Source organism: Ceratotherium simum, chromosome 16 (genome assembly GCF_057802395.1).
Source record: "Ceratotherium simum simum isolate JZ-2026a chromosome 16, ASM5780239v1, whole genome shotgun sequence".
NCBI classification, from domain to species: Eukaryota; Metazoa; Chordata; class Mammalia; order Perissodactyla; family Rhinocerotidae; genus Ceratotherium; species Ceratotherium simum.
The window spans coordinates 16675350-16886075 of record NC_141915.1 but is presented as its reverse complement, the minus strand read 5'-3'; the positions used below and the strand labels follow the sequence as shown (position 1 = coordinate 16886075).

Sequence of the window (210726 nt, the reverse complement as noted above, 5' to 3'; positions counted from 1 at the left end):
CCCTCCTCAACACCAGGGCCCTCAGTGGGGGGCGCCTCTGGCGAGGCGAAGAGGGCCCCCACCATCTTAAGGAGAGCTGAGGGCAGGCAAGGGCTGTCGGACTACAGGGCTGCCGGGGGAGACTCCCGGGACGTGACAGGAATGCCTCCTCCGGGCGACCAGAGGTCAGTCCTCCGCTATCCCAGAGTGCCCCGGATCCCGGAAGTGCCCGGCTTCCCGGAAGCGCCCGGCTGGCTGACAGAGCTGAGTCTTGTCTGAGCGCTGCAACGCGAGGGTTGCTGGTCTGGGACTTGGGTGACGGCTGGAGGTCCGAGTTGGGGTTGGGGTGGGCGTCGGAAGGAAGCTGGGCGGTGGGATGATGGAGGAGGAGGAACTGGAGTTCGTGGAGGAGCTGGAAGCCGTGCTGCAGCTCACGCCTGACGTGCAACTCGCAATCGAGCAGGTGAGCGTTCCGCCCCCAGAGAGGAGGAGGGTGCGGGGGATGGGGCAGCTCTGGGGGAGGGACCTGGGGTTGGACCGGGAGGAAGCGGTCTTTGGGTTGAGAGTGGGGAGCTAGGCACGGAAGGGAAAGGAAAGGCTTGAGAGGAGGTTCTGGTGGGAAGAGGCTTCTGAATCTGGGGAAGGGAGAGAGCCCTTTCTAGGCGTGGGTTGTCTTTGGAGGGTGGGGCGTCCTGATGGGTTTGGGCAAAGGACCTGTGCCCCCTGAAAGGATGGACCTAGAAGAAGGGACTTCATGGGTAGCAACCTCAGATTTGGGGGGTTGTAGGGCGGTTCATTTATTTACCAGGCTGGTGTGCCACTGCTCTCGATTCTCAAACTAGCTCCTTGTGAGTGACTCGGAATTTAGAGGAGGGGGTACCTTTAATTTCTGAAGCGGATCACAGAGCAGAGGGGAAAGAGTTGAGAAAGGACCCCTTTACTATACTTAAATGGTTGAAAATTCCTGCTGCTGATCAGTTTGGGGTAGGTTAAAGAATATTCCCAGGAGGCCTCCCTTCCCTGCAGAGACTCTTTAGATGACTAAATTCTCTTTTCAAGTTTATTGAGTTTTTAAGAGTAATGATATTAGAAATAGTGATTTAGACCCTTGTACAGAGTATTGTTCCTGTTAAAGGGAGAAAATCTCTCTTAAAGGAATTGGCGTAGGGGATATGATTTAAGAAAAGGAGGGTTGTGTCACATTTACTGACCACTGGGAAGTTTTTCAAAGTAAAACATTACTACTGCTATTGCCAATAGTTAATATTTATTGAGCATTAATACTGTGGGTCTGCCACTATATTAAGTAATTTGTATTGTTCCATTTGTAGATTTTTGGATGTGTGTTTTTCTAGGAGTGGTTGGATTATCCATACAGGGCACATTTGGCACATCCTGAGGATGCCAGACCATTGGGTAAAGGTTTTGGTGTTCAGGCCACACTGCTCCCCACCCACCTCCATCTGCCAGAAAAAGACATACATTTCTGGTTTTTTGCTGAGGAAGATTCGCCTGAGCTACCATCTGTTGCAATTTTCCTCTTTTTGTATGTGAGCTGCTGCCACAGCATGGCCACTGACAGATGAATGGTATAGGTCCACGCCTGGGAGCTGAACTCCGGGCCGTGGAAGTGGATCACGGGGAACTTAACCTCTAGGCCACAGGGGCTGGCCCAAGACATACATTTCATTTGCTCTTTGGACCTAGTGGGTTCTAACTGAAGAAACAAATAATGCAGTGAGTTATTGTTTGACAAGGATTTTAGAAGAATACATTTTTGCTATTTATTAAGAAAATTGAATTCTAGCATAGGTTTATCTAATAAACCGACACCAGAGAAGAATTTGCTTCCCAGAATAACTATCTTGAGCCGGTGAAATCCAGTACCCAGGGGATCACTTGACTGTTTTTATAATCCACCTTGTTACATGTTCTTCAAGTTGCAACTTTTTTTTTTTTTTTTTGGTGAGGAAGATTAGCCCTGAGCTAACATCTGATGCCAATCCTCCTCTTTTTGCTGAGGAAGACTGGCCCTGGGCTAACATCTGTGCTCATCTTCCTCCACTTTATATGGGACGCTGCCACAGCATGGCTTGACAAGTGGTGCGCACCCGGGATCCGAACCCGCGAACCCCTGGCCCCTGAAGCGGAGAGCGCGCGCACTTAACCGCTACGCAACCAACTGGCCCCCAAGTTGCAACTTTTAAAGGGAGTTAGCTGTATTTCTCAGAAGGCAGCATTCTTTTTTCTGTTAAAGAGATGGACAGTTCCTGAATGCCAGCTTTCCATTTCCTGACACTGTCTGAAGCACAAAAATGGCTTCAATGCATAGTGAATTCTCCTGCAGAGACATCGTTGAGACGTGGAGCATAAGTCTGTCATCAAGACTTCCTTAATACAACCATGTCATCAGCTGGTTTAATCTGATAGTGCACAATGCCTGCTTATATTTCCTTGTCCTTGGAATCTTGTTGATGTCTGTGGAACTTTTCACTGTTGCACATTCTGTTAGTTGCACCAAGATGTTAAAATTACAGATTTTGGTGAAAATTAAAGAGTTACTTTAACAGCTGTTTTATTGAGCATCTGTTGTGTGTTAAGCCTTGTAAAATGAAAAGAGATATGGTTTTTGTCTTCAAAGAATTTACTAGGGAGTAGTAAGTAGGGAGGAGAGAAATAATACATAAAACAAGATGGAAAGGTGACAGCTATTTTTAATCCCCTGTCTTTGTATAGGTATTTCCAAGCCAGGATCCCCTAGATCGAGCAGATTTCAATGCTGTGGAGTATATCAATACCCTGTTCCCGACGGAACAAGTGAGTATAGCGTTTCCTTTATTTCAGTGGCTTCTGGCTCATCCTGTGTTATGATTGGTGTGTTATACGACATAATCTAAGGGGCCTTGATAAACAAGTGTGAGTTAAATTCATATCAAACTCCATTGTAACCAATTGGGGGAGATTAGCTAATACCAAATACTGTTGTTGTGTTAGAGTGGAATTCTTTATATAGGGAGCATATTATTAGAAATTGTACCCTTAGGTCGTAAGAGTCCCTGCAAACTTCCTGTAGTAAATTGGGAAGTGGAGAGAATTTTTAAAATGTCATAGAGAAAAGTGGGAGTGAGGTGGGCAGGCTAAGCCTGGAGCCATAAAACTACTTTCACTCCTGTTTCAAGATGTAACTTTTCAGACTTTCTGTTTTATTTTGTTTTGTTGAGTGATTTGCCTATACAGGTGGGTTTTTCTTGTAAAATTAGTTTTTGGGCATTTAGGTGAGAAGTAGACCAGAATTAGAAGCAGCAGAGTTGGGAGAAGGTCAGCTAGAGTTGTGCTTGGTTTTTCATTTATTAATCCAGCAAACGTTCAGTGGGTCCCTGTCAGGTGTTGTCAGTCACTGTGCCAGGCACTGGGGATAGAAAGATGAATAAGACCCAGTCCATGCCCTTGAAGTGACCATGATCAAGTGGGGAGAGACACTGGTGAATGCTGTAAGAGAGGTATGTAACAGTTCAGTGAGGAACGGAAGAACAATTCTTCCTGGGAAAATCAAAACCTCAGAGAGGAGGCAGCCCTTCTGCGAAGTCTTAAAGGATTCATCCTTTCATTTAGTCCAACTCAGCAATCATTCATTAAGTGCCTACTAAGTACCAGGCACTGTTTTAGAAACAGGAGAAATGGTAAACGTGACAGGCAAGTTTCTGGTCTCGTGGAGTCTAGTGTGGGGAAGAACACAATAAACATATCAACACATAATTAAAGAAGAAATTATCAAGTATGGTGGATGCTGTGATAAGAAGCCAGTGCAGCAATAGAGCATGACAGCCTGGGGCGGGGGGAGGGAAGGGGTGTCCTTTAGATGGGTGGTCAGGGAGGGTCTCTTTGAGGTGCTTACCTTTATGCCGAGACCTGATATCTATAAAGGAGCCAGGCTTGTGGCAATCTGGCAGAACTCTATTCTAGGCAGAGTGAACCGCTAGGTAAATCTTCCAGGATGACAAGGGAAAGAAGGTCGTTGTAAACACAAGGCAAAGGCTCGGAGAAACGCAGAGTGTCCACAGGGAGCATACCCTCATTGGAAATGAGGCTGAAGGAGTAGGCAGAGAGCAAGGATCCTGAAGGAACTATATGTCCTCTAGGCTTGTGGTCTCTAATTTTTTGGATAACACATGCCTTTCAGTGAAATATTTTCCACAGAACTAATTTTCACTGGGCTAAATTTTAAGCCTGTACCTCCAAAATATTATGTACATATCCTAGTACCAATATTAAATAAATTAAGTTTTAGTAGTGTTTGCTATATAAATAAAAACAGAGCTTTTAATATTTTCTTCTCACACCCTCATGGGTATTATTGCAAACCCTTTGGGGATGCACCCACCTTCCTCTGGAGACTGCTACTCTAGGCACTGGGTGTTCGTTGAAGGACTTTTGACAGGGTAATGACTGGATCAGATTCACATTTTAAAAATTCCCTCTGGCGGCACTGTGGAGGATGAACTGGGGGGAGACAGAACTTGGCGGGAAGACCAGTTAGCAGACTACTGTGATAGATCACTTCAGAGGGGTGATGAGAGCCTGAGTGAAGACTGGGGTGGAGGGAACAAGATCTGAGTGCTATTTAGGAGACAGAAGTCGCAGAGTTTGGTGGGTGAAGGTATGTCAAATCTAAAATTCACTGATTTACTCAACAAAAAACACCTCCTCTGCCCAGCTCTGTAAGAAATTTGGAGCTAGAGGGGTGAACAAGATAGATATGGTCCTTACAACATAGAGCTTCCGGTCTACCTTAATAGTTATTAACTATACCATTAACAGATTCTGAGTAAATTATTATGACTTTCCAAAGACTTGTTTGTATAATTACAATACAGTAATTATTAATTTTTATTTGTTACTTGCTCTCAAAAGAGCCCTAACTTCTACTACAACTATAATAATAATTAACATTGATTGGCTGCTTACTATGTACCAGGCGCCATTCTAAACACTTAACAATGATAAATTCTCCACTTTGTTAACATGCTTGTTTTGTGATGAGAATAATGAGGCACAGAGAGATCAAGAATGCTCAGCTTAAATGTGACAGCTTTGCTGTGAAGGAAGCAGGCTACATACTGTGAAAGCAGAGCCCACAGGGCCTTACTTAGTCTGAGGGATCCAACAAGGCTTCCCTGAGGAAATGGCATGTAAGCTGCACATTGTAAGCCAAATGAAGGGTTTTGAACTTTGATTTCTAGCCTGGCAGACTGGGTGGGTGTTGACACCTTTACCCTATATTGGGGGTAAGGAGGAAGGGCAGGTTTCAGTGGTAAGTAGAGTAGGAGTCGGGTGTAAAGATGAGCTCAGTTTTAAATATGTTTGGGCCATCCAGATGGAAATATGTAGCTAGATATTTGAGTCTGTAGCTCATAATCCCCATCATTGTTAATATCTTGGCATATATCCTTCCAAACTTTTTCTAATGGACATGTTAATTTTTAAATACATTAAAAGTTGGAAAAAAATGGTACCCTACTGTGTGATTGTCTTTTTTGAGATTTCACGGCCTTTAGACCTCATCATTTTCTATGAAAGAGGAAGTCTAGCAATTAGCTGGAGATAGAAATTTGGGAACAACTGGTATAAAGACAGTAGTTTTAGCTGTGAAAATATTTCATCTACCCCACCCTATCAAGAATGCTGACTGACCAAAACAGAAATAAGTGTTAGGTTTGAAAATTATGTGGGAAACCACTAGGTTCTCACTTCTTCCTGATACGTGTATGTTTTTTGTGTGTGTGAGGAAGATCAGCTCTGAGCTAACATCCATGCCAATCCTCCTGTTTTTTTGCTGAGGAAGACCAGCCCTGAGCTAACATCTGTTGCCAATCCTCCTTTTTTTTTTCCCTTTTTCTCCCCAAAGCCCCAGTAGGTAGTTGTATGTTATAGTTGCACATCCTTCTAGTTGCTGTATGTGGGACGTGGCCTCAGCATGGCTGGACAAGCGGTGCGTTGGTGCATGCCTGGGATCGGAACCCGGGCCGCCAGTAGTGGAGCGCGCGCACTTAACTGCTAAGCCACGGGGCCGGCCCTATGTGTATTTGTTTTTAAAATACTGAAGGGAGCACAGACATTTGTTGTTCCACAGATTCAGTTATATGTTGTGTCTAATTACGCCCCCATGTACATGATAGTGTGTGGTGAAGTTTCTTAGGTAACTCAGAAAAGTTATGACACGGGGTTACCTTTATTTCCCCAACCTCAGATTTATACGTAGCAGTTCATCTTCCAACCCAGATTCTCATGGACCTTGATGAAAAGGTAATAGAAAGTAGTGGCATGATTTATAATTTCTTTCAACTATTGCTAGATCTTGGCAGAACCCATCTATATACCTCATGGACCTGCAGTAAATACTTGTGAATTATGAGTTTAAAGATTTTTATTTATTTTTTTCCCCCCAAAGCTCCAGTAGATAGTTGTATGTTATAGTTGCACATCCCTCCAGTTGCTGTATGTGGGACGTGGCCTCAGCATGGCCGGAGAAGCGGTGTGTAGGTGCGCACCCGGGATCCGAACCCGGGCCGCCAGCAGCGGAGCGCGCGCACTCAACCGATAAGCCACGGAGCCAGCCCATGAATTATGAGTTTAGAATATTTAAAGTAAGGTAGATGTCAGTATGTCAGGAACAAAGTGCCGCTCTAAGAAGGAGGGTGTGTACGTGTTTGTGTTGAGTGGCAACTACTTGCAGTGTCTGTGGTTGCCTGGAAGCAGGACTGGAACAGATCCCCGGATGTTTCTAACTCACCAGGTCCAGGTGGGAGGAGCTCAGGTTTCTGTAATTAATAGGGCTTCTTGGGTGGTTCTCAAGAGTATGGGGCCGGCCCCGTGGCTTAGCGGTTAAGTGTGTGCGCTCGCTGCTGGCGGCCCGGGTTTGGATCCCAGGCGCGCACTGACACACCGCTTCTCCAGCTATGCTGAGGCCGCATCCCACATACAGCAACTAGAAGGATGTGCAGCTATGACATACAACTATCTACTGGGGCTTTGGGGGAAAAAATAAATAAATAAAATTATAAAAAAAAAAAAAAGAAAAGAGTAGCCAGGTTTGGTAACAATGATCTGGAAAACCTTTCTAGCCTCCCAGTAGGCAACTGAAGATAATCGTTTGTTCTGTTTTCTTTAGAGGTTTGATTAGGGGAAACTAGATGAAATTTATGATAAACTAATATAATTAAGAACTTTGAAAAAAGAATCATATGGAGCTATTTATGAAGAATTTTTAATGACCCCCAAATGCTCTAGATCTATGTAGTTAAGTGAAAAAAATAAGATGCCAAGTTGCTTATCGTCTCAGTTTAATTTTTTTAAAAAGCTATATATTTGCGTAGAAGGAACAGTAGAAGGCAAGATACCAAAATGCTAATGGTGGTTATACTCTGCTGGAGGTGTGAGTGATTTTAAGGATTTTCTGTAATCAGCAAGAATTGCCATCAGAATCAGGAAATATTTTTCAATAAATAAAACATTTTTATTTTTATTATTTTTTTTGTGTGTGAGGAAGATCAGCTCTGAGCTAACGTCTGCCAATCCTCCTCTTTTGTTTTTTTGCTGAGGAAGACTGGCCCTGGGCTAACATCCATGCCCATCTTCCTCTACTTTATATGGGATGCCGCCACAGCATGGCTTGACAAGCGGTGCGTTGGTGCGCGCCCAGGATCTCAACCGGCGAACCCCAGGCCATCGCAGTGGAGCGCCTGCACTTAACCGCTTGCGCCACTGGGCTGGCGCAATTAAAACATTTTTAAATGATAAAGTTAAAACTGTGCAACCACATTACAACTAAACTAGATGAGTGATTCTGAAAGAGGAAATGTATCGTCTCCACCCAGGGCAGCCCGTCTGGATACCTGTGGGGTATTATCCCAACTCCAGGAGAGGCCCTCAACCCCAGTGAGAATGACTGCCATAGTGAGGCACTGAACTGATAGCAGGAAGTATGTCATATCCCTCAGGTGTGTTGGCTGGAGAAAAATGAGGTTGAGAACCATTGTATTAGAGGGATCATGGTAGAGTAAGAAAGAGCAGAGACCCAGGAGTCAGACAGACCCCAGCCAAAGCCAGATGTGCTAAATGTTATATCCACGGCCTTGAGCAAAGCGTGTATCCTTTCAGAGCCTATTTCCCATTCTTTACACTAAAGAGGAACATAGCATGCCTAGTATGGTTGAGAGGATCAAGGGATTTAATTTCTGTAAAATGTCTAGAAGAGTATTGCATATCAGATCCACATTAAATGCTAGCACCCTTTCCCTTTTGCTTCCTCAATAGAAAATCTGAAAGATAATGGAAAAGTGGTCACCCATGGGTCCACCTAACATGCAATCAAGCATTATAATTTTAGAATATTTCTTCCTGGTCTTTTAATAGCTATATTCTTGGGGTATTTATGGCATACTTGATATTTTTAAGTGTTTTCTCCTTGTTAACATGTTATCATAAGCAATCTTCTCTCTTGTTTCTGAGCCTCCCTGCCCCCCATGTCTCTAGTGGTAGCATAAAAGTCCATTGAATAAATTTTTTTTGTGGCCTGATTTATTGAACTTTTCTATTGATGGCCGTTTAGGTTGTTCCCAAGTTTTTGCTCTATTAAATGCAATTGAGGGCCGGCCCCGTGGCTTAGCGGTTAAGTGCGCGTGCTCCGCTGCTGGCGGCCCGGGTTCGGATCCTGGGAGCGCGCCTACGCATCGCTTCTCTGGCCATGCTGAGGCCGCGTCCCACATACAGCAACTAGAAGGATGTGCAACTATGACATACAACTATCTACTGGGGCTTTGGGGGGAAAAAATAAATAAATAAAATCTTTAAATGCAATTGAACACCTGAAGGCATAAATATTTTGAATTATTCTTTTTTTTTTTTTTTGTGAGGAAGATCAGCCCTGAGCTAACATCCATGCCAATCCTCCTCTTTTTTGCTGAGGAAGACCAGCCCTGAACTAACATCTATTGCCAATCCTCTTCCTTTTTTTACCTTTTTCTCCCCAAGGCCCCAGTAGATAGTTGTATGTCATAGTTGCATATCCTTCTAGTTGCTGTATGTGGGACGCTGCCTCAGCATGGCCGGACGAGCAGTGCGTCAGTGCGCGCCCGGGATCCCGGGCCACCAGTAGTGGAGCGCGTGCACTTAACTGCTAAGCCATGGGGCCGGCCCCTATTTTGAATTATTCTTAGAAAAATTGTTATGGCTTAAACAGGACCTTCATGTCTAAGGAGTATTAAATTTAGGAAATAGTTACTGTACCGCCAAAAATCAATGTTTACTGATGTGGGATGACCTCCAAGTTATATTGTTAAGTGAAAAAAGCATGGTGCAGGATGATGTGCATTATATAAAGAAGGGGCTGTAAGTTATGGATGAGCTTTAAATACATAGATCATCTCTGAGAAGCTACGAAAGAAACTGGCTCAGAGCCATTGCCTCTGGGGAGGAGAACTTGGGGGGATGGGTGGGACGAGGGGAGAGGAAGCCTTACTTTTCACTATTTACCCTCTTCTACTATTTGAATTTTTGATGATGTAATGTTTTACCAATTTTAAATAGATTGCAATTTTTAAATTTTGATATAATTTCCCATTTTCAGAAAAGATGCCAGAAAAGTACAAAGAATTCATGGCTTCCCTTCACCCAGATTCCCCAAATGTTAACATTTTTTAAATAGTTTTTTTAATACTAAAAAATTTTTTTTAAAAAAAGAAATGGGTTCCAGCAGAGGTAGGCAAAGCAGAAACTGTTATGCCCATTGTGCATCTGAGGAGACAGAAACTGAGGGAGGTTAGACAGCTTGCCCTGTAGACGTACAGCGAGTTTGTGGTGGCAGAGTTGTGCCAAACCCAGGTCCTCTGACAACTCAGCTCCTGTTCCCGCAGCATGATTCATACCCAGGCCAGTTTTGAAGGGACGGACTTGACAGTGGATTCCTCGCTTAAAATAACATCTCTTTTCTGAGATTCATCTTTACGTCAGTCTGTTCTTGGATTTCTGAAAATTCTGAGTAACCCTTGGCTTTGTCAGAACAGTAGACAGATGTGAATGGCCCCACCTGACGTCTCAAACGCTTGTGACCTGGTTCCCTTACCAGACCTGCTCCTGGCCGGCTCCTGGCCTCCTCCTGCCAGCGCAGGTTGCCAGTAGCAATTTATAAGCACAATTCCTGCATCACCCCCAATTCCTTCTGAGGTTAAATATCTGTTGAGGGAGAAGGAAAGAGGACTTATAAAATTCTCTTTTGAAAACTTGAGTTAAAATGGTTCTATAAAATTGTACCGTCTCTATTCCATTAGGGGGCACCATTTCCTCACGTTTTCTGCTTGATGAGGTTAGAAATAGTCTATTTGTTTTTATTGTCATTGTCTTAAAAATAGAAATAACTTTATTGTAATTACAATAGCAATGCATAGTCAATATAGAGCAATTAGAAAATACTCATAGGCCAAAAGAGAAACACTTAAAATCCCTCCTTTTCGTAGATTACAACTACGATGCTGATTTCATAGATTACAGCCACTAGTAGGTATAGATGACAACTACTAGTGTTTATCCTTCCAAACTTTTTTCTAGTGGACCTATACACTTAGGAAAAAAAAATAGATTTATTTCTTTATTGAAGTATAACATAAAGTGGAGGAGTACACAAATCTTAAGTATACAGCTTGATGAATTTTCACAAAATTAATACTGCCATGTAACCACCACCCAGATCAAGAAATAAAACATTAAAAAAAAGTCTTCAGATGGTGCCTTCTTACATCCTCGTGGTCACTACCTCCCTGAAAGATAATCACTATCCTGGCTTCTAACATGAGAGACTAGTTTTACCCATTTTTGAACTATATACATGGAATTGTACTGTGTATACTCTTCTGTCTGGCTTTTTTTGTGCAACATTTTATTAGTAAGATTTATCTATGTTGTCGTGTGTTGTAATCATTCATTCACTTTCATCGCTGTGAGTATTTTGTTGTATGAGTTTGTCCTATATACCAGGGGTCAGCAAACTTTCTGTAAAGGGCTGGATGGTAAATATTTTAGGCTTTGTCGACCATTCAGTATCTGTTGCAACTGCTCACCTCTGCCATTGTAGCTCAAAGGCAGCTGTAGAGAATATGTAAATGAATGGGCGTGGCTGTGTTCCAATAAAGTTTTATTTACAAAGAATAGATGCCAGGCTGGAGTTTGCAGTAGTTGCCAACTATGCTATACTTTTGTTAAAAAAGTAAAAATTGTATCATACTGTATGATTAAATTTTTGAGATGTCATAAATAGCCATTACCTATAGCTCATCATTTCCCTGTAAAAGAGGAATTCCAGGAAGGAAAATAATAGCTGGCACTTTTCCTTCTTTATTGTAGTCTTTGGCAAACATAGATGAAGTCGTGAACAAAATTAGACTGAAAATAAGGTAAGTAACACGGTATGATTATTAATAATTAATAAAAATTATGTTGTTAATTTAGTTAATCACATTCTGGATCACACTTGTCTGTGAGAACCCTGAAATCTTAAGTTTGATGTAGATGGTAATTAAAAAAATTTTTTTTTCTTTTCTTTTCTTTTTTTTTTTACTGGAGAAGATTCGCCCTGAGCTAACATCTGTTGCCAATATTCCTCTTTTTTTGCTTGAGGAAGATTACCCCTGAGCTATATCTGTGCCAGTCTTCCTCTGTTTTGTATGTGGGTTGCCACCACAGCGTGGCTGCTGAGTGGTGTGGGTCTGTGCCTGGGATCTGAACCTGTGAACCCGGGCTGCCAAAGCGGAGCGTGCCAAACTTAACCACTATGCCATGGGGCCAGCCCCTAAAAAATAATTCTTTTATGGGGTTTCCATACGAGCCTTGTGGCAAAGGACTTGATTCTTTGATCAGTTTTATAAAATTTCAATTCAATTCAATTGTTTATAAAAAAGGAAGGAAGCTGTAACAGGCTATTCGAAACAGTTGATTATAAAAAGAAGCAAAAACATTTCTATTGTTTTTTTAAATGTTTTTATTTCTCTAGCAGATTTACCTCTTGTTTGTATTCCCAAGGCTTAGATATGAAGATGGGCTTATATGTGTATGTCTTGGCCACATACCAGCTAATAATATGATCACATCTGCTGGTTGGCATGGGTAGTGGCCCAGGATTAAACATTGTAATTAATCTAGGATGTGATTGTCTAGGGTGGTCATCAAGTGTCCTTCCTGCCCAATAGCCTTGTTCTGTTTTATCCACGTTTGAATTTCCAGTTTTGACATATGATAGATACTCAGGCAATGTTTGTTCGTTATAATTATTATTATAATGGTTGATGTCATTACTTTAAATATAGGTATTTTTTTTAAACTTTTGATGAGGAGAAGGCTTCATTTTGAATCCAAGAGATGATTTTTTTCCCTTACAACCTTTGGGTTTTTTGGTGAAGACCTCTGCCATTAATATTTTATTCAGTTGGGTGCCTTAGGAAGTACAAAGAAGCCTGTTTATTATTTTGGTGGACTTGAGCGATAACAGTTCTAATAGAGACCACTAAGTTGTCCAGGGTTTGCACAGAAAATGGAAATTCCCTAATCATCTAAAAATCACTTGTGAGCCAGTTGTTTTCAGCTTTCTCCCACCATAGCTTTAGTGGATTCTTCAAATGAAAAATGAAATTGACTGATATAAATTTCTCTGGTTGAAGTGCCATTAAATGGCCCCTGTTGAGCCACAGGGGAAAGAGAAACTGGATGCCACAGATCTGTGTTCTACAATCAGGGCCCAGAGGGCGAAGCACTGATTTCGTCTATCACTCTGGCTCCTTATCCTTTTTAAGGTTCCTGAAGAAGTTACTGAGGAAGGATTTTGTGTGCGGTAATTTGAATTCCCTGGCTTGTTCCCATAAAGTTTCAGCAACTTTGTCATTCCTGGTTTACTCCATGAAAAATACTAAAAGTTATATTGGTCCTTTAGGGCAGCTCTGAATATTAAGTGAAAATAGCCTGTTTTTTAAAAAACAAAGACGACTCATCAGTCTGTGCTGGACTTGGCTTCTTACACTACTGTTGCTGCTCCCCCGGGGTCCAAGGCCTCAGTCTTCTTTATATCCTTCAAACTTGTTTGGTTTTCTGGACAAGGAGGTGCATTTTGCAGAAGTTGATGGATAAGTTACTAACTTTTTTTTCCTTTGGTCAACCTAGAATAGAGACTTTTTTAATGATTTATATCCTTTAACTTTTTTGCTAGGAGACTGGATGACAATATTCGAACTGTTGTAAGAGGTCAGACAAACGTGGGGCAGGATGGCAGGCAAGTAAGTCACTTATTCCTCCATATTAGTTATACTCCCCTGATTTCTTTAGTCCAACAACCAAGTGACCAAACTGTGGATCTCCCTGCTTGCAGAACACTTGCTTGTTGATTTTTCCCATACGCAGCAGGAAACGTACGTGACCTGTCCCACTAGCAGCAGGGTTAGGCTGCCCAGAGCAGCTATGAACTTGCACTTGGCATCCCTTGGACCAGGAGCATGTATTGTAGCGCAGCTCACTCAGGGCCAGGGGCATGCAAGCTGAAATGAGAAAACCAAAGTTTCCTTGTCTTTCTCCTTAGTGTCAGACGTCTCTTGTGCCCTCCTTTATTTTGTGTACTGTGGCTGCTTTTATCTATCAGCTAGGTTGTTGGGATTTTGATATTACTTTTGTTGCTGCCAAAGATAGGAGTAACCTGTGCATTGAAAGACACTATCAACAGAGTAAAAAGGCAGCCTGCAGAAGGAGAGGAAATATTTGCAAATCATATATCTGGTAAGGGATTAATATGCAGAATATTTAGAGAACTCCTAAAATTCAACAACTAAAAAGCAAACAACCCAATTCAAAAATCGGCAAAGGACTTAAATAGACATTTCTCCAAAGAAGATATGTGAATGACCAATAAGCACCTGAAAAGAGGCTCAATGTCACCAATTGTTAGGGAAATGCAAATCAAAACTACAGTGAGATACCACCTCACACCCATTAGGATGGCTACTAAAAAAACAGAGAACAGCAAGTTTTGGCAAGGATGTGAAAAAATTGAAACGCTATGCACTGTTGGTGGGCATGTAAAACGGTGTAGGCACTGTGTAAAATAGTATGGTGTTTCCTCAAAAAATTCAAAATAAAATTATCATATCATCCAGCAATTCCACTTCTGGGTATTTATCCAAAAGAATTGAAAGCAGGGTCTTGAGGAGCTATTTGTACATTCATGTTCATAACAGCATTATTCACAGTAGCTGAAATGTGGAAGCAACCCAAGTGTCCATCAACAGATGAACGGATAAGCAAAATGTGATATATACATACAATGGAATATTATTTAGCCTTAAAAAGGAAGGAAATTCTGACATATGCTACAACATGGGTAAACCTTGAGGACATTATGTTAAATGAAATAAGCCAGTCACAAAAAGACAAATAGTGTATGATTCCACTTACATGAGGTACTTAGAGTAGTGAAAGTCACAAAGCTGGAAAATATAATGGTAGTTGCCAGGGGCTGAGGGAGAATGGGGAGTTATTGTTTAATGGGGATAGAGTTTCAGTTTTACAAGATGAAAAGAATTATGGGGATGGATGGTGGTGATGGTTGCATGACAGTGTCATTGTATTTAATGCCACGGAACTGTACAATTAAAAATGATTAAGGTAGTAAATTTTATGTTATGGGTATTTTACCACAATAAAATTTTTTAAAAATCAAGATGGAAATAAAGTTCATATATTGCAAAAAAAAAAAAAAAAAGATGATAGTAACCTGATATAGCTGCAGTTCCTCGTACCTAGTTCTGTCTGCAAACAGATAAGTGTAGATTCATTTCAAAGTTTTACAGTTCTTTTTGGATCCAGCTCAGGAGGCTGTTGGAAAGGAATGAAGGGAAAAAGAAGTGTGTGGGGAGGAGGTATTCTTCAATGACTGAAGGGCCAGATGTTATCTGTTAACCATTTTCCTTTTCATTTGGATTCTGTTCTTCTGTTTAGGCATCATATTTCAGAAATTGCTATCATAACAAATTCTGAGCATGCCATTTCTAGTCTTCCTCTCATACAGTGTCTGGGCCTCTCTTTTCAATACTAGTTCAATTAGGCCAGGTGTGTACCTTTGTAATAGCTTCAATTCTGTTATTTGTCCTCTTTGATATTTTTTAGTACAGCTGATTTTTTAAAATGTTCATGATGCTACCCAGATTATTTCTGGGTGGGGGGTGTAACCCTATGTAGAAATCCCCTGATCTCTCATATTCCTGTTTCCTCTGCTAGTAGCTCACTGGTGTTATGAGTCTCTTTCTTTTTCTTTTACATTTTTGGTTTTATTCATTTCTCTATTTTTCTTCCATTTTATGACTTTCTTTTCCTCTTAATAATCATCTTCCATTGGCCTGTTTGTGAGTAGTCTACCTTCTTCCTTATTGTCATCATCAGTATTTGTGTATAGACGTATCAGGTTCCTAAAACTGATCCTATTTCGTAGTCCTTGCATGGTTCTTAGTCCTTATTGCTTTGTTTTTGTCTGTTTAGGTTTCTTCCACAAAGCATCGCTTCTCTGGCAGGTGAGGCCTGGGTAAATGGGGCCCTTAGAGGTAATAAAGAATAACAGGGTAGCCTGCAAACACTCCCGCCTCATTCTGATCTGTAACTTTCCTACTATATGTCTGCTCGTGTAATCTCCCTCTTCAGAAGCCTCAGTGGCCTCTGTCTACCAGATTAAATCCAAGTTGCTTTGCTTGGCATTCTAGGCCTCAGTCTCCCTTTCAAATTTTGTCTTCTGCTGTGATTCATCCATACTGAAGACTTAGTGCTCTACAAGCAATCCCTGTGCTTTCTGGACCTATGCTGATGTACGTCTTTTTGCCTGAAATGCTTTCTCTACTCTTTTTCTTCCAGTAGCTTCAATCTTACCCGTGTAAGGCCCAGCTCAAATACTACTTCTTTCATGAAATTTTCTGTTTAGCTCATCTGGATATACAAAAGGAATCAGAGTTTTAGAACTAGAAGGACTTGGCACCCCTCTGGTCCACTCCTCTCATTTTACGGATGAGAAAATTGATCCCAGCATCCCTCAATTAGATGTATATCCTTTCTGCCCACAAACTCCCACAGCCCTGTGCTTGTGCTTTTCATCTGGCTTTTGTGTGGCTTTCATCTGAGTTACTAGTAAACACGTCTTGTCCCCTTGACTAGTTTATAAGCTCCTTGAGGCAAGAACCATATCTTCCTCATCTTCACATTTCTTGGAACGCATAGTCCATGTGCAATAACATTTTATTCAACTGTATTGAATATCTGGTCTGTGTGAGATTATTTATTGATTGTAAATAAACAAAACCCTTTACCATAAAAACATCATTTTGATCAGTGTGTGTCTTTCTTTAAAGTTGTTTAAAGCTTGATTTGTGTATGATTAGTCCCCACTTACTACTATTTGAAATAATAACACTACTGTTTAGTGTGATTCAGCCTATATTTAGGATGGCTCACTAGAAACCTTAAAATATTTATGAAGAGAGTCTCAGGTATTTAAAATTCCAAGAATGTGAAAATAAAGTGAATGATTCATCAGGACTTTTTTGTTGGGTCGTGCTTTGTAGATATATATCTTTTAATTATTTATGTTTTAACCTGTGGTCACAAACTAGCAGTACTGGAGAGTTAGGCCCAGAGTTAGACAGCCTGCAGGAATGTCAGCCTTCCCCACCTTCACATATTAATAGGTTACAGGTTGCTGCAGCAGAGCAGGTCATATTTCAGAGAGCAAGACCACATTTTCAAGAATGTTTAGATAGCATTTCAATCTGTGATGGAATTTTGTATTCGTCTCCTTAGAATCCAGACAGAAAGGAAGCCCAGAAGAAATAATTGCTTTTCCTGTCATCCCCTCCATCTGTCTTTTCCAGCAGTTTGTAATGCAAGCTGAAGTAGAGACCTTTTTTTTCCAGGGAGCTCTTGAGTCCTATCCTTGTCAACTCCTAGGGGTGAAAGCCTTGCTGTCCAGCCCCAGCTGGCTGGTGGTTTGCTGAAGAGAAACTCTATTTGACTGGCACAGACTTGGGAAAATTATGGATGTTCCAAAATACTGAGTTTTATAGGTCAAGAGGCCCCAGGTTCCCCTCTTCCCTGGAACAGAGGAAAAGTTTGCTTTCAGAACTTGTTTCCTAAGCTGCTGAGGAACACTCAGGAGGAGAGCAGTAATATGGACAAAAGGAAGTTTTCCTTTTATAAATTTCATCTTGATTGTGTTCAGCCAGAACAGATGTGCTTTTTAATCTGTGTAAATCAGGGGAAAGTGTTTACTTCACATTCATGGTGTCTCAAAAGACATTTTTAGCTGAAAAGTTCTTTTTGAAAAGCAATGTTTCTGACTCAAAGATTATTTGTGGGGAGGGAGTGATTTAGAAATTGAAGACACGGTGAGACAGTTTCTTTAGTTTCTTGAAATTTCTGAAATACCAGCTGCCTGGTTAGCACTCTGCTGCGCATTTCGGAGGGCCTATGATTGTTGACCACCTCCTATGTGGGTGGACTTGAAGTGGTCTAGTCTGTGACCTCTTCTAACCAGACTGTGATGCCCATACAAAGTTAATACAGCATGGAATTCTCCCCATTTTTATCTGTTGAAATCATCAGGCGAAAGCTTTAATTAAATGCCCACATGTTTGAAATTTTGTGGATGAGTCAGTTCAATAAGTACATGATCTGATATGCTATGAAACTTATGCAGCTTCCCAAGAATTAAAATGGATAGCTTGAATGTAGGTAGAAATAGAGGTGAATAGAGGAGTGGGGTAGCAGAAGAAAAAGTTGGCATGTGAAATTTCAAGAGCGGCCAGACCTTGGCCACATCCCAGTAAGGTCACTGAGAATCACCAAGAGAAGATGGGGCAATGGGCTTCTGTCTCTTGAGTTGGTGCTTGGCTACCATGTAACTATTGCATCAGTGCAAGACTAAAGTTTGGGAGGGGAAGAAAATTATTATTGCCATCTCTAGTTCTGCTCACTAAAACTTTGATTTGGTAGAAGCTTTATATAATTGTAGTATAACCTTCCACCCAGTTCAGGAACCCTTTCAGTGACATCTCTGACATTTCATTATCCTGCTTTTGCTTGGATGATTGCAGTGATGGCGAACCCACTACTTTATTGTTCCACAGGACAATCTATTCCAGTTTTGTACAGCTTTAATTGTAAGTAACTTCTTTCTTAGACTGAACTGAAATAGTAAAATAGACCTCATTGTAACTTCTCATTGATCTTAGTTCTGCCAGCTGGACTAGTGTAAGCCTAATCCCTTTTCCTTATTACAGCTTCTAAAATTAAAATGGATATTATGTTCCTTTCCGAGTGTTCCTTTTTCTAGGCTAACCATTCTTAGTTTCCTCAACTTTAAGATATAATTTCCAGACCCTTTATCATGCTGGTTGCCTTGCAGTTTGTCAGCATCTCTCTTCAAATGTGGTTCCTGGCCAGGGGTGGACATACTGTGTGAACATGCAGTGGGACAGTTTACCTCCTTGTTCTAGATTGGGGGAGTTCAGGGGGTCTGTCAACCCCCTGAAATTAATTGTAAATTTTTGTATGGATAGACATATTTGTGGAGAGAAGACTCCTTGATTTTTCTAGATTCTCTAAGGAGTCTGTGACTCTTCAAAAGTTAAGGGCCACCGATTTAGACACTGTTCTTCCATTATCTTGGACTGGGTGAAATTTTTGGCAGCCGTATCACACTGTTGGCTTCTATCGAGTTGGCAGTTATCTGAAACTCCTAGGTTAAGAGTTAACAAACAGATGCCCACAAAGCTAAGAAAGTAACTAAATGGCTTCAGCAGGCCAGTATGCATCCATGTGCACCCATTGGGGGAGTGAGTGGCCTGTCTAAAGGGGACAGCCACAACTCACTTCTAACTAATTGTTGTCATGGCTGAATGCAGACCTAGGGTTGCCAGATCTATCAGTTTTTCAAGAGAAGCTGGAAATCCGGATTTTTTTGTGACTCTCCCAATTTTTAAATGCTGGCTTAATGTTTTTCACAAATACTGCAAAGGCCAAATAAAACACATCTGTGGGCCAACAGTTGGCAATATCTGCCCCAGGTCTTTTTTCATATGAACTGCTTTTAAACTTTTCCCTCCTCTATTTGTTTAAGGGATTCTTTGAAATTAAGTGCTGGACTTTATGGGTCTCACCCTGGGTTTCATCTTGCTAGTTTTGCTTGATTGTTCCAGCCTGTTGAGACCCTTTGGAATCTTGATGACCTTCCCATTTTATCATTAGCGCATTTGTCAGACAAGCTTTCTATGTCTTCATTCAAGTTGTAGGTGGAAAGGTTGAACAGGATGGGTTCAGAGCCGTATGACATGTTATTAGAGACTTCTCATTCTTCTCTTCCTTATCCTCGTTTTAATACAAAGTGCCAGGCCAGAAAACAAAGGATTTCTTCCTGTCCTTGGTATCTGTCCAGGGCCATGTTTCTTAATTTTTCCATGTCTTGATTTTCCTCAGAAAAGGAGGCTAATTGTACTTACTTTCTTCTCTTTTCATAGAGATATCATATAGATTTATTAACTAAATCAGCAGAGCATGTTGCCTTTCAAAGAGAAAGTGTTCTTTGCTTTTCATCCTCAAAATTAGCATATCATCTAATTCAGCTGTTAGAACAAAAATAATTGTGCTCTCCAAGACCCTGAACTAGGTAGATGGTGGAACTTCACAGCATAGCATTGATCTTCATTATGTGGGATTATGAATTTGTAATTGTCAGCTCACTAGCAGAGTGGTTTGAATTCTTCCCCTCCATCACTTCACATTTATCCTTTCTCTCATCCTCTCTTTGGGAAGAAAATGAAGCCAACTGATGGAGGAAAATAAATGGCATTAGTATTAAAGGGACCATACATAGTTTGGGGGAAAAAAAAGGCAGCTGTCACTTGCTTCCTCTTCGTGAAACATACTAAATCTAAAGCAATGGAACTTTTGAAGTGTAGGCTCAAGTTTTCCTATTAGTGGCCAAGAATGGTTAGGCATTTTTGGTTTCTTTTTAATTTTTTTGAATTATACTTTTCAGAATGTCTGGAGATAACACTAAACTTTAGAAATTGCTAAGGCCTGAGAATGACTTAGGAGTCGGTGCTGGAGTGGGGCAGTGCTCGAGTCAGGTTGTAGTTCAGTCTCTTGTAGGGGCACGGTGTCCCTGGTTTTGACTGGGGTTCTCTACCACTCTCCAACCAGGATTTCTTATATCTGGTGCAGAGGTCAAGGTCGGCTTGCCTTTGTTTGACAAGTTGAATTCAAGTGAATGTTCAATTTCGCCTGCTTCTAAAGCACTGTTGACTGTAGTTGAGGCAAAGACTTGTAGAATCTCCATCATTTAGTACTGTAGTGACTGGGTTCAGTCTTATCACCACACTTCATCCTGTTTATTGCACATGAGTCTGAATAGTGCTTTTTGGCAGAGTGACATGTCTGCTTCGTATTGGAACGCTTTGCCCCTTGTCCTCTAAAATCTCTCATTTTTAGACAACCTGTAAAGAATCCAAACAGCTTTCTTCTCTCTCCTCTGTGTACAGGACTGAACATTTTATTTGAATTCTCTAAGGATTGGGGTAATTGGACGTTGTCATTAATGTAACATTAGAAGGCAGCCTGGTCAAATGAAGAAAATTGAGCTTTGAATTTAAATTTTGACTCTGCTACTCTCTATCTGTGTGACCTTGGACAAGTTACTTAACTTCTCTGAGCCTCAGATTCTTCATCTGTGACATGGAGATAATAATACCGGAGTGGTGGGGATTAGAGTTGATTATTTAAAAACGCCGAGCACAATGTTGGGCTCAGTGGTGCTTAGTAAATGGCAGTAATACTGCTGCTGCTGATTATGACGTAACCCACAGGAATATCAGTGTTCCTAATTCTGTGCACCCAGGCATTTGTCAAGTTCCTTTGGCTTTTCCATCAGCTTCACTCCTCTCCGACCCTACTGCCCGGCTTTAAAGCAACTGTAGGTTTACCTGCTCTGAAAGCCTCCCTACTGTCCCTCAGCGGGCTGTTCTCTGGGAATGAAAATAGCAGTACAGCTTACCCGTGGTCCAGAACGCCTACTGTTGCATCAGAAATGGTGAAAGGCTCTTGTCCTGTCCTTAAGACCTACATCAGACATTTGCCAGGGCCGCCCCTCACTCAGGAATTTAAGGCTTTTGAGCGATGGGCTTGAGCATGGGTGAAGGTATTCAGTGCTTCATGCCTTTCCTACAGTGCCCATTAATCCCGTCCTCCACGTCTGTGCCATGAAAGGAGGCTCTTTCTGGTCTCCCACTCTGCCTGCAGTATTTTCCATGAGCACCCAGTAGAAGTGTTGGGAAAGAGCCTGAGAGTGGGTGCAAACTAACCTGTGTGTGCAGTGTACAGCTCCCAGAGGTTCTGTACTGTTGCACTAGCCCTGCACTTGGCCATTAGTAATGTTAAAAATCCCAGTTGATTCCTTCCTATCTGCTTGTATAGCATCCCTTTCTTCCCCTTATGCTCTGCCATGTATAAGACAGTCTTTGGGTGTCCCCATCTCTTCTTGGAGAGCCTTTCCCTCCTTGGATTTCAGGATACTTGGTTGCCTTCAGCTCAAGAAAAGTTGTGATTTTGCAGTTTATTTATTTTTTCTCATTGTTAATGTAAGAGCACTCTTTCCAACTTTCTGCATCCTTGGCAAAAGCAAAACTGACTAATGGATTTTTTTTTTTTTTAAAGATTTTATTTATTTTATTTTTTCCCCCCAAAGCCCCAGTGGATAGTTGTGTGTCGTAGCTGCACATCCTTCTAGTTGCTGTATGTGGGACTCGGCCTCAGGATGAACGGAGAAGTGGTGCCTCGATGCGCACCTGGGATCCGAACCCGGGCCGCCAGCATCGCAGCGCGCGCACTTAACCACCAAGCCACAGGGCCGGCCCAGACTAATGGATTTTAATCTAGCATAGTTATGATAAGTTCATTAATAAGATTTCAGATTTCACATTGCAACTAATCTTTAAGAATCTACCACTTTTCAAGATTTGATGTAGTTTCAAAAAGGATTATCAACAAGTACCTGAAAAGGATATTAAAATATTTCTTCCTTTTCTAACTACATATCTATGTGAAGCCAGACTTTCATCATATTTGTCAACTAAAACAACATATCACAACAGATTCAATATGGAAGCATATATGAGAGTCCAGCTGGTATCTATTAAAGCAGACACTAAAGATATTTGCAAAGACACAGAAATAGTGCGGCTCTTCTCAAGAAATTTGTTTTGCTGGGGGAAATATAGTTATTTTTCATAAAAACATGTTATTTATGTTAACATGTAATGTGTTCATTATTGTTATTTTTAAATGGATTAATAGATAACTATTTTTTAAACTTCTCAGTTTTAATTTCCAGTATGGTATATGTCAATCGATATAACCGACATAAACACAGTCCCTTTGGGGCCCTCAATAATTTCTAATAAAGGGATCCTGATATAGAAGTTTTAGAAATGCTCTTTCTGAATAATATTTCAGTGTTAAATAAGTAGGAATGGCAGGCAATTTTTTCTGGTTTTAATGACAGTGACTATAGTTAGTATATTTGTTCATTCATTCACTCAGTAAATATTTAGTGAGTGCCTTCTGTATGCTGGGCACTATTCTAGGCATTGAGGCTAATTCAGTGAACAAAGCAAAGACCCTTCTCTTCTAGAGCTGACACTAAGTGTGACCTTTTTTGTTTCCAGATTCCTTGACTGTTAAAGAGTTATCCCCATGACCTTGGTTCACTAAGCATGTTTGCCAGAAAAGAGATGTTGAATTTTATCATATGCCTTTTCAGCTTCTATTGATATGGTCATATGACTTCTCCATTTCATTGATTAGCTTAGTTTTTTTTTGTTTGTTTGTTTTTTAATATTTAACCGTTCTTAAATACCTACTGGGTCATTGTGTATTGTCCTTTTAATGTTTTGTTGAATTCTGGTATTTTTATCTGGAATTTTCATTCATGTTCAAAAACTTCATTCCTTTTTTTATGACTGAGTAATATTCCATTGTGCATATATACCACATTTTGTTTATCCATTCACCTGTTCGTGGATACTTTGGTTGTTTCCACCTTTTGGCTGTTGTGAACAATGCTGTAATGAACATTGACATACAAATATCTGTTTGAGTCCCTGCTTTTAATTCCTTTCAGTATATACCTAGCCATGGAATTGCTGGATCGTATGGTAATTTTTAATCATTTCAATATTTAATCTCTTTGGAAACATTTTTTTCCACGTTTTTCTGAGCTTTAATAGATTTATTTTTCCACTAGGCAAACATGCATTCCTATTTTGTCTTTATTTAATCCATGCAGACTATGTGTTTCAGATTAGCTATAGAGTCTTAAGTTTTTGTGTTCAGTAACTTATAATAGTGATCTGCCTTCTCCAAAAGAGAAAACTACCATGATTATTTCTTTTAGTTAGTAAGTCCAGCAGTTGGACTATTTTCTTCCTGACCTTAGAAACACATCAAATCCCACTTGTGTGCAACACGATTATTGAAAATAGTTTTAGGAAAACGGTGTGCCAAGAAGGAACACTGAAGTTTATTCTTCTTCTGAGCCATCTCCATATAAATTGGCACCCTTCAGGAGCCAAGAAAGAAGGTCAAGCATAACTTTTGCCGTCTGCTTGTTTCCATGTTAAAGGCAGTCACAAGCTTAAACTGGAGTCTCTACATCTAAAGAGGAAAATGCCATTCATCACTACTGTAACTGCTCTGGCTGTTACCCAGGTTCCTCTTGCTTTTGACTGCTAGTAGTTAGTGATTTTGGAAGGAAAATTCCATCCTTAGTTTGAGGTTGCACATTAGAAAAATTGCAACATTACGGCTGACGGTGCAAAGCTTTCTGAGTTTCAGGTCCCTGACAGAAGTCATTCAGATATGTTTAAACAATGGATGGGAATTTGAAACTCTGTCTTCATGTAAGAACTTGACCTCCTTTTTCCTCTTTGCTCTTTCATCCATGGAAATACAGAATTTAGAACAGTATGAATTCAGTGCTGTGGTTGTTCTGTCAACATTTCCATTTATAAATCCCTATTTTCAGAAGTCTGTAATATAGCTATAAAATTTCTTTTGCTCTAATTTGGACTCTGAGGTCTCCTCTGGAAGGAGATTAATTTTGCAGAACCAGAGATAATACTTTTTTAGTCGGTTTTGGTGTTCTACAGTCATTTAGATGAAAGCTCTGAAAGATACAAGATACTTATCATCCTTCTTATAGTATTGGATCACATGTCAGGATTTCTGATTTTTGTTTCCATGTCATATTGTGGATTCTCTGAACGGATTCTGTATTCATCTCTAGGTACTGTATGTGATATCTGGAATATGAATGTTAGGCAGAATTTATTAGTGCTGCTCTCATAATGGCCTCCAACTAAAAGGAGGACATTTCTTCTGGAGGTATACTTACTGACAGGTAAATTTGATGATCTAAATGCTCTCTTTTATATAAAGCAGAAGAAGAGGTGAATTGAGGGCTCTTTATCCCATCTCAGACCTAATTACTCACTCCTGTCTCCTTGTCATACCTCTGAACTTTTCTTGTTCTCAGTCACATGGCAGCAATAGGGACAGATAATCAACTGTTATTCCTATGATAATATCATTTATGCTGGGCCAAGTGCCACACCTTTTTTTTTTTTTTCCTTATTTCTTTCTTTGAGTACTTGGAGATCAGAAGATCTTTGGAGATTTCTGGTGACTGGATTAGCATCTCGTGGTCAGGTTCCGGTAGCAGTTATCAGCCCTGGAGTTACCCGGATCTCCAGAATTAAGAATGTACTGTTGTAAGGCTAATATGTCTTGATTGATTCACTAAAAGCAAAGACACATTTTGAGTTGCTTTGGCAGGAGGTACCTTTTTAGTCATTTGTCTTGATTATAATGCTAATGTTTTATTACAATATAATTATGTTTACCTTACCTTCTACAAAACATTGTTGCATATATTACTTTACTTGATCCTCACAGAGATGTGAATTAGCCATATGGATGTTATTCTCCCCATTTTACAAATGAAGAAACAGGCTCAGATAGGTTCTATGACTTGCCCAAAATCATACTTGATGAGTTAATCCAGATTTTCTGATTCCCAGTATGCTGTGTACTTGTCCATACCAAATTCTCTTTTTAAACAGAGACAAACTTTAAAAGCAGGTTTGGCAGCCACTTTTTTTCGCTGTAGAACCCAAAAACTTAACTGATTCACAAGGGAATCCAAGCATTGACAGTGACCATGGCCTCGTTAACCAGCTGGGTCCTGCCCAGCGCGATGAAGAAGTTGGACTGAGAGAAGAGCTCAAGGATGAAAGGAGGGAACTGTGTGTTCACTGCACACCTGTGGTACTGAAGAGAATTAAGTGAAATAGGAAGAGAAAATCATTCAGATGAAAGCCCAAGGAGGTCCATAGCCTAAAGGTACAGAAAGGGTCTCTAAAAATCAGCTGAAGGAACATCCACATGTCACCACAAAAGAATGTTCTCTTCTGAATGAAGACCCCCATGTTATAGATGAGAGTTATTAAGTGACTAAAATTAGAAGTGATAGTAAGATATGGGGGATTAGAATGAAGTAAGTAACCTTTAACTTGGCAACTGGGAAGTCCTAGAGATTTGTAGGAAGTAGTTCTTTGTTAAACTTGGACAACTTGTTCCTTTAAATGTGCCCCATTTCCTAAAGTATTGAATTTCTGTACCTTTTATTCAACAAAAGCAGCCGAGACTTTTGCGTAAACATTTTCTCCTCTTCTGCCATTTGGAGTTGTTGCTTTAAATGCACTCTTTCTGCAGGGTTACAGTTCATCAGAGGAAGCTGTGCATGAATGCGTTCACCATGCCTAGCTATTTCAGAACCAACATAGTTTAAGTTATGGATGATAACAGATATAAGCAGAACTTTAAAATGTGAATGTTTAGTCTTGTTTGGGCACTGCTGAATTTGTGTCCCAGCCTCGTCTTGTGACTTCAACTTCTGGCTTGTCTCCTAAAAACAATAAAAATGAACTCTTTGGTTCATGTTTTCAGTGGATGTGGTTTGCAGAAATCATAAATAAAAGTAACTTAGGTGGAAGAGGACATGTTAACAAATCAGGTGAGAATTACTCCTTTTGCCTTTTACATTCTTTTAGTTCACAAACATGGAAAGAAATCCGTGCTTTAGTACTGAAGGCTCCTGAATGGACTGTAGAGAAATTAGTGTTGACACCAATGATTCTCATCTAACGGGTGCCCATCTGGCGTTGACCAGGGCTGCCAGACTAGAAGGTACCTGGCATGTTCTAGGACACAGGGAAGCACAATGCTGAACACATGCCGCCATCCACGGCCGTGAGATTCCTGTAGCCACTGCTACAGCTTGGCACCATTGTGAGGAATGGGCTGTGTTGTTATTATTGCTGAGGCTTCTTAAAGCGTCTCTGCTCCAGCTGGGGGTGCCCTGTTTCCATAGCAACAGCTCTCAGTGGTGCCAGGGTGGCCAGCAGTATCAAAGGAAGGAATATTCCATAAATAGAGGCTACTTACCCATAGAAGTCCACCTTCAGTGGATGTGTTGAGGGCTCATCAGATGTGGAGGCCCTCAGCAATGTTTTTGCTCTCTTGAGGAGTCCCTTGCTTTCCAAATGATTATGGCATTTTTAATCGTACCTCTTTGTACATTCTGATCTTATAGTTATTTCTTTCTTGTATGTATTCCTTACAATCTCTTTAAAGATGTGTCCCCATCTAGTGATCTTTTTCTCTCAGTATCGAGCACAGTACATAGTAGGCACTCACTTTTTTTTTTTTTTTAATTTTTAATTTATTTTTCCCCCCAAAGCCCCAGTAGATAGTTGTATGTCATAGCTGCACATCCTTCTGGTAGCTGTATGTGGGACACGGCCTCAGCATGGCTGGAGAAGTGGTGTGTCGGTGCGCGCCCGGGATCCAAACCTGGGCCGCCAGCAGCGGAGCGCACGCACTTAACCGCTAAGCCACGAGGGCTGGCCCAGGCACTCACTTTTTTTTGAAGGAAAGAATAAAAGATTGAAACTTTTTTTCCTGGAGAATGTCCCATTTTCAGCGTGGTTCAAAGAGACCATCCCCCTGATCCATGAGCCATTCTTCTGCGTATGCCTGTAGATATTGAACTCAACCAGCTTACTTATAAAGCTCTAAAAGATGGGTCGACAACCTTTGGCTTCCTTCATCTGAAATATCACACTCCATCTAGGAGATCTGGAAATATTAATAGTTGCCATTTAGTGAGCCCCTTCTATGAGCTGAGTCCTCAGTCAGGACTCGCTTGGTTGCAGAAGACAAAATCCCAATTCAAACTAGTTTAGGCAAAAAGGGGATTGTTTAGAAGGCTCTTGTTGTGTCTTGTTTTGAAAGAGAAGTTGAGCAGTCAGACTGTGGAAGAATGTGTCACAGCTAGACTTGTAAAACAACTGAAGCCCAGGACTGCAATAATCCTCAGGATCTTTCTGTGTCTGTCTCGCACTGTGTGTTGGCTTCATCATCTCTACCTGGAGACCAGCCTCCTTCCCTTACTGGGGAACTTTGCTGCAGTCTAGCTCAATTTCACATCTTAGGGCTCCTACCACCAGAGAGAGATGAAATCTCTTTCCCAATTCGTTCTGGAAAGTCACAGAAAACTCCATTTGGCCTGCTCTGCCTCTGGGATAGCAGACTATAAGAACAGGTGAGAGGAAGATTCCTAGGAGGAAGGAAGAGTACTGGGTTCACTACTAAGCCCTGTATTCCTTCCTGTCATAAAGTCTTTGAGGTAAATGCCATTACTCCTGTTCTAGAAATGATGAGCCTATGCCTCCTAGAGGTTAAGTGGCTTGACAGAGATCACATAGTAAATGGCAAGGCCAGCATTCAAATCTCGGCCTGCCAGTTCAAAAACCCTTGCTTTTTACTAATACAATACATTGCTTTTCGAAACAATAGGAAGGGAACTGGCAGACAGATGTAAAGGTGGAGAACAGAAATGATAGCAGAACAGAAAAAAATACATTTTCTTCCCAGTAACCTTGACTATTAGCACCTCATTTTTTCAAAGAACATAAAGCCATTGCAGTTCTTCTGAAAATGAGCAACCTTTTCCTCCTTCCGGCAGTGGCAACAAATGGGATCTCAGTTTAAACTCTCTTAACGGCTGCCTGTGGACTCACAGGGTGAAGGCAATATAATTCTCTAATAGAGCAAACTGCAAAATTAGACGCATCTAAGAGCCAGAGGGGATGTTAATTTCTCAAGGCATTTCCATTGGCTCAGATCCCCTCTGTCTACACAGGTGGAAGACAACAGTTCTGCAAAAAAACAAAAAAAGTTAACAGATGAAAGAAGAAAGCAGTAAAGCCTATGCCAGGTTCCATACTGCTTATCTTCTGCACACATGACCTAGTGTGGCTTTGGTAGCCAGTTCAGAGTCTACTTCAGGAGGCAAGGAACATTAAGAATAATGGTTACAGTCAATGATGCACAAAAATACAGAGACAGCATGATTGGTTCTGCTGAGTCTTCTAGCTAGCTCAGTGGGTTGCTCTGCATCTCCCAATTGCAGAATTTGAGTTGCTAAAGAGGACCACTATAGCAACTGCTTCCTAATAACACCCTCGAATGCAGACTGTAGCCACGCTCCAGTGCTCAATTCAGAAACTCCAGTAACGGTAGATTGAAAGCAGACATTTTTGGGTGATTAGTTTTGTTTTTAATCCACATACAGCTTGGAATGGAAAAGTAGCCCCATTTTATTTTAAAGAGTGCCTAGAGACAGTGCCAGAATCTTCCTTTCAGGACATTTTCTGACTAGCCAGGTAGTAAAAGTATTTTAGTTTTTTTAAAAAATAAAATCTTAACCTTTTGTAAGTCTTGTGAGTCTTCCAATTGCAAAACACTCTTCTTCCTGTGTAATTGATTGTTAGAGATTAGATATCAAATATTAGGATGTGTGTTGAGAATGGACTTGCTTGATGAAGTGAACGCTTCAGAAGAACCTTTTTGACCTTGGAGAATGAATTATATTAAATTTCCTCGACTTGAGTACATTGTTATAACAAGCAAAAGTGTTCCAGCCCCCCCAAAATCTGGCAGACAGTTTGTCTTTCTTTAGGACTGTGAAATGTAAGATTGTGTGAATCTTATTTGTTTGATGGGAGAAAAAAGTGGTTCCTTCAGCAGAGACAGTTCTGGTAGGATGCCAGATTGAGAATAAGAGAGAAATAGGGATAGAAACCCTTTCTCTGAGAAGGAATCATGCAGACTTCTTCAGATCTTAGATCTAAGTATAGAGCTTGGCCCTTTTTGCCTTTCTTAGCTGAATGTCCTATGTCTTAGGGTGTTTGGCTGGAAGATGGTGGTTATAATCCCATCTGCTCATCACTGTAGCGTGACATGACCGACAATAGCACAGAATTCTGTACAGATTGTGCCCAAAAAGTCAGTCCTTTCTGGTGGGCACTTGCCTGCAGAGGCCTCTGTAGTGCTTTTTTACATCACGACCCAGCATTTTTTAGAAGGCTCCAGTGGGTTTAGAATTTACAGACCCCTTACAGCATCTTGGGCATTAGACTCCAGGTTAGCCAAATAGATAACAGTTACAGAAAGTGTGATGCTGTTTTTGAACACTGCTTATAACTGTGCCTGAAGTTAGAGAAAACCATGGGTGTCAGCACACCTCATTCAGAGCAGTAGTCTCAGCACTGAAAGGTACTCTTCTGAAAAGTGCCCTACGATATTTTTCATCAGTTGGCAAATATTTGTTGCGTTCCACCTGTGCTCTAGCTTTGGTTAGATGCCATAGGTGAGGTGACCATATGATTTGAGAGTGAGAAAGGAGCTATTAATAGTTATATTGAGATAGTAGTCATAAATTAGGCCTGTCATTCTGGCAACCCCCTGGCAATTATAGGGGATATAAGAATGCCATTCATATTCTTGGTCCACACTCTAACTTACAGCCGTGTTAGAGAGCTAGTACTACACAATCAAGAACATTATAAAAAAGTCCTTCTCTGCTGTAGTTATCCCATTACCTCCCCTCTCCTAAATCAATTTCTCCTCTTCTGCTGAATCATTCCCACAATAGACATGCACAAGCATCTCTCATCTTTAAAAATTTCTCCCTTCACCCCATCCGTTGCCTCATTTTTCTTGTCTTCTTATAGCAAAAACTTCTTGAAAAATAGTCTAAACCAGGGGTCAGCGAACTTTTTCTAAGGGCCAGATAATAAATATTTTAGACTTTAAGTGCCATATGGTCCCTCTTGCAACCTCTGGATTGTATGGTGAAAGTAGCCATAGACAATACTAAACAAATGGGATTGGCTGTGTTCCAGGAAAACATTTACAAAAACAGGTGGCAGACTGGATTTGGCCTGCAGGCCACCATTTACTGACCCCTGCTCTCTACTCACTGTCTCCACTTCATCATGTCATCACCATCCACTTCCATTCCCTCGACTCCACTGAAACTGCTCTTGTCAAGGTCATCAGTGACTTCCCTGTTGTCAAATTCATTGCCAATTCTCTGTCCTAATCATACATGCATTTTCTTTTTTTTTTTTTGTGAGGAAGATCAGCCCTGAGCTAACATCCATGCTAATCCTCCTCTTTTTGCTGAGGAAGACTGGCTCTGAGCTAACATCTATTGCCAATCCTCCTCCTTTTTTTTCCCCAAAGCCCCAGTAGATAGTTGTATGTCATAGTTGCACATCCTTCTAGTTGCTGTATGTGGGATGCGGCCTCAGCATGGCCGGAGAAGGGGTGCGTTGGTGCGCGCCTGGGATCTGAACCCGGGCCGCCAGTAGCAGAGTGCGGGCACTTAACTGGTATGCCACGGGGCTGGCCCCCTACATGCATTTTCAACAACATAAGATATAATCACTCTTTTCCTCTTCCTTCGAACACTGTTGTTTGGCTTCTGTGACACCACAGTCCCTGGTTTTCTTTCATGTCACTGGTGGTTTTTCTCTGGCGTCTTTACTCTCTCCTTTTTTTCTTCTAGACTTCTGACCGTTGGAGTGCCCAAGGGCTCAGCCCTGGGCCATCTTCCCTTCCCTTCTTGTCTCGTCTCATCTATACTCTCTTCCTAGGTGACTTCTTCCCGTCCTACAGACTTGGTATCAGCTACAAACTGATGACTTCTAAATTTAAATCTTTAGCCCACACCTCTTTTCCAAACTCCAGATTCATGTCCAACTTGATGTCTCCACTTGGTGTCAAATACGCTGTGCACCCTTAACATACTGAGATGAGAATTCTTGATTTCCAATCCCACCACCACCGCACACACCTGCCTGTCCAACCTATTCCTTCTTCTGTCTTCCCTAGCTTAATAAATGGAGTGATTCACTGGCTTTTCAAACCAAAACCTAAGAATAATTCTCGATTCTTCCCTTTCCTCATCCACATTTAGTCCATCGGCAAGTCCTGCCGGTTATGTCTTCATGTAAATTCCAAATTGCTCCCCTTCTTTCCGTCACCACTGGCCGCCTAGGCTAGAGCTCCACCATCTCTCACCTACACAGCTGCAGCAGCTTCCTAAGAGCTTTTTCTCTCCTGCTTTGACTCCTGCCTGTGTGTGGCCCCCTTGCCACATAGCAGCCAGGGCAGTGTTTTACACCTGTAAACCATCTGCCAGTCCCTTGTTTAATACCCTCAGTGTCTTCTCAATGCGCTTAGTACAAAATCCCCATGCTTTTTACCAGGGCTTTGAGGCCCTCCATGCTCTGCTCCTGCTTGCTTCTCCAATTATTTTCTAACACTTGCCACTCTCATACCACCCTGCCATCCACTGCCTTACTTTTTGGTCCCCCCAGATACCAAGATCTTTTATTTGCTGTTCTCTCTACTTGGAGTTCTCTTACTCCGGATCTACAGATCCTGACTCTTCCTCATCCTGCAGGTTCCAGTTCATATGCTGTTTCTCACGAGACCTTCTATGACTACCCTTGCCTTTACTTTCATCACACTGCTTAATTCCTTCATCGTACCTTTCACACTCTGAAATTTTCTTCTCTATTCATTTATTTGGTTGTTATTCCAATATCTCCTCCTACCTGCCACTTCTCAAACTAAGTTCCTTGAGGACAGGGACCTGGAGGACAGTTCCTTGAGGAGAGAGACCATGTCTGTCTTGTCTATTATCGGATTCCCAGTGCTTAGAATAATGCCTGGCATGTGGAAGATCTTCAATAAATATCTGTTGAATGATATAAGGAGTGAATTAATGAAATGCTAACTAATATAGTTGGGACTATAACTGCCCCAGGAATTCAGAGTAACAGTTCGGATATAGATAGTCTACAGTCATGGGACAGTGGAGCCCTGGAAATTGAGAATTTGTTTATGATAGAGTATGGACTTGAAAAATAGCATTTTATTTAGTAAATGCTGCTCTCATTGCTGTTATTTTAAAACGCTCTGGCCCAAATAATAAGTTGTGAAGTTGTGACCTTCTGGAAGGCTTCTTGGACCTCCCTTCCTTTTCTCTCTTCCTACCAAACAAACAAAACGACAGTATTCGTGATGGTTTCTCTGGGCTCCCATGACATTCTGTACACATCTTTATCATGTCTCAGTTTTCTTATTGTTTATTAGCTTGTCTCTTTGTCTTACTGGACTATAAATTCATTGAGAGCAGAAATTATATTTTTTATTCCTGCATCTTCAGTTGAGTGTTTGTTGATTGAATAAAGCGATTATTAAAATTGGTTCTAGTTCATGAGGAACATGGCCAAAATAAAAAATGATTTTGCAGTTATCTCAGAAGGAAAAGTTGTAACCTAATGTTTAAAAATATCTGAAATAATCTAAAAATATAGTTTATTAAGAGACAATCATTGAAAAGTACCTTTCTTAAATGAGGATGGGAGGGAATATATGGAGAGCTTCTGAGATGGATGGAGTTCTTCTGAAAAAATACATGCATATAAAAAACAATTTACTACTGTTTACTATTTACTGTAATTTACTACTGTAGCCACAACTTTACAGAATGTAATGGTATGGCAAGTTAAAAACTTTTTCCTGTCTAATTTCCTAGGTTCGTTAACCCAGTATTTTTTTTCGGTGTGTGAGGATTACAAAACTGATTTATGTTGCTTAAAAAAAGGTCCGCAGTTGAAATGCTGGTACAGCCATAATTGTGGTAAATGTGTTACCTGACTATTCCAGAGAACAAAGATGGAGTGAGTGTGTGTATGTGTGTGTGTGTGTGTTTGTGTACGCCATGATTGATTGGTTTTAAAGTTCAACTTAATAAACACTTCTTGAGCACCTACTCTATTATTCTGGGCACTGCCCTGGGTATCAGGCAATCGCAATGAATGAGGGTCCCTGCCCTCTAGGATCTCATAGTCCACCCAAAAGATAGACCCACAAAAAATTATTGCGAATATTAAGTATACATAAAGAACCACAGGCACCCAGATGATGAACGAATTGATTCTCCTGTGTGCTGCATGTGTGTTTGTGGGAGAGAGGGTATTGGGAGGGAAGGGAAATAGGGCGAAGGGATGGAGAAGAAATGGCATTTGAACTTGGCCATGGGAGACAAAAAAGATTTGTACACGATCAGTAGCTGTGTTGGACATTTTGTTTTGAAGGTTTACTCCTTTGGTTGTAAATAGACATCTGATAATTTATTCCTTTTTATCATTGCTATTTTCTTGGAACTTGATTTTAGTTTGTCATTATCTTATGAAATCTAAGATTGGGCAGAATGGCAGTAAGCAATGTTCAAAAGAATCTTGTATCCTGGTTTTGAAGAGGTGACTATTAGCAATGAGGAAGAGAATTCTCGGGAGGGGGGAGGTGGATTGAGTCAGCGTGGACTCACTCAGGGAGTGCCTTAGGATAGAAAGTGTGGGATAGCGGCAGGCCTAGAGGTTGTGCGTGAGGGAAAGGTGTGGGCAGAGGAGAACACTATCTATGTATATATTTATCTATGCGTATATGCATACATGCATTTGCTCAGGTTGGTTGTAAGTCCTAGAAATAAACCTAATATTTGTGCAGCTTTTTACACCTGTTATGTCAGTGAGTCTTCCCAACAACCCCGGAAGTTGGTGCCATCATCACCACTTTGCAGGCGAGGAAACTGATGCCCAGAGAGGTTGTACAGCTGGTATGTGACAGTGGAGGTGCCTCAAACTCCTGCCCCCTGGCTGGAAAGTGGAGGGTTTCTCACTACACCACAGCTGTTTCAGGGGTGCTAAATCCTGGAATGAGAAAGGCAGGCTGGTGGGAAACTGAGTGGAAACGGTTGCTGAGTAAGGCATCGTTTTGTGGAATGGGCTTCAGAGGAGCTGCTCCATGTAACCTAATTCCATTCCATTGGCCCTTTTGATTGTTTCCTACTCTTTAGGTAAAATTTCGCAAGTTATGAATTTTTGGCTCTGATAGCAATGCCAACTGTTGTTCCAAGACTAAAGTTTCTGATGATTAAAATACCTGTGTCCAGGTGACAGAAATTACAAGTATAAAAGCTCCTTTGCTCACAAACCTTTGTGGGTATCGGTCAAGCGATCCAGCAGAGCAAACGCACGCTGACCCCGCCTGCCCCAGGAGGTGGCGTGAGCAGCGGCTTGGATAGCGTCACCTCAGACTTGGCAACAGATGGGCTCAGGAATGACTTCTCAGAGGAGCTTCTGGACATTCACTTCAGAAGCGGTAACATAGAAACGTGTATCACTTGAGAGTCCTTGTCCCCACGTGTGAAACTTGTAAATCCCAGAGGTGGAGGAAGATCCAAAGAAAGCTGTGTTTGAGATTGAGCCACACGCAGGGCAAGAAGCTCCAGAATAAGAAAGGAATCCCGATATCAGAAGGAGTGGACAGCCTGAGATACCTTGGAAGGAAAGGGAGATTCAGTCTCTACCTCTAACAAGGAATTTCCTGCAGAGGAAGCCATCTGAGTTTTGCTTTTTGAGGATGTTTTTTAAGCAAAAAAGAAAACGTGTTAGTTCGCAGTCTAGAGGTAGCTCTTCCACTGAGCACAGCTGAATGCAGAGGTTCAGAGAATTCCGTCAGGGCTTTCGTCGTACTCCCTTTCTCTCAGCTTCGCTTTCCTCTTTCCCCTGTGAAGCTGTCCTTCTCAGGGAGGCTGGCTGTTCCCTGTGGAGGCAGAGATGGCCACACACAGCTCTAGGGTTACACTGGCTTTATCACTACATTTATAAAGGGCTTGTGAGGCCCCGTTAGGACAGGCCACTCTTAAATCCAAAATAAATAAAGTGCTTTTGAAGAAATGAAGCATGAGTTCTTCTTTTGGCTGCAGCATCTTTTATAAGTATGTCTGTTCTACACGTGTGTGGCTTTAGCACCCTCACAACTCCTGAATATTGCTTCCCCTACTCGCAGAAGCTACTGTGGGTTGTAATACTTTTAATGTGTGGCATCCGTCTTTGTAGGTTTTTATTTCAGCGGAAACATTTGGCTCACCATTGGCTTTAAATGTCCTTTTCTAACTTCATTTCATAGGTTTCCCGTGGGGTACTATAAATGTCTTTAAGGTTTACCACAGTTCTGGAGTCCCTATGTACTGTCCTGATTTTTTTGAAGGCATAATCTTCTGGAACTTCCAAAATTCAGAGCTTCCCCTAATGCAGAGCCACTTTTGTTTCTCTACAGGCTTTGAAGGTTACTACACACATGTACGCACACACACGCACAGATGTGCATGTCCTGTTGATCTGTTGTCATCGATAAAATGTAGTAATCACTGAGATAGAGGGAGATAGTCTAGTTTTTAAATTAAACCTTTCTGATGCACATTGGCAAGAATCCTGAGTATTTGTCTGTTTCTAAATACGGACTCTGTCTCTGCTACTTGGGTCTAGTAAAATTGTCAGCAGAAGGGCAATGAATCGAGAGCTTTATGGTAATTTTCTTCTGAGGCTAGACTTGATTACAGTATAGTGACAAGTGCTGTCTTGTGTTGCTTCTTGTTTTTTCTTTATTTCTTTTATTCTAGGCACTTGAAGAGGCCCAGAAAGCTATTCAGCAACTCTTTGGCAAAATCAAAGATATCAAAGACAAAGCAGAAAAATCGGAGCAAATGGTGAGTTCAGGTTTCTTCCTAACTTTTTTGCACGAGAAGAGGAAGTTAGCTTCTTGTCCACGCATACGAATTAACGGGCTTTTTCTCCCACTTGCTGCCAACCGCACAGCCACGTCTCTAAAGCAAGCCCTGTGAGTATGTTCCAGATCAGTTCAGGAGGAGCTGCTAGACGTGCGGTGACTCACCGTCCCTGCTGCCCTACATTTGCAACCCTGTTTTTAAATAGGAAAAGTTTTCTTCTTCTTTCCCCAAAATAGTTTCTTAGTCATTTTGGATTCCTTTCTGTCTCATTTGTTTATATCACATATTTCTCAGTTAAGATATTTGACATGTAACTTGGTATCACCAGAAAACTGGTACCAGATCTAGGAGGTGGGATGTATCCTGCCATGATACGTGCTTATGGTTTTGATTAAGTTCTCCCTCTACAAAAGTGTGTCGTCTGGTGATATACTCAGAAGGCCCCTCTGCCGACCAAGAATCCCACCTCACCCACTCCTACTCCATGGGAGGCACTGTGAAATGTCGCTCCTGGGCTCAAATTCTGACTATGTAATGTAAGGTCATGTCTCTGAATTGTCTCTGAATCCAGTTTCTTCAACTGTAAAATAAGAATAATAACATCTACCTCAAAGGGTTGTAAGAATTAAATGAGCACCAAGCATAGTACTAGGCTTGTGTTAGTTGCTTGGTGAATGGAAGCCATTGTTAATATCATTTTTTTCTCTACTTTTTTTGGTTATAAAACTCCCAAACCCTTACAGACTTTTCTCCCTACATCTCCTTATAATCCACTCCAGGAGCAGATCCGAGGTCACATTTCCATATATCCTTCAGTTCTCTTCATTGGCCATTTGGCAAGATGGGGAAGAATATGGAGTGTGGGATGGGAGGGCCACGCCTTCAGCTGAGGCCATTGGGGTGGGGGTGGGGGACAGACAGTTTGATATAGTAGTGAAAAACATGACCTGGGTTCAGATCCAGCCCCTCTATGGACTAACTCTGTGACCTTAAGCAAGTTATTTAACCCTTCTATAACTCAGTTTCCTCCTGTGTGCCTCGTGGAATTATGGGGATTAAATGAGACAGCGCAGAGTACACAGGCACTGAGGAAGTGTTAGTTGTGCTGTTCTTACCTTTAGCTCTTCCTGCTCCTACTCTCAGGCAGGTGGTGTTAGGAACCTTAACTACCAAACTAGGGGTCAAGGAAGAGAACTCTTTCATCAAAGGAAAAATAATTAATATTTGTCCTTCATCACAGAATTAAATAGCCTTTGAGAGGAGGCCGTACGTCATCAGAGAGGGATTTGGATTTGTGGTTCTTTCTCCAAGAATGCGCTACACTCAGTGAGATTTTCAGGTGACACGATCACATGTACCTTTTGCTAGAGTTTGCTGTGCTCAGGTGTCTTACTCATCGATATCCTTATGATTCCAATCTGCTGTTCTGGACTACGCTCTCTCTTCCAGCCAAGGGGGGATGCAATAACAGTTTGAGTAGGCTGCTTCTAAAGATAGTAGATGTTTATTTTAAAGCAGTTTGCTTTCCTGGACAGTGCTTTGCTCGTAGGGGGAAGAGGTAGGACTGAGGAGAGAACTGACATTCGTTGAGCTCTTTCAGTGCACCAAGCACTCTGCCAGTTCTTTCATACAAGTGACCTAATTTAGCCCTCACTACGACCTTATGAACTAGGTTGTATTATCATTATTATTTTTATGATTACCCATTTTATAGATGAGGAAACTGAGCCTCAGTGAGGCTAAACAACTTGGTCTAGGACACAGAGTTGGTAAGTGGAAAAGCTGGGATTCAACCCTGGAGCTGTCTGACTCCAAGACCTGCCATGTCGTGTTCTGTCCTTTGTTTGCTGCCCATGGGTAATAATTATGGTAAAGTAACTGCTGGTGTTCTGTTTGCAGAGTGGTCTCCTGTGAGTTTGACCTGAGCACCCTTGCATGAGCTGCCATTAAGAATTTTGTCTAGGGAATAACAAATAGTTCAGTTTGTCTAGAGAAGCACAGGGTATGTGATGGGGAGAGACGGGAGACACGGGGAATGAAGAGACCAGTCAGCTCCGGTGCAGAGCAGGAAGGGCCTAAATGAGGAGTAGAAAGGGACAAATTATTGAGATGAGGCAGAAGAAGAATATTCAGGATTTAATGACTGACTAACGATGCAGGAGTGAGAAGAGTCATAGATAACTGACTTTTAATACAGTAGTTAAAGACCCCTGATATTAGCAGTGGAGCTGAGGAACCCAGAAAGAGGCATGGAGGTTTTTTGTGGGAAAGAGCATGACGATTTCAGTGCTAGAAGTGGGTGATCAGATTATAATGCCACACTCCTAATCTAGTTTATTATTCCACTGCTGATCTTCTTTTTCCCCAAACTCAGCTATTCAGTAAAGAGGTGGTAGGTCCTTAACCGTTTTTTTCTCCCCACAATAGAAATAGAGATATTTTGATGGCCTGAGGGTTATAGGAAGAGCAGGCTTGATGAGGAAGTCCCCATGAAAGAGGCTTTTTACTGCTAAGATCCAGGTCAACGTTGCGAGTCTGTGGGTGTGGAGCTGAGCTGTGCAGCTTATATGAGTTCACTCAGGGTGATCAAACTCCAAAAAATCCGGTTACATGAACTGAAGTCACTACTGGCTTTTTCACTTTTAACAGGCGATATATCTTTCTAGGGACTAGAATGTTTGTGCCTGGTATCCAGGTCACTCCCTTCCCTCCAGATATCAAAGAACCTGGGAAACCAAATTGCCCTTCAGAAAGTTGCTTGGTCAGCATGGACTCACGCAGTTAGTGGAAGCTTCCACCTAGGTGTTAGTAAAGTTGGAAGATTGTTCCCACTTCACTGCTGAACGCACTTATGTAGTGACTGAAATATGCTTGTATTCCCTGATATAGAGTTTCTTCCTCTTGGACCTGCTGGATCAACATTGTTGGAGTTGTACTCCCCCAATTGCCTTCTTACTCCCTGAAGACTGCGCCTCTCCTCTATGACATTACATGTTAGGCTTATGTTACCAGGGTCGATTTTAGTCTTCTTGATGTTTGAGGGAAAATCTTTGCTTTGCTGGAGACTGGGCAAATAAACCCTGGTTCCATGAATAAAGACCATCTCAGTAGAATTAGCCAACTAAAAGTATCCATTTTATACTGAACGTAGTAGTCCTGGTGTGAGAAGGCATACTTTTCTGACCTTGTTCAAGAGGACATATGCTGTGCTTGGCTCCTGGACCCTGTATGCTCCATACTAAATTGCTATTTGGATCACCCCATTTGGGGTGAAAAATTAAGTTCATTTCATTCTCACAATTGAGGATTTAGTAACGCTGGGTAAAGTCTGCTGAAGAAATGCCAAATTAAATTTAAATGAGCTGATTGGAAATTATTTTCATTATGTATTATGAGAATGTTTGTGTTTTCTCCAAGGGCTAATCTGAGGTTTTTTTCCTTGCTTCATTTGCATTATTTTCTTGTGGAGCTACTTGCAGATGGATTTACATCTTTCTTAACCTTCCTTCTTTTTCTCCTATGGTTTTTCAATATGTAGGTTAAAGAAATCACCCGCGATATTAAGCAGCTAGATCATGCCAAACGCCACCTGACCACCTCAATCACAACGCTGAACCACCTGCACATGTTGGCAGGTGGCGTCGATTCCCTCGAGTAAGCAGTGTTGACTTTCTCTTCTGGGTCCACAGGAAATGAATGTGTCACATAAAGAAAATGGTGTCATAGGTTTATTTACTTCTCAGCCAGAGAAGTCTCACTCTTCTGCCCTACTTTCTGCAAATCGGTCTCACATGTCTAGTCACCATTTTTGCTTTGTGCCCTCTGTATTCAAAATGTAACAAACACCTGAAACTTTGAAGTGAGGTGCAAGGGAGTCTGAAAGGGACCCAGAAAGCATGTGGAGAATGACTCCAAGAGTACGGATCATTTACATGTGGTAGATCTCTACCACTGAGGCCAACAAGGTGATTCAAGCCCATAATCGCGTCCTACAGCCTCTGCCTTGGCAAGTTTTCCTGCCCCTTTTTGGGTTGAGTTGCACTGTCATTGAATGTACCATATGGAAACAAATCTTTGATTTATCATTTAACCCACTTTTTTGTTCAACCCACTTTTTCAAAGACAGTAGCTTTCTGCCTGGTTTATAGAGGATCTGTAAGGAATGATACACAAGGACATTAGAAATAGTATTAAAAGGAAGAGCTGATTATTTACCACAAAGAAGTAATCTAAAGGCCTCTTTTACTAGCAAAATTCTGACATGCCGGGAAGGTTGGCCCAGTGGCATAGTGGTTAAGTTCGTGTGCTCTGCTTCGGCAGCCCAGGGTTCACAGGTTTGGATCCTGGATGTGGACCTATGCACCACTTATCAAGTCATGCTGTGGCAGGCGTCCCACATATAAAGTAGAGGAAGATGGGCACGGATGTTAGCCCCGGGCCAATCTTCCTCAGCAAAAAGAGGAGGATTGGCAATGGATGTTAGCTCAGGGCTAATCTTCCTCACCAAAAAAAAAAAAAAAAAAAAAATTCTGACATGCCGGTTCATTTCTGTGGTCTGTCTGAGGCTAATTACTCTTGCCTTAGTGTAATCTCATGTGTGGATAGAGAAAGAGCATCTTCACAGAAATTTAGAGATAGTATCCAAAATTGGGTGAGGAGGGGGTCAGACTCCTTCCTCATCTCTCTCAGGTGTTGCATGAGCTTCAGTGAACCCTGGTCCATTCTCCTGCGAGTAGTGATCAGAGAGATCAACAGGCCAGTGGGATACGGGAAGAGCAGTTTCCTTGTCTCTTTCCCCAGATGCTCAGTGTTTCCTACCAAACTGTCAGACCAGGCAGTGGTAGCAACATAACACCTTGGCTTGAACTTGATCCTATCTTTTTAAATGCCTCTTAGGGGAAGTCATAAATTATACATTTAATCTAAAAGCCCAACTCTAATGAAAAATATAGATCTAATAGTTGTCCTTCCTTGCTGTGATTTTATCAGCATCCTTTTATTTAAGCTTCATTAACCTTAGCAGTAAGGAAAGTATACGTATCTGACACAGAGTTACTTAACGTTAGCTTAAAATCTACAGATTTGAGTAACATGTAAATGCATATAAATGCTCTTTGTCGTATCCGGGGAAGATGTATTTGGTTTGCCCAAATGTTATAATCCTCAGATAGTAATATCCCTACCCCTTCTCTGTCAAAAGCCTGCTAAACCCATAATACCCAATCCAAATCCCAAATTTATAGTCTTCTCAGATTCCCTTCCCACCACCCAATGAGAATCCATCACTCACACATTCTTTTGTATCTCCCACAGCACATAACTTGTACTTCTATGTAGAACTCAGTTCATCTTGCTTGGTGTTAGTTAGATGTTTACTTGGCTTTCTCCCTTGCTAAATGATGTCACCTTGAGGATTTGGACCAAGACTTCCCCAGTGCACTACACCGTATATATTCAGTGCTCAGTGAATACTTATTGAGTTGATGTCTGTTTTAGAGCTCAGAGTAGATTGTTCCATATCTGTATCTTGTGTCCTTGATGTTTTTCTAGAGTTTTCCGCTTCTTATTTCCTTTGCAGAGCCATGACCAGGCGAAGACAGTATGGAGAAGTTGCTAATCTTCTTCAGGGTGTAATGAATGTTCTGGAACACTTCCACAAGTATATGGGAATTCCACAGATCCGGCAGCTTTCTGAAAGGTAAAATGTCACTGGAGAAAATGATCTTCCCTTGTAAGAAAAGATGGTGGTAGGAGGTGCTTCAGCACTTAGCTTGGTGTGTTCATTGTAGAGTCTTATTGTAGGAAGAACCTCACATGTCATCTGATCTGACTCTCTCTCATGCAGACGTCCCCTCTACCATACCCCTTAGCAACTCCTTACCATTGCTTCTACAGCAACCTATGTTATGTAGTTGCTGGCCTGGCGTCATTGGAGTGGCAGCTGGTGAGTTGTAAATATAGACAGTTCTCAGTTGTCCACATTTGTGAGGGAAACTGTTCCAGTTGTCTATTTCCTTGTAACAAACCATCACAAAACTTAGTGGCTTTAAACAGTTATTTTGCTTGTGTGATTTGGCCTGGCTCAGTAGAAACAGCTCATCTCTGCTCCATGCAACTTCAGCTGGGGCAGCTCAAGAGGGGGCACTATTGGTACTCTCTCATGGGTCGCAAGTTGGTGCTCGCTGTCAGCTGGTAGCTCAGCTGGGTTGTCCTCCATGGGCTGCTTGGGCTTCCTCATGGCGAGGTGGCTGGGCCCCAGGAAGAAGCATCCCAAGAGAATCAGGCCTTAGAAGTCACATAGGGTCACCTCTGTAGTCACAAGGCTGTCAATATTCAAGAGGAAGGAACATAGTCTCTTCTACCCTCAATGGGAGGAATGTCAAAGTCACATTGGTAAAAAGAGCACATGGGATGGAATATATTGCTGTGGCAATCTTTGTAAAATACGGTCTGCCACTAGAATTTCGTATGTGACAAAATGATGCCTTAGCCTCTTTAACTTTATTCTTTTCTTCCTACTTCTGTTGAGTTTTAATCCCGGATTCAGAGCCAATAGAAAGAAAGGTTGATGCTTAGAGAGAAGGAAGATGAGGATTCTAAAAGAGGATGAAGGGTGGTGAATTTAATGCCTTTTCTATTAGAAATAGCAGCAGGGAGAATACTGAGAAGACAGAGACAGTCACAATTGGCAAATCCTAACCTTTTTTTGCAGCAAAGAAGAAACGAAGGGGCTGGTACTTAGCAGGAGCCATCATTTTCAATTCTGCCTTCTTATAAGGCCTAATTGCTACAGGCCTCTTTTTTCCTAGATTTCTTTCTTTTTAATTATATAAGTAATACATATATACATTTTCTTTATTTAAAAAGTCAATATTGGGGGCCTGGCTGGTGGCGCAGCAGATAAGTGCACATGCTCTGCTGCGCGGCCCGGGGTTTGCAGGTTCGGATCCCAGGCGCGCACCCACGCACCGCTTGTCAAGCCATGCTGCGGCCGCATCCCATATAAAGTAGAGGAAGATGGGCGTGGATATTAGCCCAGGGCCAATCCTCCTCAGCGAAAAAGAGGAGGATTGGCATTGGATGTTAGCTCCGGGCTGATCTTCCTCATGAAGAAGAAAAAATAGGGCCGGCCCCGTGGCTTAGTGGTTAAGTGCGCGCGCTCCACTACTGGCTGCCGAGGTTCGGATCCCAGGCATGCACCGAGGCACCACTTCTCCGGCCATGCTGAGGCCGTGTCCCACATACAGCAACTGGAAGGATGTGCAACTGCGACATACAACTATCTACGGGGGCTTTGGGGGAGAAAAAAGGAGGAGGATTGGCACAGATGTTAGCTCAGAGCTGGTCTTCCTCAGCAAAAAGAGGAGAATTAGCATGGATGTTAGCTCAGGGCTGATCTTCCTCACACACACACAAAAAATAGTCAATATGCCAATGAAACTTAAGTCCCCTTTAGCTTCTCCTCAAATCTCAGGGCTCCCCATAGAGGTGGTTACTACTATCAACTTAATGCGTGTCCTCCAGATTTTTATCTGTGCATTTATATAAATCTGTAGTTTCAGTTTGTGGGTTTGTTTTGCTTTGTTTTGTTTTAAATACATGATTTCATACCATGTGCTTCATTCTGAAACTTTCTTTTTGTGCCTAGCAATGTATTTTAGAGATTTTTCCACATTGGTATGTACAGACCTCTTGTTCTTTTTAATTGATGCATAGAATTCCCTAGTATAATACACCACAGATTATTTAACCGTTCTCATATCACTAGATTGTTTGCTTCTAATTTTTAAAATGTAGCCCCTTTTGCACATCTGCAAGTATTTCTCTAGGATAGATTCTGAGTCATAGGTTATGTGCATTTAAAATTTTAATAACTGCTGCCCATTTGCCCTCCAAAGAGGCTGTATTTATTTAGAGTGCCATCTGCACAGTGTGTGAGCACCTCTTTCCCCATACCCTCAACAATGCTTGATATTGTCAGTTTTCCTTTTTATTTATCTAATGGATAAAAAATGATATCTAGTTCCTTTAATTTCATTTCCCTGGTAACTGGTGAGATTAGTTTTCTTTTTATTTGATTATCCGCCATTTGCATTTCTGCTGTGAAATGCCTGTTTATATCCTTTGCCTGTTTGTCTGTTGAGTTATTTATCCCTTTCTTATTGATTTGTGGGAGTTCTCTATATATTCGAGGTGTTAATCCTTTGTCAGATCTGGTAAATGTTGCCTGCAAAACCATATGGGTGTGTTGCTTATTCTTGAGGCAGATCTTTGAGTGTCCTTTCAATTTCTTCTATGGTAATTGATTTATGTAGGTTTCCTACTTCTGTTTTTAAATTGTGTTAAAATATACATAAGAAAATTTACCATTTTAATCATTTTAAATGTACAATTTAGTAGCATTAAGTACATTCACAGTATTATACAACTATTACCACTCTATTTCTGAAACTTTTTCATTACCCCAAACAGAAACTCTGTACCCATTAAATAACTCTCATTACCTCCTCTCCCCCGCCTCTGGTAACCTCTGTTCTATTTTCTGTCTCTATGAATGTCTCTAGAAACCTCATATAAGTGGAATAATACAATATTTGTCCTTCTGTGTCTGGCTTATTTCATTTAACTTAACATTTTCAAGACATACACGTACGCACATTTATCAAGTTAATTATCTTAGCAAACCCCCATCCATATTGTATCATGTATCAGAATTTCATTCCTTTTTAAGGCTATTTCATTGTATGTATGTATTGCATTTTGTTTATTCATTCATCTGTTGGTGGACACTTGGGTTTTTCCATCTTTTGGCTGTTGTATGATAGACTAGGCAAATGTGTTGTCTGGCATTTATTGTTGCCTATTAAAAATTTGAAGTCAATCTGATTCCCATTTCTTTACAAGATAATCTATTTTTGTTTGATTTTTATTTTGTTCTGGAAGCATTTGAGATTTGGGGGGAGGAATCAAAATTTTACTAGGACATAGGTCTCTTTTTATTCATGTTGCTCTGTACTTATTGTACCTTTAGTCGGAAGACTCATGAGTTTCTTAAATTCTGAGAAATTGTTCTCTTATTTGTTTGCGTAGTTATTATGATTTGTTCTCTATGTTCTCTCTTTGTGAAATTCCTATTACATGAATATTGGAACTTCTAGATCTGCTGCCATGTTTCTTAATTTTTCTTTCATACTTTGCATCTCTTTGTCCTTTTAGGCTGAATTCCTAAACTCAACCTTCCTGTTTTAATTTATTCTTCAATTGTACCCATTCTGCTATTTGGCCCAGCTGTTGATTTTTTATTTCAAGGATCCAACTTTAATCTTCAGGATCTCTAGTTGATTCTTTTTTCACAGTCATAATATCCTCTTAAATCTCTCAGGAAATATAAATTATATGTATTTTAAAGCTCCAAGTTGCGTGTTCTGTTTCTCTGTCCTCTGATGTGAGATCTTCAGTTTGTTGAATGTGGTGACTTTCTTTCTTGGTGTTAGCGTTCCTCCAATGTTTGGTGATTTCTAGCTGAAAGCTCATTTTTGGCTTTGAGATTGTCTGTCAGTCTGATCAGGAACGCTCTTTTACAGCCACCTGCTAGGGAGGGAGAGGTGGGATGTACTGCCCTGCTAAGTGTGCTACCAACAGCTCTTCTCAAGTGAGATTGGGCTGGAGCTGGAGGAGCTGCCAGTTGGATATGCCAGTGGCTGTCTTCTGGACTTGGAGACTCCCTGATCTGCCTGGATGTTGTCAGCCCTCTGGCCACTGCTGGGGTTCTTCAACCCATACCCACTCCTGACCTGAGGATTTAAGGCAGAGATGCAGATGTGAACACTGGCTTCATTGCTTCTGGTATCTGCTACCCTCATGTCTTTCTTTTTTTTCTTTTTCTTTTTTTGGTGAGGAAGATTAGTCCTGAGCTAACATCTGTTGCCAATCCTCCTCTTTTTGCTGAGGAAGATTGGCCCTGGGCTAACATCTGTGCCCATCTTCCTCTACTTTATATGTGGGACGCTGCCACAGCATGGCTTGATAAGCGGTGCGTAGATCCGTGCCTGGGATCCGAACCTGCGAACCCCGCGCTGCCGAAGCAGAGTGTGTGAACATAACCACTACACCACCAGGCCGGCCCCTCATGTCTTTCATTTGAGAAGCAGTTTTAAGCAGTGGTTTCCTTCTTCAATCGTGTCATACCAGGGAGACCTTAGAATTTCTAGTCTACCACTTCTTTTCTTGCCTGGTTCTAGATTTTTATTAAAATTTTTTCATTATTTCTAAGGATCTGGGGCTGGAAGGGAAGGTTGCAACATGTGCTCAGTGTGCCATCTTATAGGAAATACCAAAGAACTATTAAGGAATGTCGGAACAGTGCTTGGCAGAATACTAGGAAAATCACCACCCTTTCCCTCATCCTTTCTAACCCCTTCATACTTAGAGCTGGCTGATCGCCATATCACACTGGGGATGTGAAGCAGCCAAGAGAGCAGACAAACAGGGTTTTATGAGCTGCAAGAAAGAAGGAAGCTTGGATGGGGAAGGCAGACTTTCTCTCAGTGGATGAGGGAGGAGGGGGGAGGGCAATATCACCTCCTGCTACCCTCCTGATAATCCGGAGTTGATCTGTTTTTCCCATTCATTTATTCTTTCCTTCATTTACCTAATAGATATTTACTATGCACCTTCTAGATCCTGGGCCTTGTGTTGGGGTACTGAGGGCACAAAGGTAATAAATATGCACACTCTGGTTCAAGGAGTTCACCATTTTTGTGTGGAGAAGAGAGACACTAATAGAAAATTTAAGTATAGCATGGATATAGAAAAACGGGCATATGCTGTGCAAAGAATAATAGGATCTCAGAAGAGGAATTGATAGACTCAACCTTCAGGGGCTGAGGGTAGGGGTCATAGAACAATTCAGTTTGAATCTGATCTTAAAAGAATGAGTAGGATCAGGGGCTGGCCTGGTGGCATAGCGGTTAAGTTCCTGTTCTCCACTTCGGTGGCCCGGGGTTTGCAGGTTTGAATCCTGGGTGTGGACCTACATGCTGCTCATCAAGTCGTGCTGTGGTGGTGTGCCATATAAAGTAGAGAAAGATGGGCACAGATGTTAGCCCAGGGCCAGTCTTCCTCAGCAGAAAGAGGAGGATTGGCGACAGATGTTAGCTCAGGGCTAATCTTCCTCATGAAAAAAAAAAGAAAGAATGAATAGGATCTTACCTCTAAGAGAAAAAGAGAGAGGAGGGAGAAAACAGAAGAGAGAAAGAGAGAACATCGTGGTAACTTGGGAGACAATGGAAAGTAAAAGGCTGCGTGGGTAGATGGGGTCAGATGAGGTCTCCTTGCTAAAGAATTTATTTATTTTGTGGACAGTGAAAGATTTTAAGCAAGGAGAGGCATTATCTTATTTGTATTTTGTAAAAGTCTGTTGGATTATAGGTATAAGAGACTGGAGATTGAGAATATGTTCTAGACCAGAAGAGATAAGGATCTTACCAAGATAGTGACCATGAGGTCAAGGAGATGTGCTGAGGAGTGGGGTTACCAGTTGGTTGTGTGAAATAGATATTGTTGACGGCAGGAATATGGCAGACCTGAATTTTATTTATAAAAAAGCATTGTAGGGACAAACAAGAGAATGAACTCATTTTAGGATTCTTTTTAACATTTTTTCAAAGAGGTGGTTTTATAAATTTGAAGGAACTTTCTTGTAATGACATTCCCCTTAAAAAGAGAAAATGTAATATTCCCTCTATATTTCAGTGCTCCAAATGTTCATTATCAGGTAGGATTCCTGCAACCACAGGAGGGTTTACTTTTTTTTTAGGTCATTTCGCAACTTCTGTTTGCAAAAATTTTGTGTAGGTTAATACGGAATATGTATTATTAAGTAACACTAAAAATAACACAAGAGAAGAAATCTCCTGTTTCCAGTGCTTGACTACAATTGTTTTTCAAGAGGTACTAAAAGTTTGAGGAAAGTCCAGACTTCTTATTTTTAGCATCATTTCTGGTGAATTTTCCTCCCTTATGTTTACATAGCGATGGTAGAACCATCTGGAAATGATAGAAATAGCTGTTTGTTTGTGGGGAGGGAAGAAGACAGGAGAGTTACACCCTATGCATTGCTTCAGTTTCTCTCATTTAATAGCTTGCTGTCTATAAATTATAAAAGTCATATGAAAGATTGTGCTCTGAAAACTGTGCCTGTACATTTGAAATATAAAGTTCATGGATCTTGATTTGAATATAGCTAGTTCTTCCAACTACCCTTCTGGAAAATACTTAAATGTTAATGTAGCGTTAAGGGAATGATTTTTTTCTTTAACATCATCTTTACATTTCAAATCCTCCTGGCTTAAGAATATCCATGAAAGCAAATATTTCTAGTAATCAGTCAATATTTCTTGAGAAAGAATGGAAGATTCTTGCATTCTCTTGAAACCCATGAAACCCTTGAACTAAAAAATATTTTTCAGGGCTATTTCTGACCTCTTATATGTGAGCGATACTTGGTAGGTTGGGGGTTGGGGGGTGTCGCCTGGTGTAGTGATAAAACAAACGAAAGTAGAGAAGGAAAAGGCCTGACTAGCTATGTGACTTTGACAAGTTCTTTCTGAAGTTAGATTTTGAAAGTATAAGGGTTTCAAAAGTGTAAGCGTTGCACTTGATGATCTCAAAACATCCCACTGAGTCACACTAAGATTCTGGGTTGAGATTCTTTATAGAGCCTGTCTGTTTGGAAATGGAGCATCTGACTAATCTGACTAGTTGACCATCCTGTCCAGTACAGACTCTGTGGATTTCGGAGGTCTGTTTATTGTGAAGTGTTGGGACTGTTGTTCATAAGGTAATGGAAGCGTCAGGGTTACTTTATCCACAAATGTCTAAATAATTTTCATAATTTGTTGTCCCTCTGCTACCACCCATTATGCAAACTGATAACACATTTAGGAAAGGGCACTTTTGAGCAACTCTTGATCACGTGGCATGGAGGATGCTAGAAGCCAGTTGGTTGACCTTTCTTCTGGGCAGCGCTGTGAATGTTTTGTTTCCTAAGAGTGATCAATACTGAGTTGTCACCACCCAACCAGGCCAACCTTATTTGAATGCCAAGAGGAATTTTTATTTATCCTATTCTCTATTAGTTGTACATAGATTTCCTAATCATTCCTATGAAAATCATGGTAGCTCAACTCATATATATGCTCTGCTAACAGAGTCTCAGTTGATCCGTCTCTTTCCAGTAGGAACTTAACTTTTCATTGTTAGAAGCGGAAGGAATATAAAGGAGTAAGGCTGAAGACATATTCTTTAAGTGTGTTGACTTCTTTCTAGGATCCTGTTTAGGCAACTAATCGTAAAGACTACTATTCACATCTCATCCTGAAAATGCGTGGAATTGTGGTTTGGGTTTATAGAGACCATCATTAATATCAATAAGGGAAATGGTTGCTCTTTTATCTGAGTCACTGATAGACACTTCAGAAACTACAGTTGGAAACACTTATGTACAGAAGCTTATTCTTCTGCTCCAACATTAATTACACATCCAACTTGCAGCCACCTGTAAAGATGGATGCTGTTGCCAGCTGGCACTGTAAGATGGGTATGTAGAATAATCAGTACTGGAGAGGATGCTGAAAGGCATCTAGTACAGGCCTCCATCCCCACCCTCTTATTTTACAACTATTCTTACTTATGGCCCACATAGGGGAAATAACTTACTTACAATTACACATAGCTCACCAGTGGCACAGCTCTAAGGCTAGACTGTCTCAAGAGGTGACTTCGAAAATGGATTGAAGAAGATGGCAATGGGGTCTGCAAATCACAGTCTGGTACTTCACCATTTCTTTTGCACTCTGGGAGTACCAAGCCTTATCATAGGCTCTGGTTGTCTTTTTCAGGCACTCCAATTTCATATTGAGCAAGAATATGGAATTAGGGAATTAGGGGGGTGGTAAAAGAGGCAGAGCTGGTACCATCAGTTATCACTGAGATGCTCAGGAGTCCTGAGAATGTGACTGTGAATGTCCTTGGCTGGGGGTGGGACTTCCCCTCCAGGAATTATCCCTGTAGCTTAGAAGGGAACTGGTACTCTCTGTGTGCTGCCAAGGAGAGAGTAGGAACAGAGGGGCCTGAGGTCCTGGAAGCTCTGTCTTATGACCTGGCACAGAGAGTCTAGTCTGTCTGCCTGGCCCATTTTGTGGAGTCACAAGATGCTCCAAGGTACAATTTTACAAAGGCGTGTTCTCTTCCCTCCTGTCAGAGCTCACACTCAAGGAATGCTTCCCATTGTCCGTTGAGCAACTCTAGATGGATGGCTCTGATTTGGGGGCTACTTCAGTAATTCTAGCCTTTATCATTTCTGGCCCCCTTGAAAACTGACTCACGAGGCTACAAACCCACCTATAAGAGTGGTTTTAAAAGTTTTGAAGATAGTGGAAAAACCCTGGAAAGTATTTGGAATATGGCATAATTATAACTATGCCACAGAGAAAACAGACTGTTTTGGGTCCTGCCTATCCCCTCATTTAAAAAAAAAAATCTCAGTATGTTGCCAGGCACTGCCTGGTAGCCAAGAAATTGTGGTTTTGAGCTGTTCACTATTTCTAGAAACTTCATAAAGTTAATTCTGAAGTAACAGGGTGGAGACCAAGAAAGGAAGAACACTATTTTATGGTGCTTTTAGCAAAGATGAAATATTTGCCGCAGGCTCAGGGCAATCCAGAGGTGGTCCCAGAGCCTCGCTCCACTCCGGCTCTGTGAGCCTGGCTGGCTTGAGGCCCCAAGCTCCCGGCAGCTGGTGGAGGATGTGATCATTGCAGGGGGCTCTGAGATGCAGCTCCTCTCTCATCCCAGCTGCTTCTCCTTCTCTTTCATTTAAGCCGACAAATATTTCTTGAGCTCCTAGTATACATGCACACCAGAGCGTTAAGTACTAACCTCCCCTTTCTAACGCATTTTTATTGTAGCTCAGTCTTCATGTTCACAATCTCCTGAGTGAACTTACATCTTCATTCAGTGGCCTTCACTCTCAATTAGCAGTTCATTTTATCATTTAGATCTTTTTCTTTTTACTTTAGGAAACATTCTTTTTGTTTGTTTGTTAAAATTTATGATCCTGATGTTAGTTTCTGGGTTGAAAAAAAAACAGCTCTGAAACAGTATAGAGCCCTTCTCCTATTCTTTACTCCAAGGAGCAGGAGAGCTGTTATACCAGTAATCCAGAATGGATTTATACTTGATTTGAGCCTTATTGTCTAGCATTTTCCCGCAACGTAAATACCCCCAATGACATTTTGTGAAGATTAACATACGCTACCTTATGACAGGTGAGGGGTGGCCTAGAAGAACTTTGGTATATAGAAAATCCATTGTGAGGATAAATTGGATGCCTGGGTCCTGGTCATAAACCTGCTACTAACTAGTGTGTGACTTCTCCTATCTAGCCACACCTCCCCGCTTCCTGGATGATCTCTAAAGACCTCAACAGTTCTGACCCCTACGGATCTTTGCATAATTACTTAATGGATATTTGAAAATTACGCCAGGCAATGATATGTTCTCTTTTCCCTGCAGAGTGAAGGCTGCCCAGACTGAGTTAGGACAGCAAATCCTGGCCGATTTTGAAGAAACATTTCCTTCCCAGGGTACCAAGGTATTGTTTTGCATTTTCCTTCCAGTCTTTCTATATTATCACCATTCTTGCCTAATCCATGCTCATTACAGTTACTATTCGTTTACCATTCCAAAAATGTTTGCTGGCAGCCGTAAGTCTGTTTGCCAAAGGTTCAGGTTGATGAGACCATCCTTGATTTTAAATATCTCAAAGGAATGTTGATTCCTCATCTTTGTTCTTCCAGCATCTAAAAGTGAGGATTTGTTATGGTTTAATTTAATGTGTGTCAAACCTAATATCTTGTTTGCCCAGTAAATTCCTTTTATCTCGTGGCTGTGTTAAAAAAAAAATCTTCAAGCCACAATGTTTTTAAGGATTATTACATAACTTATTGGTTTCAGTTTGGTGAAAAGACAACCAGGAGGAGTGTCCACAGGCTTATGTAACCCTCGGAATGACACAGCTAGGAGACTCACTTTTAATGATCAGAGTCTTGTTCTTTAGAATTAATCCCTTTAGCTCTCACTGGTGGCGTATCTGTTCGTGTTGTGTCTGGGAAGCCCACAGTATTCCACTTGCGAGCTATTGGTTACACTTCTCATGTAACAAGCTCAGCCTCTCTTGGCTGTCATTGTGCTTGGATAACTGCTTTCAGCGCTATCCTTCAAATTGTAGCAGACATAATCTTAATGCTTTGCATATGTCGGGAGGGAAGGACCTTCAGAAGCTTTTTTTCTCTCTTATTTGGGTTATTTCAAGAGAGAATTGTTCAGTGCAGAAATGAAGCACACACAGACAAGCAGCATTCCTCACTGCACTTGGTGGGAGGAGATGGGGGATATATGTTCATTTACTGAGCCAAGGAACATTTCCTGAATCTGCTCTATAATTCAATAACTGGAAATATCTTAATCATTCTTCTTTGTGCTCCATAAAAGAAATTTAGGAAATAGGTGGGGGTAGCTGCCCCAGTATTGTAGATTACTTTCTATAGGAAACCTGCTCTTGATTTTAATGTCTGCATATTGTGGCTGTCTTCTGGTAATCAGATGTTTTATTTGTAAATTATGTTTCTCTGAGGACTTCGTATTCCTTATTCATTTGATGTAACTGTGGGGAGTGGATGTTGGAAAGCCATTCTATGAAAAGAGATTATAAGATATTCACAAATTATAAGCACTAGACTCTTCTCATCCAAGGTCTGCTTTACTATACTTTGCTGTCCATCCTAGTTTCAAGAAGTTTCAGAAAGATGTGAATGAAGCCCAGCTTTATTGTTTAGAAGGAACTAACCGTGACCTACTTTATATCTTTTTCCCAGATCCCATCAGGCAGATGAAGTTAAAATGGTTTTCTTTAACAACTACCTTCTCTTTTCTCTGGCTGGATAACTTAATGTTTCTTTAGGAGTTTACTTTTTTCCTTTTTAATGACAATTGACTTTTCTTAAAGGCCTTGTGTTACTACTATTCCTAGTTCATAAATGGAAATCAAGATATTAAAAAAAATTATCCAAGGTAACCTATTAAGTCCTTTTTAAATGAAAACATTTGAACCAATGAGCCCATGGGTTTTGGCTTCTGTGACTTCTCTGTCGGATCAAACACTTTCCTCTAGAAGCAGGAGGTGGGCAGTCAGAGTGCTCAGCAGATGACATAAGAGCCACCCAGCATGGAGCGAGTCATCATTTTAACAATTTAGCTTTAGACAGCTTAGATAATGCTTATGAAACTCTTGAACTTTAGTTGAGATGGATAAATTGGACAGAATTGGCAAAAAAATGTCATAAATATTTGGAAGAACTTTAATCATCACCTAAAGTCCTTTTTTTTTTTCGTTTATTTTTCAGATGAGTTTCAATAATTACGCCAAAGCTACATGGCTATTTAGCCAAACCAAGAGTAGATTCCAAGTGTTCTTTTTAACTATAGTCTACTCAGCCAACCTGGTCATTCAGTGAGTTACTATAAAGAAAGTTTCAATGAGATTGAATTGCCTTCAGTAATAACAAAGGCCTTCCCTTCATGATGTATCAATACAGCCCCTTGATATCCTTCTACTGTTCTTTTCAGCTCAAGGGGCCAATATCATAATATGTTACCTTTGGCTGCCTGTTTGAGTGGTTGACTATCAGTGAAACAAGTCTGGTGATTTGGAATCTGGTTTTAGGTTTTAAATGCCACCACACTGTTTGGCACAAATATAGCACGTTGAGAACAGGAATACAAAGTTGGAATCAGGGGAAAGTGGTATGTGTAGAGTGAGACTGGTGTCATTCTGACTTTTAGGGCTCTTCAACAAGGTGATTTCAGTTTTGGTGTTCAGAAAGCAAAATTTCCTACGTTCATTGCTGGCCCTGTTTCCAAAATGTCTCATTGCTTATTCACAGAGTAGCTTTTATATTGGCTACTGCAGACTAGCTTAATGATTCTTTCATCAAGTAATAAGTAACTAAAATATCCATCCACAGCAGAAGAATGAGTGTCAGGGGAGTAGGAGTAATAATAACTTCAAGACAGGAACAAGAAGTAGCAGCTGTCAGAGGCCATGAGATTTAAAGGTTGTTTCTGGCTTTTGAACTGGTGTATGTTTGTTTCACCAGAGGCCAGGAGGACCCAGCAATGTCCTACGAGATGCGTGTCTGGTTGCTAATATTTTGGACCCCAGAATCAAACAGGAAATCATCAAAAAGTTTATAAAACAGCATCTTTCAGAGTATCTAGTACTTTTTCAAGAAAACCAAGATGTAAGTATTTACCAAATGAGATCAGATGTTACATTTGCATTTTATTGAAAATTGAATGCTCTCAAATCTACTGATTTATACTTTATTAGTATTACTGTCTTAATCTGTTGATTGTTGAACCATGAATCCTAGGGGCTGACTGTACAGTTTAGTGGTTCTTTACCATTTGGGGATCACTGACCCTTTGGAGAAATTAATGAGAGCTACAGATCTTCTCCCCAGAAAAATGCACCTACGCATAAAACTTTGCAAACAGTTTCAGGAAATTTACAGACCCCTGAAGCCCAATCATAGATCACAGATTAAGAACCTCAGGATCAGTAAAAAAGTAGCCTAGAGTCCTTAAAACTGTGAGAAATAGAGAAATGCGTTGTTTTTTTCTTGGTTCTGTGTTTTTGTTTGCTTCCTTAAACTGTCAACACTACTTCTAAGCACTGGGGTGGGTTTTGTTCCCTGCCTTCCTAAGGTTGCCTGGCTGGACAAAATCGACAGACGCTATGCCTGGATAAAACGCCAGCTTGTGGACTATGAGGAGAAATATGGCCGGATGTTTCCACGTGAGTGGTACATGACCGAGAGGATTGCGGTAGAATTTTGCCATGTCACAAGGTAAATTCCAAGTCTCTACTGGTTTAGGTGTTAATTGAAATCAGTTGATTGAAATCAATCCCCCAGTCTCTAAAGGTTCCATGTTGTCTTGTAGATTGGGTACTACTTACACTTTTTTTATTGTTGTTTAAAAGTCATCATTTTAATGAGAACTTCACCTGTGCTGGACTCCCTCCCCACAGAAGACTCCTTTCCTGTTGAAAGTCAGATTTTATGTACCCAAAACCAACTCCCAAACTCCGATTGTAGCTATCTTCCACCTTCTTCAACTTCAGAGTTTCAGCCTTACAGGAGAGAGCATTATGTAGAGGAAGGGTAAAAACTTGATGGGAAAAAAGTGAAAAAGGGGTACATGAGAGCCTTGGGCCAGTAGCTGCAGCCAGGGCACTTTTTTTTTTTTGTGCCTTAAAAGTAATATGTATACAACATAGCAGCTACATCTGCTTCTGTCTTTGCTCTAGGACTTTCCTTTCCTAGCCCTTCTGAACAGCCTGCCTTCTCGACTTAACCAACTCAAGGCTCATCAACCAGATTTTCCTATAGTGATTCCTTGCCCCACATTTCCCCTATGTCTGTATCGCATATCTTGGTGTGCAGTGTATATATCCATCATCATTTTGATTTCCTGACTTGCTAGATAGATAGTTCCATAGGGACGGGGGTAGTATCTACTTCAGTGACATAGTAGACACTCAGGAAATATTTGTTGAACAAATTTTCCTGCCCTGGGCCGGCCCTGTGGCTTGGTGGTTAAGTGCGTGTGCTGCGATGCTGGTGGCCCGGGTTCGGATCCCGGGTGTGCATCGAGGCACCGCTTCTCCGTTCATCCTGAGGCCGAGTCCCACATACAGCAACTAGAAGGATGTGCAGCTACGACATACAACTATCCACTGGGGCTTTGGGGGGAAAAAATAAAATAAATAAAATCTTTAAAAAAAAAAAAAAAAAATTTTCCTGCCCTGATACAGTGTTTATAGTCTTTGGATAGTTGGTAATATTGGCATCTGAGTGTTCTAAGCATTTTAAGTGTAGCCCAGGGCCAAATAGTCCCTTTATATTGGAAGAATTAAAGCCCAAGAAGGTTAGATCAGTGTATCCATGACAGAGCTAAAGGTAGAAAATTTTTTGTTCTTTACTTGCAGCTATACCATAACAGTGGTAGTAAGTGGGTTTTATTAGTTTATTTATTTTATTAGTTGATTAGTTACTTCTAATAGTGCACCATTACATTAACTCAAGGTTAGTTAAAAAAAAGTCCCATATCCAAGCATAACTCAGCCACCTTAGAGTAATTTATGGTAGTCTTCTTTCTTAAAATCATAGCGAGTATAGTCAAGTTAGTTGCATGCTTTAATCACGTTGTAGGGGGAAAATGTCTTAAGGGTGTTGGTTATTGGTTATTTTTTTTAATAGACTTTCTTTTTTAGAACAGTTTTAGGTTCATAGCAAAATAGAGAGGAAGATACAGAGATTTCCTATATTCCCCTGCCTCTACACATGCCCCCAGAATGGTACATTTGTTGCAATTGATGGACCTACACTGACAGATCATCACCACCCAGAGTCCGTAGTTTACATTAGGGTTCATTCTTGGTGTTGTACATTCTATGTGGCTGTTGTTTTAAGAAACACATTTGCTACCATAGATTTAGATAACTTTTAGTATTGATTCAAGGTCAGTTGTGGTTGTCACTTCCTAAGTACTGATTAGCAGAGAAAGAGCAAATTCCTTGAGAAATTGATAACTAATTCCCTTTAGCCCTACAGTTCAGCAGCTTGCAAACTAACTCTGTGAAAAGTGAAGTCCACAGGAGACTAGAAGTATACTAAAGCCAACAAACCTGCTATTGTTGTGTCAGCTAACGTCAGTGTTGCTGCCAAGCTTTCATTGTTCGAATTTTGGCTAAAATCCTACAGATACATAATTCTCAAATAAACTCAGAGGCTCTTTGTTTGATTTTGTCATTTATTTATGTGGGAAGATGATCATAGCTCAGAACTTAATAAGAACTCTCATGTCACTGCTGCTGAACAACTTACATTCTGAAACAGAACAACATGAGTGACTGGCACTTAAGCTTCACAGGCAGGAACCACCTAAGCATGTACACGTCACTTATCACATGGGGATTCTAGTCTCTGACGTGTATTTCCAGAATTGCTGCTCTCTGGCTGGAGAGGGGGTTTTGAGCTCTCTGGAAGATGGAGGACTTTGTAATTCAGTAATTAATAACTTGTGAAATTATATAGAATATATGCATTTTTGTAAAATACTGAGTAAATGCTTCATATATGTTATTAACAAATTATTGAAAGATTTAAAGATATATAAATAGTGGAAACCATGTAAACAAATTGGTGTCCATAATCTTTGATTTCTTTTGACTGGTGGATAATTTCACCTTAAAATTCTTATTTAGAATATGTATATCTAAGTTGATAACAGACCTCAGGATTTGAAATGATCACATACCTTATTATTTTTTTGTGTGTGTGAGGAAGATCAGCCCTGAGCTAACATCCATGCTAATCCTCCTCTTTTTGCTGAGGAAGACCGGCTCTGAGCTAACATCTATTGCCAATCCTCCTCCTTTTTTTTTTTTTTTTTCTCAAAGTCCCAGTAGATAGTTGTCCGTCGTAGTTGCACATCCTTCTAGTTGCTGTATGTGGGATGCCGCCTCAGCATGGCCCGAGAAGTGGTGCGTCTGTGCGCGCCCGGGATCCGAACCCCGGGCCGCCAGTAGCGGAGCACGAGCACTTAACCGCTAAGCCACGGGCCCGGCCCCACCTTATTTTTTAATATAAGCTAAAACGATTTACTTTGTCTTATCTTGAATGATCAGTTTGTTTGAAAACATTCTTTTTTTTCTTTTCTCTATGCTGTACGTTACATCCTTGTGACTTATTTATTTTATGACTGGAAGTTTGTGCCTCTTATCCCCTTCACCTATTTCTTATCTCTTTATTTTGAAGGACAGAACTTGCCAAGATTATGCGTACCAGAGCTAAGGAAATTGAAGTGAAATTGCTTCTTTTTGCTATTCAGAGGACAACTAACTTTGAGGGGTTTCTTGCAAAACGCTTCTCCGGCTGCACCCTGACAGATGGAACCCTGGTAAGACCTTTCTGAGGGAGGCTGGAACCCAGTCAGTGGGTTGAGTGGTTGGGCTTCACTTCAGTCTTTTACAGTATGGTGATTCCATCCATTGTCTCAAGTGTGTAATCTCCCATTCCAGGGATTTCGCTGAATTCATGTGAATAGTGATGATACAGAGTACTTTGTATGGATTTATTATTTGTCTCTTATGCAATACTTCATGTTTTTAGAATGTCCTATCATCATTTTATCTAAGTATTCGTCCCATTTTACAGGCCAGTAATTTTGTGAGTCTCAGAGGCCTCATTTATTTAGTCACAGATACCTTATTACTTTATCAACTATTGAGTTTTATTATAATTAGGATATGTTTTTACTTTAGGGTTTATTTTCTTAATGTCTCTGGTAAGCAAGCCAGGTCACTGTGTCTCTGTAAACCTCAAAGCCAGGTATACAGATCTCCATGTCAGTGAGATACTAAAAGATTAAAACACGAAGATATGCAGATCTGAGGACTGTGCACCTTCATTGAAAAGGTGGAATGTGGTGTTGTTGGTTAAAATCATTTAATCTCTATGTAATCAAAGGCCAGATTCAAAGTGTCTCTCTGAAAACCTCTTCTTTTTGGAAACCCAGGCTCCCTTCTAACACATCAGTATGTTTTCTTCAGGTTTCCTATCCATAGAGAAACAAAATTTTTATGTTTTATAGTAATTTCTGAGTGTGATTTCAGATTTTGAGCTCCTGGAATGCAGGAATCACGGCTGACTCATCTCTGTTCCCTAATCATGCAAAGAGTACACAGACCTCATACAGGCAGACAGGAGTGACGAGGGAAGGAAGAAATCAAAACTGAGAAAGTTATACCTCTTGAATTCCTTTAAAACTGGATTAAAAAACTGCTGATAACAACAGAGAAGCAATGTGATTTGGTAGGAAAATTCTCCGACCAGCAGTCAAGAGAGACTTGTGGTCCAGTCCTGACTCTCTTGTGAGTCAGTGAACTGCCTTCTCTGTTAAATGAGAAGAATAGGCTATCCTTTAATAACTAGGGGGGAATAAATAAGACAGAAAACCCAGAAGCCATAAAGAAAAGTACTGAGAGATTTGACAACATAAAAAGAACAAAATTCTATTTGGAAAAAGAGACCATAGACAAAATTAAGGGATAAACAACAAACTAGGGGAAAGAAGTAGTTTGAGCTATGTAAGACAAATGATTAATATCCAGCATATATAAAGAATTCTTTAAAATCGATAAGAAAAAGACAAGTAACCCATTAGAAAAATGAGTGCAGGGTCTAGCAGGAAATTCACTGAAGAAATACGGTTGGCTAATAAACATATAAAAAAATAGAATAGGATACTAATTTCCATACATCAGTTTGGCCAAAAAATTATAAGACTAACAATACAAGATTTTAGTACTAATATACAAATTGGTACAGCCTTTTTGAAGAGCAAGTTGTCATTATGTGTCAAAAATTTAAATGTGCATGCCCTGTGAGGCAACAATTTGACGTCAAGATACGAAGTCTACAAAAAAATCCGTACATGTAGAGGAAGATATACAAAGAAAGAGGTGAACTGCAGCCTTAAAAGCAAAAAAATCGGAGATTTCCATGATGTCCATCATTGAAGAATGGTTAAATAAAATGTGCCCTATCCATACGGTAGAATTGTGTACAGTGGTTTAAAAGTGGTAGAATGGGGGATAGATCTAGATGTACTATCACAGAAAAAAACCTCTCAGATATATTGTTAACTGCAAAATGTAAGCTGCAGCCCAGTACATAAGGTATAATTCCACTTATGTAAAAAAGCAGGAAGCATGTTTATGTATGTGAGTGTGTAAGAAGAATCTGGAAATGGTAACAGTGGGTGTCTGGGGAAGGAAGGTGGAGTGAGAGTAGGTAGAGAAGCAAAGACTTCTTTTTTTCATTTTACTCTGGTATTTTGTTTGAATTTTTCTTATACAAAGGCATTTACATACTTTTTTATTTTTATTTTTTATTTATTTTTTTAATTTTTTGTTTATTACAGTAACATTGGTTTATTTCAGGTGTACATCATTATACTTCTATTTGTACATATTTTAAATTTCAGGTGTACATCATTATACTTCTATTTCTGCATAGATTACATCACGTTCACCACCCAAATACTAATTACAACTCATCACCACACACTTGTGCCGAATTATCCCTTTTACCCTCCTCCCTCCCCCCTTCCCCTCTGGTAACCACCAATCCAATCTCTGTCTCTATGTGTTTGTTTGTTGTTGTTATTATCTGCTACTTAATGAAGGAAATCATATGGTGTTTGACCTTCTCCCTCTGACTTATTTCACTTTGCATTATACCCTCAATGTCCATCCATGTTGTCACAAATGCCTGGATTTCATCGTTTCTTCTGGCTGAGTAGTATTCCATTGTGTATATATACCACATCTTCTTTATCCATTCGGCCCTTGATGGGCACTTAGGTTGCTTCCAAGTCTTGGCTATTGTGAATAACGCTGCAGTGAACACAGGGGTGCATGTATCTTTACGCATTGGTGTTTTCAAGTTCTTTGGATAAATATCCAGCAGTGGAATAGCTGGATCATATGGTATTTTCTATCCTTGATTTTTTGAGGAATCTCCATACTGTTTTCCATAGTGGCTGCACCAGTTTGCACTCCCACCAGCAGTGTATGAGAGTTCCCTTCTCTCCACATCCTCTCCAACACAGATTGTTTCCTGTCTTGTTAATTATAGCCATTCTGACGGGTGGGAGGTGATATCTCATTGTAGTTTTGATTTGCATTTCCCTGATAGTTAATGATTTTGAACATCTTTTCATGTGTCGGCCATCTGTATATCTTCTTTGGAGAAATGTCTGTTCAGGTCTTTTGCCCATTTTTTAGTTGGGTTGTTAGTTTTTTTGTTGTTGAGATGCATGAGTTCTTTATATATTTTGGAGATTAAGCCCTTATCAGATGTATGGTTTGCAAATATCTTCTCCCAGTTGTTAGGTTGTCTTTTCGTTTTGTTGATGGTTTCCTTTGCTGTGCAGAAGCTTTTTAGTTTGATGTAGTCCCATTTGTTTATTTTTTCTGTTGTTTCTCTTGCCCGGTCAGACATGGTGCTTGAAAATATGTTGCTAAGACCAATGTCGAAGAGCGTACTGCCTATGTTTTCTTCTAGAAGTTTCATAGTTTCAGGTCTTACATTCAAGTCTTTAATCCATTTGGAGTTAATTTTTGTGTATGGTGTAAGGTAAGGGTCTACTTTCATTTTTTTGCATGTGGCTATCCAGTTTTCCCAGCACGATTTGTTGAAGAGACTTTTCTTTTCCGCATTGTATGTTCTTGGCTCCTTTGTCAAAGATTAGCTGTCCATAGATGTGTGGGTTTCTGGGCTTTCGATTCTATTCCATTGATCTGTGTGTCTGTTTTTGTGCCAGTACCATGCTGTTTTGGTTACTATAGCTTTGTAGTATATTTTGAAATCAGGGAGTATGATACCTCCAGCTTTGTTCTTTTCTCTCAGAATTCCTTTAGCTATTCAGGGTCTTTTGTTGTTTCATATAAATTTTAGGATTCTTTGCTCTATTTCTGTGAAAAATGTTGTTGGAACTTTGATAGGGATTGCATTGAATCTATAGATTGCTTTAGGAAGTATGGACATCTTAACTATGTTAATTCTTCCAATCCAAGAGCACGGAATATCTTTCCATTTCTTTGTGTCTTCTTCAATTTCTTTCAGCAGTGTTTTATAGTTTTTGGTGTACAGATCTTTCACCTCTTTGGTTAAGTTTATTCCTAGGTATTTTATTCTTTTTGTTGCAATTGTAAATGGGATGGTATTCTTAATTTCTCTTTCTGCTACTTCGTTGTTAGTGTATAGAAATGCAACTGATTTTTGTATGTTGATTTTGTATCTTGCAACTTCACCATATTCGTTTATTACTTCTAAAAGTTTTTTGGTGGATTCTTTAGGGTTTTCTATATATAATATCATGTCATCTGCAAATAGTGACAGTTTCACTTTTTCCTTTCCAATTTGGATCCCTTTTATTTCTTTCTCTTGCCTGATTGCTCTGGCTAGGACTTCCAGTACTATGTTAAATAGGAGTGGTGACAGTGGGCATCCTTGTCTGGTTCCTGTTCTTAGAGGGATAGCTTTCAGTTTTTTACCATTGAGGATGATATTAGCTGTGGGTTTGTCATATATGGCCTTTATTATGTTGAGGTACTTTCCTTCTATACCCATTTTATTCAGAGTTTTTATCATAAATGGATGCTGTATCTTGTCAAATGCTTTCTCTGCATCTATTGAGATGATCATGTGATTTTTATTCTTCATTTTATTAATGTGGTGTATCACGTTGATTGATTTGCGAATGTTAAGCCATCCCTGCATACCTGGAATAAATCCCACTTGATCATGGTGTATAATCTTTTTAACGTATTGTTGATGCGATTTGCTAGTTTTTTGTTGAGGATTTTTGCATCGATGTTCATCAGTGATATTGGCCTATAATTTTCTTTTTTTGTGTTGTCCTTGTCTGGTTTTGGTATCAGGGTAATGTCGGCTTCATAGAATGAGTTAGGGAGCTTCCCCTCCTCCTCAATTTTTTGGAAGAGTTTGAGAAGGATAGGTATTAAGTCTTCTTTGAATGTTCGGTAGAATTCACCAGAGAAGCCGTCTGGTCCTGGACTTTTATTTTTGGGGAGGTTTGTGATTACTGTTTCGATCTCCTTACTAGTGATTGGTCTATTCAAATTCTCTACTTCTTCTTGATCCAGTTTTGGAAGGTTGTATGATTCTAAGAATTTATCCATTTCTTCCAGATTGTCGAATTGGTTGGCATATAGCTTTTCATAGTATTCTCTTATAATTTTTTGTATTTCTGAGGTGTCTGTTGTAATTTCTCCTCTTTCATTTCTGATTTTACTTATTTGTGCCTTTTCTCTTTTTTTCTTGGTGAGTCTAGCTAAAGGTTTGTCAATTTTGTTGATCTTTTCAAAGAACCAGCTCTTGGTTTTATTAGTTTTTTCTATTGTTTTTTTGGTCTCTATTTCATCTATTTCTGCTCTGATTTTTATTATTTCCCTTCTTCTGCTGATTTTGGGCTTTGTTTGTTCTTCTTTTTCCAGTTCCTTTAGGTGTATTGTTAGATTGCTTATTTGAGATTTTTCTTGTTTGTTGAGATAGGCCTGTATTGCTATAAACTTCCCTCTTAGAACCGCTTTTGCTGTATCCCATAAATTCTGGCATGTTGTATTTTCATTTTCATTTGTCTCCAGGTATTTTTTGATTTCTTCTTTGATTTCTTTGTTGACCCAGTCATTGTTCAGTAGCATTTTGTTTAATCTCCACGTATTTGTGGCTTTTCTGATTTTCTTCCTATAGTTGATTTCTAGTTTCATAGCATTGTGGTCAGAAAAGATGCTTGGTATTATTTCAGTCTTCTTAAATTTATGGAGACTTGTTTTGTGGCCTAATATGTGATCAATCCTGGAGAATGTTCCAGGTGCATTTGAAAAGAACTTGTATTCTTCGGTTTTTGGATGGAATGCTCTGTATATATCTACTAGGTCCATCTGTTCTATGTGTCGTTTAAGGCCAATGTTTCCTTATTGATCTTCTGTTTGGATGATCTATCTGTTGGTGTAAGTGGAGTGTTAAAGTCCCCTACTATTATTGTGTTACTGTCTATTTCTGTTTTTATGTCTGTTAATAATTGCTTTATATATTTAGGTGCACCTACATTAGGTGTGTAGATATTTACAAGTGTTATATCCTCTTGTTGGATTGTTCCCTTGATCATTATGTAATGCCCTTGTCTCTTTTTACAGTTTTTGTTTTAAAGTCTATTTTGTCTGATATGAGTACTGCTACCCCAGCTTTCTTTTCATTGCCATTTGCGTGGAGTATCTTTTTCCATCCCTTCACTTTCAGTTTGTGAGTGTCTTTAGGTCTGAAGTGTGTCTCTTGTATGCAGCATATATATGGGTCTTGTTTTTTTATCCAATCAGCCACCCTATGCCTTTTAATTGGAGCATTTAGTCCATTGACGTTTAAAGTAGCTATTGATAAGTATGTACTTACTGCCATTTTTTAACATTTTTTTTTTTCTTCAGTGTTTTAGTAGTCCTTCTCTGTTCCTTTCTTCTTCTATACAGAATTGATGGTCTCTTTAGTTTGACCTCTGTCTGAAAGCTCTACTCTTTAACTCCCCTCTTCCCTCCTTTTATGTTTTTGATATCATATCTAACCTCTTTTTTGTGCATTTGTATCCATTACGTTCTTATCATGGAAATAGATAATTTTTCCTATTTGTGGTCTTCTCTTTTCCCCTTAAATCAGTCCCTTAACATTTCTTGTAGCAATGGTTTCTTGGTGACAAACTCCTTTAATTTTTGCTTGTCTGGGAAATTTTTGATCTCTCCTTCCATTTTGAATGATAACCTTGCTGGGTAGAATATTCTTGGCTGTAAGTTTTTTCCTTTTAGCACTTTAAATATATCGTGCCACTCTCTTCTAGCCTGTAAGGTTTCTGCTGAGAAGTCAGCTGATAGCCTTAGGGGGTTTCCTTTGTATGTAACTTGACTTTCTCTTGCGGCTTTTAGAATTCTCTCTTTATCTTTAATTCTGGACATTTTGATTATGATGTGTCTTGGTGTGGGCCTCTTTGGATTTATCTTGTTTGGGGCTCTCTGTGCTTCCTGTACTTGGATGTCTGTTTCCTCCCTTAGGTTAGGGAAGTTTTCATCTATTATTTCTTGAAATAGATTCTCTGCCCCTTTGTCTCGCTCTTCTCCTTCTGGGACACCTATAACACAGATGTTAGTGCGCTTGATGTTGTCCCAGAGGTCCCTTAGACTGTCCTCACTATTTTTAATTCTTTTCTCTTTTACCTGTTCAGCTTGGGTAATTTCTTCTAGTCTTTCGTCCAGCTCACAGATCCGTTCTTCTGTATCCTCTACTCTGCTTTTGAGTCCCTCTAGTGAATTTTTCATTTCCAGTATTGTATTCTTCATTTCTGATTGGTTCTTTTTTATATCTTCCATTTCTCTGTTGACATTCTCACTGAGTTCATCTATTCTTCTCCCCAGATCAGTGAGCATCCTTAACACTCTTAGTTTGAACTCTCTTTCGGGTAGGTTGCTCATTTCTGTTTCACTTAGTTCCTTTTCTGGGGTTTTGTCCTGTTCCCTTACTTGGAATGTATTCCTTTGTCTCCTCATTTTGCCTCTTTCCCTGTGCTTGTGTCTACGTATTAGGTAGGTCAGCTACATCTCCTGCTCTTGGATAGGTGACCTTATGTAAGTGATGGCTTAGGAGGCCTGCAGTGTGCTTCCCTCAGTTCTCAATGTTTCAGGGGTGACCCCTATGTGGGCTATATGTGTCCTTCTGTTGTGGCCTGTTTGCTCTCCCTGTAGGCACCCAGGGAGGCCGAATTATGCTCCTGGCCAGCTGTTGTAATGCTCAGCTGCTTGTAGTTGTTGTGGGCCCTTCAGTCTCTTTATCGGGTGTGGGGAGCCCCAGCACAGTTGGCTGCAAGTTCTAATACCACATTTGTGTTGCAGTATTTCTTTTAAGTGAGTAGGCCCCCAGCCTGGCAGGTTGTTAGGCTCAAGGCCTTAGAATTGCTATAAGCCTCCAGCCTATTAGGTCTCTTGTCAGCTCACTGAGGATTGCAGCTGGGTGGGGCTGGCCTCAGGCACGGGAGCACCCAATTGTTTCAGGCTTTGGAAGGTGGGGCAAACCCGCTATGTGGGTCTTTGAGAAGCACAAGTCTTCTGCAACTGACAAGCCCTGCCACCCACAGGTCCACACACACAGTCAACACAGTCCTGCCCCGTGTGTGCGCCCTGACCTCCTAATGCAGACCCAGTCTCTCCACAGCGGGAGCCCCACACGCTCCGCTCCACCACCGCCCCACACTCTCCACCCGCTCCTTGTGCACACCCTGCCCCACTGAAGTGGGCTCAGTTGCCAGGCTGCAGAGAATCCAGTCACCAATCTGTGCAGGCCCACGAGTTGCCCGAGGGCTTGTTGTTGGGTGAGGCCAGTCTCTAGGGTGGGCTGCCTGCTCTGGCTGAGCTGGATTAAATCAGTGCTCTTGCTGGTGGGGCAGACCTGGGCTAGCAGGCCCCAGGGAGAACTCCAATGGCATCTGTGTTAGTACGCCCACACCCGGCCACAACAATGGCCGCCGCCAATGTCCCAGTCCCTGGAGAGGTCTCACCTCCCACCGAGATGCACCCAGGGCCCACTAGGTGAGTCTCTTTTCACCACAGCACTGTGCACCTTTCTTTCTGGTGATTTTAGGATGCTTTCTGAAACGGGTGAGTTTGTGCGTGGGCCCTTTAAGAGCCGGTTTTAGTTTCTTTGTGAGCCAGGTTTTCTGGGGGTACTCCCCAATGTTTTAGTAGCAGGCAAAGTCAGATATTATGCCACTCGTCTCGATTGTGCTGGGTCCACAAAATGCCCACAGCGGGGGGCGCTCCCCAGCTCAGGACCCCGCTCCTTCAGGGAGGCTGCGTACCTGTGAGCTGCTCCCGGCGGCCGTGACGCTGGCGGCTTGTGAAGGCGGCGTTTTTCCTCTCCAGAAGGGAGTTTCTGCCTCTTCTACCTCAGTTAGGATTGTCCATTGTTGCCGGAGTTCCTCTTAGCCAGTTTTCGGTTCTGTCTCAGGGGTAATCTTTCCACGGATAGTTGTAAATTGGCTGTGTCCACCGGAGGAGGTGAGTTCAGAGTCTGCCTACGCCGCCATCTTGACTTCCTCCTCTCTACATACTTTTTTAAACATTTTGCATTTATATAGTTTAACAAAGTTATTTCTCAGTTTTTTTAAAATGAGAGAGATAGGCCAAAACAGTGACTTTCAGATGCTTTCTTCTAACAAGCTAATGTGGAATCCACACAGAATAAGAGGTGGTACCTAGGAGGTAGGTGCTCCTACCTCATTTGAAACTTACCTGAGGTCACACAGCTGGAATCCCATTCCCTTGTTTACCCCTCACCTCTACTACCTTCTCTAGCCCCCACCCTTCTGGTCCTGAAATCCTGGGACTTCAGTGGAATCATCTCTTTGCCCCCCAAGACCTGCCTCAGAGTAGGTACACCAGGAGCTGGTCCCTCAGAGCACTGGGCAAAGAGAGGTGGCAGAAGCACTCAGTTTTAAGGCAAGACCACAAGGCTCTACCTACTCAGGGCCACTCATGTCTTTATTCAAGTAAAATGTAACTGGAACCACAAAGCATTCTCTCCATACTTAATAAATATATATACACATATACTCCTTTGCTTGTTAACTCATGTTCAAAATTGATTTCTTTTTATTTTAGTTTATTTTTTTTGCTGAGGAAGGTTCGCCCTGAGCTAACATCTGTTGCCAATCTTTTTTTTTTTTTTTTGCTTTTGCTTGAGGAAGATTTGCCCTGAGCTAACATCTGTGCCAATCTTCCAGTCTTCCTCTATTTTGTATGTGGGTCACTGCCACAGCATGGCTGATGAGTGGTGTAGGTGCATGCCCAGGATCCAAACCCATGAACCCAGGCCACCAAAGTGGAGCGCACCAAACCGAACCACTAGGCCACGGGGCCGGCCCCAATTTCTTGTTAGTAATAAGGAAAAAATAGACCACAAAACAAATGACAATGCTTTTAAAGAAAATGCAAGTCACAGAGGAAAGGTAACAGAAATGCCTTTGAAGGAAGCATACATCTCTCCTGAGAAGTATTTGGTTGACTTGAGCACCTGCCTGATTTCCTCATGCTAGCCCTCCTCTCCGCCCTACCCAAGCCATGCTTCTGGCCTGGTTTCAAGCAGAAACTTACATGGCTCTGGGTTCAGCCTGCAGAGATCTGCTTGGAGACAAGAAAGTGTAAGCATTGAGCACAGGCCCCACCCTGGAAGTGCCCCACTGAGTTCCCATGGCTTCCCATGGGTCAGTAGACCATAAGGGCAGGCTCTGTGAGCCAGTAATCCAGCTAACTGCATGGGAAATAGGTCCCAATGAAGGAAGCTTGAATATCATTAGTGCCAAACACCTGTTTTGAGCCATTTTGGTTTTATGTTTAGGGAGCTGTAGGATTACAGGGGACCAAATGGCTCTATTATATCTGATGACCAGGGTAGCCTGTAAACTTGGGGCTGTCCCAGGACACGTCAGGTCTCCTTGTGCTCAGAAGCCCCCTCTAGACAGGGTGAGGCTGCTGAACAGGGTAACCACGTAGAGACCATGAAAAACTGACAGGAGCTGTACGTAAGTTTGCGAAGATAATGCTTTTTATAGAAAACAGTGTAAGAATGTCATAGTGGCATAGTGGCAGTTGGCCAACTGATAGCCACCTTCTGTCTGAGGGAGGAGACGGCTGGAAGTGCTGGTTTCTTGGGGTAGCGTGGTCTCTCCACGTTCACTCACTCAGCCAGGGCCAAGCTCCTGGCCTGCAGCCTTCTGTCTCCTGGCAGATGCTGCGCTCTGTGGTGGTGGTCATGGTCATCTAGGAACACTTAAACCTTTTTCACCAATCCCTTCCTTTTTGGTCTTCTGTTCTTGAATTTTTTTTTTTTTTTTTTTTTGGTGAGGAAGATCAGCCCTGAGCTAACATCTGTTGCCAATCTTCCTCTTTTTGCTAAGGAAGATTAGCCCTGAGCTAACATCTGTGCCTATCCTCCTCTGTTTTGTATATGGGTTGCTGCCACAGCATGGTTTAATGAGTGGTGCGTAGATCAGCACCCGGGATCCAAACACGCGAACCTCAGGGCCGGTGAAGCAGAACATGCGAACTTAACCACTACGCCACCGGGCTGGCCCCTCTGTTCTTGAAATTTTCTAGCATGATCCATTTACAGATACTTCCTTCGATTCTCACTTGTTGCTTTCCTCTACTGTTATGTTTGCTGAGAGTTACCGATTACAAATCCTTGGCCAGAAAATCCCGCTGAACCATGAGCTCTTTATTAACCCCTCCAGTTGGTCAGCTCTGTTCTCCACAGACTTCTCCAAATCATTCAACTTCTTTAAGTCAAACTCTTCTTCTGGACCATTCTTTGTCCCAGTTATACCATTCTGCATTCCATTTCCTAACAATGGCTGCTCCATAGCCTTCAAGATTTTCCCTTAAAGATTAGTTTCTAGAAAAGCAACAGAACCCCTGTTACCTCTTCAACAAGGCAGGCCAGGCCTTGGAGAATCGGTTCACCGCAGCCCTGCTGTGGGGTGATGTGAAGGTCGTGCTTCTCACTGTAGGATGTTCACTCTCAGCCTGGTCCTGCCGTCACCTTGCTGTGGGCCAAGTGGGGCCACACCTTCTTCACCTTTAGCCTGTAAGCCTCAGGGGCAGGGACCCTGGGGGATTAGTCATGGTCATTGACCGTGCTCAAAACAGGCAGCGCTGGGAAGAGGCTGGCCTGGGCTGGGCCAGGGCCTCCAATCAGCCTGACTTCCAGTCTAGCTGCCGGGCACCCACCTGAAGATCTGCCACTACTTGGCTCCTTACCTCCTCCCCGTGCTGCCTTGTTCCCAGGATATGCTTTTTTTTGTGTGTGAGGAAGATCAGCCCTGAGCTGACATCTGCCAATCCTCCTCTTTTTGCTGAGGAAGACTGGCCCTGGGGTAACATCCGTGCCCATCTTCCTCTGCTTTATATGGGATGCCACCACAGCATGGCTTGCCAAGCGGTGCATCGGTATGCGCCCGGGATCTGAACCAGCGAACCCTGGGCCGCCGCAGCAGAGCGCGCGCACTTAACTGCTTGCACCGCCGGGCCAGCCCCAGGATATGCTTTTTGGAAAATATTTCGTGGCCACCACTTTATTTCAGGATATCAGAATAAACTACAAAGTGAACCAAGGTATGTCTTGATACCCTTTAACATATTCATAGAAAATTTCATAGGAAGTTAGTGAATTCCTTGGAAAGTTATAGAGCAGGTAAGAAGTCAGCCAAGGAACCAAGTTGACCAGAGACCCTCCCTTGCTGCTGCCTCCCCAGTCCACCCCCCTCCCCTTCACTGTATCATTCAGAACTTACGCCCGATGGTGACTGATTGACAGAGAATCAGTAACGGTGAGCTTGAGAGGTGACACGCTCACCTGGAATGACCTACCACGGCTTAGCTCCTCCTAACTGATCAGTATGCTGCATCATCTTTTGCTCTTTTTTGACAGAAGTGACTTTGACATCTGATAGAAATGTAGACTGAAAGAACCTTAAGGACAGAGCTGCTTTTGTTGTTATTGGGCCAGCCATAAGAGGTTTATAATGTCCCGGGCGGTAACTCTCACTGGAGGAGGTGAGCTGCCACTGCTTTCTGCCAACTGCCTGAACTTCTGACCCTTTAAGAGAGAGTCAGAATAATTTTTAAATTAAAATGCCTTGAAATTAAAAGCAAACGTCTGGATGTGGTTTAACTATACCCATGTGCATTATTAGTGACTCAATGATTAGATTCGAGGTGAAGAAATTATATTCAGCCTCTACTGAAAACAGAGTAGATCGGGTTAAGTTTTGATAACTGGCTCACTGGATTTGACGGATTTGTTTTTTAAATAAGATTTGAAATTTTCCCATTTCATGCAGCTGGATTGCCCCTCTTGGCCATTGCATAAGTTGCCTTTCTAAGTAGAATTGCCCTTTGGCTTATACAGGTCATTTTAATATACATTTATACTTGCCCAGTTTAAAAAATTACATTATAAATATAGAAGCTATAGGTCTGATTTTCAACCATGCAGTTTGACCACGAGAGTGTTTGCAAAAGGCTTACTACTTACGAAAGCCCACAAAGAGGGGCTCACCCTACGCCCTGCAGTCTTCTAGCAACTTAACACCTGCATTAGGCAGAGAATGTAAAAGGAGGAGGGGGCAGGGTCTCCACAGTTCTACCACAGTGCAAGGACTTTGGTCCTGAGCAAGGAAATAGCTTTCCTGTACCCAGTGAGCCTCCTTTAGTCTTCCAAAATATTTTTTTTATTGAAGTAACATTGGTTTATAACATTATTTAAATTTCAGGTGCACATTCTTATATTTTGACTTCCATATAGACTACATCATATTCACCACCAAAAGTCTAGTTGCCATTTGTCACCATACAAATGTCTGCCTTGACCCTTTTGCCCTCCTTTCACCCCCGTCCACTCTGGTAACTACCAGTCTGTTCTCTGTATCTATGTGTTTGTTGTTGTTTTTTTATCTTCCACATGTGAGTGAAATCATGGTTTTTGGCCTTCTCCATCTGACTTATTTCGCTTAGCCTAATACCCTCAAGGTCCATCCATGTTGTCAAGATTGCCAAATTTCATCATTTTTATGGCTTAATAGTATTCCATTGTATATATATACTACATCTTGATCCATTCAACTATCACTGGATGCTTAGGTTGTTTCCACGACTTGGCTATTCTAAATAATGCTGCAATGAACATAGGAGTGCATATATCTTTTCGAATTAGTGTTTTCGTGTTCTTTGGATAAATACCTAGAAGTGTAATAGCTAGGTCATATAGTATTTCTATTTTTAATTTTTTGAAGACTCTCCATACTGTTTTCCATAGTGGCTGCACCAATTTACATTCCCACCGGCAGTGTACGAGGGTTCCCTTTTCTCCACATCCTCTCCAACACTTGTTATTTTTTGTCTTTTTAATAACAGCCCTTCTGATGGGCATGAGGTGATATCTCGTTGTAGTTTTGATTTGCATTTTCCTAATAATTAGTGATGTTCAACGCCTTTTCCTGTTGGCTATCTGTATATCTTCTTTGGAAAAATGTCTTTTTGGATCTTCTGCCCATTTTTTAATTGGGTTGTTTGTTTTTTTACTGTTGAGTTGTATGAGTTCTTTGTATATTTTGAATATTAACCCCTTATTGGATATATGATTTGCACGTATCTTCTCCCAGTTGGTAGATTGTATTTTCATTTTGTTGGTGGTTTGTTTTGCTGTGCAGAAGCTTTTTAGTTTGGTGTAGTCCCATTTGTTTATTTGTTCTTTTGTTTCCCTTGCCTGAGGAGACATTCAAAAAGATACTGCTAAGACCAATGTCAAAGAGTGTACTGCCTAAGTTTTCTTCTAGGAGTTTTATGGTTTTCAGGTCTTACATTCAAGTCTTTAATCCATTGTGGATTAATTTTTTTGTATGGTGTAAGATAGTGGTCTACTTTCATTCTTTCACATGTGGCTGTCCAGTTTTCCCAGCGCCATTTTTTTTTTTTTTTGTGAGGAAGATCAGCCCTGAGCTAACATCCATGCTAATCCTCCTCTTTTTGCTGAGGAAGACTGGCTCTGAGCTAACATCTATTGCCAATCCTCCTCCTTTTTTTTCCCCCAAGGCCCCAGTAGATAGTTGTACATCCTTCTAGTTGCTGTATGTGGGACACAGCCTCAGCACGGCCGGAGAAGCGGTGCGTCGGTGCATGCCCGGGATCCGAACCCAGGCCGCCAGTAGCGGAGCACGCGCACTTAACCGCTAAGCCACTGGGCCGGCCCAGCCCAGCGCCATTTTTTGAAGAGACCTCCTTCTCCATTGTATTTTCTTGCTCCTTTGTCCAAAATTAGTTGTCCATTGATGTGTGGGTGTGTTTCTGGGCTTTCAATTCTGTTCCATTGATCTGTGTGTCTGTTTTTCTGCCAGCACCATGCTGTTTTGATTACTGTAGCTTTGTAGTATACTTTGAAATCAGGGAGTATGATGCCTCCAGCTTTGTTCTTTTTACTTTGGCTATTCGGGGTCTTTTGTTGTTCCATATAAATTTTAGGGTTCTTTGTTCTATTTCCATGAAAAATGTCATTGGGACTTTGATAGGGATTGCATTGAATCTGTAGGTTGCTTTAGGTGGTATGGACATTTTAACTATGTTCATTCTTCCGGTCCATGAGCACAGAATATCTTGCTATTTCTTTGTGTCTTCTTCCATTTATTTCAACATCTTACAGTTTTCAGTATATGGGTCTTTTACCTCCTTGGTTAAATTTATTCCTAGGTATTTTATTATTTTGTTGTGATTATAAATAGGATTGTATTCGTTTTTTTTTTTTTTTTTGGCGAGGAAGATTAGCCCTGAGCTAACATGCGTGCCAATCTTCCTCTATTTTGTACATGGGTCGCCGCCACAGCATGGCTGATGAGTGGAGTAGGTCTACACCCAGGATCCGAACCCGGGCCACCAAAGCAGAGCTTGCAGCCATAGGGTCAGCCCCAATAGGATTGTATTCTTGATTTCTCTTTCTGCTAGTTCATTGTTAGTGTATAAGAAACACAACTGGGCCGGCCCCGTGGCTTAGCGGTTAGGTGCGCGCTCTCCGATGCTGGCGGCCCGGGTTCAGATCCTGGGCGCGCACCGACGCACCGCTTCTCTGGCCATGCTGAGGCTGCGTCCCACATACAGCAACTAGAAGGATGTGCAGCTATGACATACAACTATCTACTGGGGCTTTGGGGGAACAATAAATAATTTAAAAAAAAAAAAAAAAAAAAAGAAACACAACTGATTTTTGTATGTTGATTTTGTACCCTACAACTGTACTGTATTCATTTATTATTTTGAATACGTTTTTGGTGGATTCTTTTGGGTTTTCTTTTTTTTTTTTTTTAATTTTTATTTATTTATTTTTCCCCCAAAGCCCCAGTAGATAGTTGTATGTCATAGCTGCACATCCTTCTAGTTGCTGTATGTGGGTCACGGCCTCAGATGGCGGGACAAGCGGTGCGTCAGTGCGTGCCCGGGATCTGAACCCAGGCTGCCACTAGTGGAGCGCGGGCACTTAACCACTAAGCCACAGGGCCAGCCCAGGGTTTTCTATATATAAAATCATGTCATCTGTGAATAGTGACAGTTTTACTTCTTCCTTTCCAATTTGGATCCCTTTTATTTCTTTTTCTTGCCTAATTGCTCTGGCTAGGACTTCCAATAATATAGTGAATAAGAGTGGCGAAAGTGGGCATCCTTGTCTTGTTCCTCTTCTTAGAGGGATAACTTTCAGTTTTTCACCATTGAGTCCGATGTTAGCTGTGTTGTATATGGCCTTTATTATGTTGAGGTACTTTCCCTCTATACCCGTTTTATTCAGAGTTATCATAAATGGATATCGAATCTTGTCGAATGCTTTCTTTGCATTTATTGAGATGATCATGTGATTGTTTTTGTGTGTGTGTGAGGAAGATCAGCCCTGAGCTAACATCCATGCTGATCCTCCTCTTTTTGCTGAGGAAGACCGGCTCTGAGCTAACATCTATTGCCAATCCTCCTCCTTTATTCTTCCCCAAAGCCCCAGTAGATAGTTCTATGTCATAGTTGCACATCCTTCTAGTTGTTGTATATGGGACGCGGCCTCAGCACGGCCGGAGAAGCGGTGCGTCGGTGCGCGCCTGGGATCCGAACCCCGGGCCGCCAGTAGCGGAGTGCGCGCACTTAACCGCTAAGCCATGGGGCCGGCCTGATCATGTGATTTTTATTCTTCATTTTGTTAATGTGGTGTATCACGTTGATTGATTTGTGGGTGTTGAACCATCCTTGTATCCCTAGAACAAATCCAACTTGATTGTGGTGTGTGATCCTTTTAATGTATTGTTGTATTCAATTTGCTAATATTTTATTGAGGATTTTTGCATCTATGCTCATCAGCAATATTGGCCTGTAATTTTCTTTTTTTGTCTTGTCCTCTGGTTTTGGCATCAGGGTAATGTTGGCCTCCGAAAATGAGTTAGGAAGTGTCTCCTCTCTTCAATTTTTTGGAAGAGTTTGAGAAGTATAGGTATTAAATCTTCTTTGAATGTTTGGTAGAATTCACTGGGGAAGCCATCTGGTCCTGGACTTTGTTTTTGGGGAGGTTTTTGATTACTGTTTCAATCTCCTTACTAGTGATTGATCTATTCAGATTCTCTATTTCTTCTTGATTCAGTTTTGGAAGGTTGTATGATTCTAAGAATTTATCCATTTCTTCTAAGTTATCCAATTTGTTGGCATATAGCTTTTCATAGTATTCTCTTATAATCCTTTGTATTTCTGTGGTACAGAAATTTTTGTAATTTCTCCTCCTTTGTTTCTGATTTTATTTATTTGTGCCTTCTCTTGTTCTTTTCTTAGTGACTCTAGCTAAAGGTTTGTCAATTTTGTTTGTCTTTTCAAAAAACCAGGCCTTAGTTTCATTCATCTTTTCTATTGTCCTTTAGTCTCTGTTTCATTTATTTTCACTCTGATTTTTATTATTTTCTTCCTTCTTCTGATTTTGGGCTTTGTTTGTTCTTCTTTTTCTAGTTCCTTTAGATGTAATGTTAGATTGTTTATTTGAGATTTTTCTTGTTTGTTGAGGTAGGCCTGTATTGCTATAAACTTCCCTCTTGGTACCACTTTTGCTATATCCCATAAATTTTGGTATGTCATATTTTCATTTTCATTTGTCTCCAGGTATTTTGTATTTCTCCTTTGATTTCTTTGTTGACTCAAGAGTTGTTCAGTAGGGCCGGCCCTGTGGCTTGGTGGTTAAGTGCGCGCGCTGCGATGCTAGTGGCCCGGGTTCGAATCCCGGGTGCGCATCGAGGCACCACTTCTCCGTTCATCCTGAGGCCGAGTCCCACATACAGCAACTAGAAGGATGTGCAGCTACGACACACAACTATCCACTGGGGCTTTGGGGGGAAAAATAAAATAAACAAAATCTTTAAAAAATAAAAAAAATAAAAAAAAATAAAAAAAAAAGAGTTGTTCAGTAGCATTTGTTTAATCTACACATATTTGTGACTTTTCCAGTTTTCTTCTTGTAGTTGATTTCTAGTTTCATACCATTGTGGTTGGAAAAGATGCTTAATATTATTTCAGTCTTCTTAGATTTATTGAGACTTGTTTTGTGGCCTAACATGTGATCTGTCCTGGAGAACATTCCATGTGCGTTTGAAAAGAATATGTATTCTGCTGTTTCTGGATGGAATGTTCTGTATATATCTATTAAGTCCATCTGGTCTAATGTGTCATGTGAGGCCAGTGTTTCCTTATTGATCTTCTGTCTGGATGATCTATCCACTGATGTAAGTGGGGTGTTAAAGTCCCCTACTATTATTGTGTTACTGTCCATTTCTCTTTTTATGTCTGTTAATATTTGCTTTATGTATTTAGGTGCTGCTATGTTGGGCACAGAGATATTTACAAGTGTTATATCCTCTTATTGGATTGTTCCCTTTAACATTATGTAATATCCTTCTTTCTCTCTTGCTACAGTTTTTGTTTTAAAGTCTATTTTGTCTAATATAAGTATTGCTATCCCATCTTTCTTTTCATTTCCATTTGCATGGAATATCTTTTTTCATCCCTTCACTTTTAGTCTGAGTGTCTTTAGATCTGAAGTGTGTCTCTTGTATACAGCATGTATATGGGTCTTGTTTTTTTAATCCATTCAGCCACCCTTTGTCTTTTGATTGGAGCACTTAGTCCATTTACATTTAAAGTAATTATTGATAGAAATGTACTTACTGCCATTTTGTTACTTTTTTTCTGGATGTTTTTATAGTTTTTCTCTGTTTCTTCTCTTGCTCTCTTCCCTTGTGATTTGATGACTTCTTTTAGTGTTACATTTGGCTTCCTTTTGCTTTATTTGTTGTGTATTTAATATAGGTTTTTGGTTTGTGATTAACATGAGGTTCATATACAACAACCTATGTATATAGCAATCTTTATTATGTTGATGGTCTTGTAAGTTCGACCTCATACTAAAAGCCCTACCTTTTTACTCCCCACCCCCTGTTTTATATTTTTGACATCATGTTCTACCTCTTTTAATTTTCTGTATCCCTGGGCCGGCCCCGTGGCTTAGCGGTTAAGTGCGTGCGCTGCGATGCAGGCTGCCCGGGTTCGGATCCCGGGCGCACACAGACGCACTGCTTCTCTGGCCATGCTGAGGCCGCGTCCCACATACAACAACTAGAAGAATGTGCAACTATGACTTACAACTATCGCTTGGGGCTTTAGGGGAAAAATAAATTAATTAAAAAAAAAAAATTTAATTTTCTGTATCCCTTACCCTCTTATTGTAGATATGGATGATTTTAGTACTTCTGTGACCTTCATACAAGCTTTATAAGTGATTGGTCCTGGTCTGCTACCTTTACTATATATTTGCCTTTACCAGTGACATTTTTTCTTCAATAATTTTCTTATTTCTATTTGTGGCCTTTCCTTTTCTACTTAAAGAAGTCCCTTTAATATTTCTTGTAAGGCCGGTTTAGTGGTGAGGAACTCCTTTACTTTTTGCTTGTCTGGCAAACTCTTTATCTCTCCTTTCATTCTACGTGATAACCTGCCACAGTATAAGGACCTCTGTCTTGAACAAGGAAGTAGCTTTCCTTTATCCAGTGAGCTCCCTTTAGTGTTTCAAAATATTTTGTAAATGCTTTATTTGATGTTAAAGGAATATATTCCTGCATTTGAATAACATCCTAAGAGGAGATTAACTTCTGTTTATTTGTTTCTGAGAAGAAAGTAATACATGGTCAAAATAGAAAAATTAGAAATTATAGACAAGAATGGAAAAGCAGGAAAAAAGTCATCCCTTTTCCCATCAATTAGAGATCAGGATTTTGGTACGTTTGTTATACACATTTTATACAGTTGAAACTGCACTTTTGTTGTTGTTTGGTTTTTTTGCTTGAGGAAGATTAGCCCTGAGCTAACATCTGTGCCAGTCTGCCTCTATTTTATATGTGTCTCGCTGCCACAACATGGCTGACGAGTGGTGTAGGTCTGTGCCCAGGATACGAACCCGCGAACCCAGCCTGCCGAAGTGAAGCATGCCAAACTAAACTACTATGCCATGGGGCCAGCCCCTAAATTGCACTTCTTAAATACATTTTTTTCTGCTTATTTTTTAAATTGAAATGTAATTCATATAACAATATTCTATATAAAACCCACCATTTAAAGTGTGCAATTCAGTTGTTTTTAGTGTATTCACAAGGTTGTGCCACCATTCCAACTATCCAATTCCAGGACACTTCCATCACCCCAAAAAGATCCCCCCCCTTTAGCAGTCCCTTCCAATTTCCTCCTTCCCTCCAGCCCCTGGCAACTACTAATCTACTTTCTATCTTTATGGATTTGCCTATTCTGGACATTTCATGTAAATGAAATCATATAATAAATGTGGCCCTCTATGCATGGCTTTCTTCACTTAGTATAGTGTTTTCAAGGTTCATCCATTGTGTAGCATGTATCAGTACTTCTGTCCTTTTTATGGCTGAAAATATCTCATTATGTGGATATACATTTTGTTTATCCATTCATCAGTTGATGGACATTTGAGTTGTTTCCACTTTTTGGCTCTTACAATGCTATGAACGTTCGTGTACAAGTTTTTGTGTGAACATATGTTTTCAGTTTTCTCGGGAATATACCTAGGAGTGGAATTGCTGGCTTATGTGGTAATGCTATATTTAACTTTTTGAGGAACTGCCAAACTGTATTCCACGGCAGCCGCACCCTATTACATTCCCACCAGCAACGTAGAAGAGTCCAATTTCCCCACATCCTTTCCAGTATTTGTTATTTTCTGTTTTTGAAATAGCCATCTTCATAGAGTTGAAGTAGTATCTAATTGTGATTTTGATTTGCATTTTCCTAGTGACTAATGACATTGAGCATCTTTTTCATCTGCTTATTGGCCATTTGTATATCTTCTTTAGAGAAATATCTATTCAAGTCTTTTTCCCATTTGTTTATTAGGTTGTTTCTCTTTTTATTGTGGAGATTTTAGGAGTTTTTTATATATTCTAGATATTCTTTATATATTCTATCGTATATCAGATAAATGATTTGCAAATATTTTCTCCCATTCTGTGAGTTGCCTTTTCACTTTCTTGATAGTGTCCTTTGATATACAAAAGTGTTCAATTTTGATGAACTCCAGGTTATCAATTTTTTTCTTTTGTTGTTTAAGTTTTGGTGTCATATCCAAGGTAACAAAGATTTACCTACGTTTCTTTCTAAGTTTTATAGTTTTAGCTTTTATGTTAGATTTTTGGTCCCTTTTGAGTTAATTTTTGTATATGATGTGTAAATATAATTTTATATCCTACTTTTCTTCCCATGTGTAATATCTTAAGTGCTTTCTCAATCACTGTATAATATTTAATTATATAGATGTTACATAATTTCCCTAACCATTCTTTTCTTATTGGGCCCTTAGGTACTTGTCAGTTTTTCACTTTCATAGAGAAGGCCACAGTGAACATTTTTGTGAACAAATCTTTTTCACATTTGAGATTATTTTCTTATGATACAAGTGGAATTATGGGGTCAAAAGGTGTGAGTATTTTCAAGTTTAAGATAGCTTCTATTTTAAACTGCCTTCTGTATTCTTGTTGTCTCTTATGAATATACCTATTTAGTCTCTCCTAGCACTGAGTGTTGATATTAATGATAGTTTATTAAGATTCAGAAGAAGTAGTCACTCTTTGTTTTAGTGCATTTCATGGTGCAAATGTACTGATGCCTAACATAAAGGTGTAACTCTGCCACATAAAAATGTCAAAGCAATCTGAAAGTGGTGGTTTTTTGTTTTTTTGTTTTGCTGAGGAAGAGTCTCCTTGAGCTAATGTCTGCTGCCAATCTTCCTCTTTTTTTTTTTTTTTGTATGTGAGCTGCCAGCACAGCATGGCCACTGACAGACCAGTGGTGTAGGTTGGTGCCCAGGAACCGAACCTGGGCTTCTGAGGCAGAGCGCACCAAACTTAACCCCTAGGCCACCGGAGCTGGCCCCTGAAAATGTTTTTGGTTTTTTTTTGTGAGGAAGATCAGCCCTGAGCTAACATCTGTTGCCAATCCTCCTCTTTTTGCTGCGGAAGATTGGCCCTGGGCTAACACCCATGCCCATCTTCCTCTATTTTATATGGGACACCGCCACAGCATGGCTTGACAAGTGGTGTATTGGTCTGCACCTGGGATCTGAACCTACAAACCTTGGGCTGCTGAAGCGGAGCACGTGAACTTAACTGCTATACCACTGGGCTGGCCCCTGAAAATGTTTTTTTGATTTCAAGAGTAATACATGCTTCCACTCCTAGGTATATACTCAAGAGAATTGAAAACATATATTCATACAAACACTTGTATACAAATGTTCATAGCAGCACTATTCACAATAGCCAAAAGGTAGAAAGAACTCAAATATCTGTTAACAGACAAATGGTTAAACAAAAGGTGGTATATCCATACAATGGAATATTATTCAGCCATAAAAAGGACTGGAGTACTGACACATATCACAACGTGAATGAACCTTGAAAACACTATACTAAGTGAAAGATGCCATTGTAAAAAGCCACATGTTATATGATTCCATTTATATGAAATGTCCAGAATAGGCAAATCCATAAAGATAAGTAGTTTCCAGGGATTAGAGGGAGAGGAAGACTGGGGATTGACAGCTAGTGAACATAGGGTTTCTTTTTGGGGTGAAAAATGTTCTAGGATTAGACAGTGGTGATGGTTGCACAACCTTGTGAATATGCTAAAAAACACTGAATTGTAAATCACCTTAAAATGGTGAATTTTATGTTAATTATATCATAACTTAAAAATATGAAGGGCTTCAGAAAATACTGAGTTTAGTTATAAATCATCTTCACTCTTCAGATAAATACCTTGTCTACCAAAAAAAGGAAAGAGAATAATAATACATGCTTATTAAAACTCGAACAGAATAGGGCTGGCCTGGTGGCATAGCAGTTAAGTTCGTGCACTTTGCTGTGGTGGCCCGGGGTTCTCAGGTGCAGATCCTGGGCACGGACCGACGCACTGCTTGTCAAGCCATGCTGTGGCAGTGTCCTGTATAAAGTAGAGGAAAATGGGCATGGATGTTAGCCCAGGGCCAATCTTCCTCAGCAAAAAGAGGAGGATTGGCAACAGATGTGAGCTCAGGGCTAATCTTCCTCACACACACACACACAAAAAACCTCAAACAGAATAAAATACTTTAAAAGAACAATCTCTTCCTCCTTAACTACTCGAAATCCCTCTCCCCAGAGATGTCCACTGTTTAATAGTTTGGAGTGTATTTTTGAGACTCCATTACAAGCATGCATGTGGGTGCGCTCACGCACACACACACACAGACACACAGGTTTTTTTGTTTTGTTTACAGAAAACAGAAAACGTTGCCCATGTGTCCAAGGAGTATTTTATTGAGTGCTTCTTATGTGATCAACATTTATTCACAAATGTTTTTCAAGCTCCCTCTTTGTGCAGGGCCTTGAGAAAAGATGAAAAATTGGATGAGACAGATGCTTATGGTCTAGTAGGAGAAAGAAACCTATACGTAAATGTCACACTATAAGATACGAACATGTTGATACCAAGAGAGGGGTCCCAGTAATATTAAACCAGGTGTGCATAGCCCTGTTCTTACAGGCCTATCAGCTGAAGCCTCCAGACCATCTCTTTCAGGACAAATCAGGAATTAGGCTGGAGTAAAGTATTTATGGAATGAGAAATGCAGAAACTGTGGAACTTTCATCTCATAACTAAAAGCTTTCTCCTCCAGGGAAAGGAAAAAGATTGGTCTTAAATTTCAGAGTTTCTTCTTTGATAATTTGAAGTATCCAGCTAGGGCCTCAGAAAGGGATTTGTGCAGGCAGACCCACATATGGATATACTACCCACTAAAGCCAGGCTTTCTCTTCCTACCGATAAATTAGACAGCCTGGCTGTCCTGTGGCCCTTATTGTTTGGGAGGTGTTGGGAATCCCATGTGGTTTAATTAGTAGGAATTAACTTGCCATATGCAGAATTTTTTCCTTCCTATACGGACTTGAGATCAACTGTCATCGTAGCAAAAAGAATGAATTCTTCTAAAATTGGAAAGTCGTTTATTTCTTGGCAAATTTTTGGCTTCGTTTAGCAGCCCTGGAGCTCATGGAATATGTCATTTGAGTTATTTAAAATCTAAACCCAAACTTGTAATTCTTTATGGTCTACAACAGCTGCAAAGCAGGAATGAGAAGTGTGGTCTGGTTGGCTCTGACAACAGGGCTCTTGCACAGAAGGCTGAGATGTGCCAGTGATCGCTCTCTGCAAAAACTTGTTCTTTCGTTACAGCAAATTAATCTCAGCCAGTAACATAGCCCTCTAAATAGCAGGAGTCTATATCTACCCTCAGGGTTTTGTACTATGACATTTGCCAGTAGGATGGTGCTTGGAGGGCTTCACTGGAGAATACAGAGGAAGAGAGAAGCTCAGGATACCTTTGCTTTGTAATTTGATGGGCCCAGTGCTTTCATTTCCTGGAGAGATCCCCAAAGAGACCAAATAGTAGGGACAGGCTCTCACTTGTGATTAAAAGGAATTCTTTTTACAAGACTTCTTAGCCTTGTGCTCTCACTTCTTCCCCTTTTGAGAGTTGCTTCATTGAGAGAGGCACAACCACAGTTCTGCCTTGTTTAGTTGCCAGCCCCTATCAAATACTAATGAAAGTTCCCACTTAGTGAGCTTTCCCTATCCGCCAGATGTTGTGTTAAGCTGTTTTATATACATATCTTGTACTTTATATACATTATCTCATTTAATCCTCATGCCAGCTCTGTGCAGTGGGTATTAATACCCCTTCACATTGCAGATAGAAGAACTGAGGGTTGGCGAAGTTAAACAACATACCCTGTGATAGAGCCTGGACTCGAACCCCGGTTTGTCAGATCCAGAGCCAGTGCTCTCACCACTGCACGAGGGTGCCCCATCTCGTTAATAGTAACATCAGCCACCCAGTTGCTCAGGCCAAAAAGTGAATGATCCTTGACTCCTTTCTTTCCGTCGTCCTCACATCCATTGTCTCAACAAGTTCTCTTGACTTTTTCTCCTAAATATGTCCCAAATCTGTCCACTTTTCTCTGTCTCCATGACACCAGCTTAGTCCAGTCCTATATCAGCCCTTGCCTGGAACACTATAGCAGCCTCATAAACTGATCTTCTTGCTTCCCTTAGAGTCATTCTCCCCACGGCAGTGGAATGATATTTTAAAAATATAAATTAGCTCATATCACTTCACTGTTTAAATCCCCCAGTGACTGCCCAATTGCATTGAGAACAAAATCTAACCTTTACCACGGCCCACGAAAGGCTATGTGACTGGGCTCCTGCTGCCTCTCTTACCTCATGTCCCCTGTCCTCCTTTCTGTCCCTCATACTCATCAGGCTCATTCCAGCCTTTGAACAGCTGGAATGCACCAAGTGCTGAGAATGCACTTCCCCAGATTTTTCCCTGACTAGCTCCTTTTCCTCATTCAGGTCTCTGCTCAAATATCACCTCCTCAAAAAGGCCTTCTCTGATCACCCTACATAAAGAAGCACTTCTTCAGCCTCACCCCCAGCCATCCCAGTTCCTCAGCTTTATTTTCATCACAGTGCCTCCCCTCTTTGTCTGTCTTATTCAATGTTGTATCCCTGGTGCCTAGAAGAGTCCCTGAAGCAGAGTGGATGCTCAGAGCAGATAATTGCTGAATGAATGGCAAACATACGCTCTTCCCTTTGCCTAGAAAGCTCTGGCCACCCCGTACACTCCTCCCACCCACTTCTCATATTTAACTCTGGAGTATCCTCCAGTTCTGGCTCAAACATCATTTCCTTAGGGAATTTTTTCACGACCCTCTGTTGCATCCTTTCATAACAACCTCTACTTTTCCTGCATGGCCCTCATCACATGTTTGTGTGATTATTTGATGAAAGTCTGTCTCCCCACCTGACTATAGTCTCCATGAGGGCAGAGGGTGGTCTGTCTTGCTCACTGCTTTACTCAGAGTGCCAGCACATCCATTTGTTGAGTGGATGAATGGAGGAGTGAATCACTTGTCTTATATCAACTTGGTCCACACTTGGAATGTGTGTGGCCCAAAGTAATGAGCAAGGAGTTCTTTAGTGCCCATGACTCCGTCAGTAATCGCATCAGTATGTGAAGAGAGACAGACTGTGGGAACAGGAAAAAAACCTTGGGAATATTCCGACCCGGTAACACTGAGCAAGTAGTCCACACTGTACTGCCTCAAATGTCTTTTCAATGCTGCCTTTTGTGTTTTACTTCTTACTACTTACATCCATCCATTGGATATCCACCAGTGAGCATGGAGCCCAGGAACACCCTCAGTCCACTGCACTGATGTCCACTTTTTATCATGATTTCAATAACATTGTTTTTAAAATGAAGCCCACTTGTCTGTCATTGTGAGACATTATCAACAACCCCGGTAGACCTAGGAGGAACATCTAGTTCAAAAATTCAAATCCTGTTTCTGTCACTCAGTGATTTTGAACAAAGCTTTTAACTTCACTTACTGACTTGCTCTCCATATCTCCAAAGGACCAAAAGACTCAGAATCATAGGGATTCAGCTCAACAGTATGATCCCAAAACCCACTGTTGAGCCAGTGGGATCAGGAATCCAACCTATTAACTAATTTAACTTGTTGTTGAAGCTTCGGCTTCGTAGATTCCCTTTCTCACCATTCCCCACTCCCTAAAATACCAGCAACCCTTACAAAGACAACTAAAGCTTAGAAATATTGGTTTCAAAGAAACATAGGTTTCTAAAAATAGCCTAATTCTAAAAATAAACTTAACTCAATTTAAGTTTATAGGGATTTTTTTTTTCCTTATCAGGCAAAGAAGCCAAAGTTCAGAGTGTATAAATTTGAAATGTTTGCTTAGTTGTTAGACCATATTGTTTCTCAGCACGACACCACAAAAATCGTTGTCCTACTAATGATTACCTTGAGCTAATGCATTAATCGTAAGGCTTTCTTCATACACTGAGGCTTTGTCTAGCTACATAATAGCATCCAAGTGTTTTGGCCAAGAAGTAAATAGTTTACATGAATGTAAGCAAAATTTTCTTAAAGCCTAAACCAGACACCAGTGTGGTTTTTGTTTTTTGTGTTTAAGTTTTATTTTTTATTTTTCTAGGTTGTTATTGTTTGTTTGTTTGTTTGTTTTGTTTGGCAATATCCTCATTGATGTCCCAGCACTTGACATTCATATTGTAGTCCATCCGATGTCCCTCTTGGCTTAGAGGTTGGTTCAGGTTGCTCCACTGATGTATGTTAAAATGTCACAAGTACATTTAGAAACTCCCTCTCCACCTGGCTTCTTGTCTTCTTGAGCTATTCCTTGGCCCTTCCCCTCATCCCCAGCACCAGCCAATCCCTTTTATCCTGCTGATCCACTTAGTTTCCTTTCTGCTAGAACTCCCAGCTCCCTGGCATAAACAACATCTTGAGGTCAAATTTGTAAAAAAGTCCAAAAAGCTGCCTTGATTCTATTATTGCACTGGAAATATCATCACCACTGTCTCTTGTATGTATCCTGTGCTGCTTCTAGGGTTTTGCACACTTTATCACATTTGATCCTTCAAGTAGTCCTGTAACTGTATCCTCGTTCAGCAGATGAGGCTGCTGTGGCTTAGAGAAGCGAGCTGATTTGGCCAGCACAGCAGAGTTGGAGCTAAAACCCACATCTCCTGCTTCCAGCTTTCCCACTAGCCTTTGGTCCCACTCAATGATATATTTAGAAAGAGTGTTCATATCAGGAGCTGGAAAGTAATTTTCCTCGAGATTTTGTTGTGGTTGTTATAATGGGACTTATTTGGGAAGGGACTTCTGTCTATCATCTAGAACACATAAGATTAGCTTTATAGTTTTTTCTTGAATTCAAACCCATCTGGCATTTTGATTCATTCATATTTATGGAGCACCTATTACATGCCATGCACTAGAGGCAGGATGGGGAAGAAGACAGCCGTGATCCCTGCCATCATGGAATCTAGTGGGGAGAAGACAAATAAATGGGCAATTGTAGTATTTTAATAACTGCCTGGGTAGGGGACATTCTGGGTGAGGTAGGAACATGTGGCAGGGACATCTAACCCAAACTTGGCAGACAGGGAAGGCTTCCCAGAAGAAGGAACTTCTCACTCATTTGAAGACTGAAGGATGAGTGAGAGTTTTAGCCAGATTGTGATTGGAGTGGGATGGGCAATAAGTTTTCAGGAAGAGAGAAAAGCAATGTGAAGGCCTGGAGGTGAAATTGTGGTCCGTGTTGTCTCCATTCTTGTTTATTAGATCAAATTTCATGATTTAGCTGTTGGAGAGACTTGGAAAAAGCAGAAGATCAATGGAGAAAGCTATTGAATATACTCAGAAAATACCTATCTCTTTCTTGTGTCTTCTTCACAGAAAAAACTCGAGTCTCCTCCCCCGTCCACCAATCCCTTCCTGGAAGATGAGACAGCACCAGAGTTGGAGGAACTGGCGACGGAGAAAGGAGATTTAGATCAAGTAAGTCTGGTTTGCATTTCCACGTGCAGCCCACCTAATGTTTGTTTCTGAAAATGGGTCTGCTCGCTCTAAATATGATCCTCTGGCTGTTGACCACATTCAGAGATGACAACTTTGGTGGTCTTTATAGAAAGCCTTTATCTGAAAGTGCATTTAGAAAACTGAGTGAAAGAGCAGCCCTTCCTGCCCCACGTCTTGCTCCTGAAGATCCTCACCACCAGAATTAGCAATACGCACAAGCTTACTTAGCCCAGTGGTGGGGCAGCAGAATTCTTCCCTGCCTCATTCATCATCTCCTGCACTTGTCAGCTTAGCTTTCAGTTGTGCTCTCATCTGGTCCTGTGATGACGTGAGAGGCTGAAAGATCTCTACTGAAGTTAGCAGCACCATTGGCTAGGAGAGGCCTCCATCACTGTAAGCCGATCACTTTAGGTCTGGAAGCCATTGGAGAGGCCTGGAAACATCAAGGTGACCAGTGGCATATTTGGAGAGTTACTTTTCAGAGCACACTAGCACTTTCATTTCCTTTGGATTTTTCTGTCCAACTCTAAATTTCCTCTCCCTTCATCTTACAGAATGATGTTTTTGTTTCACTGCCATTATATGACAAGAGAGGTTAGAGCAGTAAATCAGAACTTTTCCTGTCTGGATTAGTGATCTTTCTTTTTAATTTTCCACACTTGGCTGCTAGAGGATTATTTTATAGTATTATTTTGCTCCAGACACCCGCAAAAGGGAGGTTGGCTGGGAAGACCAGCTCTGGGAAACCCTTAGCCATGCACTTCACAGCTAACCCTGCATTCCTAGCATCTTGAGGATAGGTGTACAATCCTGGCAGGAGCCACGAGAGCAGAATTTCCAGGAGCAGTTCTGAAGCGATGCAATAAAATGTGTCTGGTCCATTGATTGAAGAACTCTAATAACATGGGTACTTCACACTTTTATGGTGCTTTATAATTTAAAAGTCTTTTACATGCTTTATTTCATTTCATCTTCACAATGCCTGCCTCTCATTTTATAGGCTTTTATGTAAGCTGCAATGCCTGCAGCTCAGAGAGGTTAAGTGATTTACCCAGGGTTACCTAGTTTGGAAGTGGAGGAGCTGGGACTGGAAGCCAGGTCTAGAAGTCAGAGACTTGAATTCCTCTCCTGGTGCTCTTTTTATTACACCGTGATGTCTCAGTGCAAAGGGGAGAACATAGAAATGACTCCCATGAATAAAAGTGAATGAATAAAACTGAAGGGATACCTTGAGGCTGTATCCCAGAGATCTATGGGATTAGATATGATGGATATAAAACTGTCATAGCAGCTAGCATGGGAGAAAACAGAAGATTTCTTCTAACTAAAGAAATGCATCTCTCACGTTTTGGGAGGAGGGACTGCGAGTCCCTCCCTTTGGGAGTCTGGATGTAGGGCTCATTCTTCAGGTGTATCCTCCCCCCACACTTGGTCACCTGCACCCTTTGAGCTTGCTTTGTGTAGTAGTGCCATTTGCAGGACCCTCATGTCTCCCCAAGGTTAGTGACTGCCATCATCATGTCCAGAATTGTGTACTTGAAAACTCAGGTGCTTTGTAGTGCTGCCATGAAAAGTTATCCCTTTAGCTAGTCATCTCTGGATGTTGTTAAACTGGATTATGATAGAGTCCCCCATTATCTCCAAAACAGTTTTGCTAGGTAAAGTATGATTTTTCTTTCTCATGGAACTTTTTGCTCATCCTGGAAGCTTGAGGCTATTGTAAGGACCCAGATCTGCTCATTCTAAGGAGACAGAACAGAGATACACGGGGTAAAGCAGAGTCATGTGGTGGGGACAGTGCCAGCCTCTGGTCTGCCATTAACTGACCATGTGACCTTAGGTAGGTTTTTATTCTCTCTAGACTTCCCTAGTTTCTTCATCTTTAGAGAGAGCTAATGGTTTTCAAATTGTATTCCTTGATGTTCCATCAGATGTCACTGTGGGGAGTTGGGAGGAGACCAGGGCCCTAGTCCCTCTAAACAGAGCAGTTTTATTTTGAGTCACTTTTATCATGAACTTTCAGGTAAAATTTCTTTTGATCCAGGGGTTTTAGGTCTGTTTAAAAAGAAAGTACTGAAAACCCCTGGACTAGATGACCCCCTGCAATTTCATGGGCTGTTACTTGCTAATAATAAAACTTATACACCAGTGACTAATGCCTCCTCACACACCATCCCTGACCTCCCACTGCCTCACCAACAGTTGTCTTGCTTGCGTTGGGAGCTTGCTTGTGCTTAGGCCGGGGCTCCAGGATCTCTTTTTTCCCAGCCACTTAATGGCTTCTGGAGTTGGGTGCACAGGAAGAGCGGGAGCCCTGGGGCGTTGGGGAGGAAGTCCACAGGATGTTGTTGATGAACTCAGCCAGAGATGGTGGGGAAAGGCCTCTAGCGGTTGTCCTGGGTTACCCAACCCATTGTGTCACTACAATCAGTAGACAGTTGGCCCTCAAGGTAAGGTCACTCCCTGCTCACTACTGCGATAGTAGTATTAGGATATTGAGAAGGGAGAGTGCACTTGAAAAGAGGCATTTAGTTTGAACAAACAGTTGCCAAGATACTCCCAATGATAAAAAATGGCGCCTGAAAGGAGACTGAGGATACTCAAAGTATAAAAGAAAGAGGGAGAAGAAATAAAGAATTTCTGGTTTAAAAATGTACCCTTCTGGTGATTCGAGCAGTTAGATTTAATCTGTTTACATTGGATAGTAATAAAAGGAAATGGGACCAGCTGCAGACCTCCTTACTGTGACAACAGTAACCTTTTATTATTCCATCAAACTCCAGGAGGAAATAGCTTAAACATCTGCAGCTTTTGGACAGAATTCACACACTCAGAAATCTAGCCTAAATGCTACTGCTAAATGACTTAGTATATTCTTTAAGCCGAGAATCGACCCTTCGGGGAGCTAGACAGTGCAAAGGGAGACAGCAGTGTGAGCTGCAATTCCAGGACCTATTATCTAAATATGAGCACATTTATAAAGCAGGAAAAAAAGGAAACTTCAGGCAATCCCTCCCATTGTTCCCCTCTTGCTTCTAACTCACACTAAAAACGCTGCAAGAGGACCGAGAGCTGTGGTGACAGTCTCTCCCCACTGCCAGGAGTGGCATTAGTGGGCAGAGGCTTAGTAGAGCAGAGTCACCTGCGGGGAGGGTTGGGACGCCGCACTGTCTGATTGTGCAGCCCTCTGAGTGCCTAATTCAGAGTGTTCTCTGGGGCCTCATCAAGCACAGGGCCTGTGGGAGGCTGGTCGAGATGAGTTTGTTGGAATATCATGTAGCCATTTTCTTTTATCCCTTTCTTTTATCCCTTTATACTGAGTGAGCTCTTCAGGCTTATCCAGACATGGATTTTTATCATATATCACTTTTGTGCCTACATAAAAAAGGAAAATATAAGCAAAATAAATAAATTAAGATATTCTTAAAATTTCTTCACATTCAGAGTCTAACTCTCCTGAACCACTTTTTAAAAAACTTTTTATTTTGAAATAATTATAGACTCATAAGAAATTATAGAGTATAGAGAGGTCCTGTGTACCCATCTCCCAGCTTCCCCCAGGGGTGACAGCTAACATAACTATAGTGCATTATCAAAACCAGGAAATTGATTCTAACCCCCTTTTTACTCAGGCGTGGATGTCTCTGTTTTCCCACTCGGTATCGTCCTCTGGGCCCTCCAAAGTGTTGGCGATGTGCCATTTCCTAAGAGTGCTCTACCACTGGATCAGGGATTATCTCCAGGCCATTGGCACCCATCTCCCACATTTCCTTTTTTTTTCTTCTTTTTTTTTTAAATAATGTCAAACCTAGAGAAAAGTTTTAAGAATATTACAAGGAACTCTGAAATATCCTTCACCTGGGTTCACCAATTGTTAACATTTTGCTGCCTTTACTTTACCATTTCCTCCCCTCTCCTCCTCCCTCTCTCACTCCCTCTCCCCATTCATCCTTCCCTCTCTCTCTCTCCCCTTCCCTCTCTCTCCTTCCATCCCTCTCTGTCTCTCTCAGAACAACTTGTAAGTTTGCAGATATCATACCTTTTACCTCTAAATATTTCAGTATGTGTGTCCTAAGAAGAAGGACATTCACTTAAATTACCACAGATCAAAATCAGAAAATGTAGCATCAGGGGGCCGGCCCCGTGGCTTAGCTTGGTTAAGTGCGCGCGCTCTGCTACTGGCGGCCCAGGTTTGGATCCAGGGCGCGCACCGTCGCACCGCTTGTCTGGCCATGCTGAGGCCACGTCCCACATACAGCAACTAAGAATGTGCAACTATGACATACAACTATCTACTGGGGCTTTGGGGAGAAAAAGGGAAAAAAAGGAGGAGGATTGGCAACGGATACTAGCTCAGGGCCAGTCTCTCTCAGCAAAAAGAGGAGGATTGGCATGGATGTTAGCTCAGGGCTGATCTTGCTCACAAAAAAAAAGAAGAAAAGAAAATTTAACATCAGTACAGTACTATTATCTAATCTATAGGCTTTATTTAAATTTTGTAACGTAACCATTCTAAAGTGAAATTAAAACATTGTCAATAATTGGAAAAGTGCACATAAATTAGAAAGTAAATAAAGCCAAATATAAAATATACATATTGATTTAAAACATTCTATATTATATAAACTCCCATTTATAATTGCCAAAAGCTATCCTGCAGACGTGAATATTTTCGTCAAGGAAATATAAATAAAGGGAATTATTGTCATACTTATGATGATTATATTTTAATTAATAAAAAGATATTTGGGTATAGTGGCCGTATTTTCCAATTCTAAAATCAGGATATCTAGTCTTACAAAAGTTAGACAAATTAAATCACGTTTGGCTATTCATTTAACAAATCACCTTATTGAAAAGAATAAAATAACAAAAAATAGATAACTGACTTGGAAAACATAAAACAAATAGGTAAAGACCACCCCCCCACAACCATTATACTCCGTCATGCATCCTCCATTTTAAACTAAGGGAAGTGTGGAAAAACTCCTGGGGCAACTATGAAATGAAATGGAGCTTTGAATCCAGCCAATTCAAGCTCAGCGAAGCCGGTCCTGGGTATTGGTTGTAGTCTCAGCCTAAGGCCTGACTTTGACAGTGGCTTCTGGATCATAAGTGAAAATAGCCCAGGGCCGGCTCTGTGGCTTGGCGGTTAAGTGCGCGCGCTCTGATGCTGGCGGCCCGGGTTCGGATCCCGGGAGCGCCCGGAGGCACCACTTCTCCGTCCAACGCGAGGCCGAGTCCCACGTACAGCAACTAGAAGGATGTGAACCTATGACATACAACTGTCTACTGGGGCTTTGGGGGGAAAAAGCTGAATAAATAAAATCTTTAAAAAAAAAAAAAGAAAATAGCCCAGATTGTAGTTATTCTTAGGGAAGGACCAGAGTTTCTAGAAATCTTGCAAAAAAATTAAAGACGTGGAACTCTTAGAAGGTGAAAAGGGAAGAGAACTAAATATGAGATTGAATAGGATATGTCTACGGTAGACATGTAATTTTTGATGATTATTATCAGTTTTTACAGATGCTTTTAACAATTATAATGTTTTATTTTTAAAAATTCCTGGAAGAAGGTAATCATTATTTCTGTCTGTCATTATGGGCTTACTTTTCCTGTAAATATTAAAAGATATGAGCAGTTCAGTTCAACAAGTATGCTGTGGGTGCCAATTTATACCCAAATTGTACTCTAGTATCAACCCGAGCAAGGGCTCCGTGTCCTTTTCTTGGCATTTGACAATAGATAGAATTGACTTTTTTTAGGAATAGGAAGTAATATGTAGGAAGATCCTTGTTTATTTTTTAGATGTTTTGAAAAGGAATTAAGTAGCAAATACAGTTTTAAATGCTTGCCTACTTAGATTGACCTCTATATTAGTGGTTTCCAAGTATCAGTTTGGGACTAGTGCTGGTCCAGTTTTCCATTGGTCCACAGCAAAAAATAAAGACAAAGCAGTCTGTCTGCCTGACTATCTGTCTGGTATAAGATCACCAACTGTCTTTTCTTAGGAAGGACTGTGTTTATGCTGCTGTTTTCTCCTTATAAAATGTTTGGGTATAAAATATTCTTTCTTTTAGGAGCTTCTGGTGAGAATAGAAAGTAGCAATATAAAAATTTAGCAACCCTACGTTGGCCCCCACCCTTCTTTTCCTTACATTTGCTTGTTGATGAAGTTCAGCAGTCTAGGAACCTTTGCAGGAAAGCAGTGATATAATAGAAAGGGTTCTAGTTTAGGGGATAGGAAAGCTCACCATGTGCCTTTAGGCAGGCTGCTAGAACCTTCTGAGTCTCCCTTTCTTCAGGTATATAATAGTAGTAATTCCTACATTGAGGGTTGTGAGGAATAGATGATATGTTAATTCGTATCAAAGTATTTGGCACATAATAGCAATCAGTAAATGGAGGCTTTCAAAATTAGATCACGTGAAAGCACTTTATTATAAATTCTAAAGTACTGTACAAATGTAAGGTGCTGTTATTAGCTAGGATTTACATTTTTTAAACATCAGTCAGATGATGAATAGCTTCCAGATTGAAAACGCATGTGTTATCAAAGTAGTAATAAATCTTTCACCATACAAAGCAAGTAAATGATGCTAACAAAGCTGGCTTATTGTTCACAAACTGGCATGAATCATAGTGCAGGACACAGTCCCAGTTTGGTTACATTGAATGCTTCTTATCTATAGGTGAGGAGTGAACTTTGAAGGGATGTTTTCTTTGAAACTGCTTGAAAATTTGCAAAGATGGTTCAAATAAAGGATTTCTTTTTTCTTTTTTTTTCTTTACAGCCAAAGAAGCCTAAAGCCCCAGACAATCCATTTCATGGCATTGTTTCAAAGTGTTTTGAGCCTCATCTCTACGTATATATTGAGTCCCAGGACAAGTGAGTGATGAACATTTGCTGTTTTCTGCATTTCTCCCTCCCCTGGTCATGGTTGGGCCTCATAAGGGCACAACTCCTACCAGAGGCTCAACGAGGGACTTGGCTTCCAGTCTGTGACTCTCCCTGGAAACCTATTGAGGATATATTTATATCTTTTGAATGTTATCATTTATTGTGTCTATAAATCTCAGAAACCTGACTTTGACTCTAATAAGGTCCCAAACAGATCGCAACACCCCCTTCCCATGTGGGCACTGACCCCTTATATAGCTATGTATGTCAGCCCACAAGGCTTTACAGCGTCAGGCACTGGAAAATGGAGAAAGAAAGCCTAATCTGTGATGTATATGTTTTTTTTTTTTTTTTTTTTTTTGATTTTATTTATTCAGTTTTTCCCCCCAAAGCCCCAGTAGATAGTTGTACGTCATAGGTTCACATCCTTCCAGTTGCTGTACGTGGGACTCGGCCTCGCGTTGGACGGAGAAGTGGTGCCTCGGGGCGCTCCCGGGATCCGAACCCGGGCCGCCAGCATCAGAGCGCGCGCACTTAACCGCCAAGCCACGGGGCCGGCCTGTGATGTATATGTTTTCAAGTATAATTTGTTTAACTTTTCATTTTGAAATTTAGACTTACAAAAAAGTTATAAAAAATTCTCATATACCCTTTCCCCAGAGAATGTTAACATTTTATATAATGGCAGTTATCAAAATCAGAAGGTAACATTGTCTATGAATGTCCTTTCTCTGGTCCAAGAGCCAGTCATACATTTAGTTGTCAGATCTGTTTAGTCTCCTTTAATCTTGAATAGTTCCTCAGTCTTTTCTTTGTCTTTCACGACCTTGACACTTTTAAAGAGTATTGACGAGTTACGTTGTACAATGCCCTCAATTTCAGTTTGTCTGATGTTTCCTCTTGATTAAGTCCAGATTATGCATTTGGGGCCAGAATACCATAGAGGTGATGTTGTGTCCTCAGTACATCATATCAGGAGGCACATCATGTGGATTTGTCCCATTACTGGTGAGGTTGACTTTGATCACTTGCTTAAGGTAGTGTCTGCCCGCTTTCTCCACGGGGAAGCTACTGTTTTTCTCTTTGAAATTAATAAGTATCTTGTGAGGGGGTACTTTGGGACTATGTAAATATCTGTTTCTCATCACACTTTGCCCACTCGTTTTGACATCCCTTGATGATTCCTGCCTAAAGTAATTATTACTGTAGTGTTTGCGAAATGTTGATTGTCTGTTTCCATCACTTCTTCTACATTTACTAATTGGAGTTCTACTATAAGGAAGAGCTTCCGCTTCGCCCCCATTTGTTTGTTGGTTTATTTATGTCGGTATGGACCTATGGGTTATTTTCTTCTATGGATTATTATCCATTTAATATATGCTTTTAACAAACTCAGAGGCTCCAGAAAATTTTTACAAAGCAGCCCCCTGCAGACAAGTTTCCTCACAGCCGGAAGGGTATGTTCATGTTCCAGTGTCCATTGTTTATGCAAAGGAAGAAGACACCTCCCCATCCCTGAATCTCTGTCCACAGCCGGGGTAACTGTGGAAGGCCCTTCCATGCTGGAAGACAGATTTCAGAAAGGTTGGGTTTCTGGAACAGGCTGAGCTGACTGGAGACAGGCTGGCCTGGGCGCCTAGAGGAGGCCTCATAGCCTCAAGAACGCACTTATGAGAACGAGACTCACAGGGGGAGAACAGCAGCGGCTACGAGAAAGTTCTCAAAGGGAGTTCCCTGGGAAAGCAATTAGGTGCTGAAATCTAGTTATTTATTTTTTTTAATGCTCCTGTCATGGGTTAGCAAATTCTTGTTTCCAAACATGTTTCAGGGGTAAACCGTAAGATTAAGAAAATATTTCCAGTGGAATCACTACATGGAACATTATTATCCACCTATTTGATTTTATAGATGGCTTCTTTTTTCTTCCCCAATTACAAAATGCTTCATATTAAAATCCCAGAAAATGAACTTTGTAAAAGAGCTTCTACGTTAACAAAAACAACCTCTTCGCTGCTCCACTCACCCCCAGAAAAAGTTGCCTTGACGTTTTTTGCCTTGTAAAGCCACAGTTTTCCTCCTGCTCTCTATCTTTTGGGCTGTGTCCGCAGGCACACAGAGGGGCAGTAGTTACTATTGCCACTTAGTCTTTTGAAAGCACCCTGTCTTCTGCATTCAAAAAGTTTTCTCTCAAGAAGTTAATAAGACACCCCTGAGGGGCAGGAAAAAGGATCAGTTATTTGCCTGTTAGATTCACACGGGTCTTAGAACAGCCACCTGGATGACTACTTTTGGACATAGCCCCTTCTTCTCTTATCAACCCAAATTCTTATTTTTGAAAAGGCCTAAAAGCTATTGGGTCCAAAGTTTAAAGTGCATGTCTGAGATAACCATGTACTTTCCCAAACCCTATCTAGTCTGAAGAGTCATTTTTCTGAATTATTGTAATTCTGGTATCTACTCTTTTCACATGGACTTGATTCATATGAAGTATTCTCATTGTTCATGATACTTTGGGCAAAGAGCCAGACCTCCCTTCCTTAGGGACTCTCCATTTCTCTATGAAAAATGAAGTGCTGGCCACTCATCCTGCCGTTTGGCCTCACTAGGCTGTTTCCACAGCACTATGGAAGGAGCGGAAACTACTCGGAGGAGAGCTGCGTAGGTTGTGCCGTTGTCACTCCAGAATAAGCAGCAAAACCTTGAAGTAGAAAATAGAGTTCAAGGAATCCATTTCCTCATCTGTAGGAGAGAATCAGACAAAATAACGCCTGAAGCAGTGGTTATTAACCTTATTTGAGTCATAGATCCCTTTGAGAACCTAATGAAAGCCTTAGACCCTCTTGCCAAAAAAAATCCATATAAACCCACACACTATTTAAGTATAACTTCAGGGGGTTCTACAAAGCCCTTCCTCCCTTAAGTCCTAAGGCTGAGGAAGAAACTCAGGTGGGGACTGATTTTGTACAAATTATTACACTTGTTGTAGCTCTGACTCAAAAAATCTGCAAGGGAGGAAAATCTTAGACCATTCACAAACTCCCAGATGACAGAGACCCAACATAGTGTAGTGGAAAGAGCGTGGGCCTGGATGCCAGACAGACCTGGATTTGAGTCACAGCTCTGCAGTCACCAGCCTGGGACCTCGAGCAGGGTACTTAACTTCTCTGAGTTTGCTTTATCCTCTCTACAGTGAAGTTCATAATGCGCCCCTCACAGGATTAGTGGTGAGGATGAAAAGAGATGATGTGTTGGCACTTGGCACAAGTAAACAGTGCTCAGGAACTCTGCCTGCCCTGCCCTCCCTATGATCTTGTTCCCGACTCAGGCGTTTGGGTGGCCTGATCAGTGTGACCAGCTTTCTGTTGGTCCTGGTATGGGGTTGACCCTCTCATCTCCCCAGCCTCCCACCCTCTCATCTCCCCAGGGAAAGTTCTGGTAGCACCTGACCCAGCCAAAAGCCAAATAGCGGTAGGAGGACTGCAGTACCCAGGGAGGAGGCAGGAAGTGAAGATGTCCCTGAAGCCACCTCTTTAGTAGGTCGGGCTAAGCTGTCCTTGCGTGCTTTAAGCGGCTTTCTCAATTTTTATGTTCTAGGAGGAAGTTAGCATATCTTCTCCTCTTGGGAATGTAGTGATTTTCTGTGGCTGACTCTTACAGAAGAGATGTCTCTACATCGGCGCTTTCTTTACTCCATTGGGTGACATTCTCAGTCAGAGAAATTATTAGTGACTCCATTTCTGCCCATTCTCCTTGAGTTCCCTATAATAACTTTTGTTGAAGTAGAACCCCCCTCCCAGCTCCGTCAAGTCTAGAGTCTCTCTGTAAACTAATTTCGTTTGTTGTTTATTTTGAATTACTTTCAAACTTTTGGAAGAGTTACAAGAATTGTACATAGAGCTCCTGTATATCCTTCACTCAGACTCCTCAGTTAACAGTTATCTCTCTCTCCTCTCTCACATATACACTCACATATATATGCACATAAACATTTTTTCTGAGCGATTTGAATTTTTAAATCACAGGCAAGATGCCCCATTACTCCTTAATACTACTTCAATGTGTTTCTTATAAATAAGGACACAATCTACTTAACCACAATTTGTTGTGGGTGCCATCGAGTCGATTGCGACTCTTAGTGACTCTGTGTACAGCAGAGGGGAACCCTGCCTGATCTTTTTGTGCCATCCTCTCACCTTCTGGTGATATATCAGACAATGCTCCGCTGCTATTAATAGGGTTTTCATGGCCAGTTTTTTCAGAAGTGAGTGGCCAGGTCCTTCTTCCTAGTCTGTCTTAGTCTGGAAGCTCTGCCGAAATCTGTCCACCATGGGTAAGCCTGCTGGTATTTGAAATACGGATGGCATAGCTTTCAGCATCATAGCAATATACAGCCGCCACAGTATGACAACTGACAGACGGGTGGTGTGGTTCCCTGACTTGGAAACAAACCTGGGCCCCGGCGGTATGAGTGCCGAATCTTAACCACTAGACCACCAGGGCTGGCTCATAACCACAGTGCAACCATCAAAACCAGGAAATTAACATTGATACAATATTACCATTTAATCCATAGACCCTATTCTATCTTACCAGTTTATCCCAATCATCCTTTTTATAGATCCAGAATCCATTCCAGGTTGCATTTATTTGTCATACTCTTTGATCTCCTTCAATCCAGACGAATGACTCATTCTTGCTGTATCTTTCATGACCTTGAAATTTTGCAGAGTACAGGCCAGTCACTTTGTGGAATGTCCCTCAGTCCAGATTTGACTGCTGTTTCCTCATGATTTATGCAGAAGTGGTGCTGTGTTCTTGTCAGTAATTCATACCAGGAGGCACACAGTGTCAGTTTGTCCCACAGCTTGTGGAGTTCATTTTTATTACTCAATTTAGACAGTGTCTGCTAGGTTTCTCTATTTATTAATAAGTAACTAATAAGTGTTGGGAGAAACCTTGAAACCATATAAATAGCCAATAGCCTTTTTCTCATCTTTTGCCTACTTATTTTACCACCCAATGATGATACTTGCCTGGATCATTTATTACTAAGATAGTTGCCAAATGACGATTTTTCTGATTCCATCATTTCTTCTGCATTTATTAGTTGGCATTATATTTTATGAAAAAGCTTTCTCTTGTTCCTATTTGTTTATATCACCATGGACTTGTGGATTCCTGTTTTATTCAATGGATTAAAGCCATTACTATCTTTTTTTTTTAGCTTTATGTTGGAATAAATTTAGGCCTATAGAAAAATTCCAAAAATAGTATAGATTTCCCATATTCTCTTCTCCCACATTCCCCTAATGTTAACTTCTTACGTAACCATAGTGCAATTATCAAACCAGCAAGTTAACCTTGGTGCAATACTCTTTGGTAAACTCTAGACCTTGTTTGGATTTCACCAGTTTCTCCACCAATGTCTTTTCTCTTCCAGGATCCATCATTATTTATTTTAATGCTCAAATTGTCCCTAATTTGGCCATTGGAACCCCTTTAAGCTGGTTTTTTCATCCTTTTTGCATGCCCCTATCATTTTTTGAGCACTTCCTTTCTGGCACAACAAAATATGCCAGACTCATCTTGTACTTTCCTACCTCAGCCCTGGAGTCATCCATTTTTCCAGGATCCCTTGATACTAAGTTCTCAGCATCCAGTATGTTTGTTACTGCTTGAGTGTCATACTTGTAGGTCCTCTCAGCTGAGAGAGCTAAGAAATATTTACTATATCTACTTTTATACCTGTTTATATATTAAAACCTGTGAGTTTATGCTGATACTTCCAATTCTAATTTAATACCATGGGGTTTGTATTAGCCTCCCCCTTTCCATGTCTGTAACTACTTTCTACAGCAGTGAGAAACTTGGCTCCCAGTATCCTCCATGTATTTAGTTATTTGCTCCGTTTACCTGTGTGTAACCCATCTCCCAGTTGTGCTCAAGCCAAACCTGGGCTCCCCAACCCCACTGGCCACACCAGAGCCAAATCCTTGGCCCCAACCAAAGGGAGGGGAAGGGATGCAAATTAGTTTGAGTACCCTTGAATTAACAAGTTTCTGTAACTTCCTGGGGATCTTAAGCGGCTTTGCCCACGTTCACCTCCTTGCCAACTTTTTCTGACTACCGTCTTCCTCTCCCAGCGCCATCACTACTTTACTTGCCAATTAGAATACTGTTTCTATGAATGCAGACTGCAGAGCCACCAGAAGAAACTGCCTTGGTCATTCATAGATAAGCTTCGTTTGCAGTGTGGTTTTTCTTCTCTTCATGTTTTTATCTTTCCATCTACTGATACCACTCTGCAATAGTCTTTATTCTTATGTTATTTTATCAGTGGGACTCCCAGCAGTATTTCACAGGGCCCTGTGAAATGCTTATACAGTTCTTGGGCAAAAACCTCAGGCTACAGGGAAGAGGGTAAAAGACACCATCCACATCCATGACATGTTTCTTTAAGCTGGAGAGAAAGTAAATAAAAGCAATAATCGTAATATCATATATCTGTATAGTGCTTTACAGTTTTGAAATCAAAGCATGGTATAGTGGATAGAGCTGGGCTTCAGAGTCAGTCAGACCCAAGTTCAAATTCCACCTCCAATAAATTCTATGACCTAGGGCAAATTGTATTCTTCTTCTTAGCCTCAGTTTCTTCATTTATAAAATGGGGCTAATAATGCCTTCTACTCAGGGCTATTGTGAGGATTAAACGAGATTGTAGTTATAATGCACCCAGCACAGTGTCTAGTTTATAAGCTTATATCCTAGTGGGAAAGATAGACCAAAAAAAATTGTCGTACACAGCGTGAGGGGATAAAGTTATGAATATTTACTGTGGGAATACAGAGGAATGTATGAATCAAACTGCAGCTCAAACTTTTCTCAGTTTGTATCTTCCACTTCAGCCAAACCACTCCCCTCCTTCGCATCCTCTCTTCTTCACACTGTGTCCTGTGCTCACTTCTGACTCCCTGCCTTTATTCTTTCACCTGTATCTGCTGTGAAATTTTCTTTCTAGTTTCCTCTATTATTTCCTTTGTCTAAAACAAATTGTTAATATTGTCTGTACTGAAAAATTAGCATTTTATTGCTGTCTTGAAATCTAAATATCAAAACTTGTAATGCTTCTAATGCTGTGTCTTAGCCCCTACAGCACCTTGATCAGGATTTGGCCGTTTATGAACTCATTCTTGATTGTAATTGCTTTAGGGTATAAAAGGCGCCTCCTTGTGATTCCAGTCAACAGGTCAATATGCCACACATCCCTTTCTCCTTTAGTTCTATAAGAAGATCTTGCCAAATCTCAGGGTGGTGTTTGGTGCCTGGAAGAAATGATAACCTTTGCTTTTTTTTAGTTGAATTGATTTATATCTTATACTTGCGGCCCACAGAGCAGTGCACATACTCAGTGCTCAGTCAGTAGTTGGTTGGATTGATCATCCGTACAAACTAAGAACCTTACCCATTCCTGTCGGAGTAACTTTTACTCTTCTATTCTGTGAAATGTTGATTACTCGTTTTCTAATGTCTTGTATGGCGTAGAAGCATGCTGATGCAAAGAGTGGAAGGTGAAAGGGAGGGGAAGGTTACTCTGACTGGTTTATTTCTCATACGCACCAGGGAACAACGTCAAAAGTAACCTGGTAGACATTCTGCAAAATATGGAAGATCTTTGGAGTTTGTTTTTTAAGTGGAAATTTTCTTTATGTTCTATGATCATAATTAATTTATAACCTTACTCATCGGGTTGGCTCTGAAACAGGAGGTAGGTGAGTAAGCATCCTGACTTCAGCTTCTAGTGGATTTAGGTGAGTGGTTAAAGTAAAAACACTGCAGAGCTCTCGCCCCTGTTTTGGTTGGCACTATAGATTTGGAGATTAGAATCTCTTACAAGAATACTCAAGTGGAAGCTTTTGCCTTCTGTTACATGCTGTCCTCCACTGCACCAGCCCCTGTCCCCCGTCCACCTCCCACCCGTCCATTCCCATCCCTTAGGAACAAAGTGTGGAGGTAGATCAGCTGGGTGTGTACATATTTGGCACCGACGTATTTGGGAGATTAGCTTCACCATGAGCGTGAGGGGTGGGCCTAGGCGGAGCAGAAGTAACATAAACATTATCCCAACTCGCAAGGATCTTAGGATAACATACCTGAAACAGAGAAGATTCTACTGCTATATAGCAAGCAGCTTTCACCTTTTTGTACCAACTTCACCTTATTAGAAGTGACTGGCTAGAGTGCTGTCTCAAGAAGGCTTCTGAAATTACACCAAAGATCAGTGAAAAAGAGAGCCATTATTGATGAGCATTGCCTGCTGTGAGCCCAAGGGTGAGAGAAGGGCAGACGTTTCTTGAATATTTGACATCCTGACATTGTATAGAAAAGTGTTAAAAACGTAAAGTGTCAGTGTGTTACAGATGACAGAAGTTGCAATTGAGCCAGAGGATTGATGTGAGTAGGAGTTGTCTGGGTGCTCCCTGAGCTGAGCTTGAAGGATGAGTAGAGAGGGGCAGGAGAGCATCTCGGCCAGGGGTGGCATCTGGGCAAAGGCACAGAGTCGGGGGTAGAGGTGGAGCAGGGGGCTGTTGAGGTGAGTCTGGTGGGAGAGTAGGGTCACTGTGGAGGAGAGGTGGGAGGTTAAATGGAAAGGCAAGCCAGGAGAGGCCATAAGGAATGGGGGTGGTGACCCTGGAGCTTTCCAAGGTCAACTGATGAGTTCTTTCTTTGCTGACCATCACCACAGACTCTAGCCTAGGCCTGAAGTTCTTTGAAGTTCTTTGAAGGCAGAGTGGCTACATCTGGATATAATAAACTTCCAATAACAAAAGCTCTTGAGTAAAATGTCAATTTTCTCCTATTCCTGCTAATTGATGCTATGTGTGGTTCTTGTCTTTTTCTTCTTGACTGTTGTATAAATACATTTTAAAAGCACAGCTGGATTCCTGTAGCCTCAGACAGCAACCTAAAAAGATGCAAAATGTCTGGAGAGGTGGAGATCCCTTCCATTTCTCATACAGCACAACGGTGTGGGGAACAATTAATACAGTCCCACCGGGTCCTAACTAGTGATGACTCAGTGTGACTGAGGCAAATTCAGTGATGTTTGAATGGGGAATGGGAAACAAATTGCAACCATCATCACCACTGTGACCTGGGGCAAGCCTGGAGCTGTTCATGCCCTCTCTTCTCCCAAGATTTTTTACGCCTTTGATTCTGGAAGTTTTAAGAGAAAACTACATTAAAAGAGAAAGAAAGCATTAGAATATTTCTTTACAGTTTCTCTTTGTTTAGGCATCTATCTTATGGGCACACTTAGATTAATGATATCTAAATATTTGCTGACATCATAACCTTCCTGTGTTTTTAGGAGGCAGTAGGGTAGAGTGGTTAAAAGCATGAGGTTTGGAGCCAGGCTGCTTGGTTTTGAATCCTGGCTCCCACATTTTCTTGCTATATGACCTTGGACAAGGTCCTTAACTTTTCTGCACCTTGCTTTTTGAAAATGAGGGTAGTACCTACTTCATAAGGTTATTTTGAAGATTAAGTGAAGTTCAATGAAATGACGCTTATAAAGCGCCAACGTAGTACCTGGTACATCATAAGTGTTCAGAAAATGATCACTATCATTATTTAGGATTTTCATTTGTGGAAAGGGGAGATGGTACTAATATGGTAGTAGGACTAGTGCACAGACTTAAAAGGTGGATTCTAGGCTCTGCTCTGCCACTAAATTGTGTGACAAACTTTCTGGGCCTTAATATTTTTTATCTCTTAGAGGGTCCAGTAATGCCTTATCGCCCTCACAGGGGCTTGGGGTCAAATGTGATCATGAAATGCCTTGAAAAGTATAAAGCAGCACACAAATGCCAGATTTTATTGCTGCTGTTATTATAGGAGTGGTGGTGGTGGTTAATGATGGTATTGATAAAAATGGGTCCAATTTTAAATGTAAAAAGCATTAGGAATGAGTTACTCATGGCAGTGAAGCACATTTGCTTTATCTTTCTTGAAATAAAATAACATTTCAGGTTTTCTTCCTCCTAGAAATCTTGGAGAGCTGATAGATCGGTTTGTGGCCGACTTCAAAGCGCAGGGGCCACCTAAGCCCAACACTGATGAGGGGGGTGCTGTGCTTCCCAGCTGTGCTGACCTCTTTGTCTACTATAAGAAGTGCATGGTGCAGTGCTCTCAGCTCAGTACGGGGGAGCCAATGATCGCTCTGACCACCATTTTCCAGAAGTACCTCCGAGAATACGCCTGGAAAATCCTCTCTGGCAACCTGCCCAAGTGAGTCCTGTTCTTCCTGGTCTGAGTGGTGAAGTGAGTGGTGAAGTGAATATACCTAAATAAGAGACTCTTTAAGGAAATCCAGTCTGAAGTTGTTTACTGAACTGCTAAGAGTATCAAGGAAGAAAACACCCTTATTGAGTTCCCACGGGTCTGAGACTGTTTCCTCTCTAATGAGATTCCACAGCTGATCAAGACCGTAAGAGGAAATGCCCACAATGGCCACCAGCATAGGTCAGATCTTACCACAGTGGACTCAAGGGAGTCAGTTCCATTATATCTGTATTTAATTTACATGACTTCAGCGATAGGTACTTGGCAAAAAGAGTGGGGTGGTGGTGGAAATAACTTTTAAACACAGTGGGCAGTTTCATTCAGGTCCCATTCAATGAGAGTATGTCCTGGGATGAAAAGTAGAAAGGAGGCATGAATCTGCTTTTCCCTCAGTCTGATTATGTTCCAAAGTCTCTCTTATGGTGTGTGTACCTTTCTGTGTTGGTTAGAGTCTAACATTAAAAGATGTGATGGGATTCGAGGCGGGGGGGTTGTATAGCACAGCTCCTAATTATAGTGACTTAACTGTATTATTCTGGGGCATTAAAATATTGTTATATTGCTTATTACTTGAAAGAAATGGATCATTCAACTAGAGTGTTAGAGATGTTTTAGTTATATAGCAGTTTCGATTGTAATAGAATAATAATAGATCTAAAGTAATGCTTTGGAATTTAGTATTTATAAATCATCCTCATGGCTAAATTCAACAATTATGGAATTACTTTCTGTCATTGTCCCTAAAATGTGTCGTATATGGGAGTTTTACATTGTTTGGAGGAAAGAAAATAAAATCCATGTGCTCTACAAGAGATTTGAAGTAACAGATATGTTTCACCCATGAGAATTTCTTTGACTATGATAAAAATTATTTTAAAAATTCTAATAACTTTTATCCTGATGATCAAAATAATACAAGACAGTTTAGAAAACACAGAAAAGCACAAAGATGAAAATAAAAGTTCACCTATAATCTCACCACCCAGAGAAAACAAATTTAACTTTTTGGTATATATTTTTCTCTTCTTTATTTATATATATAATGTGATTATGTGCTTTTGTTTGTTTGTTTAACAGAATTGGGACTATACTGCTAATAGTTTTATACCTTGCTGCTCTCCCTTAATATCATCCTATCAGCATTGTTGCCTGTGTATTAGTCAGTGTCACAGCAGGAAACAAATGGTGCACTCAGCTGGGATATTGTTACTAAAGCGACTATTCACAGAAATGGGGGCAAAGTGAAAGGAACCAACAGAAGATTCTGAAGCATCCCAACACTAGTGGATAATTGTTACCACCTTAAAACTCACTTGAGAGCTATGCTGTAGATGAAGGGCTGCCCCACAGTCATAGAGGGCCACAGTCACTGCCAGGACCACACTGAAGCAGGGAGAGCAGGAGGACTAGTTATTACTCAGACTTCTCTCTCCTCTACCTCTCCAACTTCCTGCTGCATCTCCTGTTGGCTGAACCCAACAGGAAGCCAGAGGGCCAGGGAGCCTGGGTGATAAGTCTCTAGAGGTCAGTCTCCCAAGCCATCGAGAGGGGAAGAGAAGAGCAGAGAATGGATCTGGGAGGCCAATAGAGATCAGTCAGCACTAATGACAGTAAATATTCATCAGAACACTTTTAATGATGCCATGATAATCCAACACACGGAAGAACCTCAGTTCACTTCTGAGGTTCTTATTGATCATTCTCTTAATTGCTCATTTAGGTTGGGGTCACTATTTTGGTATTTTAAATAGCAGAAAAAGCATCCTTGAACAGAAGTAGAACTACTGAGTCAAATAGTCTGAATATTTTTTTAAGCCCCTGAAATATACTCCAGAAAAGTTGCACAATTTAACGCTCCTAACTCATAGTGGAAGAGAGTGCCAGTGTTCTCACACCCTTATAAGTGCCAAAAATTAAGATGTTTTCAAATCTTTATTACCAGTAAGACTGGGCAGTGTTAGGGTTATTTTTTTCAAGGAGAAATTTCTCTTTTTTTTTTAAGGTAAATGTCATTGAATTCTATCTTCTTTTGAAAAAAATTAGAATCTCACAGTTGAGGAAGCAGGAAGTTTTATAACTGCATTTTCACATTTTGTGAACATATGATTAGATCAGTAGGAAGGGATGAGATGCTTTTTGGTTTCTTGAGGCAACCAGGGCTTTCTTTGGGCAGGAACCATGTTTTAACATTCACTTTTGAACCCTTCCACAAGCACAACATACAAATTTCCATGCAGAATTTTCTTAACTGAGAGAAACAATTAGGGAACCAGCTTTTTCTACCGATGATCCTGAATGAGCTCTACAGATCAGGAAATTCCAAGCTAAGCAGAGAGGCCACTCAGCAGCCTTCTCTGTGAGTATCAGAGTCATCATAGTTAATAGGACTGATTACTGGCTCACTGTTGGAATCGTCTCTTCCTGTTTCTGGTGGTCAGAGAATTTAAACAGATGATAGTCAAGGTAAGGTCAATAGGAAAAGGACTCATTGTATGCGGGTTTGTTTGGGTCATGTCCAGGCTTTCCTTCCCCCTTTTCTTTGTCTTAAGATGTGCAGTTTCCAGTTCAGGAAGCAAATGAGAAGTCCCAGCCTGACTAGTTCCTGTTCCTCTTCCTCAGAACCACAAGCAGCAGTGGAGGGCTGACCATCAGCAGCCTCCTCAAGGAAAAGGAGGGCTCAGAAGTAGCCAAGTTCACTCTAGAGGAGCTCTGCCTCATCTGCAGCATCCTGAGCACAGCAGAGTACTGTCTGGCCACCACCCAGCAGGTGAGCCGCCCTGGCTGCCCACTCACCACCTCCTTTTCCTGAACCATCTGGGCCACCTAGCTCAGTAGCTAAGAGTATGGGTCCTAACAAGGCCACATACAACCTTGGGCAGACCGGTTGGCCTCCCATAGAGGAAAACTGGCTGGCCAGCCAGAAGACGGCCCAGGCAGCCATCTTATAAAAGGGCCTTGTTAAAAGGAGCCTGGGCAAGAAATATGACTGATCTCCTCCCCAGAATTCTGTAAGCCACTCAAAGGGCATGCCCTCCTGAAAATAGGTCAGTAGCATCGTCTCCTGTATGAGGAAAGCAGTGACAAACTTAATGGTACTAGGACCCAGCCTTTGGTAGTGATGAGTCACAACCAGTTATTCCATTCTCAGAAGTGTTACTAGGCTAAGCAAAATCCTTTGGGCTTTTAGGTATCTCCTGAAATTTACGTAGCATTCTCAATCTGCCTTGTTTGGATCCTAACCAATCCTAACCATTGTTTGGATGCTGACGTCCAGGAACTGGGAAGCAGGAAAGAGGGATGCCTCTACTGGATCTCCCCATTAGCAGAAGGAAGACCCAGAATAATTTTCCATTCAGCCTTAGATGTGGGATTAGAAGTTCCTTTTCACATTTGGTCTGGAATTCACCTAAGGCCAAGAGAAAGAAAATAATTGGTGAAGGTTCTGTTCTTCCCCCTTTTTTTGGTTTATATTTACACATGTCTAGATCATAGGAAAGCAGTCATAAATTATGGTTCAGACAGTACAGCTTGGAGCACCTGTGAGCCAGAGCAACAATACAGGAAGCCAAATAAAAAGTATTCCCCCAAAAACTTCACAGTTGCGGTTAAGCTAGCCAGAGGCGGAGGCAACAGCATGCTCTGCTTGGGGTCGTGGTCACATGAGTCATACAGGGAATGAGCTATAAAGGTTTGGCCTTGAAGCCAGAGACAGCAAGCCATTTAGCCCCAAGAACTCCCAGAGCAGGACAACAATATCTCTGAGGACCTCCAAGCCACGAGTCCCAGAGTTCTTTGATGAGGAAACACTGTTTAACTATTTTGTGTGTGTGCAGAAAGAGAAAGACACAGAAACATATAAATATAGTATTTTAAAAGGAAAATAACAGTGGTACCAAAAAAAAAAAGACTAAAAATAATGACTGAATCCTATCACCCTCAAATAATCATATTAGCAATTTTGAGTTTTTTCTTTCCATCGTTTTTCATCAACATACTTTTATATGCTGTAATCTTAACTTAATTCACTTTCATATCCTTTTGCTGTTGATAACATCATAGCATCAGCATTTGTCCTGTTGCTACAATGTCTTTGTAGCAACGTCATCATTATGGCTATATAATATTCCATTAAGGGACTGTATCATAAATTATTTATCAGTATCCTTGATAATTCTTTATCCTGCTTCAAGTTTTTGCTTTTATAAGTAATCCTACAAAGAACATTTAATATGTTTTGCATTATTTTTCTAGAACAGATTCTTAGGAGTTCTAGAAGTATTAGTAGATCAGAGACCATTTTGATGACTCATGGTAGATGTAGCCAATTTTTTGTTATTTAGTGAAAATTATTTTTACTGATTATGAAAGTAAATATTCTTAGCACCTATATTGTGATCTCTAAATATCATTTTCCACTAAAAGGAACCAGAGATTCCTAGAAAAATGACTAATTCCAAGTCTGGGGGAGGAAATGTACAGGTGGAGCCTGGAACATCATGTCATACAAAAAGCAAGAAAGATATCAAAGACTGTGAGATCATTTCAGAAGGATTCAGGAGCTGTAGAAGGTTTATTATACAAAAAGATTTTATGTCCAAGTCCTAACCCCCAGTACCTGTAAATGTGATCTTATTTGGAAATACAGTTATGTGCCTCATAAGGACATTTCAGTCAATGGCAGATCATATATACGACAGTGGTCCCATAAGATTAGTACCATATAGCCTAGGTAGATAGTAGGCTATAACATCTAGGTTTGTATAAGTACACTCTGTGATGTTCGCACAATGACGAAATCACCTAATGACACATTTCGCAGCATGTGTCCCCATTGTTAAGCAACACATGACGGTAGGGTCTTTGAAGATGTAATTAAGTAAGGATCTCAAGAGGAGATCATCTTGTACTTAGGGTGAGCCCTAAATCCAATAACTAGTGTCCTTAGAAAGGAGAGGGAGATTTCGACCCAGGGAATAAGGCCGTGTGAGGATGGAGGCAGAGATTGGAGTGATGCGTCTACAAGCTAAGGAACACCAAGGATTGCCAGCAACATCCAGAAGATAGAAGAAAGACATGGAACAGTTTCTCCCTCAGAACCTGCAGAGGGAACCAACCCTGCTAACACCTTGATTTCAGACTTCTGGCCTCCAGAACTGTGAGAGAATGCATTTCTGTTTTAAGCAACCAAGTTTGTAGTAGTCATGCACTGCATGAGGGCGTTTCAGTCAACGACAGACTGCATATATGACGGTGGTCCCATAAGATTAGTACGATATAGCCTAGGTGTGTAGTAGGCTACACCATCTAGATTTGTGTAGGTACACTCTGTGATGTTTGCACCACAAAATTGCCTAATGACGTGTTTGTTAGAAAGTATTCCTGTCATTAAGTGATGCATGCCTATGATCTGTTACGCAGCTGTAGGAAACTAGTACAGGAGCCAACCTGAATAAGCTCTACTGGTCAAAGATGGGACATACAAACATCAGTAAGAATATTAACTATAGTGGATTGAAAACATCAAATATGTTTAAATCCATTTGGTTATAATGATTTTTTTAAATTCAGTTATCACCTTTGAAGATACTAAGGAACCACTGGTATGAATCGAATACTGGTAAATAAAGGGAAAGGTCTTATACTGCCTTTCCTATCTGACTCGTACCTCAGGATAACCAAACCATTGACAATGAGAAGTATCTCTTTATAGCAGAATTTTAGCTAATAAATGAAGAAGAAAAGATAGAATATCATTCTTTTATACCTCCTAATGGAATAATGGATCAGAGCAGTGACCCTCAATGGCTGCTAACGTTACAAAAAGAGAGACAAGCAAACATGCATCTCCTGATAGAAGCAGTGTGCTCCATCGTGAAGTAGTGTTCTAACAAAAAAAGGAACCTGAACCTAATCAAGCTTCTACATCAAACTACGATTTACAGGAAATACAAGGAACAGAGGAACATGTTGTACCTTGTGGATACAATCAACAAAATCAAAACTGTGGGAAAATCTCCAGTGCAAACAACCCAGTTTCGTTAAGAAAAAATTGCAGGGGTGATGGGGCGTGAGAAGAAATGGAGGGAGAAACCAAAGAGACTTAAGAATCCAAGCAATGAAGAATTAGAAAATAGAATTTAAAAAACAATGCCACTAATGTATCAATATTGGTTCACTAATTGTAACACTTTTACACTTAACACTTGCATAGGGTGTTCCATTTACTTGTTCTTTATGAAGCGCTTATTATGTACCAGGCACTGTATTTGGTGTTAACTAACCGTGGTGAACAAAGTTTCTGTCTGTCATGGAACTTAGACTAATGGGGGAGCCAGATAAATAAGTAAGCCAAGATGTAACTTCAGTTCTGTAGTAAGTGCTAGGAAGGAAACAAATATTGCAGTGCTAGTTGGGGAGTTGCCTACTGAAGTAGTGGCAAGTGGTCAAGGAGGGCCTCTCTGAGGAGGTGCTATTGAAGCAGAGGCCTGAGGGGTGGGAAGGAGACTGCCACGTGAGGAGCTTGGAGGGGTTGGGAGCTGGGGGACAGCAGAGCAAGGATGCTGGTTAGGAGGAGTGAGCAGGGAGTGTCTGAGGGAGAGGAAGTAGGAAGTGTGAAGTGTGAGAGGGAAAAGACCTTGGTGTCTCCAGGACTTGAACCTGTCAGTATAACAAGCCAAGCAGGCAAGGGGCAAAGCAGGATGTGGGCCTGAGAGCTAGACAGGACCCAAGTCATGGTTAGAAGTTTGGATTTTATTTTCAGTGTAATAGGAAGAGGCTGTGGAAGAGTTTAAGCATTGTAAGCCTGTGCTGTAATTTGTTTCATCAATCCCTTTTAAATATACATGTAGGGTTGGCCCCGTGGCTTAGCGGTTAGGCGCACGCGCTATGCTACTGGCAACCCGGGTTCAGATCCCGGGCGTGCACCGACGCACCGCTTCTCTGGCCACGCTGAGGCCGCGTCCCACATACAGCAACTAGAAGGATGTGCAGCTATGACATACAACTATCTACTGTGGCTTTGGGGGGAAAATAAATAAATAAATAAAATTATAAAAATATATATATATACACATGTAGATTGTTTCCAGTTTTTCAATAATATAAACAGCACTAGAATGTGAGCTTTATGAGAACAGAATCTTATCTGTTTTGTTCACTGAGTAACTGCCTTACTCTGTTACAGAGCCTGGTACAAAATAGGCTTCAGTAAATACTGGTTGAATTAATGAATGCTGCAAAGAATACTTGCATATCTTTGTACATTGTTCTCATTATTTCATTGAAATGCTTTTCTAGATTTGAAATTGCTGACTTAAAGAGTATGTATATTTAAATTTTTGCTTTTTAAATAAATCGTCTTCCAAAAAGTTTATGCTAATTTATACACCCCTAAGAGCATTTTTAAATTTAAGACAAATGAGTGTGTGTGATAAATGGGTTTGGGAGTGCTAGATTAATCAATTCCCCGGTGTTTGGAGATATTTACAATTCCTGGTCAGTAGTATTTTTCTTTGAGGCAGCTGGGAGCATGGCCAGTGTTTCTCTCCTAGGCTATAGGCCGATGACCACGGCAGAGACTGTTTCTTTTGTTTACCTCAGTATCCCCAACACCTTAACACAGTGGGTGGCCCATAGTAGCACTCAGTGAATACTTGAGCTGATTTTACTGCCATCCACCATCAGAGGCTTCCAATGTTGGTGAGCAAGCCTGAAGTTCACTGTGTAGGCAGTATCCTAAAAATCAGGGTCTTTTTAAAATTAGTGAAATGAATTGTCACTGTGTCATAAGAAACAAGTATAGCCCAGTGCTAAAGGGCCCAGGTTCTGGAGGAAGTTTGATTCTCGGCCCTACCACTTACTATCTTGGATAGGTCCCTCCTCCATTGTCTCATATGTAAAATGGGGATAATAATAGAATCTTCCTCAAAGGGTTGTGAGAATTAAATGAGTCAATACATGAAAAGTGCCTAGAATTGTACCTGAATCATCAAACGCAGTAAATGTTAAGTGTTATTATTATGGCACACCTTTGGATAATGATTAAATATGTTTTTTTCTCTCTTATTTTCTAATAGCTAGAAGAAAAACTCAAAGAAAAAGTCGATGTAAGCCTGATTGAACGAATCAATCTGACTGGAGAAATGGACACGTTCAGCACGTACGTACCTTGCACGTGTTTGCTCAAAGCCTACCCTTTAACCTTCACAAAGCAGCATGTCTCAGGCTGTTGGCTTTAGGTCACTACAGAACCTAAGAGGTTTCCAGGACCTTCTCTTAGATCAGGATTATTCTCCACTAGCCACTAAGAAGCATTAGAAGTTGGTGCAGCTGCCTGCCGTTCTGCCTCCTCAGATGCAGTTGTTTTTAGTGTATGGGGTCTTGATTGTTGCGCTGTCTAGAATAAGAGAAGAAATCCTCCCTTGGCCATCCCTGTAGGAAGGGCAGGTCCAAGGCCTGCCTTCTGTCTGCCCCCTTAAATCCACAGAGGGCCAGCCCCACTTGCAGTGTTTTAGAATATAAAGTGTAAGCAGCCTGCTTTTAGCGATGTCGGGGGCGGGAGGGGGGTGTGTGTTTGGAGTGGGAGGGGGTCTGTCCAAGAAGTTCAAACTGTAAAGCCTTCTTGCTGTCACCTTGCGGTGTTTGTGTATTTTTGTTGTGGTCGTGAAATGAGATTGGGGCCAGCTGAGCTTCAGCGTGCACGTCAAGCACTTACTGAGGGAAAATCAAAATCCTCAGGTCATTTCCTCTCCTTTTCTCAACTTTTTTTTCACAAGTCCTGATTTAAACATTCTGGGCAAGCAGGTACTTTTGGAGGAGGAAGCAAAGAGGGATTCTGGGCGTGGTGCTTAGGGAGACTAGCCATGGAATTTTGTCTTGAGTGGAGACACACCCAAATAAGACCAGGACACGCAGCAGGAATGAAGAAAAGCCAAAACGCTCCTCGATGTCATTAATTCCTTTTGAAATAAAATGAGCTTTTCTGATGAAATGATGAATCTAATTTTTACGCAGGTGCCTAAAACCTTTGGAAGGGGCTGTATCGGTCATTCAAAAAGTCAATTTTTTAAGTGGTGACCACAGTATTTGTCTGATTTGCAGTGTCATCTCTAGCAGCATTCAGTTGCTGGTGCAGGATCTGGATGCCGCCTGCGATCCTGCCCTGACTGCCATGAGCAAGGTAAGGTTTTAGGAAGTGGCTTCTTCCTGGACTTCCAAGAGTGACCCCAGATGGTTTCTATCAGCCCTTGCCTGTAGCTTCTTCAGGGCTTGAAGTATCAGCTGGGAGGAGAATGGAAGACCTCCAGGAGTTTCCTGAAGCGCTCAGTGTATCTTGCACCTTAGGTCAATTGCTTGTCCTTTGAGAATGAGACAGGGAGCAGGTGTGTTGGGTAAGTCTAAAGGAGGTGTTGTCTTTGATTAGCATCTGACACCTGCTGAAAACCTTAATGTGGTCTTGCCAGAGTGGGTGTTTTTGTCAGTGCTTACAGTAGTAACTTCTGACTCATCTTCATTCTTGCCCACTGAGAGGGTTTTTTGACTCTTTCTGACTTGTGGTGCCAATGCAGGATTATATGATCAGATTGTGGACCCCGGTTTTCTAATATCATGATAGCCCATCAGTCCCCTCCTTTGGCACTTGCCACATGCTGCCTTCCGTTGCTATTTGGCTTTTATGTGCCTGTGTGTTTTCTTCTCAAAAGAATGTAAATTCCTTAAGTGCATAGACCATGTAGAATATAGAAGACTCTTATGTTAGTTGGAAATAGGCAGTTCTTTATTGATTTATAAACCAAATAACATGAAGCTGCCCACTCTAGAACCTTCTAGAGCAGAGGTCAGCAAACTACAGCCTGTGGGCCAAATCTGGCCCACTGCCTGTTTTTGTAAATAAAGTTTTATTGGAACACAGCCGTGTTCATTCATTTATATATTATCTATCTATGAGTGCTTTTGTGCTACAATGGTAGAATTAAGTAATTGTAACTGAGACCGTATGGCTCGCAAAGCCTAAAATATTTACTATCTGGCCCTTTACAGAAAAAGTTTACCAATGCCTGTTCTAGGGTCATAGACTCTTGTGGCATCCTTACAAATTCTGGAGAAAAACTTCCCTGGGGCATAGTGGCCAGTAGCAGAGTATAGTGGAAAGAACCACTGGCCTTGGAGTCAGATACACCTAACTTTTCTCCTTTTTCCTTTGGAGGTGTTGAGCAAATGACTTAACTTCTCTGGGCCCAAGTTACCTCGTTGGTATGTGAACTGGGGATACCTGCCTCCCAGGGTGTTGTGAGGGTGGAGCATGTGGAGAGTGCCTGGCCTGGCGCCGATAAATGCAGGTCCTCTTTCCCTCTTGTCAGGAGAAGGGGCCATGCCACAAGGTTGTGTAAGCAGACATTTGGTCTGAATTTGGTTTTGTAGTAGATTGTAAATATTTAACAAAAATAGGATTAAAACCAAAACTTAAGCATCAGGATTTTATGAAGCTAAGTGGGGAGTCCTGAGTAGCTGATGTCACAAAGTTTCTATTCAAAAGGCCGATCGTTTTGCCAAGCAGATGCGGATGTGTATTTCCAGTATTCTCAATGTTCACAAGCAGAACACTCTGAGCAGGCAAACTGAGTCTAACCCATTTTCTTAAAGGAACATGGCTCTGAAGATTCGTTCTTGGGCTCTGATTATCCCCTAGCTGCTGGTGAATGTTCACTGCATCCTGAATATGATCTGTTCCAGCTGCCATCTCTCCTGAACTGCCACACATTTCAGATTGGAATGCAGCTGGTGAAAGAATTTTTACATTTACCAAAGGAAGAGTGGATTTTTTTTTCAGTAAAATAACAGTTGTATGGGGGTTTAGCACTCCAGGTGTTGCTTATATGAACTGTCAATTCATTAGGTGGATTTCCCTCAAACTCCCCCCACTCCCCCACCCATTTCTCCCCCAGACCCACACCAGCAAATATTAACAGAGACGGTACCTCCAGAGTCTTTTGTTTATATCACAGGAAAACCACAGACTTGGGAACGCAGCAGCTGGGAGGCCATTACTCTTTGTCTGAGTCTTCTGGAGTTCTAGAAAATAAAATCCATGTGATGAAAATGACCAGATATAAACAAGCCAAGCGGTCACAAATTGATTCAACGTACACTCTCTGTTATTTGTGTCTGCGTCCTGTTTTGTATAGTTTCTTTTAGGATTTGTAAAAACTTTTGTTTTGTGATCATGCTTATTTCCGTCTGATTGCATCATTTTTGCTGCTAGTTGAATAGTTCAGTTCAAACTCTACCCAGCACAGTGCTGGGAGTTGCAAGACTGGGAAAGACACGGACTTTATCCCCAGGTGCCTAGATTCCAGAAAGTAAGGGGTAAGAGAGGTGTGAGATGAGAGGAATGCCCAAATAACTGCAGTATGAGGTATGAGGAAATCAGTACCATAAGAAAAGTGCGAAATACTCCCTCTTTAAAAGAGGAGAGAGTTCATATCAGGTGGGGAAGCAAAGACAGCCGTTGTAAGGAAGTAGCATTTGAAATAGACCACGAAGTATGGCAAAGTTTTGAACAAGTTTGTGATTAGGAGGGCATTCCGAACAGGGTGACAATATGAGCAAAGGTTTATAAAATTAGGAAAGCTCAGAGCTTTGTCAAAATTGCCAGTCTCATCACACATCTTTGGAATTCCACAGGGTACTCTGTACTTGCACTTACATAGTCAAGATTGGAAACAGGGCTGCTTGCCAGGGGCTTATATTCTGGTGCAGAGAAAACTTAGAATAATTGATGCTGCAAATAAATGTATTTTATAAATGGTGAGAAAATGAGTGTTGGGCTTGCCGAAGTGGAGTGGAGTTGTTAGATGATTCTGAGTTGATGGAAGGAGGTTTCTTTGACAAGATAGATTGAGCTAAGACCTCATTCTCATTAAGGCACCCCATGTCCTCCTTGGTTCACACACTGGGCTTTCATTATTTGTCCCTTCACTACCTTGTTTGTTCTGCCGCTCCTGTTTATATACCTGTACTCCAGCCTCAGCCACTTGCACTTTCCTGAATGCATTCCTTTTTCGTGGCTTCCGTGCCTTTTCTCATTCTATTCTATCTGCCTAGAATTCTCTTCCCACTATTGTCTCTCCAAGGAGCACATCCTTTAAGATCCAGTTCAAATGTCTGCCCTCTTTTTTTTTTTTTGTGAGGAAGATCAGCCCTGAGCTAACATCTATGCCAATCCTCCTCTTTTTGCTGAGGAAGACTGGCCCTGAGCTAACATCTGTGCTGATCTTCCTCCACTTTATGTGGGACGCTGCCACAGCATGGCCTGACAAGCGGTGCGTCGGTGCGCACCCAGGATCCGAACCCGGGTCACCAGCAGCGGAGCGCGCTCACTTAACCACTATGCCATGGGGCCGGCCCCTGTCTGCCCTCTTTTTAAAAAGTGAGATATAATTCACATACTGCAAAATTCACCCCTTTTGTGTGTGTGTGAGGAAGATCAGCCCTGAGCTAACATCTGATGCCAATCCTCCTCTTTTTTTTGCTGAGGAAGATTGGCCCTGAGCTAACATCCATGCCCATCTTCCTCCACTTTATATGGGATACCGCCACAGCATGGCTTGACAAGCGGTGCGTCGGTGCGCGCCCGGGATCCAAACCTGCAAATCCGGGGCCGCCAAAGGGGAGCACACACTTAACCACTTGTGCCACTGGGCTGGCCCGAGTAAAATTCACCCTTTTAAAGTGTATAATTCAGTGGGTTTTGGTATGTTCACAAGGCCCACAACCACCACCATTAGAAGATGTTCTAATTCCAGAACATCTTCATCACACCAAAAAGAAACCTCATACTCATTAGCAGTCACTCTCCGTTTCCCTGACAATCACTAATCTACTTTCTGTCTCTATGGATTTGCCTGTTCTGGACATTTTGCGTAAATGGAATCGTATAATATGTGGCCTTTTCTGACTGGCTTTCTTCACTTAGCCTAATGTTTTCAGTGTTCATGCACGAGATAGTATGTATCAGTACTTCTTTCCTTTTGATAGCTGAATAATATTCCATTGTGTGGTTATGCCACATTTGGTTTATCCATTCATCAGTTGATGGACATTTGTGTTGTGTCCACTTTTTAACTATTATGAATAATGCTATGAATATTCATGTACAAGTTTTTTGTGAATATGTTTTCAATTCTTTTGTGTATATAGCTAGGAGTGGAACTTCTGGGTCATGTGGTAGCTCTATGTTTAACATTTTGAGGAACTGCCAAACTGTTTTCCACAGTAGCTGCACCATTTTACATTCCCACAGCAATGTATGAGGGTCCCAATTTTCCATATCCTCACCAACACTTTTTTTTTAAATCATAGCCATTCTAGTGGCTGTAAAGTGGTATCTCATTGTAATTTCAATTTGTATTTACATTTCCCTGATGACTAAGATATTGAACATCTTTTCATGTTCTTATTGGCTATTTGTGTATCTTCTTCGAAGAAACGTCAGTTCTCATCCTGTGCCCATTATTAAATTGGGTTGTCTTTCTATTGTTGAGTTGTAAAAGTTCTTATTATAATCTGGCTACTAGACCCCTTGTCAAATATATGATTTGCAAATATTTTCTCCCTTTCTGTGGGTTTTCTTTTCTCTTTCTTAATCATGTCCTTTGAAGCACTAAAGTTTTTAATTTTGATGAAGTCTAATTTTTATATTTTTTCTTTTAATGCTTATGCTTTTGGTGTCATATCTAATTTACACCTGTATTTTCTTCTAAGCATTTTATAGTGTTAGCTCTTACATTTAGGCTTTGAATCCATTTTGAGTTAATTTTTGTATATGGTGTGAGGTAAGGATTCAACTTCATTCTTTTTTTCTTTCTTTCTTTCTTTTTTTTTTTTTTTGCTGAGGAAGATTCACCCTGAGCTAACATCTCTTGCCAATCTTCCTCTTTTTGCTTGAGGAAGATTCACCCTGAACTAACATCTGTGCCAATCTTCCTCTGTTTTGTATGTGAGTCGCCACCACAGCTTGGCTGCCAATGAGTGGTATTGGTCTGCTCTCGGGAACTGAACTCGGGCCACCGAAGCAGAATGCGCCAAACTTAACCACTAGGCCATGGGGCCAGCCCCTCAACTTCATTCTTTTGCATGTAGATATCCACCTGTCCCAGTACCATTTGTTATAAAGACTATTCTTTACCCATTGGATGGTCTTGACACTCTTGTCAAAAATCAATTGACCATACAATAGATGTTAGCTCAGAGCCGGTCTTCCTCAGCAAAAAGAGGAGGATTAGCATGCATGTTAGCTCAGGGCTGCTCTTCCTCACAAAAAAAATAATAAATAAATAAAATTGTTTAAAAACAAAAAATCAGTTGGCATAGATATATGGGTTTATTTCTGGACTCTCAATTCTATTCTATTGATCTATATGTCTGTCCTTCTGCTGATACCACACTGTTTTGATTATTGTAGCTTTGTAGTAAGTTTTAAAATCAGGAAGTATAAGTCCTCCAACTTTGTTCTTTTTCAACATTTTTGTGGCTCTCTTGAGTCTCTTGCAATGTCACCATTTTTTTTTTCTCACCCAGAGTGTCTTTCTCCCTCAAGACACCACAGTACCTAGACTACCACTCCACTTTGTTATACAATTATTTTTATCTCTATCTCCCCTGTTAAGCTTTGAACAACTTGAGGGCTACATCTTATTCATTTTGGATCTCCATGGCATGGCACAGTACTTGCTTCACAGTAAGTACTTCCTGAATGACTTTGGAGGTAAAGAAGGCAGGAAGAAGAAAGAACTCAAGTGTGTAGACATCCATTTGACCAAAGAATGGTGACAAAGTGAGGCATAGATAACTCTACTGAACAGATTTGACAGACTGAGCTGGTAGACATGGGGTAGGAGACTTTGGTGTCTTTCTAGGAAATGGCAGGATCACGACTTCTTGAGATCTTGAGGTGCATACAAGTGCTCTTGAGGATGATGTGATGCTCCTCGATGGTGCTTAATCGCAGGGCTTCTTACTTCAACAAGTAGCATCCTGGAGCTGATTGAAGAAAGGGCAGAGATAGGAAATGCCCTATATCTAGCTCTTGGCTCCCTGAGTACAGGCAAGAAGCCCTGCTGCTGGAAAAGGAGAGGAAAACACAGAGTGGCCAAGTTTGGTAGAAAATACACTGGAAGAGCCTTAAACAGGCCAGGCCCATGTGAAGGAACTGAAATATGATGAGAGTTTAGTGGTTTCTCTGAAACTGTAACTTTGAGATTACAGTAGTGTTGCTGATAAGTTATGTCAAAGTCACCTTTCCAACCACTTTCCCCTCCCATGTGGCATTCTTTTCTTAGACGAGCTCTGTGAGACGATAGTAAGTTACTTATGGAGCACTTATCAGGAATCAGCACCCAAATGGATTATGTCATTTAATTCTGACAATGAATTTATACGGTACCTATGTTATTTCCTTTTCCCTTTCACAGATTAGAGAACTGAAACTCAGAGAAGTTAAGTCACTTGTCTCAGATCTCTTAGCTAGCATGTGGCAGAGCCAAGATTCAAACTCAGGTCTCTCTCTATGTGGGATTTTACCACACCATATGTAAAGAGTGAGAGTAAGTCCTTTTGGCAAATGTAGAAACTGAAGCAAAATCAGCTTAAGTAACTTGCCTACAAGCGGAAGAGGAATAAGTCAGTATGTGTCCGGTACTGTGGGTGTCACACGAGCGTTCATGCTTACTTGATTATGAGCTCTTCAAGCATTCACAGGCGTTCTGTTAGACGCTGGTCTTCAGCTGTTCTTGATCTGACACCATGACTTTCCTGCAGGGAAGAAATTGGGTTGAGCAGCCAACCCAAGTATTCCCGTCTGCTTGGCATATTTCTCCCTGAAAACTAGTAAATTGTCATTCTGGTGTGTTTGTTTGTTTTTCTTTTTCGTAATATGCCCAAAGCCATATAGCTTTATAACAGTGAAGTCAAAAATCAAACCAAGTCTCCTGATTATTGAAAAGGTAGTTATTTGGAATGCTTTGGTGGAAATATGAAGAGTTCTGTTTTTTAAATGTAAATTCTGTAAATCCTTAAGAATTAGTATATCTGATTATGGCCTTAGATGTAGGATAAGAAAAAAATTCTGTGGCTTCCTTAAAAGGGACAATTGGTCCCATGGTTCCCTCCTCACTATGTCCTTTTTCCAAGAATCTAAGTCTCTGTCCAAAATCAGACACACTTAGATTTTTGCCCATTAATGGTAGTTTTAGAAAAAAAAAGAAAGAAGAAACTGAACAAATTAAATTTCCTTACAGTCTGGCATGTAATTTCTTTTAGCTTTCAAGATTGTGAACACACACCAATTTAGGAGGCTGCATGACTATCCCCCAAAGACATTTTGAAATAGCTAGAACAGTCCTCAAATCTGATCTCATTTTCCTCAGTCATTAAAATGTAGATCTATGTCAGGAGGCCCACAGAACTCCATGGTTAAGAAATCCTCAAGTTCGCTTTCTACCTATAATTAAAGCACATCTTTCTTTTTTTGTAAAAGAGATTTTTTTTCTCATTATGAGCAAAGCAAATCACCTTCATTAAAGAAAATTCAGATTTTTTAAAAAGAAGAAAATTTAAATCACCCATAATTCCAGTTAATAGATATATTTTAGTCTTTATTTTTATGCATACATTTTTAAAATAAGTTTATACTTTACATACCGTTTTATAATTTGCTTTTCTCATTTAGCAGGTTTTAATAGTTTTCTGTGTCATTTAATCGAGAGCTACGATATTTTTAGTGATTGCATAGTACTCCATAGTACAGAGTATTTATTGTTAAAATTATAATAATAGTTAACATTTACCATGGAATTAATATATACCAGGCACTATATGAGGAGCATTCCATGCATTATCTTTCAATAACTTTATCGATTATAGATATTAACATCATCTCAATTTTATAGCTGAGAAAACTGAGGCTCAGAGAGTTTAGGTAACCTGCCCAAGTCACACACTTAGCAGGTTGCACAGACACTGTTAGAACTCGTGACTGGCAGACTTCACATTTCCTCATTTTAGGTACTGTAATCTACTCCTTGCCTTAAAATGAATATAGTCAGTTCACTTTCGATGGATTTTTAGGTTATTGCCAATTTTTCACATTTATACACAGTCTGGCAATGGACAGCCCGGTCCCCACCATCTCTCCTTGTGGCTAAGTGTAGGTTCTGGAGGCTCTCCCATTGTTGTCCTGATAGTTTCCTTGCTTGCTGTTTCTATCAAGCCTACACCTTAGTTACTACTTCTTTTGCAAACTGTTTTTCTTGTTGTTTATATAGTACCGGTAGTATTCAACCCCACCCCAACATCTAAATGAAAGGCACAAATGGAGAAACTTTTAAGTGTAGGGGGTAAATTTTAAATGTCAAATGCGAAGTTTAACTAGTAAAGTTGGAATCTTATTTCTACTGATGGCTTTTCATGATGTTTTTTCTTCCAGTACAAGCTACTGTTTGTTTCCTCTTTTGAAAGAGAACTTTGCTTGATCACTGTATATTTCATTAGCTTCTCCTGAGAACCTAGGCTTACCTTAAACTAAGGCCCAGTCGAGTGCTTTTCTTCTTTTTTTAAATTATTTTTGAACACGTGTCTAGGCAGCAGGCTGATGGAGTGCTTGGGTTTAGACAGACCTGGGTTGTCCCCACTCTGCCATTTACCAGCTGTGTAATTTTGGTTGTTACTAACCTTTTTGGGTTTTTTGAATTTCCTCATCTACAAGATTGCTCTGAGAACTAAATAAGGTCGTATATAAATAGTAAATGTGATGACGTTTGCAAAATGCCAGGCCAAGTGACCTGCACATGGTAGGTCCTAATGTAGGTGTGTTGGGCCATTCAAGTTACAACCCAAACCCTAAGTCATACAAGATGGATAGCAACAGGCATCAGCCATCTAAGGCAATGACTGGATAGAATCACTGCTGACTATATTTTGCACATTTTTTAAAAAACAGTAAAAGCAATGTCAACTTTCATTGTTCTCCTGTACTTGAAATTATTTTCTTACTTCATTAAGCTGACTTAAATTTAAAATCACGAATCCACTTGAGTTTTGTTAATACTTTTTACTTTTTTTGTGTGTGTGTGAGGAAGATCAGCCCTGAGCTAACATCCATGCCAATCCTTCTCTTTTTGCTGAGGAAGACTGGCCCTAGACTAACATCCATGCCCATCTTCCTCTACTTTATGTGGGATGCAGCCACAGCATGGCTTGACAAGCCGTGCGTCGGTGCGCGCCTGGATCCGAAGCCAGGCTGCCAGCAGCGGAGTGCGCGCACTTAACCACTACGCCACAGGGCCGGCCCCTTGCCAATACCTTTTTTAAATTAACCGGTTAATTAAATTAATTTAATTTAATTTAACTGCTTTAACTGGCTAAAGTCTTAAAGATTTTATTTATTCATTTTTTTCCCCCCAAAGCCCCAGCAGATAGTTGTATGTCATAGGTTCACATCCTTCTAGTTGCTGTACGTGGGACTCGGCCTCGCGCTGGACGGAGAAGTGGTGCCTTGGGGCGCGCCCGGGATCCGAACCCGGGCCGCCAGCATCAGAGCGCGCGCACTTAACCGCTAAGCCACGGAGCCGGCCCATAACTGGCTAAAGTCTTAAAGCAAACTAGATCTTTTCACGTGTATTCCAAATGTGGACACGCACTGACATGGCCAGAGGTGATCAAGAGGTTAGCTCATCAGCAGAACTTGAAGTCCTCCTATGTCCCACACTCTATCTTGCTTCAGAGTTGCTTTGTAACCAGTGACAGGGCGTGTCACCACCTCCCTTTATGGTCATCTTCTGCTTATGGAGAACTGTAATGGTCAGATAATTGTTTATTAACTTTTCGAGATGTTGAAATATAAATGCTACCAACTTGGAAGACAATAGTCATTACTATGGAAGAGCTTCATGTCGAATGGAGGATAGGGGGGCATTAAGCTCCCTACCCAGTTCACTGTGCTTACCCAGGACTTTCTACTCCAAGTGTTGCTGCCGAGCTGGGGAAAAGAAGATGAAGTATAGACATTGACAGCACCTTTTAATTTTGACCTCACCCTATGAGCTCATTTAAATCACCTAGGATGCTCATTGTTTAGATGGATCAAATCTCTAACATCAGATGGAAAAAGAAGTCTCTTGAATAAGATAAAGGAGGAGGAGGAAAACATTGCATACAACCAAAGCATTAGAATATAAAGTCAGTTCATATTAGACCTTTCTACTGTTTCTCCGTTGTTTGTTTTTATTTTTTCCCCAGTAAAAATCAGGAGACCTTTTTCTATCTGGAGCCTCGTTGTGAAACCTTGCATAAGACTTAATGCCTGTGGACCTTGGTTTTCTTATCTGTTCCTTCCTGCATTTCTATGGTTCTGTGCTTCCACGTGCCTAAAGCTTTTAGAATATAAATATCTGCTGATTTGAAGAAACATTAGGACAAAACATAGAGTCATTTGAGCTTCCCAGGAGCCAGGGAATCATCCATGTACAATATGATTCTTTTAAACAAGTTCTCTCAGTATTGAATTTTTCCTTTCCCCAAGAGCTCTATAAAAATAACGTTTTCTTGCCAGAGACATGAAGGCCTCAGAACTACTGCCTTCTTTCTATGAACATATTATATGGTTTGTGTTTGGCTTAGGATCTTTTAACAGACAGCCCAGCTCGTTTCTGAGAGGCTGACTCAGCAGAACTCCTTCCCCACATTCCCGCTCTTTTCAGGATTAGAACGCCCATTCTCTGCCAGCTTCGGGCAGGCTGGGCTGATACTGCCTCTCTTCTCCTGGATATATCCAAAGGGGAAGAGACGCTACAGCATTGCTTCTTTCTCCGTTTTACTATAGATGTTTTCCAGAGCATTTCCCCTCATTCTCCGCAGGTTGTTAGAGCTTGAGCCAAGCAGGTCTGCTTTTGGTCCATGGCCTGGTCAAGGACCACTCAGGTCTCTCAGTGGTGCTCGTCCCCTCTGCGCCTGCCATCCACGTGTCCCTGCGCCTCTTTCCTGCCCTGTTTCCCATGTCGCTCTCTTACCCCCTAATCTGCCCCTCATGTTTGCAGAGATCCTCTTTCCTTTCCCTTGATTGAAATCTGGACGTAATCCCAAAGGTTTTAGGAGTAAAAGTCTAATGTTTTATTATGGAAAATTTCAATTAAACACAAAAGTGAGAAAATAGTGTAATGAACCTCATGCACCCATCACACAACTTCGCTAATCTTGTTTCATCGACTCCTCCCAACCCTAGATTATTTTCAAGCAAGTCTCACATGTCGTATCATTTCTAGTTTTCTTTTTTGAAAATCCCCAACTTCTCCCAATTTACTAGAGAAAAAAGCATAGGTTAACTCTCGTCCAGGTTTCATTTTATTTAGCCCAGCTTCCCCTCTGATCTCCCAAGCTGCCAATCTGCTCAGAAGTAGATGTCCCTCCCCTGTTCTCCCACAGCCCCTCTCTGGTAGAACAGCTGACAGAAGAATATGATCCAGTTCATCTGCCTGGTGAGGTTCCTTTAGAAGCTTGCCACTTGTATGGGAAGGGAAGGCTAGTTCAAGCACGAGGGGGACAGGGTAGGAAAAGGTGCCTGAGTCACACCTCACTGTCAGAGATAAAGTGGGTTTACTTGTTTTTATTCACAAACAGCCACTACAGGCTGAGTAAGACAGATTCCTCAAAGCAAAATGGCAGCTGTGATAGCAAGCTGTGGCCTAATTTCTACTCCCCCTGCCCCTTGCTTGGTAGCAGGTAAGGCTGTCCTTCTGTGAAGGATCTAAAGGCTTGTCCTGCCCTGTCTCCATTTTCAGATGCAGTGGCAGAATGTGGAGCACGTTGGTGACCAGAGCCCCTACGTCACGTCCGTCATTCTTCACATTAAGCAGAACGTCCCCATCATCCGTGACAACCTGGCTTCCACGCGGAAATACTTCACTCAGTTCTGCATTAAATTTGCAAAGTGAGTCCTGGAACACTCTCGTCACTGGGTTATTTTGAATGCTATACTTGACCGCCAGCATGCCCACAATCCAGGTGTCCCCACCATCCAGCTGGGGCTTATTCTGGCGCCTACAGGCAAACTAATTTTTTTGTATCTCCAAAGGAGCATAGTAATAAAACTAAATCTGCCACTTAAAGTCATAGATAACAGTAACAGCAATACAACCGTGAACCACATCAAGGCAAACAAAGATGAATTGGGGGGAGTCCTGTTATTTTTAAGTGGACATAACAGCGCCCCTGCCTCCCCCCAGGTTTGGATAATTAAATTATTTTTCAGTGATTTCATGTATGTATTTTGTCTCTCCAACTAGATTATAAGCTTTTTTAGAGTAGGCACCATCAGTTCTATTTCTTTTGAGCCTTCTCTTCCTCCTTCTCTATAGTCCTTATTACTGTGGCTGCCAGAATTGATCCACTTGTGGATGTGCTTGAGTCCAGGGAAGGTACTGAACATCGGGAAGAGCAAGTCAGGGAGCTCTGTTGCCAAAGTAGATGAAGTGAACACTGTGCTGTATGTCTTCCTGCCACGTCCTTGTGTGTGGCCATTTCTGGCTTGATGTTCTGAAGCGAGGAAATAGTTTGGTCCTTTGCCAGTCAGCATCTGGCTGTAGCATTGTTCTTCCTGAGATCAGGCAATGTAGAGGGTCAGTGCCTCCTCTGACCAATTATCAAAACAAGCCTTTTGGCAAACTTCTCAGGGAAGGGCTTCAGGAAGGTCAGCCCAGTCCAAGCTACTGTATTTAGGTTGTTCTCATCCAAGTCCCAAAGGTGATTTCGCACTCCAAGTTTCTGTCTTCCCCAGCTCTCTCCCAGTTTGTATTCAATTAAGGCTTTCCCTCTCCCTCACAAATAAATCCCTGAGGAACAGCAGTTATGGAGTGGCTTGTGGCGTTAGCTTCAGTTTCCAGTTTGTCAAGAAAGGCTAAAGTGGACTCTCCAGGGAGGCCTTCATGTTTGCAGTATGGCAGATGAACCAGGAGTTGACAGTCCCCTCACTCTCTGGGTGCTCATTAGCGTGAGTTAAAAGCAGTGCTGATAAATCACATTGTGACACTCCCCATAACTCCTGGTAGAAACAGTGTCTCTGTAAAAATTTACTGTGACCAAAAATCTCCAGTGTGGTTGCACAGCGGTCTGATTGAGCTAACGTTAAAGTGAGTAAGGGGTCCATTTACTTAGCTAGTCCCAGCATCCGCCCCACAGTCTCTCCAAGCCCTTTAATTTTATTACTAAGCCCGTATTGGGTGAGCTGGGAATATGATGCCCATCTCTTACATCTGGAAAAGTTTAACCTGTGATCTAGAAAGCAGTTTTCTGACTTAATCCATGGTACTCTCTCCTCCTTGTAAAATCCCAGCCAAAGACTAGAAACCTCAGAGAGGGGACTGTGAGAAACCCCTTCCCCAGCCAAGGGCAGTAACCACTGCCACCTGGATGGCCTGGAGAAGCCCTTGGCAGTTACCCATCGAAGACATGTCCCTGGTCCCTGTATTTTCCCCACTCCACCCCGTATAGCCTAGCACACAGAGCCCGTTCAAGGGCACAATCGAAGCCTGCTCGAGTGTGAAGTAACTTAGGTTATAAACTGTGTGTACCGTTGTGAATAGGCATGAATTCAGTCTCACGTTACTTGCTTGGCCTGGCTCTGGTTTAGAGCACTGAAGAATCCCTCCTAAATAGTCCCTTGTTCTCACTGCCTCCTGATCAGCAGACCTTCCCCTGATCTGATCTCTGAAGTTTACATTCCTTTCCCCTTAACTTCCTTTCCTACCCTAACAATGCAAAGCCATAGATGTTTCCTTCTGCCTCCATTTGGTCTCTGAAACAACAGCAGTCTTTGCTGTTTAGACATCAAGATCACCCCTCTGATTGAAACTGCTATTTGAACCACAAATGACTTCCCTCATCCACTAAGCTGATTGAATGGAGGAGTCCATTCAATAATGGAGATAATAAGACAAATCTTTTAATAGTGGTTGGGAGGATAAAATGAGAAGTCATGTAAACTTCCTGGTAAAGTGCTGGTACCAAGCTGACATTCAAAAAGTGGTAGCTGCTACCATTATTATTTGTTTTATTATTTATTCAACATGTAGTCACCTGAGCACCTGCTATATCCCAGACACAGAATTAAGTGCTTTGGCTTAGTAGACATGGCTCCTATCTTCATTTGCCTTATAGTCAAGTAGATGGAAATAGACATGTAAACAAATAAGTATGAAAGTAGGTTATATGTTAGGCTAGAGATCTGTGGCCTCTATGTAGAGTATGGTGGAGGTGACTGAGGAAAGGCGTTACAGAAGAGATGTCCTTTAGCAGAGTCCAAGAGATGTGTGTGTACCGACCCACATGGCCGTAGGAAAGGGCATTCCAGGCAGAGGGAGCAGTGTAAGCAAAGGCACAGAGGCATTAAATAGCCTGTAGAATCATGAGATTTGCAAGTAGCTCGACCCGGTTGAGGCCAGGGCTTGTGTGATGAGGCTGGGGACAGAGAATCAAGATGATCAAGCAAGGCCTTGTTTGCAGCCATTACAAGAGTTTTAATCAGGGGAGGGTCTTGATCATATTTACATTTGAAATAAATCCCTTTGGCAGCTGATGGGTTAGTAAGGATGAGGCTGAAGCAGGGAGACCAGTTAGGAAACAATTGAAAGAGCTCAAGTGAGTAAGATAAGGGCGGTAGCAGTGGGGATGGTCAGGAGGGGTGGATATGGGAGTTCAGGGAAAGAGCTGGGAACTGACTGGATATTGGGGTTGAAAGCGAGGGAGCAGTCTTGGGTAACTCCCGGTTTCTGACTTGGGTGACTGGGGAGATGAGATCCAGTCTGCTGAGCCTGGATTCGGACTGGAGCTGAGTCTTGGATATGCTGGGGTTGAGGTGCCAGTACCACTCCAGGGCCAGGGTCCATGACCAAGGCAGGAACAGCGGCAATAAAGCAGGATTTGGAGGTCGAGATAAAGGCTGGCTAGCACCCTCCTCTCCTCACTCTGCCAATGCTGCTCTCAGGCTTGTGACCTCCATCCTCTTCAATCTCTCTATGTCTTTTCCTGTACGCTTGTGCCCGCTCTAATATCCGATGATGTACTGGACATCACTGGACCCTGTATTCTCCTGGTCAGTTCACTCTGGATCTAGCCTTGATTACATGCTTTTCTAGTTCCCACCCCTTCCTTTCTGCACCAGTACAATTCAGCTTTCCTTACTCAGGCCTCTGCAATTTTTTCTAAAAAGCCCTCCTAACATATTAGAAGTACGTTCTCCCTTTCCCCAAACCAGCATCATCAGTCTGCCTGGTCCAGGTCGCTCTTCTGTCCCCAGTAAATTTTTCGGAGGTCATATATTTTGTTCCTTGATCAGACCGTTGCTCCTTTAGCAATTATTTCCTATTTTTGCATTTAAGATCCCATAACTACCTCTATCCCACTATCATATCTGTTAGGATGTTTTCAGCTACTAGTGGTAGAAGCCCTGATTCAAACTGACTTAAACAGAAGGTGAATTTTTTATTTCCTATACCCAGAAGTCCAGAGGTAGAATAGATCTAAAGATGTTTGATTCAGAGGTTCAGTGATGTCATTAAGGACCCAGCTTCTTTACCCTGCTCTCCTTGGGGCTGGCTTCATCATGAGAAGGGTGGTAAAATGGCAGCTCTAGATGTTACATCCAAACACAATACGCTGAAGAAGAAGAGAGTCTCACCCCAGCCATGCAATGAAGTCCTTCCCTCCAATCTGATTGGGCCGGCTTAGATCATGTCCCCACCTCAGGACCAACAACAGTCACCAAGGGAATGCCATGCTCTGACTGGCTGGGCTAATTGGAATTCACCTCTGTAGTTTAGGAAGGATCAGCTTTTCCCTGGCATCCCAAGGCCACAGATACTTAAATAAAACCAGGGCTTTGGTTGGAAAGAAAAAGAAGGCAATGGATGGTGGTAGGCCACATTGTGTCTACTTCCATTCTCAGTTTTCTTATAGAAGGAAGTAGGGCTTTAATAAAAAGGTTTTGCTGTTTTTTACCAAAGAGAGAATAAGCCTAATTTGTCACTTCTTTTTTATCCACAGCTCCTTCATTCCCAAGTTCATCACCCACATCTTCAAGTGCAAGCCAATTAGCATGGTGGGAGCAGAACAGGTGAGATGATGGGGCCGGCCAGGTGGCGTAGCAGTTAAGTGCGCATGCTCTGCTGCAGCAGCCTGGGGTTCGGATCCCGGGCACTCACCGATGCACCACTTGTCAAGCCATGCAGTGGCGGTGTCCCATATAAAGTGGAGGGAGATGGGCACGAATGTTAGCCCAGGGCCAGTCTTCCTCAGCAAAAAAAAGGAGGATTGGGGCTGGCCCCGTGGCTTAGAGGTTGGGTGCGTGCGCTCGGCTGCCGGCGGCCCGGGTTCAGATCCCGGGTGTGAACCGACGCGCCGCTCCTCCGGCCGTGCTGGGGCTGCGTCCCACATGCAGCAGCTGGAGGGATGTGCAGCTATGACAGACAGCTATCTACTGGGGCTTTGGGGGAAAAATAAATGAATAAAATCTTTAAAAAAAAAAAAAAAAATGGAGGATTGGCGACAGATGTTAGCTCGGGGCTAATCTTCCTCACAAAAAGAAAAAAAAAAAAAGAACAGGTGAGATGAAATTGGTATTGGGCCTTTTCCTTACAGCTTTTGTCATAGATCAAACACATATCTTTCTAGTACAGATCTACTCCGGAGAAATAAAATGACTGATTTCTCCTGTTTGGGGACAGAATGATGACCTAGCAGCTTAATTCATTCATCTATTTAATCAAAATATTTTTGTTGAGGGGCCAGCTTGGTGGCGCAAGCAGTTAAGTATGCACGTTCCGCTGCGGCGGCCCACGGTTCGCCGGTTCGGATCCCGGGTGCGCACCGACGCACCGCTTGTTAAGCCATGCTGTGGCGGCGTCCCATATAAAGTAGAGGAAGATGGGCATGGATGTTAGCCCAGGGCCAGTCTTCCTCAGCAAAAAAGAGGAGGATTGGCATTGGATGTTAGCTCAGGGCTGGTCCTCCTCACAAAAAAAAAAAAATATTTTTGTTGAGCACCTGCTAACTACCCAGGCATTGCTCTTGGTGCAGGGTATACCACAGTGAACAAGACAGAAAAGATCTCTCCTTTATGATGCTTACGTTCTAGTAAGAAGAGACAGATAATATACAAGTTAACCAATAAATTAGAAGATGATTTTAAGTATGCTAACGGGTATAAAACTAGGTTATGTGAAGGAATATCTTAGGGGTCTTGAGGGGAGTAATGGTTTTAGATTGGATGGTCAGAGAAGACTCCTCTGAGACCTGGGGCTTGAGAAGGACTAGAAGAAAAGTGTCCAGGCAGAGGGAGCAGCAAAGGCTCTGATTATCTTGGATCCCCTAGTGGCTGGGGTAGAGACCACTTAAGAGTAGCAAGCAAAGAAAGGCTTATCTTTTTGGTACTGAGAAACTCAGTTCACCTCACCCAAGAAGCCTTCCTTGATTAACCCACTCAGTTCCCTTGAATTCTGCGCTTCAAGGCATCTCTTCATAGATTGTATCACCTCCACACTGATGCGTTGAGTCGTATGCCACAGCAAAGTCGCCTGTTTTCACCTACCACCTATTCAGACTATCTGAAATTTGAGCAGCTTGAGTTCGGAGAACAATTTAAGCTACTTTTAAAAAAAAACAAACAGTAATATTCAGCTCCCAATTCTTTAAAAACACTGACGTAGATGCAAACTATTCATATACTGATCATAAATGCTTCTTATATATTCATTAAAATAAATCCTCTCTCGACTTCTAGCAACACTTAACCTATTTGAGTTACTTTTATTTTTAAAGAACTCAAACTACATTTTTAAGTAAGAAGATTATATAATTCAAGACATTTCCATAAATCCTGCTCTTTCACCAAATTAATCAATTTGGTACAGGCTCAGCCCTCTCCCAGCTCAGTAATTTGCCCTCACACTGAGCCCTCGGCTGTGCTGGCCCGAGTCATGCCTCGGGAAGACGGCAAGTTCGCGTGTGCAGTGCATCGTGGGTCTCTCATGATGCGTCAAAGCTAGAGACGTAAGACCTGTGAATATCAGGAATCTCTTGAATCTGATAAGTGTGGTGTGTTTTTATACTCTTTGTAAGTGAGTGGCCTTCCTAGGTTATGAAAAGGCAGTGTGGTGTGAGCATTAAGGTTGTGCGCTCTGAAATCACCGAGTTCTGAAGCTGAATCCTGTTTCTGCAATATAGCAACTGTTTGTCTTTAGGCAAGTTGCTTAACCTCCCAGCACTTTAGTTTCCTCATCTGTAAAATGGGGATAATCATCGTACTGCCTCACAGGGTAGCTGTGAAGATTAGCAAGATAACGCACATGAAGTGCTTGACACAGTGTCTGGCACGCAGTAAGCCCTCAACAAATGCTGGCTCTTTCTAATTTAAGCTTCCTCAGGTCAGGGACACGACTTTGTTTCTGCTTTCAGTGCCCATCTCCCCACATGGTAACATCTAGCCAGTGCTCGCCGAGGCTGTCTGGCTGACCAGCTTTAGCCAGAGTCACAAGTATTGTGTCAGAAAACTTCCTGGGTGGTTGTGTGGATTCAGACACGGACCAACTATGTCTGACTGTAGCGTTTCAGTGTTTTGAAATTCCTGACTCTTGCATGTCATAAGCATAGAACTAATTCTCTCCCTTGGAAACAGCAGCCTGATGCCCCAGCTTGTTTCCAGTTTCATTAGCACATGCTGACTGGGATTTCATTCTGTTTGCCTCACTGTTGTGTGTAATCAGAGAGGATGTGGAGTGATTACAGTCTGTGTATCTGAGAGAAGCTTTAGAGTTCTCGGTTACTAGGTTTCTGTCTTTAGACTTGATGAAGCCGCTGGAACAGACAGTGGACTCATTGGGAACATGTTTTCGTGAGTGCAGCTTTGCCCATCCTTGCTCTCTGATTTAGTGTCTAGTAACCATGATATTGTCATACCGTCACATAAATCCAATATCATATCTATTTTCCTCAGATTTTCTCTTCTTTAAAAGAATGTTAAAATAATTGGCTCACACTCAAAGCCCATATCTTCAGAAAAATATCGGTTTGGCCAGTATTTACTTCTTCTTTGAGATGTGGATGAGAAAACCATCTGTGAAACTGGAGTTTTGCTTTATCAGACCTCAGGCAAATATGAGTGGGTGATAGGGGAGTGGGGATCGCAACAGGCCCAGCCTGGGGGAGGGCGTGGGTGGGAACTACAGGGCAGTGTGGCCCTGGAAGGATTCCCATGTAAAGGTCGGGTTTAGCTGGGTCCGTGCTTGCCCCTGTCCATGCTTTCTGGGCTTAGAAACCCTAGCAGTCATGTAGCCGGAGGCGTGATGACTCAGGCAGCAGAACCAGAGGAATCAAGAAGTTAACAAAGAGATGTTCATAGACTGAAACAGATTCTGCCTCAAGTTGTGTAACAGCTGTAATCCAAGCTTTAACAAAAGCTGTAAAACTCAAAGCTAAGATTCAGCCTAATCTCAGCTGCCTCTGCTTTGCCACAAAAGTACTAGATCCTAAATTTAGATTATACTTTAATACTTGTGCTGAAAACAGGAAAGGAGACATTTTCCTGCTCTTTATTCTCTTCCTGATTACTATATAAAGTGAGTTATTTATCTGTGGGCCCCAGAGTCCTTTTGAGCAATTGCAAGGGCACGTGGAACTGAACCATACCCATATTTGTAATGCTTCTTGCTAGTTTGTGATTTTCAGAGAATCTTGTGGGATTTCCAGGGTCATTAATTAGTCTTATGGCCATGGCATCTGTGACTGAGCACACAGTAGAAATGGAATTCATTTGCACAAACTTACCGTAGAGGAAGCAGCACGATATGGTATAGGGAACAGGACCCTGAGATTTGGGGTCCAGTCCTCACTCTGCTGTTAATGGTCCCCGTGATCATGAGCAGTTGCTTCCCTGCTCCAGGCTCAGTTTCCTCATGTTTAAATAAGGGCACTGAATCAGACGTTCACATGCCCCTTCGAAATCTATCATATTATGGAGTCTAAAATATTTTGAGCAATATATTTCATGTCTATGAAGTTATTTTCTTTCTTTTTTTTTTGTATTATTTTTATATACCGTATTGACTTTTTTTTATTGTGGTTAAACATACATAACATAAAATTTACCATTTTTAAGAGTACAGTTCAGTAGTGTTAAGTACATTTGCATTGTTGTGCAACCATCCACCTCCAGACCTTTTTCATCTTCCCAAACTGAAAATCCATTCCCATTAAACACTAACTCCCCATTCTGTCTTCCTCCCAGCTCCTGGCAACCACCGTTCTACTTTATGTCTCTGTGAGTGTGACTACTCTAGATACCTCATATAAGTGGAATCATGCAATATCTATCCTTTTGTATCTGGCTTATTTCATTTAGCGTGTTTTCAGGGTTTATCCAAGTTGTGGCATGTTTCAGAATTTCCTTCCTTTTTAAGGCTGAATAATATTCCATCATATGTGTATACCACATTTTGACCATATTGACTTTTAAATTCACATAATTCAAAACCATCTGGAAAAAATATTTAAAGTGAATTTTAGATTTTTTTTTTTTAATGCCCAACACCAAGTAAAAGGAAAAAGAGAATCAGGTAATGTGTACCTCATGGTAGTTGGCAAAATGAGAAAGTAGGATGGTTATTCTCCAGCACAGTTCTTCTCGGTAAATCTCCTGAATGTGGCAGGGTGTTTTTAAAAGCACTCCTTTACCAAAAAAAAGTGAATTAATAAAAGTTAATACCCATAAAGGATAGATTAAAAAAAAAAACCTTTGCAAACTAGGAGTAGAAGGGAAATTGTTGAATCTGAAAAAGGGTATATACAAAAATTTATGAGAGGGTATGGATTACATGGGTAAATCCATTTGTCAAAGTTGTACAATTAATAATTGTACATTTCAATGTATGTAACTTTTACGTCAGAAAAATTAAGTAAGGGATAGAGAGTGGTTACAGCAGGGTTTCTCAGCCTCTGTACTACTGACATTTTGGGACTGAGAATCTTTTTGTTGTGGGCTGTCCTGTGCACTATAGGATATTTAGCAGCATCCCTTACCACGACTCACTAGTTGCCAGTAACACCTTCCCAATTTTGACAACCAAAAATGTCTCAAGACATTGACACATATCCAACCGGGGGGGCTTGGGGATGGACCGAATCACCCCCAGTTGAGAGCCACTGGATTAGAGGCATAGATGAGGTGAGATGAGAATGACAGAATGTCTTTGATTGTTGCAGCTGGGCGATGGGTGCATAGGGATTCGTTATACTATTTTGTTTACTTCATATATGTTTGAAATTCTCCATAATAACAAGATTTTTAAAAAAATAATAGTGGTCCACCCCCACTCATGTGTAATCCAAAATAAAATTTTACTTTGGGAATTGACACAAAACTCCCATGCTTCCTGAAATTAAACCAGCTTCCTTCTAGAATTTCTGGTTGTAGAACTTATGTTCAGGAAAGCTAAACGTGTTCCTTTTTGTGTGCATGTGCTTCTGCCCAGATAGTAGAGCTTTCTCCCTTTTGCTCAGCACTTTTCTCTTTCTCAAGAGCTTTTGAATCTCTTACCTACCCAACCACTCACTTTTCTCTGTCTCATTAAGCTCAGGCCCATCCTGATTTCTATGAGACTATCCCTCCCTCTGAGAGCTCGAAGCCTCTTCTATCACGCAGTCAAACAGGTCTGCGTTGTGCCACACAGAGCGAGGAGACAGGCACAGCCACACTCCAGAGGACTTTACAACCATCAGCAGGGTCGTCAGAGACCTGGAGATGGGAGGACCGAGCAAGCTTGTGAAAGAAATGAAGCAGTTAATGAAGAAAAAATTACAATAAACATCATGCTTAATGATCAAATATAAAAAGATTTTCTCTTGACATTAGGAGTAAGACAAGGATGTCTGCTATCACCATTTCTGTCCCACATTGCCCTCAAAGTCCTGGCCAGAACAATAAGGCAAAAAGTAAAATTAAAAAATTTTTAAAGAAATAAAATGTATACAGATTAGAAAGGAAGAAATAAAACTGTCATTTTTCACAGAGAACATGATTCTGAATAACAACATCCAAAAGAATCTACAGATGAACTATTAGAATATATATTTAGCAGAGTTTCTAGATATAAGGTCAGTATTAAAATTATTTTTAATATTTTTATATACCAGCAACAAACAATTTAAAATGAAAAATTTTAAATAAAACCGTATACAGTAGCATCAGGAAACATTAACTACCTAGGAATAAATGGATCGAAAAATGTGCAAGTCTTCTACACAGAAAATGATACAATATTAAGAGACGTTAAGAAGACCTTTAAAATGGCAGAATAGCTCATGTTCATAGATTAAAAGACTCAATATTAAAAAGATGTCAGTTCTTCCAAAATTAATCTATAGAAACAGTAAAATCCCAGCAGGGGTGGGATGGGTGTGGGTGTAAATTGATAAGCTGATTCTAAAAGTCAGATGGAAATGCACAAGACCAAGAATAGCTAAAATAATCTTAGAGAAAATGAACAAAGTTGGAGGACTTAAACCTCAGGATGTCAAGACTTATTTTAATGCTGTAGTAATTAAGGCTGTGTGGTACTGGCACCAGGGACACATAGGCCAACAGAACAGAATCAAGTTTAGAAATAGACCCCCACATATATAGACACTTGTTTTATGACAAAAGTGGCCCTGTAATTCAGTTGGGAAAGGATGCTCTTCTCAATAAATAGTTCTTGGTAATTGGATATCCATATGGGAAAAAATTAATCTTGACCTTTACCATATACCATAGACAAAAATCACTTCCAGCGAGGATGTGGAGAAGTTGGAACCCTCATACGCTGCTGGTGGGAATGTAAAATGGTGCAGCCATTTGGGAAACAATTTGGCAGTTTCTCAAAAAGTTAAACATAGAGTTACCATATGACCTAGCAATTCCAGTCCTAGATATATACCTAAAAGAACTGAAAAAATATGTTCACACAAAAACTTGTGTACAAATGTTCATAGCAGCGTTATTCTTAATAGCCAGAAAGTAGAAGCAGTGCAAATACCCATCAACTGATAAATGGATAAACAAAATGTGGAGTAGTCTCACAAGGGAATATTATTCAGCCGTAAATAGGAATGCAGTACTTACTCATGCTACAACATGGATGAACCTTGAAAACATTATGCTAAGTAAACGAAGCAAGATACAAAAGACAACATATTGTATGATTCCTTTTATATGAAATGTCCAGAACAGACAAATCCGTAAGACAGAAGGTAGGTTAATAGTTGGCAAGGGCTAGGGGAGAGAAGGGAATGGGATGTGACTGCTTATGGTTATGAGATTTCTTTGTGGGGTGATGAGATGCTCTGGAACTAGATAGTGATGATGGTCATACAACCTTGTGAATATACTAAAAAGACCACTGAATTGTACCCTTTAAAAGGGTGAATTTTATGGTATATGAATTACATCTCAATTTTTAAAAATTAATTCCAGATGGATTATAGCTTTATAGGTGAAAGATATGATAATAAAGCTTCTGGAAGATAACATGAGAGAATATCTTTATGACCTTGGGTTAGGCAAAAATTCCTTAACAAAACATTAAAAGTATTCGTTGTAAAAGAAAAGATTGATTATTTGGGGTACTTAAAATTAAGTACTTCTTTTCATAGAGACAGGCCACAGAACAGGAGACAATATTTGCAATACATATAACTAACAAAGTACTCATATTCTAAATATATATTTAAAAAGCTTCTAACATGTCACCTATATATGGAATCTAAAAAAAATAATGATAATTTCATAGAAACAGAAAGTAAAATGGTAGTTGCCAGGGGAAGGGGGAAATGGGGAGATGTAGGTCAAAGGGCACACACTTTCAGTTATAAGATGAAAAAATTCTGAAGACCTAATGTACAGCATGGTTACTATAATTAATAAAATGATATTATATACTTGAAATTTGCTGAGAGTAGATCTTAAGCATTCTCACTACACACACACACACACACACACACACACACACACAAAGAGTTAATTATCTTGATCTTGGTAATCATTCCACAGTATATTGTATATCATATCATCATGTTGTTCACTTTAAATATATACAGTTATATTTGACAATTATTCCTCAATAAAGTTGAAAAAATATACTTAAAAAAAAAAAAACTCCAACACATCAATTAGAAAAAGATTATCAACCAATAGAAAAATGGCAAAAGACTTGAATAGGCACTTCAAAAAGAGGATATCCAAAAAGCCAATAAGCATATTAGTCGTCCAGGGAAATGTAAATTAAAATCTCAGTGATAGGGCCGGCCCCGTGGCTTAGCGGTTAAGTGCGCGTGCTCAGATGCTGGCGGCCCCGGGTTCAGATCCCAGGCGTGCACTGATGCACCGCTTCTCCGGCCATGCTGAGGCCGCATCCCACATACAGCAACTAGAAGGATGTGCACCTATGACATACAACTATCTACTGGGGCTTTGGGGGGAAAAAATAAATAAATAAATATTTTAAAAAAATAAAAATAAAATAAAATCTCAATGATATCAGAATGGCTAAAATTAAAAAGACTGACAATACCAAGTGTTGGTAAGGATGTGAAACAAGTGGAACTTTCACACATTGCTAGTAGGAATGGAAATTGGCACAACCAAATTGGAAAACTGTTTGACAGTCTCTACTAAAGCTTAACATATGCCATGATCCAGCCACTCTACCCGCGAGCAGATTCCACCCCTGAGAAATGAGGGCGTATGACCCCCGAAAGACATGTACAAGAATGTTTATAGCAGGTTAATGAGCAGTAAACTAATCCTCAGTGATGGAGGGCAGAAGAGTGGTTGCCTTTGTTGGGAAGGATGAGAGAGCAGCGACTGGAAGGGAACATGAGGGGCTTTCTGGGATGCTAGCAATGCCATACATCTTTAATTAGGCAGTAGGGGGTATACATATGTAAAAGTTTATCAAGCTACATACTTGGTCTTTGTATACTTTACTGTATGAAAGTTATACCTAATTTTTTTTAAAAGAAACAGAGCATGTCCCCACCTTGGTCCATCCATTCCTCATATCTTGAACTCTCTTCTGTGCCACTTCATTGTAGAACTTAGCAGCACAGAGATGGTTCTTTACCTTCTAAGAGTGTACCTTTGTCTTATCTACTCAAGGTTTTCATCACTAGTGATAGTCACGGTGTCCCACCAAGAGTCGTAGGAGGCTCTTCAAGAAGTAAAGCACTCAAAGGTTCCCGTTGCTGGGTGACGACCTTTCACAGGCATAGCATGCTGGCCAGCCTTGCACCCCAGTAGCCTATCAACAACATGAGCCACACCACCCCAAAAATTACCTCTGAGGCTCAAGCAAATTTGGCTGATGGCCACCTCTTACCCAATGCCTCATGCCTAAGGAGATGAACTATTAACTATTTTCAAAGATGAAAACCAGCAGATTTTCGTGATAAATGGGGCCTTTCACCTTCACTTCCCACGGACAGCTGCTAAGTCTGTCAGACTAGCTCCCGCCTTTTCTGACTGCATTGCTTTTTGTAAAACCCGAGACCAAGGTTTCCATCTGTTCAACTGTCTGGTGAGGGCAGACTTTTATTGTGACTGGCCAGGGATTGAAAATATCGTATCTCAAAATATGGGAGACACTAGAGAATTATGTCTGGTCCATTCAAAACTCTTTCTGTCACTTAAGACTATACAATTATTTATGCATATAATATATCTCTGGGAAGTAGAAAGTATAGAAAAAGTAGGAAGTATCCCCATATTTTTAAAAATATAATCATTGATTTTCTTTCCTACCAACAGATAATGCTAAGGCATGGCTTTGGTTTTGACTAGGCTCTGAAAATTTGCTACATGGAAGATAAAGTTGAATCCTCACCAGGCCTCAAATAGCATACTAGAAAAAAAAGAAGAAATATTTCCAGTTAATAAAAGTGTAGAAAATAATATCAAGAATACCAGCTTACCTCTCAGCTCAGTCAAATCTTAACTTGTTCCCACATTTGCTTTAGATCTTTTTTATGTGAAGTAAATCAGTATAGTTATTGCTGAAGCCCCTGTGAACCCTACCCTGCCATCGCCCTTCCTCCATGCCTGAGGAAACCGCTATTCTGATTTTGATTTTTGTCATTCCAGTGTGTGCTTTGATATGTTACATGTGTATGTATTCACAAATAATGTGTAATTTTGTTTTGCATATTTTTAAACTTTACAGTTATGTATCCTGTAGTGACGAGGGTACGTTCTGAGAAATGTGTCATTAGGCTATTTTGTCGTTGTGTGAACACCATAGAGTGTACTTATACAAACCTAGATGGGAATAGCCTGCTACATGCCTAGACTGTATGGTACTAATCGTATGGGACCACTGTCATATACGCGGTCCATCGTTGACCAAAACATCATGTGGCACATGACTGTATATAAATAATACTATACATATCATTTCCCCACTTGCGTTTTTTGCCCAACATAATGGTTTTTGATATTAATCCATGTTGATACTGTTGTTTGAGTTAATTTATTTTAACTTCAGTATCATATTCCGTCGCATGAATATGCCATCATTTGTTGATCCATTCTACTGTTGATGGACATTTAGGTTGTTTCCAATCTTTTGCTTTTATAAACAGTGGATGCAAGGTACATTTTTTTACATGGGCAAGAATTTCTCTAAAGGGTATAAGTATGAGTGCTGTGTTATGCACATCTTCAAGTAAGAAAAGTGCTTTAACTAATTCGTACTGTCACCATAAACATGAATTTCATTGTACCATATCCATGCCAACACTTGGTGTTATCAACCTTTTTACTTTTGCCTCTCTGATGAGTGTGAAGTAGTATACAATTGTGGTTTTAATTTGCATTTACTGGATTACTAATAAGGTTGAGTATCATTTCACATGCCTTGTGGGCACTTGAGTTTCCGCTTTTGTGAATTGCCTGTTCAGATCTTTGCCCCACTGTTGTTGTTCTTGTTGCTATTGGGGTTGCTGGCCTTTTTCTTATTGATTTGTGGAAATCTTTATGTGTTCTGAATATTTTGCCAATATTGCAGATATCCTCTCCCGGTTTGTTTTATGTTTATGTGTCTTTTGATACAGACTTTTATTTTAAGGTAGTAGATTTTTCAGTCTTTCCTGTGTTTCACATTCTCCTCTACCCATAAGTAATAAAAATAATCTCTATTTGCTTCCTAAAGTTTTTCTTTTTATATTTAGATTTTTAATCTCCCTGGAGTTTAGCATACTTATTCTTTAGAGGCAGGTACTGGGTTCCCTCTGAGGAAGAGCAGTCATCCTTTCCAGTGGGGAAGTGTTCTGACGCTGGGCTCTTTGTAGGGACCTTGGGCAGTCTGTGCTCATCTGTTCTCTGCAGGCTTTGGTACCTTTCTCTTTGAGTCCATGGCCTTTTCAAAAAACAGGTACTAGGAGAGTAAGAATTTTCATGTCTGGAAACCTAGAAAAGTCCAAAATGCCCTAGCAGTTTCCTAGTCTGCAGTTGAGTGACCTACAGTTTAAGTCTTTGACTAGCCACATTACTGCATGAAATTGCTCTTTCCTTACTGTAGCTTCCTCACCATTTTTTTTTTTTTAATTAATGTAAAGCTTTATTTTTTTAGAGCAGTTTAAGGTTCACAAAAAAATTGAGGGCCAGGTACAAAGAGCTCCCATTTACCCCCTGCCCCCACAGATGCATAGCCTCCCGCATTATCAATATGCCCTACCAGAGTGGTACATTTGTTACAATTGATGAACTACATTGACACATCATCATCACTCAAACCCTGTAGTTTACATTACTGTTCATTCTTGCTGTTCTATAGTCTATGGCTTTGGACAAATGTATAATGACATGTATCCACCGTTATGGTATCATACAGAGTAGTTTCACTGCCCTAAAAATCCTCTGTGCTCCACCTATTCATCTCACCTACCAGCCCCAACTCCTGGCAACTGCTGATCTTTTTACTTTCTCCATAGTTTTGCCTTTTCCAGAATGTTATATAGTTGGAATCATACAGCATGTAGCCTTTTCAGATTGGCTTCTTTCGCTTAGTCATATGCATTTAAGGTTCCTCCACATCTTTTTATGGTTTTATAGCTCATTTCTTTTTATCAGTGAATAATATTCTATTGTCTGGATATACCACACTTTATCCATTCAGCTACTGAAAGACATTTTTGTTGCTTCCAAGTTTTGGCAATTATAAACAAAGCTGTTAAAAACACCTGTGTGCAGGGGCCAGCCCGGTGGCGCAAGCGGTTAAGTGTGCACACTCGGCTGTGGCGGCCCGGGGTTTGCCAGTTCGGAACCCAAGGCGCGCACAGACACACTGCTTGTCGAGCCATGCTGTGGCGGCGTCCCATATAAAGTGGAGGAAGATGGGCACGGATATTAGCCCAGGGCCAGTCTTCCTCAGCAAAAAGAGGAGGATTGGCATCAGATGTTAGCTCGGGGCTGATCTTCCTCACAAAAAATAAAAAAATAAAAAAACATCCGTGTGCAATTTTTGTCTGGACATAAGTTTTCAACTCCTTTGGGTCAATACCTAGGAGTGTGATTACTGGATTTTATGGTAGGAGTATGTTTAGTTTTAGAAGAAACCACCAAACCATCTTCCAAAGTGGCTGTACCGTTTTGCATTCCCACCAGCAGTGAGTTCCTATTGCTCTACGTCCTCGTCAGCATTTGGTGTTGTCAGTGTTCCAGATTTGGGCCATGCTAATAGATGTATAGTTATAGCTCATTGCTTTAATTTCCATTTCCCTGATGACATATGATGTGGAGCATCTTTTCATATGTTTATTTGTCATCTGTATATCTTCTTTGGTGAGGTGTCTATTAAGGTCTTCGGCCCATTTTTTAATAGGGTTGTTCTCTTGTTGAGTTTTAAGAGTTCTTTGCATATTTTGGATAATAGTCCTTTATCAGATGTATCTTTTGCGAATATTTTCTCCTAGTCTGTGGCTTGTCCTCTCATTCCCTTGACATTGTCTTCTGCAGAGCATAAGTTTTTCATTTTAATGAAGTCCAGCTTATCAGTTATTTCTTTCATGGATTATGTCTTTGGTATTGTATCCAAAAAATCATCATTATACCCAAGGTCATCTAGGTTTTCTCCTATGTTATCTTATAGGAGTTTTATAGTTTTATGTTTTACATTTAGGTCTGTGAACCATTTTGAATTAATTTTTTATGAGGAGTGTAAGGTCTGTGTCTAGATTCATTTACTTTGCATATGGTTGTCAAGTTGTTCCAGCACCATTTGTTGAAAAGACTTTGCTCCATTGTATTGCCTTTGCTCTTTTGTGAAAGATCAGCTGACTGTATTTGTGTGGGTCTATTTCTGGGCTCTCTCTCCTGCTCCATTGATCTGTTTGTTCTTTAACCAGTACTACACTGTCTTGATTCCTGTAGCTTTATAATAAGTCTTAAAGTTGCATAGTGTCAGTCCTCCAACTTTGTTCTTTTCCTTCAGTATTGTGTTGGCTACTCTGGGACTTTTGCATCTCCATATAAACTTTAGAATCAGTTTGTTGATACCTCACCATTTTTTGAGAGTAATATTTCCATCTAAGTTATCCCAAGTAAAACTTTGATGTGTTCTCCAAACTTTTATACCATTGTCAAAATTATAATCACCGTGACCATTAAGTTATTAGTATCTCTCATTGAGTTTATCTTATCTGTAGTCATTAATTCTCCTGTCCATAGCAAAGTACAAGGAGAATTGGAGAATGCATAGTGTTATAGAGCTTGAAGGGATCCCATTCTGTCCCTGCTTGATATAATTATGAAAGGCTTTCCAAGAGGAACAGGCAGTGACAAATACAGCAAGCTTTGTCTTGAACATAAGAGTGACCATCACAACAACATAAAAACAGCCCAATTTAAAAACGGGCAAAGATTTCTATACCCTAATAACGAACTGACAGAACGAGAACTCAAGAATACAATCTCATTTAAATTCGCAACAAAAAGAATAAAATATCTAGGAATAAATTTAACCAAGGAGGTGAAAGACCTATACAATGAAAACTATAAGACGTTATTGAAAGAAATTGATGATGACATAAAGAAATGGAGGGCTGGCCCCGTGTCTTAGTGGTTAAGTGCGCGCACTCCGCTACTGGCGGCCTGGGTACGGATCCTGGGCGCACACTGACGTACTGCTTCTCTGGCCATGCTGAGGCCACGTCCCACATACAGCAACTAGAAGGATGTGCAACTATGACATACAACTATCTACTGGGGCTTTGGGGGGGAAAAAAAAAGGGAGGATTGGTGATAGATGTTAGCTCAGAGCCGGTCTTCCTCAGCAAAAAGAGGAGGATTGGCATGGATGTTAGCTCAGGGCTGATCTTTCTCACAAAAAAAAAAAAGAAAGAAAGAAGTGGAAAGATATTCCATGCACATGGATTGGAAGAATAAACATAGTTAAAATGTCCATACTACCTAAAGCAATCTACAGAATCATTGCAATCCCAATCAGAATCCCAAGGACATTCTTCACAGAAAAAGAACAAAGAATCCTAAAATTCATATGGGGCAACAGAAGACCCTGAATAGCTAAAGCAATCTTGAGAAGAAAAAACAAAGCTGGAGGCATCAAAATCCCTGACTTCAAAATATACTGCAAAGCTATAGTAATCAAAACAGCATGGGGGCCGGCCCCGTGGCTTAGCGGTTAAGTGCGCGCACTCCGCTGCTGGCGGCCCGGGTTCGGATCCCGGGCGTGCACCGACGCACCGCTTCTCCGGCCATGCTGAGGCCGCATCCCACATACAGCAACTAGAAGGATGTGCAACTATGACATACAACTATCTACTGGGGCTTTGGGGGAAAAAAATTAATTAATTAATTTAAAAAAAAAAAAAACAGCATGGTAGTGGCACAAAAACAGTCACACAGATCGATGGAACAGAAGTGAAAGCCCAGAAATAAAACCACACATCTACGGACAGCTAATCTTTGACAAAGGAGCTGAGAACATACAATGGAGAAAGGAAAGTCTCTTCAATAAATGGTGTTGGGAAAACTAGACAGCCACATGCAAAAAGTATGAAAGTAGACCGTTATCTTTCGCCGTACACAAAAATTAACTCAAAACGGATTAAAGGGGCCGGCCCCGTGGCTTATCGGTTAAGAGGGCGCGCTCCACTACCGGCGGCCGGGGTTCGGATCCCGGGCGTGCACCGATGCACTGCTTCTCCGGCCACACTGAGGCCGCGTCCCACATACGGCAACTAGAAGGATGTGCAGCTATGACCTACAACTATCTGCTGGGGCTTTGGGGGAAAAATAAATAAATAAAATTATAAAAAAAAAAAAAACAGATTAAAGACTTGAAGGTAAAACATGAAACTATAAAAGTCCTAGAAGAAAGTATAGGCAGTTTCTTCTTTGGCATCAGTCTTAGAAGGATCCTTTCAAATACCGTGTCTACTCGGGCAAGGGAAACAAAATAAAAAATAAACAAATGGGACTTCATCAGACTAAAGAGCTTCTGCAAGGCAAAGGAAACCAGGAACAAAACAAAAAAACAACCCACTAACTAGGAGAAAATATTTGCAAATCATATTTCTGACAAAGGGTTAATCTCCAAAATATATAAAGAACTCACACAACTCAACAACAACAAAAACAAACAACTCGGTCAAAAAATGGGCAGAGGATCTGAACATTTTTCCAAAGACGATACACAGATAGCCAACAGGGCATGTGAAAAGATGTTCAACAGCACTAATTATTAGGGAAATGCCAATCAAAACTACAATGAGATATCACTTCACACCCATCAGAATGGCTATTATTAAAAAGACAAGAAATAACAAGTGTTGGAGAGGACGTGGAGAAAGGGAACCCTTGTATACTGCTGGTGGGAATGTAAACTGGTGCAGACACTATGGAAAACGGTATGGAGATACCTCAAAAAATTAAGACTAGAACTACCATATGATCCAGCTATTCTACTTCTGGCTATTTATCCAAAGAACATGAAAACACTAATTTGAAAGATATATGCACCCCTATGTTCGTTGTAGCATTATTCACAATAGCCAAGACTTGGAAACAACCTAAGGGCCCATCAACAGATGAATGCATAAAGATGTGGTATGTATATACAATGGAATACTACTCAGCCATAAAAAAAGATAAGATCTTGCCATTTGTGACAACATGGATGGATCTTGAAGGCATTGTGCTAAGTGAAATAAGTCAGACAGAGAAAGCCAAATACTGTATGATTTCACTCATATGTGGAGGATAGAAAACAACAACAAAAACATAGACACAGAGAACAGATTGGTGGTTACCAGAGGAGAGAGGGGAAGAGGGGAAGGTGAAAGGACTAAAAGGGCACATGTGTATGGTGTCAGATGGTAATTAGACTTTGGGTGGTGAATGATGTAGTCTACACAGAAATCAAAATGGGATGTACATCTGAAATTTGTTATAAACCAATGTTACCTCAATAAAAAATAAACAGTAAATAAATATATAAAGGGCCAGCCCCAGTGGCCTAGTGCTTAAGTTTGGCGTGCTCCACTTCAGCAGCCCGGGTTTGGTTCCTGAGCGCAGACCTACACCACCCATCTGTCAGTGGCCGTGTTGTAGTGGCGGCTCACTTACAAAAAGGGGAAGATTGGCAGCAGATGTTAGCTCAGGGCGCGTCTTCCTCAGCAAAAAAAAAAGAAAGTATATATATATATAAAGATACAAAGGATTATAAAGGAAATCAGTCATACTAAAATTATAAAAATTATGAAGGAACCAATCATAATGAAATATAAAATATTTTTAAATAGATGTATGATACATTAAAGAAAAAGATCGACCATCAGAGTGGTGTTGGTGGTGGGACTGTCACCCCACTGCTACATTTGTCTGGTTAGTGGGCATGTGATTCCACTCTCCTAAACTGTCTGAACAGGCCAGAGTACATGTGCCCTTCAGCCATTTCTGTGCTGCCTGGTGGCAGAGAGCAGCAGCGGATTAGCAGGACGCGTGGAGTCAGCAGGAAACACTGAGCTCTAAGCCAGCACTGCCCCGTGGACTTACCTGGGCAGCAGGAACCCGCGTCCAGAGTGTGAGATACTGTCAGCAAGTTATTTAACCTATGGAACTTTGATTTTCTCATCTGTAAAATGGGAAAAACAGATACCTACAGGGCAGGGTCTTGTCAAGACTAAATGAGGTGAAACATTCCTAGCATCAGTCCTGGCAATTGGTGGGCAGTCAGGAAAGCTGATATCCTTCCTAATAATTGGTGTCCAAGAGAACAAAAAAAGGAAAAAAAGAAAAGAGCAGATTGTTGCCAAGATACAGAAGTTTAAATTTAGTTTAATCTCGTACATCCTCACTATCATCCAGAGAAATTCAAAATACAGCAATATTGAGTTATCATTTTCTGCCTGTTAAATAAACAAGATTTTTATGACAGCTTTCAGTGCCGATGAGGGCTCAGTCTGCACTACTGGCAGATATGTAAACAGGTGCATTCCATTTGGACAGCAGTTCAAGATATGTATCAAGAACCTTAAAAATGTCCTTATCCTTTGATCTGTCCCAGAGACTCTCTCCTAAGGAAATGCTGTTCTTTGGCCTAGGATTATATGTACAAAGCTGTTCATCACAGCATTCATTATAATAATAAAAATCTAGAAACAAACTATAGGGGAATAGTTAAATATGTTTGTTACACACACACACACACACACACACCACGGAGTACTGTATAGCCATTAAAAATCACGACTTTTTAAAAGACTGCCACGATGGGAAAATAGAACTCAAAAAACTTCATATATTAAGTGGAAAAACCAGGTCATAAAGCTATATAAATAGTATTATTCTAGTTTTTTATATAAACACACAGACTGGCAGGAATTATACTACATTTAACTGTGGCTTCTTATTTTGTCCTAAGTAATAAGAACTGTAACTAATGTTTTTCATTTTATATTTGTTTATTTTCTGAATTTTCTCCAATGAGACTATTTTACATTTAAAATTAGGAAAATGTTATTAATCAGCAGGGGTATACTAGGTGTTGTGTCTGTGTGAAGTGGCTAGGAATATTCTGCTTGTTCTCACAGCTGCTGCTGGACACCCATTCCCTGAAGATGGTCCTGCTCGATCTCCCCTCCATCGGCTCACAGGTGGTGAGGAAAGCACCTGCCAGTTATACCAAGATTGTTGTGAAAGGCATGACCCGGGCCGAGATGATCCTCAAGGTGGGGCTTGTGTCTTCTTCAGGGTTTCTGGTAAAAGGGGCTGGTTATCGGATCGCTTAACCCAGAGAGTACTGCTTTCGAAAGCACAGGTTAAGGCCTATCTCCACTAGTCCCAAAGGACTGTCCACATTCTTTGGCTGGACTAGATTTTGGCGTCATAACATATTATTGAAAGTCAGTGAACAGTTACTTGTGGGTCAGTAATTCTTTCTGACAAATGAATTCTTCATTGTAATGAGATTCTCTTGTAATAAGATTTGGCCAAGATTGGAAGTTAGGTGGGGTTGTCGCTGTGAGTCAGTGTCTAAGTCAGGGATCTCTGCTTCTCAGCAGGAATTTCCGGCCCTGCTATCAGTTTATTCCCCTCCACATAAGCCTTTGTGGTTTTCTAAACTCTGCAACTTTACAAGAACTCTGAACAGATGTTGCAGTAACTGACTCTAATCAGCGAATGGGTTTTCTAAAGCCCCATTTAACAAAATATTATACATGGGTGGTGATGTTGAGAATGTCTGAAGCCTTGAGCACCTGCATCTAATTTCCACCTGTACTTGTTGAGAAGACAGGGGGCCCTCTTTGGGGGAGGGGAGAAAGCTAAAGAACAAATGGAAGTATCATGGAATGCTCTTGAAAGTCCAGGGCCTGCAGGCTCTTCAGGTCTGTCTTCCAAACAGAATGACTCAAATAATGACAGGAGTAAAAACTAGCAGCGGGACCATCGGTGGGACCAGGTAAGGGTCCTGTGCTAACCTTGAGCGTGTGGCCTAAGGAAACTGGAAGGAGCCTAATCAGTTTCTTCCCCAGCTGGTTCACTCACCAGGGAGGAGAGCACCGTGTGGGAATTATCTGCAGAGAATTTCTGAGTGAACTACTCCTTGCCACTGTGAGTTACGTTCTCGGGAATTCAAAACAAAACTAGTCTGCTGGAGGAAGAAAATCAGACACTGCATTGCAAAACCAAATGGAAATGACTGTGAGGATTGCCATGCCGTTCCTTTCCTTCTGTTTGTATATTAATTGAATGTAATTAAATGAAGTTCCAGATTTTCAGTCTTGAAGAGTGAGGCAGCTTTGGAATTTTTGGTTGTTGAGAAAATCCACTTAAATTGGTGCCTTTTGCCACCCATTCCTCGGGAACAATGATGTGACGAGACAGAACGAGCAGGTACCACGAACCCACAAAATGTCTCAAACGGGAGACCCTCTAACAAGTGTGTCCCAAATGGTCCTGATGTTTAAAAAATCATGTGGGAGCCCACCCAGGCCCTCTGAATTAGAATCTTCAGAGGAGGGACATAGGAGTCTGTGCTTAAAAAGCAATCCAAGTGGTATTTATGATGTAGCAAATTCAGGAAGCAGTGCTCTACTGAAAGTTGAGATGAAACAGGCCATCAGGACGCTTCTGAGTTTGGGGCTGCTGCTTACGGAAATCTTGCAGGGTCCGTTTTGTGGCCAGCTTGCAAGTGAGGAGAGGTGATCCCCTGCCCTCCAATCTTGAGTTTTCCTGGAGCGCCCACTCTTGCCTCTCTCCTTTGGTAGGTGGTGATGGCCCCTCATGAACCGTTGGTGGTGTTTGTTGATAACTACATCAAACTCCTTACAGACTGCAACACAGAAACCTTCCAGAAGATCCTGGACATGAAGGTTAGCTCAGTGTCTTGTTTTGTCCACATGCTCATCCTTCTCACACTCAGGGGTTCTTAACTGGGGGGTGGGATAGGGCCCTGGGGAGCTTTCTCAAAGTGCATGTGCCTGGCCCACGCTGCAAGCCCGATTCTGAGAAGCCTTTTGAGGAGAAGGATCCTGGGCTCATGGCCTTCCTGATTCTGATGGTGCCTCCTGCCCAGTCAAGAACCTTGCTCAGTGGAGGGCGTGGAATGAAGAGGAGAATGACCCTTCCCCAGCCTGTTGACTTGCCCTTTCTTCTTTCTCAACCCCTTCTTTCTCTCCTCTGACCTTTTTTCTTCCTCTGCTTCTCTCCCAGGCTACTACCCAGGGCTGGTAACTCCCCTGAAGAAAGTGTTAATCCATGGCCCAGAATAATTATGCTGTTTGCGGAGCCTCGGCTAACAGCATACCAGACACTGCACTTTCCCCTCGGGCCTTTCTGGGGCCAGACCTCATTATTATCCTCCTTTCTCTCAACCTCAGGGGCTGAAGAGAAGCGAGCAGAGCAACATGCTGGAACTCTTCCGCCAGAGGCTCCCCACTCCGCCCTCAGGGCCAGAAGGCTCCAGCTCGCTGTCCCTGCTGGCTCCCACACCAGAACAGGAATCATCTCGCATCCGCAAGCTAGAGAAACTGATTAAAAAGAGACTGTAGGAGCACACCTGGCCAGTGACCCTCAGCACCCAGCTCCCTGGAAGCCCCCTACCCCTCCTGCACTCCCCTTGACTCTCAGGTTGTCGATCTTGAAACTTCCTGGGACGTTTGGGTTGTTACTGTGTCTCTCTCTGCCCTGTCTTAGTTCCTGTCCTGATCAGAGAAGCCGAGTAAGGGTGGGTTATAAAAAGGCAGTTTAGATGGTCTCTGATTCCTGCAGCAGAGGCAGCAGTGGGTGAAAGGTCCCTGCTCTGCGCTTGCTGTTCCTGGGCTGCTTTCGACTGGTCCAGTGGTCACTGACTGTAGCCTCACCTCTGGCACGTGGCCCTCTTCCTTACCATGCACCTGTCCAGGCATTTTGGGTGAGAAAGCCTGGATCTCTCCCCTTTCTCCATCTGCTGCTGGTTGAGGTTACCTCTGCAGCCAGAACCTAAGAGATGTCCTCCCCGCTCTCTGGGTTTGGCTCTCTGGCCCGAGTTAGTGAAGTGGCAGATTACAAATGTAGGAAACTAGCCTTTCTTTATGAAGGCAGTGGAAGCAGGAGCATTCTTCCATGTCAATCCCAGTTTCCTGGTACATATTGTGCTTCTGGTACTTTTCCTAACTTGGCCAAGTTATCCCTGTGTCCTCATTTCTCAGTAACCTCCACTTTCGTCTCTCTATACGTCTAAGGAGAGATTCCTTCTGTGTCTCTCATCCAGGAGGCTTGTACGTGCCAGGCAGGTGTCTTCTCTGCTGCTGGCCTGGGTATGGGGGCAGACCCATATCTGACTTGGAGAGAGGGTTCTGCTTGGCACACCTAGTGCGTGACGTAAGCAGATTGTTTTCTCCATTTCTTTACTTGCGCTCTGCTCCTGACTTCCAGGGGAGGGATTGACTTCTCTGAAGGGAATCCAGGGCGTTTTCCTAGAAAAAATTTCCTCCTCAGATGAAGCTGTGGGACAGCCCAGGAGGTCTGTACCCTCTAATGCCCTTCCTACCCATTCATGTTCAAATCCAGTGTACTTTCCAGAATCATCTGAAAGAACAAAGGTAATGTGCAATACCAGAGTGACATATTACTTGATTACTAACGAGAAAGAACCTAGGGCCATGGATAGCTAAGGAACAGAATACTGACTTTAAATGCCACCTCAGCACCTGGTGCATCCCAGAACGCCCACTGGCCTGCCCGTCTGTCCGCCGCGGGCTCTTGGCCAGCGCAGCTTTGCAAAAGAGAGTTGCCTCAGAACAGCTTCAGCCCTCGCACATCTTCCTGCATCACGAGAACAGGCAACCCATCGGGTAGTTGCCCTGATGCACCTGGTTCACTGGAAACTGAGCCTCAGTTAACCGTGACCATGGCCTCAGGGTAACCTCTGTTAGTGTCAGCATTTGTTCAGGAATCATGAACAGTTTGTTGGCCAGGTGGGGAGAGAGCTAAGGAGAAAGGTGGAGCTCTTTACAGAAAACGCACATAACAGGCCTCAGGATAAAATTAGGATATCAAATAGCACTCAGAAATGAGTGTTCAGGAGAGAGGAAGTTTCCTGAAAATCCATAAGGCTTGTGACAGCCCTAGAATAGGAAACTTTAACATTTGAAAATCTGACCGGAAACATTGATTATTTGTTATTGATTATTTCTCCTCTGCTTGTTTTCTTATAACCACTCTGCACTGTTCCCCTTCCCTCTCCATCAGCCTTTCTCTCAGACTCAGTCCATCGGCCCTGACTTTGATCCTGGACCTCAGTTCCTCATCAGCCTCTAGCCTATTCTTGCTAGTCGGCATGACTCTTATGTACTAAGCATCTCAAACTCCAGAATACTGAGAAGAAAGTATATGTGGAAGACAGAGTGTGGCCTTTAGCTGAGCTCTATTAGGAAAAGACTGCTAAATAGAAAAGTGCAGGAAAGGTTGGGAAGGGACTCGGAGAGACCCCGGCAGCTCGGGAGATAGATCTCATTGCCTGGACAGCCATTGTGTTGCTCTGGTGGAGTTACACAGCTCGCACTAATTGAGCTTAACATTCTCTTCCCGCTTTTGAAAGAAGGGGCTGTGGGCCCATCTCCAGACAGCACAGTGGCTTCAGCTGTCTGTCATGGACCTGGGGAGCCGGGAAAACCAGTGGACTCCTGCACCTGGTTTTTGTCACTCTCAGTGTTTACAGATCCACATTTCTCTTTTGGTTCATTGGTGAGGAGTCATTTTCTGGATGTCTCCATAATGGCATTGAGATGTCAAGCCGCTGTTTTCCCCCGGTTGGTGGTCACAGCCAGGGAAGTTGTGTTCTTGATTTATTACGTTGTCAGTAATCTCCAGGGAGCCAACAGATGTCAGTAGGAGTTATGTTAAATGTCTCATTGATGAGGTCTGAATGCTGTGTGTGCATCCTGTAGTGTCAGACAGAGCATGTTTCTCAACTAGGGGTATGCATCAGAATTGCCCAGGGCCCTTTTTACAAATGCAGATGCCTGGAGATTCTGAATAAGTGAGTCTGGATTAGGGCCCAGCGTACAGGTTTAAAAGTTCCATAGGTGATTATAATGTTTACTCCTTGTTAAGAACCATTGCAATAGAGAGAAATTTGCTTTATTGAAGGGTTCTATAGCACATTTTCATGGACATATATTTTTTCCTGGCTCTCTAAGCAAGTGTAATTACTGTACAATTGGCTGATACCAACACGGTTAAGATTTTTTGCTGATAGCCAGCAGCTTTAATTTTAAACTTGTGTCGATGGTAGGGACCATGCCAGAAGTCATGCTGTCACCATACTGATGAGGATTCTTCCTGTTTTGATGACCAAGCCCCAAACAGAAAGTTTATTTATTACTGTCACTTCAAAATAACATGTATAAAGGAGCACTCATTGATAAAAACAGTAGCTAACAACTCTGTTGTTCAGCTAAGTTAGATGTTGTACCCGTTGCTTCCCCCCACTGTCTCTAGCCCCTTAAAAAAAAAAAACTTTGAAGTCACTTTATGTTGGTTAAAATAAATATTGGTAATTTATAATTGAAGAAGAGTTTGCTGCTTCTCTTATTATGAACAGACTTCCTCATAGCTGGCTTAGGGGTGGCCAGGCTGGAGAAAGTTCTGTTTGGATCATAACAGTGAAACAAGAACCACAATGGACAGGGTGTTGTGACCTCCAAATTCCGTTTTGGAATTAACACTGACTACCGCCACTCCTCCGTCTCTTGGAGAACAAAGAACCAATAACTAGGACTTTGCCCGCCACCCAGATAGGGGTGCCTGCTTTCTCATGCCAAGGGTGGCTCCTCAAGACAAATCAACGAGGCCCGAGAGCAAACTGCCAGAGACCAGTGGACAGTTACAGGGCAGACACAGTGAGCAGGCAGGTCTGTGGGGGCCACCTGATGCGGGGGATGTTACACCGGCCCATCCTGAATTGCCCTTGGACAAGGAAACGTAGTTCCCTGTTTACGGAATGCTAGGGAGAATGCCCAGAGTTCACAGCTGGAAATGTAATTCCTCTCCCTAGGAAGAGAAATCTCCAAAATAACTAGCTTGCTTGAGGGTGTAAGCAAGTGTTTCACACTTCTTGTGTACTCCGAGTCAGATTGCTAAAAATAAAGTCATTAGAACTGCACTGCACCATTTAAACAATGGCCTTGGAAACATGGACGCCTGAAAAGCTGGCATGTGGAAAGAGTACTGTTGGATTTTATATAGTAAATAAAAATTTCCAGTCTCATTCTAGTATTTATCAAAATCAATAGCCTCCCGGACCCTCCAAGTTCTATACCTTTGGGAGATATCAATTTCCTTAAAATAAAGGATTGCTTTTTTGTGTAAATATCTCTCATTTTCCCCATCTGGAAGTGATTTCTTGGTGCATATTGGAGCATAAAATACTACAGTTAATTAAAGCATTACTGGACGTCATTTGCTAGGATGATTTCCTTACTGTTGACAGAAAACAGAACAGACTATAGGAAAGAATTAGCAAGCCCATAAACCTTGGGCTCCCCTCTCTGCGTCTGCCCTTCTCCTGGTGAAGCTGTGCCCCTCCCTTGGCTGCCTACAGAAGCAGCGCCCCAAACCAGAATGTGGTGTTCAGCAGCAAGGTCCTGGCATGTCCAGCCGTGGTGGAAACCCTCTCTGTAAATATGTATAAAGTGTTCTGCTTCTGATTTGGAACCCTTCTTGCCCTCTGAATTTCTATCCTGTTGACTTTCCTTTCTCCACTTGACCGTTCCAGTCCCAGCCTGCTTTTCCATGTGACTGCCAAATAATTCCTCTCCTGTGCACATTAAGTTAATCCTGTTTCCTTAATAACTGGGTGGGCATTTTGCAGTGAACTTTTTGGGAAGTCTGATGTTTCTTTCAGCAGTGGAAAATCTGTTGCAGCACTTCCATTAGGTTGGCTTCGAGAGCATTACCTAGTTTCCATTCTTTCTTTTCACCAGCTCCCCACTTTAACAGGGCAGCCAGAGATCAAGCTGATGAGCAAAAAATACATTTCCGTATAACCCACCTAGGAGAGCGGTGCACGATGACTCACCTGCCAGCTTCTCTTCCTGCTCACCTACATAACCAGGCGTGGGAGGTGCCAGTAAGCAGTGGGATATGAAGAACGTGTCCACTTGAAACAAAAGCAGCCTGGAACTGGAAACTTCTGCAGAAGACCTGGTCTCCAGGTCTGCTTCTGGCACGTGGACATTGGAACAGTCATTGCTCCTCGGAGCCTCAGTTTTCAGTATCTGTGAAAGGCGATTATAGGGCTGTGATGGCCACCCAGGACCAGGTTCTGGGCACATGCTCTGTAAGCCATAAGACAGTGTGAAATGAGAAGGGTTTGTTATCACTCTCCAGGCCTGCACCACAGGTGGCTGGCCTGACTGGATGGCGGGTGGCCAGAGGGCTTGTTCTGTCCCTGGGCTTCCGTGAACAAAATGGTGACATCCCCTGCGTCTGTGTGCAGGCTGCATCTGCAGCAAGCATCAGAATAGCTAGTCTTTGCCCTTTTAGGGCATGCTTCTGATATGCAACTCATTCAAGAGTTTTAAAATACTCTCCATCCTCCATTCCCCTTGCCCTGGCAGCTGCTATTTCCGTAGCATTTAGGGATAAACCTGCAGACACTGAAAAGAGAGCTTCCTTCCTCCTGGTGGTGTTGGCTGAGCTGCCTCTTGTGGAAAATGTGGCATGTTTCCTCTGAATGCAAATTAGAAAGCTTGCCCAAGGCTTCCTTCCAAAAAAATTCTTTAGATATGGTGTCAGGTGTCCACAGACCAGACTTAAACTGGCCTTTCCTGGCAGGGACAAAATTCTTGACTGCACTCCCTTTTTTTTTTTTTGACCTGCAATACCCAAAAAACTCTGAGCAAGATTATCGTGGGATAGGCAGTCCTAACAGGGAAACCAGAGGTTCACCAGCCATTTGGATGACTGCACAGTTGCCTTTCAAAGCAGTTGAGACCTTTCCCAAGGCCAGCTGAATCCCTGTAATCAGCTGAAAAGTGCCTCTCGGGCTCTTTCAATCCCCTTCGAGGATATTGGTATGGAGACTGCTGGGTCATAGAATGATGTTAAACTAAAAACAGTGTTAAATGCTTTGTCCCCTAGGAATGTTTATCACTTAATCTGAGGGCTCTGGTAGCTTCTGCTCAGTAATCAAACGAAATTTGCAAAATTGTCGTGCCTCCTTCTGTTTGGGGTAATTTTTCATCAAGTGAGAAATGAAGAACAGCTTCTCAACGAACTCCCCTTTACTTCTGGGGCCAAGAAAAGCATTTGCGAAGCAGGCCGCGACTTTCAGGGGCACCAGGTGAACTGGCGGTGAGAAACCCTAGCTTCTTCCGCTTGTTTGCTTTGTGCTGGTGGAAAAGGAAGGCACTTCTCGGGGAGAGGGGAAGCGTAGCAGCTGCTAGGAGATGCATTCCACAGAATTCTGCCCAAATTAAAGGACTGTGATTGGGCTGACTGGAGCAGCCACTGAAGAGCTTTAGCAGGCAAACAGAAAAATGTCAGATGTTGTATAAAGAAAATGCAAGTTCACACACAGAGACAGCCCCACAACCTCGTACCCATGCCCATCACATCCCTGGCACTGCTCTTAACAGATCCCAGGTGTTGGCCCCACGGCTGGCTGGCTCGGTTGTCAGAGGAGGGTGCTGATGGTAGTGAAGGTCCCAGTTGGTTTAGCCCTGGCCCTTAGCTGCAGCCCAGCTACTGTGATGCATGCAGATGATATCTCTGATCGTGAGAGGGACTGAGAGATCTGGGCTTTTCGATGCTACCTGGGGGGAGGGAACTGGTTACTGAGTATTTACTGCGTCCTGGATACTTGATGATATCTCATTGGATCAAAATCCCTGTTAAGCAGGTATGAGTAGCTCCGTTTTGTGGATGTGACCTGGAGGCCTGGAGGGCAAGTGACAGGCCCAAGGCTATGTGGCTACTAAGTGGCAGAGCCAGGACTGGACTCCAGTCTCATTCCATCCTCCCTACTCTTTGCACTAGACCAGTGGTTTTCAAATTTATGAGACACAACTTTACATGGGACTCGCACTCTACAAAACAGATAAAGGTATTTATTAAAATATGTGTTCAGGGGCCAGCCGGTGGCGTAGCAGTTAAGTTCAAGTGCTCCGCTTTGGCAGCCTGGGGTTCGCAGGTTCCGATCCCTGGCATGGACTGGTGCACCACTTGTCAAGCCATGTAGTGGCGGCATCCCATATAAGGTGGAGGAAGATGGGCACGGATGTTAGCCCAGAGCCAATCTTCCTCACCAAAAAGAGGAGGATTGGCAACAGATGTTACCTCAGGGCTAATCTTCCTAAAAAAAAAAAAAATGTGTTCAAATATCTTTCAAAGCAAATCAGTGAGAATGTTGGAACTATTTCAGTAAATAGAAGGCATTTTAAATCTAAGGTGATGAATGACAACTCATATCTATCAACCCCCACATCCAATTGTTTCTGTGTTTTGTTTTGGTTGCACAGAATAAAGAAATCTTGATTTAATCCAGCTAAGAATTTGCAAATAGTATCAGTTTTGTTTTGCCTTGTTTTATTTTGTTTTGTTTTAAACAGCCCTCCTTCCAATCCCAGGTGCTCTTCAGTTGCACAGACACGACAAGGACTCTTTGTCCTGAGGTCCACGTGGACGTGAACCATCCAGGAGGCGCAGGTTAATGCTCAGAGGATCTGCATCATCTTACATTTGCGTCTGTAACATTTGAGGATGCATGTTGTGTTATTACGGTTCTAAATGGTCAGTTTTTAGGATGGGTTTAAAATATGCATTCCTACAGGGAAGTTAGAATCAAACCTTCGTGGAGCTCCTTCGCCCACCAAAACATCTCTGAATTCCAGGTTTCCCCAGAATTCACTTTGGAAGCTGCTGTGCATGGTTTCCCGACCTTGGAGGGGAGGGAAGGTTCGACAGTGTCACCATTGTACAGGAAAGAGCACCATTTCATTTGAAGTTCACGACCCACTCAACAACACACCTGAACTGCCACCCAAAGCCAGTGTGGATAACCCTGGAGGCCACCTCCTGGGTTAAGCCCTGCCGCCTTTAGAAAGGACATCAAAAAGCAAGAGCTCCTGCTGCAAGGCAGCTGTGTTCTAAGAACAAAACAGTGCAACTGGCGGGCGGGGGCCTTGGGCAACATTTGAACGGAAGCCCATCCTTCTTTCAAAACCCCCACAAGCCCCAAATCTTATACCTGCGGCCTCGCATGCCTGTGTGTGCAGTGCTTCCCAAACTTTCCAGGACTTGAACCAGAAATGATGACATCTGTGCTCCCCTTGCCTCACACTTGGGCAAATCAATTGCAGAGGCTGCTGGGGTGATGGGCTTGGGGACTGTGACTGCTTCAGGTCCCCCACCCAGCCGCAGGGCCAAGGGGGTCAGTGTGGGCATTTGCTGTGCCCCATAGCCGTGGCCCAGCTCTCTTGTTGGGAAGCTCTGAATTGGAGCCTCACCTTAGGTGGTATGTTGATTTGTTTTTGGAACTATGGTCAAATTCCCTCATTTTACAGATGGGAAACTGAGGCCCAGAGAGTTTCAATCCCTTGCTTATGCCCTGCTATGAAAGAGGACTCGCAGACTCTAAGCCAACCTTGTACATCCCACTTTCACCTCACCTACCACTTTTCCTAGCTACCCTTCCCTGGAGTCCACCCACCTCCCCGCCGAGTTCCTCAGAGCCTGTCTCCTTTCCTGCTCTACATTTGGACGTGAACCGTGAACCGGGGTTTCCACACTTTTCTTGGTCCCGCTGCCCTCCCAGCCCCCGGCTACTTCTCTTATTGCCTTTGTTACCATTTCAAACAAGAGGTCTACAGCCACCGCCTCCATTCCCTGCATGCATTCTGATGATCTTCTTGTGAACATTCATTCTCTTTGCACTCTCCATTTATTTGATGAGTCCTCCCCTCCCCTTGGGAATTCTCCCTTAACTCCGATGCCTTGCTTTCCTGGCTCCATACTTCTTCACTGACTCTTCTGTCCTTCCGAGCCCAGACCTTGGTCAAGCCCCAAGGTCTTAGGTCCCCTGTGGTTTTCACTCCAGACTCCTTCGGAGAACGTAGCTGCCTATCACAGGTTTACATGAACACCAGCTATGCCTTCTGAGGTTCCTCAGATTTTACTTCTTGTCCTTCTCCCTCAGCTGACTCCAGGCCAAGTGCATGTCCCTCATACGCTCATGTGTAACGTCTCCAGCTAAACTGGGCTCCTTTCCTGCAATTCCCCGTCTCTAAATGGCACCCCCTTCCTTTCCTAGTTCCTCGGTCTCAAAGCTAGAGTCAGTCACCCTTGACAGCTCTCCTTGTCAACCAATATGGTTAGTTTATCATAAAACATTTTCTTAATTATTAATCAGGGAAAATCTAACTTGCTCCACAAATCAAGACTCTCTGTCTCAGTCAGGCCTGGGAGGTGGGATTTCAGCATGTGGAAGCCCCTCTCCGTGGTCTCCTGGCTGCGCCCACCGAGTTCCTCTTTGCTCTGAGGGTTTCTCAGAAGGAGCCTCGCTCCACTGGGCCTCCTCTCACTCATAACTGGTAACATCATGGTTCTGAGAGTTTCCTGCGCTGCTATTTCAATTTTCTTTACCTTATAAAATATTGGTAAAATAGTAATACTCGTTTTTAAAGTACAATATAAGTATTCACGTTAATAAGTTAAAACAATATGGAAATATATCAAAGGTCCTACTCTCCTTCTAGACTTCCTCTGTGTCTATAGAGTGGAGGGAGGGGCACTTTGCAAAAAAAATTAATATTAAGCATATTTTTCTGCAGCTAAACACTATATCTTGGACATCTTTTTCCTCAGCATATATAGATCTGCTCATTCTTTGTAATGGCTGCATGGTGTGTTATAGTTCAGATATACCATCGTTTCCTTAGCCAGTCTCCTATCAATATGCAAATAATGGTTTATATTTTTTGACTACTAGGCACACATCATCAGTGAAAACCTTCCTGTCAATATATTTGCTTACTTGTGCTCACCTTTTTGTAGGATACTTTCCTAAAATTGTTCTATTCCCATTTAAAAAGATTCAAGGCCATGCACATTTGAAATGTTGCTAGCTCTTGACAAAACGCCCTCTACAAAGATCATTTTGCTGTACACTCCCCTCGACGTTGTGTGTGTACCCACTTCTCCACATCCTCACTCAGCCTAGATGTTTTTTCCTGCTTCTTGATCTAGAGGATGTAGTTGCAGCTCTGTGTGTACAAACCCAGTGAGCAGAAGTTCCCCTTCGGTTTTCATTGCACAAAACCAAATGTGACCCAACCGGAGCTGTGTCTTGCTGCAAGAAAGCTTTCTTATTGAGCAAAAGACCCATGGCTGCCCTCACCATCAGGGCTGCTGGAGGACGTGCTTTGTTGGTTTGCTCATGAAAGCAGTGGTCATCCTTTGTATATGTAGAGGTAATAGTTCAATATTAAATTGGGTATCTTTCCAATTCTTCCTTACACTTTCCCCACCACTCCGGCAGCAGGCAGGGCATCCTGTATTCACTGTCCTCTGGTGGTGATAGTATAGAGATAATAGCTTAAATTCTTAGCTTCTGAACTCCTATATAGACCTTTGTGATTCTATAGTAGAGAAGAAAGTCTTGAAAGCCAAGGCTGTCGATGCAAGAGTGTTGGAATGGTGTTTTGTTTTTGTTCCTTATTCTAAAAATGTACCTTTACATTTTAAGAGCCAAAATTCTGGAGGACTTTGCATACAATCCACACTCTCATCATAGGGACACTGCCTCTTGACATAAACATTTTTTTCCGTTTAAAAAAAGAGTAAATTTTTACCAGCGGGTAAGAAAGGAAAAACCAGAGGGGGTATGACTTGGTTTAGAGGCTGGTAAGCCCCTGAGAAGAAATCCAGAACACCACCACCCTGGGCTGAGCCCCAGCGTGAGAGAAACCCCCATAATGGCTGATCTACAAGCCATTGCCTGGCTTTCAGCGATTAACCTGGGAGACTGCAGGCTGCATAGAGAAGTCCCGTGTTCCACAAGGCACCTGAAGGAGGAGAAAGAGTGTCTGAGGGCATTGTCCAGCCAGGTAGGCCTAAGTGAGGGTGCACCTCACAGAGTCCCTCACACCGCATCATGGGGGGGTGATGGCTTTGAAGCTCCCTGAGCTCCCAAAACTAGTGAACAGTCCAGCTCATTGGAAGAGACCTTAGGTTGGGACAACTAGGATGCAGAATAGGTGGCATATGGACATCAAAAGCAAAGGACGGCATTCCACGGCCGTGCAGAACAAGCTACACCTCACTAGAGGCCAGAGAGGTAGGAAGCTGACCATAGACCAGGCACTCACTGCCAACCACCCTGTCCTTGCTGCCATGATGTTATATAAGCCTCCCCAGATGCCACTCAGGCAAAAGGGAAGGGCAAGAGTAGTAATTACCCAAACGCCACCAGTCCTTTCCAGAAGAGAAGAAACTGTACTGAGTTACCAAGACAGTTTCCATTGAGAGAAACTGGGAGCCTATGAGCTAAATTGAGTTCAGTTAAAAAAACAAAAAGAGCATTAACCTTTTGTATGCCAGAGTACATAGTCACAAAACAATACCCATTACATGTACAAAAGGAGAACTAACAGCTCATTGCTGTGTACTTGACATGGCATTTCCAGCCAGGAGCACAGCTGAACCAGACCAGCCACCCTAACTTGCTTCCCTTTGTCACCAGTGCAATACCTTTGCAGGATGGATGTCCAGGAATGGAGCTAACTGACTCCAGAAGGGATTGAACTTGGGGCCCTGTCCGGGTCTGCAATGCTCTCCACCCAACGAAGCTAAGCCAGAAGAGGAAGATGACCACCAAAGGTCTGCCGTGAGGTCTCTCAAGATCTGGTCCAAGAGTGTTAGAAAACTCAAGGAAATCTGACTGGATCCCGACAGCCCTTTATTCCCTCAGTCCAGGCAGTCTGGGGCATTCCTGGGGGCAGCCACCAAAGAGCTCCCGAGGCTGACCGTGAAGCAGGTGGCGTTTGGTAAGGAGGACGCTTCTGGTCTACTACTCAGTGATGAGCAAAGAGACCAGCAGAGCTCCTGGCCTTTGCCAGGTTGTTCCTTCTGCCTGGACCGAGCTCCCCTCCGCTCTTTGCCTGCCTGTTCCTTATTTGGTGTTCTAAGATCAGCACAGGTGTCACCTCCTGCAGGACTCTTTCCCCCAGCTTCACCTCTCTCACTCCACCAGGCTGGTGGAGCTCTCCTTATCCTCCCACACTCTGCTGGGCACGCAGTAGGCACTTGGTAGGTGTTGGGTGAATGAAGGAGTCTAGTGGAAGAGCAGACATGACCCTAAGAACTCAAACCCAGAGCAGATTTTGGTAAGAGTTGTCAGCCTTGGGAGTGGAGATGAAATGGGCTCTGGTGGGATGAGGCCAGGATACCTGCTGAAAACAGCATTTCAACCAGGAGCACAATGTCCCTGTGTGATGGAAGGCCCAAGCTTGCGTTAACGGCTCTTTTCATTGCAAGTGTGTAGAAGAACAGGCAGGCATTGTGTCCTGTTTAGAAGGCCCGTCTTGGGGTTTGGAAGATGTTGATGTCTGACATTCTGGAAACCCCTGCTTCCAACACAGCCTGCTAAGCGGAAGGCTCTTTCTCAGATGCTTTACCAGCAGATCTGGCCCCAAAACCCCACCAGGCAGACAGCCTCGATGCTAAGGAAGTTACCTGATGTCCCTGGAAGTAGCAGAGTCCACCTTTCAGTCTTCGAAAAGCAAGGTGTTGTGATAGGATTGTGGTGATGTTTGATGGGTGTCTGGTGGAGCAGGCCTCCCAACTGGGGCTGAAGTTGAGTATCCCCATCATTCCCAGGTCCAGATAGCCTCTTTGCATGCAGGACCAGGAAGCCTCTTAGAGAAATACTAGGAGAAGGGGCCAGAAGGACAGGCCTGGCTCAGGGGAGGGGGATTTGGAATTCAAGGGGGTTTTTTGGTTTTATTTGTTTTACTATTTATCTCCTGGCCTAGCCCTGCAGGGTTCAAGTCTGAATCCTAGGATGGGAGGCACGCATAAAGGAAGCCACTTCCTTTGCTTCAGGACCACCCTATAAACATAACCAGAAGGGACAAGAGGCACTTAGCTGCAGATCACAGCGCTGCTCTGACACCTCTGAGCTACAGGCCCTGCCCCCACCACCAGCATTGGCAGCAGTGCCTGGCAAGGGGCAGAGGGGCAGTACCCCCAGCGGCCTCTCCCAGGTGTCTGGTGGAGCTGACCGTGGTCTCAGCAAGGGCAGCCTGTTGGAGGACCATGGTGGGACATTGTCATTCAACTTAGAACCAGAGGCAGGGGAGGTGGGAGCAGGAAAAGGAAAAGAAAATTAATAGCAGGCATCCGATGTGTATCACCAGATTTATTTATGAGCATAGGAGAGACACCTTCAGAGATTTCCAGAAATAGTTGTCAGTGGTTGGGGTCATCCTGCAAAAGTGTGGAGCAAGAAGCAATAAAATTCCAGTTAACCGCCTCCGCCTCCCGCCCTCCCGCAGCCAATATGGCCTGGAAAAACATGGGACACACAGAGTTTTTCTTTGGTACCTCTCCTGTTACCCCAAGTTCTTTCCCCACCCCTGGCTAATTTTCAGTAAAGACTTAAAACTGAAAAACATTTCTTCAAAGGCATGTGAATGTCTTCAGCGACTATCAGGAGTTCCCCACAGTACACAGCTGCAAACCACAGCCGCCTCCCGCCTGTGTGTATTCTGCTTTGCATTTGGAGTAAGAGAGGGATGCACTGGGGCCTCCGGCTCCGGGGAAGGACACAGCAGGTCAGACAGTCATCATCGAGCCAACTGGCTGCCACCACGGGCTCCCACTCTCTATCCCTTCCCGCGCAGCCGTTACAGACCCAAATCCCCGGGTGGTCCTGAAACACTGTAGAGAACCTCAACACTGCCTTTGGAGTGTGGCTGCGAAGACCAGCTATTTGTTGCCCAGGGATAGTGACCCTTCTATCATGCCTTTCAGCCAGGGAACCAGGGGTCTTAACTTCAATTGCTCAACCAAGGGCTATTTTTCTGGGCTGCAAGTCCTTGTCCAGTGTGAATACACAGAACACAGCCAGGAGAGCAAGTGTACTGACGCAGTTCCAAGGAGGTCATGTGCCCCAGCTCTTTGCAAAATCCCATCTGGGTTCGATTTTGAAGAGGCCACGGCCCTTCTCTGTGTAACTAGGGAGCATTTGGGAGAATAGCTCTTGGCTTACAAACAGGAGGCCTCGAGGGTGGAGCCTGTACTCCACTGGGGTCTCGAGGTTCCCCACACAGGGACACTTGCCTGACTCCACCCTAAGCTGCATTTGGTATCTGGGTTAGTGTTGGCACCTGGGCTGAGCCAGGTCCCATCTCTCTGCCTGAACTAGTGGTCTCCCATTGAGAGGTCAGAAAAGGAGCCGGCCTGCTCCCTCAGTCCCACTTCGCTCTGAAATCGCCCAGCTAGAACTCCGGCACCCCCTGGGTCTGTCTGGTTCACGCCACCTTGTGAGTCCCAGGGGCTCAGGGTTCTCACCCGACCTCACTAGCGCGTGCGCGCACATTCCCGTGGGCTGTGTTGTGTCTGAGTACCTCTTCTTAATTTATTCCCTCTCTCTACTGAATATGGCAGGTCCCTTTCAATGTTCTTTGAAAACTACAACCTTAATCTTAAAATACTTAAGGAAACAAAATAAAGTTCTATTTTTTTAAAGCATTTGGGCTGACACATGCATGTGAAGGAAAAGGGGGACCTGATTTAACACTAAGGCAAATCCACAGCACACGAGTCCAGAAGACGGGGACCCAGGGTTACAACTGCAGGGTGCCCTGGGCACGGGGCACGAGCCAGCATGCTGGAGCCGACAGTGCTGTTAATCCGCTGCCTGGCTGGGTTTACTGAAGACAAGCTGTTCCAAAATGAGAAACAGCAGCCGTTGTGGGGGTCCTGCCCTGTTCTTGTCTGACTCAGCTCCCGTTAGGGCATCAGCTAACGTAGTGCAGAAAAGAGACAATGCAGGATTGGCACTCATTGTGAAGCAGCTTTTGTTCCTCAGACCCTGCTGGGAAAGGCCTCAGGCCAGAAGCCAAGTCCTATGAGGACAGCAGTCTCTGGGATCCAGGCAGGGGGATGATGGCCTGCTCTGAAAGGGCAGCTTTGAGAAGAAGCCACTCTCTCTGCAGGCTCCATAGTCTTGTTTTGTTTTCTGTTAACTCACCCCTGATTTCTAGCCGCTTCTCAAAAGAAGGCCTGTCTTCAAAGCCAGACCAGGAGGAGGTAAAGGGGGACTCCGTTATCTTTCACAAGCTTTGGTTAGAGTTTTTTTAAGAAACGTCCTTTGGAAAACAATCTGGAGTAAGACGTAGGACAATGATGAGCCCAGGTAGTGGGGCTCTCCCAAAGGACTACAGTAGATTTGCAGTGTGAACTCATGGTCAGGGCTGAGGAAACACAGCCAACTGCCAGGGTCCGAGCTCCATGGCTCCCATGAGGTTACACAGGAAGTGGCCCTGCTCTCCCACCCAGGACTCACAGGCAGGTTCAAGTTGGATGGTTTCTGTAGTAAAAACACCTCTGCTCATCTCCACCAGGAATGCCGTGAGTTGACGGAGATGCCGGTACAGCAGGATACCTGGGCCAGACCGAAGGTGCTCCCTACCTTCTCCTTGGTCCCTATATGGCTTCCAGTTGGCTCAGGCTTATCTTTGAGCTCTTCAAAGAGAGAAAGAGAGTCTGGACAGAGCGGACAAACCTGGGGTCCCTCCTCACTGCCTTTTGATTGGCTCAACAGAATTCTGGGAGCCACAGAGGGTCAGACTTTGGTGCAGCTTATTGGAAGAGGGGGCACCTGAGTGGTTCAGGGGAATCTGCATGGGACCATGGTCTCCACCTCTGCTTCTCCATCAGTGTCAGGTCCCGAGCCGGGACTCCTCATCAAGCCCCTCCAGTTTCTTGCATATGTATCAGTGCTGGGATCCTCTGTCAGGAAGGAGGCCATAGTGGGCGATCGACTTACACTCCAGGAGCTCCTTGGCATTGTCCTGAGGCCTGAGGATGTCCTCTGGGTTCAGGAAGCCCTGCCTGATCTCTATTTAAAGGATCTGCCAAGGTACCCCTCTGGAGTTGGGGAGAGGTTGTTCTTGGGGATCAGACAGAAGTTTCATAGGATGGAGGTCAGCGTGTGGCTGCTTCCTGGGTCCCCAGTTTGATGGCCGAGATGCCCATGTGAAATCCTGGGCCAGCTGCTTGATGACCGTGGCGCCAAGGAGGAAGGGGTGCCTCAGTGTTGTCCCTTTGATCTGCCTGGACCGTCCAAAGCTGGCAGCTTCACACCCCCTTGCTCACTTTGGTGCCTTTGATGTCTCTGTGGACCTTCTGTCAGAATGTGGATAATCTAAGCCCTTCAGAATTCCCCTCAGAAGGTGGCAATGCCGGGCTCCCTGCGGGCTCTGGGTTTTAGCAGGTGCAGGCAGAGAGCCCTCCCAAGCTCTCCACAATCCACACTTGGATGGAGAGAGCAACTGCACTGGCCTGGCATGCTGACCTTCCTCAGTCTCGTCCTCCACCTATTCCAGGCTGATGACCTTGAAGGCCACCACCTCCCTGGAGCAATTGGCATCTTCCTAGACACCTTCCCAACCCGGCCAGGCTTAGAGAGGAGTTCTCAGGATCTACCTGGGAACGCTGGTGGGCAAATTTCCTCCAGGGCACCGGGTCCTCCCACTGCCAACAGACCACCCTTTCCACAACCCAGGAAGCACTTCGATTCCTCCTGAGATGCTCCACGTTGAGGGCAGCCTGGGATGAGCAGGTGGCGGGATCAACAGGGGTAGGGAGGTGTAGCCGTGTAGGTGGCCTGGCCTCTAAGACCCACTGCTTGTAGTACATCCTGGCACTAACCACAGATCCAGGACTGCGCACCACTGATTTCGTAATCTCTTCCTACAGGCCCTAAATGAATGAACAACCTCCCAGCACACAGGCATGTACCAGGTTTTATTCTCTGTGGAGGGGATGATCCAAGGCAAGCAGCCTTGTACCGGCTGTGTGACTTGGGGCAAGTCAAGTTCGTTCTCTGTTTCCTTACCTAAGTGATGGGTGAGGAGGGTAGGGGGGCTGAACTTTGCCAGCAGATCTCTAACATCTACCTGCTCTAAATTCTGACTTTAATGAGTCCCAAGCAGGACAAGGATCCTTGTTTTTGCCAGACACAGACTGGGCTGCCATTGTGGGGCACACACCGAGCCCACTCTCATCTAGCCAGGGAAGTCCCTAGCCCAGGGCACCACTCCTCTTCAGAGCTGGCATCTGCCAGCTAGGTCTGGGCACAGCTCCAGCTTGAGGCCCTCGGCAGAACACCCATCAGAAAGCCCCAGGGTAGTGTGGCTGGTGGGGGTGGGGACTTCCTATACTTACTGATGATCATGGAGGTCTCCTGAGAAAAAGTAGATCAGAGAACAGCCCAGGTCTACAGCTGGCAGCGACTGAAACGGGTTCCCACTCAGATAGGGCTTTTCTGTCAAACCAAAGAGGTGGGGAGAAATCCCCAGTCTGGTTTTCAGAAAGGAACTCCTATGCGTGAAAAGCTGTGACCCCCGCCAGGGAGCCCCCAGCCCTTCAGATGGCCCGTGGGCGGCTTGCTGGGCTTGTCCCCCTTGTTCCATGTCCCAGTCTGCGCCCACTGCAGGCTTTCCCTGCCTAGCGTGGCCACAGCCTGTTCAGCTGAGCACCCATGTCAGGGAGTGACGTGTGCCCCGGGAGTCCCCTGAGGATAAACGGAGTAGGCTCTCTATTCCTCCGGGGCAGAAATGAGAGCCAGAGACAGACTGCGAGCCCGCCCGCCCGCCCGGCTGAGCCAAGAGGCGGCTGCAGCCATACGAAGCGCATTAACTATTAATAATTTCCAGTTGTTTGCTCGCTGGGTTCGGCCGGCTCCCCAGGCCTCTGCAGGCCGGGGCTCTACTCTGGCTCCCCCCCGGCCGCCCGGCTGGAGATATTAGCGCCTGCCGGCCTGCTGGCACAGGGCGAGGGGACAGGGGCCATCAGGGACCCGGTGCGAGCGGGGTCCCGTGTCCACCCGTAGCGGGGCCGGGGGCCGGACGGGGCGAGGGGCGCCTTGCCCGCCCGCGGCGGGGCCCGTCCAGCCTCCAGCGCGCTCGCATCGGCCGCTCGGAGCGGGCGGCGCACGGCGGGAGCGCAGCGGCCCCTGGCGCCCAGCCCCGCGGCTCGGCAGCTGCGGTCTGCCCGGCGGGCCGGGCCGGGCCGGGCGGGGCGGAGGCGGGGCCGGAGCGCGGCGGCCGGCGAGACCCGGACGGCGCGCGGGCGGCGGGCAGGAGGGCGGCCGGGCGGGCAGCGGCCCCGGCCCGCGTCTGCGCCCCTCGCGCCCCTCGCTCGCCCGCGGCCCCGGCCCGCCCCGCGCACAGCCATGGTGGGCCGCCTGAGCCTGCAGGATGTGCCCGAGCTCGTGGACACGAAGAAGAAGGGCGACGGCGTCCTGGACAGTCCGGACTCGGGGCTGCCCCCCAGCCCCAGCCCCAGCCACTGGGGGCTCGCGGCGGCCGCGGGCGGCGCAGGCGGCGGGGAGCGCGCGCCGGCCCCCGGGGCGCTGGAGCCCGACGCGGCGGCGACCCCCGCGGCTCCGGTGAGTGGCCCCGCTGGGACCCCTGCCCTCCCCACCCCCCCGCAGCCAGGCCCCGAGAGACCACCCGCCGGTCGTCCCGGCCCCCTCGGGGCTCGCTGTCGGCGCCGCCACCCGCCCGTCGGGACGGCGTGGCCATCGCCGGGAGCCCGGGGCGGGAGCGCTGCGAGAGCCCGGCCAGCTGGAGCCGGTGGCTGGAAAATTGTCATCGCCTGGGAGGCGCGGGAGCCCCGGGAGACGCGAGCCGCCGCCTCCTCCCTTCGGGGTGGCGGCCCCCGGGCTGCCAGGCTGCTGTTCGGCCACATTCCTGCCCGGGCTGGGCTGGAGGGGGTCCCGGGACACTGAGAGGGAACCCCAGCCTCCCCCGGACTGCGGGCCTGGCACCCCGGGCTTTCCCCCCTGCCTGGTCCCGAGCAGGAATGTGGCCGAGCTCCCCGACTCACAAAGCAAACGGGGCCCGCCTTTGGCGACCGCGTTAGTGGCCTTGGAGACCTTTTGAGAAGGGTCACCCCATGAGCCTCTGGCCCCCCTGCCCTCCTTGTCCTGTCACCTAAACTGTGTCTGGCACATGATAGGTGGGAGGCCTTTAGGTGGGTGGAACATTTCAAAAATGAATCCTTTTATTTTAAAATTTTTATTTAAAGAAGAAATGCTACCAAGTCTCTCTTGCCTCGGAGTCGCTTGGGTGGTGGTGTTTATCGCCTCTACCTAGAGCCCCGGGGGACGCCACATCCTGCTGACAGTCAAAGCTCAAAGTGGGGCTCTCAGCTGCCCTCTCCCCCCCTCCCCCGCGGATGGGTGTTTCCAGCCCTCTCCCCGGGGGTGTGGGGGGTGGGGTGATGGAGTCAGTGGCAGCTGCTGCTCCTGAAGGACCCACAGTGAAGCTTTGATGGCTCAGGGAGTTCTTGACCTCAACCCTGTCTCTCAGTGGCCTTCGGGGCACTTTCTCATTTCCATTGGAAGGCGGCACTTGCTTCAACGTGGCCTTCAGAGCCCTTGCCATCTGGCCCATTCTAGCCTCATCTTCCACGTCCTCTGACCACAGGCAGATACACACGTGGTGCCTCTGATGCCACTCCCTCCACCTGATGTGCCTTCCCCCACCCCCAAGCCCATCTGCTCCTACCTCTCCCAACACCAAGTTGGCTTTTCCACCTGTCAAAGCCCTGCTAGTCCTTCAATGCCCAACTTGTCACCTCCTCTGGGAAGCCTTCCTGGATGCTTCCCAGAGTCATGCCTGAGTCTGTGGCTTTGTCTGCTTTCCCTGGTGGCACCTTGTTCATGTGTCTGTTATAACCCCTGCTGCCCCCACCCCACCCCCAGCCTGCACCTGGAGCAAGGTTGGTGCTCAGGGATTGTCCGTTGGGTGGGCAAGGATGGGGGAGCAGAGAAGGCAGGGGCAAGAGAACTGAGGGCTTGTGCGGATACCTGGAAGAAGGCTGTAGTGTGAGTGTTGGGGAGTGGCCTTGGTGGCCATGTCGTCCTGCAGCCACCAGGACTGCCTGGAAGGTGCCCCCTAGTTGGGGCGTGTCTGGCAGCCAGAGAGCTGGGGGAGAGCAGGGCCACTGTCACTTCTCGGGGGTTGTTTCCAGAAGCTCTGCAGCTCCCATTGCCCACACCATGCCCCTCCCCCCACCCATTGACCTTGGTTCTCACAGCCCCTCCCCCAGATGGGGCTTCTTAACTCTCCACCCAAGTTCAGGCACTGGACCCTCAGGACCCTCAGCCTCTGCCTGACCTACCCTGGTCCCCTTTGGCTTTTGTACTTCCACTCTCCACCTCCGCTTGACACCGTGTCCTGGGAACATAAGAAACTTAGAGCCGACCTGCTAGAAATGTCTGCTTCCTTCTCTGTCCTGGAGGATGCGGGAGTGGGGCTGCCACCTCCACACCCTGGCCCAGGTGTGGATCCTTCTCTCAAATTAGGCAAAGAAAATGACAGGTTCCCCAGTAAACCCGGCAACCCAAAGGGCCGCTCTCTGTTCGTCTTTTCACACTTAACACAGAAGCCCTGATTCCAGTCAAATGGGGGCGGGGGGTGGGGGGGGCGTGCGCCTGTGTGGAGGACGGAGCTGTCTCTTCCTCAGGCCGCTTGATGAACCTAAGCCCGGAGCTGTGACAGGCAGGAAGCCCGTTACCCTCAAGGACTGCTGTGCTCTGGCTCTGAGTTCTCTGGATAGCGGGAGGTGATCGTGTTTGGTGTTCCTCTCACCATGAGTTTGCGGACCCCTCCATCTTGGTTGGGCGTTGATCCGGGGGCCCCAGAGGCAGAGGAGGTGGGGGGAGTTGAACTGAATCTTCAGTGTAAAAAAATCCCTGCTGGAATTTCTTTGTTTTGGCCTTTTCTAAAGCGTCGCTGAGACAATGACAGGGTTGGGGGCACATAATTGAGGGTCTGGTTAATGAAGCCCCAGTTCACCGAGGGTGTCTCACCGCCCTGCTGCGGCATGGTGCGGCGGCCCCGGAGCTTGGGCACGGTCATGACGCTGAGCTCGCATTTGTTTCCTCTTTTCATCCTCCCACAAAACCTCTGCGATGGAAGGAGACACCCCCTTGGTGTGCAGATAAGGTCAGAGGGTGTGCGATGTGAGGGCACACAGCACATTCGTGATAGACCTGGGCTTTGAACCCAGACCGCTTGGCTCCCTGTCCCGTGCTCTCCCCGTGCTGTGGGTCAGCCCTTCTCTGGCATCATTCCCTGGAGGAGGCACAGATGGCAGTTGGCCCATCAGCTGGAGGGTCAGAGCCAGGCCCTTCTGTGGGAGATGCATCCGGCTAGCCGGTGGTCTAACTGCATTCTCCATCCTCGCAGAATCCAGCGTCTCTCCCCAACCCCCCGGCCTCCGCCTGCTCGCCGAGGTTATGCCCCCTGTCCTTTGGCGAAGGAGTGGAGTTTGACCCCTTACCGCCGACGGAAGTGAGGTAAATATAACGGGCCCTGATTTTATTTTTTAAATTTTCATTTTTTTTCCAGAAATTAACGCTTGTTATTAAAAAAAAATTAGTTAATCGCGAAAGTGTGCCAAAGACTACTCACAGTTTGGTTGGTACTCTTTCGGATTTTTTTCTGCATTCTAACCAATTAAACATGTAGACAGTTTTTATTTTTGGTGAGGAAGATCAGCCCTGAGCTAACATCCAATGCCAATCCTCCTCTTTTTGCTGAGGAAGATTGGCCCTGGGCTAACATCCATGCCCATCTTCCTCTACTTTATGTGGGACGCCGCCACAGCATGGCTCCACAAGCGGTGCGTCGGTGCGCGCCCCGGATTGGAACCTGTGAACCCCGGGCCGCCACAGAAGCGGAGCGGGCGCACTTAACCGCTGCGCCACCTGGCCGACCCCTAGACAGTTTTTAAAATAAACATGAGATCATATTGGGGCCGGCGTGGTGGCGTAGCGGTTAAGTGCGCGCGCTCCGCTCTGGCGGCCTGGGGTTCGCAGGTTCGGATCCACGTGCGGATCTATGATCCGCTTGTCAAGCCATGCTGTGGTGGCGTTCCGTATAAAGTAGAAGAAGATAGGCACCGATGTTAGCCCAGGCCCAGTCTTCCTCAGCAAAAAGGGGAGGATTGGCATTGGATGTTAGCTCAGGGCTGATCTTCCTCACCAAAAAAAAAAAAAAAAAAAGACGATTGGCAATGGAGGTTAGCTCAGAGCCAGTCTTCCTCACAAAAAACAGAAAACACACGAGATCGTGTTATACATAATGTCCTGTAACTTGTTTTTTGCACTTCATGTATCATGGCTATCAGATGTTTAAGATTTTGTTATAAAGTAATTTCTCTTTCCAGAAGCTTCTCCCCCGACTTCCCCACCCCAACTCCACACCCCATCCCTGTTTCAAGGTGCTGTAACCTTGTCTCATGTTATAATTCCACTGGGCAAGTCCCATTCTTCCTTTGGGAATTTCTCTCATGCAGGATTATCTGGGGGCAGAGATTCACTGAGAGGCTCCCCTAAAGATGTGTCTTTTTAGAGGAAGGAATTTTACTTTTGGTAGCTGGTGGTTTTATAGCTGGAGTTTCAGTTGCCTTAACACAAAGGGCCCTTTGATGTGGAACAAAGGAGGCTCCCCAGTTTGGAGGTGAGCAGTTCAGCCCCTTTATTCCTGCGGAACTTGTATTTTGAACAAAATGAGGACATCACTTCATGACATTAGCTTCCACCGGCCTCTTAACTGCTTGCCCAAGGATAAATAGACGATTCCATCCGACTCATTGAAAGGAATGCTGATTCTTCCTCCCTGACCAGTGGGTAGGGGCAGGTGGGGGCAGTGCTGTTAGATGTGTTTATTTGTGATGCCCATACGCATTTTAGTACTTGTGAAGCTGCAATAATTATGCAGTAAAATGAACTAATGCTTTGCTTACATAAAAAAAAAATTAACTCCCAAATTACCAAAGAAGGACTTAAAAAGAATAAAATAGCTGCTGAGAAACATGGATATTAATTTATTTTATGGAAATCAAGATTTTAATTGGCTTTAATTGATAAGGTCAGATCTCAAAGTCCCTGGCTCTGAGAGGTCTCCAAACTGAAGGTCAGAGTGGACCAAGTACTGGTACTTGGTATCAGCAAACTTTCAGAACTAGCACTCAGGATTTCTGGGTTCCTTCATCCTCTCATTAAAGAGCTGATTGATCACTTCAGGGGACAGAGAAACTGTTCACACCTAGTGGAGCAATAGAATCCACCTTGGTACATAATAATTTCCACCCACTGCACTTGCTGTTACGTTAACACGCTGCCCAGTTATTATTGGGCACCTTTTACAGAAAGAGGAAACTGAGGCTTGGAGAAGGCAAGTCACCTGACCGAGCTCTCATAGCTTCAGTAAATGGGGGCTGCTGCCTGCAGTGCGGAACAGTGAGTGCAGGGTGAACTTTGCAAAACTGCACAGGTGCATTTAAATCCCAGCCCCTCTGCTCACTCCCACTGCGACCTTACCCTCCGCGCCTTGATTCCTCTCCCGGTGATGTTAAGACAATTAAATTAGATCCTGGAAGTAAAGTGCCTAGAAGAGAACCACACAGGAAGCGCTTCTACAGCTCTGTGCGTCTTCTGACTTGAGTACCGCATCTCAAGGTTTGCAGCCTACGAGACGTTCAAGGTCGCAGTGGGGAACCCCGTGCCCCTAGCTCAGAAGAGTGGGTTCATGCCGCCTTATGTCTCCCACCCAGGTACACTTCCTCGGTCAAGTATGACTCGGAGCGGCACTTCATTGACGACGTCCACCTGCCCCTGGGCCTGGCAGTGGCTTCCTGCAGCCAGACGGTCACCTGCATCCCCAATTGCACATGGCGCAACTATAAGGCTGAGGTGCGCTTCGAGCCCCGCCACAAGCCCGCCCGCTTCCTCAGCACCACCATCGTCTACCCCAAGTACCCCAAGACCGTCTACACCACCACCCTGGATTACAACTGCCGCAAGATGCTGAGGAGGTTTCTGTCCAGCGTGGAGCTCGAAGCCACGGAGTTCGTGGGCGGCGATTACCTCTCGGATGAGTGCTGACTCGAGCGGGCGGGTGGGGTTGGACCAGCTCCGCCGCAGCCCTGGTCCGGTGGGGCCACTGCTGCCCTCGCATGTGATGCTGGCCCCCGAGGAGTCTAACCTAGAGATACCTCTCAGCCCAGCCTGGGGAAGAAAATAATATCCTGGCATCTTATAATTATTGAGAGAATTTGATTTTTAAAAAATTTTTCAAATTGTTTTTAAAAGGAGTAGATTTCTAGTTGGCTGCTACGTAGTTTCCCCAAAGTCTCAATTTGATGAGAAAATAAAAAGTCGACTAGAGAGAAAGGAAAATGGCCACCATTTGAAATGGGGGGGAGGGAAGGCTCTTCTTCCATTGGTCAGTTTCTCCGAGGAAGAGCGCGGGAAAATCTCTGGGATGGAAAAAGTGACTTTTAAGAAATTTCAGTCCTGGGTGTCTTCACAGCACCAAAGTGGTGCTGATTCCGTAAGCTGTGACACCCATGTGGGTTCAATCTGTGCAGAGTTGACTTCCATTCCATTTTTTTTATTTCCGTTCCCATTTGTATTTCCTGTTAACCAAAACTCTTGGAATTCTCTAAATCTTTTTCATGATATCGAGAAACCCCAAACTGCAATATAAGATGCCTTAAAAAAACAAAAGAAAAGAAAAAGTTCACCCTGTTCTCACTTCTTCAGGAGGGTCAGGTCTACTGATGGCTGGGTCTGGGAGCAATAGCTCCCGTTCTGGTTCCTTCTACCGGTTGGTTCCCAACGTGGGCTCTGGCAAAGCGCCTCGCACCCTTGGCATCTAGTAACGTCTCCACAGGCTTGTGTAACTCTCCTGATATGTATTTTGGGGTTTCCAAATACTTTCCTGTTTTTTCATAAGGCAAAACATGGCAGAAGGCCCCTTTGAGAGAAATGGTATTTTAAAAAGTGCTTAGGAAAAACATTTTTTGGGACTCGGTGAGGGGGGTTTCACTCACAATGGGAACCTATGGCCATACCTAGGACTTGACACCATCTGGGAAGAGGGGGATGTCGATGTTTCTGGTGATCTGGTTCATCAGGTTGGTCTTCTCGGGGTGCCCTGGGTCAGCTGCTCTGAGGACCTCGATTGTGTCAACACTGCACAGGAATTCTGCCAGTGCCTTAGGTCTAAGCCAGAGAGCGAGGAAATCTGCCCCCTCAGGTGAAGCAAAGGTGAATTCAGAACAGGGAATGATGTCACAGGCCAAACTCCCAAACCCGGCTGCTGTCGTGATGGTACCTATTTCTTTTAAGCGTTCCTTTTAGGGTAAGTGACAATCATGGTGTTGAGTGTGAGCTGAAGAAACTTGGTGAATTCAGCCGAATGGGCCACAGAAATAGGGATGAGGCTGGGCCAGGAGGGCACGGTGGCCGGGCCGCCCCTGGACTTCAGCCCCCTGCCTGCCCTGCCTCACCCCAGCCCTCACTTCTTCCTGTCAATCCCTGTGGGTTTTGAGTGAAGAAAGTGGCAGATGGCTTTTTCTCTTCCGGTATTGAACAGGCTGTGGGTATTTCCTTTGAATACATCCAGATTATCTCAAGTGCTCGAGGGTTACAGCGTATTGTAAGCTCGACTCCCGCTGCATCTCCGGGTTTCTGTTGATGGCTTCCGCCTGTCCTGAAAGCCGAAGCGATGGCTCTGTGGGCACCCTGGAGCCACAGCAGGGACTTTTGTTCGGAGGAGAGCAGGTGTGATGATAATCACTCTCATTTAAAGTCATTGGAGGCCTGGAGAGCCAAACTGTCTGGTATCCTCTTCAGGTTTAATAGTGTTTAGTCTGTCGAGCGCCTAACTGATGGGACGCATCCCCTCAGTGGAGCGGGCAGTCGGCTCCGTGGGCCCAAGGTGACCAGAGTGAAGCTCAGCGGGGACCCCTCGAGGGGGCACTCTGGGACCCCATAGTCTCCTCACTCATGGTGCAGAGCAACAAATGCTTCCTGCTTTTGGAAGAGCAAATTACACGGCATTTACTGATAAAAATGGATTTTTCTCTCTGATTTCATAATCTTGTCATTTAGGACAAGTGGTAAATGTAATTTTTAAATTAGGTTGAGGGAATTCCCGAGGTTCTGCTCTGGCCTGTGGGGACACTAGAATGAGCTCAGAACAATATTTTGGGCAGCATGGCAGGAGAGAGAGGTGGGAGGGCTCGGCCTGGGAATACAGCAATGTTTTGAGACGTCCACGTGAGATTTTTTGTTTTAGGAGAATTGGGTTAAGTTCAGGCAAATCATTCTAGATGTGGAGAGAATCTGAAATATCTCAATAAAGCAAGTAGAAGTGAGCAATTGTGAATGTGTAATGGGAATCCAAAAGCAGGTTTTGTTTCGTTAAGTTATTCACTAGGGAACCAACAGTGGTTCTTTCAAATCCTTTCTTTTTCTCCAAACCTGCTTTGCTGAAAGATGCAGAAAAGGAAGCACATGAAGACATATGGGACACTTCAGAGTGGATCAAATGACCTCAGTCAATGGTGGGTTCACGTTAGTTTACAAGGGGGAGCAATGATTTTTAAAACTCACTGATTAAAAACAAACATTCCAAAGTCTATCTGGGAGATACAGTTTACTTGTTAATTAAAAAGTCTTGTTTTCTCAGACTCTTAAATTATGTCTTTTATGTAATAAGGATGATTTGTATTTTCAGAGAAAAGTTGTCTTCTTTTTAAATCACAGACCTTTTAAAAAGAATGAATACCTTTTCGTTTGATACTTTTCCTGTTTCTAACCTTAGGAAATCCAGAATAGTATTTGACAAAAAACATTTTTTAAATTTATCTTTGACACCTGTCCCACTCCATTTTGCTTTGTGACTTCTTCATTTAGCAATAAATTATCTAAAAAACCCCCGAAAACTTAGAGATGGTTCTCTTTTTTTTAAAATAAAATTATAATGGTTGGTTAAGAAAAATGCACAAAATGGCTCCTCATCTTGAGAAATTTTAAGATGTGATTGTATTTTAATAGTATAATACTTCTGACTGGGATATGTGTTCACCCGGGGGTACAAGAAGATTTTCCAAGGGGTCCCTGGGCACAGATAGTTTGTTCCCAGATTTGACGTGTACTCTTTCCTAAAACCGATCTGCCCTGAAAATTTGTGAGCGGCGATGTCAGGCCAGCCCCTTCCCACCTGCTCTTTGACATTGCCTTTCTCCCACTTAGACTAAGGCAGAGGAAAGACATGCCTTAGTCTAACTCATCCTTAATTTTATTGTGGTATGTTGCTCTGGGCTGGAAAAACCTGTAGGTACTAGACAAAAGGACATTTAGAAACATCGGTGTCTGGCACCAGGGCCCCACTGCAGGCTCCGTGTCTAAGGGCGTCCCACACATAATCCTGTCACGGTGGTGGTAGCAAGGTGGGCCTGGGGTGGGAAGTTCTCACGTCCAGTATCTCGTAAGGTGAGGCAGTTGGAGTGATGACACTTCATTTAACACCCACATCTCTTCAATCTCAGACTGTTGTCTTCTCTGAGGAAATGTCCCTTTGGGCAAAGCAAAGAGAGGGTTGATAAGAAATATCGAAAGTGAAGGCGTCTTATTTCATTCAAGCATCAAATTCATGGCAAGGCTCTGTGCCTTACCTGGTAGTCTCTGGGCTACGACTCAGAAATAAATATGTCCTGGGAATGCATATTATCATTCTTATAAATAATAATTTTAAAAAGTCTCTTTTTAATAGAAATTAAATCTAATTTGGCTGATTGGGATGACAATGAGGGCTGATCTTGCCAATTAGATTATGTGGTGTACATTTGCCATAAAATGAATGAGCTCATCAGCAGTTCTAAGGTTTTGATGGAAAAATATTTAAAGCGTGTAAGAGTAAAGCTATAATTCGTGTGTGTGTGTAGAGAGAGAGAGAAGGAGGGAGAGAGAGGGGCAAAAGTGTATTGAAGCTAATAATGTTTCAGTTTCCCCAACCCTTCTAAGTATATCAGATTACCTTGGTGCCCTCAGTAGAAGGTATAATTAATAATGTTAATGTGATCAATCTTAGGATGCCTTTTTGGTATACTTCCCAGAAATTTAAGAAGTGAATGACTCTATTGATGAGGTAATGAATTCTATTGCAAGGAGTGCCTCTTTTCAAAATTAAATTCTAATAATTTTATTTTGGAGTATAATCACTATCAAGTGGTTTGTTTATAACGCTAGTCCCAAAGTGCTTTCTATGGAATAAAATAAGGTTCTATGATCAAATAAGTTTGGGGAAATGAGAAGCTAAACAACGGTAAAGGTGTTTGTTGCAGGTTCTTGGAACCTTTGTATTAATCAGCTTTTGCTGCATAACAACCACCACAAAGTCACAGTGGTGAGCATTCATTTCTTGTTTACAAGTCTGTAGGTCTGATAGGGCAGTTCTGCCCAAGGCTAGGCGTGAGTTCAGGTCTGCTCCACTTGTCTCTGAAGCAGGTTGGCTAGCAAGGTTACCTGGGGCACATTCTTCTCATGGAGGTCAAAAGCTCCCAGAGGAGCAACTAGAAATATACAATACCTCTTAAGGTCTACACTAGGAATTGGCACCCTGTTACTTCCACCCACATTCTATCGGTCAAAGCAAGTTGCATGACCAAACCTAACATCAATGGGTCAGGGAACCTTCCGGGAATCACAGGGAAACTTCTCCCCTGGATGTGGGGACAAAGAGAGAATAATTGCTGTACGATAATCTTCTATAGCCTTTAATATGGTCATATGCATTGAGAATCTTCAAAAGGGAAGATCTAAGTATGTAGCGTTTTCCAGACTCATCAGACCAGAGAACCCGTGAGCATTTCACAGGACTAATATTTTTTGGAATGCATTGTGTGAAATGCTAGTTTATATGTATAACAATCGGAGTCCAGTCAGGAAAAGCAAAACCATACCAGATACTTCCGGCAGAGGAGATTTCATACAGAGAGTTGATCACACAGATGTTGGAAAGCTAAAAGAACAAAAAGGGTATCCTGAAGTAACCCCAACTATTAGTAACTGCAGGAAGCAGCTCTTATCCCTATTGCCCCCTTCTGGCGATTTCCACCTGAAGAAGCTAGAAAAAGATGACCAAATTACACCCAAAGTTGGAGGAAAGAAGGAAATAATAAAGATTCCTGTTGATGAAATAGAAACAGACAAATAATTGTGAAATTTTTAAAAACAAAAATTGGATTCTTTGAAAAAGTTGATAAACCTCAGATTGATCAAGAAATAGACAGAAAGCACAAATTACCAATATCATGATTGAACAGAGTGAGATCCTATAGGCATCAAAAGCATAATAAGGTTATCTTAGGAACAACTTTATGTCAATAAATTTAACAACTTAGACAAAATGGATGAATTCCTTTTAAAAACTTATCTTACCAAAATGACACAAAATGAAATAGAAAATCTGAACAAAAAATCAAACTATATACATAAACTTCTGTTCTTCAGAGGCTCCATTAAGAAATATAAGTCAAAGAAAAAAATTTCACATCTGACAAAGGACTTATATTCAGAATATGTAAAGAGCTCCTACAAGTCATTGTTAAAATGACAAACAACACTATTAAAAATGGGCAAGAGATTTGAACAGACACTTCACAAAGGAAGATATATGGGTGGGAAATAAGCACATGAAAAAGTGTTCAACATGTTATATATCGGGGAAATGCAAATTAAAACCACAATGAAATACCACTAAATACTTATCCAAGAGAAATGAAAACATAGGTCCACAATGGGCTTGTGTACAAGAATGTCCATTATGGCTTTATTCACAATTGCCACGTTGAAGTAACTGAAATGTCCATCCATCAACAGCAGAACTGATCAACTGTGGTGTATATTCATACAATGGAATACCGCTTAGAAATAAAAAGGAATAAATCACTGATACATGTAACATTGAGGATGAATCTCCTAGACATAATGCTGACAGGCACCAAAAAGTACATACTGTATGATTTCATATATATGACATTCTAGAACAGGCCAAACTAATCTAAGTTGAAAAAATCAAGAATAGTGATTGCCTAGGTGTGTGTGTGTGGTGTGGACGACTGGGAGGGACGAGGGAACTTTCCATGGAGATGGAAATGTTTTATATCATAATGGAGGTGGTTACATGAGTATGTACTTTGTCAAAATTGTACAAAGCTTGGATTTGTGCATTCGAATGTAATCTCTGCCTCAAAGTAAAGAAAACCACAAGAAATGATAATAATTGAGAGGTGGGAAGTGGGTGGAGACATAGATGAAACAAGAATGGTAGAATGTTGAAAATTCTAGTAACTGGGTGATGGGTACATGGGGTTTCATTATGTTATGTTTACTTTGTATATATTTGAAATTTTCCATAATAAAAAGTTGAAAAAAGTATACCTTTAATAATGTTTCTAGGACACAACTAAGTGCTCATTTTAAAAAATCAGAAAATAGATATTAGCAAGAATAAAAATCACTCATATTTCTCCAAGAGATAGCCCATTGCTAATTTTTTGGAGAACTACAGCCTTTGATGCTGGTGAGAATGGACTGATCTAAGAGAAGCCATTCCTTTTAGACGGCAGCACTGTAAATACCATTTTCCACCTCCCAAAAGAGTAGGCGTTGAATCAAGTCATCAGAGCGTGAAGGGGCTTTTTTTTTTTTTTTTTTTTTAAGTGGGAGGTTTCTGTTCTCTGTTTGCTGGTTTCTTTTTCAGAATGACAATGCAGGGGTCTTGGGTGTGTCAAACCAATTGCTGGTAATTACAAATTACTCCTTTTCTCCAAGAGCTCTGGGGCTTTGTTTGGGTAATTAAGCTGGCAGGCACAATTAACAGGATGTCCTGAATGCCAGCCACCGCTTTCTCAACCCAGAGAAGTTCTTACAAGACAACGGGGGTCTGAAGAGTTAGTTTAAATGAGTTCTTTCATTTTTTCATATATTTATTTGCACCCACTTGTTTTCAAAAGGGGTAGGGATGCCTACAATAAAAGATAACCTCTACATGACACAGGCACTAAAACCAGGGTAAAAGGGTAGAGGCCACATAGTGAAGGAGTGGGGGTAGAGGGGGACTTCAGCAGAACTCAGACTAGGAGCTGCTATAACAGAGAACAAGGCTTAGTCCCGAGCTTCCTTACAAGCAAGGCCAAAAAGAAAAGCAGCCTGTGTGACAGTATCTAGTATAAGGACGTGAGCCCTTATGTAAAGTCAGGGCTTTTTCCTTGTGCTAAGCTCTAAGATGACTTTACCACCACCAGAATCCACATAAGGGATGTGAAATCAAAGATCCATATATTCTTCCAATACCATTTCCTGTTTGAATCTTGGGAAAAGCAAGGAGGGCATTTAAAATAGGCACTTATGCATAATGGTATGAGTGCACACAGACTCTGGAGCCAGTGTAGGGGAGGAAAAAACATTTCGTCTACCCTCTTAGGTTCTGTAGACAACACCTGTGAATTAAACTGACAAAAGACAGATTAACAGGAAAAGGCGTACAAATTTTATTGATGTTAATATTTTTATGAGCATGAGGGCTTCACAGAAAAGAAGTGAAAACACAAAGAAGTGGTTGACTTGGAAGCTCATAGTATACCATTTTAACAAAGGGTGATAAATTGAGGAGACGTGACTAGACAAAGGAAAGTGGGTTTGGGTGTCTAGGGCCAATAAATTGCAGGAAAGTGACTAGGAAATACACTGGGGAAACTAATGGAAGATAAGGATGATTTTAGTAAGATCTGTTTATAGAAACTCATCTTGGTGCTGGCTCTCCGTCTCTGGTGATGAGTCGCTCTCTTCATTCTGGTACAGGAGAGGGGGGGCATCTATGCCGCTTTCAGAAAGGGAAACTTATGCCCTGCTTTTAAGCAGATAAGGCAAGAGCAAAGAACTTTTCCTACATCTGTTGATGCTCAGTTGCCTCCAGCTCAAAATAATCCTTATGTCCAAGTGGCATATTTTGGAGTGGTATATTCTGGACCCCCTCACCAGACCACCTGGGTTCAAATCCTAGCTCCATCATTCATTAGCTGTGTGACCTCGAGAATTCCCTTACACTCTCTGTAAAGGGAGGATAACAAGAGCTATTTTCTCATAGAGATGTATGAGGATTAAATGAGTTAATACACGCAAAGTGCTTAGAACAGTACCTGGCATGAGCTAAAAGCTATGCAAGTGTTTATTGTTTTAATTATCTTTTGGCTTGCAATTTCACTTCCAGGAATGTACCCAAGGCACTGGAAAATTGCACTAAAATGTGCAGAGAAGGAAGTTCCTTGCAAAGTTGTTTAGAACAGCCAAAAAATAGGAAACCAAGTGAATGTCCACAAATAGGGATTGAATAAATAGTCTAAACAATGAAATACTAAGCAAGCATTCCAAAGTACGATGTGGATGTCAATATAGTGACTTGGAGAGATGTTCATGCTATATTTTTAAGAGAACCATTAAAAAACAACATATGTATTATTACCTCATTAGTTTTGTTTTCCTGTATGTAGATACATGAATAGAAAAAGACTGGAAGGTGAGGCTAGCTCTCTCTGAATGGTGGAACTATTCAGTGTTTTAAAACACTTGTTTGCTTATCTGTATTTCCTAATTTGTCTGTAATACATATGCATTTCCTGTACAATTTGGAAAGTAAAAGCTGAGTGTAGAACGTTACACAGCTTTCTGGTGATTCAGTGTAGAGAAACCAGAGAATTAAGTGGTTAGTCTGTCTGTCCCTTAGACAGGGTCAAGAACTGTGACGTCAGATTTTATGCTATTTTCAAGCTAACCAGTCAGCCTGCCACATTTTCAGGGATGTTAGCTCAAACAGAAGACTCGCGCGTCAGAGACAAAGGACGGTTTCTTAGTCACAGCAATAGCCAGAGCACCAGCATTTGTGCTGGTTTCCAGAGCCTCCATCCCCACAGCGGGATGTGAAGAGGGCCAAGCAACACCAGAACATAAGGGGTTGTGTTACAGGAGAGGAACTCTGAGCTCAGGAACTAGACTCTTCTATGATAAGTAGTAAGCAAATCTGCCCCATGCTCTGGAGGGAGATACTCACTGTCTTCCAAGGCCCTTTGTCATACCAACATCCTCCAAAAGTCTGGAACAAAGGTGACTCTCCTCACAAGATGTGTAGACACATGACAGACCTGGGAGGGATCGTCTCCCGACAACCGAGCTTCTCATGTGTTAACATGTATAGGAGCCCCCTGAGGGTCTTGTCAGACTACAGCTTCTGGTTCAGGAAGTCTGGGGCGGGGCCTGAGAGTCAGCTAACAAGAGAGTTTCTGGGGCTGCTGGTCCCAGGCCCACACTTTGGGCAGCAAGGTCTTAGGCACCATCTTCAACGCCAAGGCACGGGCAGCAGCTGCAGGCTGGAGTGCTGGCCTGGGGTGTTGTGATTAAGTGGGGAGGGCCGAGTGAGGGGGGACCCTCCCCAACCCTTCCCAGTGATGATCAGAGGTGGGCGTGTCAGTAGTCTCAAAGGCTGGATTTGACCATGAACAAGCACACAGTGTGGCCAGGAGGCCGGAGAGAGTGTGTTCCCATCATCCCAGGGGCCCTCAGGAGCCCAGCGGGTGGAGATTCCTACCTCCCAATGCCTCTTCTCCCCAGGAAGCTCCTCTTCCAGCCACAGTTCCTAGGAACAACTCTCTCCTTCCAACAACACTCGCGCCCTGCTCCCACCACCGGCCCGACTGACAAGCCCCTCGTGCTGTCTTCATCTGTCTCTCTCCACTGTGGTTCAGCTGCAGGAGTGTGTGTTGCTTGGCTCCCTGCTACTTTGGGAGCCTGTCTGAGGCACCGCAGTCTAGTGATTAAGACCTGGATCTCTGGAACCAGCCAGACCCGGGTATGACATCCCAGCTCCTTCCCTTGGGCCCTGTGTGACCCCGGGCAAGTCACTTTCCCAATCTGTGTCTGTTTCCTCGTGTGTAAATGGGATCATACCACCCTCCCACCTCAAAGACTGTTGTGGGGATGAAATGAAGTTGTGTATGTTAAAGTGCCTAACACCACGCCTGGACAGGCCTGGGGCCTCATCAACAGAGACTGTCAGCATCAGCATTCCGGCAGCAATCGGCAGAGAACTGCATACTTAGCAGTTGCTTGATAAACATTTCCTAGAAAGACAATTGGAGACCTTAGAGCAAATCTCTTACGAGTCATCTCCTCTTTCTAAGCCAACATTGTAAAATGGAGATAATAATTCCCACCACTCAGGGAACATAGCGACTGAGGGAAAGAGCCCTGCAAGAGGGAGAGAGAGAGTGTGCGCCAGACGGAAGCCCAGCCTCTCTCTCTTTTAATTAATAGACTTTATTTTTGAGGGCAGTTTTAGGTTCTACAGAAAAATTGAGGTGAAAGTACAGAGATTTCCCACGTCTCCCCTCAACATTCCTCTTAGTTTCCCCTACTATTGATAGCTTGCATTAGTGTAGTACATTTGTTACAATTGATGAGCTAATATTGATTCATTATTATTAGTGAAAGTCCACAGTTTACATTGGGAGTCACTCGTGGTGTGGGACATTCTATGGGTTTGGACAAATGTATAATGACACGTCTCCACCGTTACAGTACCACACAGAATAGTTTCACGGCCCTATTCATCCTTCCTCCACCTGTGCTGCACCTGCCATCCTTCCCTCCCTCCCCTGAACACAGTCTCTTTTCATAACCCCCCTTGGAAGTGACACTCCATCACTTTTGCCCCATTCTATTCATTAGAAAGAGTCAATAGGTTCGGCCCATTCTCAGGGGGAGGGCGTGAACACCAGGAGGCGGACATCACTGGGGGACATCTACCACACTAATCCACACGAAAGTTGTTACATCCCTGGAATCTGTCTTCCTGAGTGTCCATGGTGGATGTTCACGAGGCTCACATGGGAGCACTCCGTCCCCACGTCTCCAGCCACCGCTGGTGTGGAAGCCCAAAGTCTACTCATGGTGGGAGCGTCATATAGTGGGCTGGTCATGTAGACACATTCTAGCTATGTGACCAACCTTAAAAGCGGAAACCCACCCCCATAGGCTCCACCAAAATCAGGCGCAAATCATAAACCCAGTTATTATTACTGAACAGTGCTGACCGGCTGATACATTCTGCTCCAAAACCACACATGGACCCATGGTTACAGAACATTGTTCATCTTTAGTTAATAGATTCCATAGTAGATTCTCAGCCAAAGGTCTATAGTTCTGGAGATAAGCGTGCAGTCAATTCAGACCAGTTGAGATTAACTCCTGCTGTGCAATCCACCCCCATGACCCTTGGTTAGTGCCTTTTAAAAATAAATCATTCTTCATCTGGAGGGTAATGGACAACTCTGTCTACTTGGCATCTCTCTATGGAATCACTGTATTCTATATAAGTTTATATAGATTCTATAATAATCTGTTCAGTATATGTGTCCAGTGGGGTTGCCCCTGCCAGCCCCCAACTTCCCCACCATACCCTAGGTCTGTGCAGCAGTCAAACTCCATGTCCTTGGCCACTGTGATTAGTCCAGTGATGGGCTTATGACCCATGCCAGGCCAGAGACCTTCTCTGGGATTGATAGAGACACCAGATAGGGACATAGGAGTGACTCTTTTTTCTTCAAAGAACTATAAGGATGTCAGTGGCCATATTTGCCATCCTGTTAAGAGAACCTGCTTTAACATGAAGCTACTACAGTGGAGGCAGAGGCAAGATATGGAGAGACAAATTTTGATGACACAGTGTGACCTCCTGGATCCAGCCATGCCTGAAGCCACAGCCAACCCTGGACTTTTGGCTTTATAACCACCCCCTTTTTTTAGTAAGCCAGTTTTCATTGGATTTTCTATTCTCTGCCATTGGAAGGGTCCTCACTGATACAGCCTGGGTGTGAGAAAGACATTTAAAACTTCTAACCCAACGTGGTTTGAGTTGGAGCCACTTCAGTGCTTGTGGAAGCATTAATGCCCACGTGCGTCCTCTATTTATGTCTTAAGCACAGACTCTCATTTGGTTCCAGGCTACAAGTAGGCACTTTCTTGTTTGGCCCAAAGACCCCTCCCCTTGAGACCCTTGCTTCATTCCTCCTACATTCTTTCCTGCTCCAGACCCCTGGAATTTGTTTTGTGGTTTGTTTGAATTATATCACTCTGCCAGCCACTGAAGCCACGTGTCTTTGTGCAGCTCACCTTTGATGAGATGAGCTCTACACCACCACCCAGGACAGTCTCTCCAGTGACTGTGGAGCTACCCTAACCTACAATAACATTGCTGAAAACTCTTACAATAGATTGAGTGCTTCCTAGGAGCCAGGCGCTAGGCTAAATGCTGGGGTAATTACTGCATTTGACTCTCACAACACTGAGGTAGGTGTTTGCATCTCTGTTTTCAGATGTGGTAACTAAGGCTAAGAGAGGTTAAGCAATTTGCCTGAGGTCATACAGCTAGCATGTGATGGGAAAGAGGTAACTTCACCTCTGACCTCAAAGCTCATAATTTTAACCACTATCCCAGAATATCTCATGGCAGAAAGGCGACTACAGGCCACCCTCATCCCCACCCCCATGGAAGACAATGCAAAGCCGCCAATGCATCCCGAGGCCGGTGAGCCCTCAGACTCCTCCATGCACCACACCTCCAGCCATTATGGTCAATCCAGAGGGCACAGGGGACGCCAGCCCGGCTGCTCCACCCTGGGCTGACTTCACCTTGAGCTCTGGGGCATCAGGCAAGGTCCTGGAGCTGAGCAGTAGCTCCTTTCCCACCTCCCCTCCCCACTGAGCCACACCAAAGCCCTGGTCCCCTTTGCTTGATTCCATGGGTGCTCCTCAACCTGGGCAGCGGAGGACAGGCCTGGCCCAGGCACAGGGGTGCCACTCCCGTCTTCTTCAGGCCCTGCTGGCCCGACTGCCGACCTCCTCTCCAGGGGAGGACAGGGCTCTGCCACCAGTCCCTTCTGTATATCTCGCCAGGGTACGATGGCAGAAAGGTGAAAACTCTGTCACTGGTCTTTTAAGGAAGGGTAAGGCGAGGGCCACTCTGTCAGCCGGGGGCTAGTGGGACCAAGATGCCCACTTTCGCTTAACCTTCAAATAAGCGTTGTGTGATGTTTTGTCTCGGCTTTTAACCTCTCCTGTGTACACAGCATGTCTTGCCTACTCCAAAACAGTTTAACTCCTTGGAAGGCAGGGACCTCATCTTACACCTCCACTCTGTCCCTCTAGGGCCCTCCATTGTGTTGCACACAAGTGGCCCATGCTACCCCAGTGACCCCCCCCCCATCCCTGGGACCTTTCGGGCTACATCTTTGTGCCCGAGGGTAATCTCCCCCCACAATTGAGGCAGGCCTCTAGGCCCCCATGAGTGGCAGCCTGGAAATGCCAGAAAATTAACACGCTCCCAGGGGTGGACAGCCCTCAGCCAATGCCCCTGGGGAGTATAAATACCTCGGCTCCCTCACCCTCAGGTGGGATGGTTCTGACAGGGTTTCCCTGTGGGATTAAGCCCCAGTTGCCCAGTATGGAAGCTGGCTTAATAGTGTCCCCTGGATTGGCTGTCTTCCTTTCCCTGTATCCTCTCTACTGATCTTTCCTTCACCTCCCAAATAATCTACTTGCATTTGAATCCTTGTTTCAGGATCTGCTTCTGGGAGAACCCAAATTAAGACAGCACACAGCTCTCACTCAATAAATATTTGCGGAAGGGAGGAATACTAATTTAGGACAAATAGTATAGTAGGGCATTTTCAATGCTCTAGAATTTTGCTTAAAATGCCATCTTGGGGCATTAGGGGAGGACTATATTTATAAGAAGAAATAATATTCCTTTTGAGACTTTTCATAATAACTTCCTAGGGATGAAGTTCTGGTACTCACCTATTTTAAAGGCCACATAAGGGCAGGGAGTGTACTTAATTAAAAAAAAAAAGTCTCCAGGATATTTGGGGCATTTTCCTTGGGCCTACAGAAGCATGCTTGTGTGAGGAGTTACCCATGAAATTAGTTTAAGATTTAGAAGTGATATAATCTATACACTCTCTTTTTTTGGTGCGGGGTGGGGGGGCAGACTATAGACATCTAACTGTGATAAGAAATTAAGTAAGAAAGAGAGATGCCAGCTTATTTGAGAAAAAGGAAACTCAAAAGAATTTCGTTCATTAAATTGCTTATGTTCTTAAGGAACTGTGGTTTTCCTGGGCAATTAAGGGCACCTTGTTGAAAGGAGAGGTTGACCACCAACACACCAAACATCTGCTTCCTTCAGATGTAGGTCTGATTTCCGTTTATTCTTCTTCTTTTTAACACATAAACTTGTGGTAAGGATAAGTGATAAGCTTGCCAGTGTCAGGGGTGGATTTTCACCCGGGCAGAGTCATAGCTAATCAGAGTGCAGGGGCTTTGGAGCAAGGCTTCCTTCAAAGCAGGGATTGGGGCTGTTGGCTTTTAACGAGGGCGGCCTGCTGTTGGTGCTGCTGTCTTTCTCTGAGAGGTAGGGTAGGTTCTCAGGAGTCTCCTCAGCACAGGGGTCAGAGCAGAAGCCCTTGAGGGCCAAAATCTGGTACCGCTTCCTGCGGTTAAGCTTGTATATGCGAATCCTTTCTTTCTCTGCCTCTGGGTCAGCCAGAATTCCATCCCAACGCAGACTCTCGTTGATCTGGTTGGAGAGGTTCTCTTCTATTTTGGCAAAGTGGGGGAGACTCACATTGGAGGAGTAAGAAGGGATGAGCTTGTTGTCATCTTTGTCCTGTCTGTGCTCTTGCCTCAGGCCGTGATCTTTGCTGGGACTTATGATGCCGTGAAAGGATGACGACAGCTGCTGATTCTTCAGGCCTCGACTCTGATGTTTATCTGCTGAGCAGACGAGCAGTGTTAGCGTTTGTGGTGATGCCTGCCCTCAGCCTGCTTGGGGATGATGCCAAAATCACCAAAAATGTAACGGGGGTGGAGGCCCCTCCTTACCGAGGGCTCAGGGGCCAAGCCCACCTACCTTGTACACACCCACCAGCTATATGCTTTTGGTCAAGTCATCTTGGGGAGAGAGGAACTATTTACTGAGTACGTACTAAGAGCCAGGTTCCCTGGATAAAGGCTATCAGCCTTATTTTCCAGGTGAGGAAACAGACTCCAAAAGTCTCAGTAACTTGCTGATGTCACGCAGCAGGTGGCAGAGCCAGGATCTGAACGCAGGCCTGACTCCCAGTGCTCTGTTCTTTCCACTATGCCACGCTGCCCTCCACCTCACCTCTCCGCATGCTCACCAAGGTCCTCTCCTCCAGTTATAGGAGTCTACGACTCTACCCCTAGTCTAGACACTTTATGACGGAAGAAATGGAGAACAACAGAAAAGCCTCCTAAATCTGACAGTGGAAAGCAACATAAAGCCAAGTCAGGAAATACCTCTGCTGTGTGGCTTGTACTGATTTTTTTTTTACATTAATAGAATCTCTGAGTTACATAACACGCATATAAAATACTGCAAGTTGTGGTTCTTTCATCGGCTCATCCTTCTACCTTTTGGGAGAGACAAATACCCCCTTCCCCCCCTAAAAAGAAGAGAAGAAAAAAAATCCCCTCTTGATATTTCTGTAGCTTCCTACTCCCCAAAAACTATTTGGTGTCCCCTGCTGACAGAATGAGGTACATGCCATGTAATTTCTAGAGTCAGAAGCTAAGCCTATAAATTTCTATAGTCTATAAAGACTAGAAATTTCCTAATTTGGTTTTGCAGATACACACAGGGTTTTTTTGTTTGTTTGTTTTTTTGTGAGGAACATCGGCCCTGAGCTAACATCCGCCAATCCTCCTCTTTTTGCTGAGGAAGACTGGCCCTGGGCTAACATCCATGCCCATCCTCCTCCACTTTATATGGGGCGCCGCCACAGCATGGCTTGACAAGTGGTACGTCGGTGCGCGCCCAGGATCCAAACCAGCGAACCCCGGGCCGCCGCAGCAGAGCATGTGCACTTAACCGCCTGCGCCACCGGGCTGGCCCCTCACACAGGGTTTTTTTGACCTTAACTCCAGAATTGTTATCTTGCCTTTTTATTACGATTCCACCTGAAGAAGTCATTATAATCTTCCCATTGCTCCCTTCCGCAAACTACAAGGTTGACATGCAGAAGGCTGCCACTCCTTCTGTCTCCAGCTTGCCAGTGGTGCCAGCTCTGCACAAAAAGGGCCAAGGCCCAGAAACTCAAACTCAAGACTAGCCATGCTGGAGGTCAGGGCCACTGTGCCAGGGGCAATGAGAGCCACCTCCTCGACAGCCAAGGCCCCAGAAGGGGACCACACAGGTGACAGTGGAGACCCAGCACTCACGGGCAGGCACATTCTATGTCACTGTCGCATTCTCTCTCCAGCGAGTGGGTTCTCAGTGCCTTTGTGGACAAACGAGAGGAGCCTGGTGAGATGTAGGTACTCGGTGCGTTTGTGGGTGGTTGGTGTGTGTATGTCTGTAAAGTGTCCATGAGAGAGACTGCAGTGAGAACCTGCGTGCACATGGCTGTATGTGTACAAGAGCTGTGTGGAGGGGTCTATGCATGTGAGTGTGTAACAGAGTATCTGTACGTGTGTCTAGACTGTGAATGTGTGTGCCTGATGGGGTATCCGTGCTACAGTTTTATTTGGTGGTTATATGGATACAGTGGGTGTTGTTGAGGGTGTTCGAGATTAAACAGTATGCAGCAGTGACTGGTGTGATGGTGTGTGTGCAGTCGAAGTCTGGTGTTGGCGGATGGGGGTGGAGGAGAGTCTGTGCAGGGAGCAGACTTTATATGCATTTACTGGGTATCTACATAGCATCTGCAGGCAGGTGCATGGAAGGTAGGAAGGTGCAAAGAGGGTCTCTAGGCAGAAGGCAGAAGTCTGTACTTCAGTGTGTTAGTGTCTGTCATGCAGTGTCTTAGCATCTTTGGGTTGGGGAAAGTCTCTGTGTGAGGATGAGGGGATCTCTGCAGGAGGGCTTGAGATTTCTGCGGGGAAAGTATGGATGTTTAGAATTGCGAGTTTAGGGCCGAGGGATTAGGAAGTTGAGTGGGTGTCTGTGTAAAGCTAAGAGTGGCAGTGTGGTGCTGGGAGTCTCTGCGGGAACAATACTGGGTATCTTTGGGGGTCTCTGTGTGGGTGAGGGTTTCCATGAATGTTGAATTCTCCATGCAGGATGTGAGGTCTCTGCGGACGTGTATGGTCTTTACGGGTAGGGCTGGGGCAACACTCTACAGCGATAAGAAGTATGCGTGGGCAGCGGGAGGCCCTCTGTTGGGGACTGGTGAGTTTCTGTTTCTGGTCTGAAGTGGTGTCCAAGTAGATGGGGCCTCTGTGAGCGGTGGGTGGGTGTTCTTGGAGAAGAACTCAGAAACGGGAGCGGAGTCTGTCGCGCTAGCTGCTCCTCTTACCGTGCCCCTTGCCCGACCCCTTGGTCTTTTTCTTCTTCTTTTTCTTCTTCACCTTCCGTTTGGTCGGTTCTGAGGTGCTGCCCGCAATTGGGGGCAGTCTGGACCCCTTCGAGCCCGCAGTGCCGCCCTCTCGCCCCTCCTCATCCTCGTCCTCCTCGCCGTATCCCGACGCCCCCGGCTCACCGTGGCGGTCCATCCGCCCGCGGTGCCGCCACCCGCGCCCGGAACAGCCCAAGACCGGCTGCCGCCCAGCGGGTGGCTCCGGGGGCCGAGCGCCTGGAGGACCACGCGTCTCCATGGCGACCGCGCACACCGCGCCTGCGCAATCGGGAGGCTTTTGCCCAGGTGCCCACTGTGGACGTAGGTGTGCGCATGCGTGTTTCAGTCTGCTTGAAACCTAGGTATGGTCTGCAGTGCGAAAAGGGAGAGTGAGAGATCCTAAATGCTTGGGCTGGCACGCATGTCGTCCACTCCCGTGCCTTTTAAAGATTTTATTTATTCATGTTTTTCCCCCCAAAGCCCCAGTAGATAGTTGTATGTCGTAGGTTCACATCCTTCTAGTTGCTGTACGTGGGACTCGGCCTCGCGTTGGAGGGAGAAGTGGTGCCTTGGGGCGTGCCCGGGATCCGAACCCGGGCCGCCAGCATCAGAGCGCACGCACTTAACCACTAAGCCACGGGGCCGGCCCTCCTGTGCCTTTTAAAATGCTGTTTGTTCTCTCCTAAATTTTTATCTCCCAAGTTCCAGTCTCGTACGTCTACTCGAGCCTTTCAAGCCCAACACATTCAACCTGGACGGGCCAGAAACAGCCTGCTTTTAGTGCCCCTCCTCTCTCCCTGTGCCCTCCCCTAGGCTCGAGCTGACCGCCATGTCTGGCACTTGAACTTCTGGACCCCCGCCCTTCCCCTAAATGGTCTCTCTGCGTCCAAACCCTCCCCACAAATTCTTTATCGACACAGCTGCTAGAATGAACTTTTTAAGACAATTGGATAATTTCACTCTCTTGCTTCAAACCCTCCAGTGGGTCCCCGTCACAATTCATATGAAGACTGAACTTTAGTGTAGCTTGCAAGGCCTGATATGCTCTGTCACCTGCTTTTCTTTCCAGGTTTATCCACCACAGATTGTGTTTTCCCAAAATGACTGCAATAACCTCTCTCGTCCTACATGCTCTTCTAGAATCTTGCCACTCCCACATCAAGAGACAGAGCCTAATTCCACTCTCCTTCAGTCTGGGTGGGTTGGTTGACTCACTTGTAACCAACAGTATGTGGCACAAGTGACACTGTGACTTCTTAGGCTAGGTCATAGAAGGTCATGCACCACCCGTCTTGTTAGCGAAGACTTGCTCCTGGAGAACTGAGCCTCCTGATAAGAAATCTGGGTACCCTGAGGCTGCCATGCTTCAAGGAAGCCCAACTAGACCACATGGAGACTCTAAGACTACGTGAAGGGAGAGAGAGATGCTGCATCTGATCCAGCCCTCACTTTTCCACATCCTGTCTGCAACAGTGGAGAGACCCCCAGGCAGCCCCACCCAGCCAAGCCCTTCCCAACTTCCTGACCCAAAGAAATTGTGAGCGATAATAAAATGATGTTAATTGTTTAAGTTACTTAGTTTGGTGTGATAAGTTATGCAGCAATAGATAACTGGAACATCACTCTTTGATTTTAGCCATTCTGGTGTGTATGAAGTTGTATTTCCCTGTGGTTTTGAGAGCCATTTCCCTGATGACTAGTGATGTTGAGCACTTTTTAAACTGCTTATTGGTCACTTGTAAATCTTACTTTGTAAAGTGTCTGTCGAAGAAGTCTTTTCCCATTTTGTAATAAGAATGTTTATATTCTTTTCTTTTCTTTTTTTTTTTTTTTGCTGAGGAAGATTTGCCCTGAGCTAACATCTGTGCCAGTCTTCCCCTATTTTGTATGTGGGTTGCCACCACAGCATGGCTGCTGATGAGTGGTGTAGATCGGTGCCTGGGAACTGAACCCAGGTCACCAAAGCAGAGTGCACCGAACTTAACCGCTAGGACACAGGGCCGACCCCAGAATGTTTATATTCTTATTGTTGATTTGTAAGAGCTCTTTACATGTATTGGCTATAAATCATTTCTCAGATATGTGGCTGCAAAGATTTTTTTTTCCAGGTCTGCAGCTTGTCAATTCATTTTCTTAATGGAGTCTTTTGATAAGCAGAAATTTTAACTTATGATGAAGCCATTTTATCAATTTTTTTCTTCTTGTATCCTGCCCAAGGATCTTTCCCTACCTCTACATCGCAAAGATGGCCTTCTGTTTTCTTCAAGAAGCTTTATGATTCTGGAGTTTAAGGTTAGGTCCATGATCCATCTCAAATTAATTTTGTGAATAAAGTCAGATAGGGGTCAAGATTCATTTTTTTCTAAATAGATTTCCAGTTATTCCAGCAATTTTTATTGAAAAGACATTCCTTTCCCCATTGACTTGACTTGGCACTTTTTTAGAAAATCAGTTAACTGTATATGTGTGAATCTATTTCTGGACTCTATTCTGATCCATCGATCTATTTGTCTCGCCTTACACCAATACCACACCATCCTGATTATTGTAACTTTATGTAAGTCTTGATATCAGGCAGTGTAAGTCCTCCAACTTAGCTCATTTTGAAGATTATTTTGACTATTCTAGAGCCTTTGCTTTTCCATATACATTTTCAAATCATCTTGTCTATTTCTTCAAAGTAGCCTGCTGGGATTTTGATGGGGATTGCATCAAATCTATAAAGTTTGGCAGTCTATCCTCAGTAATGACAGTCATTAGGACTGATCCACACACAGGCACATGTGGACACATTGCTCTGTAAAGGACCCTTCTGTTGTTCAGTATGTGTCCTCCGTCTGCTCATCCACTGGCAAGCTCCCTAATGTGTCCAGCTCAGCTCTGCACAGAGCGAGTGCTTGAAATCTGCCCCCTTGCCTGTCTGCTCTTGTCCCTAGGAGCTAAGTGAAATGCAAGTGACAGAGGTCCTTTGTGCATAGGACCACCTGCCAGTGGAAATGTCTGGGGTTTGTTTTTCAGATGCCCTACCCTACTCACCCTGGTGTTCACAGACAGGTGCTTGCAAAGGCTGGCCACCCTTCCTTTCCAAGAAAGGCTGGCTTGTCTTCCCTCTCAGCCGGCCCTCCTTGTCTGGATGCTTCTCTGGCAGGAGGCGGCTTGACCATTGCTCGTCCTGATTCTAGTGAAGGTTGCATCAAGGTTATGTTGAGCCAGCCAGCCAGCTTTGAAAGAGAAAATTCACATCCAGCAAAGGAATACATTTTTTAAATAATCATAAAAATCCCTTGCAAGTAGAGAGATGGGGCAAGTATACCCTTATTTGATAGATGAGGAAACAGACAGAGGTGCAAAGCGACGTGCTCAACCTCTCAATGCTAATTAGCCACCAAGTTGGGCCTGGAATCCACATTCCCAGTTCTATGTGTCTTGCAGGAGAGCAGTAGACTTTACAGTGATGTTCACTGACCAACAGAAGAGATGATAGTATTTTCATTATTTCTTTCCGCTTCCTTGTTCATTCTTTCTCCGTGTGGTCTCAGTGGCTGCTGTCGTTAGGAGCAGGTAAGAGCTGTGTTTCCTTCCTCTCTAAGGATCAAGTTTTCCCCTTGGGCCAGTGCTGACGTGGGCACGCCATGGGAGAGCTTGCAGCTCTCTCTCTTCCTGCTGCCTGCTCAGCCTGGGTCCCTCCAGCTGGCTGGGCTGCTGATTCCGGCTCTCTGCTCTGTCTTGCTCACTTTCTCCATGCTGTCAGTTTCTTCCCCATGGTACACAGGCTGTGTCCGCTCTTCAGCAGCCTTAGACTTGGGCTAGTGGGGTCCCTTCCCTGGGCCTTGTGCTTCACAGGACCCTGCTCTGACTCTCCCCCAGCCACATCCCTCCCGAAGCGACAGGAAGTCTGTAGAATCAAAGGGTCCTGCCCTCCCAGCATCTGTCCTCCCCAGGACACACTTCTAGGCCACAATCTGAGTACGTGGCACCTTGTAATTACTTGCTCAAATGGCCCCAACCTGCTTGTAGGGCCTATCTGGGCCTCTTTCCTGAATCCATCCTCCAGAGTTGCCCTAGGCCCAGGGCAGCAGAGATGGAAACTCGACAGACGGGCTGAGGTGTCCACACCTGTGCATTCAGGTGCCTTCTTAGTGCAGGGTGGAGCTGGGAGTGGGAAGAGGAATGGGCAAGCCATGGGCTGGGTGCAGAACCCCAAAGAGCCTGAAATTCTAAATTTAATTCTGACCTTCCAGATTGTTATGAAGATCAATTTGTCAAGGTAGGAAGATAATACATATTTTATTTAACAGTATGTTAATTAATTTATAACTTTTAATGTTTAGACCTATGGTACGTGGGCCTCCATTTCCACTCTTGCGCTGGGCTTTGCAGCTGTTGAGAGCACACCTGCTCTTTATGTTCCTCCTTTTATAACCCACTCCAGCCGCTTCCTGAGTTTCATTTCATACCTCCTGGTACTTTAAAAAAAAGGAAAAGAAAAACCCTACAACCAGTTCAATAAATTGCACTCTATCCATATGGCGGACTACCTGGAGCTTCTACAACAGAATGAGGCAGTTTGATTTAGTCTGGTTTGGGACAAAGACCAAGAGAGTGTGGTTCCTGGAGGAGCAGTGAAGTGCAGAGCAGTGTGAATGGTTTGCTAACAGCTGCCCCCACTCCTGCACTTCCCTCCAGCCCCCTGGCCTCTTGGCTGTTTCTCCAACATGCCAACACATTTCAGCTCAGGTCTCTGCACTTGCTACCTGCTCCGCCCGGAACGTTCTTGCTCTAGATGTCCTGCCTTCATTCTGAAGGACGCCAGATCTGCCACCCCAAAATAGGCCTCTTTGGCGTCTGGATTATTTCGAGCTAAAGGCCATCGAGAACCAGCAGACAGGGGCCACCCGGTGGCACAGTGACGCTCCGCTTCGGAGGCCCGGGGTTCACAGGTTCGGATCCCAGGCGCACACTGACGCACCGCTTGTCAAGCCACGCTGTGGCAGCGTCCCATATAAAGTGGAGGAAGATGGGCACGGATGTTAGCTCAGGGCCAGTCTTCCTCAGCAAAAAGAGGAGGATTGGCATGGATGTTAGCTCAGGGCTGATCTTCCTCACAAAAAAAAAAGAAAAAAAAAAAAAGAACCAGCAGACACAGGGAAAGCTCTATAAACAGGGCATATGTTTTCCTCTTGTAAAGGAAATTTCCATTTATAAAGGAAATTTCCATTTGTAGATCTGTCCCCCTCTCCCATACCAGGCAGAGGAGAACTCTTAATTCAAAGAATGCACAGGCTTAAATCTGCATAACAAAGCTTACTAAACAACTCTTGTTTACCATACCTCTCCTGGTCACCATCACTTGCCTCCCCGCCCAAAAGCCCAAAACTTCAGTTATTTAGCCTAAGATGGTATATACAGTAAGTTTCATCATCTGACCCCCTCCTTTTTGTGTGTGTGTGTGAGGAAGACTAGACCTGAGCTAACATCCGTTGCCAATCCTCCTCTTTTTGCTGAGGAAGATTGGCCCTGGGCTAACAGCCATGCTCATCTTCCTCTGCTGTATATGGGACTCTCCCACAGCATGGCTTGATAAGCAGTGCGTAGGTCCGTGCCTGGGATCCGAACCTGCGAACCCCGGGCCTCCGAAGCAGAACACACGAACTTAATCACTACGCCACCAGGCCGTCGGCCCCCTCCTTGAGCCACATTTTTTTCTTTGTGAACTCTGGCGTGTATGTAATTAAAACTTGTTTTCTCTTGTTAATCTGTCTTCTATCAGTTTGATTCACAGGCCCCAGCCGCTGAACCTAGGAGGGTAGAAGGAAAAAGATGTTTCCTCCCCTACAATTCAAATGTCACCTTATCAGAGGTCTTCCCTGACTCCTCCCCCCGTCCCTTATTGTCCTTTATTTTTCTCCATAGCACTTATCACCACTTGACATGTACATCTAGTTGTTTGCTTGTGTATCCTCTGTCTGTCTCTACGAGAATATAAGCTGGAAAGTTTGTTTTTTTCACTGCTGCACCTCCAACATCTAAAGCAGTGCTTGGCTTAGAACAAGCACTCAATAAATACTTAGTAATAACACATATGTGTAAAAAAAGTATATGCCATAGATGCATATATACGTATAGCCTGCATAGTGCTAAAAAGATGCACCAAAAAAGAGGTAAAGTGGCTATCTCTTTGGAAGGAGGGGAAAGAGACTTAGTTTTCCTATATCTTCTTCTGTGATGCTTGACTTTGTTACCACATGCATGTAATACTAATTTTTTTTTTTTAAAGATTTTATTTATTTATTTTCTCCCCCCAAAGCCCCAGTAGATAGTTGTATGTCATAGCTGCACATCCTTCTAGTTGCTGTATGTGGGACTCGGCCTCAGGATGGACGGAGAAGTGGTGCCTCGGTGCGCGCCCGGGATCCGAACCCCGGGCCACCAGCATCGGAGCGCGTGCACTTAACCACCAAGCCATGAGGCCGGCCCTGTAATACTAATTTTTAAAATGATTTTTTAAAAGTTCTATAAATTCATCAACAGGAGTAAGAATTTTAAATATGTGGTTGAGTCCCATGGTGGAATATTATATGGGAATGAAAAACAAACTAGAGTTAATAGTGACCACATAGATGAATCTCTCAAATATTGAGCAAAAAAAGTAATTTCAAAAGAATACAAATAAGCAAATCCATAGAGACAGAAAGCAGATTATTGATTGCCAGGCGGTGGGAGGAGGAGAGAATAGGGAATAATTATTTAATGGCTATGGAGTTTTCTTATGGGGTGATGAAAAAATTTTGAAACTAGAGAGAGGTGGTGGTTGGACAACATTGTGGATATGCTAAATGCCACTGAATCGTACACTTTAAAATGGTTAATTGTACGTTATGTGAATTTCACCTCAGTAAAAGAAAGCATAGAGAAGGTTACCATTTATGTAAAGTTTAAACACAAAAAACAGTATTATATATCATTTGAGGATGCACAGGTAGGTAGTAAAAGTATAAAGGAATGCAGGGAAACCGGAAACACTAAATTCTAGATAAGGTGCCTCTAGAGGTTGGGAGGAGATCATGACTAGAAAACTTATACAAGGGGCTTCCATTGTATTGGAAACGTTTCATTTCTTCTGCTGAGTAGTGGGTACATCGTATTTTTTTTAATTAATTAATTAATTAATTATTTTCCCCCAAAGCCCCAGTAGATAGTTGTATGTCATAGATGCACATCCTTCTAGTTGCTGTATGTGGGACGCAGCCTCAGCATGGCCGGAGAAGCAGTGCGTCGGTGCGGACCCGGGATCCGAACCCGGGCCGCCAGCAGCGGAGCGTGCGCACTTAACCGCTAAGCCACGGGGCTGGCCCCCATCGTATGTTTTATATGATTCTTTATACCTTTCGGCATGTCTAAAATATTTTCTAATAGCAATTCGAAACCTCACACAACTCCAGCCTGTACTTCTTAGGATCCTGTTACATGGTGATTTGTGTCCCCCTCCAAATTCATATGTTGAAGTCCTAACCCCCAGTACCTCAGTGGTGACTGTATTTAGAGACAGGATCTTTAAAGAGGTAATAAGTTAAAAGGAGGATATTAGGGTGGGCCCTAATCCAATGTGACTGGCGTCCTTATAAGAAGAGATCAGGACGCAGACACACACAGAGGGACGATCATGTGAGGACACAGAGAGAAGGCGGCCATCTACAAGCCAAGGAGAGGGGGCTCGGAAGGAACCAACCCTGCTGACACCTTGATCTCTGACTCCTGGCCTCTAGAATTGTGAGAAATAAATTTCTCTTAAGCGCCCCAGTCCTTGGTACCTTGTTGTGGCAGCCCGAGCAAACTCATACAGATCCTTTGTCCTCTACCTTCCCCCAGTTCCCACAGGCCACGGCCTTACTGCCTGCTCCCTATTCTCCACCTTATACTGGGCTCACCGTGTGACTTCCTGCTGTGTTTAGCCACCAGAGCAGACAAATACAGCAAAGGGTGGGAGGGCCCACTGATGTGCCCTTGGCTGAAGGACTCATCCCATCTCTCATTTTTATCTTTTTTTTTTTTTTTGAGGAAGATTGGCCCTGAGCTAACATCTGTTGCCAATCTTCCTCCTTTTTTTCCTTTTTTTCTCCCCAAAGCCCCAGTAGATAGTTGTATGTCATAGTTGTACATCCTTCTACTTGCTCTATGTGGGACGCCACCTCAGCACGGCTTGATGAGCAGTGCATAGGTCCGCACCCAGGATCCAAACCGGCAAATGCCAGGCCGCCGAAGTGGATAGTGTGAACTTAACCACTATGCCACCAGGCCAGCCCCTCATTTTTATCATTTTTAAAAATCCATCTTTCAGGGCCGGCCTGGTGGCATAGTGGTTAAGTTCACACGCTCTGCTTCGGCAGCCTGGGGTTCCCAGGTTTGGATCCCAGGCGCAAACCTACGCACTGCTCATCAAGCCATGCTGAGGCAGTGTTCCATATACAGAATAGAGGAAGATTGGCACAGATGTTAGCTCAGGGCCAATCTTCCTCATAAAAACAAAAAAAGCCCCATCTTTCAGACCTGGGCCTGGACCATGCAGGAGCTGGGGCTCCAAAGGGAGAAATTGACAGCGAAGGCTTGGAGAACGCCTTTGGCTGATCAAATGGCTAACAGGAAGGAAACCCAGTGGAGACTCACTCTGGGAGGCTGTGTCATGTCCTGGTTACATGCATGGGCTCAGGAAGCAGACTGCTTGGGTTTGAATCCTAGTCCTGCTACTTATTTTTCTGTGTTATCTTGGGCAAATTACTTAACCTTCCTGTGCCTCAGTTTTCTCCTCTTTTAAACAGTCATGATTACAACAGTACTTACACTCTAGGGTTGTTGAGAGGATTAAATGAGTTATTATTTGAAAAACATTTGACATAGCTCCTAGTGCATATATAGTGCTGTGTTTTGTTTTGTTGTGCTTTGCTTTAAACATCAGACCAATATCCCTTTCTCTAGACAAAATGGCCTGGGTGCTGTGTCAGTGATCAGATATTCTCAACTCCTGGCTGATCCTGAGGGATGACATTTGTTCCTTGAAAACACGGACTTTCAGAATATTTTATGCAATTTGCGGAAGCCAATGAGAGTGACACGCCTCCAGCTCCCAGCTGGAGGGTGTTTTCCTCAGGACTCTGCCTTCACAGTGACCCAGTGAACATCTCAGCCCGGCCCAGAGGTGGGTGCCTGGGTATTCCTGGAGTATTTCCTTCCTGTAACTATGGCAGCATTGAAAGGACACCTGTCACTCACTGGGTAGCCCTGAGCAAACACCCCTGGCCAAGACCTCGGCCCCCCTCAGGCCCCCCACAGCCAGGGTGTCAGGAGAGCCCAGGAGGGGCCTCTGCCACTGGAACCCAGGGAGGTGGGACAGGGAGGGGGTGCTGAAGGGGGTTTGTGATGAGCGGACTCATCCCCACCCCCAGACCAGCAGAGGAAACGTGGAGGCTGCTGACATGTTGTCAGAGTTGCCCTGGCACTGAGCAGGCAGCATGCTGGAATGGGTAAGAGGCAGCCCCAGACGCTGCTTGCACTGGAACCCCGGGCCTACCACCTGTTAGCTCTGTGACCTGGGGTAAGTAAGCTTAGCTGTTCCAAGCCCTGGTTCCCTTACCTGTGAGATAGGGACAACACAGAAAGTGGTCCCTGCACAGAAGGTGATTCCACAGGGTCTGTGGGCTCCATGAATGTGATGATCTGTTACTCATGTCTGGGCCACTGCTTCCAGTGTCTTCATATTGCAAGTCCCAGGAGGCTGGCACCGACCCACTTGCGACTCTGTTTGCATAGCCCTTTCCCCTCACCGTCTGTCATTAAGTGTTGTACAGATGAGGAAGCTGGAGCCTCTCCGGACTTGCGTTTCCTTTAGAATATTAATTGATCGTATCTCCACCTTAGCCTCCAGGCTATTTCCGGAACTCAAAGATCTAAGTCTCTTTCTGTGTTAGTTGTTAGGGGCTTATGCTGCCTTCTCTATAGGAAGCCGGCTGCCTCTCCAGGGCCTCCTGCCTTAGCAAGGAAAAATCCTTCTGTGCAACTAGACCCAGGCCTTGTTGGCTGACGGCTGGCTGGACGACTGCCCTCGTGGTTGCCTTTGTGGGCTGCTATGTAACTCAGAGTCCCTGAAGCGTGTTGGTTCTGAGGTGGTGAGGGAGCCCCAAGGCTGGCAGGAATGTTCCTGGAAGTGTTCGTGCAAAACAAAGCTGAGAGGCCAGTTAACGAGGGTAAAGGCAGATGTTATCCAGGACTACTGCAGTACGGGAAAGAGACTTCCTTAGTGCAGAACCGAGCTCAGCTCTATCTGTGTAGAGATGACTTGGCCTTTTAAAGGGAGATTGAGGGACTAGGGAGGGGGAGCGAGTCCAGGCTCAGGCAGAGTCAAGAAAGTGAAAAATTACAAAAAGAGAGGAAGCAGTCAATGTCAGTGTGATTAGGCCATCTGTATCTGGTGCCTGGCACTCAGCTGAGTTAGGCTCCTACCGTCCCACAGAGACTGGGACACAGAGGCCCCATCCTCATGGTTATATTTCAAAGGGATGGCTCCCGGGTCCTTGAGAAAGACACTCCTGGGTTCTAGGAGATATAGCTCAAAGGCACAGAGAAACGATTTACAACAGTTAGTTTTTAAAATAAATGCTCTAAGAAGATGGAGGTCAGGAGCTTATCGGCAGGTGTTGGCTGGAACAAATGGTAAATTCTTTGGGTGGCCTTGAGCTTCTTCACACAGGAACTCAAGGGAGGCTGCTCATCACAGGAAGGCCGTGGCCTTAGGCTGCTAGAAGCTACGCTGGATTTTTTTCCGAAGTCTGTGTGTGTGTGTGTGTGTGTGTGTGTCTGTGTGTGTGTGTGGACAAAATCGTTTGTGCTGAAAGTTGCAGTTCTATAGGCCAAGGTTGAGGTACCTGACTAAAGTTTGTTTAAGGAGAGAGTCTTTGTCAAAACAAAGGTAGAAGTCAACAGGGTCATTCCTGCTGAGGTTGTTAGAGGCTCAAAAATGAGCAATATATTTGTTCAAATGTTCTACACATGGTCAAAAAGAACCAAGGCGAGATGGATCAGGTTGGCATCCGTAGAAAGAGAGCAGACATAGATTCTCTCTTACGTGGTATCCTGACTGTGGACTTCCAATCCTTTCTGAAAGGGTCAACCTTGGTGTGCACCAGAATCCATGGGAAAATATATGAGAATGCGATTCCAGGCCCCACCTCCAGATTCAATACGAGGGCCTGTAAATCTGCGTATTTAACAAGGCTTCAGGTGCTTCTGACATAAGAGGCCCCGAGGCCACATTTGAGAAACTGGTTTAAAGTATAAACATCATCTCCCAAATAGACACACACAACCAGAAGCCTTCTTCAGCCAAGCACCCGCAGTAATGATCTCCTGCCCAAGAAACCCCAGTGTCACGTGCCTACTGGGCCCTGCCGCTGTTGCTATTTATTTTTTCATGGGCTCACTTATCTCTGGGTTGAACCGTGCAGCCTTCCCTGGCTGGATGGTCATTACCCAGCTGACTCTGCAACACCCAGACCTTCACCTTGGCCTGCAGGTCACTCCGAGGCTTCCCCAGTGTGCTGGGGGACTGAGACCACCTCCTCCCTGCCCACCTCCTTCCCAGGGCCTGGAGTCCAGTGGCTCTCTTTGAAGCCGTGGTCCCAAGCCCTCGGGGAATAAGCAGATAAGAACATCTGATGGGACAGGAGGTCTAACTTCTTTTGGCCTTCCTGGTCCCATAAAAAGCAATGGGTCCAGTAGCAAAGTGCATGCCTAGCCCCCAGATCTTGGTTTCTAACACCATTCCCCAATTAAAGGAAGCAGGGCTCCTTGGAGAAACGGCTGATTCTAGGACTGGGGCAGGAAATATACAAAATGAGCCTTGAGGACCTTGTAGCGCCAGAACGTAAGGAGGTACTCCCCTCCCCCTGCCAAAAAACCAAAAAAACCAAAAAACTCCACATGCATAGGGATATGCCAAAGCGGCACAGGAGCCAACCGAAAGAGTTCCTAATAGTCAAAGCTGGGGCATTTGAGCAAAAAATAAACAAAGTAGTACTGGATTATAACCCAAAGTATAAAATAAATATTCATGAGTCCATACTGATATAAATACATGATTGAATAAATTAATAGAAGATGAAAGAAAACACTGTTTCCTTTACTCTCAGTACCACTTCTGTCACCGGATGTGTCCCATTGCTAGAATTCCATTTAGTCATTAATAATTAGTCTAGTCTGTTATCATATCGTATGGAAATGTCCCCCAGGGCAAGGCCACTCAAGTTTGCAGGTTTTCAGTCAATCTTGTCTTGTTCCAAAAGCAGGAGCGGTCTCAGCAATATACCGCATCCTCCTTTCAAGCATCTGTATAACTGATCCAGCAGACAATATCGTCATTTGCTCTGACCCTCTTTGGAGGTGTTAATGGATTTCCCTCTCTACGTAACCCATTCATTCATTCCCTTGCTCTCAGCAACTGTTCCTCCTTCTCCCCCTTATAAGCAAACTTTTCCATCTTTGGAAGGGACATTGGAGTCGCCCCTGTGCTGGTCCAGATTGCAGGCAGCAATACTAGCCTAGCAAGTCCCTCCCCGGCAGTCCACTCCAGTTCACATAGGTTAAAGTCACACAGGCGCAGAACTGGTGGGGTATTTCTACCACCAGGCAATATAGCCTCATTCACTGTTAACCCCAATTTTGCCTGATGGGGTGAAGGCACAACCCACCCATCTGGCCCTTGGGAATTCTGACAAGGTTTAGAAGTACAGTTACAGTTCCTTGCTTAGGGATCATCCTGGCTTCCAGCACCTGCAGTTCCAGGCCTGGTCCTGTGACTTCTTCCATCAGGGTGGTGGCCTTTCAAATGGGATGTTGTCCATGTACCTTGGGACCACTGTTCACACACCAAGCAGCTCTCGGTCAGTCGAGAGGTGTTTCTAGAGCGCCGTCCAAGTGACGACAGACTCCAGCAGCTCCTCATGCAGTTCCAGGGTCGTCCTGGGGGCAGGAGGCTCCCTGCCCATGAGGATCTCCTCCTTGCGTTCCCCGGGCAGCCTGGCGCTGCGTAAACCATTTCCGTTTTATTATGGAACTCTTCCGGGTGCAGCCATCCCCGTTGGGCGTTTCTCTGACACCACCCAAGACATCCTGGGTGTTTCGGGTTTCAAGACTACTTTTTGTCCTTTAGTCATGTTAGTTTCAATTAATGTCCAATAGCAAGATAGTAAATGCCCCTGAAATGGAAATTCTCTGACCCCAAGTCCCAGTAGTCACTGCTGGGAGGCGCTCACAGGCTCTAGCCGTAAGCCCCAGTCTACACTGCACACAGGGCTACTCACAGAGAATGTGTCCCTACCACACTCCAGCTTCTGTTCTACACTGCATGGGCTCCGGCAATCTTACTGGTTCCCATTGAGCACATCCAATTAATGTTGCTTGAAGGGTGGCTGTGCACACCTTCTGTTTTACAATACCAGGTAGGAGAAACGTTCCCCAGTCAGATGCAGTGTCCATCCCTGTAATACAATCAGATGAAAGAGAAACAACCACAGCACATAAAGGCTGCTCAAACATTCCAATTCTCCTACAAACTTTTACCTTAATTCCATCAACCCTCACATTCCTAACTTTAGCCTCCATTAGGTCTTCATCAACAGGTTTTGGTTTTATGATACTAGGCAGAAGAAGTATTCCCCAGCCAGATATAATATCCATTCCCATAAAACATTCAGGTAAAGGAGACACAACTTCTTTTTTTTTTTTTTTTTGTGAGGAAGGTCAACCCTGAGCTAACATCCGTGCTAATCCTCCTCTTTTTGCTGAGGAAGACCAGCTCTGAGCTAACATCTATTGCCAATCTTCCTCCTTTTTTTTTTCCCCCAAAGCCCCAGTAGATAGTTGTACGTCATAGTTGCACATCCTTCTAGTTGCTGTTTGTGGGACTCATTCTCAGCATGGCCGGAGAAGCGGTGCGTCAGTGCATGCCCGGGGATCCGAACCTGGGCCGCCAGTAGCGGAGCACATGCACTTAACCGCTAAGCCACGGGGCCGGCCCAGGAGACACAACTTCTTTACATAAAGCCTGTTTAAACCTTCCTTCCTTTCATCATCCTATCAACCCTTCCATTTTTATGTTCTCTCAGTCTAATTACACCCCCATATGGCCTTTACCAATGCGTTTTGGAACCACAGTCTGTGGGGCTCCCATGTAAAGGAGTCTCAGAAACTTCTCTTCTCCACCCCCTAACCATTTTACCCCTAATGTGCAAGAGGCTTTGGATCCCCAGTGATGGGACAGGCCACCTTGGCCCTTTTGTCAATCTTTGTCTTGATTAATCTACCTAACCACTGCCTCAAGGCATTGCTGGTCAGGTTTCTTGTCCTAATCTCTGCCTTCTGGCTTTTTAAGTTTCTCCAAACTATGGTTAATAGAGTGGACCAGTTTGGAGCTTCTTAAATTTGGGGGACCAGCAGGGAGTCCCTTTGGCCCACCCAACCTTTCGTAGTGCTGTGTTAAGACCTTTGTTTTAATTCCATCAATGTCCATTTTATTCATCCCATTTCTTAACAACTCGGTGGAAGATTTCCACCTTACTAGGATGAGTACTGTGACTCGCCTCTTTCTGTTTCCTCTTTGTTTCACTCCTATGAATGTTTGCTTTATTCTCTCCCTCCCTCCTTTTCTTTCTTTCTTTCGAGGAAGAGTCACTCTGAGCTAACATCTGTTGCCAATCTTCCTCTTTTTTGCTTGAGGAAGATTAGCCTTGAGCCAACATCCATGCCAATCTTCCTCTATTTTGTATGTGGGTCGCCACTACAATGTGGCTTGACAAGTGGTGTAGGTCCGCACGTGGGACCCGAACCCGTGAACCTGGGCTGCCAAAGCAGAATGCACCGGACTTAACCACAATGCTATGGGGCCAACCCTATTCACATTATTTTTTAATAACCATTTAAAAATTTCCACCATGCTTAAACCAGTCCCCTGACTCTCTCTCTGCCTTTCCCCATTCTCTCCTTAATTAACCTAATGTTTTTATTAGCATCTTTAAAACCCATGAGGGGAAGCTGAGACGGCAAATTTGATAAATCTTCCTGCCTGAATTGTTGTTTGGTTTTGCAGCAGTAAGGTTATATGGGGTGCCCATGTGAAAGGAGCCCCCTTAACCACAGCATTTACCATAACCTGGGTAACAGGCATATTCGGTGGGTGAATGTCCCAGTCATCATAAAGCCAGTCCTGCATGGCCTGCATGTGAAGCATATCAGCTTCTTCATCTGGGGTGCTCCACTCGGCATTTATAGGGGGAGGTGGACCGTCCCCCTTCTCAGGGTAAACAGACCTGGCTTTCATCCAGTCCACCAGATGGCTGTTCCCTCGAGAATAACCTGCTTTGTGTTACAGTCATCTGTGATTGTTCCATAGTGAGCTGTGGATCCTGCATCAGCCCAAGCATGTCATTCTACTCTGCAGCATTTAAAATCAAGGACACTGCCCCTCAATCACTCTCACAATCCATCTTAGTAAAGGTTCCTCAGGAAGCTGATAATATCTACCTACAAAACAAAACGACTCCTTCACATTACACCCTCTGCTTTCAGTAGTTTCTTGGTTTTGCCCTTTCCTCCACATTGACTACCTTCCTGGTGACCAGAGGTCTTAGAGGTACAAACTTTCTGTTGTCTCTGCACAAGTTTTCCCTTGGGGGTGGCTTTGAGGCTAGTGGCCGAAGCTCAGACTGACCAGAGTCTGAACTTAGTCTAGCATCAAAGTCTAACCTAGAACTCTCTTTTAATTTCTTTTTAGCTGTTACAGAGAACAATAACCAAGGGATTGAATATTTTGCCTTTTTCTTACTGTTGGTATTTCCTTATGCATCCAGTGAACCAAATCCCTGGGAACTGGATCCATCTCTAAAGTCCACTGGTGACTTTTACCTGTAGTAACTCAGCACAGCACAGCTGCTGTCCCAGAGCATGGGTGACCACGTGGCCACCCAGGAGCCAAAGGTTCCTCATCCCCCACCTTTTCTTCCTTTCTCTTCCCAAACCATGTTTCCAGGAGCCAGGGCCGATCTAGCAAATCCCACTTCTCTAACTAAAGGAAAACTGCCATGGTTTCCTTTTAGTCACACAACTCTTCTGGCACCAGATGTATCGATTTTTCCACACCAAGCAGTTCTCCAATTCTTGGCAGACACCTCCTGGGTGTCCTACAATTTAACTCAATTCTGACTGCCCAGAGTTAGTGAAGACCCCACAGATTAAGGGCTCAATCCCACCAGACTATCCCCCTGCCCACTTTAGACACCAATCACAAGTCTGGGCCTCCTATGCTTCTGACAGACTGTTATAAATTGGGGGTTCCCACAACTCCCTCCTTGGGTTCAATAATTTGCTAGAATGGCTCATAGAACCCAGGGAAACAGTTTACCATTACCAACTTATTACAGAGGATATATTAAAGGATACAAATGAACTGCCAGATGAAGAGGTACATAGGGCAAGGCATGTGGGAAGGGGTGCAGAGCTTCCATGCCATCTCTGGGTGGGTCACTCTCCCAGCACCTCCATGTGTTCACCAAACCGGAAGCTCTCTGAACTCCTTCAGTGAGGATTTTTATGGAGGCTTCATTACATAAGCGTGATGATTAAATCATTGGCCACTGATGATTAGTCAACCTCCAGCCCCTCCCCAGAGGTAGGGGGTGGGGCTAAAATTTCCAACCCTCTAATCACGTGGTTGGTTCCCCTGACAACCAGCTCATCCATCCTTAAGGGCTTTCCAAAAGTCACCCGGCTTGTTATGAATACCAAAAGATGCTCCTTTCACCTTTGTCACTCTGAACCGTTTCAGGAGCCTGGGACAAAACCCAAATATAACAAGATGTTCCTATAGCTCTTATCACTTAAAATTAGAAGATTTTTAGGAGCTCTGGCCTGGAGCTGGAAGAAGACCAAAATACATATTTCTTATTATATCACAGTTTCATAGGGGAGAAGAGACAAATCTCTTTTTGAGATTTGAAGAATTCCAAATAAATTATGTAGCTACTGGGGGTGATCAGAATTGGCCACCTCAAAATATGTCTCTTTACCTTGATTATTTTCTGAAAGACACTTTGACCTCTCCCCCCACTAACTGCCTAAAGGAATTTAAGATAAGAGGTCTGTCCCCAGGACAGGCCATCACCATAGATAATTCTGGGTATTGATAAACTGGGAGAGTCCTTGCTAGGCCCATTCTTATCAAAGTTCTGTTTACCAAACATTTACATTTGTAAGGGAAATCTCCATTTATAAAGGTGTTTCCCTCTCTGTACCAGGAAGAAGAGAGGATGACCTTATCTCTAGAAATTTGTTAATGTGGAAGACGAGGTCTTAAATCTGCATAATAACCTTACTCTTGTTTACTGTGCTTTTCTGGTAATCTTCCATAGCTGACTCCCCCCACCCACAACATCCTCCTTTGTCTTTACCTGACTGAATATGCTATTTAAGAAGAGAACCTCCGCCATTTTGTCGAGTTACTCAGTTTCCCTGGTCTCTCCCATGTATACTTGTTATAAAGCCTTGTTTGGTTTTCTCCTGCTATTTGGTCTCATATCAATTTAATTTGTAGCCCAGCCAGAAAGGACCCAGAGTGGGTAGAAGATAGTCTTGCTCCCCTACACTACCCTACCATAAAGGAGGGGGAACATAACTCCCCACTTGTGAACTGTGGGCTGTGTAGAGTGGCTTCCGGGGAAAGAGTAACTTTGGAGAGGAGAAACCTGACAAATGCGCCTCAGCCAGGTGATCAAGGCCAACATTAACAGTGATAGATCATGTGGATAATGTGTACTCTTGATATGATGTGGTGAAAATGACTCTCTGCCTCTATTGTCTTTCTCTCCAAACCCATAGGCCCTGTCTAATCATGCAAAAACATCAGACAAATTCCAGTAGTGGGGCATTCTACAATTTACCTGACAAATTCTGCTCGAAACTGTCAAGCTCATCACAAACAAGGAAAATCTGAGGAACTGTCACAGCTAAGAGGAGCCTAAGGAGACATGACAACTCCATGTAATGTGGTATCTTGGATGGGATCCTGGCACATAAAAAAGACATTAGGCAAAAACTAAGTAAATCGGAATAAACTGTAGACTTTAGTTAATAATAATAATGTATCAATATTGGTTTATTAATTATAACAAATGTACCATACTAATCTTGAATGTTAGTAATAGAGGAGACTGTGTGTGTGTGTGTGTGTGTGTGCGTGCGGTGGTCGGGGAGACAGATATGGGAACTTTCTGTATTATCTGCTCAATTTTCCTATCAATCTAAAACTGTTCTAAAAATAGTCTATTAATTTTTTTAAAAAGGCAAGCTGGGGGGAAAAAAAGCAATGGGTAGCTCTGGTTGTGCCAGAACTCCTGGGGTTTCGGAGTATGGAAGGTGAAGGATGGTACCCCCTCCACCTCATCCTTATCTGTGTCACAGGGAGCTAGGGCATTTACAAAAATGTCTAGAGCTGCCCCTGTCTCCAGACCAACCTGGAGAGATGCATTTCAAGAAGTCAAGAGTGAGGGTTTCTGGGTCCTCCACCTGACGAGGCGGCCAGAGGGTGCTGGCCAATGTGGCCCTGGACCACTAAGGACACTCAGTGAGTCCTGGGTTCTTGGGGTGTCCTGCCAGTTTATACCAACTTGTCCACATTGCCTGTCCCCCGCCTCTAGTCTTCTGAACGTGTCATAGGAAACACCCAGAAGGAGCTGTGGTTTGTTGGACCAAAAGGAAGGCAAGTGTCTTGAAGTAAGGAGAAGAGAGTTTGAGCTTTAACCACCAATTTCTGTCAGTGTGTCTCTGGGCATAGTAATGAGCACAGCTATAACCTAAGGATATGAACATCTATCCCACTGATTATTACGTCAACCAGTGGCACTTGGAGATATATAAAACTCTATAAAGAGGATGCGTCATATTCATAAAGTCTTCAGCTACGGGCGGTCCCACCTGTGGGCGTGAATCTGTGTAAGCTAATACCCATTTACCTTTGTCTCATAGAATCAACAGAAAAGAGAAATGTCTCCTTCACACACACACATATAGATTGCTGATTCTCTTTACTTCTCGATGGGGCCTCGGAATTCAAGGATCCGAGACTGGAAACAATGGGCCGGCTAAAATCCACATCCCGGCAGGGTGTACGAGGCCCTTCTCACGCTGGTCGCAACCTACCACTCTGGCCTTGTTTTCTGCTCTGCCTCCCCATTTGCCATTTCCAGCTTTTCAACATTCCTTTTCTTGCCTTCGCACCTGCTATTCCTTCTACCTGCAATGTCCGTCCTCATCTGGCCCACTTGGCAAACTCCTACTCAACCTGTGAGTCCCTGCACAAGGGTTTCCTCGGAGAGGCCCCCTCTGAGCCCTGCCACACTGTAGTTCACTCCTCTGTGTTTCTTCTGTATCTTACACAGCCATAGAGGTATGAGAGCACAGTGGCTCTGCCACTGCCTGGCTGTATGGCCTTGGGCAAATTACTTAAAGTGTTTATGTTTCAACTCACATAGCAGTAAAATGGGGATAAACGAGGTCCCACTTCATGGTACCTGTGTACTGCGGGGGTGGAGGGTGGGGAGCTTTCCCAAGCTATGGGAAGAGGAGCCCCCTCGGCAGACTCTCTCCCTGACACTGGAGTGAGAGGCTGTGCAGCAGCTCGTGGCTGGTCGATGGTGGTGTGCACATGTGTGTATGTTGGTGCGTGTGAACATATGGAAGTGTGTGTCCCTCTGCAATGAGCATGAAGGAGCCCACCACCAAGAGGAAGAGGTTATGGAGGACGTGTGTGTGTGTGTGTGTGTGTGTGTGTGTGTGAGAGAGAGAGAGAATGGGACGGGCCCTAGTGTATTGCCTCGGAAATAAACACTGTGCCAGGAGAGGAGCCAATGGCTTTTTAAGCTAACCAGGAGGCTGTGTCTGCTCTTATATGTGAGCTCCCCCCGGGCATGGGGCACAGCCAGACAAATGCCGTTTTGTTACTGTCATTGGGACTATGTGGTGGTAAGGGCCTGGGAAAACAAGGGTTAAGTGAAACAAGTAGGAATCCCCAGTCTAGCCAGAGCCCGGCACATAGCAGAAGTGCAATGAGTAGTTTGTTGAAAGTTTTGATACTTAAGGAATAAAGGCTAGAGGGGATTCACTACTTCGTATAAGCCCCAAAGAGGTACAGCTATGGGCAGGAAGAGGTGCTACAGGAGGCAACTTCAGGTCAGTGTATAAATCTTTTTTGGGTGGTCAGCAGTCCAAAGA

General features: G+C 43.2%; 3 protein-coding genes and 1 pseudogene across 3 annotated transcripts; 3 read left to right on the top strand and 1 right to left on the bottom strand.

Moving 5' to 3' along the window:
• The first annotated feature begins 249 nt into the window (after positions 1-249).
• On the top strand, positions 250-153230 carry VPS53 (VPS53 subunit of GARP complex). Its single transcript, XM_004433325.3, has 22 exons — positions 250-442; positions 2716-2796; positions 11374-11423; positions 13226-13292; positions 36044-36130; positions 39690-39805; positions 41730-41849; positions 51728-51806; positions 54370-54513; positions 54980-55122; positions 58096-58237; positions 86420-86521; positions 93337-93431; positions 103488-103730; positions 106404-106551; positions 111860-111942; positions 112884-112962; positions 124616-124764; positions 128874-128943; positions 146964-147101; positions 148641-148745; positions 149253-153230. Exons 1-22 carry the CDS (start codon positions 356-358, stop codon positions 149421-149423), a joined length of 2499 nt encoding a protein of 832 aa, XP_004433382.1. The 5' UTR covers positions 250-355; the 3' UTR covers positions 149424-153230.
• A 13999-nt stretch (positions 153231-167229) lies between these two features.
• RFLNB (refilin B) lies at positions 167230-175897 on the top strand. The gene is made up of 3 exons (XM_087440676.1): positions 167230-167533; positions 170343-170452; positions 172714-175897. The coding sequence occupies exons 1-3, from the start codon at positions 167318-167320 to the stop codon at positions 173042-173044; spliced, it is 657 nt and encodes a 218-aa protein (XP_087296802.1). The 5' UTR covers positions 167230-167317; the 3' UTR covers positions 173045-175897.
• On the top strand, positions 171312-172241 carry LOC147914927 (uncharacterized; annotated as a pseudogene).
• An 11354-nt stretch (positions 175898-187251) lies between the features above and the next one.
• On the bottom strand, positions 187252-190601 carry LIAT1 (ligand of ATE1). The gene is made up of 2 exons (XM_004433451.3): positions 190381-190601; positions 187252-187834 (listed from the first exon to the last, which is right to left on the bottom strand). The coding sequence occupies exons 1-2, from the start codon at positions 190574-190576 to the stop codon at positions 187365-187367; spliced, it is 666 nt and encodes a 221-aa protein (XP_004433508.2). The 5' UTR covers positions 190577-190601; the 3' UTR covers positions 187252-187364.
• Between the last annotated feature and the right edge of the window lie 20125 nt (positions 190602-210726).

Excerpts from the sequence above, each read along its gene's own strand:
- VPS53 (XM_004433325.3), top strand. The coding sequence starts at position 356 with ATGATGGAGGAGGAGGAACTGGAGTTCGTGGAGGAGCTGGAAGCCGTG. Across the intron at positions 39,806-41,729 it reads GGTGGCGTCGATTCCCTCGA|AGCCATGACCAGGCGAAGAC; the intron begins GTAAGCAGTGTT and ends TTTCCTTTGCAG. Across the intron at positions 124,765-128,873 it reads TTCTGCATTAAATTTGCAAA|CTCCTTCATTCCCAAGTTCA; the intron begins GTGAGTCCTGGA and ends TTTTATCCACAG.
- RFLNB (XM_087440676.1), top strand. The coding sequence starts at position 167,318 with ATGGTGGGCCGCCTGAGCCTGCAGGATGTGCCCGAGCTCGTGGACACG. Across the intron at positions 167,534-170,342 it reads CGGCGACCCCCGCGGCTCCG|AATCCAGCGTCTCTCCCCAA; the intron begins GTGAGTGGCCCC and ends CCATCCTCGCAG. Across the intron at positions 170,453-172,713 it reads TTACCGCCGACGGAAGTGAG|GTACACTTCCTCGGTCAAGT; the intron begins GTAAATATAACG and ends TCTCCCACCCAG.
- LIAT1 (XM_004433451.3), bottom strand. The coding sequence starts at position 190,576 with ATGGACCGCCACGGTGAGCCGGGGGCGTCGGGATACGGCGAGGAGGAC. Across the intron at positions 187,835-190,380 it reads GGGGTCGGGCAAGGGGCACG|ATAAACATCAGAGTCGAGGC; the intron begins GTAAGAGGAGCA and ends TCTGCTCAGCAG.